At 40.3% G+C, this 288,358-nt stretch overlaps 1 protein-coding gene across 1 annotated transcript; it reads left to right on the forward strand.

The window, feature by feature from the left end:
* The first annotated feature begins 79,638 nt into the window (after positions 1–79,638).
* On the forward strand, positions 79,639–82,487 carry sox11a (SRY-box transcription factor 11a). Its single transcript, XM_035399056.1, has one exon. It carries the CDS (start codon positions 79,780–79,782, stop codon positions 80,863–80,865), a length of 1,086 nt encoding a protein of 361 aa, XP_035254947.1. The 5' UTR covers positions 79,639–79,779; the 3' UTR covers positions 80,866–82,487.
* Positions 82,488–288,358: the final 205,871 nt, after the last annotated feature.

Genomic DNA, 288,358 nt, shown 5'->3' on the forward strand with positions numbered 1-288,358 from the left:
ATGTGCAGCCAGTATACTATTTTTTTTGTACCCCACAATCCACCAACTGGGCTGTTCAGGTTGCCCTGCCAGAAGACCACGCAGCTGGTGCAGGCAGTCCCCAGGCCCCAGCCTGCTGTATTCTACCCTACCACAGCATTATGCACTCTGGTCCACAGCCGATGCTAGCCGGCACCAACGCAATTTGCTGTTACACTCCTGCAAACTTGTCAGTAATGTGACCTTGATATCTCAAAAATTCTCTCATGAGCAAACTATAAAATCATTGCTATTTCTTAAAATAAAACAAATACTGTTTGAATGTGATGGGATCATGGCAGCTGACATAATAGTTATTATTTTGTGTTTTCGTATGTACCCTTGCAATAACAAATGGGTCTTGTCTATTCCTTCTCATCAAGAACTTTCTCACATTTAAATATGTGTCAAGTCACAGACCCTTGATGCAATAAATAAATGCTTCCTTTTCCACCGTTATATAATTAGAAAAGTAACCATGGGTGCGTCCCAATACTCTAAAAATGTATCCTCCTTTCCTCCCCTACCACCTTGTCTCCTCTGTGTCCCAGAAACCGATCTCTGGGGCCAGTCCTTGTCAACTTGTAAATTCGTAAATTTTCGAGTTTACTGCCAGGAAGTTGAATTTTAAGTTCCATGATACCAGTTAACCAGTTGTGACGTATCACTGACCTCACACTGTTGTTAACATTTGCTGAACAATAGCAACAATGTACCAGGTTAATGGTAAATATAGTACATTTTAATTTATCTATCATAATGTGGTTAAGCATAGTTGGAAAGTTTGGTTAGGGCATGAGATTTATTCAATTTTTGTTGGTACTTTATGTACTTTGTAAATGCAGCTAATGTCAAGACAGCCGAGTTCATGCGTGGCTTCCGTTATTTAAGTCTCGCAGTGGACGATCTCATTTGTCCAGCTTCTTGACATCTCAGTGGACATATAGATTGTTCACGTGATAAACTTACCAGTTTCTAATGACCACCCGAATGCAAACACCATGTTTATACTAATTGGTCACATGATTTTTTTTTAAGAGTTGAGGACACTAACCGAATGCAGGAAAAGACCGTCCCACAGAGTGTGACACTATCAGAGCAGAGACGGTGGAGAAATTACCATGAATTTCTCCCGTTATGCAATTCATTTAGCCTAAATTGTGCGTGTTTCAGATTATTATCACACACAACATCCTACCTGAAGGCCTACAAGGGATTACAAAAGCCTGTTCATGTTAGTGGCTCATATTCTACAGACAAATTTGGCAATCTCTACTATCTCTGCTTTCTAAAGTTTGAATGCCAGATTCAGTGGGATGGTCTCTCAATCTCTTTGGGCATGAGCACAATGACGTCCCCCAGAAAAGACTTACGCTGTAGCATACATCAATTTATCCTTTGCTGGGTGGTGATGATAAGCCACTTTGCTTGTCTCCTCCAATAGTCGGACACTGGAGGGAGGGAGGGCACACAGATTGGGTTTTGGGGCTCAGTGGAGACAAGGTGGTAGTGGAGGAAAGGAGGATACATTTTTTGAGTATTGGGAAGCATCCAAGCTGTCCCAGTTTTCTTCACGCCTCATCCTTCTCTCATTTCCCCCACTTGTCTTTTCCCCTCCTTGCCTCCACATACTTCCAGGTAGCAGACGAGTGGTAGCGGGTAGTAGAGGAAAGGAGATGAGTAGAAAAAAGTAATGGGACCCATACTAAGTGCTTTTTTTCTTCAACATAGTTGCTTATTCTTAACTGGGCTTCTTTCTTTCATGCTCAACACAAAAACACACCAATTGCTTTTAATTAAAATTAAAATGTGCACTTGCTTTTAGAGGTCACATTTAATTGTGGTGAAGGCGTACTAAGTCATTGCCAATGTTTAAAAATGCCACTCTGTATATGCCAATTTAAATGAAGCATATTTCCATTAAATGTGATCAAATAACAGGAGAGCGCACCCAACCTGAGAAGGAAGCGCTCTGCTCTTTCTACACTTTCTGGCAAGCTTTTTTTTTGCACATTCTTAATCATGAATGTTTGGATTATTTAACACTTTTGGTGTGCATTGCAGTAACTGTTTTTTGATGGTGTTCGTAAACTGAAATATGAGTGGGCAATGAACGGGCAGGCAGTAGAGATTGCAGATGGACGCGTGCCATTGCCGCGGTGGTCCGTGCCAAGCGTGGTTCTTCTCTGCCAATTTCCTGTCAGATACTGGCAGATAACTTGCAAATATGTCAGTTTTATTTTCCAGAATTGGACAGATCTTGACCATGTGTAGTCTAATTGTAGGCAGCGTATTACCATCTGTTGGAAATAGATATAATTTTGAGTCAAAGTGGTCAGATATGGTACGCATTTTCTATTATTATCGCTAATGGCGAGTGCATGTTCTAACCGTCCTTTTATCGTAAATAAATAAATAATCAGATAATGGCTCTTATAAACCCACCAAATAAGGGGCTGCAGGCAGGTTATTCAATATTTCTAGAACTGAAATAAAGTTCAAATTAAATTTCTCAAACACATGATGTCAGAGCAATGTATTGATTTTCAAACAAGAAATTACACTGATCATCATGCGGATGTCAATAATTACAAGTAAGTAGAAAGGTGATAGTGCAACTGTTTTGAGCATATAAAACCTTTCAATAATGCATCAAGATCCCAGATGCATATTAGCAAATCATATTAAATGTTTGTTTTTTCCCACTGTTTTGAGATGTTGAATCTTTCATTCTGGATTCTAATTGTCTAATTTAACTGAAGGCATCTAATGTGATACTAGTCAATTTCAAATTAACTGCCACTGATTTCTGCTTGTAATTACTGCATTATGAAATGTGCATCAAATCTCTAAAGGTGCTCAAAAAAACTTGAATACAGCAACTTGAGAGAGCCAGTCTCTATTATATTTGAAATTAACTTAAAATTTTATGAAGTGAAAGTGCGAAACCTACACAGTTTGTACTATTATGTGAGTAATTAACAGAAAGATCTTTCTCCACACATAAACCAGGGTTTTCATATCCAAGTACGAAAGCTAAGCAGTTATGGGCTTGGTAAATTATTGGAATGGCAAACCTCTTGAGAAAGCCATGTTCCTCCTGGAGTTATTTCTGTGCCAAAACATCCCAGTGCAGCAATGGTGGCACTGCGCTGTCAGAGGTGCTGTGCTTCATATGAGACATTAATCCAAGGTCCTGTGATGATAAACGATTACATGGCGCTTTTTGAAGGAGTATTGGTGTTTACATTAGCATTCTGATCAGATTGCCGTATAACTGGTTTTCAACATCTGGCCACATAATCACCCTCTAAATCTGACTAGACAATCCCTTACATTCATACAGCTTTTTTTACAGGGGTGGGTACCACAAGTGCTCCATGTTGGCAGAGCTAAGCAGAATATCTGGAGGGTGGTGACCTTCTGGGTGCAGTTAGCAGGCTGTGGAATATTTAGCTAGTTTTTCAATTGTTTATTTAAAGCATATTACAAAAAAACTTTTACAAATTACAACTTTTTTTCTTAACATCTCAAAACAAATCTAAGAAGAGTTACTTTGAAATATTTTACATACCATATTTATGTACAGTAAATATATGGTTCAAACTTGCTTCTCAAATTTAAGGAAATACCCATGACTGAAAAGTGTCTTGCTAAACAGACCTTTTAAGTCTATACTTCATTGCCCCTCACTAGAAACACAAAGTAACACTGGCAGCTACATGCACCACTGTGTGAAGTCACAATGTAATAACCACCATACAAAATGGAGAATTAAATTGTTTTATCTATCTGGAAGAATTATAACTGTCACACATCACTTTACTGCACTGCACACTGTCACACTTTAAAGGGTGGTTTATAGCATTCGTCACAACAATGCCTACATGAGACCAACATACCAAAAGTCATCTTTCCTCCTTTGTCAGGTTATGACAGAATGTGGAAGATTGCCTGAACAGCTTCTGGATCCACCACCTAGCGAGCTAATCTCTTTATCCAACCAACAAAAGACTGCTCATAATCCTTTTATGAAAATATATAAATAAATAATCTCATTTCATAACCTTTGGGCTCCCGTTGTCTATGGTGCCTGTGGATTGCAGAGATGTATTTGTGGAGCAGGTTAAACCCACGGTGCTGGGACATTCTAGCTGAGATTCCCTTCAGGTGCCACAGCTTTCCATAGGCCTGGAAAGCTGCCACTCTTGTCTAAATCGGTAACCACCGGCAACATGCTCAGTTGTGAGGACGTACACACATAAATGTTCTGGTATTATAAAATGTAAAACCACTCTAAGTTTTTTTAATTAAAAAAAAAGAAAAAATGTATTGGAGTTGGCAATGCTGATCTTCATCATTAATTATTGAATTTGATTTGACTGCCACTTGCTGCACAGCTTGGTGTTGTGGTAGGATGGAGAATGTCCCACCATCTTAGAATATGCAGAGTTGCTGGGCATCAGAGCTTGACACATTGAAGGGCAAGAAGGCCCAAAGCCCATTTCAAACCAAGCAGAAGTTGGTGAAACCAAAGATCTTGCATGTAGCAAGCTACCTCTAGCTACGTTTATACTGCTTACAGAAGATTTTAATGGGGGAAACTGTGCAACAATGTGCAATACAATACACAATGTCATAGTTTAATAAAAATGTAACTGTTTGAATTACAGTTAACAATATATAATCAATAGCTGGCTTCCAACACAGATTAATGTTATGCCTATGCAAACTCATGTTTTAGCCCAGCGGGGAAAAAAAACAAAAAAAAACAACAACATTTATTTGATTATATGAAATATGTCCCTGACAACAGGAAGTCGGCTATAAATAGGGTACTTTAAAAAGCTTTAAAAGCTGTAAACACAAAACCCTGGGATTATGACCAGATGATCGGAGGTTTGAATTCCTGTGCGCGTGAGCGGAGCAGTTAACCTGAATCGCATCGCTAAAGCATCCAGCTGTTTAAATGAGGGCATACGCAGTGGAAGTCACATCTGTTAAGGAAGACAAATAACTGCACTGCCTTGGTGAGCATTGTCAAATCTCATCAGGAGAGAAGCGCGCCGGGGCCGGGCCAACGGTCACGTGCTGTGCTAATCAGTCAAGCTGTCTGGGACCTCACCCTCCTGTACACTCGCGGGGAGGCACAGCTTAGTCCCCAAAAACCTTTCCCACCGACTCCTTTGGGGCCGCGGGGGCCCCCGGATCACTGCCGCGGGGATCCTTTGTAAGTGTCAGAGGTGATGTCAGCAGGGACGGTCGGGCCGGGATTAACGTTAACTATGTCGGCGGGAGATCTGTTCTGAATTTCACCCGGCTAGCGCTGGGATTGTCGATTAAGGTACGCTAGTGCGTGGGCATATGCGAGTATGCGTATGTACTCTTCTGTGTAGGCAAGAAAATCTATGCGCCTAATGTGTATGTCTGTGCACATATGGCTCTGTGGATATGTGCTTATGGTTATAAATGTCTGTTTATATTTATATAGCATTATGATACTGATTACGTAGGAGTTACATAGCTCTTATGATGAGTTCGATTTTTTCTTATGAATTTATGCACAGGATTTGGAAGTGTAACACAGTTTACAGGTGAAGAGGGAGTAGAATTATTTCCACACTGTTTCACCAATATTTCCTTATCCCTTAAATATGAATTTAATATGTAACCAACACAATCAATGTATTACCATTTTGTTTAAACATTCTTGGAATAAAAACCCCAGTAATAGTAGAATAAGGAGAACTTAATTCTTTTTTTTTAAAAAGTCATAGGACTTTTCTGGCACTAACAACTGACAGGACAGTTGGACTTGTTTGAAACTTAAACAAAAATAAATAAATTGTAGTCCAGTCTCGAGCATAGGGTGTTGTTGCCCTGCATGCAGTTATATAATGCAAAAACACCAAAATGTTCAGTGTTAACTCATCTCTTACAGAGTACATATCAGGGATGGCCCTCTGTAACAGTTGATGCACTCTGTAAGAGTTGATGTAACACTGTACACTTTACTGTAGGCAGTAAGTTCTAACAGAGAACCAGATAAAACCACATCACTTCATTGTGAAAGGAGAATGAGGGACGGGCTTTCACCCTAAAAGTGGATCTGGAGGGACCAGCCTGAAGTGTAGTAGGACTTCCTTTTCCAGGGTGACTTACAATCTAAGAAACAAGTACATTCGCATGGTTAATTTGAGAAATAGTGCATGCCTTTGCTAAAAACATTCCCAGACCAATGAATAAAGATGAATCGTCACTAATGTACAAGTACGAGTTAACTATGCTAATCAAGAACTAAAGTGCAAATTCTAAATACATATGGAAACACAGAACCATGATATTACCATATCAATGAGTGCTGGAGGGTGGAGATGGGAAGATAACCAAAATGCCATTCAATGAGGTGCATCGTCATTTCTTTTTCGGGGAATAGTATGATAGACACAAGCATGGCAATACAAAAAAAAATCAAAAATCAAAACAACCAAGAGCCAAGAATTTTGACACTATGTTCAAGTCAGCTCATACAAATGTGTTTTACTTTTCAATCAAAAACATGGACTTGACCCATGCAGCAGTATGGTAATGGAATTATGTAGCGACACTGAAATCCTTCCAGCCCAAGCGGATGGTGTAAATGTGATTGCACCTAGATTCACAGCAATACCAGTTTCTCTAACCTTCTGTTTTTCTTTCTCATGAGCCCTTCGTGCATAGAGATGCCGGGTCCAAGTAACATTTTGATCTAATGGGGGGCAGCTATGCAAGCTGGAACCCCACATATCATAAGCACACAACCTTCAGTTCCTCCTAGAGGGGATTGGGAGTGAGTCTAGGGAGACTGTGCTCACAGAGATCAAAGACAATGCAATCAATAAGATATATAACATAACAAATAATGCCCAGGGTATCTCATTAATCGTACGGTTGCCTGAACACAGGTTTACCAGCTGGGTCACTTTCCTTCATTTACTGAAATTCAGCAAAGTAGAAAAAAATGAATTGAATGTCAGCTAAAAGTATTTAGACCAGGAGCTGGATGCATTCGGTTTTCACATTGTAAGATTCAAATGTGCTGAGTTCGGGACAAAGCCAAGACTTAAAGTCAATTAAAACACTTTAGCGTTGGACCCTGTACAAATCTTTATTCCGATGTTCCAAGCACACAGTGAGTAGATTAGGGGACACAACTGTTAATATTTAGTACATTTTCTGATACATCATAATTTACATACCTATTTTTTTTTTAGAGAGAACATAACATGCAAGTTATGCAAAGCTACAAATCCATAATGTTGAAGGAAGACGGTGGAACAAAAGTGATGGTAATTCTCCAAAGACATACCCTAGGTACCATTTAATGGCACTATCAATGTTGTCTTCTGCCTCATTCAAAAATGTATCAGGGTGTTCAGGGCAGGAAGTTCCTGCTTGTGAAGTGGACCAGTGTAGATAAGAATGTCTCTCTAACTCCTCGTCTCCTTCTTCCAGGATGAATGTAAATGAAGTCACAGCGCTATCCGTATTGTTAGCGAGGGAGCAGGAGTGGTGACATTGGACACGAGTCCTGCACCGGGCAAGAATGATGGCTTGGCCTTCCGTGCCCTTGAATGCTGGGTGTCTCTGCGCAGTAAATCCATCTCAATCAACCCTGGATCTTTTGCAGAGCATGACTGTTTTTTAAAGAGACTGTAGATCTGGCCAGGCTAATGTCCATTAAGGCCGGCAATCCACGACATGACACAGTTTCACTACAGCTATGAGGCTTCTGTACGCGATCTTACTGTATGCAGACCTTTGCTGTTTTAAATGGTGAAGACTGCCAAACAACTCAAGGGCTGTGGCTTTAGGCATGCAGTTAATCAAAGTATAGATTAGTTTGCACTTTGTTTACTTATCATAACTGCAGCACTTGGCAATCATGCCTATATAAAATCTTTACACAGCCAAATTGAAGTGTTTACACAGCCAAATTTCATGTGTTGCATGAAATGTCCTTAGCAAGATAGAGGACAGCCTACTGATACAAAAGCCTGAATGTCTACTTTTATACTTTAATGTTGTTTGAAGAATGTACTATTCTTTGATTTATAAGCTCCATGGAATGCACTTTACTTGTTTGAATTGCAATACCTGTCTGTCACGGAGGTTGCCTTCCACACAATAGCACAAACCGCTCACCTCCTCCAGAGTGACAGCATTTTTCGACCTTTATTACTGCTATAACATGTTTGGCTCTTTGAGCTTTCGCTCATTCTGACTGCAAACGAGGCGGCTTCTCAGAGGAGAAGCTGTGGATGTGCACGCCACTGAGGAGCCAAATGTGTCACCACGGACGAGGCCCAATCCAAATTCTCCCAGTGCTCGTAACTTTCAACTGGAAAGGTAAGCAAAATCTATTAGGAAGCCCTTTAGTTTATAACAGGGGAATTTGCAATTTACATAAACACTATGACTGTTGGTCCACCATTAATCTTACTGACATTTAAACATGGTAATTTATTTCTATATTACCATTTTAACATTGGATTAATTAATTCCATACAGTAGACTCCCTTTTCCCCTGTTGAAGTGACATAACCATATATATTACATGTATTATTAGAACTTATGTAGTCCTGGATTCAACCAACATTTGTTTTCTTAACAGTATGATCAGCTGAGCCGCTTTGTTGTGTAACATACACTCTGCATGTAGGGCCCCACCTCCCTTGAAAGGGCCCTTTCTTGGCTCATAAAAATTATTTTGGCAAGGTGTGTGTGTGTGTGTGTGTGTCTGTGTGTGCTTTTTTCCAAAAGAGTAGAGTAACAAAGAATTGTCCATTGCCTGTTGAACAATTCAAACAGTATAATCTATTTTCATTACAAATTATCTCCAAAATAAATTAATAGATAGATAGATAGATAGATATAAGAAACATGGCTAATGGCTGGAATGGTAAACACTGTTGGAAGTTATCATACATTAAATTTTTACTGACAAAGTCTTAGCCATTATTTGTAGTACAGTGCTTTGTTTCACGGCTGATTTTTAAGAACACAACTATGGTATTGCCTTGATTTTCGTAGATGACATATCCCAAAATGGGAAGTAGGGGCCAAATGCATATCGGCAGCTAAAATGGAACGGAAATTGCCTCCGTCAGTGAAATGTGTCCGCTGTTTTTTTTTTTTTTTTCCCCTCACAAATTGCACTTTATAATTTCCTTCCTATGTGTCTGGATCTGACTCAAATGGTCATCTGATGTCCATCACAAACGTGGCTTCAGTGTACTGAATTATCCAAATGAAAGTGCACTTCGCCGGGAAGAGTAATATACTTTGAAATTGAGGGCTTAAATCAAAGTTCCCCGCCCCCCTTTTTTTTAAATAAAAAAAAGATTCAAGGAGACTGTTTTTCCGTTTCTCTCCAGTGATACCACTGAGATTTAATAATGCCGACTCACACAAATTGTGCCGTAATGCACTTACTCTACTGGGTGACATTAAATCACTTCATCGTTGCGTCTGGCTGCAACGTGAAGTCAAATTTTCCAAGACATCAGCGTTGTACAGAACAGGATGTGGTGATTCTGTGAATAGGGGGTCATTGTCTTACAGTGCGAATGAATTGGGGCTCACAAAAGGAACACCATTTGTGCATGCTGTGGCCTGCAAACTTTCTTCCATTTGGCTAATGGAATATTGTTTCTCACCTTGATAAGACATATTTGAATTACAAGCCAAATGTGGCATATAATACATATAATAATAATTTCCAGTATTAATTTTTTTCCCCATACTTAACCAAACTATCTTTTTTTTATCCCACATGTAGCCCAAACATTTAAACTTTTCCTATATTTATAAGGTTAGAAATTATAGGTCTGTATATGCTATCTCAAAGTACATTTTAAAGACAAAAATAAATATTTGAACTGAACGTTTTAAACATTTACTCATGTTTCATACACGAGAGTACATTTAGCTCTCTTTCTACAGGCAGAATTGCTCCTGCTTGTATTTGGAGAGATTTACGGCATTAGTGCACTAACCCTGACGCCATAATTCTTTATGCATATGATGTGTTGATGCGAGCTTGATTCATAGAATATGAAAATCAATCTCTTAATGAAGTCCCACCCCTATCCCCCCACCCCGTTTGGGCTGTGACATAAGTGGTTGAGAGCATCGTTTTGCCTAGTCACTAGTGCTGTTGCGAGAAACGTAGACTGGATCAGATATCTGGATGGTACAGAGGTCCCCTTTCTCTGACCTGCTACTGCATCGGACATTGTTAAACAATATGAGCATCCTACATTGTGAAACGATATGATATCAAGATTAGATCTTGCTTAAGGACACAAATAATGCAGTGGAGATGGACACATTTTATGATGTCCATTTCCTTCTGAGCAACTTAATAAGCAATGTGGCCAATCGTGGTTGAAACCAAGGACAAGAGGTTGTGAGCTGTCAGTGTAGGCAATTATTAAATGTGGGATATCTTCTCATTTCTGGGAACAATGAGCTGACTTAATATAGACGGAAATAGATGAGAAACCAAATTGGCCATGGTGTAGACGACTGCCAGCCCTTTTATAGGTTTGCCTTGCCTGAAAACACCTACATCAATATATGCAGGAGCTAAATCTTATAGGTTACACATGATTACCCTGAAAGTGTCTGAAAATGCCCGTAAAATTACCAAGAGATGCTTATTATGATGGCAAATTACACAGTAATTGGTTCAGAGATAAATCAGCTTTGACAGAGTACATTTGACTCTGGCAGAGTTCTTTTAATCCCTCTTAGACTCAAAGAAACTCAGTTACAAAAAACGTATGATTGAACATTTCAGCGTGCACAGTTAGATATTGAATATTAAGGAAGAATAGCTGGAGCTGCTGAATTTGAAGAGAAAATCACCCAATTGCTTGGTATCATAGGAAATTGCAGAGAGATGTGAAGTTTCAAGGAATACTATAAAATGCTGAATGTTACTGGAAATTGCCAGGAGATGGTATAAAATGGCCCATGCATTTGTGGTATTTCATAAGCAGGTTTCTGACATCAAGGTATGCCGCAGAGCGAGCCACACAGACAGGTCGCTGCGCCAAGACCAATTCACCCCATTTATCATACATTTCCAAGTACATTTATACATATCATTTAAAATAACTCACCACACAGTTTCTGTTTTTCACAATCTTTTATTTACTTTCGTTTTACTAAGTGAGTGCACGCACTTAGTTTAACGTTAATTTTTACGATAATATAAGTGTATCGCTGTTTGTTTGTATGACCTGCGTTTAAGTTTCATTCCTGCAGACGGGTTCACCGCAAAAGGGGTTGCGGGCGGAAACAAGGAACATTTATTTGGTTCCTAGTGGGAGGGCCGATCAGTCCACTGCATCCATGGCCCGAGGGGACCACAGGACCCACTGTCATCTTAAAATTATTTTTTTTTTTACCCTGGAAACTAGGTGAATTACCTGTGATTTGTGCTTTAATTGATCAAATAAATACCTGCCCAATGTCAACATATGGCATTTTGCTTGATAGGTAATTTTGGGACAGCCGGCATGTGTACACTGCCCCTGTCAAATGAACAAATGAGTTAATAAATGCATAAAAAGTAGCAGACCATGTGACGAGTGACCATATGATCGGTACAGCACAGGATGTTACTAACCATGTTCTGTCACTGGGAACCGTTGTATGTATAATACAAAACAGAGCATGTTTCACTTAGTGATTAACATCAAGATCATATCATATATTACTATTTTATTATGTTATGTTTCAAATGCTTTGAAATTTAGATAAAATTTTTCTTTTACAATGTTTGTTTCATGACGATCCCATAGGATCTTAGTTAAAGGATTTGTTGAAAGATTACATTAGAAATGGTTAAATAAAGAAAATATAACAATTGTGTAATAAATATTAGGGAAGAACTCCTTTTGATCTGAGATGCACATGCATGCCCTTAATAAGTAATTGCATAGCTTATAATACCCTAATAATATAATTATTACAGTAATCATAGCTTAAGAATGTCATTATTGTGATTCATTCAGCTACTCCATCTGTTCATGACAGTAACAATATGATGCATCAAATAGGTAATGTGAGTACAATGTCACATAACAGATTGTGCACATCACGGCCCATATGTTGATTGAAGTATTCAAAAATTTATCCCAGGGAAAATGTTTCATTGGCCATATTATGCATTTTCAAAGTTGACCCACACATGCTTTTCCTTGAATTTTTATTTTTTGTCTATTGGATAAGACCTAAGTGCCTTTTTATTGATATGCAGAGCATACATTTTCTGGGTATGTTTGTATGTACTGTAGCAAGGCCTCCCAACCACAGGGGAGCTCTACAAAATACATGTAAGTGAAAAGCTTTTTTTTTTTTTACTGACAGTAAAAAAGGAAAGGACCATGGGATATGACAGGTGAAAGAGAGGTCCTTTTGAAGATTTGCAGAATTAAAGCTCTGGCCAACAGTAGCAATCAGTCAGCACAATAGATTACTTTGGTGAGTCGTGAAAATGTCTTCAACATGAATACAGGAGTGAAATTGCACTCATCAGGCCAGGGGCTGGAGCCTGTCCCTGGATGCATTGGCTAATAGGCCAGAATACAGAGCCAGTCCATTGCAGGGCACACACAGGTTCACGATTTTTAACCTTCTTTCTATAAAGTGACAGTGCTACCCACTGCGCTACCACTGGGAGCTTCAAACAGATGTTATGATACACTCTTAAGTAAGTGAATTTAAAGTATACTTTAAGAAAGTATACAAGTAATATGTTATCCAGGGATGAAAAGAAAGTATACTTTTTGTAAGTACACTAAAATATCACTATGAGCGTATGCAATTTTGTACACTTGAAGTACACTAGTGTACAACTTAAACCAAAGTGTACTATTTTTAAGTAAACTAAAGTACCACTATAAGTATATTCAATTTAATATACTTATTTTGAGCACACCAAAGTTAAACCTAAAGACATATATTTGGTAATATACTTTTTATGCATACTTTAAATTAAGTACACAAACTATAAGGACACATGAAACATTTATGTACACTTAAATTAAATGTTTAATACACTTCAGTATACTATTTTTTCAATTGGTTTGCACCAGAAGATTCATATAGGAACTGCAACTGGCACAATAAGTAAGATGCAGTGTCTTTCAGGTTTCTCAATAGTAATGTTACCTCACATCCTAAATTCCTAAACCGGCAGACGTAGCTGTAATAGACATCTAACTACTAAATTGGCTTTCGTGGGTTAATTGCTGGTTTACATTAAGTTAAGTTAAGTTAATCCTTAATCCTGTAAATGTATTTCAACAGACATATACTACAGTCTAAGGCTCCAAAATTCAACAGTCCATTATTGCACTTGTTACAACTGCAGGCAGTTATGGGTGCCATATTGATGTTATTAGTGGGAGCATCTGTTCATCAATACAGGAAGAACATAAAAATAAGTAAACAGACTTTGAATTGGCTATTTGTATGTAGAGTGCTTGTGGAAATAAACTATTTATAGCTGATCTGTATCACAGTGGTGGGAAGGTCTTTGAAATGCACTGTCCTTTGTTTTAGTTTTTTTTTGTTTAGAGGTTTTGCGTGTAGAGCCTACTCATCAGACCTTTTTGACCGTTAGCATATGAATACACGGGTGGTCATTAACCATGTTTAAAGCTCTGCTTATGCTTAATTAATTCAATGCAAATGAGGCCCCAACTACACTCACAACTCTCCTTCTAACCTATTGAAAAGCCCTTGCTTGTCCGGAGGTGACTACACAACAATCAGAGTGTCGCAGAGTGTTCCACTGTCCATGGCATTGTTGAGCAGAGAAAAAATCCCCTTATAATAACCAGACATGACAATGTATATTCATATAAGAAACAGGATTTATTTATGCAGAAACAGTCCGGCACAACCAGGCGGACACGCTCAAACTGAAGAAAGCAGGGGCAATCCCTACATTTTATACAAAAATTGTTCAAAAAACATATTTCTGTATCTGATTGGCACATGGATAATAAATAGGCATATAGTAAAATTTAATGATGTAAATCATTGGTTATGTCCGACATACAGACTGAATACCAAATAAGCACACATCGACCTCTGGCCTTCAACATTACATAAACAAGCTTGAAATCAAAAATAATTATTTAGTCTTTGTCTAACCGTTGCTTTCAGGAGGAAGCATGGCATCAGAGGTGTTTCCTCCCTGATATGGATGCAAAAGGGAGGAGAAGGGAAAAGCTCACCCACTTGGACTCCTTGAAATGTATATGAGAAAGAGAGAAAGAAAACACATAACACATACATGGATGGTTTCTAACTTCTTGTTGTCCTCAGGAAGTTCGGTGCCTGGAGCCAGGGGCCCAGGTGGAAGGCCTGAGAATTCTGTGCAGGCTCTATGTTGTAAGAAAGAAACCTCTCCTGCCTTTAGCGTGGTTTCTTCACTAATTATCTAACAACAAGGGTTCTTAGAAGCCCTTGGCCTATGCACAGCTTTGACAGCATAAGCCCTGGGTGGACTGGTGGACTAGGGCAGGGGTCACTTTTTTGGCTTGTGATCTACTTTTCCAATGGCTAGCACAATGTGATCTACCAAACACTACATTGGTGATATTGGTTCATATAGGGTTGATAGATAGGAATTCATTAAAAACTGCACGTACATGTATCCCATCAGTTACTCATACCAGACATTGCAAGCCTATAGCTTGCTAACTAAACTAGCATCGATAAATAGCAAACTGAACGTTGTTTTTCACTATGTTGTATCTACACTCAATTAGACAAATTATTGGACAGAGGTTGCATGCAATATTATTAAATGGGCTGTAAAACTGTTTATCAAACTGATTGAGTTGAAGATGTCACATATAGGCAACTTAATTGCGTCCAACCTCTGTCCATAATTTCATTAAGTAAATATAACAATTGTTAATTAAGTAAATCCAATTATTTGTTTTTTGAGTCTAATAATATTGTGTGCAACCACTTTCCAACTATTTTTTAGTGTAGTAGTGTTTTAGATATTTTGTACTGGACAGAGCTATTAGCTCTGTATTTTCAGTAGCCTACCGTGTGTGTAGTTTAGCTATTTCCAATATCAATACAATTCTACCTTTATTGGCATAAAAGAAAAAAGTTAGTCCAGTATCATATCTGGACAATTAAAAATCTCAGCTTTAGATTTAAAATATCATTATCCATCGGACATTGAAAACAAAATTCCCTGCCTGAAATGGACCAGATTTAATATCACCACCACAATTGCCCCACGCAACATAAAAGGCATTACTATAATAAAATTAATTTTACTATCATGTAAAAATACAAGCCAAGTTGTATAAAGCATATGCATAAAAGGGAAACCATTTGACCAGTATCACATCTGGGCAAAAACACTTTTGAAAGTGAAATACCCTGCTAAAATGGACAGGATTAATCGTGTCAGCACCAAGACTCTTTGCCCCATATAAAATGCACTGGCAAAGTTATTGTGCTACTGTCACATAATATTGGACTATTATGTGACCATACCTGGAAGTTTTGAATGCACAACTGTGTCTATATCATTAATACAACAAAGTTCTCAACAGCAGCAGTCTGGTCACATTTAATTTCAATCAAGTCTACCTGTATTTCATCAGACGTCTTAGGAACGAGGGATGGAAATGGAAAGAATTACAATTTTAACTGATGCATTTTTTAAATGGCAGGTGATCTACCAGCATGGCCTCCAGTCGATCGCAATCAACGTATTGGGCACCCCTGGACTAGGGGAGGGGGGTCATTACCAAAGGGTTGCTGGCTTGAATCCTGGTCATGGGGATTGCTGCTATTGAACATATTAATTTTAATTATCTCTCTGTCTCTTTCTCTCTCTCTCTCTCTGAATACTTTTGCCTTTCCTGGCCTGGACTTTTGGCAATAATAAAGCAGGACAGAATTTTATATTATTTTATTTTATTCAGTGGAGAAAAATAAAAGAAAAAAAACAACAACTGTTCTTTATGTGATTCATGGGCATCCTATAGCCTAGTAATGCCGAAGAGTGTGCGTCTTACTTGTATACTTCATTCCCTTGAATAGCACATTTGCTCAAGTAGATTAATGTAATTAGACATAGTGGAAATGCTTTCAGTATGGAGTTTTGATGTTCTGCAGTTTATTATGTCAGAAGTACAAAGCTTAATGGCTAATGTGACCCTCACATACTCATTCAAATTGAATATACCCATAAACAACATTATGATACATAGAGATATGCTGCTGTAATTCGGTCGATAATTAAACTATTGAATCCCAGAAACATAAATTATTAATTAATCTCAGCATTGATGTCTTGTTTTTCTAATGGGATCCGTTGTACTAAATGTATTCAATGATGTGATTTAGTCAAGCACTTTACTAGTGTAAATCATGTTAGTGCTGTGTAAATGACGGCAGCACGGACCTCTTGCAACATACCTTAAACATGTCTCCGAGCCTGTGCATGACTGGATTGGCTAGCTTTCCTGTCTCCACTGATCTGCCTCATCAGTCCACGGTACACAGGCCTTTGTTCAGCCTCTGCATGGGACATGCTCAGCTGACTTTGTGACAGGAGATATATTCAGAACTTATTTTCAATTTAAATGGAAAGCCAGATATTTTTTCCTCATCCCTCATCATATCTTTGCTACACAGCTCCCTGCAAGGACGTGGACAACCTCCCTAACAACAGGCCGTAACGTCTGTGAGTTCGTCATATTCTCGAGGGAACTTGTCATCACTTTCAAATAACTATGCAGTTGTAAGAATCATAACACTTAAGTGTACAGGTATGCATTGCCTCTAAGCTGACATATATTTAGCAGGCTTTGTAATGTTAGGGACTGTGTTGAACGTTTTTAACATGTGCTTCCAATCTAACAAAATCACCAGAAAATTTTCCACAGCCTAAAAATGTTTAAAACAGTAAAATCAAGTGTAATCTACTGAGTACATGTTATAAAACAGTTCAGGCCCACCTTAAAATAATGAAGATTGCAGATAGGATGACTCACACAATAGGCAGCAAAGGCATATACTGTATAAGTATTTAAGAAAGTTTGACAAAACAGGCTTGGCGGCTGATTGAAAAATCATAATATTGCCATTTCCTATTTTTCCTTTTTCTTCTTTCTTTTTTTATAATATAAGCTCTAAAATGCCTCTAGTGCAACATTAATTAAATATGGTCCTGGGTTCAAATAAGTGCAAGTGGAATCATATATTTTCTTTAACGTTATGGAGAAATAAAAAATAATGTTTCCACCTAATTGAGAGTCCAAGTAAAAGACATATGCCAACTGAATTCAAGCCTATTTTATATTTATTTTTTGTTCCAAAAGTGTATTTAAAGAACCCGCATGTATGTTGTTTTTGGATGACTGCATCAGTACTATGTATGTGAAACTACGAATTAACATAATTTGTACATCATCGTTTAGGGTTATCCAAGGTCTGTGTTGACACAAGAAAAATGTCCCGCACCTGCATGTCAGTCTGTGGCTGATTCCAAGTGATTGAACTGGCCTCCTTGCAAATACCAATGATCCCCCTGGCTTACCCAAGATCCTCTTGGTTTACCCATGGTCTTCCTGGCTACGGGTCTGGATTTACTCAGAAGGAAGCCCCTGTCTGAAGAAAAGGGAGGCTCACTGCTAGCTCGTTTCCATTTCCAAGTTACCCACAGTGCCTCAGGACTGATAGCGCATGAGAGGGAGACCGAGGACAGAGAGCCGTGGCACTTACATCACTCAGGGTGAAACTGTTCGCTCGGACCTTGCCTTTCGGGCAATAAAAATGCTCAGACAATGAGGGCAACACATGAGCGCAGTCGATATTTTATGTAACGGCCAGGGCATGGCCTTAGCTGGGGGATTTGGGGGGTGGGGGGGTTGGTGGAGAGAGATGAAAAATAGATTGCATTAATTCAGCACAAGGATTTACCACAATTATGTCATCTGTCACTGGGCTGCGTACAGGCAGTGTGGAGTAGGGGGTACCAGCAGAGAGAGGGGGAAAGAAAGAGGGAGAGAGAAAGAATTATTTTATGCCTCATCCACTCATGGCGGTAGGTGGTTGGGGATGGGGGCGGGGAGGGGGGGTGGGGGTGGAGGGAGTTCAGGGGAGGTTTCACCCCAGCCCTGCAGTCGAGTCACAAAGGGGAGAAGGAGGGACCGAGAACAAGAAGACGAAGAAAAAAAAATCAAAATAAATAAGAAAGCTCCACGCGGTGCAAATTCAGCCGGCGCCCCTCCCCCGCCTCCCCGCTTCCCTCCTCTCCTTCTCCGCTCGGCGTTCCGTGAAAACGAGGTAAGAGGGATGGCAGAGGTGAGCCCCGACAGCTGCCGCCTGAGCTGGAAATTCCAGTCGCTGTGGACCATCTGTCCGCCCGTCCACTGGCCGCGTATGGGAGCCATCTATCAGGGGCCGAGACCCCCACAGCTGCTGGCTCCCTGTCAGACCGGCTCCGGCTCCTCCAGGCGTGGGACAATAACCGCCAGCTCCTCACTTTGTGTCACACAGAATGGCTGATTTGATTAAGTCCCGGGCTCTCATTATGTTAGGTAGGGGTGTAGAATTTCAATGATAATCCATAATGCATGACCGGGTTTGTGTTGCCATGGCGACATAAATTCAAGGTTACCGGCTCAGATGCATAATTGGGTGTGCAACGGGGCTCTGAAGAGGCACTGTTAGAATTCTCCTCATGAAAGTGGAGCATCAATCATGCTGTCGCAGATTGCAAAGTACTCATAATCAGAGTGGGGAGGGGCTGACGGGGGCATTAAGACAAAATATACGGCTTCCTTTTGGAGAAGAGTCAGTAAAGCGCACGCACACACACATAAACATACAGACACGCACACAAACACATGCACGCACACACATACACACACACACGTGTATATAAGCCAACACAAATGGTTCTCACAGGCAAACGCAAAGCCACACATATTCCATTTTGGCACAGAATCGTACATCTCACTGACACACACAATAACAGACACAAAATAGCACAGACACGCAATCACATAAAACTCACATTCACAAATAACTCTTCTGCAAAGAACTACATTCATCTTTTTCATAAACATACACACACACACACACACACACATAAGTCACATCAGAAACTACAGTCAATCTTGCACTGTACATGCACACAGACCCACACACACACACACACACATACACACACCAAACCATCAGTGAGAGCTGGTCTATTTGAAGCACAATAATAGTTTTGCACTTCTCCAGTAAGTTGGTTTCTCTTCATTCGGTCCTTATCGTGCTCTGCCAGGCGGGGGCGGAGCCAAAGTCCATACAGCTCAGAATGATGGGAATCAATTCTCAGCAGAGATCAGCACCTCTATGACAACCCCAGGCCCATCGGAGCCCGTGTTTCTAACCCTGGACAAAAGGAAATATTTTTTCCACTGGGACTGCCGCCAGAAACCCTGCAGAAAATCACATCAGCCTTCCTGTCACCTGCCCGCACAGCTTCTGTTTGTTCTTTTGTGGCTATGTTTTTTTGGAAGCCCAGAGTAAAAAAAAAAATGGTCTCATTCAAGTTTCTGTGACTGGATGAATGGGTATTTGGAAAAAAAAAATTAATTAAATTTTATTTATACGTGCGTGTGTGTGTGTGTGTAGGTGTGTGTGTGTGTGTGTGTGTTTGTATGGATGTGTACATACATTTGTAAAAATTGGATGATGTACATAAAAAAATGTTTAAAATATGGCTAAAATTCAAGTAGCTGCTTTAGAGTTTGATGTTCACGTGGTCTTTGATAAATCTCTGGTCCTTGAAGTCTGAGCTGAGTCCCCTGCTAAACTAGAGCTGAGTGGATGCCAGGAAGCAGAATAAACATATCATGATGGTCTAGACGCCTGCTGATTTATCTTTGATGGATATAGAATTTCTATAAGAATGGGAGTAAACTACATCCCCAGCCTTTATGACCAAGCAGGTGCACTGCCGAGTGTTTCAGTCCATCAACGCTGGTGAGCTGTAACCTCTGTGCAGCTAATAACCATAAATCCAGGCAGATTCATAAACCATTAAGGGTGGCGTTTATGATCACTGACATGGGGACATTTGGGAAGCCATCGGTTGAACTTCCTGTAGTTTGAATGGAGAATCTGTGAAGAACATTTTCCCATATTTTGTATAAATTTTGAACCCGTTCATTCATTAAAACCATAACCTGTGACATAAATGGGGCCTCAACCTGGTTTTTATTTAATAATTTTGTAGAAGGTCTAAGATATAAATCTATACCTCTTCTAATGTGGACTGCACGTACAAGATCTGAATTCATATATAATTCAAGGACATATACCATTCATTCAACAGGACATACAACAATCATCATGCGTTTCCATATATTGGGCAGGTAGTTAAAATCAGTAGAACACTTTTTATTATTATTATTATTATTATTATTATTATTATTATTATTATTCTACACCATCTTCAATAATCTGTAAGGACAATGGTTTCTATTCCAACAAAAATGTTTAATATGAATCTATTTTCTTGCTTCCCAAAAAACAGTAAAAAGACAAAATCTATGCAGGATCTTAATATGCTCCAAAGAAAAAAAAGGAGGGGAATAAAAAAGGTTTAAATATGAAGGCCCGAGCAGACAACCACACACAAACCACCAAAATATCAAGAAATCTCCTATGAAGATACGTCTGTGGTGGGTAATGCTTTGTTTCAAATACAATTGGGAAATTATCATAAAATATTAAGGAAATAAAATAATTACAACAAAGAAAACAAACTAGTGCAATGTATGGTGGACCTAACAGTTAATTTTTGAAAATGTATTTTAAATATGTAAGACAAAGTATTTCATGAAAAAGTGCATTCCTCAAATATATTCCAAAATAGAGGGTATGCATTGATGTCACTTTCCCACCGGAATACACCCCCTCAGTCGGGACTGAGTGGCAAAACATGTTGCGACATGGCTGCCTTTAGTACAGGAAACTGCAAAACCGGGAGTAAAACAAGCGATTATCTGCTTAGATTAAAGGCAGTTGGACTCGACAGTGATCCTTACAACGTACCAAAGAACCAGTGGTCCATGGACATTCAACAAGAAATCAGAGCTATTTTTTTACAGACTGCTGAACGCTAAAGAAAAGAGAAGCGATGCATCGCTGCTATTCGCAGAAACAACTCGAATCCAGGCACCGAAACATGGATTTGAAGTTGTTATTTTGTGTCAGGTATGTTGGATTTTTGAGTAAAATCATACCTTAATAATTTATATGCTTGGCTAGCTAATACTATCTAACCATCCCCCCTTTGTTCGTAGAACACAAGGCTCATCATCATGGATGTTTTTTTAATAAATGCTGACAAAAACTTTACAGTTACACAGAATATAAATGAAAGATGCTAAATATTTAATTGATGAGTAGTCAATACAGCAGCCTACCTAACTTAAGGTATGATTTTACCCAAAAATCCACCATACCTGACACAAAATGACAACCGCAAATCCATGTTTCGGTGCCTGGATCCCAGTTGTTTCTGCAAATTGCAGCGATCCATTTCTTTAGCTTTCGGCAGTCTGTAAAAAAGATAGCTCCGATTTCTTGTTGAATCTATTTGTACAGTCAATCGCACAACAGCTCTTTTCCATTTTAGATGTGTTTTTGTATTTTCACGACATTCAAGCTGAACGCTAACGCTATCACTCAGTAGTCTTTCTGCCACTCAGTGGGTGTAACCGCAGTGACTTCCACCTACTGTGACATCATGTGCATACCCTCTATATATGAACCATACTCATGTCACTCAGCAGCAGTCCTCAGCATGAATACAAGCCGAACCCCACCCACCATATGCACATCCGTTGTCCTTTAATGCAATCACAAAGTGCATTTTGTGGCAAAACTTCCAATTCAATTAGATTTGCTCTTTGCTTGCCAGCAAATATGAATGTTTACCTAGGACCATTTGTCTGTTAATCTTATCAGATTGGATGGAAGATGGAAAATATATTCCACATCCTCACAAGATTCATTATTGGCAGCATGACTTGACTGCATGATATTCAGTCTATATGTATTTAGAATTTGTACTTTTCTTCTTGATTGGCATAGTTAAAGTGCACTAGTGCTTTCGTGATTCTGCATCTTTACTCACCAGTCTGTGAATGTTACTACCCACTGCTCATATCAATAGGGTAAATACATGTGTGTTTCTCTGATCATAGTGCATCTCTGATCATGTACACCACTGAATAAGAGCATCTGCTGAATCAATGTAATTTTCTGTAGTTTGTTAAAAGCTGCCAAGTAACTTAGTAGCTACTTTTAAGCAAGAACTCCCATTTGTTTTTGTTTTTTTTTGTTACCAGTATGTCGATCATTTGTATTGTAGCTATAGCTGCTAGGTTAGCTAGTCAGACGTGGAGGAAAATAGCCATTCATTCCCTGAAATGACATTTTATTGTGATCAATTCTTTTATCAGCATAAAAACATTAACCAAGATGCCAGACAGACACTGCTAGCATAGCTAGCTAGTTAACATACCACATATACTGCATTATTCTCCAAATATTATAATAGCACTATGAGTCAGCTCTGACAGGAAGAAGATGAAGGGAGTGAGCAAACTGTTTATAACAGCTCCTGCTCAAAACAGGAATCGTCTTCACCCTGCAAAAACACTCAGCTCTGTCTGCTTTCGACAGAGAGGAATCAGAATTAAACAATATCTGCCATGAAACTAAAGTGGCTACAATAGCATTATTAATATACCCACTCGTATCATTGGTGTGTGACATTAATTTGAGCATGAGCCATCTGTGTTGTGAATTCTTTGCTTTTTAGGCAATAGCAACTGAAGGCAGTGTCAAATAGTCTATGGTGCCCTCCTTTCTGCCAAATAACTATAGACTTTACTGGGGTTGTCCAACTCGAGTGCAGGTGAGCCGCTGTGCCTGCAGATGTTTACGGTTTAACTTCCATCAGCAGCCAATTTAAGCTTTAGAAACAAACTCTGTGGACTCTTCAACCAATCAATGACTTAAATCAATCGCTCAAATGCTAAAACACACCGAAAAACAACAGGCACTGCAGCCCTCCAGGACTGGAATTGCACACATTTAGCAAAGGTCTTGCAGGTTCAAGCCAGGTCTAAATCATTATCTGACTTGTATTGGAGTCCACAGCATGACACAATTGGCCTTGTCTGCCAGGTGCCCACCAGCAGCCATCAGTGAGAAATACACCTCTGCATCAATCAACACTAACCGTACTGCAGCATTGTGCCGTCTATAGTCACATAACTGAGCGGCAGATATATGATGCATGCCTGCCTCATAAATGATACATTCCAAATATCTATAGAATAGAAAATATATAGTGACATATGCTTTCAGATACAGTCTTACAAAATACCTAAGGCTGGAAGACCAACGGCGTCGACACACACTTCAATTTGGAGGCTCCAGAGCTCGTGAGGTATATCAGCCCTGACTACCCCCACTCAGAATGAGCACCAAGTTCGCTCGCTTGCTTGCAATTTTTAGGCATAATGCGTGCACAAGACTCGGGCCACCGTCAGCCAAGAGGAATAATGCTCCCAGATGTTTAGGGGGTTCAGGCAACGTCACGAGCACTATGGGAACCCCGAGGAGGCGTAGAAACGCTCCGCCCTCCGAGTGAACCCGGTAAACCCCGGCCCCATGCTGTTTCAATCACGCGGCACAAATGTACATATTCATCAGGCGATTTGGTACGTCTGCGAACCGTTCTTACCTGGGTCTTCTCTCTTTCCTTCAAGCCGGCACTGTCCGCCACAGCAACAGGAGGAACTTGGACGCAAATAGCAAATATTAAATGTCAAATATTAAAGTAAAACAAATAAACTAATAAACAAATAAAGCTTTGATTATGCGGTGCTTATTTATTTAATTCTAAGCGTAGCCAAAATATTTTCCTTACACAGGGACAGATTCAGTAAAAAAGCAACGTGATAAGGCCATGTTGTCCCTTTGAGTGAACTTAGAGTTCAATTCATCCAAACAAAATGTTATTGAATATGTTTTATTGATTATTGATGAAAACAGACTTTGCACTGGGCACGTCTGAACTTGGGCTTGGGGACTGGGATGTTTTATCTGGCTGTCTTGTGAGTCTCTCTGGATAAGAGCATCTGCTAAATAGATGTTGTGATGTAATGGCTGTTAGAGTAAGGTTGTCACCTCCCCCCCCCCCAAAAAAAGGAAAAAAAAAGACATCACAAACAAAACAAAATATAACACCAGAAAGAAAAAGGAGCAGATGTGGAGGTGGAGGAGAACAATTAACATGGGAGGGAAATTTGACTGTAAACAGAGGTACCTGGTTTAGCAGGTTGAGGTGATGGGATGAATGATTTCTTTTCGAGTTCTCTCCAGCATGTTTATTTATATATGTGCATATGAGTGCACATATGCATATTTGAGCATCTAAGAGCATGTTTGAAAATGGTAGCAATGTTATTGGAAAGACCCAACTACAATAAAGGCCAAGAAAAAAAGAATCTAGAGTAATTCTGATCCCTTTTGGACCAAACACAATGTGAAGCCAGAGACATTTGTGGTGGTGGCTGGAGAGATCTGAAAAGGATCATGGGAATGCAGTGGTGGATGGTGTGGAGGGGGGTGAAGATGTCTGGTAGAAAGATGAGAAGTAATGGGGCAATGTAAAGATACCCCCCCCCCCCCACCTCTTCACAGAACTGGCTGCATCTGGACCCAGAGGAATGCGGCGGTCATTCATAGCGGCCCGAGTGGGGAGTGCTCCTGCCACCCCATGTCTCATTGTGTTTGGGGACATTGTTCCGGGCCTCTTTTGTCCCGTAAATATCAGGTCCCCTTTCAGGACAAATGAAAGCCCCCCCCCCCCCCCCCCCCCCCATCCCCATTTCTTCTCCCTCATTCGTCCTAGGCTGTCTTTTTAAAGCAGCTGTGCTGGGCTAATGCCACGTTTATTTCTTATTTTTATCACCAGCAGTGTGGAAAACTTCATGTCAGAAAACAGAGAAAAGAATAATCTCAAATACTGTGGGCGACTACCTGTGTGTGCATGGGCTATGAGATTTCACTCCATCAACTCCATTGCTCAAGGAACATCACAATAGGCATTCAAACAAACATATGCTTAATGTTAATTCAGCTGGGGGATTATGGGTTTCGATATTAAGCCTTCCTCCGCTCTCTGGCCAGAAATGCGATTCAAAAAGCGTGACTTTCCCCACTATGGCATTAACAAGGTCAAGGTTAGAGGGTGACTGGTTCCTTAGTTAAATTGGCCTGCTCTTTTCTATAATAGATTACCAGGTTAGTGATGGCTTGATGCTTAGTGTCACTTTTATCAGGGAGGGGAGAATAATATTTGGATGGGTTGGGGGAAGGCGTTTGGGGGTCCCGAGGATTCGAGGCTGGCCAGACAATCACAGCCTCTCAATAGATATTGAATGCTGAAGATGAATTAGCATAGCCTGGCAGCCAGCAGATAGGACAGAGAAATCTAGGCTTGTACTTCAGTGTGAAGGATCATTTAGATTATTTATGCAGGAAATTGTTTACAGAAAATGTATTTCTTCTTGTGCCTTTTTGATGGCTATATATACTATATACTGTATGTGTAGATGGTGACTAGATATAATGCATATGTGTGTATGTGTGTTTGTTTTTCTTAACAGAAGTGACTTACAAAGGTGCATTTCATTGCATGTTTCGAATGGTTAGCAGACACTACTAGAACATGTATTTTCCTAAAAATAAAAATGACCAAATGAAGCCATTTGAACTTGAAATGTCAGTGCAGAATACAGAGTGAACTGCACCGAAATGGCACACAAATAATACAGTTTCAGCATAGAAAAAAATTAAAAAAAACCTTTGTTGACAGCTGTGTCTGTTCATTCAAAAACACAACGGCGAGAGATGGCAGCTGACATTTTCAGAGAACAATGAACTGTATAGGAGCATATTCGTTCCTTTATGGCATGGTGCCCCAGTGGTGCAGCTACAGTGAAGCGGCAGTAGAGGGAATCTGTTAAGAACAGCAGAAGTGCTTTAGGCTCAGCGCAAGTACTAGAGCTCACAGAGAGGGGCAGCAAGGCCCAATCCCAAAGCAGTGTAGTGTTAATGTTTAAATGCAGGGGGCCTCAAGGGGATGGGGTGAGTGTCATAGAGGGCCAGGACAGCGGGTCCTGGGGAAGCCTTTGCTGCCCTGGTGACTCCGAATATCACCGTGTGTCACCGTGATTCCAGCCCTGTGTCAGCCTCCGGCGCCGATACGCACATACGTGTGACAGACAACGCAGAGCATGATGGGAATGCCCTTCTGTAGACAGAAAACAGCAGTCCAGCTGTCTGCGCGGTTACGTCGGCGGTTTCTGGAGCTGTGGCGGGAAACGCAGGCAGGCATGGGCGACGTTGCCTGTGGGACCCATCAGTCTGAGTGACAGAAGCGTATGACCCCAAGGTGCCATAACACCACGCGAGCCAGCGTGGGGCCCATTGCCATGCACAATCATCTAACTGATTCAAACTGATTCCAACTACAGTTTTCAGAACCGGGTATCCGGTTTCATCTGTAAATTGATGGAGTGATGAGCAGCTATGCTTGTTATCCTGTGTTAAAAAGTGTTGGGGGTGAGATTTTTTGCGCTCCCTGCCGTGCGCACGGCCCTGCCGTCGAATGCTGCCGGTTTAATGAAGGTCTTTGAAGGTGAAAAGACGGCTTTAAAAATACACAAACACACTCCCCCACCCCCTCGACCATCCTGATTAAACAGACGACGGGCTCCGGTGACTAATTTGTCAGGCTTCCTGTGAAAGAGCGAAATCACGCGGCCTTGGACTGATTATCATTGCTATTGACTGGGTAAACAGTGATTAAAAATATATGTCTTTAATGAGCACCGAAGCTGCCAGACACAGCATGACGAATAGCCGCAGGGCCTATAAATCATTAGGCCTAGATGGCAGGCAATGGAGTGAATGGAGGGTTTAGACTGATCCAATGTATAGCTACCTATACAGGTCTTTGACAAGTAAGTTCTTCTCTGCTAGCTGAGTGATGGCTACGTTGTAAATATAGGGGTTTTTTTTAGGTTTGAAGTGACTAAGCATCTTGATTTTGTAGACTATGGGAGGGTTTAAAGGGTGCTGATGTGTCCTCAGCCACAATATATAACCTGACAAGTGATCAACCTCAGTAAACCAACAAAATTTTCTGCTCCAGTAACCCAATCAAATGATTCAGTGTCAGTTAACCAGTCAAGTGATCATCCTCACAAAACGAGCTAAGCAATTAGCTTCATTGAACCAGCAAAGCAATCAGCTTAAGTAAATCAGTCAAGTGATCAATTTGAGATGGCAAAAAATTAAAATGCCTTGTTCTACAGGTGAAGTCCTATGGGGACTAAGTCAGTTTAAATCCTAGGGAATGAGTTATTTCTAAATGAATGGGTAGGAACCAAAACTGTCAGATTTTCATGCAAAACAAATGTTTTATCCTAAACTTCATAATAAATACCCACTGCTTACTGAATGTGGGGATGGTGAGAGGTTTTGAGAGTGTGACAGTGAGAGGGTCAGATCAGGGCTAGGAGCTTTACATCATCAATTCAGGCCTTAATTGCTTGTAGGTCAAGGGGGAGGCATTCCGTGGGGCACTCTGAGAAAGTGGGAATTGGAGAGTGTCATTTATTGGCAACATGACAAGTTATTTTAGGAGCACTGTAAACACTTTTTCGTCTTGGGAATCTCGACCGGTAAACAGTTGTTTGTGAGACTTGTTTGCTGTTGTTTGTGACAGGGCAGGTTTGGCCCCAACACTCAAACTGGAAATAGGGCCATCCTCATCTGCATACAACTCACTGCACTGGCTGCAGTCATGACAATGGATTTTGTGTTGAGTATTGAGAATATTGTATCCATTACAGCCTAATGTGGTGTGCATTTTAACAGCGAAATGCTGTTCTTGTTCCTGCTGAGGTATATTAATTGAAAAAAATGTGATGAATGAGTTTGTGCTTTGAGTGCAAAACTCAAACCAGTTCTTCATTTTGTATCTATGGGATTTTGCTCACCAAATTTCCTCAATGCAAACATGTTAAGTTGCGTAGAAAAGCCCATTGATATCTTCATGCTAAGTGACAAAACCACTGCCTGTGTTTCTCTGCATGCTCGCTTGTGCGTTCGCGTAACTGTTTGCACGTGGAGAAGCCAAATCTCACATTACGTTCATTTTCAGTATGCACGAGTGCGTGTAGCACAAGACGATGCTGGAGCCTGAAAGGTAATTCCAGATGCAGCGTACACGTGTAAAAACGTTTATGTTTGCCCGTCGCCATTCTCAACATGCCGGCGGCGGAGCGTGGCGTTTCTTCATATATGTGGCACGTGCGCCCGATGCAACCCGCTGACAAGTCACGCTTCAGGAGTCGCGCTCTTCCCTTTCGAAGCCTTGCCCCTCTGTAGTTTCAGAAAACATGAAAGGGGTGAAGATGCACTTGTGTTGTTGTCACACAAGGGACAGGATGAGTGATGGGGGGGGGGGGGGGCGGTGTGAGACGGGAGACTGTGTGTGTCTGCATTTGATTGCATCTGCGCCGATTCTGTATGTATGTATGTGGGTGGTTGAGTTGATGCCGGGGGGTTGGGGGGTTGGGGGGGGGGGGGGGAGTGATTTAAGGCATCTTTCTGGTGGACTCAGTCTATTGACTCGCGTGCCTGAACTGGTGACATAATCTCACTTTTTTATCTCTGTGGTTCCTTTGAAGTGGGTTACAAGACCAGAAACACAGATTCACTGGCTGGGTTTTGCTAGTGAGGTTCGCAATTAACTGGTCCCTTCAGGCAGGTGGTCGAAAGTGACATCATCCACTCATATGGCTCATATGAGGGTGAAACGTATATCACGCAATCAGTTCAATGTAATGCTTGGAAGTAGAGAAGTGTTCCCATTCAGGGGGACACCTCAACAGCATGGCACGGTATCACAACCGGCATTCCTCCAATCCCAGTCATACACCGCACAAACTCTCCCACGTGCAGCACAGGAATTGATTGGGGCAAATGAGAGGACCGCTGTATCCAGTGCCTGCCACGGCCGAGCACAGCTGGGCTCTCACTTAGAACAAACAGAGCAGATGTGCCAAAGTGCTCTCGCTTGCTCTGTCAATAAAGAAACACTGCAGGTTACCAGCACATGTGATGATGCCACTTAATTTAATCCGTATAACAACAAGTATAGGTGACAAGCGTACATGGAGTATTGGCGGTATAAAGTGTATGGATTTTGAGTTGCGATGCAGGTCATGTACTGCAGGTGATGCTGAATTGCAGCTTGTATTACCAAATGCATTGCATGCATTGTTGGTTGAACTGTATGCATTTCAAGCTTTTATGCATATATTGCTGGTTGAATTAGAGGCTGTACTTTATAATCTTTGTGTTGAATTTCATAAATTTTAGGTTATTAATTGCATGTATTTTAGGCTGAGTTGTTTGAATTTCAGGTTGTATCATGTGCATTTAATGTCACATTGCAAGCATTGTACAGCATACCTTATATGTAGCAGCTTCGACAGTATGTAATTCAGGTGGTACTGTCTGTATTTCAGCCTTAATAGTTTAGAATTATGTCTCTTCTGACTCACATGGGGGAATTTTATTTGAGGCTTCTTGAAAAGCATTGAATTGTTTAAACATGTCTCCATCCCAAGATTCCCCTTGCTGTGGGAATAACATGCATCTCAGTCCACCAGGCACCACTGCTTTTGAAGTTTAAAAAAAAAAGATATTCCCAGTTTATTTGGGTCTGCGGGATCGTTTATATTATGTCTAGGGGTTGCCTTGGTGTCCTGGTGCACTTCGATGTAGCTAAACACAAAGAAGATAAATATTTGTACGACACTCTGGCCCTTGATAAATGTGATATGCGTGGCATTAGAAATCTAGAAACAGGTTCAGTTCCAATTTGCCATCTGCAGGCCAGGTTAGGATATTAGCACTTCTGACTGGAACAAGGGATAAGATGTCTGTGGATTACACTAAACAAAAAATTGATTTCCTGAGGGGGAGAATATTCCTTTCCCGCCTTAATATTGATCCAGCTGGCTCTCGGGAAACAAACAGGGGGCCGAGCAGGTCAAAAGTAGGTTTGGGCCTTTGGACATGTTTAACTGGTGAGGTTAAGATAAAAAGCGCACTAAATACCATTAGTAAACACTGCTGCTTGTTTGCTTACTTCTCTGAGGTCAAGAATCTAGAGTAAAGTTAAGACATGGATAAAAGTTTGAATAAACTTGTCATCATTAGCACATTACTGTTCTGTATTCTTTTTTTTCCCTCTGGGTTTAAATGAATATCCATGTAGTTTTGTAGCTTGCTTGAAACCCATTCCTAGCTGTCCATGTGATGTCATTTATGATTGTTTTGTCTCCTTAAAGTACTGATTCTTTGGGGGGCTTTCTCTTTTTATATATTATCATTCCTGCTGAGAGACAGAAGATCAAAAAGAGCATTTTGCTAACTCAGGAGCACTTCTCCAGGAAAATGGCAGGAAAAGTGTTTGGTGGATACACCAAAGATTTCTAAATAGGACTTTTAATGGCCATGTTCTTGGCTGCATTCCAGTTGCCCCTTACACCGCTGAGCCCTGTATTTGGTTATCACTCCCCCGGGAGGAGGAAAAAAATGGCTAATTCACAAAATGGTATCCCAGGAACAACTGCAAGCTTCCACATGTGCAGTCTCAAAAACAACTGGCACCAATATTGCTGTTTCTTGACATGTCAGTCTGTGGACTACAAACATTTTAATAAGAATTCTGCCCTTGTCAAAATACCGAATAATAATGGTCAGTATCAATTATTATTATTATTATTGTTATTATTATTATTATTATTATTATTATTATTATTGTACACATGTGGTAAACAACATCACTTGCATTTTTAGATTTTAAGGTAAAAGAAGCACCACTTCACTTCTTCATGTAGTGATTGCTTGGTGATTTATGTGAGAGTCCATACTTGGCTTACTAAAGCTGTAATGCTAAAACACAGTTTGCGTGCGTGCACTTTCCCCAGTTATCCTGTACTACCTATGTATCCTATACCACTAATATTGAAAAATGTGTGTTTACTGATTCCATTCATAGTGATTGATTTTAGTGAGCACTTATCATCTGTTTATCTTTTAATTTATTTTTTCAACAGTCATCAGTGTGCTTTTGGCTGAAGCAGCTCTTCTCTCCTCAAGCTATAGTGTTGATTAATGTCAGATAATGTCAGAGTTCAGACCAAACAAAATAGGAAAAGAAAGGATAGTACTGCAGAGTTCATATTTTTGTTTGCATATTCCATAAATGTGGGTGGTGTGAGGGTCCAGGGTTGCATTTGGGTGATTTCAGGAGGGAGGTGGAGGGGTGGGGGCTGATGTACAGTCCTGTAATGTGTCTCCAGGCTAGTTCAACAAAAAATGTTAATTCCCTCCCACTCACCCACCACAAACCACGCCACAGCCACGAATCAAGATAAAAATATTTTATTTGTGCAACCCATGAGGTTTGCATTTCTGGTGCTCTGGTGAATCCAAAAACAAGACTGGTCCATGGTGCTATAATTGAAGCCACTCCAGTTTGCTCCATCACCCCTAGATTGTAATTCCAAAAGCAGGAGACACCCCCCCCCCCCCCCCTTCTTTTAATAATCTGTGGTCATTATTGAGGTTGTGGGACAGGCATTTTTAGTGGGACAGGGGCCAGTGTGGGTGGGTCATCCAAGTGTTTTACAAATGAATGCACACCAGCCCTGCCATCAGAAGGGCTCCAATTTACACATCAACCCCCCCCTGCCCCCCCCACCCCCCCCACACCCCCCCACCCCACCCCCGTTTCCAAAGCCACTCGCATGACACCTCCTGTCTCTGCCTCTTATGGGCAGAGAGGCCATGATGTTATCCCTGCTGCTAATCACCACCATTAAGGCCCAACCTGGTACAATTCAGGATCCCTTTGTTTCCACTTTATCTCCTGAGTGCCTAAGAGTTTCTCTATTCAGGCCAGAAGACAATGAGGCTTTTTTTTCGGTTACATATTATCTACTGGATCCCGTCTGTGTGTGTGTGTGTGTATGGGGGGGGGGGGGGGGGGGGGGGGGGGGGTTTTGAGACATATGACAAAAAATGAATAAAGAGGCTCTGTTTTTTTCCCCCCAGCCATAATTAATATCCGCTTCGGATATTATTGAGAGATTAACGAGGTAGAAAAAGGACTTATCAATCTCCGTGACAATGCTGTAATAAATACAATTATATGCAGAGCTTATTAGCATGGCAGTGATGCTCCCCTTCAATTCACTGCTCTTAATTGCGACACAGCCACTGTGACGTGTTAAGCGCAATTAATCACATTTATAATTTAATAAACAGGTAAGCGATATTCTCACGTACTCTGATATACTGTGGTGTACATCGACAATAACTGTTTTACCAGGTAGTGTCTGTGTTCCGTATGCCTTTTGGCATGAAAGTATGCACAGTTTGTTGTCTACCCTGCTTCAAATGTCACTGAAAAAGTTTATTCCCATTGAATGAGCATTCCTTTATGGGCTGTGGGACCATTATTAATTACAAATGTGATTTTTTTGCATCGATCTTGAGGTGAATCACAGGTGGTGATTAAAGTGTCTCTGTTCAGAATTTCTGTGAACATTCCACCACCTTATTCCAAGCTTTATAAAGTAACATGGGGGAAGACATCGCTTGAAAACTCACAAGAACTTTTTTGTCAAGCAAAGACAGTAAAGCATTTCGCACATACCCAGTGCTTTATGGGGGATGCCAGCCTGGTATTAATTAATTATACAGAGCGTCACAAATAATTTCAGAGAGAGCATGATGGGAGATGTAGTCCAGAGCATGACATCCTGAAGTGTGTCCCTCACCAATGCCTTTTGTAAAAGTTATGAGGTGATCTGCCTTTTTAATGCACCCATGATGCCTGTAATATTGCCCTGGCCACTTGGAGCCTGTCCTCCTTCAGACAGACATGCTGCTATGTTGGGACCTGTCTTCATTGGTTGCTGGGGAGATGAATGACAGACAAACAGACATCCAGCTGTTTGCATTCAGTCCCTGATTGACAGCCCCTGGGCTCACAACAGTGTTGGTGAGGCTGTGGATGACACGCTGTTTGTTGACTGCAGATGAAGCCACACATATGCACATTATTTCAGCATCCTGACTTCCTTTAGGCAGTAGTTAAACACAAATTGCTCCTGTTTTCTTTTAGCTTGGTGCCTCTATAATCATCTAATGCTGAGAAGGCCAGAAATCCTGATTCTGGAAAGCCACAGGGAAGACTGGTATTCTGTTTTCACCTTAAAATCCTAAACTGACTCAGACAGAAGAATGCAACTGAAGGGCATTAACTATGTAATAAGCTGCTTTAATTGACCTATTAAGTATTGAGTAACAGCAGACTTTGACTTTCTAGGGCCAGAGTTTGGGACCCCTGGTGTGAAGGAATGATCTAATGGAAAAAGAAGAAGAAACAAGAAAAAAATATTTCTGTTTTGTTATATAACTTGGAAGTCCTAAACAAAATAGTAAAGAAAGGATGGCAATGCACAGTTTATTTGCATATTCCATAAAAAGCAGGTGGTATGAAGGAGTGGGAGCTGATGCACTGTCCTGTAATGTTTTTTAGGACTTCCTCAATGTCCACTCATACTTGCAGGGCAGTTCTTTTGCTGCAATGTCCTCCATAATTATATTTCAGGAGGCTGCAATGACTAGTGTGTACATGCAACCAGCCACCTGTCCATGCTTAGATCCCGATATTTCATGTGAAACCTGATGTATTACGAGAACTTAAAGCAGTTGTGCTCAGTTACAACCCTTGAAACCAATGTTTTAGATTCACATATTATTTTAAAGCTGGGAGTAGTCAGCCTATGAAATTGTTTCTTCTTGGTGTGTATCTGACCCAGCAACATTCAACAATGTCATGTCAATGTTCCTGTTCACCAGCTATTCGCTGTGAAAGACCTCCCACTGCTTATACGAGAGCCTGGAATTAAGACTAGATACTGAAAGCTCTCTTAAGTTTGCAGTAAAGAAGCAGTTGACCACAACTGACTAATCAAAAACTCCTGTGAAGCTGTTTGTCACAAACATTATGGTGCCCTAAAAAGTGCTGTTATTTCCTCATGGTGAAACCAAAATGTATTAAAATACCCTTTAATAAAAGCTGAGACCCTGCACTTCAACCACATATGAATTATTTGATTACAAATTTAAAATTAGGTACAGAATATATATATAGCTTTGTCCCAAACATCATGGAGCTCACTGTTTAAATATATGATGTTAATTTAATTCTTCCTCTTTATTGAATACATTTGCCTTTGTTTTTCTTTGTATTTGTCGGTACTTTTGAAAAAAAAAATTTTTTTTCCATTACTTTTGTTTTATCTGCCCATAAAAAAAAATCATCAAAATCATTTGCCCCTGCTCACACATATTAAAAAACTCAAACACTTTCAGTTTTCACAAACTTTTAAAAAGTAACTGGGGAACCTGGACGAGTTAACTGCTCTACAGAGTATATGGTGTTATTATGAGTTTTAAGGGTCCATTAAGGCTATATGTTGGTTATAACACATCTGAGGGTGTTTTGCATAAAAAAGTGAGGTCCGGAGATAGTGCCATGAGGGACTTTTGGTGGAGAAGCGAGCTGGCGAGATGAGGGGCAGCCACATGGGTTGCCCTGGCTGGCTGGTGACAGCACAGCGGTTGTGTCATGTTTCAGTCCCCTGTAGGTCTGTTAGGAGGATGTGAGCAGGTGCGGGTGTGGGTGCATGTGACATGGGGAGGTAGGGATGGCGTGACAATGACAGGAGGGACAACTTGCATGAACATGCACATCAGATCCTCCTCCGAAAGACCCTGTGGAGGACTGTGGTAACATGCATTTATTTCTGCCTCGCTCTCTTCCTTTATCTTTTGCCCTCTATCTTTCCCCTCTTTTTTTCTTGTAATAACTCATATAGATGTAGACACACACATACAAGCACACACATAACTCCCAGACAGAGGCGCACTTAGGCACACACACACACCCAACACATACAGCTGAGCGGAGACCCTCACCCAACATTCTGCCATCGTGTGGGTGAGACCTTCGCCTCTCTGACACATTAATGTTCCCCTATTGCCTTGCTTTGTGTGAGAACAGGAGAGTCATAGCAAACCTTGCCGTGGAGAGACAGGCTTCTAAACCCAAAATGCACCCCAGGCCCTTTGGAACAAAGGCCCCAATTCACTGAGTGTTTTAAGAATAGCCCCTTTTGCATATTTTACATCATTACAAAGCCAGTGGGAAGGTTTTAAAGGTAAATGACATAGCCTGGTGGGAAAATAATGTGCAGGCTAGCTTGCAGCAAGCAGAATTTGCCAGTTTAGTGTTTCATTTCAAGATAAATGTATCATGCGCCACAAATCAAATGATGAAACCTGGCACCATTACAGTTATGGCTTCAACTGAGAACGTTATAAGCAGTAATACTTTCTATGAATGTTCCTTCATAAAGGCTATATAATTCCTTCATAAGTACTTGGTATGTCATGATAATGTCACTTGCTATATCAGTGGTGAATTAACACATCTTATGAATCATTGCAATAACAGATATAAGCATTTATGAGTGAAAAACACGACATGGACGGTGCAGTGTTTTGTAAAAGAGTTATATAGCTCTTATGAACGACTGTTCAAAAAAAGTTTTACCTTGGAAACTGTATAGTATCTCACTCTTACCTCAATACGCCGCCGGGTGTCGTGTAAATGTTTGACTGTATTTTTTACTTTGAGGGACAAAAGTGAATCATATTTAAACTTTAAATATCTGTAAGTGAAATCCAAGATAGCATTTCTAAATCGTTAAAAAAGTAATGCTGCTTGATAGCTGAGAGATTTAAACTGGGCTCTAGTTTTCACTTGTCAGTAAGCCACTGACAAGTTTTTATCTTGCATATGATTTGAAGCTGAATTGTATATTGTCAAAATAAAAAAAACTGTAAGCTCAGTTAACCTTGAACAGAAGAAGAAAGAACTCACCCATAGTACTGGGTGGACAAAGCCAGTGATGGCCACGCCAAAACCCAAAAAATTGGCTTTTGGTTTCTGTAGGCCTCAATCAAGAAGCCAATTATCCTATTTCCAGAAATAAGTCAAACACCACCATACCCCATCATGGTAATTAATCCACTTCAAAAATGCCTTGCCCATTGTTTGTGGCCAGATAAGATAAGAGATCACTCATTGGTGACAGTTTGAAGGCAATTCAAATGCGAGTACCTGAAGCCAACTACACTTGGGGTAGTGTCGATGGTATAGAAAACCTTAAAGGATGGCTTCATTATCATTCAAAAGTGTGGATATTTGAATGCATGCATGTTTTTTATATGCAAATGAACTGAAGGCAATAACTACCATTTCCTGCCTTTTTTATGGATTTATAGACAAAAACAAATTAAAATTAGAAACAAATGAGCAAATTAAAAATGGGGTTTAAAGGGTACATAAATTTAGAAATTTTGATGGTTATGCTTTTTGTTTATACTTGAAGTTATTGATAATACTTTTAATACTTTCTATTTTTAATGATCTGGTCAAGAGGTGCGAGAAACATGACATGGTATTGGTGCCATTACGACATCTGTATAGATAAAATACAAATGATCATCTTGGAAAATGGTGTGCACAGGTATAACACAAAAACGTAGTCAATCAAACTGCAGCATCACATTAAAGGGAGAGTGCACTTTGAGAGAGTTTCATTGCATGTTTTTGATTGGCAACTTTTTTGTGTGTAATGAAGGGTATTTTAGATATTTACACATGTTTTCAATGACCTGCTGGCTTTACAATTGCTAGTGTCGACATGTTTGTGGTTTAAAGCAAGAAAATACACTTCAACTAATTCCAAAGCATGTTGTACAGTTACATTAATTTTATAGCATTTATTCACAATTATAAACATTGAAATTCGTTTTTAATTTGCACTCGTACTTCTTTTCTTCTCCGTTTGCAAATGATGCAGGGTCTTCACTCGCAAGGACCAAAGAAGCATGGTTTAGATGCAGCTGGCCTAGCCAAGGTGTAGCTACCGCACTGAATGTTCTTGCATACTAAATATTAGCCAAGCTACGTACACGTTGACTATAAAACAGAAGAGAGTTTCAGCTATGTCGCTGTTTCTTATTAAAGTTTGAACTTATGGATGAGGATTTGCAACACTAGAACTACTGTTTCATGAGCACAGCAAACTGTGTCACAGGGAAAAGTTCCAACAAAAGATGAGATTAAATGTCATTTTTAAAAGAGAGCATATACACACACACACATACAACCTCTAGAGGCATAACTGTGCTGCACAAGCTGCTTTGGAGTTAATTGAAATGTATTTTCTTGCTTTGTAATATTAAACTTATATTAAACATTTAATCTTGTTGACAGCCCTACACTCACTGGCATATTACGTAAACTTTTGTAAGTATCTAAAAGTCTTTATTGCACACGCTTTTGCACACAAACTTTTGAAAAAAAAAAAAAAATTGTAGGGATCTAAAAGACTTGCACACAAAAGCTTTCTGGATCACTCAAAAACATACAAAACTGAACATGCAAAACATCTTAAACTGAAAAAAATATATATATTTTGACAACTTGGTCACCCCCTATCCCCCAAAACAATCTTTTTACAATACCTCATCAACAACAACAATAACAAGAACAATAATAATAAATAAACTGGAATGTCCTTACAAATATTTCGTATATTTAAACATCTCCCCCACCCAGTCCTTTGAAATGCAGAAGATTTGACATTACACTTCGAAACTTTGCATCACAGGGGTTAGCAAAGGAACTCAACTGGTAAGAATAAGTGGAAGCATGCAATCCGTATGTATGGGGATGTAAATCAAGTTATAACATCTGCAGGGAGCATACCTCTTATGCCTCAGTGGCAGACCATATTTTCTTTTTTGTTAACCTCATGACTGCATGTTAAACTCTTCCTTCCTGAATCTCTGAACATTTTAAGAGAGAGCATGAAAACCCTTACCTGTGGGTACATAAATCAGGTGTAACATCTGCAGGGGTTATGTCTCTAATGCCCCAGTGATAGACAATATTTTTCCTGTTTGTTAACCTCATGACTGCACGCTAACCTTTTCCTTCCTGAATTCCCAAACATTTTCTGCTCTAGTGTCTCGTACGGCACTCAAACTGTAAGGGCCCCTCCCCTGTCCTTGGCATTTGGTTCCCATTTAAGCATGTTGGGACATGTATAAAGCGGGCAGTCAATTAAAGCTGGCCAGGTACTACACAGCCAGGAAATAGGCCAATTACGGCAGCCCCGCGGAGCGGCTGGGGCTAAAAATGAGTGGCGCTCAGAACGGGAGCGGTGTTGTGTTTCTGTCTCCGAGCTAATCTTCAAAAGCGCTGCTGCCGGCATGCTCGCTCCTGATAAGGGCCCCTGTTCATCGTCACGGAGACCTGCCTGCAATCACTGCGGTTGTAAACTTGGTGGGGGGTGGGGGCTATGGCAGGGTACTTCTCTCCCATTCCAACTTGACAAATAATAATAACAATCACATAAAATGTGTAATTATTGTAGACAAGAACTGACCGGGCAGTATTCAGTGACTGCAGCTACTTTTCAAGGTTTTCACCACCTAGTGGTGAAATATTGTTGCCTCAGGAGTTACTCCTGTACTTGGTTACTGACTCAATGGGGGATTCAGTCAGTCATACAGTGTACGACAAAACTGTTCATAGAGCTGTTTTCAGTTCTAAAACTGAAACATAGTGTTTTTTATTCATTTTTCTGGAAACAGAGCATAGTTAAGAACAGATAACCAGATCGCCTGTTAAAACCCTGTCTGTGATTTATTTTGTAACATAGATCACCATTACCATTACATGACCATTACAGTTTCAGCATCCCAGCGTATAAATGGTCAATCCTGTATAGAAAGAAAAGACGATAAAATAAAAATAATTTTTTTTTTTTTTTTTGTGCTTGTGTGCAATCTATTTGAAAGGTGAGAAGGGGGAAACCGGGAACAGCTGCTCATTTTCTACAAATCCCTCAAGACAAGCTGAAAGCGCCTGGATTTTCTCTGAACACAACTGGAGATTGCAGATTTGTGTCAGACGCTGTAAGCACTCCTGCGTTGAACGGCCTCGGTGCTAGAGCTGACAAGAAACAAAGACGCCTCACATTGCCAAATTGTGTTTACAAGTATGGCTACATATATTAAGCGTATATATTTAACTACCAATTTATCAAAATTGACGAAACAGCGAGATGGTCCTGGGTTTGAATCCCGGGGCCTTTCTGAGTGGAGTTTGCATGTCCGCCCCGTTCCGGTGTAGGTTTCCACCGGGTACTCCGGTTTCCTCCCAAATTCCAAAGATATGCAGATTAACCTGCACGTTCGGGGGGGGGGGGGGTGGGGGGTTTTGGTGTGGAGCACCCTACCCTGTATAAACAAAGGTTAAATAAAAAAAAGTAAAACACAGAGACACCCACATAGAGAAAGCCCTGTACCCTGTATTTTTCACACAGAAATCGCACTACTGCACTACTGTTTACTAATTCTAGTACTTATCTTTCTCATTTGGGGTACCCGTCAATCATGTCAGCTAACTTACCTCCTCCCAAGTGCTTCGGGTAAGTAAAGTTTTATTTATTTATTTATTTTCCGGGGTTCTGTGTTTTAAAAAAATAAAAAAATCATTTCTCATAATATTGTGCCACTCACAAAAAAAAAAAGAGAGGGTTTATTTTGACAAAGACTTGATGAAAATGAATGTGCGCTTTTGCACTTTACGACGTGTTTAACAGCGTGTGTTTTATTTGTAGAAGCCAGGGCAATTAAATCCGAGGGAGTTTATACATGGAGGACAGGAGTCGGGTGATTTACATCTTCCTGGCTGGATGCACGGAGCAGGCGAGTGCCACAGATTTGACGGAGCACCTCCTCACCGGGTGCAAAGGGGGTACCATCTCCGCTGATATATAGCTGGGGGAGTCCGAGGGGGGGTGCCCCACTCTCGGCAATTCCTATGGAGGAGAGGCAGCGTTGGGTTGCGCTTTTTGATGGCTGCAGGAACCGCTGCCTTTTTTGCTGAAGTCTTACAACGGTCCTCCCGTAGTGTCTGGCAGTCCTCTATCCTCCAATTCATCTTAAATTCATTTCGAAGGCCAGCGTCTGGCAATTTATAATTTCCGGACGGAAAACAACACAGACCGGATGGTCTCTCATTACATGTGAAAGGGGGTGAAGGCCAAAAGACACCTCTGCAAGATTAAGAAGAAGAAGAAGAAAAAGAAGAGGGGGGAAAAAAACGCTTCACATCTGGCCGGGGGCGATGTCCGGAATAATAACCTATCCAGTCCATAGGCTTCTCATCGGGGAGCTGGGGTGTAAGCATCCATGCAAAAATATGGCCCACTCTCTCTCCGACTGGAAGTGTTGCAAGTCTTCAGAAAGAAAAGTGTACACGGACCCCAAAACCTTCAGCCACCCAAATCCCCCAACTTTTCCTCCCTCCGCCCCAGCCCTTTTTAAGCAGGAAGCGTGCAAGTGTGTGTGACTGTGTTTACGTTAGCATCTCCAGCAGAATCACAAGGTAACATTTTTGTTACAGCTTGACACAAGCTGAAAAAGTCTAACCCCGGACTTCGATATATTGTTAGTGGTGGATGTTTAAAGATAGGCCTGTTTTGTGCAGTTTGTGCAGTGCTCCATATATGTGCACAAGCAGTTTAGATCGATAAGAGAGGTATACGTGGATAGAATCAAAACAGATGTTATTCTCATGAATGCTCCAACTTGTGATATACCATCTCATATGTGGGACTGAAAATCTTATCTGAAGTCGGCTCTTCCTGGGATTTTCTGTCACAAGCAGTGTGGCGCTGCGCTTAACACTTGCCTGAGCATGTTTACAACTCCTGATTCTTCATTCTACATTGTATGAAAATTGAATCTTCATCAACAGAATGCTTTGAAAGGGGAAAAAATGGATTCATAATTTCTGTTTTTAATTCATTCTGAGGGTGGGGAGGGGATTTTGATCAGGTTAATAATTGTTGAACTTATTCACATATTCGCCATTGTTACTAAAATGGTGTACCACTTGGGGGCTCATCTTTTACTTTGAAAAGTTCCCTGGAGGACCCCTAACCAACGGAACCCTCCAGTATCCTGGCCTACACAATCGCCAATTTTGCATTGCCTTTTGGGACTACTACTGGCCATTATATGGTAGTTGTTTTTCAGGGGTTTTAGCTATAATTTCATATTATTTCAGTTGTAGTACATGTTTTGCCCAGACAGTAGTTTGTTTGCACTAAAGTATATTTTAGATATTTACAGTTTCTGCTCAAGGTTCTTGGTCAATAGAACCTTGAGTAACTATTTAAGTAATTTTAATGGTCACCTTGCAATCTAACACAGTGGCGAGATTGAACCTGATTAAAATTCTTATTGAAGGACACTCCTGTGACAATGATATTAAACAATATATCTAATGAAGAGTGCTTGTAGGCATGGAAACCCTGTGCTCTGGTTATAATTTTCGCCTTATTTCTTCCTGAGAAAATGGCGCACGATTCATCAAATGCTGCTGGTTCAGATACATAAATTAATTTGTATTTATTTGCTTAGCAGGCCCCCGTTATCCAAGGTGACTTAGTGCTCTCACTTGCTTCATAACCCATTAATAAAGTTGGAGGAGGAGGAAACCACCTTGCTCAAGGGTATAACAGTGATTCTCCATCCATGACTGAAATCAACAGCTCCAGGGTCCAGGACCCGTGGCTCAAAACACTGCTCCCCAAAACCCAAATTAACAATTTTCCATGTCGCCAAACCCATGTCACTGCTGTAGCCATATTCTGGTTATCACCCACTCCTACACCTGTTGTCATCACAGGCCATCAGGGTTCTTGGTTGTTTTTTGGTTGTTTGTTTGTTTTTTAGAACTCTTGACCCAGCCAACGCAGAGACGCAGACCAGACGTTTATTATTATCGTTATGATTTCTTGTTGCTTTAAACCAGATATCTTAACTCGGCCACGCAGTGTGAGTTTCACGCTGGCGACACATCTGAGAATTGTGATATTTTCTCAGCTCCCAGGCCCAGCCGTCACAGCAGTCGCTGTCACTCGGGAGGGCGCCCGCCCCCGAATATAATAGCCTTTTTTTAAAAAAAACTCCTCTCCCCTGAGAAGGACTGGCAGAGAGGTATTCACTACAGCTTATTTGGAGCAGCATGGCGCGAGTTCATCTCGACTCCTCTGTTCCTCTCGCATGCGTATGCAGCATTCAGAGTGAAGAGCTTTTATTTGCATTTATTTGCGTAAATGCTGAGGCCGACCTTATTCTGCATGGCTAATACGAATCAAATTTCTACTGTTCTGTGAGTTCTGGTCCTTGTCAGTATGGCATGCCACTTCATGTGGATATGTATTATATATACCCACAATCAGAGCTCACATGTATACCTATAATCCACTATACACCATTGCACATACACCCATAATCAACTGTTTATCACACTTATAATCACTGGTATAATAGGCTGCACATGCATACCGGTAATCCCATGTATACCTTGCATGTATACCTATAATCACCCATATACCTCACACAAACACACACACACACACACACACACACACACAATCGGCATAGTATAAGGTTCTCTTGTTGCTAGACAGCTGTAGACCTACATCCCCTCCTCACAGCAGCAGACCGTGCTCCAAGAAGCGTGACAAAGAGGCTTAAAATCCTTTCTAAATGTAGAGCCCAAGGTAGCCAGCATGCCCCCCGATTGGAGACCAGAAAGGAAGAATATGAGTTTAGCAGCTATGGTTACACTCCCCATTCCATAAGCAGGACCTTTCTTTCTTTCCCCCCCTCTACAGTCAAGCAAATGATCCCCTGGAAAATGGTACTTATTTCACGAGGAGAGACTCCACGGCACTACTGAAGCTTCTCAGGTTTCAGTGGCTCATTTGTTCATACGTGACAGCAACCGCCAGAGGCCTCTTGACTAGGGTGAACCGAACGGACCCCGGCATGAAGAACGCCCGCCGTGGAGTGCACTCCCGGTCCTGTTTTGCTTAGCTGGCTGTTCCTGCCGCGCACATGCTGCAAGGTGTTTTTGTTGGCCCCCGGTAACCCACTGACGCAACCCCCCGTCCGTGAAAGAGGCGGCCGCGCACCGGCAAACACAACCGATTGTGCGCGCCGATAAATCACGGGCCACGTCCAAACAGTCTGCATTGAAAATAAAACTATTTTCATGAGAGGGGAGCGGGGCTGGAGGAGGAGGGAGTGGGTGGTGCTGGTGGTGGTGGGGGGGAAACAACTGGCAAGCATTCCACAGGAGGAAGTGGGGCAGGGGGGGGCGAGAGGGTATTCAGAATCAGCAGCTGGAAGCACTCAAAGCTGCTGTGCAGAGCAAGGGGGGAGAGGGACCTGCATACACTCACACCACAGAGAGAGAGAGAGAGAGAGAGAGAGAGAGACCGAGAGTGAGAGAGAGAGCTGAAGGCTCCTATAGAAATATAGCTATTTCCATAGTGCCACAGAACTACGTCTGAGAGCAGTTATTCCTCCCCTCAGGAAGTCTGACTCGGGTTGCCTTTGGACTAAAAATAATACGGACAAAACGTTGTTGGTACAGACATGCAATGCTCCCTCTGGTCCATGTTATCCCTGCAAACACTGGCTCACTAGGCAGAGAAAGATGCCTCTCATTTTAAGTTCAGGATCTAAGGGGATTTACATTTCTGTGGTATGGTTTAAAAAAATATTAGCTTTTCCCCTAATACTTGAAAGTGTAGTGCATGTGTGTGTGTTCGTCTGGGGAACTCTGTATGTATTTTGTAATTACATAGAAAATAATTTCAGGTAATTTAATGTTTAAATTAGCATTTACTTGAACCTTCCAACACTTTTTTTGACTCAAAATGCTAAGAACCTATATGAAAGATCTAAAATTCGTCAATGAAGGGGGGTGGGGAGGAGTTATAGCTTGCAACTGAACTTGTACATTCAAGCATTTGAATTGCACCACATGCATTATGACTTATCAATGTTCTGAAACAACAGGTATTAATGCACTCTGAGAACTTTGATATAGAAGATTCTATATTTCAGTTTTCATAAACCACTGAGCTCCCCCTCCTTAGTAGCACGTCCCTCCATTGTCACTGTGGTCTGGGAATGACTGCATCTGGCTCCGTGCCCGGGTGTCTGTCCGCAACTTTATGGTGTCAGCGGTGGGATCCCTAGCAGGTAGGACTACCATGCTCTTTGGGAGCCACTTTACTCAAGGCAGAAATTGTCAAGCCAGCTTGCCTGTGGCTGTTTGGGTGGAGGGTGCTGGGAGCATAACCGGCTCTAAAGTGTATGCTCGACCCGAGAAAAAAAACCTTTAAAACAGAGATGTCGCCTCTGTCTCTGAGTTCACCAGAATTTGATATTTGTTGTTGTGGGGTGAGTCACCCCCCATGTTACTATGAGTCTAGAAAGACTGCACATTCATTCATTCAAAATACACAGGGCAACATCCCGACAGTCTTGTTTAGATGTTTTAGGATATTAAAAAATTTAACTTCAGCTCAGATACTATGTAGCAGCCAGAAAAAGCCATATGGCAGTTTGATACTGGAGTGCAGTCACTTTCATTTCTTATTAATTTTTGTGTAATTGCAGAAGTGCTTTCATTGGGATGCTTATTCTGAATGGATGCTGAGTGCTTGTTAATTAACTGTAAGCTCCTTATTCTGTGATGATTGCAAATGACATATTTGAATAAGCTCCCTCCTGAAACGAGGTGGAATGATTCCGTTAGGCCACCTTTGTAGAGTCAGACAGGTACTCGACGTTACATTTGCTCTCATTACATTCAGTGGGAGTTTTTTCCTTTCTGAACCATTAAGGGAGAAATTGGGCAACTTACGGGCCATGGGAAGGTTTTCCAAAATGTTGAGGGTCCTTGAATGAGTCATTGAGGGATCACAGTAAAATGGGACATTTAAGGGAAAAAAAATTAATGTTACCACATCTCATAGTCAGTCATGAATAGGGTTGGGTAGTGAAACTTGGTAGCACTATGGGACTTGTTACCATACAACTGGTTGGTCCACCTACTGGACTGAATCACAGCATAGGTTTCGGAGCTTCATCTCGTTCCCTTCTTCACTAACATTATTATACTAGCCCAGTGAGTGACAACAGCTAACGTTAAACTCGGTCAAAATGCCAAGTGCGAAACTGTCTTAACTGTGGCTGTATTTTGCCCAAATGATTCAAACAAAGCATATAAAGAAGGTAGACTAGACCAGGTTTGGCACTATACCATTTCAAACGTTATTGTTTACATGGACATCGTGAAAATATACAATACCCATTCGTAGTCATAAAATGATATTATGTGGGGTTTCCATGTAAAATGATAGAGAACACATTTTAGAAATATGATTAATTGTGGTCATTGTGGTTACTTCTATTGGAAACCCTGAAAAGTCCAAAACTCTTGGTGCTGTATAGGTGTACTTGGTGTATCCATAATTTGGTGGATTGCATACCTGCTGTCCCACTGTTGTTTGTATAGAATGTGTGCTTTGTTAACATAATTAACTTTAATTAGTGTTTTAGTGATGCTGCATTTGTACTTGTTGCTAGCCAACATGTTGTTGAATGTTGTTAGCCAAGTCTGGCACTGTTGCTCATTTCAGTCAGGTGAATATATTTCTGTTTCTCCTATAAATCTCTGTGGGTAAGATTGTATGCTTATTAAATAGTTGTAGTAATCTCCAGCTTGTTTTAGCACAATCACCCCAAATGTACATGTGGATGAACAGATTTAACTATGTAACCAAAGTAAAGCTGCAAACAATGTATTCCCCGCAAATGCTTTGTAGAGCAGGGCAAACTCTAACTTGGGGTGAAATATAACACAAGTCAGATGCATCAAGCTTGAACAATGTATTTCAGGTTAAACATGCAGAATTACAATTTTGTCTCCAATGAACGGCGGGAGAGCTCAATAAATATTTTGGGAGATATTTCCAAAAGTCTGTTTTGGCTAAATGCAAGTGAATTTTTTTTTTACCGAAAATGTTTTTCAGCTACTGTTTTGTGTGTGTATGTCAAGGAATCCAAATATATGTAATCGTAAACAGTCATGTAGTGACTAACCGTTTGTATGGTTTTGATATTGCGTACTAGCTTGCTGGGATTGCTAACCGGGCAAAAGTGTAGACACCCCCCCTGCAGTTTAAACCAAACAGGGTTGTTAGCCTGCTGTCAGTCGACTACTAATTAACTAATTGATTGGATTTGTTCAATTCAGACTGGATCTTTGTACATTCATTTAACAGAACTTTAAATTTAGATAACATAGTGACATGTGACTTCGACTCATACAGCCGTTTGGATCTAACAGACATTAGACGGGAACCAGAGGATAATGTACAGTCTTATGATAAATTTGCACAGACATAGGTAGGCTACAGAAAACATATGTCATTTTTTTAAATTTATTTTTTGATATGTTATCAAAAAATAAATTAAAGACTGTTTGTATCATCGAACATGTAATTGTATTGATTTGCCTTACTTTGTGTTAACTTTTAAAGCTATTAATACTGTTATGTGTATCCTGTGCTGCGTTAGTTTTTACCACAACCTCTGGATAAAGTGTACAGTAACATTTCACTCTCAGTACTTTCAGTCAGATTGCTAGGGAATGGTCTCAGTTCCATTATGGTGTGAAATCATAGCCAAGAGATGTAGGTTGTTCGTATTAAAAATGATTACTTTATCTCTAGTAATATTTTCAGAATTAACTGTTAGTTATTAGTTGTTATGTCTGTCACAGTCCTAAATCTAGTACTTAATTGGGTTTAATGAAATACAAAACATTTCTCCAGTTGAATTATATCAACAAAACAAAGAGTCATAGGTGGAAAATAACTAAAGGTGAATTCCACATGGAAATTGGGTATGTGACATTAGTCAATACATAGAACAGCTTAGTAGGTGATATAGAAGAGGCAGAGGCCCTAAGGGTATTGAAGTTTTGGGTTGATGTACAGTAGTACTGGATACTCTCTAATTTGCAGGTAAGTGGCAAGTCAAGCTGGATCTAATGACCTAAGCTTATCATTAAATATTAAATATGGTCCTTATGTAGGAACGCCTCAGATGTACAAAAGATAAATGGAGGATGTTGAAACAGCTGTCATTTTCTTGGCTATTTTCCCTAAAAAAAATCCCAGGTAAAGTTTTTGGTTGGACATGCCAGTTTGTAAATCAATTTAGTTGCAGCTCATTGACTTCCAGTACAACCAGGCAATCCATTTCCCCAGTGTTCTATTTTAAATATTTATTGACCTTTCCCAACAATTTCATGCTTCCATTCGACATACAATTATATGATATCTTTAAATAAACAATTCATAGTTTATCAAGGTACCTTAATTGGTGCCCTTTGAAACTTAGGCAACATCACTGAAATAGCAAAACGTTTAATTTTAAAGTTCAGGTGTGACATCGATTAACTGTAAAAAATAATCACTCCTCAATAATATCTGCATAAAACTTACAGGAAGCAAAATAATCTTTAAGGCCAGGATTCAATGATCATTTGATCTTAACTCAAAATGAAATGTGTCACCACACAAGAAAGTGTCTTCACTAACAGTTTGGAGACCACAACAATCATCATTTGTGAAGAACATTTATTTGTAAGTTAACCCTGTAAGTAGCACCCCCTTTTTTAACACAAGCCTGAAAATGACATGTCCAAAATAAAATGGTTACTATTCTTGAACCCTTTAGACTATTGGCATAAGCTTGGTCTCTTCTAAAAGGTAACCCTTGAGAATTTGTTTTCCGAGAGTCAGAATTACTCAAAATAGTCCTGAAACAAAGTATCAGAAGCTTAAACATAGTGGACATTTTTTCCCTCACATAAAATATTTTTTTTGGATACAGATGCTGGTGACTGTGCCTGGTGGGCTTAGAAACACAATGCAACTACAGCCACAATGCTGAACAAATCCTGGTTCAAATTTGATGACAATACAACCAAAAAATAATTTATGGCATTTATGATCAAACCTATGATTTAACCAAAGGAGATAAACCATCAGTCTTGGGAAGCGTCAGAGCCAGAATCAATTTTTGCATTTTCATTTCTTCTTAGTATGTAAGCAAACTGATTGACAACTAAAGTTTTTTTTTTCTGAGCTATGTCTTGCCAGGTTTCCAAAAAGGCTATTTGGAGACTCCAAAGGGACACTAGGTAACGAAATGGTATTATGGGACTTTAGAGGTGTAGAATTCTATATATTGTATGCCGCATGCTCATAGAAGAAGAATGCTTAAAAGTAGCTTGGTTTCCCACTGCCTGTCACCCTCCCACTCCCTCTTCATCTCCTTCTCCCCCAACCACCCCCCCCCCTCGCTGAAACCTCCCTGTCCTTACATTAGCTATTTAGTTTAGTCCATTGATTGAGGTGCCTTGATTGAAGTTTATATCAAATACCCCACCCCCATCAACATGTCAAAATATTCTCAATATTCTCAAAATGTTTTATTATTATTCTGTACGCCTAATCCTGAATTATAAGAGTACCAAATAAAAATAAAAATATTTTGAGAATGTATTTAGAAGATTAATGCAGTACAGGCCTGGTAGAGCACCACCAAAGAAGATATTTACCTAGACATGTCAATGAGTCATGGACTTCAAGGAGTCATCGCATCAAGGGATATGCATGATTACTTATAAACATGATTACTTTCATTTACATAACTTTGTCCCAAAAAATGGTGCTCTGAAATGGGGATGCGGGGCCATGTATAAACTGCTTTAATTGTTTTTTTGTGGTGACACCATTGTGTATAAATATACGCTTAAATAAAATCTGAGAATGTGCAAATTACAAATCTAAAAATTGTGATTTCAAATCTAAAATCGCAAAGTAGAGATCCAAACAACAATACATATTTAAAACAACTGTTTTGTAATGTACTAATAGATTAACATTTCTGTTTAGGATAATTATTCATGTTTGGCAATGAGCAGAATTCTGTAAGTAATTCTTAACGAGAAAAGAAAGTGAATTGCCAGAAAGAGGGTATTATACAGATCCAAGGGTCGAAGGGTTTAATTTAAATGGCTTATCGTATTCATAAACCCCTCATGTAGAGCTGCACAGATGCATAAACCTGTGCCGCATTAAGGAAACAGGGAAAATAAGCCTGCTTGCTTACGCTAGAGGGCAAAATGCACCAAAGTGTTAAAGAACTGATTGAAAATCAGTGGTGTGAGATGCATCCAAATTTCACAGCCATACAAATAAATGGCCCCATGCAAAAATATCAACAGACAAGAGTGACTCGGAGTATCTGGTGACTTATCTTAGTCATTCACCACAGTGGTGCCACAGACACAAGGGCCGGTGTTTTGAGCCATCACACGTTTACACCAACCCTCTACATTCAGCACACAGTCATCACAAATGAATTATACACGGATATGGATAACAGCTCTGCTTCTGAAGATTTTCCAAAACAGAATCTTTGCCATTCTGTTATAGTTTGGACCCATTATGCTTTTATTTCTGCAGTGATAATGATTGTTTCTCACTTTTTTATGGAGAGAACATCTGATGCTCTTGAAGCTACACATTGCATTAATGTAATTTAAGCACAGAACATTAAAAAAAGGAATTCTAGCAAGATACTTTTTGGACATCATGGGAAACCTGTTTGATGTGCCGGTATGTCCTGTTGACCTGTCACTCCTAGCATTTCCATCTTAAGGGTACAACTGAGCGCCTAGAACCAATAGGACAGAGACAAAGAAAATAATAAAAACCTGGCATCTTTTTCATACCATGGGGGGTTATGTGTAGAGTTTATGGAGGGAGGGATCATGGACTTTATTTTTACATTTATACACAGTGAGATAACTTTACCACTTTGTCCATCAAATTCCACATGGAATAGATAATGAGTGTAAGCAGATAATAGTGTCACACAATTATGTATGCCTCACAATCTACAGCAATATCCATGTCCAACATTTAATTAAACCTTTTGTGGTAGAGGCAATATTTCTCCTATTTTATGGTAATTATCTGAAATACTGAGATGAAAACATTTAGCTGGTAATCACAGTTCTGAATTTAATGTAGACAATGACAGTTAATATACACATTAAAAAGTCAAATTAATTGCTAAATTTATAGATAATAACAGTATATGGAACACAGCGTATCTAATTATGTGGGGGAAAAAACTGGAAAACTGGCAAATTGACATAATCATGTATTGACTGGGTAATTCAGATAAATTTGCAGAGTATTAGCGATTTTGAATGGTTAAATGGTATTTGCAAGATTGATGAAAGTGAATTTTATCATTTGTTCCTAAAGCACTGGAAAATGTGGCAAGTTTCTTCACAACCAATTTGTAAATTTGATGCGGTCACTCGGTCATAATTGGCATTTCCTCCTGAACTGTTACAACTCTGAACAAAATTATTATTATTATTATTATTATTATTATTATTATTATTATTATTATACAATTATCATGTGGTTCAAGTGCACATTCTCAGCTTTTATTTAAGGGCATTTTTGTACACTTTGGTTTATAAATTACGGTGCTTTTAATACACAGTCTCGTTTGAGGGCATCATAATGTTTGGGACAAATGGTTTAACAAGTGCTTCTGATTAGTGAGGTGTGTTCAATTGCTTCCTTAGTGCCAGTACAAGAGAGCCTTGGGTATCTAGTCTTGATTCTAGACTTGATTGTCCTTGGAGTCTGTTATTGCTGTTTGATAACAGGAGGACCAAAGCGTTGCCAATGAAAATCTAGAAAGCCATTATGAGATGAGATTGAGAAATATGAAAAAAATAGTCTGAGACATAGGCCGAACCTTAGGCTTACTAAAATTAACTGTTTGGAACATCATTAAGAATAAAGTGAGCACTGAAGAGCTCAATAATCGCAACAGACCTGGTAGGCCAAAGAAGATGAGCAAAGAATTCTCACCCATAATGAAGAAGAACCCCCAAACACCTGTCCAACAAATCAGAAACACTCTTCGGGGGGCATGTGTGGATGTGTATCTGTGCCCTTGGGCCAAGCACCACCAACACTGGACCAGAAATACTGGGAAAAGACAGATGCGCATTCTTTTAGATCTGTAGACAGAGTTCTTTCTGTAGTTGTGAAATTTTACAATGGTTTCTTTTGCTAGTGTCTCTTTATCTTCTTGGTCTTTTCCTGTTGACATTACTGCCCATCAGCTGGACCCTTCTGAGTGTGTACTGAACACTGTGCCTGGAAATTCTAAGCTTCCATGCAATTACTCAAAAGAAATAACCTTGCCTCATTGTTACTTGGCCCTGCACATCTAAGCCTAACGCCTCTTTCTTTGCCATATTTTTTGCCAATAGTATTAGGCTACCTGTGGTTTAAAACACCTTAAACTTAAGGTAGATAATATTTAAATTTAACTACCCCTCCACCTCCACCTTCACTTATCTCTTCTTTGGTTCAGATGTTCAGGATTTCCCCTGACATTGTTCTCATCCTGCTCTCCCTGCGTCTTCCTCAGAGCCCCTGCATCCTCAGTCCTTCAGCCTTGCTCCCATGGCGCTTCTCTCCTAACCGGTCCTTTGGGATTTGGAGCTGGAACCAGCTAATAACGGGGAAATGCCAGGATTGAAGGTTTAGACTGAGGTTGGGGAAAGGGGAAAGGGGAGAGGGGAGGGGGCTCTGCTCATGGGGGGTGGGGGGGTGGGGGGTGCGGCGGGGGGGTTGTAGGCCTAGAAAAAAATAATTGGACACTTCCTTCTGCCACACCACTTCCCAAAGCTCTTCCTTCATTTATATTTATTTTCAAAGCCAGTACAATTTCAGTCTCTAGTAATTCCTAGTGAACCCATTGCATCCTCATGCACAACTGGGATGGCACTGTGGCCAGGCGGTGGCCCAGGATAAGCTATTGGCCTGGTAACACCGAGCCCTGGTAACTAGAACAAGTCTAAATACCAGATTGGACATAGCCTTTGTATCCAGGATCAAGGTACTTAAACTGAATTGTTCCCGTAAATACTGTATAATGAGAAAATATATATTTCTAAAAATTTGGTTTCCTACCAGGGAAACAGCTCACTGTTAACACATGCTTAAACTTAAAAAAGGTTCCATTTTGACTGCTGAATTACTGCACACACATCTTTTGTTACACCATTTGTACTTTAGCCCCTGTGAGAAATCAACCACTTCTTGCAGTCTGATGAGAGAGGTGTAAAAATAGTCTGCTGTAGTCATTCCTACTTACAATTAATCTCTTGTGGTTTCTATTGACAGGTCCAGTCTTAAATGAAATAATTACTTAAAGTAGCCCTAAGCTGTTTTGATTGAGTTATAATCCTATTGGACCTGTTCCCTGCAGTATTTCCCCTCTCTCTAGTGCTGGTAGGCCCACTTGGGCTTCACATGTATATGGGGCACGGGTGAGTTTGAGCAAGGCGGGGCTTCAAACCAGAGGGTTACAGGCTCAAGTCCCTGGTGGGGCAGCGTACCACATAGCCTTAATTGCCTCTGTAAATATACTGCTGTGTAAATGTGGAGCATGTAAACAATGCAAGACAAGGGCAAGTGTTTATGCGTGTAATAAGTCATAGCTGATATGTGTGTGTTTGTGTACGTGACATAGCATTCCTGGGAGTTTAATTGCCTCTTACCCATTGACCATCTTTTTTTTTTTCTTTTTCTTTTTTTTGAGGTGATTATTCTGGGTCAGGTGTTTTTTCTTTTTTCTACAAAGGCTCTATTCAATGCTGTATTTACACCTCCACACTTTTCTTTAGATTTGTACCCATGGTGATCACCCTTGCTTGAGCTGTAGTCTGTCACCAAGGTCAGAGGCCCCCCACAACCCCAGCTGATCCTGTCTGACCTTCTGACAGGTGCACCCCACATTAGAAATTGCTGGGGCGAAGGGCAGGCAGGCCCCAAATCTCAGAGAATGGCCCTTTCCAAAGGTGTCTGTCTGTTTCACAGTTGCCTGAGGATTGTTAGACCTATCCCACGAAGAGGCCATTTTCTTTTGGGAAAATGAAGCGTATCATGGGTATTTTTGCTGTCTGTTTAAGAAGATTCTCTAGGCCAAAAGGTTATTCCATTGAAAAAGTAATAACCCCGCATTATTTAAATGCTACAAATTCAGATAGGTTTCCTTCCCTCTGAACTATAAAATATATTTTACTACAAAAACAGGTACAACTGGAAAACACTGTAATTTTTCTTTTTGGTAAGTTTTCGGTGGCTATTTATGTTCTACACCAGGGGTCCTCAATCTTATCCAGAAAGGGCCGGTGTAGGCGCAGGCTTTTGTTCCAACCAAGCAGTTACATGCCTGATTCTACTAATCAACCACTGGGGTCTTTGCAAAGGATCTTGACTAGCAGAGTCAGGTGTGTAACTGCTTGGTTGGAACAAAAGCCTGCACCCACACCGGCCCTTTCTGGATAAGATTGAGGACCCCTGTTCTACACTATTGGATGATGAAATACATTTTTTTTTCTACAGTTTGCATATGCCAATCAATGGATTAATAAAGCAGAAGCCCCATTTAAAGGAGAGTAGAGAGATCTGAGTACATTGATAGACCTCAAATATGCCTCATCTTTTCCTTGATGAATGCCATTTGGAACAGCCTACATGCTCAACCAAGGTTTTTTTTCCAGTTCCTTACTCTCCAGTCCTAGATGGAGGGGTCCTCTCTCTCTCCTCCAGCAGACGCTGAAAAGCGTTTGAAGGCACATTTTTAAAAAAGCTTTAAGGAATGATTCGCTATTACAATCCAGATCTATGAGCTTTCCTGCAAAGGAACTGCCTGACCAAACGAGCAGACCAATCCCCTGACATATCATTTAGAAATAAAGGGGGTCTTAATTTTGATTAATCCAAATGAGGGCCCTGTGTGTGCGGCCAAAGAGGATGAAATAGACACTTGCTGCCCAAGGCCAAACAGCCGGTGAAAGATTGGCTCAGGAGCAGTGGGACAAAACTGTTCATCACCAACCGTCTTATGTCTAGATTTGTGACATATAGAGGTCAGACCCATCTAGTGGGAGCCAAAGAAGTAGATGCCTTCAATTTTAGAAATGAAGAGATAAGTGACAGGAGAAGTGACAGAGACACATTAATGTCTCCAGAACATCTGCATTAAGGGATTGTTTGCAAGTTGGGAAAGACACTTCATGCGCAAATCAACAGATAAACTTAAGGATGCCAGATTAACCAGTCACATGTGCACAATGAGATTCTGGCACTCTGGCCAACTGAGACCTTCTCATCCTTGGGCGATGCTAGAGCCATCTGTGCATCGACCCGCAGGGCTAAAGGTCACAGTCTGCATTGGCACAGCCAGGATTTGATACCAGATCCAGCCATGGACCAGAACAGGATGAGCCACCCAGGAACTTCTTGTGTTATCCTGGCTTTGTGATGTGTCTTCATAAGTTTTTGAAGAAGAGTTCAGTCTCATTATTCAATATCAGTCATTATAGTTGATCAAATCTTCCCATGATATTATTATTATTATTATTATTAGAAGCCCTAGAGGGTGATTTCATAAATAATTTCATCAGCTATATTTTAGTTTATAAATTAACTAGACCCACAAGAGGGAAGCCTTCTCAAACTATAAAGCACAATGTTTGTGAATGATGCGCCTTAAGATATCAGATATAGTGAATCTGTTCCTAGTTTCAGATAAAGCATGCCATTGACTGTATGGCACTTAAAATGACCTGGTCTTACATAATACAGGTTGATTGTTCCATGCATTGCTGTGTTCAGTGTTGTAACACGGGTTATTCAATGAACTGTAAATATACAGGGCTTTGAGATGTACTATCCATTAATTACGACTTAATTAACATTAGTTAATCGTTATGTATATACACACAAATGAGAGATAATTAATTAATAATCTAGTTATTTGGAATAATATAATATATATAAATTATTTTATTTTTTTCATGTGTAAGTGTTAATGGAGAGAGAACTTGGGCCTGTTGGGCTTTGCAATATTGCCAAATGGTTGCATTTCACCAATAGTTTTCTGGAAATGTCACTGCAACATTGACACATACTTCTCCTGGGCTTCATGTTCTCTCCAGCTCTGTACAGGGTGCCTTTATTAAGAACGGTGATGGTGGGCCATGTGGCATTTCAAGGCGACTGATTGCAGTATCCCGGGTAACAGTATGCGGATTCTGGAATGTTATGCAAGCTTTTCACTATTAACAGGTAGGACAGGTTTCCACAGCACCCGACCTGCTCCCACAACCAATAATGCACGAATAACGCTGGGTCCTTTATAGCATTGTCTTTGAGCCCAGACCTTGGAATATAAGTTGAGCTCAGTGGTCTGGTAACAGGTTCAATAAACAGTGGTGGAAGCAAGTTGGAATGATCCACATATTTAAACCCACCAAACACCCAGCCCCCCCAGCCCCCAGAAGACATTATTAGATATCAAGTGATGGATGTTTTACTCTGACACCATAAAAGAACCTCGAACCACTTCCGACAGTCTCTCTGACCCGTGTGACGTATTGGGATCATTTCAATTACTCAGCTGAATCTTGGCAGCGATCAGAAAATCTCTGAAGCCCCCAGGCCAACTGGCCAGCTGTCGTCAGACCGTGCGGGGTCTCATTCATTTTGCGTCTCCACACCTGCCATTTAACTAACCATTGACACGACATTCAAAAAGATTTTTTTGACATGTTCATAATCGCAATCTGGAGTGCGCTGCCGTTTATGTCTGTAGCCGAAGCTGAAATGACACAATTATCACATTCCGAACAATAGCGGGGAAACAGCAGCGAATGTTAGATGTGTGGTGGGTTTCAAAAGTGTGTCTTTTGAAGAAGAAGAAGAACAAAAAAGAAGAAGAAAAACATTACCATTACACAAAGTACAATTAAAGCATGAAATGAAAGTGAAAATTGCTTTCTGGTGAATAACAATTTGTCACGTTTAAGGCATCATTATCGATAATTTGATCATGATGTGTAAATTAACCACGGTGCTCTGCGGGGAGTGGGAAAAGCTTTGTGTCAGTTTGTTTTCCAGCACTTCTCTGTTCAACAGAGGTCCTTAAGTGTTCTGGAGAAACTGTTGTACTTATCAGAGAATTTGGTTATAAGCATAATCTACCACCATTGTAATTTGATACATTTTTGCTAATGAAAGTCCATACATGTAATTCTCAAAACTATCTTTAAAATAATAATAATAAATTAAGCTGCAAGCAGTGATTCCAACACGGGTTGGCAACACAGGTTCCAAACACACGCAGCCAATATTACGCTACTTAGCTAGCCAATCATGGCCAAAATCACACAGTGGACAAAGAGAGGAGCCCTGTACCACAGTAAGTAAGTTTCATAGGTTTCACCCATGATGGCAGGAACAAATAAGGTACAAATATGTTCCAGATGAGAAAATAGATCACTACAGCAAGTTTTAAATGTCTAAAAGACAACAGTATTTTTTTCACAAATTTATTAATTTTCAAAAAATAATTGTGCCCTGTAGGGACAGTGCATAAATAGGTCATGCCCCCACAGTGGCGGAAAGTAATCCATTGCGCTCCGTGGAGTATTAGCAGTCAGTGGATTATCAAGATTATAAAAAAAGTTTTTTTGGAGTGGGTTGTACAATTAGTAAAATTGTATGTCCTCCTGCAGAAAAAGTGAGGATAAAAAAGTGGATTCAGGCAATTATACGTGAGGAAAAAGCAGGAGATCTCCTGAATAAAGGCACAACTATATGTGTGGTAAGTCAGCCATTTTGTCACCGATAAATAGCTTTCATTAACTGTAAGAGGCTTTATCAGAAACAATACATTGTATGTTTGCTTCCGGCAAGCCCACTCTTGCTATCTTTCATATTTTTTTATTATCTGCACTTTCTGCCCGATTTTAATAGCTCTAACTAGTCCTACAGTGTTTGCACTACATTCAAACATTTTGCACCAAAATGACCAGCTCGTTCCAGACATTGTTGCTTGTATTCAGATTTTTGAAATATTCAAAACTTTTTGAAATATTCAACTTTTTCTGTGGTCACTCCACACATGGACGTTTCGTGAAACGCTTTAGTAGGATGCATGCGCAGGTGGTCACTCACTCATAGCCGTTTAGTAGGACGCACTTCCAACAGCACGATTTTTAAGCACAGCTTTATCGCCTAACGGTACTTTAGCTAACCCTAACATGTTAGTGTTTCGCCTACTTTAGTTAACCTAGTTAGCGCGTACGGATGCTATCCTGCACGCATGAGTAGGAGCTATGGACACACAGCTACAGCCCACGTATGGATGCTATCCTGCACGCATGAGTAGGAGCTGGTGACACACAGCTACAACCATCGATACAGATGTATGGACACACGGACGCTACAACCACCGATAGAAATGTATGGACACACAGAGGACAACAAATAACGTTACAGAGGTGAGGACATGCCATAGCTGGCTAGCTATATAGTTAGCCAAGTTTTACTCCTGACACTTTTAGGATATGAGTAATCATATTTGCTACTTGCTGATCCCCGGCTGCATATGTAACGCTACGGTGTGCTGTGGGTCTGGATGGTTTTGTGGTTCTTCTGAGCTATGCGTCCTCATTGAAATGTATTTAGGCTTGAGGACAGTGCCAGTTTGAATTTGAAGCAAGCCCACACAATTCCTTCAGGAATTGTAACCTTTCTAGTTTAATTTGTTTCTTTAAAATGTGATGTGACGTGACTATATAGCAACATTACATATCACATCACATCCAAAAGAAACAATGTAAGCTAGCTAACTAACAAAATGGTTGTAACAGTGCCACCTATGGGCTAATCTGGGTGAATTCAATAGCCTAAGTAGTGGGTGATGAAAAGATTATGGTACCACATTTTCTAATTCTGGATCTTATGGTTTATGAGATATAATACTTGAGAGAGAATAAAATAATAATAATAAGAAGAATACAAAACAATAACCCCTAAAAATAAAAAAGCTGATTTCAATTTATGAGAACTACAGCTAGTTGATTTGCCTTGTCTGCCTTTGCACTTGAAATGTTTTAACATGATAACACACAATAATATAATAACAGAAATTTAACACGTCCACCCAAAGGGTGTTTTTCTGAAGGGTATCATAAGAAATCATCTAATGGAAGACTGTAGAGCTTCAACAACGGCAGAAACCAGCGTTGAAATGATAAGTACCCCAAGCTGAAACTGCTCAGTCTGTGTCTGAGATGTTACACACAGGGGGATAAAATCAATCGAAAGCAAAAATTAATTTTCACAATGCATAAATCTGCATAAACCATGTGCATATTATTAATCATGATTTTTTTTCTCATCAAGACAATGTACTACTTCCATTTCTATATATTTTACATCCACATAGTGAGACACCTGAAAGAAATAGAAATAAAATAGTTAATTTCAAAAAAAATTTTATTTGGTAAAAATATGCACTACTGCCAAAGGCTGGGCCCAAAGGTCACAGTCCTGGGTGATTTGTAACTACAAATTGCACAAAAGGCTTTGAACTGCAGAGGGAATCAAAAATAGCTGAATAGTGTGCAAATAATATAAAAACTATTACTATTACTGATACTATTTCTATTTATCATACCGTATGCATGTATATATCATATGATCAAATATTTTAGCCATTCCTTTTACTTCTGGATGATCAAAATGTTAAGAAAACTATTTAACACATTTTTAAAAACATTGTTTGAGAGTATTATTTGCTCAGTTGCCCTTTTCCAGCTTGCATTTGCTAATGTCCTGGAAATTTCATCAAGCATTGGTCAGATTCTGAATATAGATTCTGAGAAATGTGAAAATTAATAAAAGCTGAAAAAAGCCAAATTAACTGTTATATGATTTATTTTATATTCTATATATTCTTTTACAAAGGAAGAGATCCAAGAAAGGCAATCGCTTATTAAAATGAATCGTCATGTCTGGTTGACAGACATTTTGAGCTGAGATTAACGCAGAGATTTCGAGGTGGAAAAGAATCTGAGCAATGTTCAGTAATCCTCTTTGACTTTCATGACAAATCTTGTTCCTCTTTCTTTTTTGCATGTCAAAACTTTGTAATACCCCCTAATTAGCTGACAAAGCTCATCTGGTGATCTTGAAATTTTTCTGTCAAAGACAAGTGCTGCTTCTCTTGACAGCAGCACTACATAAAAGTAAATTCACAAAAGAATGCTAATGTTTTTTTTTTTTTTCTTTTCTTGAAGGCAGTTTTGTGTTGCGCGAGAACTAGAATGTGATATTGCACTTTGGTTTAGTACTGCCACAAAGCAATGGAAAACTACCTAGAATTAAAATGTTATCCTCTTCATATTTCTTCCTGTTTTTCCTGGCCATCTCATGGCAGCCCATGTCTGCACACCAAATGTAATAGCCATGGCTACTACACATAGTCCTCAGCCTGAATGTATAAACTGTCAATTACTAATAACAGCAATAAAATGTCAATACCTTTGTGATTTTTGCAATCTTGCAATTTCATTGGTGGATTGTGGAGGTAATTGCCGTATAAACTTCCATGTCCCTTACTTACTCATTCCCTGTCTTATTCACACTCACTTAATCGGTCACTCATTTGCTCTCTGTGTCCTTCAATCTCATACTGACTGAGCAGTTTCCTCTGCAGCACTAACAACGTTTTCCACTAAAGCGAGAAAAGGCCAACAAAGTAGTCACAGACCTTGAAGACTCATTTTCATCCTTTAGCTGAACATGTTTCACCAAACTTCCTGTCCTGACGATTCCTTTAAGATCAGACGAAGATTTGATTATTGACTAAATCAAAAAAGAATTTCAATATATTTTTATTGTTATTATTATTATTTTTAGATTGAGAAGTGTTTCAATAGACAGGCTGTTTTCAGAAAGGTCTGAGCTACTGTGTGCCTGCATGTGAGATCATTCAGGAGACATAAAGGGAAGGGTAATGGGACTCTGTGGTGGAAATGCCGAAAGGACAAATGGGAGAGGAGACCTTTTGATATGGAAAGGTGAAAAATAGCAGTCTATATGTGCATGCATAATGCTGGGCCTGAAAGGACCACAGCCCACCCAATGGAACTTTTTCTCCCCAGGGTTAATGTTTTCAATAAAAAGATGTTCGCATTTCTCCGTGCCCTCCTAATAAACTGTTCATGCCTGGGAAATAAAAGGGAGATGAAAGATGAAAAAATATGTGGAGGTTACATTAATATTGGAATTTTTAACAGGATCAAGGAGTTCATGCATGCAGCATGTGGAATGCATTTCAAGGGGAACGTTGAGGAGCGTCGGTCAATGCGGCTGGAGTGGTGGCCATCTCAGTTAAATGAATGCCCCTGTATATCTGGGGCCAGGTGTTCAAAGGACGCCGGAAGGTGTTTCTGGGGGCCATCTCCAGGAATAGGTCCGTGGGTTCTTTGGTTGTGGAGGAGGAAATGTTTTTGAGGCAGTGTTGGGAGTGAGGGGGTCAAACGAAAAGCGCAGTATCTGAAATGAGACAGGGGCCAAGACTGAAGCGCCATTCCGGGAGATGTGCAATCTCTCCAAACACACTCGGAGATGGGAGCGCACTCTGATTTTACGCTGCGGGGGCAGAGGCCTGCGGAATGGCTGCTTTGGCTTGGGGCAAAATTGGAATCTCATTCTGCCGGTGCATCTCAAACACCGTAATCTGTGCCGTGCTGGGGAATAAGAAACCAGTCAATTTTTGGTCCAGCAATCTATGGATGACTGTGGCTGACCCTTAATGTAGGGACTGAGGAAGGCGGTCTGCAATCTCAGAGCCTAAGCATTTATATGGGCTTTCCCCATCAGGTCTGTGAATTCGTTTGGAAAATATTGCAATTCTTTTGGTCTTCAAGTCTCATATAATTCCAAGATAGTTACGTGCCTACTCTTTTTCTGACTTTTTTTTTTTTGTGTCAAAAAGGAATGTGAGCTGCAATTTGTTTGAGCCAATGGAAAGCATACAAGAGGTGGGGATGAAGTTATTTTCTGTGAAATTCAGTTGTTGAACATGACCAACTACAACTTTCGGTCATTGGTGTGGAGCGACAGCAACAGCAGTGCTGTCTGTGTGAATGTAATGAGATTGTGAAGTTTCCCAAAGTGAGTCCCTTGCAAATAATCACCAGCCTCTTTAAGTCTGAACTTAAACCTCAAGGAGAATGGATATGACTCACTGAGAGCTCTTGCGTCATGGTCCAGTCAAAGTGCAGATTCTCCATGCAGTGCTGCATCTTAGGTTGACTGTTGAAGTCCAGCCATTAGTCTTCTGGGACCTGTGTCATTGAGACTCCTCTGGATGATTGGAAACTTCTTTAAGCACAATGACTATGCAGTTCAGTTGGCAGTTTACAGAATTGGAAAAAGTGATAACAGTCTTCTTGTGTTTTGAAGGTTAGCTGTTAGTCTGCACCCTCCCAAATTAAAACAGCAATGATGCAAACGGGTCAGTAGAACAATATGACTTTTAAAATTCATGAAAAAATTTAGGTAAAATGACTTGTTGGATTGAAAACTAAGACTATACAAATGTAAGAAATGATATAAAGTAACTGCTGGCTAACCTTTCTGCTGATTTAAAACAGTGTGACCCTCAAACAATGGAAAAAGAAGTGAAAGTGAAGATGTCAAATGAAGATGGAAAGTGAGGTATGGCTATTTTATACTTTGACTCTTCAATGATGTCCCCCTCACTGGCTCACCATGGAATTCAGAGGACACTGCAAACTTCTCTACATGATCAGCAGTGCAGCTGAAACTTTGCCTCGAGGTGTCCGTCGCCCATCGGTTGGCTGAAATCCATTCTCACTGCACTTCGGGCTATCACTTGGTAATTAACTTGAATGTCAACACTAGATAAAGGGGGCTTGAATAATTATGTCTCCCTTTATCTCCAAGTCATGATGGTATCTCCGTATACAGTTTCCTTCTTTCTCTCCACCTCTGTCTATTTGCACATAATTGACCACATCCCCCCTCTTACCTTTACATTAGTCTGCCTGTGGGCCAGGGCACTTTGACATGCTTATAGGGTTCTTAAATTTCAAGTACTGTAGCTGCAAGCGATGCATGTGTGTGGGTTGTGCAAGCAGTTCTGTGTGTGTATGGGTGGGGGATGTCAAAGGGTCAGGAAACTCAATAGTAGTGTAGTTTCAGAATGTCTAGTACACTAAATTTCAGCTAACTTTGGGATTTATTAAGTTTAAATGTTTAAAAATAAGGAAATCTCCTTTTACCTTATGTTGTATCTGGCATTATCTAGCTTTTATTTTACTAATACAAATTACTAATAATGCTGATTACCAATCATGGAATCTACTATATGTAGTGCCCTCCAAAATTATTCACAATTTAATTTAATTTAATTTTATTATGGAGGTGAGGTCTAATGGTAGATTTAGAGACTTGGCGTCTTCAAGTGCATGCAATTGAGTGTTGCATATCTGCAACTGTGGCAACCCTTTGATTTTTCTTTGTATCCAAAACCATCTGCCTCACTTTACATTGAGGAAAAATGCACTTGTGCATTGTGCCCTTTACCAGGTGGAGATGGATGACATGACACATGTTAGATAATGCTCATAAAGCATACTTGCTTTCTATATAGAATGCATAGCAAGTACAGTCGTCAGAGCTGACCTGACCCAATAAGTGACATAAGTTGGTGCATAGGGCCCCATGACTGCCAGGGGATACCCTAACTATTTGGAAAAACATAGAATTTGAATATAACAATGACTATGAGGTTAAAGTGCAGCCTGTCAGCTTTAACTTGAGGGTATTTACCTTCATATTGGGTAATCAATTCAGGAATTACAACCATTTTTATACATAGTTCCCTCATTTTAGGGGACCAAAGTTAATTGGACGAATGCCTGCTCGGCTGTTTCTTGGCCAGTTGTGTGTCTTTGCATTATTAGTTCATGCACAAGAAAGTGAAATGGTTTAGAGTTGATTCTAGGTGTGAAGTAAATTTCTGTTGTCTCTCAATATGAGGACACTGTTAGAAGTGTTATATTCAGTACTGAATCACACCTTAAGTGACCGTAGTAATAACTGCAGTGAAATAGCCACAGATTAACTACAGTATAACTGGCTTAGCATCATAAGTATCTAGCTAGAAATAGCAAATAATATTGATGCAGGAAAAACATTCAGCCCACATTGACTGGCTTGTCTACTGTAATTAGACATTTATTCATAACATATTAGCTAATTCACTTGATAGCTGGAAGGATCAAGAACCAAGAACCATTTTCTGTTGATGTGAGGAACTGCTCAAGAACGTGTTTTTACACAACATCAAAATTGAATGAAATTAAAGCATACTATGAAGAACATCATAGCCAGGATGCTTGGAATAATGTGCTATTGAGTGTGCAAAGCAGAACACAGGTGTGCATAATGGATCACAGCCCTGTGTTGCCTCATGTGTACACCCCAGGGAGAAAGAAGGAAGCCATTGGAGGCCTCAACACAGTTCCGTATAACTAAGAAAGAAGGTGTTAATGCACGCCGAAATATATCTGCATTGGTTTTTCTCTCTGCTGATACCGCTCAGTAAAAACTTTATTTTCAGAGAAGATCTGCCTAATATCCACCCTTTGGGGGCCTCGTGGCTCCGAGTTTGCAATTTCTGTAAATGGTGCAAATAAAACTTAAGTACACGGTGGAGCTGAGTAGAACTGTGGGTTGAGGCAGGGCTTGAGCTACCCCTCAAGAGGCCACTGTGCAATCACATGGCATGCGGTACAGGAGGCCAGGCTGACTACGGAAGCCACGCCCAGCTGTAAGCCGACTCGAAGGACATGTTGAAATAGGTTTGGTCTGCATGTTGGAGGGTGCACAGGGACTCTAACGTGAGATCTCTGCATTGCATGAGTACATGCAATGAGCACATTTTATGACACAAATGAAATGAACCCCACCCCCACCCCCTGGCTAATGTAATCATGTGAAATCTCCACAGCACACTGTTGAAATTAAGTGTTTTGAAACCCCGTATGTGGTGACAACTAAGCTGCCACCATTTCAGGGGCATGGAAACATAACATTTAAAGTGTTTCACAACTACTGATTACTTGATTGAATAATCTGCTTGGCATTTTAAAATTCTGCTCAGTCAGAAAGAAGATGTACTGTAAAGAACCAGTTTAAGATTTCCCCAAAAATATAACACCTACAAAAGCATGGGAAAAAACCAACAGGAGGTATATGGTCATTCCACAAGCTTATACATGTGGGGTCAACTGGATAATCTCACTTTATTATGTAAAAATTAACCAGGCTGGCAACTGAGAACTTACTTACTTACTTACTCATTTACCATCAATAGTTAGAGGTGGTCTGGGGAACTGAATTTGTAAAGAACAGGCCCACCCGAATTATGTCTCTGTGCTGGTGGTGGTCAGGAAATGAGAAACAAATGTAACAATTTTATCAGCTTATGCAACATTCACTGGGGATATTTTAAGTTCATCTGAAATTGCATGAGTGACGCTTTCGGTCTCATTTGCTTACTGACTGAGAAGAGAAAGTTACTGTATGATTGGGTTAGGGGTAAAAAAAGATTAATCTATTAATTGATTCATTGTTTTTTTCATGTCCACTTTTTATTTATTTATTTATTTATTTATATTGATTATTATATTGATTATATATATGGATTATATACATTGATTAATTTATTACAGGCAACATTGTTCAGGTTGTCAGATGACAGTAGCCATACACTTCAGCAGAACCTTGTTGAGTTGTTACCTGTTTCTGAGTTAATGAATCATACCTTTGCAAGAAGTTGATACTAGCTGTCAGCCTGCCAGTTGGACAACTAACCTCTCACTGAGCTGACTGGTTATCTTTTTCAATTTCCCACTAAGCTGCCATTACAGTAGTCAATCAATATCAATAGATATTAAACGACAATGTTGCCATTTCTTTGTCCTGTTTCAGGACATACCTGTATAGTTAGGTAGTAGCAGCCTCCGTTAACTGCTAGCCATCAGATAACCTTAGGCATCAGGCTTTAAAAGGCAGCTTGAAAGCATTACTAAGTGTACCTAATGTTAGTTAGCAAAGTAATAAGCCCTGTTGTTTTAAATAGCACAATTCTAAATGTTACTGTGATAATGGGATAGCTATGTTTGGATATTGTCTAAGCTTGGCAAGCGTTTTTGGACTTTCACGTTAGTAAAGTGCCTTTTTTTCTGAGAGGCTTTTTAACTGCTGAAGCAAAATTCAAAAGTTCAATTTATCCTTGCATCTTATCATTGTATAGTATTGTATAACAATGTATATTATATTTTATATTATACCTAATTAAAGGTAAAGACCTCACATGCTGCAATTCCTCAACCATTGCCCTATAGCCATGTTAAGGATGTTTGTCTGAAATGCCAAAACTGGACTCTGAGTGCAAAGACTGGAAAAATGTTAATGATGCTCAAATTGACATGACAACTTTTCCACAAATTTTCTGTTTGCAAAATGAATTTCAGTCCACTCTACTTGTGCACAGAGCACAAGTCAGCACAAAGACCATTAACCAGCGAAATGGAAGAAGAATTTTGAAAATGACTGACCCTGTTAACAGCTGTGTACCAAAGCACAGACTGCCTTGTGACATCCAACAGTGAAGGCACATGCCATTGCAGGTTAGTTACACCGGATTTCCAAACACACCAAATAAGATACCGTGGTTAATTTTCAAGCCTCTCCTTATCACCAAAAAGAAAATGAACCCGAAAAGTAATTTATTTCGCCTGTTGTGTTGATCAAGTCTGAGGAAGGGGGTTTCCTGTTTGCAGTGGTGTAGGGTTGGAAAGAGTTGTCTGTTTGGTTCTGTGTGCCAGTTGCAGGCTCGACCAGTGGTTATAAAACAAGGTTCGTTGTCAGAAGGTTGAAGGTTTGAATTCCAAGTATGGTACTGCTATTGAGCCCTAGAGGAAAATTCTGAATTACATAGCTTAGTATATACAGTGAGCTCTATAGTTATTGGGACAAAGACGTATTAATAATGCAGATTCTCAACATTAACTATCTGGCATGTTTATACATTTGGTGTTCACCATGTAAAATGTTTGGGACAAATGTCGTAACGTATGTCTAATTAGTCAGGTGTGTTCAATTACATCCTTAGTGCAGGCAGAAGAGAGTTTTCAGTATCTCATCTTGATTCTAAGGTTTTATTGCATTTGGTGTCTGTTATTGCCATTTGTCAACATGAGGATCAGAGTTGTACTTATGAAAGTCAAGGAAGCCATTATGAGGCCAAGAAATAAGAAAAAAAAAAAACTTTCAGAGACATAGGCCAAACCTTGGTCTTACCAACATCATCTGTTTGAAACATCATTAAGAAGAAAGAGAACACTGGTGAGCTCAATAAAAACAATGGGTCTGGTAGGCTAAGGAAGACCTCTACAGTAGAAATGTTGGAAAAACCCCAAACACCTGTCCGACAGAACAGAATCAGTCACCAAGAGGTAGACAACTTCACGAGCAAGACTTCAGAACTGAACTAGAGTAAGATAGTGATCCCAAACATACTGCTAAAGCAACAAAGCAGTTTTTCAAAGCGAAAAAAAATCGCAATTCTTGACTGGCCAAGTCGTTTCCCTGATTTAAATCCTGAAACAAGCAGAAGCTGAAAATGGCTTCGGTACATGCTTGGCAGAGCATCACCAGAGAACATACGCAACACCTGGTGATGTCTATGGAGCACAGATTTCAAGAAGTCATTGCATGCAAAGGATATACAACAAACATGTTAAACACGACTATTTTAATTTACACAACACAATATGTCCCAAAAATGACCCCAAACAGGTGCCCTGAAATAGGGTCACTATGTATAAAAATTGCTGTAATTTCTTTTGTTCTTTCTGCTGTAATGTATATAAAATATGCTTTGATAAAAGCTGAGGATGTGCACTTTAACCACATGTGAATTGTTTGATTACAAATCTGAAATGGTGGAGTACAGAGCCACCTTAAGAAAAACTATGTCTTTGTCTGAAACATTATGGAGCCCACTGTATGCATGTGCAGTATTTGCACCTGTATTGAGTGACCCGTTTAAGAATCACAGCCCTTTAGTCCCCCATTTGAGGGGAGCAAAAAATGATTGAACAGTCGGCTGCTCAGCTCTTTCTTGGACAGCTATGTGTGTTTGCATCATTAGTTCATACACATGAATGCTATCAAAAGGTCTAGTGTTGATTCTAGGTGTGGAATTAGAATTTGGAGTCTTCTGATGTTGTCTCTTAACATGAGGACCAAATACGTGTTACTGCCAGTAAAGTAGACCATCATGAGACTGAAATCAGAAATGTAGCCAAAACATTGGGTGTGTCAGAACCAACTGTTTGATACATTGTTAGGAGGCAAGATAGCACTGGTGAGCTCAGCAATAGCAGATGACCTGGTAGACCACAGAAGACCACTGTAATGGATGACTGAAGAATAATTTCAGTTGTGAAGAAAAATCAATTTTCAACTGTTCGAGAACACTCTCCAGGATGTAGACATAGATGTGTCACGACCACCATAAATAGAAGACTGCCCCAGCATATACTCTGAGGGTTCAACGCCAGATGCAAACCACTGGTAAGCATTAAGAATATAATGGCAGGTTAGTATATTAAAAAGTACGTTAAACTGTAGAGTTCTGGAACAAAATCAACACAGGCTCTTTTTTTCTCTTCAATTTGAATCCAAAATGCTTTCGAACTTTGTAGTTACTTTGAGAAAAATAAATAGACAAGTCACTGCGAGGAAAACTCCTTTTGATACAGTAGATGTATACTTTTTTTTTTTTTTTTTGTTTTTTTTTTACCCATTACTGTTGAAACGTTTGGTGGTAGTCCATAATGTTGAGTATGAAGTGAATAAAAACCTTGCATGCAGTATGCTTGAGTTGGGCGGTCAAGATTGAGTAAACTGGACCTGAACTGTATATCATTCCATGGAAGATTTTGCAGCACAACCCCCTATTGCTTTAAACGGTTAAAATTTAGAATAGAAGCATTTTCCTGCCAGCTAAGGCGTTTGCCATTTGGTATTTATTATTCAAAATCACGGTTCTGCTGAGTGTTTAAATAAGGCTGTTCACTTGCAAAGCTATCTGTTATTAATGGATTTATTGCTCATTTGTGTGTTATGACTTGTGAGTCTCAGGGAAAAAGTACAGAGTCTGCACGAAAGCGGCTTGAAACGCCGATATGCCAATAAATGCGGAGAGCGCCTCTACTCTCAGCAATCCTGCCTTCACTCAATCACAGAGAGATCAATATCCGGTGTTCAGCTTTGTAATACACTGTACATACAGTAGGCTGCCCTTCCCATGTTTCTAACCAGCATGGCACAGTGCCAGGCTTGGATCTTTGCTACCCTCAACTACATGGCATGTCTAGAGTCTTAACATTGACCTGTATGCAGTAATTTCACAGAGATTCAGTGTTTGTTTTTTTTTATCCTGGCATACATACAGTAGATACATACCAGAGCTTGAAATTAACACTAGGCAAGCTGAGGGATGTGGGTAAAAGCTTTTTTTGGTTTGTAATTTAGTCAACCTTACCCGTCATTTTGGTGGATATTCTTGCGAAGTTCAGCCCTTTAGTTTTGTAGTTTAGAGCTTACGTTCATCACTTAGCACTTGTCATGCAACTGAATTTTGAGAGCTAAATGCAAAATGTGTGCAAAATTAAATGGTCCAACTCACTCTCAAACAGGCACAATGTCAAGATTTTGGTTTCTGAAAAAGAAGTTATTGTGGCTGGTAAAAGAGACTTCTAAAAATCCATAGAACTTTGTTTCCCCTCAACTACAATGTCTAGTGCTAAAAAAGTTTCAGGGGCAGCATGCATACAAAGACAGGCACGCAGGCATTATAATCTTTTATACATGAATTAGCATGGTCATAGTTTGAAAATTACAGCTTTATTGAGGCCATGTCTTAACTGTGTATGCATTAAGCAGTGTTCTGTGATCCTTGTCCTGGAGACATGGGCTCTGCTAGATTTTGTTGTTACACCACACTTAATTAATCAATTAGAGCAGTTGATTACACAGTTAACTCACTTCAGCTCATTTCTTCAGTCTGAATTGGCTGCTAATTTTAAGGTGAAAACAAAAACAAAGCCTGTGACTCACCAGGACCATTCTTGGGTGGTATTCCCAGATGGTAAAGTCAAGAGAAATATATTCGGGTGGCCTTTCCAATTATATTAGAATCAGCCTTATGTTCTGTCTTCAGTCATCATTTGTCTTTAACTTAAATTTACAGTTCATTTTGGTGAAAAAGAGGAGGCTTCCAAGAGTATATTTGTATAGTTCTTGAAGCTAAAACATATTTTATCTACATGATAAAAATATATCAACCATCATTTACTCATTGAGAAAGTCTCACTGGTTTTATACAGTAATTCTCACCATTCTAATCTTATCATTCAGTTGTCGCAGTACAGTCAGCACCAGTTATTATTGTGCTGTTACAAATGCAAAATCAGTTCAGAACATTCAGAACATAAGGTTAATTGTAGAATAATATATTGAGGTTCTGTTTTCCAAATTTCTGTTAATTGTTCTTGACTATGGTACAAATTTTTCCAAGAACAGAGTAATGGATCAGGGGTTGGCTGTTCATATTGACAAACAGACCATTTTGAGCCAATTCAGTCACATTAATTTTGTCATCCTGCTTCCTATTCCACCCTCTTTGGCTTCACAGACAGGATGTTATATCAGTGCAGTCTCAAACCAGGGTACAAAGACCTCTGGGAACTCTTTGCATTTCCATATTTCATGTATTTCATAGTATAGGCCAAAAAAATCATGCTTTCAGCCTACACAAGCCAGGGAAAAAGTTATTTAAAAATGGGCATGTATTTTCCATCAAGATTTACTTACTTTGCAGTCTCCAGATTATCTGTTTTATTATGATTTGTATTTTTTGTAGTAATGAGAACCAATTATCAAACAACCACGATGGACCTTGTGATTACAAATGTATTTTTAATACATAGACAGAGGAACAAAATAAATATTTTCCACTGTATCGCAAAACATACTTCTGTTTTCTTACATAAAAGTGGGAAAGTATTGCCATCTTTATCCAACTGTCAGGGCAATACGAAAGCATTGCAGCAGGGGACATTCTCGTTCTCTACCAGGCAGTGCAGCCCAACAGCAATGTGATCCATCAGCGCTGGTTCGAGCCTCCAGACAAAACACTCTCTCATTACAAAGGGTCACAGCCCCCTCCTGAGAGAGTATGAATGCATGTTTACTAATACCAGACAGGACGTAAACAAAACCACCGCAGAGATACGTAGCGTGAGCCCGACTGGCTAATGCCACCGTGTAATTTAGAGACTGCTACAAACACTGGCACCGCAGAACATTTGGGTCGTGTGTCAACACCTTCGCCCACTGTGGCACAAATCATGCCCCCCACCCCACGAAACTGCCACATAATTCCCATAATTCACTGGTGGTGCAGAAAGGTGGGCGAGGCACCGGAACTTTGAGCCTGCATCACCTCTGGGTTTTCCACTCCCACCCACGCTTTCGTGGCAGTGTAATTTGGGTTACCATCACATTTCTGGCCAGGAACATCCAACAGAGAAAGTCTGACAAAAAAAAAAAAAAGTTCTATAATACCATGATGGGGACATGAAACATGTATTTGTGTACCATGCTGTGAACATTTTGTAGCAGAGATCATAAACTGTTTATATTCATGGCAAGCCATTCCAGTGTGGAGTACTTGCTAAGCTTAAGAACTTCAGTGTTCAGAAACATCAAAGGGTTTCAATATACTTTAATACCTCTAAAACAAATCTGCATTAACCTCCTAAGACCTGGAGTATTTTAGCTCAAATATTTTAATTTTTCAACATAATACAAGTGCCATGGAGGTTAAGGGGATAGTATAAACAGCTGCATGGTAAGCCAGCTGTCTTTTGTGTGGGACAGAACACACTGAGAATCCCTCTCACCCATCATTTTAATATGGTGATATAGAGATAGTATGTTGTGTGATATTTTTTGGCGAACTTTTACCGCAATTTGTTTTTTACCTTGCCTTTCAGAGCCTCCACCGAAGTTATACATACGACATAGTGCTGGCATTGCAGCAGGATGTCCACAGCCTAAAACAAATTCATGAAAACAACAAAAATTGGCTTAATTTGCAAAAGAGCACTTTTTCAGGCTATGCCTATTATGAGATCAAATTAGTGTGAGAATATGAATGGTATGGAGCACATGACACAAAGGTCATTGAAGGTTTGACCAAAATTTACACTTACTTTGGATCCTCTGGGGCACCATGGATGGTGTTCTGGCATACATCAATACCAGCCTGTTATGGCTAATCTTTCAAGAAGAAAATCCAAGCTTGGTTTTGAGTTTATTTTTTTAAGAGTAAGCAATTGAAGGACTAAACAAAGAGATTCTTTCAATGCACATTGCCTATGGTAAGCCCTGGCTTTCTGTCATGGTGGATTTTGCAAACCATCCCCCGCCATTACAGCATCATGACCTATATTATGTGTGTTTGTAACAGGTGTCATGGATTCTGTGGTTTTGCCATTTTTTGGTAGTTCCGTGACATACCCCAATTTTTTTCCATTTCCATGATTTCCTCCGTTTTTCCACTATGATTTTTAGGTAGTTTTGGGTGGTAACTGTCAACCTTAACATAGCCCACATTGGTAACTGTGCATTCTTTAATGTCGTTGGTTGCTTATTTTTTTAGACTACCAGTTCAGGTTTGAAAAGTGTTTTAGCAGGGGTATCATCAAAATGTGAACGATACTCATCTGTAGTCATGAAACAATATTATGTCGGGTTTGCATGTGAAATGATTGAGAATGGATTTTAGAAATGGAAATGAGTTTCCCACAAAGATTATAGAGCTGCAAAATAATAGTTTTAATTTTTATAGCAATTATTAGTTAGCAAGCAAGCTAGCTTCCACAGAAAGATGGTGACTTAAGTTGTTTGTGCCTACCTTATATGTCCATTTTGTATGTGTATCCAATGTGGTTATTGGCTGATGTAGCTAAATATCCAATAGGAGGAATTATTCTTTCTGGGCCTGGACTATTTGTGATGATGCATTTGGCTGGAAGAAGAAGAAGAAGAAGAAGAAGAAGAAAAAGAAGAAGAAATGCAAAATCCCCTAAGTTTGGGGCAAACTCTCAGTGCTGCACAGGTATTGGGCATGCTGTCCCGCAAAGGTATAACTTGGCAAGCTACATATGCCTTAGTGCTGTTTTTTAAATGCAAAGACAACTATTTATCTCATATGTACAAGGTATCTCGTATGTACGAGATAACCCATATACACATGATTTCTTCTAGTATTACATATTTGGCACACTGAATGGTTTCAGATCTTTAGACAAAGGGAACATTAGTAAACACAAAATTAAATGTATTATTTCATTTATTTAAGAAAAAAAATGATCTCCTTCATATATAGGAGATAACTTGAACATACAAGATAAAGAGATGTTCTTTGCCAGCTTTTAACACAAAAAATTTAAAACAAAACATTCACTTTGCCTTTCAGGGCTTGTGTACTTATGTATATTGAATATCAGTAAATTAGAAACTTAAACATCTTTGCACAGCAGCCCTTCTCTGATACATAAGACATGCATTCAACAAGGAGATCATGGCTAATGTTCACAAGTAACAATTATTCCTGGATTGATTTCAAATTTGATGTTCTATTCTGTTCCATAATGCTGTTGATTTAATCAAGATTGAAGTGACAATAGGAAAGAACGAGATTTTCTCATAAGTTAGGAGCAAATATCAATCTTATTAAAATTCATTATCAAAGCGGTGATTTTCAACTTGCTTGACCCCAGTACAGTATTTTTTTGCTGAATGTTTCTTCCTCCTTTGTTACTTTGCTTTAAGTAACTGTTACAAAGGCGTGTGAGGGCAATGTCTGCACCCCCACCCCAAACACCTTCCCCCCAAGAATTCTCAGCACTATCTGCACTAGTAAACATAATGGATACCCCCCACCACCCATCCACCCACACACACACACACATCCACCCCGCCCCAATTCTTTTCAGCATTACCTGCTTACAGGCAAAAAAAATATGTATCCCGCCCTCCCCCCAACTCAAATTACCAAGACACAAATGACTAAAGGAAAACAATAATAACCCCTCAAACACACCAAGCTCCCAACACCAGACAGCCTATCTATTCAGGAAGCATGTGTGCATTCGGATTACCATCACCTGGCTGAAGTTCGCGTAGGTAACACGAGCGTTCACGACAATAAACACTGCGCCGGGGGTGAAAGAGGGCCGTTAGGGAATGCGTCCGCCAAAGGTGCGGATTTCACCTCCGTCTGCCGCCGCGGACGAGCGGGTGCAACGGCTTCGTCTTTTGTCTCGCTTTTGTGAACCTGTCAGGTGGAACACCGGAGCAGGCACACCTGTCTGGGCGCTATTCATGAGGGCTAAATCCTTGCACTTTCAATATCAGATTAATATTGATCCTATGCCTCAATGCCCTTTGGAGAGAGAAGCAGCTGCTTTTTTTTTCTTGGGGGGAGGGGGGAGTTGGTTGGCTTTTATTTAAGCATAAGTAAATTTTTCTTTCTTGAGTGAACCTCCTACCCCCATTCTCTGGTATTGCATTAACATATTTACTTCATTCAACACACCACTGCTCATGAACAAAATGCTGTGTCAGTGATACAAAGAACTATAACACAGCGACGCAACAACAGAATCTGACATTTAAAGATAAGGGAGGGTCCTTCAGTGTGATATTTTCCAAACTCACTCTGTAGCCTGCTTGTATCCGATTAACATCTTGATTAACAATGACATCTGTTACAATCCTATTTCTTCCCCTTTTTTTATTTGGAGACACAGACATTAAAACCACATGGCACCATTAAAGGTGTTGTCTGGGGTAGACATGCATACAATATGCACCTGCTGGTTTAAGATTTTGAATTATTTTGTGAATAGATGGTTTGGAAAGCAATGCCCTCCTATTTTGTATGCATTAATCATGGTTTAGGTGTACTGACAGCTGGCAAGTGATTATGATTGTGATTTATACTGGAGTTACTTAGGGGTTTGTGTTAATTACATAAGATGGCTCTGAGTTGCCATTTCAGTAGTTGTGTGTAACAAGTTAGATTGTACTTTCATATGAGATGGTTGAATTGAGCACCATCAGTTCCAATATTTCAAATAATTTCTATTCATGAAGTACATTCGGTGTACTGCAAATGTTGCATATATATCAGTTAAAATTAAGACTATCAAAGAAAACATCATAAAAAATCAATACATGAAACAAAACAGGTATGTATAGGCTAAAGTGAACAAAGTTACATTTATACGTATGACCAAAAAAAGTAATAAAAGAAAACACTTCCTTAATAGCTTTAAAAGTGAATGCTTTATTTTGCTTTACCAAAGAACAATGGTGTACATATTTATTTATTTATTTATTTAGGATCCCCATTAGCAATACACAGGGTGCAGCTAATCTTCCTGGGGTCCGAAAAGACAGATGATGATTCATAGATGAATTATAAAACAATAACAATTATTATTATTATTATTAGTAGTAGTAGTAGTAGTAGTACTAGTAGTACTAGTAGTTGTTGTTGTTCTTGTTGAGGTCATTGTGCTTGAAAAGAAAATGGTGTGCTCTGTTTTCCTAATATAAACAGATCTGGGAACCCTACTACACATTGTAAGACTCATCCCTGTAGCATAATTGTCATGATCACTTGCTATTTTACCTGTTGTTCTGTTAATAAAATTAATAAACAAGAAGTGGTGCAGGCCTCCGCATTGTTTACGGCCGTCATGTGAAAGAGGCTATTCATTTCCTGTCTGCAGGGTTTCTGGCATGGTCAGTCCCCAAATTCAGGCACCAAGACCACTGGTCTCCGTTCAAATCCGTCTTTAGCAGAGGTTACCATGACAACGTGGGACGCTTGTGTTTTCCACGCTGACATTTAAGCGCCAAGGGCTTGTGCAAACTTGTCCTACCATACAAAATTTGCAACACCGGCACCGTGCTACGTGGGCTGCACAGCATTACAAATGAGTTGCGCCTCAAAATATTTAGCTAGATAGCTACTCACGTTCTAGGCACATTAATCTGCCATCTTAGTATTGCAGGGAAATTGAGTTTGCTCTTTTTTTCCCCAATTGCATTCATTTTTCAGAGCCTGCATGGTGGCATTTTTAAGGATGTGGGGGAGAGCCGCCATAAATGTAACGCTTGATAAATGTAACATGGTCAATAACTTATTTTACAATGTGGCTACCATAGCCATATTTTACATATGCAATTCAGACCTCTACCACCTCCCAAAGGAACAGCAATGTGATTGCTTCACAGGAAATATTTCCAAAAAATAAAAAACTGTTTACGTATGAGCTAAGATTTAAAAAAAAAAAAAAAAAACTGTTCCGGAAGTAGTTTTCAATCTTTATTTTTATTTACAATAAATCGAATCATATTAAATTAATATGAAAGTTAACTCTCCTTGAAAAGTTAGTATGGCTTTCATTATGTATTCTACCGGGAATTGGATTCTAGGTGATAAAATAAAAACAAAAAAACATGATGTGCTCGTCTGTATAAATGTAACAGCTGTTTCTGCTTTGCGGCCTCAGAGTTGCAATGACAGACAACGTGCTTTTCACTGTTATGTGTTTACAGAATGCCACCTAAAGAGAAGACGAGAGGATTGGTACCCAGAAAGGTCATGGAGAGGGCTTCAGATTTGGAGATCAGGGACACTAGATGGTGTTGAAAACCATCTTCATGTAGTGTCGTTTTGGGGAGACAGGCACTTTCAATGGTGTTTAATGTTTATTAAATAAATTACTTTTACTCATCAACGTATTTGACTTTTTAAGTTAGTTCAGCGTTTAATGTTAAATGTGTTCAGCTAATGTTCTTGCTGTGTTGACATAGCCTCATCTTCTGGATGCTCCAAGTGACAAATGGGAAAAAATAGCTGGTCACATGTATTTATAATATGCAGACACAAGATTGATCTGTATGGTAGGCTATTTGCGTTACAAAAGCTTACCTGTGTGTTAATAAACAAACAAAAGCAGCTTTCCTTGTAGATTTTGACGTTACCACAACTCACTTGCGATTGCGCTTGTACATCAGTGTTTCCGCACATCTTTTTTCATGAATAAAGCCCATGCCTCATAATCTGAGATTGTGGCTGGTCTCACGTTACCACTGGAAATGTGTTTCCTGATTAACATTACTGTGTGCAGAAAAAACCTGCATACACACATTAGCCTATAGGGTGTTTTAGTGTACTGTAAAAATTATTCTGCCTCTCCATTACAATCATTCCGACTAGGTGGTATGCTTGTAACATCTGACTGGGTGTACTTTTGTTCTAATTGTATCCGACTCGATTAAGTCATGAATGCAATTGAAATGGCTAATAACTACTGACATGTCAAATCTATTTATAGTGCTAGGCTAAAAAAAAAATGAGCATAATTCAAAAAATGTTACATTTATGGTGACTCTCCCTTACAGCACCCACCACATAGAGTGTAGGATTATCTAAAATGTTCTAATATGGAACAACTACTAAACATTTAAATGTATTTTGTTCTGTACAGATTTGTACATATTTTTATAGTGCCAATATTTCAACCCTATTTATACAAAAACCAGTGCACTTTTACGTAGTAAAATGAGTGCATTTATTTTGCCATTGCTTCTATTGCTGAGGACTCAGGGGATCAAAACATATATATGTACAGCTCCTATAGATTTTAGTAAGAGGATTTGTATCTAGCCTAAGAAAGCTTTCAGTTAGCACCTCCAAGCTGGTTAGCTACAAGTAGGATACATCAATACTATTTTTTTTCCTTTCTTTAGACATGTAACCTCTTTTCTGAATGGGAGATTTTGGTTCAGGGCTAGACAAAACGTTCATTTGGAGGTAAGTTTTGCTAATGTGCCAAATAATGCTTTTCTCATGCTGTCCAGTAGAAAATACGCATCAAGCATTGCAAGCCTTATCTCCTCTTTCAGTAATGCTGGCAAACCCTTTAAGAGAGCTAAAACGCTAGACGTAGATATAGGCGAGACTATCTTATTGCGCAAATCCCAAGGTTTTTTCGTCTCCACTACAATTAGACAGTAAAACGAGTCGCGCTGAGGAGAGGGACGCCTGTCCTACCTGTGCATCATTCAGCCACCCTCTCACGCGCGCCAGAATGGAATCATCAAAAGCGTGATGCAACAATGTTTCAAAAGACAGCAAGCGAGCACTGCTAAACCAAAAAAGGCTGCATCGACAGCTGTAATGTTTTGAAAATACATGTTTGTGTCGTATGTCTGCCGTGTGGTATAGTTTATCGCAAATAAATAAATAAATAAATAAATAAATAAGACGAAAAGTTACGAATCTTTGCAGTGATTATTTCGATATAAAATGATAACCACCCCAAATGGTAACCTTGATTACACTTTCTTTGTTCTACAATTCATTAATCACAGAATGGGTTATTCCCGCCTCCCACAATAATTTATAGGAACAACATTACGGGCTTACAACAGGACGCAAACATGCTTTCCCAAATTTTCCTAAATGTAAGTTCTAAATAAAATTACGCTTCGTTAGCATGTGCACGAGGCAGCAAACATGGAATGCGTTTGGAGACCGATGCCTACTCGACAAACACTGGTGAGTTCCCCCAGACTCAGTCAGGGTAGTCATGATAATGCATTTTAGCAGCATCTCGGCCTCGGGAGAATGGGAGGGGTGCTGGTAGCAGTCTAGCCTGAAGAATAGAAGCGCTAGGATTTGCTGTCTGTGTCAGCGGTAACTCTACAGCACACTATAGGGGAGTGTGCGGTGTGGCAGGGGTGGGGGAAGGGTACTTTCAAAGGGGGTTAGTGATTGCCCTCTAGGGGCCGGGAAAAAGGAAGCCTTATCAGACGCCTGGCCTCCAACTGCACAGCTGGCTGTCACCCAAAACTGATGGAGGCTTAGCTTTCCGGGTGGAGGAAGGGAGGGGAGAATCTGTTGCTTGACACAGCAAACTCAGTGGGGACTACAGCTAATCCAAATGTTTGCGTGTTGTTGAGTGTGTATTCAGAGAACTACATCCCAGGAGTGATTGGTTCTACAAATTCATTTTAGCGTTCTACAAATATTACATAAAATCTTATTGAATAAGCAGATTTTCCTTACATCGTTGATATGGGCGTTAATATGGGCTTTCAGGGGGACTGTCAAACACAATACGATCCGTTGATACTAAACAAACGATCTCAGGAACCTGCTGTACCAAGAAAAGAAAAAGAAAAAAGTTAACACAGATCTCCAAAAGGGCGTTAGTATCCACAACAACCAGTTCGTATAGCAGCGATATGACACGTTGCAGTAGGCGGGTGAAAAACTTAAATACAATCAATCCAATCGTTTTCCATGATCACTGGTAGATTTAGTTTTCTTTTTTTTTTGGTTTTCCCAGAAAACTTCCGTGCGAATTCTTGTCTAATTCTACAAAATGATAAATACATACTTGGAGGTGAGGGGTGAAGACGTGCAATTTTAATAGGTGGAAAGCTGTTTTGTTAACATTTAACGTAGGGAGAAAATTGTTATAAAAATAGGCTGGACAAACTTTCGAATTAGAATAATTCGAATTCAAAATAATTCGCCCAGAAACAATTGTGACAGACATACACAGTCCAAATAAATGTCAATACAACCAGTAAGTCAGCCATAGCACTATAGCAGCGACAGTGTCCAAGCGCCACCTTCAGTTTTATCTTTAAAAAACTAGAAATCCACAGTTGATGAGAATTTCCATCGGACGCCTACGGATTGAATATACTGTATACATGCAACATACTCTGACTAAAAACGGCATTTGTTATAGTTAGGGGAAATAAAATAAAAATATGTATTTTTAAAAAAGAAAACTCGCGTTTCTCCGTTATTTGCGCGCTTGCGGTCTTCCAGAGCGTCTACAGACAACTACCCGCTTAGTGCTTGTTTTAATATGCCTGTCTCGCACAGCGTGAGACCAAATCCTTATGAAGAGCGCCCCACCTACAAATCTCAGCGCCAATGAAAACCTGCGTGGGGCGGAATAAAGGTTTAAGGGACTGTTTTGAGTCTGTTGGGCGGAGTAGAGGAGACGTGATTGGATCATTATGAATGACGTAACCGACATGAAAAAGCTAATAACTAGTTAAGAACGCAGTTTCCAACTCGGGAAAGAGTACAGGCTGCTGGTTAGGGAAGTGGGCGCGTCATTGAAACAAGCAAGAAAGTCGAGCCGTGGATTAGACTGTGGAGTTGCTGCGTCTACGGTAACGTAACGCAACCGGAACGATGGTGCAGCAGACAGAGAGCAGCGAGACAGAGAGCATGTCTAGGGAGGCAACCGACACGGAGGAGAATGAATTTATGGCTTGCAGCCCGGTGCCGCTAAACCCGGACTGGTGCAAAACGGCAACCGGTCACATTAAGCGCCCAATGAATGCGTTCATGGTTTGGTCTAAAATCGAGAGGAGAAAGATTATGGAACAGTCCCCGGACATGCACAACGCAGAGATCTCCAAGAGACTGGGAAAGCGGTGGAAAATGTTGAAAGACAGCGAAAAGATACCCTTCATCAGAGAAGCCGAGAGGCTCCGGCTTAAACACATGGCTGATTATCCGGACTACAAGTACAGACCCAAGAAAAAACCAAAGCTGGACAGTTCTTCAAAACCATCAGCGCCGTCACCGGAAAAACCCGGTGGAAAAAATCCGAAAACACCCAGTAAAAAATGCCCTAAATTGAAGACCAGCAAGGCGGGTGCTAAGTCATCTCACGATTACGGAGACGATTGTGTGTTTCAAAACTTAAAGTGTAATAAGACTGTTGTTAAGAGTGAACTCACTGATGAAGACGACGATGACGAATATGAAGAGGATTTTCGTATAAGGATTAAGCAGGAGGATGAAGAGCCATCGAGGCCATATAATGTTGCAAAAGTCCCCGCCAGTCCAACTTTGAGTTCCTCTACTGAGTCGGAGGGTGCCAGCATGTATGAAGACGTTCGGAACGCAGCGCCGAATAGACTGTTTTACAATTTTAAGAATATCACCAAGCAAAGCGCAACCCACCCAGCTTCCGTTTCACCAGCATCATCCAGGTCCGTTTCCACCTCATCCAGTTCCAGCGAAGACGCGGACGATTTGCTTTTTGACTTCAGTTTAAATTTCACCCCAACTGCTCAAGGATCCGAGCTGGGGAACCCGAATTCAGGAAACCTCTCTCTCTCCCTAGTGGATAAAGACTTGGACTCTTTCAGCGAAGGCAGCCTGGGTTCTCATTTTGAATTTCCAGATTACTGCACCCCGGAGCTCAGCGAAATGATAGCGGGTGACTGGCTGGAAGCTAACTTTTCTGACTTGGTGTTCACTTACTGAGTTAAAAAGAACCCCGGTAATGACAGGGGAGGATGAAATTAAATTATATGTCCTGTCCATGTTGTTTCTAGCCCTGCCCCTTCTGTGGTTTATCTTTGGGATCGGGGGAGGAGGCGAAATGAGGTTTGGGGAATTAAAGATGCTTTTGAGGCTGGTACTGTAGCATAAAAAGTCTGCAGACGCTTTTCTGGCAGCAAGACAGGGTTTTATGGGTTTTTCTGTAGGTCTACAATTACTGTTCAACAAAAACGGACCGCAAAGGAAAAATCTGTGAACTTCTATGCATCTTATCCTCTTAAAAAAACTGCAGGGAGCTGAACACGTCGAGACTGTGGACTGATTCAAAGCAAATCTGTGAACCTACTCTGTTCAGGACGTTTCTTTTACAATGGTTTTGTGATTTATATATGCCGCAAACGTTTCTTTTTATATATAGAACCAATTCATTTACCTCCCGGTTTGACAATTTTAAGCAGCCTAATCCTCTCGCGTGCAGGAGCGGGAGGATACATTTTGATACATGACAGACCTCATCTTTTTAAAAGAAAAGTAAGATATTTTCAGGCATATTTTTGTACAGTCAAAAGGGAATGTTCTTATTGTGCTTTTAGTAAGGCTCAGGCGCTTGTTCCCGCTGTCATTACTTTCAGCATGCAAGGGGAGTCCTGCTCAAAGGATTAAGTTCAATTGCAAAACTTGCATCAAAATGCCTTGTGATTTTAAGCTAGGTTTTGTACAGTCGTAGATCAGATTCGTTGAGTATTTGTAGGAGGAAAAAAACATGGCATTGTGGGAGAAGCAGATTTCAGTGCCCGGTACTAGTTTGAAGATTGTATATGTACTGTAATATAGTAAAGTTAGGAGTTTATGTATATCATGCTCGTGGTATGTGGATGGATCCCAAATCGCAGGTGTGAAACTGGATTTTTTTTTTTGTATTTTTTATGGCACATACTGATTCCCCCAACCCCCTCATTGTTGTGCAATATATACTCTTAAAATACAGACCATCTGCATTTTTGTAGCAAATGATGGAGAAACAGATTCGAGCTGTCAACATCATTACCTGTCGTAATGCGGAAGTCTGTATCTTTACAAAAATAAAGACAGATATCAGCTGGAACTGATGCAAAATGAATAAATATGGCCATGCGTGGTAGTGCGTGTCTTGGGGAAAAATAGAATAAATTCAGTCGTCCATTACCTTACCCAATTTGATCACAAGACACGATATTTGGCATCGTGTAGCTTAACTGAACAAACGGAACCCAAAATTTTAGAAGTATTTCTGTGCCCTAATAGGCGAGGCATGTGGGTGGTCTGGAAGTAAAACACAAGCATTCCATATTACAGTTTCATAAAATGGAACATTTATTTTAAACGTAAGACTGCCTTTTCTAAAACATTAACCTTGTATTTTTTGTTTCTTGCACTTAATAGACAGATTTTGTTTATTTTTATGTGGGTCCTTAATATGAAGTGTGTTTGAATACATGATTTGGAATACGATGTACGCTAACACCAAGGAGAAAACATTAAAAGACACGTGACAGTAGTTATGTCATATTCCAAGTGTGCATCTCTTTTTGACTCATGTTTTAATAAACTATTAATTACCACCATCCGCTTGTGTACGTTCTTACACTGATATGCCTAGTGTCATGGTGTTTGATGTGAGTGTTCTTGTGATTCCACGCCCTCTTCCTCTTTTCTCAAGACCCTTACCTGCTTACACCATGTGGTTTGATAATTGACACTGCAACGTAAAATTAACACACACGAGGATAGCGTTCTTAAGGTACGCAACCTGCTGATATTTAGAGTGATGCATTCGATAGTAAGTCCCAGGAATATTTTCACTGCTACAGTAGATTACGCCGTTCACTACCTGCACGCGGTATTGTGGGTGGGCGTGTCTGCCTCCTGTCTGCTGTGTTGCAAGTAGCCTAGTAATAGGTGAACTATTTTGCTCCACATATACCATTTCCTCTCCTGTTTTCAGATAAAGGGAAAACCTGCATCTTGACTTTGTTAATAGAAAATAAATCATGTGCTATTTTAAATGGTAATTCGTCATTAATGTCGAACTGTACAATATAAAATCTTCACTCCTTTATATTTGTTAGCCTTCTCCTATGAGTAATTCTCACAGCAACGCGTTTTTAACCACGTTGGAGCGTGGTGCCTTTAAGAAATTGAATTGTGCGCTCCTACAGATGCATGAACGTGATTGGTGGAATTCGGAATTCTCCAGCCTCTTGGAAATCGAGGCTGTGCTGTACCAATGAGCTGTAATATTTCAAAAAAAAAAAAAAAAAACCTTCCCCTCCGAGTACCAACGCGTCGCCCTTAACAACGCAAGTACGCTGGTCATCTATCTGGTAAGTGCTTCTTTTAAAAGTGCTAACAATGGCATGAACAGTCCCACTGCTTTATTGCTTTATATCGACGATGACAAACAGTTCTTTGACAGCCCGAGCATACATGTCTCAAAATACCCAAGCACAGGTAACTGATCATTCGAAGGTCATAATCCTAGCACATTCTTCAGGAATGCGACCTGCAAATCAGGATGTTTCATAATTAAGAACATTGCTACATAATTTAAAACTAATTATTTGCATGCAGGGTATTTTCTTTCCATCATTTTATAAACAAAGTCAAGGGAGTGAAAGGCGACAGTAAGCCTCCGGTGGTACAGAATTACATCTCGTTTTTAAGGGTGACCGGCGTTCACTATGCGGCAGTACAATTTAATGACAAATCTTTGCTATGCATGCATGATTGAATTGCTTCAGCTTTCCCCATTAAGTCAGTTTAGCAAATATGTAATAAAACATTTAACTGGCTATTACTTTACCTGACCTATTGGTCAAAGTTGCAAATGGATCCTGGGTAATTCCCAGTGGAAACCCGGACATTGATTTTGTGTTCTACTGAAATATCTGGTCTAGGCTAATACCATTGGTGCGTGGTGAAATGAAATTACCGACCCGTTTAGATCCTGCTCTTTTCCATTCTTTAAATAAATGAATGAAAATCTAGAATCCACCAAAGATGTCAAAGGAGACACTGTCAGCATTTAAAACCCAGCTGGAGATAATTACAAAGGAAAGTCATTTCCAGTTCCATGGACTTTTATATCATTTAAGTACCCACGGATGTTGCAGCTAATAATGTATTTGACACAATTCACTAAAATACACAACTGTTAATAATTACTACAGGTTGAAAATTATTTTTGCAAATATATTTTTTATAAGTCCCTTTACATTGCAGAGACCTTGACCCCTTTTTTGAAAATATGGGAAATGTCATTTAACATACAAAAATAATAGTTGATTTAAAAGTGGCTTCAGTGGAGGAAAAAGCACACAAGTCCTAGTTAAAATTTGCTTTTGAAATATGCTCTGTATTTCCATTATCTCTTTGGATTTATTTCTACTATGATGATTTGTTAATCAATTTTCATGTCAGTTACCATTACAAGATAAAATTACAAGTGCTTGGTATGCAGCAAAGCTGTTTCCTGGGGTTGCATTTTCGTCCGATTAAACTGCGGTACCTTTTAAAGTGAATGCACAGTAATGCCTGATGCATCCTCTCGAGTGCAGAGCTCCCCAACGCTGTTCATGGAGCACCACAGGGTCTGCTGTTACATTATTTTTTTACCCTTATATCAGCAATGTATTCAGATCCATGAAAGCAGGTGCGGTGAGTTAACTTAAGTCAGCTTCTTGCATTGATCAATTTAGTGGATCAATTAAAGGAACAGACTCCGTGGTTCACCAGGACCAGAGTTGGGGAGGCCTGCTGCATCCTCTCTTCCTTGTTTCCCTGTCCAGGTGGCTGCAGTCCGCTGCGTCTGGTATCCGTACCCCTTGAACGAAACTGCAGGAATACTAGAAGGAGGTTAGCATACTGTGTGGGCACGCAGTATGCTCTTCCGCTTCTGGTGAAATCTAAAACGACTCATACCATTATGCTTTGAAAGTGTCATTTCCATCTCAGGAATAGTGTGGGAAACCCGATTTACTTCTTCCCTAACCAAAGGCCCCAGAATAAACAGCAACTATTAGTCAAAATAGCTGACCATGCAAACAGTACAGCTGGTTCTAACACTTTCTGTTACAGGTGCTAAGTGTGTCATGTTACTCATTTTTGTACTTACTGCTGCTCGTAGTCATCTGTTTGAATGCGCTCATTCTTTATTTTGAAAGTTACTCTGGACGAGAATATATGCTAAATTAATGCAATAATGTAATGCGGGCAATATGATGAGTGATTGCAGTTCACAACTCCCTGCTGTGTCCACTGTGTCATTAAGAATGGTCTTCCTCATTTTGGTCTCAGGTATGGCGTTGAGTGTCAAGGTTTCCCTCATGTGGGATGTGAAGATGTAAAGTGTCGATGAATGACACATTTTAGAAATGTGTCCTGTAATTAATGACGGCAGTGTAGCATAATGGGTAATGAGCATTATGGGTCTTGTTACATGGTTGATTCCCAGGTAGGACACTGCTGTTGTACCCTACAGCCCGCTGTACCCTTGAGGAACTTAACATGCATTACTTCAGTATATATCCAGCTGTATAAATGGATGCATGGTAAATGCTATGTAAAAAGACGTGTAAGACTCTGGATGTAAGAGTTTCTTCTAAAGGACTGCAGTGTAATTAGTGGTAATGTTGTCAATCATAGCGATGCATGTGTGTCATCATTTGCTTCTATATAAATCATGAAATCGGTGGCTGAAGAGCACAACAAAGTACTCCTTTCTATAAGAATGAACTTCACCCACTATCACAATTTATCCCAAACTCCAATCCCCGTCCACCTATCACCCTCACCAGTAGTAAGAAATGCAAATGTTCTTAAGGATGTACGGTACTAGAATCCATGTAACAAGTGAGAAATTACTAATGACTCATTATTTCAGTTTAAATATCCCTCCAATAACAAAGGATTTAGTCTTAGAAATCTGTCGATAGTCGTCTTTAACATGAATGCTTGCTTACAGTCCATGTGAGTTTCTGACACCTCCTTGGCACGTTTAAAACCAGGCTGCTTATTAATGAATTAATCAGGACCTGCATCAAAGCAAAAAGGCCGGAGAAAGCAAGGCCTTATAAGCATTAATCCGTTCTAAAGGTGCACGTGCATGTGTACAGAAAACACAACAGCCGAAAGTGTTTTGTATGGCATCAAATGTTGCTTGTGCCCTGTTTTGGACACTTCCGGAGAAAAAGTGGCCAAGTAAGACCGTGTGTCCTCTGATTTCTGGTTCAAGGCTTTTCCAGCCTTTGTCACGTATTCATTTGTTTCCTTTTGGACAGGAGGCATAGAGAGAGCCCCGGCTCCATCTGCCGTGGAGATATTAACTGCCCCTCTGTGTTTGTGAAAGGACAAATAGACAAGGGATAATTCCCCCCGCAGCACCTCACCACACAGAGTGAAAATCGGGCTGTGCTAGCACACGGGGGCTAAGTTGGATTTGACATGACGGTCCGGGAAATAAAGCAGCCAGCGCCTGCTGATGGGTCTGCCGCTGTATCGGCGGTGTCTGTTTACGACTTTATCACCGGAGCGCTACCTGCTCTCCGTGAGCTCAGCTGGCCGAGCGAGCGTTTAAGGAAACCTCAAAGAGGCGATAACTGCGCGTATTGTGACGGTCCGATGGTCCTGTTGACCAAGCTATTGTCATTCCGGAGGCTTCGGCGAAGGTTAAACCTCTGAACCAGGAACCTGACTAAAGAACTAAAAAGGTCCCATGGCTAAGGGTCCGTTTTATTGTGTCATAGAGGGGCAATAGTCAGACCTTTAAACGTCCGCAGTCTGGGCCGGGCCAGGGCTTTTTGCACATGTGGCCCCGCCTCCCTCCTGCTTTCACCCGTTTGAAAAGAATCTCCAACGGCCACTCAGATGACAATGGCTTTCGGAAAGCAGCGTGTCCCTTTTTAAAAAAAAATAAAAAAAATAAAAACTTTAAAAATCTATTCGCGGAAAATAAAAACGGCCTGAAATCATTAGCGATCACAGCATGGAGATTAACCTCTGGGCTGGCAAAGTAATTACGTTGTTTGTGAAAAGTTTGGCCGGCTTGATTGTGGTCAGCGGAGGAATTAGAGCTTGTTTAACCTCCTTTGGAATTAATTGCAAGTCTGTGCCGAGTGTTTATCCTACTGCTTTGCAGCTGCCCGGCTTGTTTTCGCACAGTCAGATAGACTGTGTGCACTTTATGTACATCGAATGCACATTAATCTCTTATTTTCAATACAAGCAGATTTTTGTCCCGGATCCAAGTTGCAACTTAAGCAGTGAATCCTTCCAGGAGACGCTAATAGGCAGGGATAATTCATTTGATTTCCCAACTGTTATCTGATCCTTTGCAGAAGAAAAAAAAAACAGCTAATTTAGCTATCTATAGCATCGGGCCTAAAAATAAGTGCAATTGGTGCCTCTTTAAAAATCTGTGGATGATCCCAGTTTTGACAGTACAAAGTGAATGGGGATGGAACAGCATTACTGTTTTAGCACTCCCGGAGCTGTCCTAGACGTTGGTCCGTGGAGAGGAGTCTCAGCCTGGCCTGTAAACCCAGACATGTGGACATAGGGTCAGGTTTCCCAGAGTTTTCAGGGGAGTGGGGGTGGGGGCATGTTACTCAGCATGGAAAAAAAGCTGCCTCATTCACAGTGCAACTGGATCTCCGATTCAGACCCCGTTGCTCAGAGTTTTAAGCTGCTCGCCAGTGTCGTGTAGTGGATCAGAAACAGGGATTGTAACGGCCTCTGTCCTTGACAGAAATACTGTGGACATCTGACTGCATAAATGGAACATTTTTGTTTGTCAGTGAATTAAAAAATAATAAAACTTTACATGAAGTGGGTCTGGCATAGTGTTAAAAATACCTATGTTGTGCATTAACCATTGAAATATGCAAACATAAAGATTAGACCAGCAGGTTTTCATAGGATATGCAACATGGAATGTTATTCCATGGGTGTCATAATTATGAGTGCTTATGTTTTCATGCTTTATAACTTTGTGTTAGCTATTATACACTGGTCATAATCTTTATGTATGCCTGTGACTGGTTTTATAGAAATAATTTAAAGCTTTATGAAGATCCACTCTAGGTAAAAAAAATTACCGTTACGTTTTGAACAGAAGTTGCCCTCGAACTGTGTTCCCTCCTCCACATGCGCACTCATACAATTACCGCCAATGATTGAGTGCGTTGAAACAAAGTCTCACCCGACAGCCTCTTCCTTCCCCCTGCTGCTGTCGGACAAGAGAAGAGGTTTTTCCTTAACAACCTCACAGTTGAAGATATAGAGGGCCTCCCTCCCCCCTCCCCTGCACACAGACCCCCTCCTCCTGTCCTTCTTCGGGCAGGCTAAGAACAATAGCCAAAGGGTACGCAATTTGGCCGAGCCGGCAGCCAGCACGCCATTCATATTCATTTGTAATCTAATACCGTGCCGTTTCTCTGTTGGCCCCTCCCCCTCTTGTTCGCTATAGAACCCCTCTCCAATGCACTCCACACAGCAACCATTGTAATCCCCCCGTGCCCCCTTCTTTCTCCCCCCCTCCCCTTCTCCCCAATTCATATGTTACCCGGGTTACCCCTATAAGGGCAACCCCTCGCCATTGCATAAGTGCTGCCTCCAATTTGAAAAGACTCTTGCTTGCTTCAGTAAATAATTAGCACATGAAACCCTTGGAGAAACTGTGCAGGAAGCAGGGGGCAAGAGAAGGGTTAATTTTAATGAGCACAGTGCTGCAGGGTTTTTTTTTTTGATATATTGCACACCCCCTAAACCTGCTTGCTTGAGCCAACGTCCCATACAGTGACTCATCTTAGTATGGTCTGTTATTCCCTGCGTGTGCAAATGGCTGACCATCTTGCTTCTAGGCTAAGTGCAACTCCAAATTCCCCCAATTTTTTTTTTTGTTTGTTCTGAAGAAACATCTTTTGTTGGGGGAAAAAAGAAGTGAAAAGAAAGAACATGGTTGTGTGTTGATTTATATTTCTGTAAATACATTAGAGATATTGTTTGCAGGTTACTGGAAGTCACTGCTCAGATGCAAAGTGCATTTGTAACTTTATGTTCATCTGTGTATTTGTCTGCATGTTTCTTTGTGTGCATGTGTGCAGGTGAGTGAATGAGTTTGTGTGTTTGTGTTGGTGCTTGGAAGTGTTTGTGCATGCGTAGTGTTTGTGTGTCTGCGTGCGTGTGCATGCGTGCTTGTGTGTGTGTTTGTGTGCACGCGTTTGTGTGTGCGTGCATGCGTGCGTGTGTGTGTTTGTGTGTGTGTGTAGGTGCGTGCGTTCACGTGTGCAACAATTCCACCATCCTTGGCTCTGCTCCTTAAACTCGGCCCAGTTGAACTGAGACTTCTATCAGCAGTGTGGAATGCCAGTCAGAATCGCAGAGGTCGAATTTCAGTCCGGCCCCTTGCCGCCGACATTCTCCTGAACACTCAAAATTGTTCCTGTTGCTATCTGAATCACCCCGGAGCTCTCAGCGTCTGCTATTTTAGAGTCCGGAGAAAATTGAAAACACAAGTGAACTGGCAGTTATTTAGAAAACAGGAATGCCCTTCAATCTGAGCTATCACTACAAATTTAGGTACATCGCACACCAATCGAGCTTAAGTAGTTTTATACCAAAGATATTCTTTAAAAAAATGTAAATAAATCAGGCATAAATATGATAATAAGAACCCATCAGTCAGGGAAAATGTTATCACCCCCCCCCCCATGTTATCTCCCAGTTACATCATTTCATGTTGCTGTGTGCCAAAAGTACCATTAGCTGCTATTAGATGCTAATGGCCCCTTACATCCACCAATAGTAATGCAGACATTGCTAAAGTCAGACTCGTTGATAGAATTTAACCCTCTTTCCAGGGCTGAACAGGGAATCAGACTGCTGCGTTTTGAGAGATAAATTCCAAGAAACTAGCACTTCATTATTAATGCCTGCCAATAAACAATTCATATGTCCTATGGCAGATCCATATCCATTATGGATAAATGCAGAAGTCATAAAATATACATGGGTCCAGGGAGCGGCGCGTTTAAGATCTCCACAAAAACAAATAAGCAAATTTGTTCGTATCTTCAGGAGTTCAGCGCACAGATGGGAGCCCTGGCCTAGTCTTAACGGGCCTTTGGAGGTGTTTTAATATTTCCCACCCACTCCACCCCCTTGCCCCATCTACGCCCGGGTGACCAGAGAATGTTGTGGGGCTCGGTAGACTAAACAGAGAGGACAGGGGTCACGTGAAACACCCCGGTACTTTGGTGCAACCCACAGGCGAGAGAGGCAGCGGTCTGCAGTAGTGGGGGGTGCAGCTGGGTTTGGTCTTTTGGGGTGCAATTTACTTTTACTCTGAGGGATTTTGGAATTCAGTCCTGTGCTGTTTATGCGGGCAGTTCATTAGTGAGGATCCATGTGCCTTCTTCTCATTATATCACAATTTGAATAAAATGTTCAAATATCTACCCAGGTTTTTTTTTTTTCTTTTGTTTTGTTTTCTGCAAGTGTTTACATTTGTATTTTACTGTGAGCGATTAAAATAAACAATGTTGATCATAAGATAATTTTCTGAGGATCTATGAGAATATAAATTGCAGGAAAAATCATATAACGGTTTTTGGCTGCGCTCCAAAATGTGTATGCTGTGTACTTGTGTCGTTGGTAGTAAGCACTGCAATTCATACTGGCGAGTATGTACTTCCAAGTCTGTGAGTGGGCAGTACAATTTAACTCAGTTTTATTTAGAATATATGTTTTCATTGTCCCCATGCTGTGAACTTTGACCTTATTTCAGTAATGAATGCACTTCACTAGCCTACTGATTTATTTAGGAGACCTTAAATATCCGTGGTAACACATAAACTTTTCCGTCCTAAGAATGTGAAAACACATGTGCAACTGATTTTTATAACAATACTTGACATGTTTGGCATGAACTTTCATACTTGATTTGCATTTATGCATTTAGCGCACGCTATTATCCAGAGCAACTTACATATACACTCACTGGTCACTATATTAGGTACACCTTGCTAGTACCAGGTTGGCTTCTGCTGCTGTAGCCCATCTGCATCAAGGTTCGACGTGGTGTGCATTCAGAGATGCTCTTCTGCATACCTTGGCTGTAACGAGTGGTTATTTGAGTTACTGTTGCCTTTCTATCAACTCGAACCAGTCTGGCCATTCTCCTCTGACCTCTGCCATCAACAAGGCATTTTCGCCCAGAGAACTGCCGCTCACTGGCTATTTTCTCTTTTTCGGACCATTCTCTGTAAACCCTAGAGATGGTTGTGCGTGAAAATCCCAGTAGATCAGCAGTTTCTGAAATACTCATACCAGCCTGTCTGGCACCAACAACCATGCCACGTTCAAAGTCACTTAAATCACCTTTCTTCCCCATTCTGATGCTTGGTTTGAACTTCAGCAGATCGTCTTGACCATGTCTATATGCCTAAATGCATTGAGTTGCTGCCACTCGATTGGCTGATTAGATATTTGCATTAACGTGCAGTTGAACAGGTGTACCTAATAAAGTGGCCGGTGAGTGTATAAGCGCATACATACAAGTGTAGGCAATGAACAGTGCTGATGCTAATTCTTTCAGGCTCACAAATGATAGTTATAGTCAATACATTATCTTACAATAAGTGAGATGCTATAGTAAGCGCAGGAATAAGAAATATAATATTATTAAGAACATAGATTGCAAAATTAGCATAGGTTTGTTTAGTAAACTCATGTAGAACATTTAGCATTGGGTGAACCATGGTGCAGTTTAAGTAGATGTATCTTCAGTCTGCAGCAGAAGATGGGTAGTGGCTTCACTGTCCTGGTTGTAGTGGGGAGCTTGTTCCACCAATGGGGGACCAGGACACTGAAGAGATGTGATGAAGAGGAGGGCACCTTAGGGAAGGGACTGTTTGGCAGCCAGCGTCTGTGGAGCAGAGTGGCCTGACAGGAGTGAGAAGTTTGATAATATTTCAGACAAGAGGGAGCTGATCCTCTTCCTGCACCATAGGCCAGGGCTAGCGATTTGTATTTTATTCTGGCCACCACCAGTAGCCAGCGATGGGAGATGAGGAGAATCATGACAGGCAGGTATTTTTGGCTGTGATCTCAGTATTAAGCAAGTATGCACTTTAGAACTTGACCACTGAGTTGGCATGAACACTTTAACAAAGGTTTTTTAGAAAATGAATTAAGATCCCTATTAATATCTTTGTAGAAAACAGCCCAAGATGCCCATGAAATATTTGCAGTACTAAATGTTTTGTTCCTCATTTCGCACTGAGACATGCCAAGCGTCTGGGTAGGGAGCGAAACTAAAAGGTCGTAGATCCCCTCCCAAGTGGGTGCTGTTGCTCTGGCCTCCTGGAAGTGAGGATTTGACCTGAATTGCTTCAGTAAACATCCAGCTGTTTAAGTGCATAAATGTGTCAAACTTAAGCCGCATTCGCTACCTTGGATAATCCCACCTGCTATTCAAATAAATAATGCAAAATAGAAGGAATGTCTGAAGAACTGTCAGACGCGCTCGCCATCAAGGAAAACAAAAGGAGAGGTGCTCGCTCGCGCGCATGATTCGTAATATGTTCAAAATCCCCGCAATCTAGTGCAAGCCGCTGTTTACTCTTTGCAGCTAAGGTGGCAGACTGGCAGCGTGCTCGCAAGCTGCTGATGAAAGCGCGCGAGGCGACGCAGGACCTGGCAGTGATCAAACGTGGGTGGCTCATTGATTTTCAAACGCGCGCATTACCACCCCGAACCGATATCAAAGAGGAGCACCTATGCACTTCCTGCAATATGCTAAGACATCGCTCGAGATGTGAAGACTGCTCTTTTAGCCCGAAGCAAGCTCACTTTGTTTTTGAAAATGATGACCGAGGAACTCTGTACCTGGTATTGGAATAGCAGGCCCCCCCCTCGGAAGAAAAACGGAATTAAAAGAGGGAGAATACAATAAAGGAAACTGCAGCTCTGCATATGGATTAATTATTTAAGTAGTCTCTTAGATTTCTTAATTAGAATGAGTAATCTGGTAATTAACATTAGACTGGGCCGGTTAGGTACAGTATATCACGGTAAAGCAGGCCTTTTTTTGTACCGAGAGAAATCCGTACAATATAATAATCTAATTACAAGGAGTCTTACTACAGAAAATGTACTTTTCTGATCCTTAAAGGATTTGCCTCAACCCTTTAATTGCTGCGCGTTTAAAGCAATTTGGTCAGTGGCGACAGAATTTACCTGCTTCCCGCTGAAATGTTAATAACCCTGTAAACCTATACTGTGCCCCCTGCACTTAACCGCTCCATATTACAGTGTTACAGTTTGTTCTCTCTCCATACACTTAACCCATATAAGTGGCTGCATTCTGTAGTCTGTCTTTGTTGCATTTCATGCCTTGAAATTGGGTAATTTTACCAGGAATGCCGGGCCAGTTGTGATGCCAGCACTGAAAACAATAGCTTAGTCTGATTTCTTATTCTTCATAAAATCTAACCTAATCTAATGCCCATGCGTATACTGTTAAATACCACCCACCTCCCCCCTGAATGTTTGCACGTTTAACATCGTTACATTTTGAAAGCTGCACGGACATATCCCCCTCACCAACGCGATAAATGTAACACATTTATTACGCATGCAAAATTGTTCAATATTTTAGACTTAGATTCCAGTTCACACCAATATTCATCACTGGCTTGATTGGCATGGCAACTGTGATCTGCTGTTTCTATTATGACATCTCACTAAGTTGGTGATATTTACTGTACAGTCATGAAATTGGAATGATTGATTATGTAGGGGTGGAAAAGGCACTGTACAGACCAAGGAGAGAAATGCTGGATGTACCACTTATTAAATGTACATTTTTAGTTGATGTGAGTTGGTGGATATTTATTTACAAATGGTATGTATGAAAACATAATTTTTAAAAGATAAAACAGATTTCAACCCCATAGTTGATTATTATTGGTGGATGACATTGGAACAATCCATGGCACAATTTACATCATTTAACAAACTAAAGGAATAAAAGATTAAATTTTATTAAACATTCCATTTGTCAGAAACACAGGCTTTGTTTGGGAATTATCAATGGCATCCATTTCCTCACTAATATTTGTCCTGGGATAGTGTAGTAGTGTTTCAATTTGTTCTAATTGGTTTTTCAGAACAAGTATGTGGGCTTTATATAAATTAAGAGCAAAAGCGACAATTCTGATCGCAGAATACAAACTGTTACTCCAAGCTTTAAGATCTGCCTGCTTAAAGATCTGACACCCCCCCCCCCCCCCCCCCATTCCGTACATTAGTGAAATTAGCAACATGCTTGGAAACCGCAACTGGAAGTAACCAGAAACACAGAGGAAAATTTATGACTGGATCGCGATGAAAGCGTGACAAACTGGAAGCTGGGACCGTGGCGCATACATTAACGCACAGCCAAACGGGATGCGCTTCTCGCCTTGAACGCGTTGTCTGGTTGCAGCTGCCTGATTGTCAAATTTCATTGAACAAAGTGAACCGTGGCTGGTCACAGACAAACGCAATAGGCATGAAAATGCCAGCTTATGATACCAAATTAGTGGTCCCTTTTCATGTAATGAATGGCAGCATTTTTCTCATCTCTGCTACTGGAGAAAACACCAGGAAATTGGTGCAAAATCTACGGGAGAGAAATGTCAGAGGCATTGCTGTCATCGGTTGTAGCCACACCGTGTTTATTTTTCGACACTGTTTTCCAACTTGCTAATTTACTGTGCAACTGACGCTTCTCTTGCAATTTTACTGTTTCTCTTGTAGCTCCTAAGGATTTAATTTGTCTTGCCGTTGTAGCTTCTCTCAATCATGTTTCTCTAAATCGGGTGTAGCATTCCCCAGCCCTGTAGATCCGTGAGTTGTAAAGGTTTTCATTGTTACTCAGCATTTAATTCATCAATTAAAGCAGTTGATTACAAAGTTAACTCACCCCGTGTCTTGGACCTAAATCGATTACTGAGTTTAAAATTAAAATAACCAGCGGATCTTGTGGCTCTCTAGTTGTAAGGTTGGTCACTCCTGCTCGAATATAAGACTCTCTCCCTAACAGAGGAAATTCATAAAGAGACGGATACATATCCTATTGTTATTATTATTATTATTATTATTGTTATTATTATTATTATTATTAATACAGGAAGCTAATGTAACATGGCTGGCCCTTTCTTGTAAACTGGGGCAAACAGAAGTGTGAAATAGACTCCCCTGTGCTCAGCTGGCTTATTCAAGCAGGATGCACAGGCCTCCTGATGCACAGGTTCTTGTTTAATACACCGCGTGTCTGCCTCAAAGGAGGTCTGCGAGGGAATTAGCCGATCTCAACAAGTCTGAGGCAGTCCATTTTTTTTGATGCATGCCGTGTTCAGGGGAACAGAGCTGTCATCGTTCTGTCACTCCCCCCCCCTCCGGTTTATTGGGCATACATCTTTTTTTTTGCCTTGACGCGCTGCTCCTACCTATCTGTCTCACCGTGCTCCGTGTTGGAATAATTAGGGAAAACCGAAAAGGCGCCTAATTCACCAAAGCCAACCTGACAAAGGATCGGCAAACGATGATTTATGACAGGCCTGGCGTGCCTGGGGATGGCTATCGATTTAAGTGCTGACTGTTCTGATATCCACCGCCACATGCGCAGCCAAGTTTGCCTTCGTTTTTTAAAAATGCAGACACTGCTCACCAGTGACCAGTTTATGGATCGATTTTCCCCCCCTGCACACATTGGGTGTTCCAAAAATGGACTGCTTGTACACTTCATTAATAGTAAAGGGAGAGCTTTTAAAAGTGAAAGATGGAATCAACGTTGGCTGATAGATGTGCCAAGTGGAATAATGCCCTATTTTATTCTTGTATTGCTTATAACCTACAATGCGATGATAATGAGAAGGCATTCTTCATGCTCTGTATCGGTGCACTGAGCACTTAAAGCAGATGTGCCGTTGTTAATAATAGCCCTGTTCAGAGATATGACCCTTGTGGTTGCTCGTGATGACCTTGTCTTGTGTTTACAGATTGTAGCCTCTAGCATTCAAACTATTTCCTTGCACTAGTATCTCAGTGTTTGTCAATGGAATACGAGCCAATCACGCTCGTTTACCGAGTTATCAGGGTAAACCTTCTTTTATCAGTATGCATGCCTGCCTAAACAAAGCCAAAGGCTGCCTGCAATAATTTGTGACAGTTGTTAAATTGTGCTTCCACACAATTTACTATGAAGTTTGTAGTCTGGGGCGGTATAATGGGCTGGTCTGCATGAGTGGATGTTGGGGAATCAGCTGGATTCCTTCTATGGTGGGTGAAACCATAGAGCAACAAGACAGGAATCACACCAAGACAGGCATTGCTGCAGGAGGGAGAAAGCCACGGGCCGATGGCATGGGTACCATAGAAGGCATCACTGCCTATAACAGAATACGCAGCATTTTAATTTTTTCTTGATTGCTGTGAAAAACACCCATTTGGTGTGGAAGGCAGTGGAAGGCAAATCAAAGGTTGAGTAGATTGACAGGGTATCAGGGGTGCTGCATTTGAACTAATCAAAGTGGGTTTGTCTGTGATTGAATGCTTTAACATAGCCCCTAGCTGTAGTAAAGAAATAGTAAATAAATGCTTTTTTTATCATAAGTCCTTATATGGGCTGCATGAAACAGAGTCAGCCCTGTCAACACACGTTTTTACACAGACGTGTTAAAATTATACAAACTGACTAGCATGTGCCACCCGGAAATTTAATAGATTGGCAAGCAATGTGATTAGTTTTTGTTTACTGTATCGCTGTAACCCAGGATATGCAGTATCCGTATTTACAAGCGCATTTAGGCCAGCGTGTGTATGCTTGTGTGTGTGCATCGAGGCATGCGCGCGATTTCTTCTCCCATTTTGTTCGCACCCTCACACCGGAAATGTTGCAGCTGGGTGACATTTACTCAGATTACACATCATCACCTTCTAGGAACTGGGACACTGAAGTGCTTGTGACAACAGCGTTTTGTCACTTTATTCCAAGATGACATTTGTGCCATGACTGTCATCTGGCTACAATGAAGTTTGCTGACAGAATTCACAAACCCTAAGGAAAACTTATGCATGCAGCGTCTAAAACTGTGCATCATGGAGGGTTCATGGTGAATTGCAAAATTAATTCTGATAAAGTTTCTCTGATGGATTTTGGTTCAGGGTGGACACAGTCGCCGTACGAATATTGAGTATTCCAATTGATTTTCCTTGAAGGCAATTTTATGCTTTGCTTATGTAATGCATTAGAGTATAACATCCAAAAATGTCCAAATTTTTGAATTTGTGTACATTTGTAGAATGGTGAGGAAGGGGATTTTCATCAGACTCATTATTGACATGTTCTCATCATCCCAGTTTGATGATGTCACTGGTGAACTGAAAGTAATGCAGAACAAGTCACTGTCTCAACATGTAAAGACAGTAATTAATGGATGAATGTACTCTATACAATATTATTTGGCTTCCTTGACCACAAGAGGAATTATTGCTTGCTTATGATCGATACATGCCTTAATGGATTAATAAAGCTTATCTAATAGAGCCTTCAATATGTTTTGCATGGCTGCTGGGTGATGGGGATGTCAGCACTACTGTTCTCATTCCTCAGTCGTTGGGTATATCACCACTTCCATAAATCCACCAGATACTCTGCTCCATAGTCTTAACATTGAAAATTCTATTTGCTTTAGATGGATGCACCGCATGAATATTCATTAAGGGCGGTGACCAAATAAAACGCTTTGACCATATGTGTTATGTAGCGTACAGAGCACCAGAAACTCCAGATACCCAGAGGAACCTACTCTAGTTAGAAAGTAGAAAACTGAAAGAAAGATGGAATTGAAGATCTTGATAACATTCCTGTTGATTCTACAACAAGGGTGTACAACTCTGCTTGCTGTTTTTTTCCCAACCAATTTCTTTGGTTTTAGTGCTCTATAAACTATGCTGGTTCACTCGTGTACCTGAGCACAGTAAAATCTTTAGGATACACTTTATGTTCAGCTGTAGCTGGTGATTATAGTGTCAGAGCAGATATGATTGTGCTAATTAATTAATTAAAAGCATAAGTTGTCAGAAAATCGTAAGGATTAGCCCTTGTTGTGCACCCCCTGGTTTACAGGGTGCCCCCATGTTGTCTGCTTTTGAGTTGAAGCTCACCAAGTGAACAAAGTCAAAGTATCTCAGCACAGTGGTGGTGCCAGGAACCTCCTGCAAATGTCAAAAGTTAAAGGAACATCTCCCAGCAGATTTTAAGGAGAGTTTTTCCTACCTGCCTTGGACCTCCAAACATAATATTTCCTCTTTTCATAGAATGGCCCTTCAGTATGACACATTTTCCATAGTAGATAATGTACTTATACTTTCGCCGGGAGTCCTCAGCAGACTGTGCACAAAGGAATCTGGGAAAGGTGAGAGGTCGGGAAATTTATGGATGCAGCTGTAGAGATGTGGGTTTGTAAGGCTCAGTGCACACCAGGCCAGTTATCTCCACTGGTACGTGAAACCTGACCCAGGTGGTTTACCTGGGTATTTGGTGAAGGAAGAACACAGAGCTCCTTCAAACATGATTCTGCTTGTAGAATCCCAAGGAATCGCCTGACAATCAGTGGAAAGTAGTTGGGTACCAATGCCATGTATATCAATGGCTGAGGAACCATTCTATTGGGGAAATCAATGTGTAAGGAACCATTCTATTGAGGAAATTCACTTAATTAACTTTCATAAATATATTTTTACAATGCTTCAGATTGTTGTGAATTTACAATAAATACTTTTTGTTTTAATTAACTGTAATTTAATTTTATCCTTAAAGTAACGCAATGCTAATTTTGCCTGATGAAGCTGTATAGAGAGTCTGCTGCTACTGACATGTCTGAGGCAAAGCTGCAGTCAGGTTATACTGAATGAATGAAATATTCCATCAATAAATCAGGGAATAAATCGACAAATTAATGAATCAGTGAATAAGCGCGAAGTGCAGGACCCACTGTAATGGTGTCACACTCTCCCTGTGTATTTTTACTGTTCCCATATTTCATGATGTTAAAGTGGTGTGACAATCTCCGCCGTCGTTGTTGTGATTGAGAGGATCAATATTGTGGTGGGTGGCAATAAAGCAAGGCAAGTGGGGGGGCTGGTGAGGAATGGCAGACAATTAACACTTCTGATCGTGTGAGAGAATCTGCTCTCGAGGTCTCCTGTTTTATGGGGAGAATTGAACAACATTGGACAACAATGCTGTTCCCACCTCTGTACCTCTCTTAATATTTACAATAATACAGCAAAATTTAGTCCCTGTGCCTTGGCTTGTGTAATACCATTTATAGAATGTAATTGTGGGGGAATCTCGGTGATGGACAGAACCCCCAAACCCCTCCCCCCACTCCAAACTCTCGTTGAACATGATTCTAATTACAGTGCAGGAATCCAACTCAGGTAGTCACTAGACAGTCTAATGAGAACAATACCCCTGATCCCAAATATGACTGGAGCTCTTGGGCTATTCTGGCGATGATGATCTCCATTGCTGGAGAACGGTCCAGGTGTGTCATGCAGCCTGCGAGAATATCCGTCCCACACACATCTCTGTCATTTTTATTTTTCTGGAACAAATCATTCCCATGTCACTTCTATTAATTTTTTTTTTTTTATGAACATAACTACTCAGGTCATTACCACTTTATCAATAAAAATTTTTTATTGAACAATTTATCTATTTTTATTGTTGTATGGAGATATTTACATGGAAGTTGTGCCACAGTGTCTAACAATGAACATTGCTTAAAAAAATGATGTTAAAAAAGACATAGCAAAAGCAATCATATGCATGCCTAAATATCCTCAACTTCTTGTTTGTGACCTGTAAGTGTCCTCAAATTGTTCCACTCATGTTGAACATTTAGACGTCATGACATTGTGAAAGGTCTTCATGGGGCTGAAAATGTTGAGCTTAATTTACAGGGGGTAAGGGAGACCAGCCATTAAAGTGGTGTAAATTCTACCTTTGTAGAATGGGGTGTTGGGTCTTGTGACAGCCCACCTAGTCTGCCCTGAAACAGTTCACCTGCTCCACAAATCAGAGTTGCTTTCATTCAGGGAGGTAGGGGCCTTTTTTATCACCTCCTTATGACACCCTGAGGGGCAGTTCTTTATGTTCCACAGCAGGGTGTTACCTCACACTCTTGCCTGGGAAACCCTGGCAGGGGGCGGAGCCCTCTCCGGAAACAGCAACAGCCTCACAGGAAGTGGAAATCTGATGTTTGTTAGCACGCGGATGTAGTGTAAAGTTGTTCAGTGTGGAGTAAGCATGTTCTTCTTGAATTGTGAAAAAAAATGTTTTTATTATTGCACGTCCTTCTTTTTGCACTGTAGTTCTGCCTTACATCTATCGACAGCTAATTCTGGTTGTTTTCTTACATGTTATTGATACAGTGGCTCCTGTGATATTCAGGGCATTATAACATATGCCTGGTAAATCACTCTAGATAAGAGCTCCTGTGAAATAATAAAATAAATAGTTATTATTTGTAATCGTCATCACCATCACACTAACAACAATGAATCCCTGCCCTGGCAGATGCAGCAAGCTGCCTTTTCTGTCTGCTGTTATTTCTCCTTCTCATTTGTCTTTGTGGAGTTTAATTGTCAGGTCTTACTGGTTAATTTCTTCTGGTGAAGCTGGGATTGTAGAACTCAAGGTGTATTTAAGGAGGCTTTTATTGCCAGATGTGTGTGTGTGGGTGTGTGGTGTGGTGTGGTGTGGTGTGCATGCGTGTGTGTGGCTTAGCCATTTCTGCTGTGTCCCTTTTCCAGGGCCCCACTTCACCGTGGTATGGACGTACTTCACTGGCTCCCCTGGAATTTGGCACCTCCTGAAGTACCCACCCCCCTCCCCCCTCCACCCTCACCCTCACCCTCAATTCACTTCCCTCTCACCACACCCCCATGGGGCCTGGCCACTCCGTTCAGATAAGTCTGGCTCTCAGTGCTTCCTGCTCGTTCCCCTTCAGACGAGACAGCGAGTTCCCAAAGTGGAGATTTAAAATGTCTGCATTAGACCCTAATAGGGAGGGTATCTAGTACAGCCACTTGATTTTAGTTTATTTTTTAAATTAGCAATGGTTTATTGATTACAGGTTTTTTTTTTTTTTTTTTCTGTAGAACCATTCAAATTTTATTATGCAGAAATTGGGGTGGTAGAGGGCCAGTTTTGTGTCTCAAGTGCATCCTTAGTGACTATATTTTAATATCCCATCTGAAGGGTAGAACCTGTGGGATGACTGCCCCCTACTTGCCCAACAGCATTTTTTCTAGCAGTACGCCAGGTTTTGAATATTCTTTCCGTATAAAAAATAACCATATTCAATTAATTCTTTATTAAATATTTATGTATAATAAACTGCTAACACCATCAGCCAGCAGTCATAGGTTTACCAGGACCATTATGCGCATTATTTCTAAGTGGTCAGTAGGTAATAAGGATGTGGATGAGAGAAAAAATCTGATCATGCATGGCAGTTTGGAGTTGTCTTTGGAGTTGACTTTTTTTTAGTGTTTGTTTGCCTGTTTGAAATCCTACAGCTACTACAGAAGAAGAAATTTATCACAGAATACTGCTTCTTTTTTTTTTTTTTTTAGAGTATGAGCTAATACAGTATGTTTATTGCAACAAATCTATTGTTTGACTTTTAAATTTGTCATGATAGTCTTAGTAAGTGGTGTATACAGTGGTGTAGCTGCTGGTTACTGGCTTGGCAGTTTGAATCCCAGTTAAGAACACTGCTATTTTCAACCTGCATTCCTTCTGAAATTATCCACTGTATCACTGGACATTGTGTAAAATGAAAACCGTGAGTGATATAAATTACCATGGAAATAGACATCTGACCAAGAAAAAACGTATGATATTAAAAACTGGGATTATCAAACAGTGTGCGCCACATGGTAGCTGATTATGATCTCTGCTGCTCTTAACAATGCTTGTTAAACTGTGTAATCTCATGCCTTGGAGAGGAAATCTCAAAGAGCACAATACAGTATTTTTTCCTTCTCCTTTGAGCTCATAGAGCTGCTTCCTTTCACTGGTTTCTTCTCCATTCCACAGTTATCGTTTATCTGCCCTTTATGTTTTGATGTTCTCTGCCGCATGGGTTTGCTAGAAGAAAAGATTTGCGTGCGCCTGTGTGTCGATGTGTGAGTGTACCTGCATATGTGCAAGCAAGCGCGCACGGGCTTGACATTTCAAGGCTGAAATAAATATTATCTCAGACTAAGGGTGAAAAAAGTGCATCAATACTGTTACTTAAAACAACATTGTTAAAACATTGCTTTAACAATGTCATGACAGGGCCTGATGGAGCACTCTCTTACCACAGTCATTTTGCTTGTTAACCATAAATACTCAACTAGAAAAGAGCATGACCGTTGCTATCTGTTAGAAGGTGATGTTTACTCTCACTTGCGTTTTCTGACGTTAATAGATTTTCAATATGCACACACTGAAAATGATGGTGTTTCTTGTAATAAGGAACAGAGGCCCAGTCCTTCATTTCTTAACTGAACACTGTAATTCTACAGCGGTTTTCTACTGTGTATTTCGTCTCCCATCAACAAGTAAGGCGGTCTTGGTGCAGCTCACGGGAACGGAGATGGAATATAATAGCCCATAATAAGGCCCTGTTTTAAATTAGACAGCTCTTTGAAAATGACTTTGGTTGTGTGTGTCTTTTGTAAGTCTTATCACATTTGTTCATTAAGTGTCTACTCTCGTTTCAAACCAGATTCCAGACAACCCTTTGTTTATACTCTGGTCCTATTTTATGCTTTACATAAAGACATTGTTCATACATTTTATGTGGTATAAAGGTTGAAGCCAGTTTCCATGGCTGTGATGCCACTGAATTACCAGATAGCCCATCCTGTTTGAAGCACTGATTTTGTGATGCTAATGAATTTATCTTGGGAGCGTTATGAGCTTGTTTTCCTTTCTGTTGCTCTTTGGAATTTATCCAGTGGATGTATTAAATATTTAAGGATGTGTAATTACCCTTTTTTTCTGTTCATTTCTCAATTTAGGTTTTCCAGGCACAACGGCAGGCCTGTCCCATCACTAAAATACCGTCTATCAATTTGGCAGGGTGGGCACTAGCATGCACAACCACTTAGGAGTGTGCAGTCTGCCTTGTTTTCTCTCTGAAACCCATTACCCGAGCTTCGCCATTAGTGATCCAGAGGGCAGTGCAACTGGTTCAGAAAGATTGCAGGTGCCTGTCGCCAATTATGCTGTAACCCTCCCCGGTCACAGTCTGTACTGGCAGGATTCAATCCAGACTGTGGACAATTAGCAATATTTCAAGCCATACTACACACATGTTATGGAGTCCCAAATATAAATCCTGAAAAAAATAAGGAAGAGGTTTACATGCCTATCTGTGACTAATGTAATGTATGCTAGTTGTTGTTTTTAGGCTTTGCCTGAGAGAGCTGGAGAAAAGTCCTGCCTGGTTTTTGCCAGGCATATGCAAACCACACAGTCCGGCAGTGGGGGGTGGGGGTAGGGGGCTATTGGTCACATTAGTGCAAGCTCTCGCAGGTTCCATAGACGTATCCCACCCGGCCTATGAATGGTCGGACCCATAGAGTCAGTCCACTTGCCAAAAACTGGAATAGCAGATTAATTAATTCATCTCTTAATTAATCTACCACCTTAATGAGGTGGCAGATAAATGAATTAATGATTCTGAAGTCGGAAATTCCTTTGGTGTCTTTGGCAGCCTGATAGGCGACAGCTGAACTGGGATGCAACAAATATAATTACATGCAAATGAAAACAAAAAAATATAATTTACATACATTTTGAATCATCAATTATTTCTCGCCAGCCAGTTGGCATTCCTCCCACCCTCGGCACCTTATTCATGAGAGACTGGGGAGAGTAAAACAAAGCACCGTTCTTGCAGTGTGGATGTCCAAAAGCCAGACTTTTACTTGAGGAACTGTCATTTCAGGAGAAGAATCTATAGCTTGTGTTCAGAAGATTATATCCTTCTCACAGAGGAATAAGCACAGCTCATCTTTCTTATCACTGCCCTGAGTGTTGCCACAACAGTAGAGAGAGGAGATTTAATCTTCACAAAACAGGCATGAGACCAAGCACGCCTGTTGGATCCACTCCTGCAGACACTCACATAATAAATGGCTGACCCCCACCACTCCTCCCCGAACAACCTCCAAATCTTTGATTAAAAAAAAAGACAAAAACAGAAGAGAAACACCAGGGAACAACTGCCTCCTTCCAATAGTAGCCCAACAGAAGGGCAACAAGGGAAGGAGAGTGTGAAAGAGAGCGTGGTCCTAGCACCAAAAAATGAAATTGCATTCCTGATTCAAACTGTTATTATTTTTGACACAAGCCATTTACAATCGGCTATGAAGGTGGCAAAGAAAAATGTAATATTGATTGTATGCCCAAAGGGCTTTGCTACCCTGATTTCTATGCTTCTCGTATCTCCAATTCATCCATTTTTGGGGCATTTTTTTTCTTTCCTCTGTTCCTTCTTTTTTATCAAAATTTCCACTTGAGTCAATTTATCCTGTCAAAATTCAAGATGGTTTGGTGATGCTCTCCAGAGGAGGTTTGGAGAATTAAAATGTCTTACAGAGTCAGGTATGGATGAGGAAAAGTGTTGATGCCAGATGAGAATGAATGTGTAATTATGGGTGGGATTTCAAGAGATGGGTGGGATATCAATAACATAATATTTAATGTCATTAAATATACATAAATACATTTAGTTTTTTTTTTCTTCTGAATTTAATTACAATGGTCTTATTTTCAATATGTTCTTTTTACTCTAAAATGAATGCTGTGACAGCAGTTCAGATACTGTGTGTCTTGACTGTGTGTTTGTAGTCATACTTATTGGTATGAATAACAGTGCTGAAATACACTGGGGAAAAAAGCATTGAGAGAAATGCATTTTTTTTTTAATGAACAGCTGCTTATGTGCATTTCCGTAAAGCTAATTGTGCTTGCATAGGTACATCCTTCTGTTGCTATGGGGTAAGTGAGCGATTTGTGGGTTCTAGTGGGTGAAGCAAAATGGCAGGCAGTGACCATGATCACACTCAAAATCCTGTGAGTCTGAAGGCAGCATGGAAATGATGCTTCGAAGCTCTGAAAATTGGGGGATGGGAATCAGCTTTTTGTGAGGATCACTGAGCCTATCGGTGCTTTGAGTAAAGCATTGGCCTCCCAGTTTGCACCCACTTCTCGGACCAATGTTTGGGCCTACACTGCTCCTTGTGCGTTGAAACAGGCTGGGCCACCGCCATTTCTCAAAATACATCTCCACCTCTGGCAAATCATGAATTCAGGGCCCTACAGATAGAAGTTTTCAACATGGGTGAAAATTGACAGGAAACCCCACCCACACCTCCGCTGAGGACACACCCTTGAGCGCTACAAGCAAAAATATCTAGCTAAGAGTTGAGGTGGTCAGTGATATTGAACATAGCACTTTTAGCAACATGAATGATTCCATATAGATGGTAACAGCAATTAGGCAGTGTTATAACGATCTTTACACTGAGTGCAGGGAACATCGTGCAGTAGCTACTGCCGGTGCAGCTATTTTGTATTTTTACTCGTGGTATTTAGCAATTCTAGGCCTTGCTTCACAAAGCAGGATTACTGAGTTAGCTGGATAATTGCACTGAGTAAAGCTTGGAACCCTCCCAAATTAGGTACACGGACTGAAAAAGAGCTACAGTATTCTGGGTTTTACTCCACAAAGTTATTCTGCTAATTCATATTTGTAAAGTGAATGACTTTTTCATGAAGTTATTCGTAGCCTTTTCAATGTTGTTAGAAAATTTGTTAGTTTTGTTAGTGAAGTTGTCTATGCGTACCATCAGCTAGATAGCATGCATGCTGTATCAAAATAAATCTCCCCTAATTGAAATAAATGCACAAAGTGTGAATTACTGAGCTAGCTAAGTTGCTACTATAAACAGTAACAGCAGTTCCTATAGGGGGGAACACATCTTGATAGAAGAACAGAGATTGCTACCCAATCTTGGGCATCTAGGTGAGTATGGTAGACTAACTAGCTAAAAGTAACGTTACTTACAGAAAACAGTCCCAATCCCCGCTTTTCATCCCCTTGGCAAAATTCAGCTGATGTCAACGAGGAAAAGTAATTCCAAGGTTGACTCTAGTTTTTGAAGGAACCCTGTCGTCTTGTCTTTTTGCTTTGCTGTATCTTCACTTCTTAGCATCTGCCATTGCCGCAGCTGACTAGCAACAAACGCTTAGTTGGAATCTGATCCCAAACCATAGGCTCTGTAGCCACACCCACCCCTCCCCACACAGAAAAGAGAACCACACCCAGAAATGCCCCCGACCCATTTTAGAATAACAAATACCGGTAAAAGGAGCATGAATTCAGCTGAAGTGTGAAAAGACTGAGATTGCCAGTGCATCATAGATATGCCTTAGCATAATTATTTTATAATATTTTCAAATTTAAAATCCTGTGTAGCATGCCTTTAAAATGTTTGATTGATAAAACCTAAAAAATATAGGTGTAAAAAATTGAAGTTAAAATTTTGGGCTTATCCGATTAAATATTTTTTTCAGTGTGGTAAATTAAGGGTTATGGACAGGGACAACTGGATTTCAAGGTTGCCCACTCAGCTGCATTCTTGTAAATTGTTTGCAGTGTAATTGTATGGCTTTAGCATTGTAGGCTGTGGGATAAATTTTAAAGTAACAGAAGCAGCATCCCTATGAGACCCTTGTATACAGTGTTCAGGGTGGCAGGTGGCATATCAAGCTACATCACTAGCTGCCAAGGCAGTGATGCTCCCCACTCCCCATGGTTTAGAACCAAATTCTGACAATGCCAGTGTAGTATGTCAGGGAAGCCCACAATATAGCTTAAAAGTGACCATAGTATCACCTAGAGAGGGATGGTTTTAGTGGGCAAGGGCATTCCCTGCCTCCATAGATAAAATGTTTTTCTTTTTTAGTAACCCAGCCAGCACCAAAGAGTCACCTTTGAGTGTAGTGTAGTGGGTTTTGTGTACTGCTTTATAGTGGATTAGGGCTATTTTTGGTGAAGGTGAAAGTGTTGTTGTAAATGGATGACCAGTTCAAGGGTTGTTCATTCAGTTTCAGATCTGGCTGGGAAGGTCATGGACTGTGTCTGTGTGAAGGAAGGAATTACATATTTTAAATACTAGATTATTTTGTTGTGGTATTTTAAGCATAGCATATATTATGGGAATAGTGGGATCAAATGTATCAATCTTGAATGAGACAGAAATATTATTTAGTTGTAGATACTGGAAGTACTAATTAGAGGAAAGGGAGAATTCATATTTTTTCCAAATGGCAGGATGGTTCCATTTTGTTGAATGTGTCCAAGATGGGTGATTCCTTTTTGGTGCCAGGACCTGAAAAAGAATGGTTTATCATAGATTAGTAGATTTTGGTTGTGCCAAATAGGTGATAAGGTGCATGCGTTTTATTTGTACCTAGTGACAACGTTGGCTTTGGAAAAGGCCTCAATCGCTGAAGGAACACATAGATTTTTGTAGCATTCTTGTCTTTTGATTTTGTTCCCAATGAACAGTAGGTCACTGTGGGAAAGGGGTGATCATGAGAAAATGTGTCTTACCTAAATTGGATTTGAGATGGGAAAGCCTCCTCCCCTCTGCAGTCTGCCAGTACTGGCAGACTGAAGTGAAAACCAACCTTGTTGACAGACACATTTTGACGGACGCATGTGCTACTGTGTAACCAACCCTATTGGCACAGGAAGCAAAAATGATGTGATAACAACACATTTTAAAATTCATATAAACAAACAATTTACCTTTGACTGCCATGAGTTAATAAACCTTTTATTTTACATTGGGACAGTGATTTTAGGTCTTTTTTTGTGGTCTTAAAAATCGTTGGTTAAATATGCTCAGGGTCCATATTCATAAAGTGAGAACAGTCATGATCTACGATCACTAATCTCAAGGGTATGGCTAGGGTATGGACAGGTGATCACATCTAGGGCCTGCAACACACCTACTTTGAGTCTCTTTATGAATATGGGCACTTGTGTCAGTGTGAAATTTGCTTTTTATCTAATTACCATCTGTGCCCTCCAGTTGCGCCGATGAAACCTGGCTTGAAATGGCTTCCCCAGCCCTCCTTATTAATCCCCATAAAATCGCAGGCTCTGCTGGTTCCCATAAGAGCCAGGGTCTCTGGGAGAAACTGGCAGCACACCACTCCGCTCTGCACATAAAACAGCTGGAGCTCGTTCTGCATTTCGACAAACGAGACATGGAGAGTGAAACGCAGAAGTGAACACTCTTTTGGGGCAAGGGGATTCAGCGCAGATTGAACACGTGCCTCAATATTAAGGAAGGCTCGGGGGATTTTTTTTTTTTGAGGGGGGGGAGGGGGTGGATAAGGTGCCAGATGTGGTGGGGGTCTGGCTCTCCCCTCCCTCTTGTGAAGCAGATCCCTGCTGTTATACTGTTGTACCCTGCAGTCGCACAAAAAAAAAAAAACTTTAACAGAGTTGGAGTGCATTTTAAAAGGGGGACTGTCCAGTGTCCACCAAACCCTCTGAGTCACGCACACTCTCTCCTTTGAGAAAGCAAACAAAAAAACACCAATGTCAGGGTAAAATGAATCCAAAGGCAACGAGAGATTTTTTTTAAAAAGATGACATTTGATTTAACGTCATCATGCATTCATACGATCTGTGCAAAAGGTCATCCTTTGGGTTATACAAAACAATTCTGGCCCACGCTTAAATTTATAGTTCCTCATATATGATTTTTTTGGGTCTCTTTGGAGACAGCAACTGCAAACAAAAGCAGTTTTTTCTCAGGTAGATGCCAAAAGCAAAAAAAAAATAAAAAAAACTGATTCATCCAGGTAGCAACATGTAATTGCCCTACAGGATGAATTGACCATTTTATTTCCAACAAGCTGAAATGCAAAACCCCATGTTAAAAATGGACATTGTCAACCAAATAGAAAAGCTGGAAATACCTATTACTGTGGAAAGCACTCCTGTTTGTTACCAAAATATTTAATAGGGGTAATAAACATGTCTTCAATTTGTTAAGTGTGAAATTAACAAAACGGGAGTTTTTTTCCTGTTGTTGTTGCCTGTTGCTCAGGTTGTTGCAGTTTAATGACCATTTGCGCTCAGCATATTAACATTATGCGGGCTGTATTTACAGGCACCCGGAAAATGTTAATCACTGCTAGCATATCCAGATAGAAAACTCCAGAACGTAAGTTCAGGGTGAATGGTCAAACTCTTTCTTTTTCTTACCCTGGTGAGTGAGAGGAATCAATACAATAATGCAAACGGCTTGCCTCACCAATGGCTTTGGGCTTTCTGCCAGCGTCCGGGGGATGCAATTAAAATCGCAGACGCACCCCCCCCAAACGCTAATGACCTAGTCATCTCCAGGCGCTCGCGAAAAAGAATGCCAGACGCTTCAGCGGAACCAAAACCACAGTTCATAATCCGTTCGGGAGGCGGCAGAAACCAATTCGTCACCCGCTGTATTTTTGAAGCCCGAAGGAAGTGGCAAATTGCCACGGCACTGACACACACAAGCATGTGAGTTGCATGTGTGCGAAGCTCATTGGCAGGATGCATCAGACGGTGCCATGCCAATTAACACGGGGAGTGTTGTGTAACAACGAATGTGAACATGAATGTGGACTACAGAATTAAAACATGTTCAAAACCACATTCGAGGTTTCAGTGCTTGTTGATGTATATGTACCTACTTATTAAACTGCAAACAGTATGCTCAATTAACACATTTTCCAAACTCTAATTAAAGGTAATTCAGTTTAAAATGCTGCTCCCCAGGTGACAACTACCCCTCCTACTCTACAACAGATTTTTCTAATCCACACTTCTTACTGACAAGGAGCCCAATTGCACTAAATGGTGGCTGTGAAACCAAATTTAGGATCCTTGGAAATGTTCTAATTTCTCCTTAAAATAATTAATTGTCAAAAAATCAGGGCACATGCAATAGTGATTTGACTGGGTATGCTGGGTCAGGCCCCACCCACCTGCAGCCATGAACTCATGTGGACTCCCCACATCTGTCATAAAAGACTACATTCCGAGAATAATATTTTCCAAACAACCTCACAAGTTACCCGCTGTCGACTAAAAACATATAACATGTGAGACTAGCCTCTTGCAGTGCAACTTTGTTACTGGAGTAGGATTCTGCAGATGAGTTCAGCAGGAAAGTGTTTGTGTGTTAGATTTTAAGCAGGTCACCTATTTTCAATTATATATAATTTGAAGCAGTTTGTTTTAAAATAGGTTTTTATCGCCTGAGTTTTACTCTGTTCATATTTGTAATATCCAGTTTAATCAAAAGCTTATCACAACTTCAAAAATGTCTCCTGTAAATTTGGCTGATGTATTAATAGAATCGCCTGTTCATTCCTTTGATTGCATATAATACTCAAGTAGCTGAGTAGCTTGGATACACTGGGCGAAGCCATCAAGGTAACTGGATGCCCCACCCTTTAATTAAGATTACTAAAGTCAATATGTGGCTAATCATGTGAAATGGGAAGCTGAATTTGTGTAAAAATATTCAAACTACTTCAGACTGCCTTTCTGGAACATCTCAATGTAGGAATGTTCCAACTGTGAACTGGCTTCCCAGGGATTTCATAAAATACAGTTTATAAGATGTCGACCTCGATCAATGGCATCCTTGACCACAGTGTGTGTGGTGCTCACATTTGATATTCAGTGTTCCATATCAAAATTTCCTGTTTTCCTGCCAGATTGGGTCTCCTCCACATCTGGAGTCTCCCAGATCAGCCTCTGGCAAGGATTTCAGGGCTGTGGTTGGCTGCAAATCCCCTCACATCCTCCCAACCCCAATTGGAGGGGAAATCCCCACCAGCAGCCAACCACAGAGTCCTAAATGCCATCTTAGCCACCCATCAAATGGTGACAAATGCCCCCACACCTCTGGATGTATTAAGTGACCTGATAACTATCCTCATGAACTGGAAATCAAGGGAAAAAATCAATATTGCACTTTGGAAAAACCTACGAATCGAATACATATCAATGGAAAAATTATCTGCCTCCATTAAAAAAACAAACCGCTGACTGTGACATAATCTGGAATCCATTCATTAATACCCTACATTCTTAATTCTTGCACTGACTTCACTCATCACCCCTTTTTGACTGTCCACCAACCACAATAAACATGCTCACCGTCACTCACATACACATATCCGCCATTATACCTACACCACAATCCCTACCAAATTTAGAATCTGACATACACTTGCACACACACAGGCATCACACACCTACACCCAACAAACATACACTCATTCAGACCCCTCCCAGCATTCTCTAATCTATCACTTCCCTCTTTCTTTCTTTTTTTTTTTGTTTCTTTTGTTTTTTTTGTTGTCCTCGTGCACTCTCCCTACTGTTTTGTTCTGGTTTGATTATGTAATTTTATTGTATGACTTTGTTACCTCCTTTGCCCTTTTGTTTTGTTTGTTTTTGCTTACTTAATAAAAAAAAAGAAAAAAAAAAGTGACCTGATAATATGGCAGACAAAACGTTAGTACAAACTACTTCTTCACTTATGGTTACTTTGTTTCCCTCCACTGCCTTTTCCTTCACTTAGGGAATTATTTTCCAAATAGTTCTGGATTCCTCTTTTTTCTTCATTCTCTTGTCTATGCTTTACGAATCTGAGCTTTGTGATCATATGAATGTGAAAACATGCTTCAAAATATTGATTGATTGACCGATTTATTGATTGATGAACTTGGGATTGTTCAGCATTTTGTTCTGAGTCTTCTCCATTTGAGAGACACAGAACTCTTCGGCTCAGCTTTCATGTGAGAGCAGTTGGTTCATGGCCGACATCATAAATAGTTCATGGCCGACATCATGAAGATATTGCCTTATTTGAAGGATTCTGCCTCTTCTTTCTGGGTTTGTGGCCCCTGGAAGGTTATGTTCTGAATCCCAGATAGACTGAGGCAGTTTAGAAGCAAATTTAGGATTCCTTTCAATCTATAGCAAATGCCCTGTTTACTAGTACAGATCTCTGTCTAATATTGCTTCCACAGGGTCATAAAAAATGTTATTTCATCATACTTACAATGCGGCTGTGAAATTGTCCTTTTCTAAACTAGAATTATCCTGGTTAAACATGCACATTGAGGACAACTACAATATTCTCCATCCTTCAAACAATAATTTGAGATAATTTAAAAATAATTCATAAAGCATTGAAATGCGTGTTACATACGTGCTGACATTGTATGGCTTCCTAATCTCTTTTTATCTCTAATGGATGTTTCAGTCAGTAATTGTATATAAAGCCTCCCACACCACATTGTTGTAAATTTCTCTTTCAGGAAAAGGAAAGGATGTTTTCACTGAAGCCCTTTGTGTGTGAAAGTATGTGAATCCTTTGAAAGCTTTTTTCTATGTGGCTCATCTCCAGGGGTCAAAGACATATAAAAAAATGGTTTTTTTTAAAGCTTTTTATCAAAAGAGTAAAACTGTGATTACCAAAATTCCAAGGTCAATAGCTATGGGATGGGAGGCTTTTTGACATGTTGCCATGGCCCTGTGCAAACACTGGTTTGGAGACATCAGTTTAACACACAAGCATCTGTGACAAAACATGGTGCAATTTTTTGGGGTTTATAAAGGGTTTCTTTAAATTTGACAAGTTAGTGATTAAACAGTGACCTTTTAGTGATTAAAACAATATGAAGTAGCATGTACTAGTGTAGCTTTTAGTGTAAAATTGTTTTTTTGGAGAGTAACCAGTAGCTTAATTGACAACATTAGCTTCCCCAACAGGGTGTCTTAGCTACTAGGTTAATTAAGCAAACAGTTGATAATTAAATGTTAATGTTAGTTAGCTAGTCAGCTAGCATGCGTTCATGCCATTTAAAGTATGTCTGTAGCTGTCATGTCCTGTTCATTTATATTTGGTAAAGATTGGTAGTTAACCATTTGGGTAACATTGGTTAACTGGATAATTTAAATTTTACCCGTAATAAAAGGGAGTGCTTCAGACCCTGGAATTCATTGCTGGTTATCCGACCGATGCCTTAATTCACTGCAGCAATCCTTGCAGCCCTCTCCAGAGTTTCTTTATCGAGGCTTGTCGCTGTGTTCGGTTTAGCCGATGGTATAAAACGCACTAGCCTACAAACAGAGTAGTTGTCTCCAAGCCATCCATACTGATATTTCACATATTTTGTATATATAAAAAATCTATTTTTGGAACTTGAGGCTGCTATGAATAGTAGGGGCTATGACATAATTTGGATTACAGAGACGTGGCTTGGGAAGGAAGATGGATATAAATATAATATAGAGGGGTCCAAACTCATTAGGAAGGCTAGAGCAAGGTACTGTGGAAAATGGAGTTCCACAAGGATCAGTGCTGAGACTAGTGCTCTTCCTCATATCTAAGATAGACAAGAAAGATATAGAGGCTCTGGAAAAGGTTCAAAGAAGGGCAACCAAATTCTTGGTATGAAAGACAAAAGCTATGAAGAAAGACTTCAAGCTTAGTAAAGGGAGACTTTGATTGAGGCTTTTAATTCATAAATGGGATTAACGTGAACTACAAGAGATTCTTCTAGTTAGTAGAACGAGGGAACATAAGTGGAAATTAGCAAAAGGTAAATTCCACACAGACATTAGGAAGCATTTTTTATGCAGTAGTTACTGTGTGGAATAGCCTGCCAGGTCATGTAATAGAGGTAGAAACTGAACGTTTTTAAGACTAGGCTTGATACGGTGTTAGATACTGTCAAGTCTGTAGGTAATCATTAGGTACAATTTAGTTAGAAAAATGGTGAGCATTGTTGGGCTGAATGGCCTGTTCTCGTCATTATGTTATGTTATGTTAATTTACATTTAAAAATAGTCCATTTGCAGATAATGTTGCATTAATGTTGATGTTATTAAATTAATATAAGCACATTATATTACATTCACATAATACTATCAATACTAGGATATATACCCAGTTCTCAATTTTTCTAAATTTAATTTATGTTTAATTTTCATAATATCATGTAAAGAAAGAAACTGCGTGTTTCAATCTGCCGATTGATTATTTAGATCATCAGCACACTTAGTTAGTCAAGAAAAATGAATGAAAATAGGTTGAGACCAAAGTTTAAATAGAAGTTTCCCGTATAAATAAAGGTAAATAAAACTTTCATTAAGAAGTTTGCTACAGGTAATACCAATAACAGTGGTGTTTTAGAGGGAAGTAGCCAACACCGATATCAAAATAGTACCACCGTGACAAGCCAAAAAATAATTCACCGTGACAAGAGGATAATAATTCACTTTCCAACAGTAAGTTAGTTCTAGGTCACAAGGAGCAATCTACCACTGAACACGGCCCCAGTGTTGATTATGACATTTTTATACATAACATTGCCTCTGAAAATTCTACAGAATTTTCTGAATCTTTCTGGGAATACTAACATCACTTCAGCTGTTCATTAAAAACAGCTTTAATTAGTCTACAGAGATGATTAATACTTTTTTAATGTATATTTTGATGTATTATTTTTATGTATCAAATCCAGGGTGTGAATCCAGAAGTAAAACTAGCAATTAGTTCCTTCCAGCTTTTCAAGCTTCTTATTATACTGTACATGTAGATTATCTTTGCTATTGTCACAGGTGTGACAATTTGAGCTTTAAATGGAAATGAGTCATATGTTCCATTGATAAAAGGACTGGAAATACACCCCTTAATAACTGTGTGCTGCATCCCTCTAAAATCAGTGAGTTGGATAATGAAACAGCACATTGAAATAATGGTGCCTTCTTGTGTATGATAATATAAGCATTTTAACACATTGATGGATGCATTTACTAACTGCTGGTGGTAGAAGCAGTTTAAGTTGATCCTGGCAGTCTGAAGCAGATTGTTCTTCGGAAGAATGCTGTTCCCACTTTAGTGTTCCTTCTCTGATGCCGTGCCTTTTATGAAAGAACCATCCTAGAATCATCTGTAGCTTGCTTTAAACTACAGACAAGTCATTATTATGCTGCATCTTTCAGAAAGCTGACATAGGAGAAATGTTCTAATAGGACATTAACCTATTGGCTATTAACTCATAAAAGGATTTATAGCTACAAAATGAGAGCCTGTTAAAAAAAAAAAAGCCTAGAGTAATGCAAGTAAAAATTCCATTAAATTATTCAAATTGAAATTTATGTGTTTTGGCTTCACTTTAAAACATCGGAACATTCCAGAGTTCCAGGGGACCCTGATTCCCAAAGGATTCATCCCTCTGAGCTTCTGCTGTATTAAAGTGGTTCAATGCACAAAAGAATTAAGTCTGTCTTAAAATACATTTTCATAACTCAAAACTCACTTTAAACAAAGACGTCCAAGGGGGCATCCCAAACTCTCAGGTTAAGCTGGGTGAAGCAAAAATATAGGAATCTGCCCATGCCAGCTGACAAGGGCTAGTCTAAACACCATCCTGCTTGGGCAGGGCGGGGGATGAGATTCTCTCCATGGCCAAAATGCCAAGGCTGTCCAGTGCGGCAGACAGAGAGGTGAGAAGTCTCAGCATGCCTGGGCAGTTCAAATGGAAATCTTAAATTAGTTTCAGATTAAAACATTGGCCTGGTTTCAATAATCATATGACCTTAACTTTGATTTAGAATTAAATACACTGTCTGGCAGGTTAATCTTTGTGATTAACACGTGTATTTAATTATGAGTGAAAGTTGCGGACCCAAATGGCACACCACCCTCAGGTCCCAGTTGTAATCAGTGAGGGATATTCCTCTTCACCAATCAGCGTTGGCTCTTCTGTTGTATGGCTTGTGGCCTGTAGTCTGTTAAATAATCACTGGCTTGCGGGTGAGTGCTCATGTTTCAGCTGCAGTGCTCCTGGTGTGGGTGGGTGTGGCGTTGAGAGAAGTACAGTAAAAGGAAAGGTGAAAATTGTTACACATAGGGTGCTGTATTTCATTAAGCACATTTAGTTTGTCTGGAAATGATTTACACTTAAAAGTATGAACACATTATTGTGTAATTGTATGCAGGGTTCTTGGGATATCCTTCCATAATATCAAAGAAATATGACTAAAAAAGAACAAAACTCTTTGTTTTTCTTTGCCTTTAGATATGTTTTCAAGTACTCAAATCCAATTCCATGTTGTGGTATAGCATTCAAAGTTGGAACACTTGGCTTCATCAACTGCAGTCTTCGCATTGCATTCTGCCTCTGGTGTGGGCCCTTTAATGAGCCTCTAATTGGCCCATTCTCTCAGCTCTCACTTCCAATCAGCATCTACTGCGAATCTCCGACTGGCTGGTTGCCACACTGTGTAGCTGTGTATCTTCGTGCAGATGAGATATGATGTAGACAGCCTGCTAATAACATGGAAAAGAATGCAGATTATTCTACATTTTCTTGTCTTGTGTCACACAGGTTGAATTCAAACACATTTTCAGCATGATCGTATCTCACTCTGTGCCCCTGGACATGCTCTTGAGGATGAAATATAAGTACCTCCAGACCTTTCAGCTGTGGGTTAAATGTTAAAAATTATGGTTGTGTGTGATTGAAAAAGATCATGTCAGATTGTTCCAGGTTGTGCTCATCTACCGTGGGCCTCCGTTGTCACTTCACTAGGGAATAGCTGTAGCTGCGTACGATCGGCATGTGCAGCACATACACGCAAGCATACACATACATATAATTAATAAGTAAGAACATACGTAGAAGCACACAGACACACACGCCACTAAAACACACACGCACACACACACTCTCACACACATAGTGCATATTAAAGACTCTTTCACAGATAAATCTGTATACTGTGCCTGACAAGCACAGCTTCAGTAACTGTTGTGTGGAGGCAGCGCAGAGTAATGTGGTGGGGAAAGGGCATGCAGCCAGAAAGTTGTAAGTTTGAACCCTGGGTCACATTCTGCTGTTCTGGCCTGAAGCAAGGTGCTTAAGCTAAACTGTTTCAGCAAATAAAAATCTACATAAATGGATAATATGCCTAAAAGAAGAGAAAAAAACATAAACTCTGTGAGTTACTCTGGATAAGGATGTGTGCTATGCAAATAATAATATTAATAATTCAATGTAAAATACAAAGTTTTTTATTTTATTTTAAAAACTTTAATGTGCATGGTGAGATTCAGTATAGAATCACAGATGCATGATGGGTACAAACTCTGCTGGGTAGAACAGGACATTGGCACGAGAGAATAAATTTGGCCTTAGAAGCTTTTTTAAATTATGCAGTGGAGCTGACCTCACTTTACACAATTGAGATTACAAGATTAGATTATACCATACTGGTCTAATTTTGTTTTTTATATCACCTACATGGATATGAAAAACGTATCAATCTTTAATTAATTAGTATTTATATTAGGTTTCTTTCCTTGAATGGACCCCTTCTGACGAAATTCTCGTTTCAGTAACACTCCTCTTTTGATTTTCTTCAATTCATTTTTAATGCCTATATTTTAGGAATATTTAAAATCAATGTCTATTTATGGGATTTGAATAGACACAACTTTGTGTGCAAACATCTAAGTTCCTATCTGCGAACCACAAAGAGTTGACCTTTGAGGAAATTTAACAACGAAATGCATGCATGGTTGGTTCCACAACAAGCACATTTCACTTAAGGTGTAGCAGGAATTTGTATAAAATGCTTAAAAAATAGTAACACTTAAGGCACCTTTACTCCTAGGACTATAACTATAAACAATAATGACAACTACACCGATGGAAAGATTCACAAGTATACAAACTGTAACGACATTGTTCCACAATGTTCCATTATATTGTTTTGTGAAATCTTATGGAAGATGGATGATCACTATTTCACCAGTCGCATAGTACTGCACTCCCTTTCCAAAATAAACAAAAGGCACAGTCTGTGAATTTGGGCACATTAATTGTACCGAGGTGTCTCTCAGTGCCTGCCCAGATGTCAGCAGATTTGGGCGATTTTATGATCAGGATCACCCTTGTTGAGAAAGGCAACTTTCCAACTCTATTTATGGCCTGCAGCAGGGGGGTAACTGCATGGCATTAATGGGATCATAGCATCGAAATGTTTCTCTAGGCTAGCAATACCACTCTCTGTTTGAGACCTTATCTGAGTTCAGTATCAGTAACTTCTTTCTGTTTTGGAAGTGACCTCAAATTTAAAACCTGTTTTAAACGTGACCCCAGATCAGTATATTTTCTGATATCTCAATCCCTCAAGGTCAGAGTATCCAAGTAACAGACATCAGTTCAGAAGTAGCATACATCAATTTTGACGGATCTATTTTGACACACTTCGGCATCATTCTATAGACATTTTTTCAGTAACACTTTACAATAAGGGCACATGAATTGGCATTAACTAATGTAGTTGTTGAGTACTAACTACTGAAAAGTTCACTTGAACAGCTTTGTTGGTGTATTTGCACATCATTAAATCATTAACAACTATTAACAATCATAAACAATTATTTAATGGCAATGCATATTGGATTAAAACAGCAGTTAATGTTTTGTTAAAGGTTATCTAATTATAAGTGTATCTTTTGTTTTTGCTAATGTATAAATTATCATGGAACTAATACATTAGTTAATGTATTTGTTAACGAATGACTAATGAAACGTTAATTCCATGCTTAATTAGTGCATTTATACATCATCAATTCATGTTAACAACTACATTAGTTAATGCCAATCCATGTGACTGTATTGTAAAGTGTTACCCATTTTCACCCACCTTCATCTGAGAAAAATTCATCTGTTGGCAATGTTGCCCCTTTCCTTTTATTTTTTTCCATAAGAGAGGAAGTTCAGGTAAGCAGTTAATGACACTGCGCCGGTAGGATTCTTAGATATTCTGAGTTATGGCCACTTTGATAAATACAGATCAGAACCAGGTGCTTGTTTAAAAATGCAATGTGCAAGCTGATATCTGCTATATTTAATCCTTTTGGCTTGTGTTGAAGAAGTTGAACAATAAATCACGTTTTTTTTTTTTTGCATTTAAAAAAGTGTGGAAACAGAGCATGCAAGAAAAAGCAGCAACTTGGCAATCACTGTCATTCTCCTCGTTCAGATCGCTTCACTGGAAATGAGTGGGAACACACATAAACACTTAATAAAGTCCATTCATAGAGAATAGGTCCCCACAGGTAAATACAGCCCACATTATACTGTAAGCAAAACAATTGGATTGTCAATAATCCACATCCATATTCAAAAACAGTTCTAAAGATTGGCATGATCTTTGTTCATTCTATGACTTATCGTTGGACATAATAATAAAATTGGTATTAGGATCACAGACATTAGGGGAAATAGATGATCACAGAAAAAAAGACAAAAATAAAACCTTGATTTATTAACCCTGTGGAGCAAACTCAAAATGCATTTAGCCAATAATTTTTAATCATTGTAGTGATTTTCGCCCATTAATCCCTCGCGAGCGCCGGGAAAACAATGATGCATGATTGACGCAAAGCACCTGCAGTGGGCGGAAAGCGAACGCAATCGCACGACCGAGGAAACAGCGGCAGAGTGTGCCGTCTGGGTCATGCATATTTAAATTGTGTTATCAACATAAATTTCAGTGCCAAAATGACTAATTTTTATGCAAATGGAGCCCCAATACAAGGCGTGTCTGATTCACAAAGATGATTGTAAATTACCACTCTCAATTAGCATGGATTTTTTAAGACGACCTGAGACCTGGTGGTAATTAGACGCAGCCTATTTAAAAGCCATGCAATGCATAAACTTGCCCCTGACTGTGGCGTCTGTCGTATTTGCGAGATGAAGACTCTGCTACCGTGTTCGGTGTGCAACAGAATGGATATGCTGTACCAGGTACCTGTTTGGGGTTTACAGAGAGTGCAATTATTCATTGTTACATACTTGGGAAATGTTTGGCAATGAAGGTCACATTGAACCTGCCAGTAGTAATTTGTATTCTGTTATAGTTTAAAAAGGGCTATCTTAATGTTCAGAGACAAATATTTAGACCTACTCCCATTTACCCATCAACCATATTACGTTAAAGGAGTAACATGGTGGTTGAACGTGACACTTCCCAGTTGTCTTTAGGCAACAACAAAACAAATGTGCATCATTTTTTTATTATTCAGTCATTTCAATGTACTTTAAAACGTATTTTTCTAAGCCTAAATTTCCCACTATAAAAGTTCACCCGAACCGTCTGGGCGTGGTAATGAGAACTGTCAGTTAGCTATGGTTGACAGACCGTGCCCCGTTACCATAGCTACCCCCATGATACGTGCTGCTTTTGGGAGACTTTTCACAACCTAGCTAGCTTAGTAGTATATGAAGTACCGATAGATAGCTAAGGTAAAGACGTTGACTTATATCCAATTATAATTTTTGCTATCTAGCTAGCCAAGCTAAAATAAAAACACAACTATAACGTCCTCATAAAAGCAAACTAGCTAGCTAACATTATCGATAACATTGCCTTATGAAAGCAAACTACCTAGCTAGCTAACGTTAGCTAGCTAGCTAAATGAATATAACCAGAAATAATCTAATAGTCCTTAGAAGGCACTCTAATTTAAGTGAACCTAACGTTAGTGAAATATTTGCATTGTCTTGCCTGTAAGCCAGCGGCACAAACTATGGCTCTGGAGTTATCCATGGGTTTACGGGGCGTGGAAAGGGGAGTGGTTACTGTGTTCGTGACGCACCAAGTTGACAACTTTCTCAACCGGTTGAAAATAGGACGATAAATTTGAAACGCACATTTCTCCAAAAATACAGAACGGACATATTTAATACTTTACTCATTGTGTTTCTTCAATGCCTCTTGTGCAAATAGCACATAAAACTGAGAAAGTGTGAAAATCACCATGGTACTCCTTTAATAAAAATCATTCCTTCATAATGCTCCAATTGTATAAATTTTGGATGAACTGGTCAGTTGTTCCAATAAATATTGAAGAGGTCCATTTACTGGTCATTCAATGTATATTGTTAGTGGCTCTATGATGCCTTTAAATAGTCATCATTATTTGTACACTATTATGTGTGCACCATATTATAATTAATCCTTTGTAAACAGATAGGGAATTTTGAAATTAATGTAGCTGAATCAGGGTTTGCTTAAAGTTACAAAACAGATGTGAAACCAGCCTTTTAATTTATTTGTGCATCCAGAGAAAACTACACACCAAGACCAAAATTTGAATCATAACATGATTTTACTCAGCCAGCTGAGACAAGAAGCAGTCTCAAATGTAAACCAATGCAGCAGAGAAGATCAAACTTAGCAGAATCCTTTCACAGCTCCTGTTGAGAGAACCTGCCAGGTTTATACTATTCCTCTCTGATGTTGCTTTCACTCATTTCAACATGTCTTGGATGTAGCCTATGCTTTTGGACCATCACTAACTGCAATCACTAACTACCTGGGCTTGGTTGTGTGGTTACTTGATTTGCATAAATATTTAAGTTAAATAGTCATTAATACAAACAGGTGTGTTCACAGCTGATGTGAAATCAGCAGCACTAAATCTCAGTATTCTTAGTACATCTGCCCCTTAGAATAGAATAGAATGACTTAAGGAAAATATCTGCTTATTTTGAGTAAAAATACTTGTGTGTGTGTGTGTGGTCCTGAATATGCGGGTAAGGTAGAATTGCATAACATGATAGTGTGATTTAAAATAATTCTTACTGTTTTCTATAAATTACCCATGGTTCATAAGAAAATGAACCATGTCTACGCATGCATATCTAAAATTAATTTTTGAATGAGTATTCCAAAGTGAAAGGAAGTTTAGCTGCACATAATACACAGGTCTTTATAGATGATGCATAGATTATTTTCAATGTCCAGCCAAAAGCATTCCCTGGTTTTATTTAGCCATTAAACTAACTTTAGTGCATTTAATGTTCCAAAGCATCAGTACACTTTAGACACCCATGAAACAAAACAAATACATTTAGGATCATTCAGGGCAGTAAAAAAGACAAAGGAGAGAAGTGGGATAATTGCCTTCATTGAGAGAGGGTCATGTTCACTGCACAGTGACTTTTAATTGATGACTAAATAAATCCGGCCCAGGAAACAAGAGGCAGTCTGGAGGAGGGAGGGCTTCAGGAAATCCCCTAAAATTGTTAGGCCAGAACACGGCCTCTGACAGAGGGTTGCAGGAATGTTTGTTTGACTGCTTGAAGGCCGACCTCCCTGAAAGACGGCCAAGAATGCCAGAAATCCAAGTTGCGTGGGAGAGCAGAGAGAGAGAGAAATACAGAGCACAGAGGAAAAGAGAGACAAGAGAGAGACAGAGACTCAGACAGAGACAGAGAGCGAGAGACTCAGAGAGAGAGAGAGAGAGAGACTCAGAGAGAGTGAGTTCCTCTTGACCGTTTCCCTGGTAAGTGTACTGCCCTCTGCAGGATTCCTGATTGTAGAGTGATGATCTAAGCAAATTTTGCTCTTCATTAGTGCGTAGTTCTGCAGAACGGCAGGCTCAGACTTTCCGCATCCCTCTGTGTCTAGCTTAGACTGTCTTTGTCTATCGCATCTTTATCTCAACATTTTATGATTTAAAATAAATGATGTGTTTATAGCCTGAAAAAAGCCTGAACCCACACATTGTGGTAATCACACCAACCTCTATTGGTGTGACTATGAGGGTGTGACAGCTGTCGTGGTAATTTTTCCTAAAGAATTCCTGCAAATAAGCATCACTGGTGCTTATTGATATGGGAGACTGAGAATATTGGAAGTGGCTGGGTTGATCCCATTCGCCTTATGTGGACTGCAGAGAGAGAGACAGAGACAAGGCCTCACCCACAGCTGAATAAGTATTAGAAATATTTTAAACTTTAAGACATCATATAAAATTCCTGAAGAGAGAAAATGAGAGAAAAGTCTGTTTACATCTGTTTTTCATTTGACTTTGCAGTCAAATGAAAGTAATAGATGAAGTAATAGATATAAAACCTATAATCCATTTTTATTACAATTTTGTAGTCTGTGATGTGATAAATAGTCTAGATGTGATAAATAGACCCTTTCATGTATTTCTATGCTTCCATGACAATGAAATGGCACTAAAAATATGTGTTCTACATTACATGTGATTGTTGATGGTGTTTGTGTGCTTATGCCATTATGTGCATGTGTATTTTTGTACATGCATGTGTGTGCTTATATATGTACAGTTTTAGTGTGTGTATGTGAAACAGTGTGTACATGAATTAACGTGTGTATGCATTTGTATCAGACCATGTGTAAACATTAATCTGTGTGTGCTTGTGTGTGTGTGTGTGTGTGTGGATTAACCCGCAAGGTCCTCTATGTTAATTGAACTAATTGTTTTGTTAATTTAACATGCTCAATATGCTATTTTACTCCCACCTACCACCTGCAACTAAATACTCACCAAGCCCCCCCCCCCCCCCCCCCCCAATCTGTCTGTCTGTCTGAGGACCGTAACACATAGACACACACACACACACGCACAAACACAGTGCCTTACAAAATCAACCAAATCCTTGTTAAAATAATGCTGTATAAAATAAACAATACAGGTAATGAGCTGTACTAAAGGCTTAACATTTTGGAAAATTATATTCCGTTACACTAATTTCCCAGAGAAAAATGTTTTGTGTATGTTTTGTCTGGGACAGACATCTTTCTTTGATTTTGCTCAGTACTCCATAATTTTTTTATTTGTAATCAAATTATTCACATATTCTTCACAAACAAAACTACACAGGCTACATTGTTAGCAGCCAAAACAGGATGGCCAGGTTACAGTTTGGTAAAAAGTATCAAAAACTACCTGTAGAGTTTTGGAAAAGGGTCTTGTGGACAGATGACCATGATTCACTTGCATCAGAGTGATGGCAATAGCAAAGAGTGGAGGTCAAAGGAACTGCCCAGGATCCAAAGCACCCCCTCTCTTATCTGTTAAACAAGGTGGTGGGGATGCTATGGTTTGGACATGTATGGCTGCCACAGGTATTAGCTCACTCGTCTTCCTTGATGATGTAACTGCCGATAGGAGCCAAATTAATTCAAGTGTACAGAAGTATGTTAACCAGGGCCGGTTTTAGCCTGCTGTATTAGGGTGGGCTGGTAGAAATAATAGGTGGGCAACTTGGGCGCAGTTTCGTCACTAGGATTGGTGTCACCCACCAATTATTACAAAATGTATACTTAACCTTGTCTGTAAATGACCATTTGAAAAGTTAATGCAGGCTTGAATAATTTTTACAAGACATAAGGGCACAAATTCAGAGGAACTAGTGGTGGTTTTGAGCAAAGCTCCTAAAAACGCCTTTTTTTCTCAACATTGCGTCATATTAGCCCAATGTGCAGTAGTAGTGAGTCTTAGCGGTCGTGATATAGTGAGTTGGTTTTTTTTCAGTAGTTTTATATTGCATTTCACCATGTATCATCATGGTAAATTATTGTGTTTGTGCAGTTTGCACAAACTCCAGCCTGTCAGGACATCGAGCACATTAGCTTTCGTGCCTGGGTGCGTTTTGTGCAGGTGAAGAGACGGGACTTCACTGCTGCATTTGTTACAAAATACTCCTGTCGGTATTAGACAACCAATACTAGTTTTGTTATAGCCTGATACATGATAGCAAACTTTACAATGTTGTGATGTGAACACAGCGTTAATATCGTTAGGTAACGCCCATAGATACTTGTTCATTCTACAGTCAATATCTGTGACTAAATATTGAGTAAACATACAACCTTACCATTGGTTTTACGCATAGACATGTCACTTTTGAGACTAAGTGGTCATATATTGTCTTGGACAATCCGTTTGTGAAATATACGCGCATTTGTGACGCCTGGGTGCCTTCAAAAATAGCTGTGCATAATACCACACATGTTGATTACGGCGTTGTCGCCCTTTTTAATATGGTCTGGCTTGATTGACAATTAATTTATTCAGTAGGTGAGAGTATAAGCTTTCTAACAATGTATAACATGTCTATTTTTGCTTTTAGCGTTTAGCGTTTTATAGGTCAGCGTAACCAAATCTTTTCTCATCATCACATTCACTTACGCACACTCTGGGGTAGCATCAAAAAACGCTGCACCTAACGAAACGTTGTCAACGACTTATCGTAATTTCTTGGAAAATACTATTATTATTGAGGACGTCTGGGCATAGCTAAGCCATTTGTTTGCTGATAGCCTAGCTGACATCGCTTTCTGGAGCGAAACAGAAGCGGATAGGACTGTCATTGATTTTCTGTCTCTATCTATCAGATCAGATATCTCTATCAGATAAAATGTTATATTGCTATGTAAGTATTACTGCTCAAAATATTTCGGTTATATGCGTTATTTTTTAAATTCAGTGTCTTTAAATAGGTTAGTGGTATTATATAATGTGGATATATATATAAGCTAACGCTGGTCACTCACCAAGACACCTGCCCAGTTCTCCACTGGTTCTCCTGTTATTCCTTGTAACCTTGGTCTGTGCCTGGTCTCTTGGACGCCTAGCAGGCTCATAATGGTAAGGCTGTGGTCCGTCATATGCGTTTGCATAAACATTTACAACCTCTTGTGCAAAACTACCATTGAGATCCATTCGTCTTATTGTTGTACTTGACCGCTCTCCCTTCTGTTACGTCACTTCCGGGTTGGCGTTTCTTAGTTGCCGAAGTAAAATTCTCTCACAAAAAAAAAACGACTCCAGAAGTCACTAGTGTGTACATATAAGTATATTTTTATGAACATCTAGTTCCTGCATCATTTTCCTACACATTGATTCACTGGGGTCTCCAACACTGCATCAGAGGAACGGTACTGATAATTTCTGTGCTATTTTTCCATTAGCTGAACAAAAAAAAATTTTTTTAATTTTTTTTCTTAACTTTTGATTGGGTGGGCAAGACGCCCATTTGGGAGGGCTGAGCCCACCCCTGCCCATAGCTGCCGCCGGTCGTGATGTTAACTTCTCAAATTCAACGAAATGCTTCAAAAAATGAAGGTGCTTCATCCTATGGCAAAACAATGATTCCAAATATACTACTAAAACAACAAAGGAGTTTTTGAAAACCAAAATTCTGGACTGGCTAAGTCAGTTACCTGATCTAAATCCAATTGAATACGCATTCCAGTTGCTAAAGAGAAACCTTAAGGCAAGCATCCCCTGAAAGAAACATCACCAGAAAAGATACTCAGCACCTGGTGATGTCGATTAGTCACAGACCCCAAGCAGGCATTGCATGCAAAGGATATGCGACATGTACTAAACATGACTACATTGATGTGTTCCAAATGTTATGTTTCCCTGAATTGAGGGGGCTATGTATAAAAAGTGCTTCAATTTATATGTGGTGAAACCAACGTGTATAAAATACCCTTATATAAAAGCTGAGAATGTGCATTGTTTGATTACAGATGTAAAATTGTGGAGCACAGAGTCAAATCAAGAAAAACATGTCTTTGTCCAAAACATTTTGGAGGTCACTGTAAAACAAAAAATTAAGCTATTATTTGAAAGTATAATAATGTACAAATGAAGAAAGCTTATCTACCTAAGCAGACCTAACTATGACTGAAATTTGGCTATATTTAAATGCATCTCATTATGAATTTTAATATAGCGATAAAATTTATCAGCCGTTTCGACAGTGCATAAAACTAACCATATAAGTGATGGTCTTCCTGGGTATCGTATACACAACTGAACCCAATCATTTGATTTTGCAGTGCTATAACTGTGCTAATGTGCAGTAGCCTCTTAGATACTAGAGGTAGCAGACTAAACACCCACATAATAAGCTAGGTGACTATGCTAAAGACAATGCACAGGGTGCTGCTATATCGTATGGTCTGCACATGTTCATTGTAATATACAGGTGTACATACTGTGTATATATATATATATATCTATATATATAAATAGGTCATTGCAAAAATTGAAGGCAATGTAGCATGATTGGCAGGAGTACCACTGAATCAGACTAGGGTATTGCTAGAGCACTGCAGGGGGTGGGGGTTGGGGGGTGGGAGACTGAGGAGGAGCAGCTGCAGTCTGAATCAGCCCTGCATGCCTACCAGGCTTACCAGAACCCTTACATTCAGCCTTAGATACTCCCCACCCCCCTCACTCAAAACACACACGGATGCACACACAGACATGCAGACACATGCACACACAGACACACACGCACACACATGCACACACACACACGCGCGCACACACACACACACACAAGGTTAACATTGTAAGTCCAGTAGCCATTTTAATTTTAGGTTTAAGTTAAATATTTTCTTTCTGACACATCTAACTAATATAACCCTCATATCAAATGTTCTTGAGAAATGTATATTTGATTTATATTTTTTTGTGTGTTGGCTAATCTTATCTATGTAATTTCAGCAGCTTGTGTCATATGCATGCTTGCCATATCATTACTAATAAGATATGATTGTTACGTGTGTGTGTTTATTATCAGCTTTTGTGGGGCTGTCTCATTAAAGGCAAACGGGTATAACACATTTGCATTTGAGTTTTTTTTTTTTTTTTTAGTTATGTGTATAATATGTAAAAGTGAGTTGGCCAAATGTTTTGTTGGCTTTCAGACTATGGCAGTGTTTCTGCACTGTTCCTAAAGATTTTTGGAAACGGAGAAATTAGACTGTAATCATAAGCTGTACACTGTTCTTGGCATTCAGGATCTTTTTTTTTTTTCAGCCAACCATTACATTATAACCAATTGATTTTTCCCCCTCTAAAATATCTATTATAAACATATCATAAGATGCCTGGGAGCATAAACAAGCAATTACAAATCCAGCAGAGGCAAGTGAGTAAGTAAGTAAGTAAATAAATAAATAAATAAATAAATGATATAAAGGACATTCAACCACTACTGCTCTCCAGCTGGTTCGGTTACATTGACTCATCACCAGTTGCTACGTGGTGACATGTGACTGTATGCCGCTCGTTGGTTTCTGCTTGGTCATCAACACCAGCAGCGTGTGGAAGATGAAGGCCTGTCTCTCATTGCACCACGTTGTCTGTTAAAGCCGCTGCTACAGCTACCGACATCCGGGAATAGTCTGCTCTCTCCCCATCACTCACCCCCTCTCCTTTCTCTCTATCTCATTTACACTCTCTCATTTCACCTATCTCTTTCCAGCCTCCTCTCTCTCTCTCTCTCACTCTCAGTGGAGAGCAGTAGAGGTTGTGTGTGTGTGTGTGTGTTGTGGTCTGGGTATGGGGTCAACTTGCAGCCTGCAGGCAGAAGGGAGGGATCTCTGGGGAGATGATGTAGTGCAGTATGCTGCAGCTTGTTGCACCAGTTAAACTTAAATTCAAACGTGGCCACAGCCAATCACAACCAGGAAACAAACAGCATGGGGCTCTAGAGCAGCTGATCTGCTTTTCCTACTGGCAATGCTTTGGTGCCTTCATGAGTAACAGATTGCAAATGAAAAAAAAAAACAGTATCATGAGTTTCTTATTATTCTTATTCTTCTTCAAATTATTATTATTATTATTATTATTAGAAACACTCAACTACAAATGTAAGAGGGGTAAGGGCAGCCATAATTGCAGAGTGAAATATTTTTAAAAACCTTAATTTTTCAGGGCATGGAAGATCATTGTATGACACAATACAACTGAGAGTATAAGGGGTCAGTCTGCTGTGCTCTCTGGATCACCCCATATCTTTCCTCCTGTTGGTCTGTCTGTCTGTCTGTCTTGTTTCTAGTTTCTGTCAATCACTGTCTTCCTTGCTGTTGTGTTTTATTGTTTGAGGAGATGGGAAGTTGGTGGAAACTGGGCCCTGGCCTTGTCGTCAGAAAGGTATAATCATGAATCCTGGAGTAGGGTAGCATTGTTTCCTTCATGTTTGTTACTTAACTCAATTGCTGTAAGTGTTAGAGCAGCTATATACAGTGAGCTCCATAATGTCTGGGACAAAGACGTATTTTTTCTTGATTTGGCTTTGTGCTCCACAATTTCAGATTTTCAATACAAAAATGTGCATGCCGTTAAAGTGCTTTTATTTAAGGGTATTTTTATACATTTTGATTTTAGCACATAGAAATTACCGCACAGTGTTTGAGACAAATGGCATCACGTGTTTCTGATTAGTCAGGTGTGTTCAATTGCTTCCTTAGTGCAGGTATAAGAGAGCTTTCCGTATTGAGTTTTGATTCTAGCGTTTTGTTTGCCTTTGGAATCTGTTATTGGCATTTGTCAACATGACGACCACAGTTGTGACAATGAGAGTCAAGGAAGCCATTATGAGGCTGAGAAATAATAAGAAGAAAAAACTGTCAGAGACATAGGCCAAAACTTAGGCTAACCGAAACTGGACATTGGAACATCCTTATGAAGACTGAGAGCACCGGTGAGCTCAGAAATCACAAAGACTTAAGGAAGACCTCTCATATGTGCCAAAAGGAGTAAAGGAATTTGTTATTATGATTATTATTATTATTATTATTATTATTATTATTATGTCGGTCACATGTGTATACCCTTTTTTACAGAATTGTATTAACAAGCACCGGTATGCACTGTAGGTGCATAAACCTCCTATTATTATTTTTATTTCATTTCGTTTCTGCCAATGCTGTTATAAAATTCACATAATTTATCAAAAACTGTCCTAATCGTCTAGGTCTGTAGAGAGCTTTAATGCTTTAATAGTAATGGTGACTCACAACATGGGATCCGATGGTCCTCATGGTGGTGTTACAGCAGTTTTTTCCTCTCTCTTTTTTGTTTTTGATAATTTAACCTTATAAAAAAAATCATACTGTGAGCTGTAATGACATGGAAATGGGAGAACATAATATCTCCTCATGCTGAAAATTTGTGCATATAAATATGCATTAAGTGTCCCATGTTAGATTTTCAGCAATATTTTTTGTATAATAAATACAGTTTTATGTATATCATGCATTTTGGAGATATTTGAATGTATAATGCTTCAGGTGTGGTCCAGGTTTAGTCCTGATATTCTTAATGATTATTGCTTTTAGATCTAATTTGCACATCACATGAAAATGCTGACGTATTGTAACCATAGTTTAAACAACACCAATTTTTAAGTTGTATGTCAATGTATTAAATGGGCTCAGGAAATATAATGTAAATATTTAACAAGTAAATAAATAAATAAATAAATTCTTTAGCAGTCATCTGTCCAGGGTGTATTCCTGCCTCTTGCCCAATGCATGTTGGGATAGACTCCAGCACCCCCAGTGACCCTGAGCAGGCATAAGCGGGTATGGATGGATGGATAGATAAATACTTTAATGCAAACTGAGCTTTTGGTAAATGTTTTTGGTTGTTTCCTGGTCTGTAATGAAGCCATTTGTGGCAACATGGATTTGGCAGTGCAATACGGGGTGTGTCAATAAAAAAACATTTGCCAATGTGCAAGTCTAAAAATGTGTTTGTGTTTTAACCCACCCAGACCACATTTTAACTCTAACACTGGCACATTTGGCTATTTTGGTGGCTTTAGCAATGCGCATAATGGACAATACGCTTTACAGACAACCCTGGCCTAAACCCCCACTGGAGCAAGCCCAAGTCAAAAGTGGCAAGGAAAAACTTCCTGTGGCAGATGGGAAGAAACCTCGGAAGGAACCAGGCTCAAGGGGGAAACCCATCCTCCTCCAGTCGGCTCAGGGTGCCGACTGGTGACCAACATGTCAGTCAGTTTTACAGAGTTTATGATGGATAAAAGTGCCATATAAGTGGAGTCCATGATGTGGCTCAGATGATGGGCTTGGCAATCCCACAAAACTATTTGGTGGATGTCTTAGAGAAACAGGCTGTCTCTGCTTCTGTCTCTGAAATTTTGTAAGACATGCATTTGGTGCAGTGTTTAAATGTCGTTTAATTGGAATTGCTACTTTGCCGTTACCTTACAACTTTTTTGTATCCATAAACTTTACTTTATATTAACCAATAATCAAACAAGCTGTAATCAGGATCTCATCTGAACTTTGTGTGTCTGCTTTCTGAATATACATCTTCTCAGAGACGTGCTATATGTGCTTATATCAGAACGCAGTTTATTAGTAGCACCCAGTCTTAATGTACCTAACTGATCACACAGCAACGTGCTCTACGTGGCAGCCATATTTCTTGACATATCGTCTGACTGTAGCCATGTTGTTCCATAAAATCATAATGCTTTAATGCATTTTAAATATAAGCTTTCATGGAAAGCTAATTGTATCCTGATATGATGAATGATCTAGGAAGAGATAGAAAGTGTATCACACAAAATTCAGTATGAATTTTCACTATCACTAGTGGGTGTGGGGGGAGCGATTCCTGTCATACATCACTGGCACTTTTCAGTTCTGCAAGATTTTCCCTTTGTTCCCCATACACCCCCCCCCCCCCCCACCCTCCTGAGTTCAAAATTTGAACCTTTTCTTCAATCATGATTTAGTCCTTTTTTTATTTATTTATTCAATCTGAGCCCTCGGTTGAGGCTTCTTTAGGGCACGTTTATTCTTCTGATATGTCGGCCATTCTCCTCCATGGACTGAGATTAATTCTACGCCTCCGGGGCCCCACTGGCTTTGTGTGCGGGGTCAGCCAGGGTCAGGCCAGAGCCTTTGCCCTCCTTCTCTTTTTTTTAAAGTTAGCGGTTATAGGCTTGTCTTGGATCCGACACGGAGAGGCTTATTCTCCTGGGCAGCTGCTCCTTTTCACTCCCTGCCACATAAAGACATCTCCCACACCTCGGCCTGGCTTTAATTAAAAAGAACAGAAAGCTTTTTCAGAGCCGATTTTTAAGTGCGCAAAAAAAAAAAAGAAAAAAAACCTCCATATTTGCCAATACATCTCTGGTGTAGCTGTGCCAGTTCTGGCGTAACTGTTGTTGTAACTCAAGTCTTTTTTTTTCTTTTTTTTTTTTAGCTTCGTCCACATGTCTGTGATCAGTCAGCCTTTGTGGCCACGCCCATATCTCCGTGCGGCGGCTGTTTGCTTAGTGCTGTGTCATCAGGGCTCTCCTTCTCCACAGCTAAGTCTAAACACTGCGCTTCGTGGCCAAACTGGCCATCTGTCAGTAGCAGGCAATTTCGACTTATCCTCCTCCGAAAAAAAAAAAGCAAATAGCAGCAATTTATAAGCCAAAGAACATTGTGTCTTTGAGAAATCGCACCATCTGATTGAGGAACAACCCTTGTCCCGGACTTGTTGTTTTGTTTGATAGTTTGTTTTTAGCACACGTCGGCTTTACTGCCTGTGCATGTAGGGCATGCAAAGTGTGTGAGAATGAACACGGGAACAAATCTATATTTGTGCTTAGCTTTTTTCCCCACGTATTACGGTGCTAAATCTGCCTGCCACTGCTGTAAGGACATTTATCCTCACAGAATCCCTGAGGATAGACAAACTTGAATATTTGCCATTTAGAGACATTAGTTCTGCCATTGCCTTTAGAAGTATCTCCATTTGGTTCAGAACTGTTTAAGTCTGGTAGCCAGAGTTATCTGACAAATTGATGTTTGTCTATTTCACAGTATTTTCATTCAAGTGTCACCAAGCTTTATCTGAGCAGCCGATCCACCATGTAATTAGCTTACGCACCTGAACAAATAAACAATATGTTTTGGAGGCATAAACAAAATTGCTGCCTGTCAAACTAATGTGCTTTTTGGCTAATGTTATGCAAGCTGTCCACTTTGTGGAATTTAGCAGGATGGACAAAACATGCTCTAGAGTGAAAAGCAAAATTGCAACCCATCAAATTTAGGACGGGCTATAATTTCGTTTTGCGAGATCGAACGATGGTTCTGCCCTCATCACAGGTGAGCAGATATTCAGAGGGCGTATGGTGTAGGACGACGAGCACTTTTAGTGTTTTGCATAAAAGCACCTCTCTGCGTGGGCATGGGCAGTAAAGACCCATAAGCAAAGGCCCCCCCACCCTACCCCACCCCACCCCAACAACAACAGGAGAGACGGAGAAACAAAAATCCCACTCTGACATTTCATACTTGATTGCTGAGATTTACGTGAGGTAATTAGGGAGCTGTGGCCGCCGAACCTCGGAAAGATCAATTCTTTCAATCAATTCCACTTTTAAGAGGATAGCTGAGATTACTGGGATGTGGCTGGACACAAACAGGGGACCATAATGCTCTTAATAGGTCACTAAAATGTGTGTTACAAGCTCTGTGCTCATCCTGAGAATGAATCCTTTGAGAGAACAGGTTTTGAGCCCAGCAGTTATTTTTCATTTATTTATTTATTTTCATCTTTTTATTATTATTATTTTTTTGGCCAGGGGGAGAGGGATTCATTTTTAAACCAGAATCTGTGATTTTTAACAGTTTCTATCTGTAGACATTTCATTGACTTGCATTTGAACAATCGATAATTTCAGGTGCCAATCAATGAAAGTCTTGTGTGGGTCTCAAATGGAATAAACATCTGCAGATTGTCAAAGGGCAAATCACAGTGTTTGAACTGGGGACAATCCTATGACAAGTACCAATTATCCACAGATATATGTGATTTATAAAACAGCATGTTTTTGACCGCATTTGTTTTCCATTAGCAATGTCTGCCGAAACGTTTTACACGTCAAGGACTTTTTACAGCTCCTATCTGGCCTTTAAATACCGGGCCTTCAACAGGTATTGTATAGTCAACTAGCTCAGGGTTCACATTTCACAAGCTTTTTAAAGCAGGTCTGCTGTGTGTGTGTGTGTGTGTGTGTGCGCGCGCGCAAGTGCCTGTCTGTGTGTGATGAGGAGATTCCATTGGGTTGCACATATCTGTCTGTTATCCATTTCACAATAACATTTTTGCAAAAACTAAAAATTTTAAGATTTGGGTAAAATCCTTGATTTTTGAATGGAGAAAAAAACTATGTGATTGATGACTAGGAGTGTCCGCCCTCTGATTGGCCAGTGAGTAACATGACATTTGACATGAATGAAAACGATGTATTGCGTAGACTTTGGAGAGAGGCAGACTCCCATATCTTGGCCTAAAATTGGCTTAAAGTTGTCCAGGTAAGGTAGTGTTCAGTGGGCAAGGCATCCCCAAACTCAATAAAGCTGACCCATTGACTTCCACATTTCTGGACAATAGAGAATATTGTGAAAACGGAAAGGCAGGTGAACACAAACTAGCGTTTGATTATCTCTGACTGTCATTAAGTACTCCAACACGTTTAGTTCTTCATTGGCACTGAACACTGTTAGTTCTCCACGGTCTTGGCTGTCAGACGAGTTAATCGAGATAGCCGGCGAGTACGTCCAACGTTTTCTGCAGGAGCCCCATCTGGAATCAGGATCCAGTCACAAATAAGCTGACTTGGGGGCTTCCTTAACCTTTTATGGAGCGTTCCAATCGCGGGCAGATGTCAAGACGTGTCAGAGACAGACGAGCCGATGAGCTGAAGAGAAAAAGAATGATTTCCTTTGTCTTTGAAATGGCTCATATCTGATTAGATAGGGTGCTGACGGGGGGAGGCAGGGGGGCTTATTTTATTTGGTATTTTATGTTGTCAGACTCAAACGTTGGGGCTGTGTGTGCTTCTGGGAAATGCGCAGATAAAGGTTGTCATTAGCATGAGAAAGAGGGTGCGCGCAGCCATACGCATTATGCATTCAGGAGGCCTGAAATGCAGCTGCCGTCACTTCAGCTGGCCCGTAATCTCGCCGTTGTGTCCCCAGCTGCTTGGTTAAGCGCTTCCAAATCAAACACCGGCGCTGCCGACGCACACACGAGGGCACGCCCGGCGCTCCGCGCCGTTGGTGGTCAACGTGCTAACGCCCGCGCGGCCCGCCGGCAGCGGCGCCGGAGAGGGAAGCCTTCTGTCCCGTGGCTCTCGTTCTTAAAGCTGTGCACGTCCGCTCTGCTCCAAAGTTTACGGCGGCGTCTCGTCGCCTCGCGCGCTGCGCCGTCATTAGCTCCGCTAAAAGTCATTACCCTGTTATGTCATTTCCCAAGAGCCGAAGCGAGAGATAGGCTAAAAGCTTTGTCGCTATCCAGCTCATTCCTGCCTGCTACAGTTTTGTCAACCAGTTTAAAAACTGGCTGCATTGATTCATCTCTGTACAGAGAGTTGTAAACTAATTTTTTATTTTTATTAATTTATTCACACCGGTTTTGTGTACAAACATTATGAATCCATTCAGGTCAGGAGAAACCATTGATAATGCCAGGGAACATCATTGACTTAATTAGCAACCTAAATTTGTATTTAAAAGGCCACAGTTAATGCAGGTTTTCAAAATCTCTTTGAAATACATGTAAACCTTACTTAGCATGCTGGGACAATGTGTTAGATCACAGTGGGCTCTGTGGAGAGGCTTCTCCTTCAGCATCAAGTTTGCAGACAAGAAAATCCCCAGATTTAAGCCCAAACTCACTTTGCATTTATAAAGCAGCCTGCAACAAAATTTAGGGAGTCTTTTAGACAAATTAAGGTCTATTTGTCAGATCTGATGACCAGCTTATGGATGAATATAAGAAATGGATTAGTGGTGACACAGGGGAATTATAGAATTAGTCTCTCCACTCGGGAGAAAAAGGGTATAAAGTGCAGATGGCAGAAGTATACACCCCAGGTACAGTATAGGGGTAGGTGTGCAACATAATGCTTAGGGAGCCACATGAGTCAAAAAGGGGCTACAGGTTTGAGTCCCGGTAGTAACATAGCAGCTGAGACAGCCAACCTAAAGGGCTTAGTATCTGTATAAATTGATTTATAACACATATGCTTTATACCTTCCCCTCAAAGAAAAGGGCGTCCATTGTAGTTGTGAGGATTGACCGTGTTGTTTACAGTGACATCAAGCAAGACCTTGTAAGCTGAATGAACTAATTGGCTGTGCAGGGAACGTCGTACAACTTTCTACAAGGACAAACAAAATGAATGTTGTCACTCCTGAGGCTGGTCTTCATTGTCGCACAGAAGTAACTTTTACCCATTTCTTTCTAGTAGGCATCTAATCCCAGAATAAATCAAAGCTTAATATTTTACTTGTATCTGTATATGCATTTTACCTTTTGTAGTTTTTACTTTTATTTTTTTTTACCAGCAGATATTTCCAGTTAAGATGTTTTTCAGTTAGGCAGTGATTGGTCTGTGGCTGATGGCACTTGAAAGTATATACTGTGATATACTGTAAAATAAAGTCATCTGAGGTCATTTCCGCAGCACCAGGTATGAAGGGTCAGATTAACTGGTCATACCCCACTAGAGAGTTTGGGGCTTATTTTGGAAGTATTATATGCCCATTTTGTAATAATTTGGCCTGGCTTTGGAAATGTTGAATGCTTATATTGCAATAATATTTGACCCGGTTTTAGAAGTGTAAAATTTTCATACTGCAATAATAAAATATTTTGGCTTGGTTTTGGGTACATATTAGGATCATATTGTAAAAAAAAATAAGGGTGTGGGCCAAACAGTTTTGAGACGTCATGCTTACTTCTGCTCTTAATTATGTAATTAGCCCATTCATTTATTTGATCTGACATTCTGACATTTGTGAAAAGGCCATCAGAGACATCTGATGACTGCATATGCATTCCTGGTGAAAACTTACTGTGGTTTTACATAGGAGTGAATCAACACTGCAGCTGTTTAAAATTGAAGCCATAATAATTGGTTAGAATGAGGCCCTAACACACACACAGATATCTGCACCCCTGAGTCACTCGCCTATACACTAGTGTTGTAGCAGGATATACAATTATATCTATGCAGGCTGCACACACCAGAGGCCCATTCGCATCTACTACCTACAACAGATAGCGATTCGTATAGGGAAACCCTACTGGCAGATCATTTGCAGTCTCTTTCAATGTGTAACCGTTAACACAGAAGAAAGGTTAAAACATTATTTTGGAGTCAGATACAAAGTGAGATACCATTAAATTAATCCTGTTCCAGCAGCGCCAGGTAAGACAAAATGCGTTCATTCACCACTCAGATACTTCCACTGTTTGGTGTATCTGAAGGGATTCTTACAGAGACAAAAACCAGTCTGCACACTGGCCCTCCAGGGCTGGTGTTGCCCGCCCCAGTAATGGAGTGATTAGTCCTGGTTTTGGAAGGTTGTGGCATTGGCACCCGCCACTTAAGTGAATCTTCAGTTTTCAGACCCGTGATTAAGCCTTGTTAATAAACTGCAGACATGCTCTGTGGAAGCCCAGATACGTGTCTAATTCCACGTTATTAATGAGCACCGGCGAAACCGGCTTTTAAAAGCCACAGTGATCACGTCTGCGGGTTCTGCGGATAATAGCCGGAATTGGACTTGAAAGAGAGCGATGGGCTGCTTTTTTCTCCTGGCAGGTCATTCCTTACGCTGGTGTGAGGTGTGGTCTGTTGGTGAGGTCAGGATGTCCATGACATGATTCTGTAGCGTGTGCCCTTGCCCAGCGATAAACACAGCAGAGCAGAAGTTTTCTTTTTTTTCCAGAAGGGGAATTTTCTTGAGCAAACACATGGAAAGCCTGGCTGTTTCAAATAGCTTGAAATGTTAAATGGCAATAATTATGCACTAATTTGTATCAATTAGCATTTTTTTCCAGGAATAATATTTTTATTGGCTGTAACCAATGAGTGGTTGACAACAAAAGCCCCTCCCACCCGCCCAAAGGGATCACAGAGCTTCTCCACCCTAGCTCCCCAGTGGTGGAACGAACTCCCCGTCCCTCTCCGAACCTCCCCCTCACTATCCATCTTCCGCCGTGGCCTGAAGACTCATCTCTTCAGACTATACCTAGAATAACCACCACCATGCTGTGTATATATATATATTAAAAAAAATAAAAAATAAAAAAATAAAAACAACCCTTGTCACTTGTTACATGTTGCCCCATCCCTGCACTTCTTGGTAAATTGTATTTGTCCTAATACTCTAGCTTAATCTTCTGCCTAGTTTGGCTTTGCAGATGTTAGACCAGGATAGTGTTCATTGTTCTCAGCTAGAAATAGCTGTACAAAATAAGTAATTGTACCTTACTGAACCTGTGATTCAGCAGTTGTCTACGATCATGAAAATGCACTTCTTGTACGTCGCTTTGGATAAAAGCGTCTGCCAAATGAATGTAATGTAAAAGGGTACCTGCATCTATTATTGCTGAGTATTGATCAGTATTTAGTATAAATTCTGAAGTGGTGTTTGTGTACTTTTGTGTGCACTTTTGTTTGTGACTGCATGTATAAGCGTACAGATTTGTGATAAACGTGTGCACACATTTGTCTGCATACTGTCTGTGTTTGTTTATGGTATCCCTACCAGCATGGGTCTGTGCTTGAGGGCTTGTTATGCTTTTGTGTTTATGCATGGATGTGTGTATACACAGTGTGTAGCATGGATCAGAGGTGAAAAATCCAGGTTCAGAAAGTAAAAGTCCCTCCCCAGTATTTTGCTCCAATCACCTGGACTTGATAATTAACACAATTCTTCAGCAACTAGGTAGAACTAATTAGTGAAATCAGCTGGCTGAGTTCATGGGTGGAAGAGACACATGACAGGACTTTAACTTTCTGACCCCTGGACTTTCCATCTCTGGGATGGATGCAACACTGAGACCAGCCTGTGCTGTATCAGTGTTTCCGCTAGAATTTTTTTCTGCGGGTATTGCTTTTCCTAACGTGAGACCCAAGTGTGACATAACACTGATAAGGTACAAGTATGATTACCCCAATGAACATTTTGGTGTTAAGCCCTATGGGATGGGATGGGATTCGTTTTACTGGAGTAATGCAGTCTTTAATGGAGCAAGTGAGTCATTTCGTTCCCAATTTCATGGACTGCACACCCGATTCCGGCCATCTTTTACCTGTAATTAAGAGCCTTATGAATATTGACCTCAGATGATTAGTTCAGACCACATAAGAATCCTGGTTATGGGCATATTCTCCACAATAAAATTAGATGGAGACTAATGCCTTAATGTGATCCTGCTTTTTGTAGTGGTTCCACACATGAACATAAACTGCTAACTTTGCACGTGATTTAATATTTTACAAAATCAGAAAAGTCTATCAAAAATAGTTTGTCTCATCCTAATATTATTTCCAGCTTTGTGATCTTAGCTAGACTGGCCAAATTGACCTTACAACATTTACCAAGTTATCTTAGGTGAGCTAAATGAAGTTTGTCAATATTAAGATATTCCACAAACTAAGTTACTAAAATAGCTAAAGCTTCAGAAGCTGCTTTATGAATTTTTTATATTAATGTAAATTGTATTATGACATTATCAACTAGCTCTTCTACTCTTCTACATCATCTTTATCTGATAGTTATCATAAACTCAAGAGGCTGATAAACTCAGTCAGCTCACAAACCCAACACTCAGAAAAAAAATGTGTTTGCTTTAAGACACAGGCAGAACAGACTGTGAGGCTTGGTCTTTACATCAGGTGTAATGATGATGTGCATGTTTTATTCCGGGATGTCTCTGGTCAATTAACAGGGATTCCAGAAAAGTTTGTATCCTTGGGTAGGCTGTGCAGTGGCACAAATAGTGATGATTACTGCAAAAATGAGGCAATATTGCGCTCCAGGATTGCAGCGGCAGTGAAAATTCAGCCGCAGCCCAACACTGCTAAGTGAACGCAGCAGAGACACTGTGCGGTATACATGCATGCGCAAGGCATTCTGAGCCGGGCTAATGTGTCTCCAAGGACCGGCAACGCCGGACTCATTACAATGGCATGCTTAATCACCATGCCAATATTGATTAGAGTGAAAGGGAAGAAGAGAACTCTCCGGTCGTTTACTACAGAAAGAGTGACATTCCAAAGCAGTCCATCAGAACTCTATCAAAGTCGGGGTCGTCCTCCGCTTGCAGTGCTGCTCATAGAAATTGCTGAGAGGCGCACGTTAGCATGCTGTAAAGTCACGTGACTTGCGGCTCACTGTCTGTCACTGCCAGCACCGTATCTTGCTGGTACAGGAATAACTCTCTCAGAAGTGTGAGCTACTTAGGCTACTTCTGCATGTAGTCTGAGAAGTCTGAGCCAGTGCACATTTTACTAAGAGAAGTTTAGTGTGCAGGAGTGGAAACTGTCTGCTGGTGGGGCACTTTCTGTAAAACATAGAATAGTATTATTTCCATTTCTGCCTTGCTAAAATGCATATAGCTGTATGTTATTTCTGGACTTTTTTTTTTCTTCTTTTTTTAGCTTGGTGCTTTATTGCCGTTCTGTGAGCCTACTCACTGTACCCATGTCCTTGATGCTGCTGCTTATATGACATGCACTTTATGCATGTTGCCTTTTATAGCCTTGTACTGCAAGTCACCCTATATTAGCCTAAGAAATACAAACGGTAATCCCTCATCGATGGCTGTCTTATGGGCTCTTGATCTTCTCCCTGGCAGATCCCATCCCTGACTGGGAATCGTTCAGCCGCACGCGGCGCGCGGTCCGCGCGGTCACCTGGCCTTACGCGCAGTTAGCATTTTTGGCATAATTGCGGCGCGACAAAGCAAGCGCAGTCAGGGAGAGCGCCGCCGCTCAGCTGCCAATCAGCGGGGAGGAGCGGGAGGGCGCACGCATCCGCTAATGGGCGTCGGCGGGAAAAACTGATTACGGCGATCTTGCATTTTACGCGCGCGTCCCGTAAAAGTGCAGTTCGTGGTGGCCGTCATCTCGGATTTCGTGCTCATTTTTTTCAGCTCCTAATTTGGCTTGAGTTAATTACGAGTGATTAAAAACATGAATGAAACATCGGCACAGCTGCTTTGCCACAAATGCATTCAGGATTGTTTCTCGGCTTATTTTCAAACTCCCGGACCATGCAGTAATTGTTGTTTTGTCAAAACAGCCGTCGGGACACTATTATAGGTAAAGTATTGTGTAAGCGGAAGTTTCGGTCCGTTTGCAATAAACATTTTAAATAGTAAATATAAGTTAAAATGAACAAAATAGTTCAATTCTGAAAATCTCACCCTGCAGCTCCCCCCCCCCCCAATCAATCTTGGTACATATCTTCCTAACAGCTATCGAAAAAAGCACAGAAAGTAAAAAGACTAGGATAGCAAAATCCCTATCTGCAGTGGCTGGCTTATCCTCCCGTCCTCCTGAACAAGAAGATCACACTAAATCTGGGAAGTTGCGTTTTGTGTGTCCGACCCAGTGACTGGAACGCCGCTTTCGCCCGCTGGGGGAGAGCGTGGGCTCGCTCGGACGTCGGGCGCGACCCTGCTCTGCTCGAGCGGTCAAGCAGAGGTTCACCTGGAGTCCTCCCCCGGAGGAATTCCGGAGGCGCGCAGCCTCGACCGCGGCGGCTAAGCCCTGGGAAGCCTCGCGGGGTTCGGGTCGCGTCGCGTTTGATCACCCGCCCCGCCCCTAAAGTTCAGCAGAGCGTCCAGTTCACCTTTTAGCCCCTCTATCCTTAAGCCCCGAGACGTACCCCTCAGCTCCGCGGCTGCAACAACAGCAGGAAATGAGGGAAGTTTTGTCAACCGGCAGCTCATCCGGGGTTATCCCCCTTATCCCGGCAAATTAGCCTGTCTGGGAAACTGCAGCCAGGTTCCTCAATCCGCAGGCCCGGTGACAGACAGGACGAGCGAGTCTTTGGGAGAGAAAAAGCCTGCCAGATATAAAGCAGATTCACCGAGGTGACTGAAGATAGAGAGCAGACGACGGAAAACGCGGACCCCAGCCAGTCCAGAGGATGAAGAGTTTTGCTCGGCTTAAGCTGCCCAAAGTCACGAAGTGCAAAGTCCCGCCGGCGTGTTTCCGCGGGGGATTTTTTTTTGTTGTTGTTGTAAAGACGGCCATCCAAAGCTGTCTGTACACGGGCGCAAAGAAACTATGTTAAGTAAAACCCTGGAATCTCATACAAGGTTCAGACAACATGGCTCAGACTGTTTGAGATGTGTGTATAACTATGTTCTGATGGCTGCTTCTTTTATATTTTGTGTTTGTATACCACGTTTTATATGCCACATTGCTAGCTTTGCATTATTGGTGGATCTATTACCCAGATGACTGATTCTGTGATAATTTATGCTTTGTGTGCATTATTAAATTAGTATTAATCTTTTTTTTACCAATTCATGGCCGTGTCGTCCCTGACAGAACACCTTTACACTTTCGAGGTGTAATGCTTTCCATGAAAGCCAAAGATAAGTTTGTGTTGGCTTTCTCATTTTCTACAATATGCTTGTTGCTAAGAAAACCATTTTTTTACAAACATTTTGTGACCCCCACACCATGTGATATCCTTTAAAAGCCCAATATGTCATATTGAATTCACAAAAGCAGTTTACGATGTAGCATTCTACTCCACGTTCACTAGAGAGGAAAAAATGAATGACTGATTCTCAGGAGGCCAGTGTCAAGGTGATTATGTCATGGATTTTCCACGGCGTTGTAAGAGGACCTGTATAGGTGTATTTACTTTCATCAGTCGGCCGAGTCCTGTGTGACTGATTAAAAGTGTGAAATATATCTTTCAATGGCCTATTTTCTCTTTATCGCTATTGGCTTTTGTCTTTGGCAAACTGAATGTTATTCCAAAACTGCACGATAACGTGGATGTGGAGTGATCTGGCAGCAACACACAAATCTCTCCTCCATTTTAGTGCAAAGTTGGACCCTTTGCTACAGAGGCTCATCTGAGACAAATGAGACCAATGGGCTTTCAGGAAAATCTGTCCTATAGACATGACCTGTGCGTTCTGTCTCCTTTGTTGAGGAGCAGAGAGAGAAGGAGAGGATGTGGTAAAAGGGTGGAGCACGCGAGCCGCACGCGCCCAGCTTGGTGGCGGGGCGAAGGCGGATGAAGACGGCACGTCGGCAGGCTGAGAGCGGCCCTCGTTCCCCCCCCCCCCATCAGCATGAGAATCATCGCTTTCTCATCCACACAAGGCTGCACATGGTAATTAATCCTCAGGGGCCAAGGAAGGTGGGTTACAGCTCCAAGTAATTCTCTTCCTAAACCTCCTCCTCCTCCTCCTCACCCCCACCCTGCCCCCAACCCCCCCCCCCTCCCCCCCCCTCAGAAGCCCACCTCGGGCTGTGGGAATTTTATTTAGTCACACTCGGCTTGGCAGGTAAACAAGGCCGAATGGAGGGGAAGAGGGCAGGGCGAACGAGCGCAAGCGAAAGACGGGGATGTGAAGCGGACGTGTCGCGGCTTTGCGGCCCCGAGCCCTCGTCTGACGTTCCCCGCTGTGGCGGCGGCGGCGGCGGCGAGAGGTGGGTACGGCAGTTCAGGTGGGAATTCTGCCAATTTCCTGTTGTTTCCTTCTGCCCCCTTCCCCCCCCTTCCCTCCCCTCCCCAAACCCATCTCCCCATGCTCCCAGCATCAGCTGTCTCTCCGCGGGAGAGGAGGGGGTAGGGGCTGAATCTTCATACGAAAGATTACTTTTCAGACACCTTCTGATCCTGACACTGCGCTACAGAGCTGACGTGAGGCTGCAGTGGAGCGCGTTTAAAACACACCCAAAAGTGATGGACCGGCTCAAAAAGACGCCGGGGAAGCTCAAATTTCCAAAGGTGTCAGGTCGATGAACTCAGAAGGGTGAAAGAAACAATCGGCTTCAAATGAAGGCCAGGAAGCCCTTGAAGTGCGTCGTCTTCCGCCAGGGGTAGACAGTGCTGAGGAAACCCCTGATTACGGTTATAGCCTCCGTGTTAATTAAGGTGCTTTGACATTTATATATGAGGTTAACAAAGTTATGACCCTCTCCTAACTCCACCCGTATCCTGAATGGCGGGAAACGGGCAGAATCTCGGCCATAAACAGGGGAGTGACAATTCTCCAAGAGCCCGACAGCTGACTCCAGTGTACCTACAGTAGCTGTGTGAACTGCATTTTCTTTCTGTTGTTTTTTTTTTTTCAATTGAACACTGTGTCAAAAAAGGATTGATTTCTATTCCCCTTTTTCACATTATCTATTATAATCCCGCCCCCGCCATTAACGCCCACTGTGACATTTGCCATGTATTGATAAATTGATTTATCAGTTCCTGAGAATTTAAATGAAAACAAAGGCAAGAAGTTTAAAGAATAATAGAGAGAGCAGACTGAATTAAAGTCATGGAAAACATTCATCATTGGAGATATGCTTCATGAATCCATACTTTCCTGTTTAGTTTAGTTTGCATTTAGCTGCATAGATATACAGTAGCAGTTTTGTTTGGTTATTGATGTGATAGCTGTTTTGACAAAACAGGACACCAGCATGACACTGAATACTGAGTGAACTGTTCCCGTTCGAGCACCAAGAAACAATTTTATGAGGTCAAAGCCATGGAGAACAAAAACAAAAAAAACATCTCAATCCAGGGCTGTTCTCTATTTATTTTATTTTTTCTTTAAAAAGTCTTTATTTTCAAAATAGAAAATATGAGCATCGGACCGATGAGGCAGACATCTTACTGGTGATATGTTTCAAATAAGTAAGGGTCTGTGGTCACAAAACTGGCTTCATAGTTTAACATATGTTAGTCTAGTGCGGCTCATATACTGACAGATGTGTACTCCGAAAAGTGCATTGTATGTCAAAAAAGGTTCTCGTAAACTTGTATCTTTGGCAGCAATATTTCCAAAACTAAGTCCTGAGAGACATGCTGTTCACATGCATGTTTTTTTTTTTTTTCCTGGCTGCTTCCAGTGACTTAAGTTTAACTGTTTACACAGAATTGGTCTAGGGCTGGTAGTGGTTTGCAATTGTCTTCTCTAAGACTCATTGAAGTAAGCACTGTGCTGTTGGAAGGAAAGACACTATTGAAGGTATTTATTAAGAATATATTAATAAAATGACACTGAGTAATAATTAGCATTAATAATCCCAGGTAGGAAAAAAAGACCACACAATACAATAGTAATAGTCGACTTAATGACGCATTCAAAAGCACATAACTTTCGAATGGCATCAAACTCAGTGTTCAGTGTTCAATTAAGTACTCAATCTTAATGAGTTACACGGCATTGGAGTCAAAACCAGTACATGCACATTGCGTACCCTGGAGCATGACATGGAGATGTCGGTTGACGTGTGCTCAAAATATTGTTGTCTCATTAAACCTATTATTTAAGCTTCTGGGGTCCAGGGTTTCCAGGTGTATTACAAAATCCCAAGTCAAAGTGATGCAATATGTCTGGCAAAGCACATATACTATGAAACTGTGTACCCAAAATAAGCCAACACTCCCAATACAGTTTGTTTTGGAAAAAGACCCAAAAGGAAAGAAATAAAATATAAAACTGCCAGCTGTCTTCTTACAACAAGCAAGCCATAAAAGAAGCAAAATTATGAGTAATTTTGCACAGAAAACATTACCCAGTAATCTTGACATTTTAACGTAAGGTACACATTGTTTCTTCTTGTTTTGTCATTGGCACAATTTCTGTAAAAAAAAGCAAAAAAGAAAAGATAAAATGTTTTTTTTTTATTTATGAACGTTGGGTATTCACACAAAAAGAAAACGTCATGAAATATTTTCATACACTGGCGTTTATGTATATAAAAATACATGTATGCTCTTTAATAGCAATATGTGTGGGTAAAACTTCAATGAATTGAAGGTATTCTAGTTTCAGTATACTTATGCAAATAAAATGCAGTCAGCGAGGTGGCAGTGAAGACCTGCTGACATGTTGGCTCAGTCCTTCACAGAGTGTTCTTTCTTATGGGCCACCAGAGAGCCAACATGGTTTTCATTTGACTGCAGTCGTGTTATATTCTACCACAGGAGGATTTCAGTGCTACCTATTTGTGCACACGATAGATTTGTAGTGCTTTTGAAAAAGTAGGCCCCTATCCCTCTTTCGAGCTCATTGAAAATCTACTTTCCTGTTTTGGACAAAGCTGAGAAACATGCATGAATGGGGAGACACCTGCGTCACATAAACATCTGTGGTCTATGGCACAAGATCATAGTCATGTGACCATGTAGTAGACGCTCTGGCTGTTGACAGTAGGCAACGAAGGAGGAGGAGTCTGCATGTTTTACTGATTCCAGTTTGCTGTTCTGTTCTGTTATTTCTGTTTTGTTTCGCTATTTGTTGTGCGTTATTCATTTCACTGGAGCCATTTAAATTTATTTGTGAAGTATTGAACAAAATCCATTTTCCGAGCGGAAAGATGCAAGAGTAAATTTTAATGTCACAGAAATGTATTTTGTATGTCAACTAATTATAATACTCATTAGACTTCAAAGTCATTTGTGGTTTTCGGCACAATTAGATAAATGTGCTTTGTGAATATATGAGCTGTTAAATTACTATAAAGTGCGTGGCCTCTGAGTTCTGATCCATTTAACACTGAGAATGGCAACGCACAGACATCCCCAATTTGAATTGTCTTTCATGCAATTGAATTTAATAAAATGCGCCAAATTGCTCTGACAAGCATTGTTATGATAATCGAGTTTTTAATTTTTATGGTCACTATTAAGACAACCCGCCCCAGCGCCGAAGGTTTCGTTTTGTACTCCTTCCCATTCAGACCGATTTGTGGAGGTGTGAGAAATTAAATGAACAGATCAGTGTTGGTCCGCTGCGTTCGGATGGTTAATTACTTATATCGCGCATTAGTTCAGTCGCCTCTCTCAGGGTGTCTTAACGCAGAGCACGCCGGGGCTCGGGGGGGACGCGACAGACACACGTTAGTGACACAGCGCTGAACTTGGCTCGTTTGCGCAGGCTAATTCAGAATGCAGCCTCATGCTGCTACCAGAGTGTGTAGGTGTGGCAGACACACACTCTCTCTCTCTCTCTCTCTCTCTCTCTTTCTCCCTCTCAGTCTCTCTCTCTCTCTTTCTCTCTCTCTTTCTCCCTCTCAGTCTCACTCTCTCTCTCTCTATTTCTCCCTCTCAGTCTCACTCTCTCCCTCTCAGTCTTACTCTCTCTCTCTTTCTCTCTCTCAGTCTCACTCTCTCTCTTTCTCTCTCTCTTTACCTCACACTTCCTCCCTCTCTCTCTCTCTCAGTCTCTCTCTCTCTCTCTCTTTCTCTCTCTCTCTCTCTTTCTCCCTCTCAGTCTCACTCTCTCTCTTTCTCTCTCTCTTTACCTCACACTCCCTCCCTCTCTCTCTCTCTCTCTTTCTCCCTCTCAGTCTCACTTATTCTCGCTCTCTCTCTCTCTCTCTCTTTCTCCCTCAGTCTCACTCTCTCTCTCTCTCTCTCTTTCTCGCCCTCTCCCTCTCCATGTCTGCTGGCCCTGCCCGAGACGCGAATGACACAAGAAAGTGATAAAAGTTGCATGTTGGCACCGCCGTAATTAAATATTAACCATGCTCTGTTTATTTATTTATTTATTCGCGAAAGGATGCTGGTGGGTATTGCTTTTGCATTATAGCAGGGGAAAATTTATGAGCAACTTAATTTAGGCTTGGTGGATTTCATAATACTCTGGGAGCTTTGTGATTATATCGCAAGAAAATAAATGCTTTAGGGAAACCAAGTGAGGAAGCAGAGAAAGCGGCACCTCTTTGCTTAACCATATCTCCTCCCCTTACCTCTTTAAGTCATATCAGATAATATATGTATATGTCTTTTTTATTTCATTATTTTTGGTTAATGACCTTCATTTTCAGTTATTGTGTCACCTCCAGCTGCTTGGGAAACTAGAAGATGAATTATTCTATTTGGAGTTGTGTTAATTGGGAACAGAGAAGCATTTATAACTTTTTCGATTTTTTTTTTGTTTTGTTTTTTTGTAAAATTGATATAATTAGTTTTGCTCTTCTGTCCAATATTTTTGTTCTGTTTATTTTTAATGGGGGTAAAGTGAGTGTTTGTATGTGAATGTAGGCATGATTGCATGTATGCGCGTGCTTGTTTTTGTGCTTGTGTGTGTGTGTTTGTAGTGGGTTTTATATGGGTTTGTGTGTATATGTGTGTGCATGTGTGTGTGTGTGCGTCCACATTTGAACGTGTGTCGATGTGTAAATGTGGATGTAAGTATCGTAAATATGTATGCATTTGTATTTTTCATGTGAATGTTAAGAATGTGTGAAGACGTGTGTATTCATGTAAGTTTGAGTGCATTTTGTGTTTAACTATGCATGCGCACACAATTTTTGTTTTGTTTATGAGTGTTTTTTGCTGTGAGTGTGTCCGTGAATGTGTATGTGTTCCTGATTTGTGTGTGTTCCAGTATTTCTTTTTTCTTTTTGTTATGTATTCATGCTTGTATGTCCATATCTGTATTATGCATGCATGTTTATACTGCGTATGCATGTATAAAGGGTATGTGCCTTTATATTTTTAAATGTGTGTGAATGTATTTTATAATATAATTGTATAATTGTGTGTCTGTGTGTGTGTGTGTGTGTGTGTGTCTGTGTGTAGACAGGTGTAGCAGGGATGGTGACACCAGTTAATGCCCTGGCAGGGTGCTTTTCAGAGCTGCACCTTAGAATGTGTGCACCTCGCAGAAACGCTACACAGAGAACCGGGCTCTCCACTGGGCCCTGCTGCCCCTGTCTGAAATGACAGGGGAAGGGGCTCATTTGGGGTAATTGAATTGTAAATGTGAGGGGATGGGGGTTGGGGGGGGGGGTGTGGCTACTCCTTGCTGGGACAGACAGCAGATGGGAGGCAGGACCTGCCCTGCGGGACAAGCGGGGGGTGCGAGAAGGGGGCGTGCGATGGGCGGGGGAGGGGAGCGATGTGAAAACGGCCTTGTGCACGTACAAAACCCCCAGGCCCGCAACCTTGCTGCAAGAGATCCACAGACAGACAGGTAGTGTTAGCTCCCGCTGCTGGGACAAACGTCACTGCACAGAAACCAAAACTTCTTGGGAAATCTCTGCTTTCCCATTATTTCACATTAATATGATATTACTTGCATATTTATGTGTTAATGTTTGGCCACAGGAAGGCTGTGGAGAAAACTGCGTTGAGATTGTGTAGGCACAGTCAGTTTCTCCTCAGTCAGTAGATGTCTGACATACAATCTATCTGGCAAAATCTTGAGGTCCAGAGGAGCCTGCAACCACTGCTGGTAAACCATTGCTTCTGTGCTTTCTCAGTTCCATTTTTTTAGGCTTGCCTTTAGTTTTTGTGCCAGGAAAAGGAGGGAAATAAGGAAAACTGGTAGACACTACATTTTGCCTTGGGGCGCTGGGAAAGAGGCAAGTGATTATGTAAGCAGGCCTTGCAGATTTGCCGAGTCAGAGATTTATTTAAAAAAACGTGACAAATCCTGACTCGCTAATGGTGGAAGCTCTTAACTGGCCTTGCGTGGGAGCTCGCCTTAGTCTGGAGTCTGGGGTTGCCATTCCCGCTTTAGGTCCGGTTGAGGGGCCTTTCAGACCTTTCTGCGGTGCTTGGAGGACTGCTGTGAAGGTTATCCCAATCCGCCCTCGGCAGGTGGAGCGGATTCTGGCATTCCCGACTTGAATTTCAGAGACACCGAAGGGCAGACACTTCACCCGTCTTGGCAAGGGGATTACGTGTTTCTGACTGGACAATGCTAATTCCCGAGGACTCATCTGTCTGAGAAACTGGTCGTTCTGTGACCCTCTTAAGTCTGGACACGCACAAACTCCCACCTCATGATCAGCTTAAGAATAGTTCTGGCTCCTGCATTTTTAGTGTATGTGATGATTTTAATTATTTACCATTTCTTTTATCAACAATGAGAAATGTATCCAGAAATGTGTGGTATTATACACAAAAATGGCATTCATCAAAAGGATTAAAGTGAGGAAGTGAAAGGATGTCCACTGTAAAATGTCCACTTTTAATTCAGTTCTGGACCAGAGTAGGACCAAATGTTATCTGCTATAGTTTAATTAACACTGGACATTTTACTATATAGTATGAAGGAAAATCCATTTGTCACAACTTTCTGTAATCCACAAGGCTCTTGTGAACTACACACATGCCGTGTTAGCCTCCCTGCTTCCACTAAACTGCAGTACATTTCCCCTCTTTCCTAGTCCGAGGCCTTCATTTTCACCCAGGCAAAAATCAGTAGGGATTTACCCCAGCATATGTACCCAGAGGAAAAAAAAGCCGGAATCTACGTGTCTAGACAGGTGGAAATCTAGGTTGAGGCAGTTTTACATAAACAGACTAGGTTAACCCCAATGTGGTTCAGGCTTAATCTAGATTTACCCTGGCTAGTCAGCTAGAAAAACTTTGCAACCGAATGTATCTGGATTTCCACCTGAACGCCTAGACAGCATATTGCCAACTTTTCACTGACTTGTCATGACAGACTGGGAGAGATGTTGACTGGGTATTTACCTGTGTTTCAGGTTATTCCCTGTTGTTATTTTTTGATATTTCTTTCACTGAATTAAAAAGGGGGTGGATGAACAAATCCCAGTTAAGAAATGACCTAAGATCTGAACTGTGTGGAAGGGTGAGAGGCCGTTCAGTGAAATGAGAAATGAAAATATAATCTCACATATTTTGTTATTTCAGAATGAGTGAAAAGATGCGCACACACAAACACACCACATCTCGCACCCACAGTACACCGAGTTGGGAGGGTAGGGAATGGTTGTCAAGGAAATTAGATATGAGAAGGTCTTCCACTTTGTGGTTGGAGGACAAGATGGATGTCCCGTGGTCTTCAGTTTATTCCGGTTGCTTTTTTCCTTACGTGCTTCGCTCAAAGCAAACCTGCCGGGCAGTCACAGTGTCAAACTGCGACAGACGCACCCTCTGCTCCCCTTTCTCCCTGCCCCGCCTTCACGACTGAATTTTAGCAGAATTTTATTTGCAATCTGAGCCCACGTTCGCCGTTACTCAGAAACTGATGCTGCACAGGGAACAGCACAAAGGATTACGGAACGTTGTCCTGAGCGACAGCTTTAGGCTCCAGACACGTTCTCCGGGGAATGCTTGTGATTCACCACAGTTTGAATGGGATTCTTTGTAGTGTATTGTTTGCGGTTTTATTTCCAATTAGCAATTAAGCTTAATGTTCAAACCGAACCGGAGATCAGTGTTCAGCCTTTGTGGTCTATGCCTATGGTTATTTATTAATTTATTCTCAGTGATTTATAGCACCATCAGTGTATAATACCTCATAATTGTGTAAGTAAGCCTTATGCAAAGTTTTTGTGAAATATGTACTTGCCTGAACTTGACTTTCGGTTCTTTCTCATTAAAAATAAATAAAGAAATAAAGAAAAATAAATATTTATCTCATACTTATTAAATATATTGTTTATAATATTTTAGACTCCAGATGTTGGGACCTTTCATAGGACCTTGAAATAAGGAATCCTGATTAAAGCTAAATAATATCGTTTTATGTTATTTCAGTGATAGTGTTTGTTTTCAATTGGTCCAGACAGTTTTTGTGTGTGATGAAAGATATTTTAGTTACTTACATATAGGGGCATTCATGGATTTATGGATGAAAGCAATTATTTCAAGTAACTCCGAAGCAGCTTGTACCGGGATGTTATGTCTCTAGAGGTTGTATATGAACAAAAATTTAGTTTAATCTTATATTCAGATGAACTATTTAATATTGCACATACAAACTGAGACTGCTCAAAGAAGGTAGTACGAGCCCAATATAAAAAAATATTTATTTTTATAATTATGGATAAACACTATAAAATGAAAAATCTTTTTATGTGCAGCCTAACTATCCCTTTAAATCTTCTGCAGAGTGTTATAAAGAAAACACATCGCATTGCAGGGCAAAGGTCACAGCGCAGTGTATTTTTATTTAGTTAGATCGGCGCTGGCCTGCTTTCTATTTCCCAGTTGATACGCAGGGAGCTCTTATTACAATGTTTTAAAATCGACCCCATTCCTTGGGGTCTGCCTGGGTAAAAAAAAAAAAAGTGAAGGAATAAACTGGAAAGTTTCCAAAAACCTGACGCGGGCGCACGCACATCTCAAGATGGCAGGAGCTGATTTGAACGAGGCTGCCGCAGATTAAGCAGGGATCTGTACGTTTCTCGATAAGCCGGACGACTGCGCATTAATACAGGGGGGGAAAAATAAGTTCACGGAATATCCATGGCCTGTTTTGGTTTTGGTACCCTGAAGGCCAGCACTGTGATCGAATCCTCTGTTGCATTTCGCTTCGGAGCAGCTGAGTCCGCACCAGAAGTAACGCGTGGTTATTTTGGCAGAGTCGGCACTCAGAAGGCATGCACCGCATTTTCCTAAAACTCATTTGGGAATCAAAAATGGATTTCAGTTTCTCCTTAGGGGTAAATCCTTCCAAGATTTCTGCACCTGAACTGTCAGTAGGATGTATATACAGGACATTCTTAAAGGTTTTTTTTTTTTTTTTTTTTGTTCAGAGCATAATTTAAATACAAATACAAGCAGGAAATGCTACTGGGAGCAAGGAGAGGCATCCATCAAGCTGGGTAACACCCATTAGTGAAAGAAAGCCTAGATCTTGTCATAGCAGGAGAGGCCTTTAGTTTCCCCAGGACACAATGATTGAAATTCTACGTAGGTCACCTCCACTGAAGAAGCGCAATTAATGTGTGATTGATGAAATGGGAGACAGGCAGGATATTGAGTGAGTGCACTGCTTTATTTACATTTACTTACTTATTTATTTACTTATTTATTTATTAGATTTTTGTATTTGGGTTTATATTTCAGTTTTGTAATGTCCTATTGTATATGTGACTATGCCTGTTTCCTACTGCCATGCGAGAGAGTACACTCCTAATTTTACAGCCTCCAGTTGCCTTTGCAGGCCCACACCTTGGGGGGGGCCCAGACAGGTATGTACCCTCTTCTGAAGTGGGTGCCGCCAGCCAGTGCTTCTTTGCTCTCCGCTGTAAACAAACGTAGCCATGCGGTCGCAGCGCCGAAGGACTGTAAGTAGTGCCGAGCTGGCGCGGTGCCTAATCGACCAGAGGGCGCCGGGAGCGACGCCTGCTGCCTGCAGCCCCCCTTGAGCGGCGCTCAGTCGGCTGCATAGCGACACCCGGGAAGGGAAGGAGCACGCTGAGCTCTCCTGTTACATCACGCAGCCCTCTCTCGCCGCTGCTTGTAATTCCATAGGTTAGCTGCCCACGATCTGATGAAGAATGAAAAAAGCCAGTAAACAGATCCATTATCATGCTAACCGTTATCCAGAAGTAAATATATCATCAAGATGCCAGGAATAATGGGAGCATAACAGTTCAAAACAAATCAAACAGCCTTCAAACTGTGGACATATAAAAGACACAATTCATATTTTTATCAATTACCAAATAATCATAATATTAACTGCACCAGTCATAGTGTTTTGCTATGGAGGTTTTTTTTTTTCACTCAGGGATCAGCTGAATTTATCCTTAAATGTGCCTCACACTAAAAAACACCTTTCTTTTCCACAATTTGTCAACATCAGCAATCACCAAAATTGAATTAAAAAAAAAAACTAAATGAAAAAAGAAAACTTGCATTCAATTTTGAGTGAAATTAAGGAAAACATTAATTGAGACAAGGTTGGTGATTGACTTTTGATCTTTGACTAATTGATGATGTGATAGCTCCACCCATTTTTGGTTCACGAGGCTCACTCTCCCAGTGCTGCTCTTTCACATTGCTCTTCCTTGTGGTCCTGGTGGCTGCCTGGTCACAGCAGCTCTGTCCACTGCATCTGGATGACCACAGCACGCAGTCAGGCTGCTTTTTTATGGCCCCGTGCTGGACGGGAACACATTTAAGCACTTAGCATATACAAGAAACAGCTGTGCGGGCAGAGCGGGCATCGCAGGAAGTGGCTAGCGTGATTAGCGCAGCCCGGGTCATTTAGCACAAAAGCGCCTATTGTAAGGTTTGTGCTTTTCCAGAGCTTGTCGAGATGAGGGGTCAGCAGGTTCAGCCGTGGCCTGTGCGCAGTCCTTCTGTGAAGCAGGAACGCCAGCCCCTTGCAGCAACTCTCCTTTACGCCATGATGTTCTTAGCGGTAGCTTTAAAGGTAGCATCGTAGCAAGAGGGTGGGTGGTTTACAGAATGGGAGGAGCGCAATGTGAGCGATATGCCTGATGTACATGGTTGTTACAACATTTGTCAATGAGATTTGCTGTATACTGTACCTCAGCAACAGGACCACCGCAGAACTGAACAAAATGAGTAGAGGAGGTTCAGGCATGATGTGTTCAGAGGCTGCACATGCATGGTTTATGATCTTCACTTAAGTTTTCTTAACAATATCAGGCAAGTTTAACCTTTTTGCCTGAATTGAAAAGCCATGATAAAAACAACAAACCCATATAATCTCTACAGCATAATGTCAGTCAGTCTGGGAGGCAGTGCATGCGTCCTTCAAAACCGCAGCCATCTGGCCAGCTCTGTTCTCTCTGCGGTCCGCCAGCTGAGCTTGCTGCAGTACCTCAGCCCGAGGACCGCGAAGCTGGCTATTACAGGCAGACCACAGAATGCCGAGCACCCAGGGGGAGCCGCTATTGCACAGGGGGAACCATGGCAACTTACGCCCGCCCTCGCCATGGCCTGCTCCATGTCGCCCTGTGGGACGTCTGGCCACGGTCGACGTCGGTACGGTCCTGATTTCATCGAGACCGCAGGGCACATGTGGCAAGCAGTAAGAACCAAACACAATGGAATGCACCACTTGTGAGTCCCGGGTTGAACTTTTTTTTCAGCTTCTTACATCACACTATGAGATCGCTGGTTGTCGAAACTATGAAAAACTGTTTGCGAGTAATAAAAAGCGAGACCCGGTGCATGCTGGGAGCTTGCCGGGGTGATTAACCTCCTGATCTACCTGCTGTGCTGTGGCTCGGTCGAAACACATTGCATCTCCCTTTCCAAGGAAAGCGTGGAGGAACATCAAGAACCCCGTCTCCCCAAGGAGCCCTCAACTTACATAACAACCCCACTTTACATACCCGTACAGAACGTGGGAACCTACTGTCAGAAACACGAGTCAGATGCTTTAGGGGAGAGAAGGCCTTGCTCTGTTTGCTTTCTACCTAGCTGTGCTTAAAACTTTTGATTCATCTCTGAATATATTTTCCCCATTCTTTTCACTGTTAACAAACAAAAAACCCTGTCCTATAGCAAAGCAAATTAATATACAGTTTTTCTAACACTTTAATATACAAATTTCTTGTAGCATTTTAGATTTAGAAGAAGAAAATCTATAAATGTAGCAATTAGCAGAGAAAAAACGTATTGAATAAACTATATTCATACAACTAATAACATTGTTCAATCATGTTTTTGGTGGAGTTATAGGTGAGGGTAAAGGATTAATGCATTTAAAAATGATGCTGCTTTGGGAAGGGAACCTTTTTGAAGGCATATGCTGCTTATAGTTAAGTGCAGAGCATCGTAGCAGTTTGACTTAACATGTCCAGTGTAATTTTTCATTCATTTTTCATTTTGCTTCAGGGCTGTCTGTCCTGTCCTGCTGAGATGACGTTTGCTCGGGAAGCATGCGGCGTGTGTGTCTTTAGCGGCGCCGCGCTACGTTTGATCGCTTAGCCATGACACCGTAGTTCAAGGGGTGCGAAGAACGCACGAGAGCCGCCGAGATTCCCGCAAGCCACCGCTCTGACGCGAGTCAAGTGCACCGGGCGCGCGAGTTCACGACCCGCAAAAACGACGCAGGGCGTCTACTCGGAGAGAGCGTCGGACACGAGAGCGCTCGGCGCCGGGAGGAGAACGAATCCCCCCCCGTCTTTAATCCCTCCAGCTTTGATCCCTTTAATGCAAATAAAGCCAGTCTTTGATATTGAAGTGGAGATCAAATCTACATATTCGCATCATCCGACAGCACTTTTCCCCAGCAATTGAATTTATAAGTGCACTTTAAAGAGACATAAAAGCTTCGCATTTTCAGGTTGGTGAAACCATCAGGTAAATCTCTCGGGAGAAGCATTTGTCATATTTACATTTAATTTAAAGGATACTTGGGGCAGTTCTGTGAAAAATGAACTTGGGGTTTGTTTGCCTTTTAGCTGTCGTTTCACATGTACGTCAACTTTTATCAACTAGATCAAACATAAAGGAGTGTATCCTTTCGCACAGTCAAGCTAGACAAGCTGACACAATTTCCTCGTGTCTTTTTCCACTCCTAGTCTCCCCAACCAGACACAACCATGTCCAGACTGTCTCCCCAACCAGTAATAACCGTGTCCATTCTGAGTCCCCACGAAACACAACCATGTCCATTCTGACTCCTCATCCCCTCCCCTCCCCTCCCCCAACCAATCACAAATATGTCCACATAAACTTTAATCAACAAATTCTAACCAGCAAATATATATCAGCTGTTTGCCCTGTCCTTCTCTTCCTGCTTATACGGTAAGTCTCTGTCCCCATATCTGAGTGTCTTACCTTGAAGACTATTCTATTCTCCCACTTAGACCCAGGGTCCCATTGTCCCTGTCCTATGGCCATTACCAACACCTCTTCCCTCAGAAGGTCCATGGTGGGCACCGTAGCACCCTCATGTGGTTGTCCTGATTTGGTCCCCAAACAGACTCCAAGTCAAGCAACAGTATACCAGTTTCAGTTACATTTTTTTTTCCTTGTCAGTTGTACCTCTGACTGCTGTTCCATACTGAATGAATTAATCAATCACTATATATGAATGACATACATTTACAAATACAGTTACTCAGAGAGGTAGTATTAACATTTGAACTTCTTACCAAAAAAATAAAATAAAAATTGCATTATTGTACATATAGAAAATGCATAAGAAGAACACAATGTGAGATCCTTTTTTTTAGTAAAAAAAAACAAACATGTTTTTCATCATCAATAATATTGCATATTGATATTGTTTTTTTTCTACACGGCTGTTTTAATCAATGTTTTTTATTATTATTACCATTATTAATTTGCTTGCCTAAGGTTTAACTATTCTCACTTGATATTAAAAATGGGTCTGATCCACACCAACAGATAAAAAATATGAATTTGCCTAGAGTTCCCATGACATATTTTTTTCCTTTAGGAAGCTCATTATTCAGTGCTACAAAACATGGATGACTAATAGGTATTTTGCATCATTGGATCCAATATTGGTGACAACACAAATGCAAACGTGGAGTGCAATTGCCATTTTCCTTGTGCGCAAACAGAACATTTTTCACCTGTGCCAGGTTTGGTAGTTTCGTTGACTGCAGTAAACCCATTTGCATCAGCCTGGATTGGACGGCGCAATAGGGGTTGAGTCAATAGAAACATTTGTTACTGTGCAAGTTTGGTGTTGAATAATGCATTTCCATTTAAACCAATCCAGACTAGGCTGTAACTCAAATGCTTGAGGATTGTGCTATTTTGGTGTTGTTGTGAATGTGCCACACAAATGAATTCCTGAACATATAACGCAGATGCAAGAAATATTTTGTTTATTTTAATTTGGTTATTTGAAATGCAAGCCGTGTTTAGTTATGCAGTCCAATGCTGGTTATTTAGGCAATGCATCTGTAGGGAGTTAACAGTGTAAACTGAATGAGAGACTCAAGGAAGGTGGCAGACCTGCTCTACATCCAGGCAGCAGTGTAGGATAGGCATTTGTTAAAATCATGGCTACTTACTACATATATTCAGCCCAGAACACACTGGCAACTTTGGCATTTAATTGTGAGTTTGGCAGGGCTAGGTCAATGACTGAGCAAACCTTAGGAATGTGAAAAATGTGTTTCAGATGTTTGGATGAATCGGGTGGTATGTTACAAAACAGCCCTTAGAAAGTCAGTGCATTTTGTGTGGCATGCTGTGTTCTACACTACATAGTCATACACTTTAGATGTGACATAGACTTTACCGAGGATGCATTACAGGAGGCAGAGTAGCATATGACGATTGCAATGTAGATTACAAAGGCACAGAGTGGGCTGTCTACCATGTGAGTGTACAATCATTTCATCAAGTTCATGTTTGAAATGACTTTTTTATTTATTTTTTTATTAAATAGTGGTATTAATCAAAAATTGGCAGCAAAGAAACAAAGAAGTAAATTCAAACTAAATGCGCCATCTTCTTTCCCATCCTGTGGTTTGCAGTCGAACAGTACTGTGAGCATCATGATGGAGAGGTCGACTGGAGGGTGTCTCTGCCAGCTGAATCATTCTGCTCCTGGCCAATCTGGGAATATTCAAAATTTTCTAATTGTTCATGGAACCATATATTATAGTTTTTAACACTGGTATATAAATTGGAAATATATTTTGATTGAGGCGGAAAATAAATATTAAACTAACAACTATTTCTGTCTCACCTTTCTTTAGATGCCATGAATAACGGTTTGTAGAGACACTCGTAATGGATCCTCTCATAATGTGCTTGCTTTTCGGCTATGACTAAATTAGCAGCTGCCTGTGGTGCAAAAGCACTCTTTTTAAAGGGAAGGACATGGGGCAATCTGATTGGCAATAATGAAACCATACCCCCACCACACCCACTGTTAATTTATTCTCATTGAACTGCCTGGAGTGGGCGGCACGGTGATGCAGTGGGTAGCACTGTCGCCTCACAGCAAGAAGGTCCTGGCCTGGGCCTTTCTGTGTGGAGTTTGCTCTCCACACATGTTCTCCCCGTGTACGCTTGTGTTTCCTCCAGGTACTCCAGTTTCCTCCCACAGTACAAAGATATGCAGGTAGGCTAATTGGAGACTCTAATTTGCCTTTAGGTATGAGTGTGTGAGAGAATGGTGTGCATGCCCTGCGATAGATTGGTGGCCTGTTCAGGGTGTATTCCTGCCTCTTGCCCAATGCACACTGGGATAGGCTCCAGCACCCCTATGACCCTGCCTAGGATATGCGGGTATCCATAATGGATGGATGGATGGATGGATGGATGAATAGCCTTGAGTCACAAAGTGCAACTAGCGGTAATGCAAGGATTTAATCAATTGTGCCGTGACTGTGAAAATATAGGCCATTGTCTCTGTCACCAAAGTCACCAAATTAAAATGGCAATTGTAAGAAACAGTGCACACAGACACACATAAAAATATGCATTTCAAGCTGTATTTTTTCTTTTCCAGAGTGGTTTAAGAAGTAGAGTACATCAGTGAAGTCAGACCAGCAGTAACCACAGAAAACAACTGTAAACACTTTTTGAGCCAGTAACAGAGCAACGGAAGTGCTTCACTGTTTGTATAATCAACTCTTCTGCCAATTCTATATACACTGTCACCTGCATCTACACAAGGAGCTCTGCAGCTGAAGTGCATGCACTCACACATTAAATCCCACCCACATAGTACTACAGGAAAGCTAGCATCGCTTAGAAGAGAGGTGTTTCTCACTCATGCAACTGACAGGGGTGCAATAGGGATGTTGGGCCCCATGAAAAGGTCTCACACTGGGCCCCACCATCCCAGATAATCCTACGTTCTAATACTTTTTAAGGGCCCCTTGGAGTCATCCTAACCATCCCATGCCCCCTTCCTTATGGCGCCCCTGACAACGAATAACTTCTGGGCACCTCCTATGAACTGCTCCTTTTATGATACCTTATAAATGGATAAAAGGATATATTACTTGTAAAAGTGATGAAAATGAAAGCTGTAAAAAAAAGTTGTATGTAGTTGTGATGCAGAGCTGGGGGTAGGCAGTGTTGGGATGGGGTCATTATTATATATTAATTTAGGGTAGGCTATTATGTGCAGTCAGTGATTTTCAACTATCTTTGCTATTTAGGAACAACCCAGATGTCTGGAAAATCTTTAGGATGCAATCAATCCTATGCTGTTTACATACTTTGCATGTGATAATTGAAGTATTTCATTTCCAAGAATGATTTTCGGCTCATTCAACACATGAAATATTCATACAATGCCCAATCTATTAATACTGAAGTTATTTATTTTTCCCTTTCTTTTCAGTATGATAAGTGAGCTAATAAAAGGCATTCAACCTTGAAATATATATGTGTATACCACGTACAACAATTGTCTGCTCTTCAGCATGGCAGCCTGCTTGAATTATAGATATATAATTCAAGCAGAGCCAAAGGATATAGCTGAGGTTCTGAACTTCTCCCAATCTACACTCTCTGAAAGACAGGAACAAAAATATGCATAAATGAGCGAGGCAGAAACTGAATGTGAACTGGCAAGAGGGCATAAAAAATGCCACAGTCTGTGGACCATTAGATATGGGGGAAAAAAACAGAAGCGGTGAGTCTGGGCTTAAATAAAGAACAACTTTATGATGTTTATGCTGCCAAATCATAAAATGACCTAATGACTATGAAATATGAAATGACTATGATTCAAAAGTTCACTTCACAGATGCAGTACTTTGGCTATAAATTTAGATTACATTGGCAAGGCACTAGAAGGAAAATTGCAGGAAGTTTAGCTAGTGCACTAAGTAGCTAGAGCTTCATTAATTCACCTGCCACATGTCTTTCATTTAACCCCTTTGTGCAGAGGCTTAATTTCTGCCTGTTTTCACTATATAATTCCAGATGTCAACATTACACAAACACCAATAATATTTTAAATCATATAATACCCTTACACCATTATTAGCATGTCTTAAAGTAATGTATTTTTATAATTCATATATAAGTTCAGTCACTCTAGTTTACAGTGAACCCCTCAAATTAAGTAAAAAAAAAAAAACAGTTTTAAAACATTGGTGAAACATGGATCATTTTGCACAGTAATTCAGGAGATACTCTTTTTTTTCAACAGATAGTCTTTTGACTGATGGGAAACATATTTGAATCCAGCTCATTAGAGAATTTCCCATTTTTGCAAAAGACTAGGAGAATGGATGTATGTAGGTGTCCAAAAATCTGCGCAAACCCATCCAAAACAGGGGAAACCTATGCAAACCTATCCAAACCTATGTGAACCTACACAAACTTATTCAGACTGTCACAAGATCTTCTTGTGATTTCCCCAAACCAAATTTTAGATGGACATGGGTTTTATTGTAAGTTTTGACAAACTCACACACCCGATGGAAGGGAAGGCTAAAGCACAGCTTCCGTGCGTCTCTCATTCCAGCCCCCCAATCTCACTGCAGGCAGAACAGATACAGGTTAGCAGTAATCATCTAATTGCCAACAGCTGCAGCTGCAGGCTGGCTAAAATGCTCCCTCTATCTACATGCCGCCAGCAGCGTAACCACACCACCCCTCCACACAAACCTATTCAAAAACAAACACAGCTTTATTATCATTTCAAGCACATTATTATGTTCTATGAGGAGGCAATTGGAGGGGAATAACCCTTAGATAAGTTCAGCCCTAAAATATTGAATGCTCAAAAACAGTGGTGTAAAGTAACAAAGTAGAAATATTAGTTGTTGTTTTTTTTTTTTTTAAGTAATTTTCTTTACTTTGTTTTGAAAATGCATTTGATACTTTTTCTCTGATACAACTTCTCAGCCTACCTCTGTTACTCACTACTGAATAAACTAAGAGAAATATATATGTAAAGCCTGCACAGAGCAATTAAGCACCTAATGCTAACGAACAACCAGAGACTGGTTCCTAGTTGGACAAATGCCACCAGCACACCAGCCACAGAACTGTGGTCATGTGGTCATGTTTGATTCAGTAGCGTTGCCTAGTCTTATAATGCTCTACTTTAAGCTTACTTTTTCTGAAGTCACTTCAAAAAATCAGAAGACATGGGTTGTGGTTTTCTGGGCTTGTTTTAAGAAATCTTGGCACTTGTTCTGAAGTGATACTACTGACTCAATTTTTGTCACATTCATGGATGCATCACTTAATTGCAAAAGTTAACTTGTAAATGTAGCTAAAAGGTTGTCACCACTCTCTCTCATTCTTTTATGCAATTAAGTGGATTCTACTGAAGTTCATTTAGTGTGTCTAAGAATGAATGTAAACTTGACAGCAGTCAAAAGTTTAATCACAAGAAATGCAGTATTATTCATGACCAAATTCTACCAATAAATTAATAGACCATTTCTAATTGTCTTACTTTTTTTGCGTAATTTCTATAGGTGACTTAGGTGGGCCACCTAAGTGTTTTTTTTTTCAAGCTGCCTAAGACATTTCAAAAGCTTGTTGATATCCTTGTTAAGACCCTCGCGATACACAGAATTCTGCCTCCCAACTGTCCAATCACCCATCTTATACCTCTTTTGACAGCTTAGAATGAATTCATTTTGCATAATAATGCTGTCAATCAATCACAATTAGTTTCAAGCTATTACTACTGCCCAGTAGAATTGCATACTGTTACACAGATCTATTTTTTAGATTTCGCCCATGTTGAAATTTACACTGTATACCACATATACAATATGTATACAGTTTTTATACAATAAATGCAGAAAGGACATTCAATAATGTGGGCAAGGTTATGACTTTATTCCACACTTTATGAGAGATTTTGATAGCAGAAGGACGTTATGCGATGATAACACAAATTCACGGAAATACGTGAGCAGGCAAAACAGCCTGTATTCAGGACCTTGGGTGTTTTATTGTTGCTGTGATAGCCAGACTTAGCGAAAGTAGGCACAATTGTGGCTCAGATAGCAAATGTGACAAATTTGCAATGGAAAACAACCTGAACATTAATTTAATTGGCTAAAACAGCTGGGTGACAACTTGCTAGTAGATATGTACATACTTGTCTACACATACATATAAAACACTGCTCTTCCTATATTTCAGAGAAATAACTTTATGGTGCCTAATGATGTACTAGAAAAAACTCTACTGTCACATGGCTCAGTGACATTGATATAAACTATATCTGACCTGACTATAAAATAATTTAATGGCCCAGCTGTTATTAGATTAGTTAGCTATGGTTAGTTTCTGTGCAACAGTTTAGTCAAAAGTGGGCATCAATTTCAAAAGTTTGGTATGGATAAAGATTTTTCAGTGTTTTAAAAATGTATATAATACTTGTGTATGTGCTATGTACTTTGTGCATGCAGCTTCATTTTTTTTTTTTTTTTGCTGAAAATGTTTTCAGTAGAGATGTTCTGTAACTCGGGCCACCAGTTCGTCTGCACCACGTGACCTACAGGAATTAAAACTTGTATTTCAATGTTTAACCTCCAGGGGACCCCATAAGCACTCCAGTGGCACAGTCAAGTGACTAATTGCACAATTGAGTTTCTAATTGAGACATTTATAGAAACAATTAGATGGTCTAGTATGAGGACAGTCAGGAAGTAAAGTGATCATGGCTGGAAGTTTAAATGCTGTGAAAAACATGTATTTGAGCCAGTGGTCCTCACTCTTGGTCATGGAGAGCCACAGGGTCTGCTGACTTTCATTGTTTCTCAGAACTTGAGTAGCACAAAAATTGATCTGTTAAAGAGGTTGATTACCCAGTGTGGCTGCGGGTTTTTATTTTAGCCCAGCACTAAGACACCTGATTCTATTTAAAGTCTTGATTGAAGACCATCATTAGTTAATTAGTTGAATCATGAATTTAGTTTTCTTTTTTTTTATTATTTAACTTTATTTGTGGACGTGAAATGTTATATAACTGCTCTCATTTTCAAGGTGGGAATTTCCGACATTAACCCACATTAATTACGTTCTAACTAAACCAATCATGCACCTGTACAACATTTTAAAATACTGCAGCATGTCCACGGTAGTAAGTAATCAAACTGAATTTAACATGTGAGTGTCGCTTGTACGCATTGCTGTCAATCATCATCTGGGCTTAATTAGTGGCAATTACTTTATCAACTTTGATTACTGAGGTGGTGCAAATGGGATAACTGAGATGGGGCTTTACAAAAAGACTATTGTGACCTCTAGCTGGTGGAGGACTGAAGTACAATGCGAGAACACAAGGGGAGACAAACTGGTGGCCCTAACTATAAGTACTGTATTTCATTACATTACAGGCATTTAGCAAATGTATCCAGAGCAACTTACACAACTTTTACATAGAATTTACATTGCATCCATTTATACAGCTGGATATATACTGACGCAATGCAGGTTAAGTATCTTGGTCAAGGCTACCACGACAGTGTCCTACCCAGGAATTGAACCTGTGACCTTGAGGTTACAGGACCAGTTCCTAACCCATTATACATTTAATTAAACACTGTGTTATAGTATAAAGAAATGTAACTGAACACTGTTGCCAAATCTCACATTTGAGATGATGTGTGGGGACATTTCTTTGTAGTATTATACAATATTTTCTATACTATATTTATGACATTTATAATAATATGTAGTGTTGTGCAACAAATACTTGGTGTGAAAACACTTTATTTCAACAATATTAAAAGCTGTGTTAAAACATGTATGACCTTTTTCCACCAATATTATGTTAATGACTGTGATATATTCATACATTACAGACATTAACATAATTGCTTGGTATCTATTTATACATTTCTGTGAAAGATTACTTTTCCCCTAGTAGCATTCAACACTTCTCCATCACAGCACAGACTACTGCCTTATTTCTGTGCAATTCAAATGTAATTTTGCCTTTGCCTCCTCCCCACCTTATGGAAAATAATTTTCACTCTCAGTCATGTTAGATGAAAGCCAGGCTTTTTTGAAGACGTTCCACATCGGTTTGGCCACTTGGTAAGGAGATGAAGGCACTCCGAGGGTGTGGCTATGCTGCGGTGGGTGGGAATTTTTCGAGTGCCTTGACCTTCCTCGCGATGGCCAGAGGAGCCAGGTTGTGTGGTTGAATCCAGGATCCTCAACTGGGCTCATATGCAGTTTTGTCTCCCGCTTGCTCAAAAAGGAAAAATGGTCTCTCTTCTTCCTTCCAAACCACTCTCACCCCACCCATCCTCACAAATAAACCTGTTCCTCCTCTGCCTGGTTCTCATTCTCTTGCTCAACCGACCGTGGGGATGACCCTGGTCCGGTGGTTGGGTGCAAAGTCCGTTTGTGTGGAGGAAAGGGGTGCTTTCAACACATTTCTTTTGATATTTTTGGACACAATGCTCTGCTATGCTAGGTCAGATCTCCCTTCAGCAGGAGGGTGAGTGACCATAGGGAGGAGTACTGCAGCTTATACTCTCAGTGTACCGCGGCACTTAAAGACCTGAGCTCAAAACCGGGAGGTCGAAGGTTTGATTCCAGGGTGGGATCCCTGTACCCCTGAGAAAGGTGCTGAACCTATAATTTCTCTATAAAACTATTTTGCTGATAAATGGACATTGTGCTTACTGTGAGCTATGTATACTCACCTGGGTAAGACCACAAAGCAAATATTGATTTTTGCCATCTCTATATTTCAAATTTCAGACACCCTCTTGAGAAATAATTGTATTTTTCAGCCACCTGTCTCTGTTCATATCAATTAGTCATTTTAATTGTAACTGTTCAATACAACTCACAATTGTATCTAGAAATGATTAATTATAAATTAATATATAATTTAACTGTGCGTAATTTGGCTTCTTTTAGCCCTTTCAGTTCCATATTGTAATACTGCAAACACACATAAGAATGGGTGGGCAAGGACATAACAGTTTAAAGATGTCACCTGCTAGGTAGGAAGTGTCGCCAGGCCACATCCTAAGCGCGACTGTATACAAAATAATAATTATTAACAAAATATTTCATCAGGGTTTTTAAGATCACAGGATTAATGAAATCAATGAGAACTTATTATTTACAGGAGCCTACACCTGCCTACCAGCCACAAATAAATGCAGATCCCATATCTACCTTTATGTGAGTGTGTCTTTTCGATAAAAATGTACAATAGTGCTGATGCTCTGTCTTTTCAGCTATGCACATTATGCACCAGAGGTGCTCATCTATCAGTTAGACACAGTAAGCTACTGTGCACTCACTTTTCCCATACATATACATCATAGGCCAGATATTCATTTCACTTCATCCACAGCTAAGATACACTTTACATGTAGACACGCTACAACCCAGATGTCCTCTCTTCAAAATGACATTGATATAGCATCCCATGTGAAAAAATAGTCTGCTGAAGTATGCCTGAAGTATACTACTTTATACTCAAGAATACTTGACGTATAATTAAAGTTTATATCAAGTATACTTAGTACACAATTTTTTTCATATGGGGTGGTACAGATGCACTCACTTTTATATGCAGGCACATTATGCCCCACATGTTCTCTCTTCAAACAGACATAGAAACAGCATGGTATGAATGTGCTCACTTTACAAGTGGACACATTATACCACAGATGTTTGTTCTTTAAACAGACATAGATAAAGTATAATATAGCATAGTATAGATGTGCTCACAGTACGTGTAGACATATATAACCCAGATGATCTCGATTTCCATGTAGACAGAGTTGAAACATGGGAGAGATGCTCTCACTCCCTTTTCGTGTGGTCTGGGATGGGAGTTCCTCACTGCTGTGCTTGATTACACATCAGCTGAGTAAGACACCAGATGGGAGGGGCTCTGGATGGGTGCAGGGAGGTTTGCTCTAACCATGGATGACAAAGTCAGATGGGACCACTCAAAAGGTGCAGGGGCATCAGATTTTGGATGATAGAAGATGCAGTGAGGAAGGTTATGCTTGGGGCACACCCAGGGGCAGCAGGGCCTGAGCGTCCGGTGTGGAAGAGAGGCAAGGCCACTCACTGAGGAAGTGTAGAAGCACAGGAAAAGAAACAATATGGACTGAGTCCCATGTCTGCTCTGACCAGATCAACCTTTTTTTTTCTTTCCTTCTCCTTATAGATTCCTATATCATGCATTGTACCCTGTACGTCCTTGTGTTTTTGTCGTTTTTTTTTTTAAACAATTATTAATGATATACCTAATGCTTGCTAAGTTAATGCTTTCCATGTTTTGAAGGAAAACTTAATGTCAATAGCGATTAACAACAAGCGGTTTATTTCTATGCAAGATAATTCTGACTGATGGTGTAAAGGCGAACAGGGCCTGTTCTCATTCGGTGGTGGGGAACGAAAATGATTGTGTAGCCAGTCAGAAAGTAGTAGGGGGTGAGTAGGTGGTCATATGTAGAAACCCAGGGTGTGGGTATTTGATCAACACACTGTGGTTAAGAAACTTTCTGAGCTCCATCTATTGTAATTATGCCACTATTCTACAACTAACAAAGATGTCCTAATATGACTAAACACAAGCTTGTGATGGTGAAGAGGAAAGACTGTTCTTACTGTCACTGAGATTTCTGTTTTTGGGGGGTACTCATTTCTGTATGACACTGATCATATGCTTTATTGGCATGGCTATACATTGTTTCATATCACCAAAGCAAAAAAAAAAAATGTAACCCTCTCAATATGTTGTGAGTCAGTTAGATTCGATATACTAGATAACTTCTCATTTTCAAGAAATGTCATGATTTTTACTCCTGTAGGGTCATGAACTTGTATGGAATGTTTTCACCCACAGCTGCATTGTGGAATGTCTGTGCACATAAAAACATGATGTGGGTCAATAGTGTATTAGTGTTTAATTGCCGCCTTTATGAAATACAATAAATATATATATATATATTTTTTTTTTTACTGTAAATGCTGGTTACTCAAGCTGGTTGAACAGTTTTTTTTAAATATGACTATTCCTTTGAAAGGAAATATAGTGTTTGAAATAAATCTTGTATGTGTTCTTTGTGAATGGCCAGATGAGGAAAAAACATGTTTTACTGCTTTAGGATTATTTAGCTATGTTGAATAGATATACACAGGTCAATTTGACCTGTAACAAGATGGATGTGACTATATTCTCAATATAATATGAGAGTTAAGCAAGAACCTACGACAAAATGACACATCTGTTATTTTCTTGCTCTTTGCATCTACCACATTTTCCTAACATTTTATGTTTCCTGTGAATGCAAATCATTTTCCAGAAACTGTCCAGAAACAATAACATGGGGTTTAAAAAAAAAACCCTCCATCTCCCATCTGCACACCCCACTAATGGTCTGTCTGACTCTGTGATCTTCCTTCTGATAAATCTTTCAGTGTAATGGTGGACTGTTTCCAAAAAGAACACAGGAAGTAAATAAATGATGAAAGGGCATGAGGTCATTTTTCTCTTGTCCAGACAGGAGCTGACCTCTTGGGGTCACACTTGGACACTCGTCTCTGAGCACGTGTGTGCTTAATTGTGCTGTAGGAGAACGTGAAATCAACCTGGAGATCTTGGTGCTCACTGTTTGAGGTACATCAGCTATTATATACCTTTATTCTATGGCCTCTCTATAGAGTAGCTCGTCTTGAGTACCTCCTTACACCACACACGCGCACACACACACACACACACACACACACACACACAAACAAATGCACACACGCACGCAAACACATACGCACACACACACACATCAGTTATCTTATACAGCTGCAGCTACAATTATGCTAATATATACAGTATATATAGTATATATATAGTGGAGCATTAGTCATCAGTCATTGTCAGATTGGAAGGTTAGTTTTATTGAATTTGACTGTCCAAATTTGCTTCTGGGATCAGGTATGGTATTGGATATTAAAGAGTCCTTATAATGGTACCAGCACTCCTCTTGAAATAATTTGATAAATAACTGCATTCACCTACCTTTAGCAATCCAATTTAAGGTATTGTTTAACTAAACATTTATTTTCATTAAATTCAATCTCACCTCTTCCCACTGTAATATCAATTTCAGATAAATTATTTTTTTTTAGAAAGCACGGCCAGTATGTGAACAACACCACATGTACTGTATGAAGACACCTTGGCAATAAATGTCTATAGGACAATGCTGGCTGTTCAATGGCCAGCTGAAGCTATTATGACATAATAATGCAACTGCAGTAACATCACAAAATGTATAATCCAACTCTGTTTCCACTTTCAGGAGTCAGCAGTGGCAATGATGATATCACAGTCAGGCATGAATTACAATTACAATTACACAGAGAAGCTTTATAACATCATTGAGTGCTGCCAGAGAACACGAAGACTACCATGTCAGTTCTGTTCTCATTTATTTTTTCATAACTATAGTCATAAAACCATTAGCAAGCCATTCCATACACCATTTCAACACATACCCACACATGACAATAAACAGCTATAATTATACCTCAAAATAAATATACCTGCAGTGAAGAACGAAAAGGCATGTTTTTATCTTTTTTTTTTGAGACAGGGATTAGTGTTCAAATATAAAAAGCAGAATTGCCGCCATCTGCTGCTTTAAAGAGTGAATTATGCATAATCATTGTAATTCTGGAAGTGATGTTCTTTGAAAAGTATAAAGGCCATGCGTTTGTTTCTTATATCTAACAGTCTCCAATTGTATCTGCATTTCTGTATAGTATAGTATAGTCAGTACAGTGCAATATAGTACAGCCCTTTTTATACATAGTCCACCTTTTTAAGGCTGTCTGAAGTCTAGTTGTTCTTCTAACAAATATTAGATTGGGCAAGATGCAAGATCTAAATGACTTCCACTGGAGTATGATTTTGTCGTGGTTACATTATCTGAGAAACAACTGCTGTCCTGGGATTTTCTCGTGAGCAGCAGTTTTGTGTTTAAAAACACCTTGTTAACAAGAGAGGTCAGATAAAAATAGACTTATTCAAGCAACAGAAAGACCACAAATGTTCAAATAATAGCTGTGTATAAGAGTGGTGTACAGAAGGGCATCTCTGAATGCACAATACATCAATACACAAAACGTTAAAGTGGATGAGCTACAGCAGCAGAAGGCCATACCCTGTTCCACTCCTGTCAGCTAAGAACAGGAAGATGAGGCTATAGCATGTTAACACCAAAAGTGGGCAATTGAAGCTTGGAAAAATGTTACCCCATTTGATGAATCTTGATTTGTACAGTAGATACATGTACATTTAGTACATGTAGATATTAGTGTCATAATTTGATGCAAACAGCATGAATCCATTAATCTATCCTGCATTGTGTCAATGGCACAAACTAGTGGTGGTATCCATTTATGGCCACAGAATATGCTTTCTCAAATGGATACCACCAGCTGGATACTGACCATGTCACAAAGCACACATCATCTCAGACTAGTTCCACAAACATGACAGTGACTTCAATTTTTTTTACAATGACTTTCACAGTGCCCAGATCCCAATACAAAAAAACTACATTCAGGGTGAGAATGAGAGGTTCTCACCATGAATGTGTGACTATCAAATCAGCATGGACTAAAATCCCCAAAGAATGTTTTCAGCATCTTGTTGAATCTGTGTCGCAAAGAATTCAGGCTAATCTAGAGGAAAAAGGAGGTCCTATTGGGTAATAGGTAGGTGTGCCTAATAAAGTGTCCACTGAGCATGTATTCTTCGGTGAATATGCCTAAGTAAGAATGAAAACCAGCAGGCCCTGTGGCCCTCCAACACCAGCATTAGCCACTCCTGCGCTATTACTTTAGATAAGAAATTAGCAGGTGGTTCGCATACATAATATTCTGTTAAAGCTTGGTTGAGAAGATTAGGTGTGAACATGAGAATTGTAAGCAACAACATCATGATCCAAGCCAAACGTCATTTGGATTAAACTCCTGACTGTATCTTGAGAATGTGAGTTTAACCAGGGCCAACACCTGCTTCTCGGAGATGGTAGCTGTTGAGCCTTCCATTTGTCTCTAGATGATGGAATATGTTCATCTGCAAATGTCAAAAGGTCAGCATGTAGGCTAAATCTTAAAAAAAGGGAGAAAATGTTCTTAGTTTTTGTATTTTGCCTTCAGCAACATGAAACAATGAACCGTATGGTTCTTGCAGCTGCAAACAGCCATCAATAAAACTTTAAAAATGTGAACAAAAAATAAACTGCATAAGCTGTAATAAAAAGGTGAATGGGTGCATAAAAACTGGGTGCTTTTTCCAATTAATCAGGCTTGGCATAAGCCTACTAAAATATAAATTTTGTATTTTTGTGTATTCAAAAATGTATTCAGCAGTTACTGAGGCTATAAATGTATTTATATAGCCTGTTCAGCACATTACAGTGGCAACTGTAAGACATGCGTTAACATTTTATGTACTGTAATATTTATACCCCTCTATATTTGCCAGCAGAGAACTGTAAATAGTGAAAATTAAAATGGCCGGAACCATAAATAGGCCTACACATTCAGAGTGTGCTCTCCTTAAAAGATTCTTCATCAGGTAGGTGAATGTGCACTTGTTTTGCATTTGCAGCTTTAGCAAATCCCTTCTTTAGTGCCTTTTCCAAAACCCTTATTACACAATGGTTTACTTACATTGGTTTCTCACTATTTTTAGAATTGCCTCTCTTTATTCTGTCCCCAAATACTGGCACAGTGCCATCTTGACCATTAATTACATTATGTACTCGAGAAGACCCATAAATGCATGATTCCATATGGAGTTTGTTCTCAGGAGGTAAATCCTTTCAATTAACAATCAGATCATCCCCAGATATATCACTGAAGTAGAACCCTTCTTCACAGAAAAAAAAAAAATCATTCTGAGTAACACATAATTATGGTCATGGAAAATAAAAAAGTCAAAATAACTTTGCGAGCAATCGATAATGAAATTGAACAATATTTATTTATTTATTTTTAACATTTTCCTCTTGTTTGTGTATTTCCATAACAGCGGAAACACAAAATAACATAAATGAGGCCCTATTTATGGTCATACTGATGATAAAGGCCTGGTTTCTATCAACACTTATATAATAATTATAGTAATATAATTATATAACTCTATAATACTTGATTTTCTTTACCCTTATTAAACATGAATTAGTGAGCCAATTCATGTTTCTAAAAACTCTAAAATGATCTTTTTTATTGTGAGTCAGAGTGAATGCCAAATGTAGAATGAATCCAGGTAGAGGACTGCCCAGGTTGTCTCAGTGTGTGAAGAGTCCACTGCTGAATGCAATACACAGCTGAGGCACCTGCTAGTTCAGTCATGCGGATGTGACACAGAGTGCTGACTGTGGCCCAGAGGCCCATGGGTAGGTACAGGAGGGTAGGCCCTCTACACATTTGATGGGGGTATCTGTCAGAAAAGGCTTACAATTTACAATTGGTCGTTCCTAACTGGGGAAGAAAGGAACACGAGGAATGGATATTAAAAAATATATATATATTTTAATAATATGATGATTGTGCCATGTGGCAGTTATGTGTGGATGGGAGTTGAGTACAGAGCTTTTCACAAGACTTCACTTCCCATCAGCATTATGGCAAAATACATCACTGTGTTTGTCTGTTGCACCGATCCCTGATTATTATGCCAACTGATGGAACATGTTCATAGTCTTGGTTTTCTCTCTGGAGTAGCTGGTTTAAAACATACTAATTAATATGATACTTAATAATGTTTTGCATACTGCATTCTAGTTAATGAATCATAATTAGATAATTTTTTTTTCCATAAGCCATTGATACACACAGTTCTTATGTAATCAGGATTTCATCATGTCCAAATGGTTTATAAAGGTTTGCCACATCATTACCTTCTAATTAATGCACTTACTAGTCATTTGGCCCAACACTTATGAGTAATTTCGCACTTATGGGTCATTTAGGAAATATATATATTCTCACATTATCAAACCCATACTTCTTGCATAAATGAACAGAAAATAATGACGAGAATCCCATTTTTAAATGCTGTTCCATCTGTATGACTGATTGTTTTCAAAGAGAACAGCAATGTAAATCATAATATGTAATGTGGCCTTCTCCCGATAAAAACCATGACATTTCTCCCATAATAATTTCAGTACAACTGTAATTATTTTAAAGCATACAAAAACTGATTATTTCCAACCTGTTGCCTTCTAAGTCATCCTGAGTCAGGAACACTCTTTCAATTTTGGCCAAAAGAGGTTCAACACATTTTCCTTTTGACGTGTCAATGTACTGGTGGGAGAGGCTGACTTTCCACACAATTGATGCTAGCTCTAAGATTGAACGCCTGCCCATTTTTTCGTAATTTAAAATGGTAATGAGCAACTTTCCCAGTACAAGAGACTGCTCCTCATTCTTCATTAAAATTTAGAGGTGGAAAAGTCTATTCAGACGAGTGACTCCAACCCTCACCTTCCCCCGTCTAATTATAATTAGTGGAAGGAGCAGGCAACACTGTTGAATACCTTAACGGTTAATCTTCAGCAGTGCTCCCACTAGGAGAACATACCTTATAAAAGAGTGTTTTGATTACCGTAATTTCCCATAGGCTAGGCTACTCCACTTGGGCATTGTGTTTAATATTCACAAACAAGTCACAGTAGACCAGCCAATACCATCAGCCGTAAGGGAAGGGACTTGAAAATCATTACTCCGTGACAGCCATTTGCATCCACATGAGATTCACACACCTTGGCAGAATGTTGCCCTTAGATTACGGTGCCATTGGGTGATAGAAAACAATGTCAGTTTTCTCACTGTGGGTTTGAAAAATGTAATTGTGGCATTTGGCTATCTGCAGTCATTATCATGGTGATGTCATTTCTACGGTGTTGTGGAAGAGTTGCACATTGTCAATACGGCCTAAATCGTGATGCTATAGCAGTGGTACGATGCTCAAAATTGTCACATTGTGACAGCGGAGTTTATAAATTTTAGAAAATGGAGGGCACCATAGGCCCTGCATTTCCTCAAAATCCTGTCTACATTAAGCTCTCAAAGTTTAGGACAAATCATACTGCAGTTTGGATGTTCCTGGGCTGTAGAACTTACATCTTTCCTTCATCAGTGGACAAAAGGCATCATGAGGTACAAAGCCTTAAGAATCGTAAAGGTGACCATCTTTCAGAAACTTGTTAAATCCCTGAATTGACTGTTTTAATAGCCTCCATGAGTATCCTTCATAAAAAGAGATCAGCAGACAGTCATTATGAGGTCTAAGTCACTTAGCCATTAACTTAAAGTAAACTTCTGGACCTTGCCACTTGCTTTGCCCTTATATATTGATAGAGTTAGTTATTGTTCAGTACATCCATATTATTCAACTTTTGTTCATTTTTGAATCACTCAATTTTCAAATGTTCAACTCAATCAGTTCATAAAGGTTATGTAGTTTTTTCTTCATTATTTCACAACTTAATCATGTTCACCATATTTTTCTACTGGAAAATGTATCCTGTGAAGCACTGTGTCACAACTAGCACTATATGATTGATTGATTGTCATCGGAGTGAATACAGACCTTAGCACTAGAATGGTTGTGATTAAAGTTACTTAATTTGACCAATTTGTTGCCATTTTGCATAAAAATTCCACTCTTTTAATAGATATGCCAATGATCTAGAGTAAGAAATGAATTTGTCAGTTAAGCATTAATTTGTGAACCGTAAAGTGTTACCAGCAAAGTTTAATAACTAACTAGCTAGTTAGTTATCTTAGCTCAGTTAGGCACTGCACTACCTCAGCTACAAATAAAACCCAGTGTAACAAAATGGTTAGTTAACCATTCATTTGTCAAAGTTGAACTACGTACGTAACTGACGTACAAACATGGAGGCTAATGTATTATTTTCACAATTATTAATATTAAATGCAGTGTTTTACACAATTTATGTGTCACGGCCAAATGGACCTTTCCTGGCCATTTATGATATTAAAGAATCTTGGTGGTTCTAGTGTTAACAGGGAGTCTGAATAAGGTATGGTAAATACAAAAGAAAAGGGGGGGGGGGGGGAACTGTAGGGTATGAAATGATTTATCCCTCCTTAGCATTCAGTTCTGAAGCAGTCTTGCCAGTATCAACAGTGCAGTCTTTTCATCGGAACACAGGGCACACAGAAAGCCATGGTCATGAACACCCCATAATGAGGAAATAACAATCCTTTGATCAGGTGCTTGTGCCCCATCCAACTGACCTGATTTTGCAGCTGTTTTCTGTCTAAATGTCGTCTTTAAACAGAGTCCTGCCAGGAAGAGAAAAGAAGGACGATATCTTCTCCTTTTACTTGGGAAAATCTGTTTTAGCGTTTTGAGGGGGAGAGAAGAAAAAAAAAAGGGTTCTTTAATCACCAGGAATGTGCAGGATTGCAGTTCCAACTACAAGCAAGTGAAATCAGAAGTGATACAAAAATTGTTTGCAAACTAAGATCAAATATAGAGCTGCACGGAGCTGGATACGATCACGGGAACAAATAATGAAAACCAGCTGGATATTTCATTTGTTCTGCATACATCATACTTAATGAATGCCTTCATATTTATATATGCGTGGTGGTATAGCACAGTGAATAAGGAAACTGGTTCCTCTCAGAGGTAGCTCAGAGGTTTCGGATTCAAAATCAAGGAGGAGACCTGCCATTGTGCCATCGTACTTCAGGTCCTTAACCTGAATTCTTATGGAAATTGCCATCTGAATAAAGAATATAGTGTCGACATGTTGCTCGGCATTAGGGCTTCTCCAATACTGTACTGTGTGTGTATGCCTGAAAGCTTGGAATGTCGTATATGAATGCAATCTATTAATTTTAATGAATTGATACCAATAACTGTCAATAGTTTTAGATGTGTTACAAATGAAACACAAAAGCATATAAATATTACAAATATAAATCCAACTATACCAACATAACATCATTTATAAAAGTAGTATTAAAAGAGAATGGAGAGAATGCTAACCGCACACTGCAAAAAAAAAAAGGCATCAGTCTGACCCATAAATGCACTGATGAAGGTCTGAGTGAGACCGAAACTTTGTTATTTTTCCACTTTTTTATTTTGTCTTTTTTCTTTTGTGCACTTTAGCACCTTTTTTGCACACATTTGTATTGGCAGTATGTGAGCTGAATGAATCATTCTTTATTCTCTCCCTTCTTATATTGCTAGCTCTACGCATCTGCATGTACTACTCGGTTCAGTGTGTTGACTGAGTGTGACAACACTACTTGTTTTTAAAAGTAGTGATGAACCAGTATCATCAGCACTTTGTCTGGTGCTTTTTTAAGGGGGTGAAAGGTTGGGCCAAGTTTGTCTGTGGCTTTGTTCTCAGCTGTTCAGCTTGATCAACCTTAATAAATCACTGTGGTCATTTCCATACAGTCTCACCTGGTCAACCGGAGGTCGTTGTAGCAAGAAAAGAAAAAAAAATGAGGCAACCCTCTAACCGTTTCTGCAAATGTTCCACATCACACAGCCCCATGGCCGCTTCTCTTACAACCCCAGAGATTCGACAGCTGCTGGTGATCAAACGCCAAGGTTTTGACAAGGCCGCTGAAGTGCAGGTTGCGTAGGCGACCTTCTCAGCCTTCAGTGCGACGTCCGCTTTGCTTTGCTCAACGCTCAGACGAAAACGTGGTCTGACAAGCGCTTCCGGATAAGGGCAGAGACCAGGAGCGGGTCGACGAGGCTCCAAAACATGTGCTGGTCCTTCTGATTCAGAACAGGCACTCTGAGATGTCCTGCAATAAGGCTACCTTTATTGCCCAGGCTTGCCTACATCTGGATCTTCTTCTGCAAGTGCACAGTAGCTGTAGATAAAAAGCTAGCGATACCTAAAGCTGCATAGCAAATTTAGCCACATCAGCCCTTGGGTTGCCTTGTTTAATGCATCTATCCGCTTTTGACTCGTCACACAAAGTGAGTGTTACTTCTTTTCAACAATGGCTCATCAATTTGAAATGGAAGTGGTAGAACACTGAAATTGATCATCTCGCCTCCATCTGCTTTACTTTCTAGCTCAGAAATGTGCAAGTTATCTGAATAATCTGTACCCATCAGCACAAATTTTGCTCTCATTTTAACCCCAGCTGGCACTGCTTGACTTGCTTGAGGTGATATTAGTTGATATGAATTAGTTAAATTTAGTAAGTCAACTTAATCTTTACAAAGTCAACACTCATAACTAAGGTAAATTGGGAGCTGTGCTTGTCAAGTTTCAGCTGTTGGACCCCCAGCTGTGCAGTTGCAGTGTGTGTGTGGAAGCCAGTGAGTGTTTTACAACCTAGAGGCTATAGACTACAACAAGAGAAAGCTGGTCCTTACAAGACAGGATATATCTCCCACTGATGATAACTGGCAGGCGCTGTGTGTGTTTTTGGAAAGATGTTATGTTTGGTAGCGAATCTTGGCTGACTTAATCCTTTCCCACTCCTTTACAGGACTGTACCTCACCACTGAAGGACTCCTGGTAATGGTTGGCTAATGACGTAGCTGAGGCTCTAATCCTGAGACTTTTGGGCTCAGACTGTGCTCTTAGCATGGGCGTAGGACCCATCATAACTGAGGGGGACGTGAACCCTACACTTTTATTGGTTGTTTTCATACGTCACCTTTCGTCGTGTGCCAACAGACGCAATGTGGTTTTAGTCAGGCAGGGCGCAGTGTTTGCTAGCACGATTCAGTCGTTTACGACTTTGTCCGAGTCTGACATCTAGCTCCCACACTGTCTGCAACAGCATAGCTGATAATGAAGAAAAACTTTAGTTAGCTAGCTAACTACGAATTACAAAGCGTATGTAGATGGTTGAAAGCTCCCGTTGGGGACTTTGCAAAACTTGACACATGAAATCCTCAATGTTCGGAGGGGAGGGGGCTATTTAGTGTAATGGGTATGGAGCTGGTCTTGTAATGTTCAATTCCCAGGTGGGACACTGCTGTTGTACCCTTGAGCAAAGTACTTAATCCGCATTGCTTTAGTATATATCCAGCTATATAAATGGATGGAATGTAAATGCTACATACCACCCCGCCAAGGTGTCCCAATGTAAAAAAATAACAAAATTAAGTTTCTCTGGATGAGCGCTTCTGCTAAATGCCTGTAATGTAATGCTTTATTCAATTCCCCAAGCTGAAGACACACTTTGAAAAGTGCCTGGACACATACAGGCCAATACCACTAGCTACCGCTACTACCAGATACAGCTAACTGCATTTGCATGAAGGTAAGCTATATTTTGCCTATTAATAACATTCCAGTAGGAAATATGTCTAGTCTATTAACTGGAATAAGCAGAGTGATTAAATCAAATTAAAGTTTATTTGTCAAATGTACTGTTAACAATACAGCAGATTTTTATCTGGCAATGAAATGCTTAATGTTAGACTGCGAGCGTCTTTGTGTAGCTATGCTAAGGGAAACATAGCTAGTGGTGAAACGATAAGATAAACAATAAACTAAAATAAGAAAAGTGGCTGTGATTGTCATCATGTTAGTGATGAGCGTGTGTGCAATCTTGCATAATGAGGACGTTCACATTAATCAGGAGAATATGAGCATAATGCGAGCGTGTTTGTATGTATGTACTTGCATTATGATTTTTAGTTTTTTTTTTAAATTGGGTTGGGTTATTTTTTTCAAGATTGGGCAGGTTTGAGGCTCTGATTTAGGGGGTTTAGTATTTTCAAAACAGGTAACATGTCCCCTCATCTAAGGCAGCAGTCACTATCCACTAGGTTTATATAGTCAGCTAGGTCCCCCACATGTTGTTGTAATTCAAATGAGTATTTGTGTGCCTTCCTTACATAAGCACCTTTATGATTTATTATGTTGTTTTGACAAGAGTAATTTCAGTTTAGCAGCAATGTGATGCTAGCTCTTTTGCTACTAATGCTTTCTTAGCTGGCTTGCTCTTTATAGCTATCTCTACGCATATTACAGATTTCTAAGTGAAAGTAAAGGTTGTGTTACTTAGTGGTCCATATTACAGTTGAATCAATATGGATATGTTGTATCATTTACATTTAATTTGGAGATGCCATTTATACGTGGTGGATCTGTCAGATATCCTACACACGACACATTTTGTACAGCGCTATTTTAATTCCTCTTCATTTTCATCTCCTTGTGTTTGCAGTCAGTGCATGAGTTGACTTAAAATAATGCAACATGTGAAAAGTAGGCCCAGATATTAAGCATTTCTTTGAAAAGCACCTGCAAATAATAATAGAATAATATAATTTTACATTTCAGTGTTGCTCGTTGACTATGTAATACTATCACAGCATGAAAGATATCTGCAACAATGATTGCACCACTTCCCTACAGTTCACTGGTAAACTGAACCATATCAGTTCCTAATAATAATACAGACAGAGCAATGCTCTTTTTCACCTGGAGGTGTCCTATGGACTAGCACTCTGGTCAGGAAAATATTAGTAAATATTAGTCGTGTTTACTTCTCAGGGTATATCGTAGAAGTGTTTTCATTTATTAGCAGTTTACATGAGAACCAAATGACCTTTTTACAACCAAAGTAATTAGTATAGTCTGTTCTAAAAAAATCACCAGGAATATACTATTTGTATTACATATATTTATATTACATATATATTTAAGTGCTTTATTTTTTTTTTTAATGTCTTCCTGAGGGAGCATGTCCCTAGACCCTGCTAGCTTTTACGTGTCCCCCTCCCCCAGGTTCAAAATAACTTCTACACCCCTAGCTCTTAGTGCGTTTAGGAACTGGATCTCTTGGGATGCAAAAATCTACATTTTCACAGCCATTTTAATTGCAACACATACAGATTAACATTTCATTAATACATCACAATGCCTTGCTTGTGGAGTTAAAGAAAGAAAAGGAAATCTATCTAGATTGTCAAATACTGAGTTGATTTGCAATGGCAGCACAATTTTGTGACAAAACACAAAAATCATGTTACCAGGGAATGCAATTAAGAGAAAGGGAATTAGCTGCCAACCGGAACGGAATTATTCATCTTTTTAATGAAGCAAAAAACACAGAAAAAAAGTCTGAGAGAAAATCTGTTCAACAGTAAATATATATAACCTCCTGTATTTACACTTTTCAGGCCACCACTGGTTCTATTCAATGTAGCTGATGCTGTACAAGATCCCTTCAGGGTGGAACTTGACTCACTTTTTTGTTGCATTCTTGGGTAATTGTGTCCTTTATCGATACTCTTGACCACTTCTTTGTTTAACAAAACTGAAGCACTTAGGCCTGAGTTCAATTAACCTTTGTCCTTAACTTCTCAGAATAAAAAAAGGGAATTGCAGTTTTTTGGTGAAGATTGAAATTGCCAAATTGTGGAACAAAAAGTACTTAATTGCATTTAATTGAATCACAGTTAAAGACAAATGTTTATTGAATCCCAGCCTTAATGCCTACGTTTTATGTACAGTGTGCTTTTCTCTCCAATCTGGAATACTGAATTGATTGGAGAGATAGCAGAAAAGCATGCACTGCTGGTCCACACAAATGCAAGCATTACATTACAGTTCACAAGTTGAGCTCACAGACTTGCGTAGGGGGAAGTAGAGATGATGTCATACTACCCAACTGATACCCACTTGTGATGCTAGAGCCAAATGTGCATCACCCTGTGGAGCTGCCAGCCACAGCTGGCCCTGGCATTGGCAGTCCTGATGTGATACCCGACTATGTGGTCTATACAGCACAAGAATAATGCCTTAACAGAATGAGCCATCCAGCAGCACACATTTTCTCTGGCAGATAATAGTGTGAACTACAAAACTGGACAGAAAACTCTACACATTATAAGAACTTTAGTGGACTTTTCTGTCTGGTCTGTGCTTGGAGACTTTAAGTTACACAAAGCAACTTACATGCAGTAAGAGTTGATTGCATGTTGCACAGTCATAAATCACATTTTTCATTGGATAATATGATTAAAATCTAGCATACTTTTAGCTGGATACAGAACATTACACATCATATGCCACTTGTAATCACATGGATTATGTGTCATATGATGTGTAATGTTCTGAATCCAGTATTCAAGTACTACAGAGGTCCAGTGTTTCTTAGAAGCTAGAAAACCCCTATTTGCTGCATAGACTAATCATTTTATCTGGAGAAGTCAAAATTCCATGCTCAAAGATAATGGTTGCAATGAGCCTTTATTGTATGCTTGGAATCTATGGATGTGCTGAATGGTATCTGCAATATAATGTTTCATTTCAATATAGTGCTGAAATCATGGATCTTTTGCTAAAGGGTTCATCCTTATCCTATTAACAGGGGGAAAATAATAATAAAAGCATGCCACATGGACTTGTTGCTCCTTATCCAACTGAATAAGAGGACCCATTTAAAACATAATTAAAAAAAAAAAAACACATGGGACATTTCTGGATTTGCTGCTTCCTTTTAGTCTTTTTTTATCTTTTTCTAAATCAACAGAATTATGGTCTTATTCTTGGTACTGGTTAATGATCGCTCCTCATTCACTCCAACAGGATGTGAACCCTCTAATTAAAATTCTATGAATGGAGAGAACGGGAGACAAGTGGCGATTACTCATGGATCGTGAATCCTGGGGGCTGATGGGAAAGGACGTGTTACTGGTCCAAAAATAAACTGCAGCTTGCCCTCTGGGAAGCAACATAGAATCCCTCAGTGCAAAACTCTGTGATCATCAATGTCACCGTAACCTGCTGGCTATCCAAACATGAAACTAGACCTTCCAAACAGCCTCTCACTGAAATGAAAGACAACAACTGATGTAGCTTAATAGCGAAGACATTGACTGAAGACATTTTTTTAAAGAAGCTGGCTTCTTGAGTGTCTGTATGCGATCATGAACGTGTGAATGTGTGTGTGTGTGTGTGTGTGTGTGTGTGTGTGTGTGAGCGAGAGCATGTGTGAGAGAGAGAAACAGAGACACAGAGAGAACGCATGTGAGAGAGATTGTGTGTGTCTGTGTATGCATGCGTGCATGAGTGTGCAGGCATAAAGGCATAAAGGCAGGATGACCCCCTGACCCACAGACACAGACACGGCCGCCGACCGGACAGGATTAAAGAGCAGCTGGACCTGGGCCAACTCTCTGTTTATGCCAGGCTGGCTGGGGAGAACATGCTTTTTAATTACAGGGCCCCACCTCTGTCACATCCCTCCAGCGAACCCATCCTGAAGGTCACTGATTCGCCTGACGTGATTTATCAAACGCAAAATAATATGATTACTCTCTGAGTGCACATAGAAAAAAAAAGCAAAATAAATAAATAAATCAACGCGTTGCGAGCCAAGGATAAAATGAATGTGGCTTTCCTGTTTAGTACCATGGGTTTTTTTTCTTTTGTTTCTCCATCAGCATTACTGTGCACTGAAACAAGCCTGAACTGAACTGCTGCTTACTCCAGGTCATTCCAATGCAAGGCTGCCTCCATCTCCTCTTAATCCATTTTTAATCCACGTAATGATTTTTTTTCCCCCAAACTCCGCTCGACGGACATTCTGCCTTGGCCAAATAATATGTTATGAATAATAATAACTTCAGCGAAAACAGACGTGTGAGCGAACGGATATCCTTGGAGACGGGGAGGAGGTGATGAATGTCGCCAGAAAGTAACAAATAATAATACATTCCACCCAGGTGCACCGGATACATGTTATTGACACTTTTTTTTTCTCCTCCTGCACAGCAATTCATAATAATGATGCAAAACAAGCGGAATATGCTGGAAGCCTGAGTTCTGAATCAATTAATTGTAGCCAGGCTGGGGGTGATTTGTATCTGTCCTGATTTACTGCGCCGTGCGCCGTCTCCTAATTCGGGACGATTCTGGAGGAGCCCACTCGTCCGTCACCTGTCAGGTGTCCTAGGTAACTCCGCCCCCTCCCTACAGCCCCTGCATCGTCCTTCTGAGAAACATTCAGACAGGGATAAATCCCTTTCGAGGGCAAAGGTTTTGCGACATGTCAGATAACATGGAAGGGGATGATTTAATGCATAAGTTAAGCAGTTTTTTCTCCGTATCAAAATGTCTTTGATTTTGTATGGTTCACTGATTACGGCTTGGGTTTTTTAATCTTGTTCTCTCTCTCTCTCTCTCTCTCTCTCTCTCTCGAGCTTTAGATGTGGGAGCCTTTACCATTGAGGTGAGACCAAATTTCTCTTTCCACAAGGCTTCCATCCATTCATCCATCCATCCATTTTCTAAACCACTTATCCCTGGTCAGGGTTGAGGTGGTGGGTTTGTTGGAGGGGAGGCTGGGGCCTATTCTTGCATGCAGTGGGCAAGAGGCAGGAATACACCCTGGACCGGTCACAAATCCATCGTATGACACACACACACACCATTCATTCACACACTCATACAGAACCTATGCGCTCCGAACTTACTGCATGTCTTTGGACCATGGACAGAAACCAAAGTACTAAGCGGGAACCTGCACAGACATGGCTAAAACATGCAAACTCCACACTAAAAGGCCCTTAGTCAGGATTCAAACTGGTTACTTTCTTGCTGTGAGGTGACAGTGATATTCACTGAACCACCGTGCCATACACTCAAAGTGCTTTGATCCGCTTAATGCAAACAGGCCAGTCTTTCATATTTTAGTGGAGGCAGAATATGCATATTCATATGACATCCTGAGCATAACATGAAATGATATTCATACGAACATAAATGGTGAAATATTCAGGTGGGATAAACATACAAAAAACAGTACAGATTTTACTTTTGAGTTATCTCTTTTTGAGTTACTAGCTCCTCCATGCTTCACACCGGCAACCACTGGATTCTAGCTGTCGACAGTGAGGGATACTCCTTTATTTCTTGCTCTCCTTTAGTACTGTGTGGACAGTGGAGTGTAAAACAGCCACTGGCTTTCAGGTGAGTGTATTGGAGGAGGGGTTTCAGTTCTGTTGGTGTACTGGTATGGGTCCACTCAATGTAACTCTAGCGGCAGATTTTGTCCATTCCAAGCTAGGGAGACATCTGGGGTGTGGAGGAAGAATTTGGCCCAAAATGTTTCACGGGAGACAAAAACCAGTTATGCACTTGTGCAGTTACTGCGGGCTTCGATTCAAAGCAGGTGTTCCTTTTTTTCCTCACAAGTGGTCTGGTGAGTTCAGCAACCGCCAACATTTCCTTGCCAAACTGAGTTGAAGAAAGAATCTCACACTTAAATTTATTTTCAAGTCAAACCGCAAAGCACGAAGCTAGATTGAATCCAGGCCTTATTAAATAGCCCATAGAAGGCAGATACAGTATGGAATGCTTGATACAGCTGACAGTACTTTTCCCTGGGTTCATTTCCTCATATCTTCAGCCAGGGTGCCTTTTAAACCGATTTTTGACAAACAAAGTGTCACTTCCTCATTGGAAGAGGGAGCTATTGCAAAGCCACGTCAGAGATTAAACATGCAGAAAGACAAGGTGAGAGCCAGTCCTGGATTGAGAGCACTTTGTTCTTCACGAACAATGATGAACTTAAAATTTAAAAAAAAAAATATATATACATATATATATGTACTGTATATATATATATATATACACACACTATATATACTGTATATATATACATATAATTCCATTTTTTTCCTCTTCCAGCCCTGATGAAGGCTTCTTGCTGAAACACATTGGTTTCATCAATAAATTCTACATTTCTATTATTCACCCAGATGTGTAAGAAACCCTCTTTTTTATACTGTTATTCACCGTTCTTAGCACCTTAGAGTGCTACGGCATAGTGGCACCAAAGTGACATAATTTATTTTACTTCCAGTTTGAAATGCTCTGTTGTGACTGCGGGACTGGCCCATTGCCGCAGTGTCCTCCGCCGTGTTGTGTGTTGTGTGTTTATTCTTCCTCTCCTGCAGGGCAAGCTCCCCGTGGAGTTCACCGCAGTAACAACTTTCTCTGGCTGTGTGACCGGACCGCGTGACCAGACGGCCCGTGCCCCACCAGCCATTAAAATGATGGACTTATTTAATCCGCCGCGGTAATCCGCACGGGGGCCTAATGACGTGCGGACGATATCCTCCGCGATCCATCTTCATTATCTTAAGCTTCCGTGAACGCGAACGCGTTTGCCTCCCTGCTCGGTCGAGCCTCGCACCCTCGGAGGAGGAGGAGGAGGTGGATCTATACGAGGAGGAGCTCGGGGGGGTGGGGGGGGGGGGGAGAAGGTAGAGTACTCACCTGGGAACTGGGCAGAGCTCAGCTGACTGCGCAGTTTCATGGACCGTTGCGAAACGGAGATGGAGTGCTTTCAAATGGCGGGCGAGCCAAGGCCGCGAGGCAGAGAAGGCAGTACGGTGAAGCTAAGGCCCGCACGCAGCTCTGGAAAGGGCGTGAGGCTTTTGTGTTCAATGGCAATGGTACAGTACTGTAGATGAGTGGCAGAAGGGCCAGGCTCTGGATGTCTTACAGACATGCACTTTGATAACAAGAAGACCTCTTTCAGCCGCATTAAACAGGTCAGGCCAGGTCTTGCATTGCTCTGCAGCGGACAGATCAAGAGAACGGAGAAAAACTCTGAGAGCCTCATTCAGTAGCATTAGTGGCACACATGGTGGCTCTGGGAGTGGAGAGAACCCAGGGAAAGTATTGGATTGGCTGTACCAAGATTTTATCAAGCAGCTGCATCAGGGCCATTGACTGTACATTGTGTGCTTGGTATTGCATGTCCAGCTTAATGTCTTCAGCAATGGCCAAAACGGCAACCACACATCAGAGACAGACAGAGAGGGAATTAAGCCAATTTAATTAAGCAAGTTAAACTTGGTAATTAGGTTGCCAGGTTGAAAGAGTCAGGTATTATAGTATGCAGCAGAACGCAGGGCAGTAGGTTATTGTGCAGTTATTGCGGGATAGCACTGAGATCATTCATTTAATTGAACCTCATAAGGGATTGTCAACATTATGGGAGACAAATGAAAGCAAGTGTCAGTTCCTTATTGGATGAAATGAGCTGTCATTTAGAAGATGAGAGTAAGCTATCGCACGCGTGTCATAGATATATTAAAGGACATGAAAAACAAAAGGACGAAACAACCACTGACTGAAACTCAAAGCAGTTCATTTCATCCTTCACTATAATCAGATTTTCCTTTTCTCCACATTTGGAATGCCTAATTGTGACTGTTAGCTGTACCATGATTGCAGTGTCTTCCACAAACTACAGAGGATGGCCACCAGCACATCTGAGACACATGCAGTTGGTAGGTGCTTCTTTACACAGTGCAGTTGCACATACTGGCCAGAGGAGGCGCTGTAGCAGAGTGCCATGCCAGATAGCCTGCAAGCCTTCCCTTCCCAAGTGGCACAATGAGAAATTACGTGCCACCCTCTAGACTCCCAAGCCACAGTCAGCACTGCCATGGTCATGACTTAGGCCAAGAAAAGGGATTTAGCTGTACTTTCCATCTGGGAGTTTAAAGCTTTATGGTCATTTCAGGACCTGTCAAACACATTAAATAAAACTGGATTCAATCAGCATTCATCTTTACCTTTGACTCATGATGCAATGCAAATGTTTTTTTCTCTTCACAGTTTGATGAGTTGATTTTAGCAATAGCTCATTCACATGTGTCCTTGTTATACAAGCCATTGAATGAAAATGTAATATGATTTTTTTATGAGGAAAGAGTTACAAATGACTTATATCCGCAGGATTAATCATGTATGCGAAAGAGCCATACTTAATTTCTTCAGTTCGCAATCAGAAAAAGGTTCCATTATCAACGGCAGGAGCTTTTGGTGTTATGAAGTTAAGCAGCTGTTAGACTGCAGGCAGATGAAATATAAGAAGCTGATATGCAGAGGTTGCAATTTTCTCCAAAAGTATCGGAAAGAAGTTGTTCAATAGCCTGACTAATCATCGCCCTTCCTTCGATTACCTTCCCGCGACGAAGTCGTAGCAGAAAATAAACGAGCGACGGCAAGCCCATTTGTTTATGGAAACGTGAGGGTCTTGTTTAAATGACCCAAATAATCAGCGCGCAGATTGGTCCGTCCTGCCCCTTGCTATTTCTAGCTCCTCCCAGGTATTGTTTCACTTTGAGTATCAGGAATTTCCATAAACTGATTTCACATAGAGAGCAGGGGATCGCTCTTCCCCTCTCTTAGATGAATGTGTGTTAACACGTTGCTTGTTTGGCCTGCACAGTGGCATTCTCTTTACCTTACCTGGTCTTTATTTGAGTTGCCTTTCAAACACATTCCAAGTACACTAAAATGGCTATGACCAGTCGCTATTATGGGGTATAAATGTAAAACTTTTCACATCAAAGTTTTTGGGGGTAAATATATACACCGTCCATGCTCTGTACTCTCTCTCTCACTCACACACGCACACACATACACAAACCAGAATGCACCGATAAATACAGTACATACACACATACTTAACAGACATATACGCGTATACACACCATAACACAACCATGCCAAAAAGTGTTCAGAACACAAGGCTGAGACTCACTCTGGTCAGAAAGAATTTACAGTGCAACTCACACAGACCCCCGTCATTGTTTATTAGGTTATTAATTTGCTTAACAGACACACTTATTCTGGGTGATTTACATAACCTACATTTTACATATAATCCATTTCCACAGCTGGATACTTACTGAAGCAATGAAGGTTAAGTGCTTTGCCCCCGGGTATAACAGCAGTGCTCCATGCGAGAGTGAACCTGCAACCTCCTGAGTCTGGCTCTGGCTACCACACAGCAGACATGTTTCGGAGCTCGTCTGTTGGGGTTCAGTCACTGATCCCAAAAATGTGATTTCTGTACATCTGTGTTTATAGCAGGAATTGGCTGTACTTTTGATGAAAAAACCAGAGTAGGTATTAACGGATGTCCACAACAAACCCTTGAAAGGTAAATTGAACTGGATGAGTATTGCACAAGGGACGTATGGGTTAAATCACAAGACTGCGGAACAGAGAGCGAATCCCTAATGGGACTGTAATTCTCTTGCACTCTTGGTCATTGTAAAGACACTTTCACTGCACCTCACTTGTAAAGGTCCAGCTGGTGAAAAGGTTACAGAATTCCATGCAGTAATCATATTTTGCATTGTTCTACTGGGATGCCTATGGAAACTAATACTTTGTGAATTATTGAAGATGTGTCAGACTTTAATATAAAAAAGTGTCCCATAAACATATGTTCTTTGAATAAAAAAAAATAAATAAATGTGTAACCACATTTCCAAATAGATAATTAAAAATGATTTTAAATTTGTCCTAAAGGAATGTCAGTTTTTGAAGGAACAGGGCTTTGCAGTAAATATATACCAAATGAGGTTGTGTGCACAGGTTTGTGTCTAAATGAAATCTAGACCACCTGTATTACCCCAACAGCATGGAGTGGCATGTGGTGTTTGTCCATGTAAACACACTAGGGAAACAGAATAAGATTCATTTAACTGAGAGCAAATGTAAATAAAAAAAGAAACTGCATTTGGTGGTCTCATTTCCCCATACACGTCTGGGGAATTTGTTCACGAGTTCTCTGCCAAAAAACACATGCACCGCAGCACAGAGTCGGCCTTGAGTCTGGTAATGGGGATTGTTGCTTCCATTAGGATTAATGTCATTATTTATTTGCTTGGAGAATGCCCTCATCAAGGTAAAATTAGGACCTGTGCAGCTTTACCTCTTTTCCATTTATACAGCTGGATTTGTACTGAAGGAGCAGCAGCAATTAAAATACTACGGCGGGTCTTGAAACACTATTTGCGTTTGTAGACTTCTGGTTTGAAGCTCTGGCCAATGTTTGCATTTCCCCCGACACTCCTCCACACCTGGTCGTCATTCACTCAAATGGCCCTTTCCAAAAACAGTTGTTTTAAAATAGGCACCCTCCTTTTATTAAACTGAAGTTGCCGTTTGCTTGTACATTAATTTTTGGCAACGCACCGGCCCGGGTTCAATCAACACATCCTTATCTCTGAGAATTAAACGGTTTGTTCTCACACACAGTTTAGCAAACATATTTGGTTATTGATGATCTTGGCTAACTATTTTGGTGTAGGAAAATATTATCGTTCTATTTTGAGGTAAAGTTGAGGACAAATGTTGATTTAATCCTGGTCATTCTCATCGGAAGAATGAATAAAAGAACAAATGAATGAACGAACACACAAATTAATTAATTAATTAATTAATTCATCAATAATTTTGAATGACAATTCCAAACAGCTGCCGATGTTGGTTTCGTAATTTTCCTAGCTGTCAGATTTGGTTAACGTCTGTCCTTCAAATGGCTGAGTAGTATAAGTATAGCCCTCGTGTTGCAGAACAAACTCTCCTCTGTAAGCTTAATTGCTTTCAGTTGAATAACTTTAAAAAGTTATTAATTACAGGGGACCGCCTTGTAATGGAGGTTGAGGTGGCTGATTCGTGAGGGTAATGAGGCGATGTGGACACAGTTGGGGCAGGTTTGATGGGATAATAACAGGGCCGCCCACAGAATTACTCCAGGTACCCTTTATGAAGTCACTAGGAAATAAAGGAAGGCCTTAAGGGTGTTCAGGAGCCTTTCTTTATACAGTATCAGGAATCCCAAATCTCTGATTGCATTTTCATAGCCTTCTAGTAAATTATCGGTAGAGCTTATCATCCTAGGACCCAAATTTCCCTGTTACCCTTAAATGTTTTGGCTTATGTTTTACTTCTCCTGTATGTTTGTGTCTAGAGTTTAAGCAGTTCTTCTCAAGCATAGTCAAGGAGATCAGGTTGATCGGCATTTAAGGGGCCAGGGAATAGTGTTACTGATTTCCCCCACATTGACCAAAATAGTTTTGTTTTCATTTTTTCCTCTTTAGAAAATGTAATTTTGAGGCAACAAATGACAGTTTAAATAGTGCTATGCACAATACAGTCAAATGGAGAGAGAAAAGCCCTGCGTTAAAGGTTACAAACCGGCCGTTCAGATAGGGGGGTGGGAAAAGGAAGCGTTGAAATCACCACACACAGCATGGGTCCGGAGAATACACCACAAGCTGTGTGTTTAATAATGCATTGGAGTATTGTAAAAATGGCCTCATCAAATTTTTCCTTTCATATATATAGCCCTGAAGAAACTGAGCTTGTAACCAGAATGTCACAGGTTTATGACCTGGTCGGGAGACAAAGCAAGCAAGGTACTTATATGGAACTGCTTCAGAGCATGTCTGTCTGTATAAATGGATAACATGTCCAGCACAAGTTTGCCTGGATAAAAAGCATCCCCTAAGCAAATAATGTTTAATATGATTACATTTCCTGACTTCCTCCTCCGCTTCAAATGAGAAATTCATGTTTTATGTCTACATTACCAAATTACCCAGGAGTACGGTGCTGGAAATATACTCCTCACCATATGTCAAGGTTTAATGGTGCTCTGAATCAATGCTCATCGGGCTTTTGACCACGTTTGACCAAACTGGCAGGCTAATGGGACCATTGGGGGATGGGGGGCGGGGTGGGTACTCACTTCCGACTGCAATGCAAACAGGGGAATGCATTTCTTTATTCTCCCAATACGCATGTGTAAAAATCACAGAAGCAGCCATAAAAGCATGCAAAGTAAAAGGAAACTGTCTGCATTTGGAGGAACACAATACAACTGAGGGATTAAGGACTAAGCTCAAGCTTTCTGGTGTTTCTGTGGAACAAAAAGAACTGCACAGCCAGTAGTAGTGTTGAGGTTGATCTGGGCCTGAGTTTAATTCCCTTCCCCAGTTAGGATCGAGTGTCCTGGACACAGACTGCACGTCATCCTAGGAGAAGATGGATATAATCGCAGGGATCTGCGTGAGTATAGCGGATATTTGGGCACCTCACCCCTCACGGCTACAGAGACGGTCTTTCAGCAGGAGGAAGCACTGGTGCTTTGCGGTTTGTTTTGTGTGGGTTTAGGAACTTCCTCCGACTGGCTCAGGTTGCCCCCTTTTCACCTCCAAAAACTTGTGTTGGGGGGGGGGGGGGGTGTAGTTTTTGCCTTGGGACAACTTGAATCACACAAGAATGGGAGCCCACTTGTAATATAACCTTGCTGTAATACAACCCCACCCCAGTGCGCAAACATGCACTGCTACAGCGCTAGGTAACCTTCCTGCTCATGGTTCATTTGTGCTTTTTGTGCTTAAAGGAACTGATGACTCTAGAGGTATCTGTTAGGGCCAGGTCCCTGCCTCTGGTCCTGAGCCACAGGGAGCCTGCATGTTTTTCATTTTCATTTTACAATCTCACCAGTTCCCCTGTGTTTGCTCCACCACACAGCAATTGATTTTAATCAGATGTTCAGAGGCGGTGTTTACAAAATATTTATAAATGTTAATAATTAATTTATCATACAATAGTGTTAATGAAAATTTGAAATCATTTTCTATATGTTAAAATTTTCCATATTTATTTATAAGAAGCCCAACTTTCAGATGAGTTTCAAGTGATTCAATTGTCAGTGATGAGCAATTATATATCTGTACGCTTCAGCTGTCATTCTGTTGCTGCCATCACTGGTTACATCATCAATAAAGATCAGTGAACCAGTTCCAGATGCAGCCATACAGACCTAGGCCATCATAATACCTCCACCATGTTTGACAGAGGGTCCAGAGCAGTCCTCTCTTTCTCTACATTTTTACCTTTCCATCGCTCTGGTATCATTTGTCCATAAGACTTGCTTCCAAAACTCATGAGGCTCATTTTTATACGTTTTGCTAATTCTCAATTTTCTGTTCTTGGTATGGAGTGTAGCCTCTGTAATTTGCCTCTCTCAGTCTTCTTCGGACAGTGTACTATGGTACTTCCACCCCCAAAGTATGGGGACCATTAGCAATTACATTAGCGATTACTCAAGGACTTTTTTTTTTCACAGCTTAATATCAACCTGGAATCACTTTTGGATGTCCTCCACGGACGGCCTGATCTCTGGTGATTCCTAAGTTCCTCGTTTGTTTCTTCTTTTGGGACATTCCATACAGTTGACTTTGGAATACACAAACATTCTGCAATAGATCAAATTGATTTTTTACATTTCTTTCACCCTCACAATAGCTTTCTTGGTTGTCATGCTCAGTTCTTTGGTACCCATCTGTAGGTGTTGTGTCTTGTATCTTTTAGCTTATAAAGTAAACACACTTCCAAAGGATATAACCCATGTCCTGACTCTCACAGCTATCTATTTATAAATAATTAGAGTAATATGGTATACCTGTGAAATTTTCAGAAGCTGACCATTTGTTTTGAATTTGTCAGAATTGAGAATGTGAATTGTGAATTTTGCTTGGCAGCCGTTGTTTGATTTAAAATAGAAATCTGATTAATGCAGAGGAAAAACAACCATTTTTGCAAAACTTTCCCAATACATTTGCTGCATTTAACTGTACATTTTCCTTTCTCACCGAATACTGAGATGACCAGCTGTATCTATCTGTCCCAGGCCTACCCCATAGCTTCAATGACTGCTGTCAGGTTGAGTGAAAAAAGGAGCATGTGCAACCCCCCAAAGGACCTGCTAGCAGCCACAAATGCTGGTAATCCTCATCCTGCAGTCCTTCAGCCAATCTGTGCAGTGCCCCACTGGGAGACTAGCCAGGGTAGGGGCTGCAGTGGGAGCCCAGAAACCTCCCCCCCCCAGAGTAAGACTGTGACCAACAATGCATCACCCTGTATCCGGTTCTTCAAGGTGCGTGGCAGAGCCTCATCAAACCAATACACTGCATGGAGGCATAAGGCCACTTTCAGATTTTTGCTGTTTCATGCCCGTGTGGCCCTGCACAGAAAAGACAGGGATAGAGTTGCAGACGCTCCCCCATCCTAGTTGATTTTCTTACATGGGCAACATGATCAAAGGCGTTTTCCCCCTGAGTCAGTCTGGGCCTCGTGTGCTGGGCTGACTGAGGGTTTCCCAGACTGCCCACAGACAGGTCAGCATCAGGACTCTGCGGGGATTAGGGGGATAGACACAAGAGAATAAAAGCACCTGTGCTGTGCACCCAACACACACGCACACACAGACACATATGCACACACACAAACACACACACACACACACGCTCACGCACACACAGACACACACACATATGCACACACACGTGTGAACATGCCATAAAAGTGCAGGATAATAAAATAAATGAAGATATTTTGATACAAGAGTTCACACACCTTGCACATGTCACTAACCGGTCTCCACCCTTTGAAAATAGTTATCTGAGCTTTCGATCTTCAGATAACAATGCTTTAACAGAGTTGGAATTTTCAATATTTGTCAAAGAATTAAAAAAAAAACACCCAATGAAAGATCTCAGACAGTTTCTTGTAAAGATAAGTTGACTGAAATCATCACTGGGACAGCTGCAAACACTTGGGGGTTCAGGAATGGGGAGGGGTGGGGTTGCTGCCAGACTAGAACAACCACCACACAGCCCCGTGAGCGAAGGAAGAAAAAAAAAAACACGCAGCAACCTTTTGTGGCTGAGTCAAATTAAAAGGACTTAACTCCACCCGCGGCGGATGAACGGAAGCGGTTGGGCGAGTTTGGCCAATGGAGAGCCGAGGTCCTCCCGTCCAGACATCGAGACCAGGGGACACCTCTTCCCCAACCCCCCGACGCACACCCTCACCCCCCCCCCCCCCCCCCCCCCCCAATCCCTGCTCTGAACCTGAAATTCCTGCTCGCCTGGCCACTTTGAAGTAGGATATTTCAGAGGGGTCCCCTTACAGGGGGCAGAGCCTCTGGAAAGCGGATCCGTCTGGTTCTCTGGGACCCGGGGTTAATCAGGATGCCCACACAGAGCACGCTCTGTCCCCCGGCAGCACAGCTGTAATGGGACTCTGCATATTTACGGGCTCGGAGGGAAGGCCAGATCTGCTGCTCTTTGATGTTTTGAGTGGCAGCGCTGGATTGGGCTGAAAGGAGCTTTTTTTTGCTGGCCTCGGCTCAAAAAATATATAGGGTCGCACTTGTGCGCATTCATATACGCGAGTGAATTCTTCGTGGGTGTGTGAGTGTGTGTGTGTGTTTGGCTTAGAGCACATGTTTGAGAGTGTGCATGCATGCCTGCGCTTGATGTTGTGTGTGTCTGTATATTTGTGCTTATATTGGTATGTGTGCTGGAGAGCACATGCTCGTGAATGTGCATGCATGCCTATGTCTGCGTTTTATGTGTGTGTGTTTGTATGTGTGTGTGTGTGTGTGCGTGTGTGTGTGTGTGTGTATGTTCATGCAGGATAGAGCTGAGTAATCACTCCTTGCAGTCCGGCTCCCCACAGAAATTCACCCTTTCCTGTTTTCCATGTTCAAGCAGAATCTCCTCACATTTCTTCTTAACATAAGATGGAAAATCACCCTATCTATTGGTGATTTTTCCATCAGCACAGTAAGTGGCACGGGAAGCAATGCAGCTCACACGTGCAAGCCTTTCACAATCCATGTTAATTTTGCTTCTGAATGCAACGGTTTCCGAAAAGCACAATTAATCAAAATATGAAATATTATGAGGTGTAGCAGTATTTTTTTTTATTATTGAAGCACAAACTTACTGCTTATGGTGGCTCCTTTTCATTGTTAATGTTCAAAAGACTTTATGTTGTGTAAGTACCTGTAGTTAAATAAATACTTTTTTTTAACTTTTTGAAAGTCCTGTGTGTGCCTTAAGCAAATTCTCAGTGTAACCTCTTATTCAGTTTAACTGATGAAATTATTTACATATTTACAGAGTTCAAAGTCATGATGGTAAAATATCACAAATGGCAAAAAAGTTTCTTTAAATTTGATCCCACAAACAAATGAGTCACATCAAAGGAATTACATTATAAGTCCATAATATCAGTTCAGTGAATCATTTGATGGCATGACCCATCAGAATATAACTTTTTACATTGTTCAGCGGTCCAGGTTTTGTGGCTCATTCACTAGGTTATGCTTTTTTGTGCATTAGCCTGAAATACTAATGGTGTATTGTTAAAGTTGGATCACTTGTCACAGGGTTTGGTTCAATTCTGAGGTCATTTTTGAGGTTGTTGTTCTTGGATGTTTAACAGATATCCTGTAAAGTGTCCAACTGTGCTTGTCGGTGAACTTAGACATTTTACACACTGAAGCACTTGCCACATTAAATATATTTGCAGTTTTTTGTTACTGATGACCTGAAACTCCGACACTAACTAATTGGTCTTTTGGGACCTTTTTTCACGTTGCTTTGGAAAACCACATATCAGTGTCAATTGTAGCTGAGACATCCTCATAATTGAAATTTCCTAATTTTGGCCAATATATATAGGAAAAAAGGATAGAAATTGAGCGGTCCATTTGGGCACAGATGATGGAAACAGCTGACATGAGCTGGTGGGATTACGTAGACATTTTTATAACTGTACAGAGACCCAGATTAGCAGTTGGCGGTAATGGTTTTCTGAAAATTTCTCACCCGAATCTTCCTTTAAAACTCCAATAAGTGGAACTGGGTGAAGACAGGAAGCCATTAGCTGTGTGCACGCAGCATGGAGAGGCAACACGCTCACCTTCAAATTGCTTGGATTTCTCATTTGTATGCATGAACGACGCTCGGTGGGGGGCGAGCTTCCATCGTCCAATAAGATCAAACTGACATCTGAGAAATGTGGAGAGATGGGGAGTGTGACATAGCAATGCAGTGCACAGGCTTGCAGCAACAGTGTTGCGGTTTTGAAATTTTCACCAGATTTCTTGTATTTCGAGAGTTCATCACGACAGTCTGTTGAGTCTGCATGGAAGTGTTAGGGCAGCAGGCTTAATTTTGAGAATCCTACTTCATAGCTAAATATATGTAGCCTCAGTTCAATCAATATCTGCTTTTCATTGAAAGTAAATACAAATTTTCATCATCATTATTTCAAAAGTTAAAAACCATCAAATTTAACTCAGAAAACAAAACTAAAACTTTATTTGTAAGTCTTATCTCTTGCATAGGGCATAAGAAATAGCTAGCATGTGTTAATAGTTTATTCTAACCAAAATGTCAGCTAGAACCTTATACATTTAAGCTCTTTATGCATTGAATCGGTGTCAGTGGAGCACAGTAAGTATGGTAAGGTGTGTTTACGCAGTTTGATGTAGAGGAGAGGGTCAAAGTGGACTCGAAGAATGAGTTCCAGTGGACTATTTCATGGAACAATATTTTATTTAAATATTTTGTTTACGTTTCAATATTTCATAAATTACATGTTTTAAACCTCAGATGATAGCCACCCGTGGCTATCGTAAACTTTTTTGACCTAAGTGGCCATTGTCTTAGGTAGATCCATGACATAATGACATCACAATGTAACCGTTCCTCCGCGTACTAGCATGTTAAATAGAAACTACATTTCAGTCTATGGTTGGTGTTGCATAAAGGTGTCAAATGGTAACCATTAATTGAGGTGGGGGGTCCTCAGGAAGAGGGTGTTCATTTTAGGGGGCTTTCAGTATAAAAGGTCTGGAAACCCCTGTTGTAGGTTACACAATGGCAGCATTAAGGAGACATCAGTGCCATCAGTGCCCTGTTTCTGACAGAGGACCATTCATTAGCCAATATCCCCTTAATCCTCAAGTTTGAAAACATTCGGCTGAATAACACTGAGCTCCTGGCTGGAATTATGCATCCATCGCTGTAGATGCAAACGTGGATAACGCTAAAACACGGATTGCCATTGGTTGAAATAGCACCATGAGAATGAGGAATGAGATGGCCTTTCAGTCTCAAGGACACAGCCTTGAAAAAGAATGATACCTACAACCCTGAGTATCAACCTGCAGCCTTCCATCTCAGACAGATGATAGACTGAGCTACTGCTGCTATAAGCAAAATCAGGTAATTCCTCTATTTGGTATACACTTTATTTGTTTTATTAACCTTTATTTAACCAGGAGGTCACACCGAGATAGCAATCTCTTTTCAAGGAAGATTTTATTTTGTTTGTTTGTTTTATTTCTTAGTCCATTTGGCTTTTAGCGATGCTTTTGCTGCCTTAACTTTTCTTGGATTTTTTTCAGGGTGAGAAAAGCTTGAGAATTTAAAAAGACACTGCACAGAACTCTCATAAAATACTAAATATGGCATATTCCCAGAAATATGCCACAAAAAGAAATCCTGAGAAATTTAATGCAATTTAATATATGTCGGTGCTACACGATGGGGATTTCATTTTGGTCAAAGATAACAGAGAGGCCTCAATATGACAAAATGTTATATGGTGTAGGCCTCCGCAACACATCTGAATGTAAATATGTTTATATATTTGTGTGTTTTATAACTATGTTTAAATATGTATTTTTATATTGCTTCGCCGAAGGGCAAACAAGGACACATGTCTCAGCCAGTGCTGTCACCATTTTGACCACAAACACAGCTCTTCCTCATTGGCTGAAAATGTTCCCCATAAGACAGATGGGCAGAAAAACAGCTAATATTACACTGTCTGCAGCCTGTTACCGTTATTGGAAATGTTGGATGCTGGCAGTCATTTAGGACCCTTTCCAGTAACCACAAATACAGCCAAGTGGATGTCATTGAAAGATTATCCTACAGGATTAAGAAAAAAAATATTGGAAAGCAATGTGAACTTGCACTTTTTCTTCAGTTCTGTTAACTTTCCCATATGTATATTCACACACACACACGCACACGCACGCACACACACACACATACAATGGCGTGGCTGGAGGCGTGCATTATTTTTCCATATACTGTACACCCGGCTATGAAGTAGCGCCAGAAAACGTTTACCACCATTCTAAATTAATGTGCATCAACGTTCTGACTCAATAAAACTAACAGGGACAGTGATGATTTTTTAAATCATAAATTGCTAACGAGCCAACCTGTTATAATATCACACTTGCAACAGTGTTAATGATCTCCAAATCACATGTCACATAAAGGCCTTCCCGCAGTATATGACAGATTCAGTCTTTTACGATTATTACTTGTCATACTGTGCGATGTGACCAAATTAAAGCCTTCATATCAACCTGGCCAGATTGTATGATTTGCAGCAGTTCTCTCATCACATGCTCTGATAGGCTTTGCGAGGCTACGTCAGTCAATGAGCACATCAAGCATGGAGCCAAAAGAACAACAAATTATGGCTATAATGCTGGCGGTGTTTTCTCTGGAAGAAACAATGAAAAGGGGAGAAAAAAGGTATGCACCCATTTGTGGCTGGAAAGGAACTACAGCATGACTGTAAGGTAACCTTGAGGTAATTTTTCCAGTAACTTCACAATGTTTGATTATGGTGCTTTCAAGTGCACTTTGGAAACTAGGGGACTGGGAAGTTATGTTATCTTTACGACTTTGAACATTCAAATGAAGCAAACCAAGGAATAATGAAAAAAGTAAATTCCTGAACAAAACATGTTACACTGTGCTTACAAAACAGCTACTATAACATGAAATCATACAACATGTATATATATATATATATATATAACTACATTAAATTAGTCATGTTTGTACGTACATATCCTTTGCAAGCAATGGCTGCTTTAAGTATGTGACCTATAGACATTACCAGGTGCTAAGTATGTTCTCTGGTGGTGCTCTGCCAGGCCTGTACAGCAGCCATCTTCTGCTTCTGCTTGTGTCATGGGCTAGTTTTCTTAAGGTTTCTCTTCAGCAGATGAAAAACATGTTCACTTGGATACAGTTTGGGTGAATGACTTCATGACCAGTCCAGAATTTTCCAGTTTGTTGCTTTAGCAGTATGTTTTCAATCATTGTCTTACTGTATGATAAAGTGCCGTCCACAAAGTTTGGAGGCATTTGGTTGAACCTAAGCAGACAAAATGCTTATGTCCACTTCAGAATTCATTCTAATGCTGCCATCAGCAGTTACATCATCAATGAAGACAAGTGAGCAGCCATACCTGCCCAAACCATAGCATCCCCCATCATGTTACACAGATGAGGTGGGGCTGCTTTGGATCTTGGGTAGTTCATTTTGGTCTTTGTACTTTTCTTTTGCCATCACTCTGGTAGAAGTGAATCTTGGTCTGATCTGTCTACAGTATCTTTTTCCAAAACTCTGCAGCCTCTTTTCTTCTTAGGAAAACCATCCTGTTTTTGTGGCTAATTAGTGGTTTGTATCTTGCAGTGTAGCCTCTGTAGTTCTGTTTTTGAAGCCATCACAGTAGTCACTGCACAGTGCCTACTTCCCGAAGAGTGCTTCTGATCAGTCGGTCAGACATGTCAGACGGTTTTTCTTCATCATGGTGAGAATTCTTTAGTCATGAACTGTAGAGGTCTTCCTTAGCCTACCAAGCTCATTACATTTACTGAGCTCATCAGTACTCTCTCAATTATGTTCCAAACAGTTAATTTTGGTAAGCCTAAGGTTTGACCTATGTGTCTGACAGGTTTTGTTTTTCTTATTTCTCAGCCTTGATTTTCCTTGGCACAACTATGGTCCTTATGTTGCCAAACACCAGTAACAGACTCCAAAGTCAATCAGAAGTCTAGAATCAAAACTAGACACTGAAAGCTCTCTTATACCTGCCCTTGCAAGGAAGCAACTGAACACATCTGACTCAGAAACACTTATGAGGTACCATTTGTCTCAAACATTATGGTGCCCTGAAATGGGGGGACTACGTATAAAACATGCTGTAATTTTTGTATATGGTGAAACCTTTGGTGAACTGGTCTATATGGTGAAACTTTAAAAAAATTACCCTATTATGAATAATTTTATTGCAAATTTTAAATTGTGGAGCAGAGCCAAATCAAGAAAAAAAAGAAAGCCGTTGTCCCAAACATTACTGAGCCCACTGTGTGTGTGTGTTCTGTATGTGTGAGTATATATATATATATATATATATATATATATATATATATATATACACACAGACACAGAACAGGATCAACTCATAACACCAGCCACACTAGATGATAGAAGTTCCAAATTTTTTTTCCAGAACTTTGTCAGAGCCTAGGATGGCATGAGCCAAGGCATCTGACAATCCTTTACGATCTAAGAATTTGGCTATGGTGTGGATGATAAAATCTTGGCATAAATTACCTAAAATTTTTAAATCTGTGCAGAGTTCCGGGGATGCGTCCAACAACTGCCAACTAAAGTATAGTGAGCTTGATGTCCATGAATGACTGTTGGGAGTAGCTAGTCTAGTTATTGCTTGACTATGTTTATAGTTTAGCTTCAGCTTTGATGCTGTGAGACCATTTTGACCTAATACCCAACTGAATTTTAACATTAGGTAATGTTAATGATAGTGAACCCAAATTAAAGTTAGCTTTCTCCCTAACCAGTTTGAGAGAGGGACTAGTAAAACACGTCTTTAGTAAATATGGGGTTTGGGATATTGGCTAGAATACTTGCGTAGCATTTCCATTACAATAGAATCAAATATTTTGAAAAGCATGTTTTGATAAAAAATATTTTGTTTGTAAGCCATTGTATGAGCGAAATAATTACTTCAGAGCTGATAATTACACAGTTTGAATGCTCTTCATGAAGCAATTTACTACCTCCACGACGGGTATTCAAACTGCGTAAATCTCAGCCTCGAGTTCATAATGTCTTACATATATAACAGCCAGTAGAATATATACGGTTTTATTTTAATCTGTGCAAGTGGATGGAGGTGGGGAGGGAGAAACTCTTTCAGAAATGGCAAATTGACTTAATGAATGTGAACACCAGATGAGGGCTAGCAACTGTTAATCCCCTGGCTTGTGAATAAGCATCCAAAAATGTCCAACTGTCATCACAATCCTGGCTGACCTCTGACAATTTCTTGAGGTCTGGTACTTTGCCATATTGACTGTTCCATATTAACTGGCAGGAACAGAAAACATGGTTTGAATTAAATTAACTGTAAAATGTTCATCTGTATAACTTTTCAATTTAATGGGAGAGGTAGAGCGATATCGGAGTGGTTCTGTGGCCCAGCTTTGGCCTGGCAGTTGGCATGTTGATGAATAACCTCCAGGTGTTGGAGATTTCATTTCATGACCACCATCGAATTTTTAAATGCATTTGCAGGCTGTGATACATAATATGACGTCTTTTCTTTTTTGTCTTTCTCTCCTTCATCCTTGCGATTTGTAGAGTCCATGTAAAAGCGTAAAAGAACGTTATGCTGTGTAATAGCAAGGTGTCCTGTTCACCCCTCCATGAATTTAGCAATTTTTCTGTCAAGGACATGAACATTCTGTTTCAGCAATAAATCAGAACTTTGACCTTTGGTGAATGCCTTTCATTTAGCAGTTGTTCTTTTTTTACCGCAAAAAACATTTTAGTAGTTCTATACAACAGCATTCTGTGATATCATGTTGTTTGAAAAAAAAGGAGAAGTATAAGCACATATACAAAATAACACTGCAGGATAGAAAAAATATAGCACAATAATCCATATTAGGTCAGGGCCTGTGTTAAAGCTGGACTACTAACCTATGTAGTATATGGAAAATCAGCTTTAAGCTTATTTTTTTTTCATTTTTAACAATGGTTTCACAATAGTAAAAGCAGTTCCCTGTCCCTAACAAGTAAGATTCTTTGTCACAAAATGCCCAGGAGTGATTTTTTAAGGATATATTATAAGCCAGCCTGTGACCCCTTTACTGCCCCTGTCCAGTATAAGAAATGGCTCTCATTTCTGTCATTGTGACTCCTCCACTTCCCCAACTCAGAGCCCATTTCATGGTGCAGTGACTTTGAGCATGATTATGCAGGTGGGGGGTAGGGAGGGGTAAATATTTAGCAAAACCGATGTCCCTTTTACCAGCAATGAGTATGGTCTGGTCCCACAGAGCTGCTATGGAACAGCGTGTAGAATCACTATGGGAACGACCAGCACGCATCATGGTCACTACACCTATGACCACACCCATGATACGTTTACATTGTTAATCATAAACCAAGAAATTTGCCGCCATGTTATGTGGATGCTAGAGGCTATCGTAAAATTCCCACACTTCTCTCAACAAACAAGCCAATGAAAATGTGTGCCAGGGCTGTGGGGTGGCTCAGTTAAGGCACTGGTTTGGTTGATAGATGGGAGCGCTGGGCTAGATTGAATCCTGAATGTGCCAGTGACTGTAGCTCCCAGGGCCAGTAGCCTCCCAGGGCATGGCAGCGTTGCCCAGGGTTAGGGAGTGTGCAGTTGTGCACTTTTAAGCAATTCCCACTTGTCGACTAGGCGCCTACAGTGCTGCCTTTTGAGCTGCACTTGAAGCGTTTTCTCACTGTGAGTCAGACTTGCAAGCTGCCGTGTGATAAGAATGCTTGGTGGCGAGACGCGTGGCATAGTCCTTTGGGCGGCTGACTCTAAAGCCATTCACAAATCCTTGTACATGAAAAAGCTTTGTTTCAGAAGAGAGCATGTGCTTATCTGCACACTCCTGAATCAATAGCAGAGGTACCAACAGTGTGCAGTGATTCATTTGATTAGGAGTTTTATGATTCAAGGATATATATGATAAGGGATTAGACATTCAGAATTGAGGAGAAAAGGGCATAAAAAAGAAAACGTGTGCCAGGCATTGCAATCCTTTTGGTGTTTTACAGGTTAGGCTCAATGGACACATAAACAGATGATGCATAATAATCAAGGGTGATTACACGGGTGGTGCTGGTGGGGCGGGGACGATTGATTCCTTAAATGACAAAAGGCCTCAAAGTTTAAGTCTGATTCAATAATGGCACCAAGGTTTTTTACCTGGTCCTGTTGACAGTTTACAGAGAGTTTCTCTCTCTGGGCCTTAGCAACAATGACTAAATGCTCCAATCCTTAGCTCCAAGGACTCCGTCTTATTTTCGTTCAACAGGAAGACTTTTTCTGATATCCAGATATTTGTCAGAAATACACTTCACTAAAGTGTGAAAGAGGCTAAAATCAGCTGTGGATACAGAATATATAATTGGGTGTCATCTGAATAACTGAAAATCAATGTTGTGCAATGACACTGCTGAGTGGAAACATATACAGACTAAAGAGAATTTGGCCCATGATGGAGCCTTGGTGAACACCACATGTTAGGAATAGTCACCCAATGCCACAAAGAAATCTCAATCAGTCAAATAGGATCTGAAACACTGGTGAAGCCTGCCGGACAGACTAACACAGTTTTCAAGTTGCTTATAGGGATCATTGGGACTATGATCAATTGTTTGAGGTATAAGAGAACAAAGACAGAAAGCCTCTTGGCATCAGTGGTCATTCTAAGATCATTTAAGACCTTGACAAGGGCAGTCTATGTGCTGTGGTTTGCCCTAAAACCAAAGTAAAGTCTCAAGCACATTGCTATTGTAAAGGAATCAAGCTGATTAAAAAAACAATTTAAAAAAACATCTTATTTAAAAAAAGGACGATATGGGCTGGTAGTTACTAACCGAACAATCCATATTACTTTTTTATGAGGAGTGGTTTAACCATGGCTGTTTTTAGTGCTTCTGGAAACATTCCTGTAAAACAGAGTGAATGACTAAAATGAATAATTCCTCTGATTTACAGTCAAACACACTTTTAAAAAAAGGATGTGGGAATGGGGTCAAGTGAGACAAATAAACGCAATCAAATTATTCACAATTGATGTATTACCCTCGTCATTCGTTTTGTTTTAACAATTAACAGTGTTTTAACAAAAAAATAGTGGACAGAGTGAGGTTCCCAGAGGAAACTGAGGAACCAAAAAACCCAGTGTTGATTGTGGAAGAAGCAAAATTGCTCTCTGACTTCAGTAAAAAAAACAGTCAAGTGATTTACAATAATAACCAAAAACAAATTCAGGCTTGCATATGAATACAGATATATATCTTCCCAATTAATTTTTTCCCCTATAGGGTATGAGTCTCGGGTCTCAATCTGTAGGACCATATATTCCATGATGCTGAAATCTACACCACAAGGGACATTCAGTTAAAATAAAAGAAATTATATTTATATATGCTTTCACTGCGGCCGGTGTTTTGTCACCCAAGACACTTGTTTTAATGAAAACACTTCTACTGCTTTTTTCTGCGGCATCTCAGGAGGAAATGGCTTCCTGTCCAGGTGTTTTGGAATCAGGTTTTTACACAGTGCACTGGCATCCTTGCCGTTTAATCTCCCCAGCTGCCTGCGGGCAATCGGTTGTAATCAGGGAGAGATACGCTCCCCTTATGATCGGCTCCTGGCATACCGCGCGGCTATTAGAGCACCGAACACCCGCCGGCGCGGGAGTGCGCGGATCGGGGCGGGCGAACGCACTTCAGCCACCGCGCCCTTCTCTCAGGGTTCAGGTAGGACAGCAGTGACTAGCGAAGTACAAGGGAACAGCTAGTCAAAAAGGGGGAAGAAAAAAAAAAAAACAGTTTTAAATGTTTCCGTGAAATCGAGCCAAGCCCGCGTGCGTCCCTCTGGCGCGAACAATCAGGACGACAGATAAAATGTGGCTGGGGAGCAGGAACCGGGGGGGGAGCGCTGACCGGAGATATCAGACGCAGCCACATGCGGTCGCATGCGGTTAAATAACCCGGAGCCTAAAGCGTACCGATGCGCCGCGGCGCGCTCCTTTGATCCTGGATTGCTCCGCACGCGTCGCTTTCAGCCGTTCGGATGAAATGCGAATCCGTGATAATTGCCGGATGGGAGGGGGGGGGGGGGGGGGAGGGGGGGGATGGACCGGGAAAGTCGGGCAATCGAAAAAACTATGGCCAAAAGGCTGTTTTTTGGGGGGGGTGCAAACAGTGTCACGTTTCTGCCCCTTGATTTCTGGATTTCATTCTCTTCGCAAATAAAGAACTAAACAAATAAATGACAGTGCCTACGGAGTAATTTGAAACATGAAATATGAAATATTTGAGTGCATCGAAACAAGAATTTAAATAGACACAGCTTTGCAGTACCTCAGTCAGTGGAATAAAGACTCAAACTAAAAATGTAATATTCTTTTTCCTGTTTTTCTCAGATGGCAAGTAATGTATTTCTGCTTGGACTGAAGGCCAGATTCATCAACTGGCAGCGAGATGCAGAGCGTTAAATGAGAAAAAGCACACACAATTTAACCCCGTACTCCCCAAACTAATTGCATGCAAATTTGCCTGCTGTGGAAAGGAAAATAAATAAATAAATGCAATGATATTTGAATGCAAATGTCACATGATTTTGTTGGGCTCACACTGGAAAGTAGGTTCAGAGGAAGTGAAAGTGACTGGTTTTATAGTTATTTATTTTTTTTTTTTACCCTGTGTGTGGGATACAGGCTTGTTTTTCTTTCCATGATGAGAATGAGAAATTCTGTGTGTGTGTGTGTGCATGTGTGTGTATGTGCCGTGTGTACTGCATGCGTGTGTGTGTGCATGTGATAGAGAGTGAGAGGGAGGGAGAGAAAGAGACAGATGTGCCCAGCATACCAAAGTAAATTATGCATCTGCCATGTGTGTGTGTGTGTGTTTCCTGTACTTTATGAGCAGACATGTCACAAATGTACATTTATTCAATATGCATTTTACAATGTCATAGTCAGTAGAACTGAGAAAGGACAGACGAGATAATAGAATAGAGATAGGACAAAGCACCAGTAATGAATAGATTCATAAGTAAAACTTAATTAATAAGGATGAAAGGGTAATGTTAAAGAATATGCGTAGAAAAAAAACAAATGGTGCTGTACCTTGGTGACAGACAAGCGGGAGATAATCAACTGTAGGCTGTTCAAAGCACTGTGAAGTTTCTTGCAGACCAGAAGTTAGTTTGTTCCTTATATTGGTAATCACGACATCAGAATACTCTCTGTAACATAAATTCAAAGACACCACAGTTCAGCATTAATCCACGAAGGGCAGAGCACAAGTTGTTAAAAATCAGAGACTGCACTGAAGGAGCATGCAAAGAAATTCCACTGTAACTGCTAACAATCAATACGGGGGCCCTGTAGATGACGTGGGCGACAGTGAGAACCTCCCTTATAGCATGTGGAGCCTGTCATTCTGGATTCAGTTGCCAAAAAAGCACTTTCAGCAACATACTCTGTATGAAAGGTTCTATATAAAGTTATTATTATTATTATTAGTATTAGTATTAGTTTTAGTATTATTATTATTAAAAGCAGGACTTCGCCAAAATCTGGAGATCAGGCAATACCTCTTCCCGGAAGTGACAGTCAGTGCTTAGAGCTGAATCTTTGGAAACTTCTCAGTCATTGCCAAGGTAAATTCACCATTCAAATCAAATTGTGGATTATGGACTGCTCACTTGGTAAAAGCACCGCTTGCAGTGCAAGACTGAGCACCATGGTCTCGGACTGAATCTGACCTGTGCCAGTGCCAACATGATTGTCTTTGCGTAGCTCAAGGCATATATGGAAGGGCTTCAGTTAGCAGGGGCAGCAGTGTTTTCTGTTGGTCATCTGGATACCCGTGGCTTGCTCTCCGCGCACGCATATGATCGGGTCTTCTCCGAATTCATGTCTTGTGCTGCGGTGTGAAAAGAAGCAGCTGCCTGAGGCCGCCTGTTTCGGAGGAGGACCGTGAGTTGTCATCACTCTCCTGAGCCGGCAGCAGGAGTTGTATATGGGCACGACAGTACATTTTCCGTGAATTGGGTGTTCCAGATTTGGGTGGGATTGGAGAAGCCAAATTTAAATTTTAAAAAAGCAAAGTGTGGATGGGTCTACCTAGTGTTGATAAGATTTATTGTAAAATTAAAAAATTAGGGGAAATAATCTTACACTGAATGTGTTTTAAAGATATAGTCTAACTGGAAATGTCATGTTTTGTCACCAGAAAGAAAAATAAATTGTTCAACAACAGAATGTTCAGAATTAGTTATCTGTTTTTCAAATTATAAATAAGGAAATGTGATGGCGTGCATAGTGGACATTCATTCATCAACATGATCAGGCTCTTCTGAATCCAAATATCTGGCCTTCCCCACACTTGCAGGATGTTGGACTTAATGGGCACATACCCGTGAAGTCCAGAGAAGCTAGGGCAGCCCAAATCTACAATTTATTAAGTTTGCAAAAAGCCTTAGGCGGACTTTCATGCAGACATCCAGAGAGCCCGCTTCACCGGACTTCAGCTTTGGGATTACCCAGAATTCACAGCAATAAGGATGTGACGATATAGAAGATACGAAGGAAGCAATGCAAAAAACTGAATTTTTTAAAAAATAAAGACATGGCATGAAAACAATGCACGTAATACAGAATCCATATAACCACAATGTATATTTAAGACATTTATTTATTTTTATTTTTATTTATTAGCAGTCATTCCCATAACAATGAATGATATCTGAAGTCCAAGCTCTGCGCTCTTGTAGACTTCACGCAACATGATGCTGAACACTTCAGATAGTGTCACAGTACGTAAGACCGTTGTCCGCAAGGGTCCACTAGTCTGGAGTGCGGACATTTTGATTCAGTCTGTCACTTGCATCCTGGTCATCTGAACTAGGTTTGCTATGTACTCTGCAATTAAGCATTTGTGTCCACTGTCATATATGATTACATTCTTTGTTTCCTAATGAAAACAGGTCTTGCTTCTACTATCTGTTCTGTATGTTGCACATATATACTAATTACCAAATGGTAATTTACCTAAACTTATTAGCCAGCTACTAATACTGATTATTATGTTTTGTCATTAAACAGTAACACCAACTGAGAGTCTAATGAGTCCAGGTTTCATGGAACTGGCAACATTCGTTCCTGGATCATCCAGGCTCTGTATCACTAGAAAAAGAAAATTATAATGCACACATGACAATTTGGGGATGCAACTAACTATGTCCAGCATTTTTGCCAATATAACTGAAATATAATTATTTAAGTGTTTAAGTGGCAGAGAATCTTTCTGTACAATGCATACTGTAGGTAGGTTATGGGAAACCCTAACCATTGCATTGGAGGTTGATCATCTGAATTACAGGCTATGCAAAATAATTAGCATTTAATTTACGTTTATTCCAGATATCGAGATTTGCATTTTAACTGGTTAAAATTGAAATTTCCAACTTGAAGTAGTTAAAATGCAATTCTTGATTTCAAGAATTTCTGTTTCAATTAGTTAAAATTCAATTCTCGATATCTAGAATTCCAATTTTAACCAGCTGAAATTTTATTCTTGATATCAATAATTCAAATTAATAATCAAATTTTTTCTTTATTCTTTAATGCTAGAGCATGATCTGAATTGGCCCTTCATCTTATCACCAAAACTATGGTACTTTCTGCGTTACTGCACCTGTGAAATTAGTAACATAACTGCCACTCACTCTGCCATTTGCGGAAGGACATGTTGAATAAGAAAATAATAATGAACCATGATACACCATCCGTCAGCATGCAGGCCTGATGTGTCTGGTAATGTACTGAATATTGAGGAATGAAAATAAATGGCGGCAGGGATAAATTGCACTGTGGACAGAGTGCCTCCAGAGATGGTGTTTTTATAGGTTATTCATTGTGCTCTGTGAGGCACTGTCTTTACACAGGCAAAGAGAGAATCTACACATGATTTAATCAACACTGAGGGGCCAATAACTTCACCTCAGTGTCCACTTAGAGAGCAAGGCTGAATGTGTGTGTGTGTGTGTGTGTGTGTGTGTGTGTGTGTGTGTGTGTGTTTGTGTGTGTGAGTGAGTCTGTGCATATCCACGCGTGTGCAATTTGTCAGCGCAGGCCCTGCTGGTAGGGCTGTACTGATGGACAGGTTAAAAGCCCCTCTATTTTAAACGTCTTTAAACGGCTTTCTCCTCTGATCAGGAATTGTCTTTCTTGGTGATTTTCCAAATCAGCGATGCTCGTCGAAGACTTAATTACCTGGACCGGCGCGTGGCTGACTCGGAGATGGACGCAGGAAATTTCAGCACGCAGCAGCCGCTTCCTGCTAATCGGCCGCAATTCATTTCAAAGTTGACTTGATTGCAATTTCGTCTGGAGAATAATATCAAATTAAGCTGGCATCTTGACTGTAACAGTCATATTTACATACCATGCACGTTAGATTGCTTTCCCTGCACTGCAGGACAGAGACATACATTAAAACTGGCTACACCGGTAATGACAGCCACCACCAACAGCTTATTAGAAAAGTAATGGTGTAGAGCATATTGCTAAGCACATAACCCACTGCTTACCTTATGCATTATCCGGAACGCAATATGCTCATTAATGCGGGAATGGAAATGCACAAAGCCACCACTTTCCTTAAATATCAGTTTTTTTTTTTGTTTTTTTTTTTGTAAAAAGGAAATCGTCTACCATAAAAAACAGGTGGTTATGTCCCTTACATTTCCAAGGCTTAACTATTGATAGTTAAAAATTATAGTATTTATATCCAGTCGTATCTTGAAATATAGTTTATTCTTTTATGTTCTCTGGGGACAATAAGCTTACATGTATTGTCATGTTTTTATGATTTTATTTTTAATTGATTCATCATTAATAGCGCTTTAGTTATAACAGTTATTTTTATCTTTTCTTTCATCTACCTTTTCCCACTTGCACTTTGTTCCTCTGTTATGTAAAGCACACTATTTGCTAGATTAAATCTGTTATTTAAATAAAATTTGATTTGATTCATAACTACAGGGTTGCTGCGTCAAAACCTGTTAGGGACACAGGTCCGTTTTATCCTGGAGAAAGGGACTAAACCTGTACTTCTCTGATAAATGCACAGATCCAGTAAATTAACAGACAATATAAACACTGTATGATGGTGGCCTACCAAACGCAGTGTAATATATGTATGAAATTTGAGAAAATGTCTATGCAAATGAATGCAGACGGTGGGAATGTTGTTAAAGAGGCCACACCAACAACATAGAGCTAACAGCCTATACAGGTGTTTTTTTTCTTCTGACAGTCAGCATCTATTCAGAGAGTGAGACAAACTACCCCAGCAAGGCAGTGAGTGTCTATTGGGAGAACGAGAGAAAAACTCACCCAGTGTGAGAAAGAGAGAGACACCCCAGTCAGGTAGTGAGCATCTATTAAGAGAGCCTTGGATGGCAGTGAGTAGAGAGATAAAGGACAAATAATGATCCGCTCACTGTGCAGAGATGACATGACCAGACAATGTGACCTGCTAAACTTTGCTGCCCATTAAGAGTGACTTGGCATGCCAGCGCAGCTTAAAAAAAAAAAATTAAAAAAAAAAAACCTATCCTCAACTGTGGTGTGGCAGTTTCCCCACTGAAATGAAGACAAAATCATTCCCTCATGCTTCCTATAAAGGAGGAGAAACCTGATGCACTGGTAACTCTGACTAATGGATCTTTCACACACAGGGCTCGCCATAGGCCAGAGATTATATTTCAGGCTCATCCAATTTGAAGTTCACTAGTCGGGCGAGTGTTATTTCTTGAGCGGCGATTTAAAGGAGTCTATTGCGCAAAATGCTACGTGACTGGCGATCACGTCATAATCAGCGATGATCGGTCTACCTTAAAAAGAAATAGCTGGGAGTTGGGTTATGGTAGTTGAATGACACCTGTTTAATCCAATCTCTAGCCATGAAAATAGTTTCTACTGAAGCATAAATTGGTAAACTTTTGGTACAAAATCCTGCCAGTTATAAATCCTGCAGCGAACATCTAGCTATTAGCGAAACAACATCATCATGCATTGTTTTTCATACAATCCTGCCATTTTGGTCCTCTCAAATTCCTATTCCACTTGCATTTGGCATTTAGCAGAGGCAATGAAATTTATTTTGGTAGATCATTTATAGCACAGAAATATCTATACATAAACTTCACGTTTGGCTATTGTTTTACAGTATGCCAGCATCAGTTGATTGAATTAACTTCCTAAATTAGTAATGTCATCTTTATATCATTCTAATCTTAACTGCATAGGTCATTTAATTTCATTTATGAAAGTCTGGATTGTATGAATGTATGAATTGTTATAAAATGCTGCCTCTTGTAGTCTAAATCTTACTGCTGCTTTTAACCTTGTTTGGATAGTATTGGGTCAACATTTTCACTGAAGATTTTCCTCTCAATGTAGATGAAGGCACTAATGTAAAGGTATATTTTATTGTTCTATGAATAGTATTATTGATTGGAAATGTTACAACAATTTGTTGAACAAGAATTTCCCATTGCTGTTGTGAATGTGTAGGGATTAATAGAAAGCATGTATTTATGCAGTTTAAAACAGGGCTAGTAACATTTCAGTTGGGTCCCAAACTGGCTAGTGCAAAAAAGTCTTTCCACTCTTGTATGGCAATATTTCAGTATCTATATTTTCTTTTGTATTACCCAAAAACTGTGCTTGTCAGTGAAATATGTCAGAAGAATTCAGCCTTTGTGTTGATTACTGAAATTTTTTTACTTTGAAAAAATGTAGCATTCAGTCAAATTTAACTCATTTTACAGCTTCTATTAAAGAGACATGTATAAAACCTTGTTAACCAGTTGAACCTGCACTGCAGGAATATAAATGCATAAACTGCCAGTATACACTTAACCACACAAAGGCCAGTTTTTCACACACTATAACTTGAACCGCTTGTTCTGTTTGGGAAACTAGGTGATGTTATTTTAAGACTTCCTTTATAGAGGGTACTGTCAAGATTATGCCTTCTAGTTTTTTCTCTTTGGCTGTTTAGTGGCTTCAGGCTGTTTCCCTGCCTTGGTAAAAAACCCTTCTTGACTGGAGAAATGCAACGCGCTACCGGGTCTTCAGAGTATTACATCATACTGATGTAATGTCTGCCCAATCACATGACTCGTGTGCTAAACCTTCGAGGATTACAGCGCGCGGTAGCTCAGACTGTGTAATGAGAGTTTATGGAGAGGGGCTGTCAGCATCGGCGCGTCTTCTGAAGACGCCGGACCGGATCAATTTTTATCTCCTCCTCCTCTGAGTGTAAACTGAGGGGAAAGAACCGTCGCTTTCTGACAAAGACAAGTTTATCAATCTTACCCGTTCTGGAGACGTGCTGTCCACCTTCCGTTGTTCTGTGCACAGAGTGCTCAGGTATTTATAGCCCAGTTTTTTTAGAAGGCGGCGAGCGCACATATCCGCATGCCAATGTGTAGTTTTCCCAGTCTATCGATCTCAGCCTAACAGTTTAATCCTAAGAGTGCACCTGCCCCTTTTTTTCCAGATAATTAGGATTAAAAAACATTGCTGTTGATTGAAATGCTATAAGTTGGGAATCTACTCACATAGTTTAGGGTACCATGTGAAAAGCATACTTGAAGTATAATTATAAAAACTTTAATCATACATCAGATATACGTCAGCACACTATTTTTTCACACGGGTTACCAGATGCGACGTTACAGTTTGTCAACTGCAAGGGAGGTTAATGAGCAAGACTGTTTTGGACGTTTTACTCAGAAAAGTGTTTTTATTTGTCAGTTCATTTGGTTAGTTCTTACCCTCAGCCATTAGCCAATGAGAAAAGCTTTCTGTCTGGGCAATTGCACGTGTAACAGACTATACTGGTGATGGCAGTGCCGGACATGCTGCAGCTTCAGGTTCGGTTGTATGCATGTCTGCGTGTGTGCATGCTATAATCTGAGATGGTTTCTGAGAGTGTTGCAGGTTTAGTTGAACGTGTGCGTTTGTGCATGCATGTGTGTTTGCACCTGTTATGATCTGAGATGCTTTGTTAGTATTCTGCAGCCGCAGTGCTTGAGGTGCTCTTGGAATGAGGTAGCTTGGACAAGGCTGCTGGAGAAATGTGTGTAAAGATAGAGTGTGTAAAAAGAGAAAGGGGGGGAGAGAGAGAAAGAGAGAGAGAGACAGACAGACAGACAGACAGAGAGAGAGAGAGACAGAGAGAGAGAATGTGTATATGGATGTGTGAGAGTATCTTTAACTATTTGAATACGAGAGAATATGTTTGGAATATAAGCATTGTGTGCCCCTGTAAGAGTCAGGGTGTGTCTTTATGTGCACGTGTGTGTGTGTGTGTGTGTGTGTGTGGATGCCTACAATTTCAGTGAGAGGCTCAGGAGACTCAGTGGTACAAATAAAGTAATGCAGCTGGCAACTGAGAGGAGAGATGGGGATGTGAGAGGGAGTGATGCTGATGTGAGGATGTTGTGACTGTTGTATGCAACAGTGAATAAATCGTTCTTGGTTATTTTTTGGTTAGATTCAGTAAGCTTTGGTTACTTGGTGACACAAGGGGAATAAATGCTTATGTATGTTCCTATAACATTATGGCTGTTAGGATGTACAGTAGCATCTCTGATCAACTATGGAACACACACTGTTCCAAAGTTATAAACTGACAATGTAATCCACATCTTACAGTCTTCACATGACTAATGAAAACATTTTTATTTGTTGGCAGCAGTAACACTCCTGCAGACCAACTGACATGTATTTTTACTGCACTTCTTCATATATATTCTGCTCAGTGTTCACTGATGAAAATCAGATTACACACTTTGCTGAGGCTTGGTATCCTGAGATTTTAACCTGCAACTTCTGAGTTACAGAACCGTTCCTTTACTATAATACCGTGCTGCTGTCCCAATAAGCACATTATAAAATCAAAAGTCAAATATATGCACTAGTACTGCACCTCAGGGGTTTACATTGGTGATTCAGACCTGTATGCCTTCTCTGCATGCAGATGTGAGTGCATGTGAAAGGCCTTGTGTTCCTTCCCCGTTGATCTGGAATTTTCCGTGCCCTTAGGTGTCCCTCTGACAGCACAGCAGGGCGCGAGGAAAAGGAGCCCACATCCGCAACGTGTTTCCAATTCATGCCAGCATCTCTTCCATGGAACTTTTCGTCTTCCGCTTCAAACCTTGCCAGATAATATGCAGGGAGAACCCTCGTTTCCACTTTGTGAGTCAATCAAAAGTTTTCATAGCATGCCACGTTTTTGTATGGTGAATGAAATGTCACACAATCAAATAAATATAATATAATGAAATGAACCATGAAATTAATAAATACTGTATAGAACAAATTCCCTCAAAAAATTGAAAAATAATAAAATAAAATAATAAAAAAATTATTAAATCAGTATAGTATATTGATAAATATGTAAATAAATGTTGAACTAACAGCATGATGGAACTGACGCCAAGTGACACAGAAACACTTGGTATAGTGACATGCCCCGTGGTCTAGAATACAGACAGCGTTGACTGCACCAGTGTTGACTGTGGCTGAGAGACTCCAGGTTGACACATAACCCTGGCATACATGCATGTATCACAGTTCACATACTTAAGCATGCAAAGGCATGATCTCATGTCACATTCACACGCACGTGTGATCTACGCTTGTGTACTGCATATTGCCTATAAATCATACTTGGAAATATTTCAGCACCATCAAAATATTTATATTAATGTATTCCATTCATTACAATATTTTTCTAAAATCCAATATTACTATGGCAACAATTCGTATGAGAGCAGAAATTTGAGAGCATACAAGGTCATAAATGCAGGTAAACAGAAACAGCAGCGTGGATTACATTTTGTGGTTGCGTGAGATCTGCTCCATTAAAAACTGATTAAGGTGAGAGAACACAGCTCTTGCCTTAAAAGCTTATCGTTTGTATTTCTGTTTTTTAAGATGTGAGAGAGTGTTAATGACTTGTAAAACAAACAATTCAAACCCGGGGTCTGAGCAAACAGTCCTCTAATTTATGGTTCTCAAAACCACAGGCCATTTTTTTTAACGGGACTCCTTTTAAAGTGGAAATAAAGGTTGTCATGGGCGTATTTCTCATTAGAAGTACACCCTCGTACGCACACTAAGCCAAGCTTTCAGCCACAGTCTCCTCTTTACCGGGAAAAGCTCCACGGCATACAAGGGAAAGATTAATGTAAATCTCAAAATAAGGCATGCATTAATATTTCATTAGCACTTCTTTATTGCTCTGTGAGTGACAGATGAGGGGAGATAGGGAAAAAAAAAATGATTTAATGATTTTATTATTTTTTTAATAAACATTCCTCGCAGATTGCCACCGTCGCTTTCCCCCGCCGCCGTACCAAAGCTGTTGATAGACGTTTTTTTTTTCTTCTTCATTTTTTTTTTTTAATATGAATTTCTCACGGGCTCAGCAGCTTGTGATTACACACAGTTTTTTTTCCTTATCTCCAAAATTAAAAAGATTAGATTATTTGTGAATGAAATGTATTCAGCGGTCGTTCGGGGCCCTCTTCAACAGACAATCTGGCTGAGGTCCTGGGATGTTCAAAGAGACTCATTTTCACGAATCTGCCTAACATATCCTCCAGGCAGGCTACTTAATATGACGTTCTTTGGTTTATTTTAGCTCTTCAGTACATGTTAACTGTCCCTGTAGAACTGTACTCATTAAAAAAAAGAAACATATCAACAGTGTATGTGATATTGCATCATTTGTCAGTTTTGTGTTCTGAGAATTATGCTGGCAGCCTGTTGAGAATTTAATATCAGACTTCCAGAATTTCATGTGATGTGACTGCAGGCATTAATACATGGCGTCATCTTTTGTTTCATTATTTTTGTTTGATATTTTATGGTACTATTAAAATAATGGGAATAAATTACATGGTTTTTGAGAGTGATGTCATGGTTAACTGAAAAATCATCAGAACAAAAGACTTTACCCATGTTGTGTTAAAAAAGAATGGATCTTGCAACGGTCCCCCCCCCCCCCCCCCCCACTTCTACTTTAAATATTTTTATCTCCCTGTCACATTGTGGTTTGGTTCCATGAAGTATACAAGATAATTTTGTCCTTTAAAGACACTTTTGAATTTTTAGAAAAGAAACAAAAGGAACTATTTCAGCTTTAATTAAACATGTCAATTAAAGACATTTTATCACAATATCTTGTGTATTGCAACAATGGGCTGATTGGAAAAAAGACAAAAAACAATAGCTCCAACCAAATAATATGATGTTGATAACACACTGTTGTACAGGCATCAGCAAAAAGTTTAATTGAACTTTCAATAGTAATTATTTTATTCTTATGCAATTTCAACAAGAAATGAAAAATAAATACACTATGATTAATTTGTACTGCTTTTGAAACAGGGTGGAATCATTGTGGAAAAAATTAACATGCAGATATGCAAAAAGAATCCATATAATTCATGATAATACAGTATTATTTTGTACAGATATTCAGCTAAGACAAAGACCATTTTTGAGCCCAGAATTGAGTTCTAACATGGTACTGTGTTCACTCACCCTTTAGTTTCAGGGCCAGTTCATGGTTGTTGGAAAACTAGGTTGTTAGAAGCTTACAAGTAGATAAGATGTCCCTCTTCTAAGTCAGATCCTGGAGCCATGCTGCTTATCACAGTGGAGACATGCTAAGAGACTGGACTTGGAAGGGTGGAGAACTTTGATGGTTCGAGGCTGCGTTGTTGCCTCTTAGCAGTGATGTTTATTTGTCAATTTTCTTTGAATAGGCCAGTACCTGGGGAAACCACCTGTTATCAGGTCAATCTGTCCGATGCCATGTTCCCCCAGCCATTGGTATTGATGTTCCTTTTCTTGAGGGTGAGATTCAGCATGTCCTTATATCTCTTTTTCTGTCCCTCTGGGTGTGCTTCTCTGTTGAAAGTTGGGAATAGAGGACTTGGCAAGGGAGTCTGTCACAGGTCATTCTTAGACAGTGTCCTATTCAGCATAGCCAGCTCCACATAAACATGGCTTCAGTGCTTGCTATGATGATAGTCTAATGAATTATTGCCTCATGGTATTGCAGCAATCAAAGTGCTAATCATATTTCATGTTTACTATTCTTGCTATTCATTTCTGAACTTTTAAGAATTATTTTTTTTGACATATTTGTTACATGTTTTCAGTAGTGTCAGCAGGTACTTAAACTAAGTCTAAAGACTGCAGGAAACATTCAGTAGGTTAATATTTGACTTTATAAATCAATCCTAAAAGTGTATTATTAGTCCTATTATTGATGTTTAAAATATAATTTGAACAGTATTTTTACCCTGTTTAATTTGTAGTCAGTTACATTTAATTATATTTCATCTTTTCTTAAGGTTAGCAGACTGCCATTCAGGGTCTCGTTTTTTTAGTTCTTACCCCCCTCTAACAGGTACGTACTATGTTCAATTTGTTAACAACTTCAGTAATTGTTCAATAAACATTTTAACATTTATTCAGTTTTAGACTATTCTTAAACTAAGGGGTAATTCTTATTTTTTTCCCATTAATTCTGAAACGATTAGCCTTCTCTCCCCCCCCCCCCTCCCCCCTTCACCCTGAGTATACAATTATCCACTTTAGTTGGGGAGTGCTAGAAGGGGACCTATGTATCTGTTCTTCACCATCTTGAAAATTCCCTGTGGACTATACCATGCCGTAGGTCTAGGAGACTAAAAGCTAGAGTGACCCCTGTTCCCTCTCTACTGCTCTTCAGTAAAATCAGTGAGAAGCAGTCTGCTTACCCAGCAGACTGCTTATGGTCGAGTGGCAGTAATAAAAATGATTCCTCTACCACAAATGTTTTATTTTTATGCTACCCCTATCACTTCTTCAAAAATATTTAGGGGGGTATCAGCTAAATGTGTAAGAGCTTCATTTGAAATATGAAGGGAGCCAAGATATGCCCAGCTACATCACAGTGTCCTCAGCTGTATGGAGGTCTGTCATCCTCAATACTTCACTATTGGATGTCTCAATTGAGAACATTTAAACCCTGGTTCGATTCTAACTCCCTCTTCTTTTGAAATTCCAAATTCCATGCCAAGCATTTAAAGAGGCCATAGTACAACCAGTCAAAATTTAGCATTTGGCTTCTTTTCCCATGGGCCATATAATTTCTAACTCCCTTAAATGTATGGCAAGACGTGAGCAAGCATTTTGGCATGTTTTAATTTCCATGGTTTGTGCCCATGTGGTATAGTAACCTTTTGTTAACAAGGTCAAAGCCTTTCCATTATGTTTTAGCAGGGATATTCATACATTTAGAGATATTTTTAATGATAGAGACCCGGCACATTCAAAGTTATTAATGACCTCTGTTCAGCTCTACGTGCACATGCAGTCCTTTGGAATAAGGCTCTGCCTATCCATCTTTTAGCATAACCCCTTCATTCCATAAGCAATACTCTGGTTTCAGCCATTTGTAGTAAGTTAACTTCTCATTGTCACTCTCCCAGTCTCTTCTATTTGGAGCAGGAGACCGAAATGGAGTTTGTCATCAAGTCAGATGTCTGGCAACCACCACTAGGTGGCGAGTGGGTGTCGACTGCGGAGAGAAGAGCCGCAGGTGACACGGTGCGTCAAGCTCAGCCGCGCGAACGCGAGAGCCAGTGTCCTTGTCGGCCTGAGTTAATCCCGTCACGCCTGATTGAAGAAGCGTGATTGAATTGAATATTGAGAGTCATTAGGTAGCGGGGGGAGGAGACGCATGTTTATCCTCTGAACGCGCATCTTTGACGGATCGCCATCATTAAGCCCCAATTTAAAACGGGGGTCTGAGCGCCCGTGCAAAGTCACCAGCGGATTAAGCTGGGCTGCCCCGATTGAGGGATTGCTCACTGGTACACAATTAAGATGATCTTCGTATCCATCGTGTTGTGCGGTGTTATTTTGGTAATCCGCACACCTTATTTTTTCCCCATCATTGTTACTCGCTTTTTTCAGCAGATGCCCTCCTCTGTGTTGACTTTCACATCTATTATTTAGGTTGTATTCACACCAAACCTTTCAGTTCAAATAAAAGTTAATCTGAAGGATATTGTTATGCAGTACTATAACCTCTTACGCTGCGTTCCAGCTTTATGTTCAGCATCTCTGGATCTAAGTGGAGGTTTTTTCATTTTGGGTGCATTTTAATGGAGACTTCCCTATTGAGTGGTATATCAGCACAGACTCAAGTTTGGTACTCTAGGTCTCAGTAAAAGCTCTCGGCAGCTCCTATGTGTCTGCATACAGCCCTCGTGTTGAGCACCTGTTTCTCACTTGAGGTGCTACTGTTGAGTTCTGTGTCTCAGTAAAAGCTCTGTGTAAGCTGCACTGGGTGTCAGTGAAGGCTCTTGTGTTGAGCTCGTCCATGTTTCAATGAAAGATGTCATGCTAAACTTCTGTTTCTCACGTGAAGCTCTAATGGTGAGTTCTGGGTCTCTGTGAAAGCTCTTGCGTTGCACTCTGACTGCTAGCCTAATCAGCCTCTTTGATTCTGATCTCACTGTCTGTAGGCCCCACCAGGCTCATGGGCAAGTCTAGGGGACTGCACCATCACCACAGTCTCCATGGTGACTGATTTCATTTGCAGGTTTTTTTTCCCCCACCCATCTGTTCTATCCGTCAACTTGCCAGACATGATCAGACATCAAACCTCCATTTTTATTTTGCCAGTACTTTTGTTCTTCTTAAAAGCGAGCTCAGACATAATTCAGGAAAAGTAGTGGCGAACATTCCTGAATTATAAAATCCTCGGGTTTTCTCTTGAAAATAGTCTTCATAAAGCTGCCAGATGGCTTATTGAGGCAATCATTCAAGCTACACGTTGTTTTTGAAATGAAATACACATCTATGAGAAATGCGCATGCTTGGACCATAATATATTTATGAGAAAAAAAAGTTGTAGAGAAAGATTATTACTGTACAATTGCGCAAAGGTAAAAAAAATGGAATTGAAATCAATATATACAATGCTATGCACATACATATGTATTTGAAAGGCAACCCTGTTTCCCTCTTTTTTATTGGAAATAGTTCTGGTGGTTAAAGGATTATTGGGAATGTGTTCCAAATTGAAAAAAAGAAAGCAATAGTTGGAATAAAGTGAATGAAGGAAAAATGCACAGACACTGTGTATCAATAGTAAACTCCAACTGAAGTATGCAACTTCTATAAATCTGATTTTTACGAGACCCTACCCTTTAAGAAGGCATGCCAAAAAAAAATTGCCTCTGTCAATTTCACAAAGGCAACTGCACATTCTATTTTCCAGAGAATGCTTGTTATGCATGCATTATGGAAATAGCATAAATAGAAACCCCCCTTTTTTATCGAGCTGTTCTTTCAACTAATAAAATGTCTTCTTTCTTATCAGAGTCCTCTGTAATCCTTGTGTTAATGGCTAATGTTGAACTACTTATCTGTGCAATTTGCTCCTTTTTCTCTCCCGTGTTATCTGAAATTATGCTGTAGGTTTTTGCATAGTGAATTATTTTGCTTATCGACTGTCCCATAAACCTCATATTCACATTTTCGTTGCATGATTAGCCCTATTTATCTATATAATTGGATTGACTTTGCCTTTAAGTATCTCCATATGTGAGTTATGGTGGATTTTTTTTGGAGTCCTAGGATGAAAGAAACTGTGGCAGAAGATGGCCGACGTAATTATGTTTTAGATGAATTCCATTTGGAAGCAATCAATTGTTTTATCCCTGAGTTTTGGAAACAAAATGAAGTTATGCTTGCCTCTGAGATTATTGGGGAGGAAAACGCTGGGCCTGGAATTGAAATGAGACGACTGGAAACGTATGGAGGGGGATTAGCGTTCGAACATGGGAGAGATTTCCTCCGGCAACATGTGAAACATGCGTAACAATTGTTTCTTGTGTAGTGGAATTTATGCAAACATCCCACTGGCTATTAATACTCACGCACTGGCAGTGTCCATGTCCACAGTTGTAATCCAAGCAACAGTGATAGGAAGAGGCAAGACTAGATTTAAGTCTGAGCCGTTTGTAGGCATAGTCTGTAATTGCAACCCCCCCCCCAGGTCTGCATTCGCAATCCCCCACCCCTTCACCAGGTCTGCCGTCTCTCTCGTCTAGGGTGGCAGAACGGCTAGCACTGTGCCTGGGATATAACTCTAAATAGGGGCATCTAAAGAAGATTTTGCCTACGTCCTCCAATAGTTTTGTGCCGGCCCTGGTTCTAATGAATACTCAACATAAGAGGTTTTCAGCAGAACATTGACACAGCTATGTGTTAAATCAGTTCCAACACAACTTGTCCAACACAAAATGTTTCAGTGTTAAATCAGATTTGGACTCTGGTACATTGCACATTGAAAAAACATCATGTTACAGCCCATACGTAATCACAATCAGAGAGAATCTGTGAATGCAGCCTCTACTTTGATAACAATCCAGTTTAAAAAATGAGAACATTACAAATAAAAATACCAATCCACAAAAGCATATGCATATTATTCCATATGAGTGCTTGGCTAAATAATTCATGCAAATGAAGTAGCCTGTAGCCACACCTAAGTAGTTAGCCAGCACAGTTAGTGATACAAGTACAAAGGTGAAAACAATGTCAAGGAGAAAGAAGAAAATCAAGTTTTCTGAACAAGAAAACTTAGTGATGTTGTTCAGTGCTAACCTGGCAAGACTATAACATAATGGTTTCAGATAGAGAGCTCATTTGCACATAATGTCAGTTCTGCATGTTTTGCTGGACGGGATGGAGCAGATGGTAGAAAACATGTAATTATCTTAATCAAAGTAGTTTTAAATTTTACTCAGACATTAGAAAAGGGGAGTGGGATGGGGGGGGGGGGGGCGCATGGATCTTCCAACTGAGCAAAGGTGATAATACAATGATTAAGTCATATAATAATACAATATAATAATAATTATATAATGACCACACCAAGTCACAGGGTGCAAATTACAGTATATTGACATTACTGAGCTGTAAACTGAAGGTAGGCTAATTAAATTATGACATCCATCCATTATCTGTACCTACTTAGCCTGGGCAGGGTCACAAGAGATCTGGAGTCCATTGGGCGAGAGTCAGGAATATACCCTGGACAGGCCACCAATCTATCACCCCCCTTGGAAGCATGACTTTCACAATACAGATTGATTTTCCACTGTAGATGGAGAGCTTCCCCATACTTGGAAACGCGTTCGTGTTGGAAACGTGCATATACAAGCAAATATTTGCGACGCCACACATATGTCATACCTGCCATGGTCCACTAAAATATGCAAAGTACAGGAGAGTGATGTGGTAAACTGAAACCTTAGAGCACAGAAAGCTGACTAGTTAGTGACATTGTTGTCACATTAAGTGTGTTGGAACACGGCAGACGGTGTAGTTTTAGGATTCACTTTTTAACAAAGATGTCCATTCTAAAACAAAATGGGTGGAATTTGTTCATCAAAATTGCATGAATGTACCTGACAGCATAGAGGGAATGACATTGGTAGCTCACATTTTACAGATGACTGCTTCCAGAACCTCATGCAAAAGTCAATGGGTTTCACAAAAAAAACTGATTTTGAATCCAGATGGTGTGCCTACTATATATCCAGAGACCACAGTAGCAAGCGGATGTCAATTTTCATATTCATAGATTCTGGTATTCTCAATGGAGGTAAAGGTGTAGAGATGCTACAGAGCCATTTCCTGTGGTTTATTGGACATTTGGTGGCGGAAAACCCATATTAAACAAACTATTATTCAATACCGAATTTAAAGGTTTTAAAATACATCTGGAGGGGTACTTTACATGACCCAGTGCACTGTGGTGGTATTTGCATGGTAGTGGAGTTACGCACATGTTCCACCCACAAATTGCCGATCCTACCTTATTTTTTTCTGGTTCTTGTGACAGCTTCCAGGTGCAAAAGCATTACAGTGCTTTTTGGATTATCCCCTCAGTAGGGCAATAGGAATGAAAATGCTTCTTTTTTAAATTAGAGAATTAAGATAATGCAATGTTTTAAAGTGATCAATATTTATTTTCTCTGGCAGTTAATTGGATTACATGTTTGTGCCTTGGGAGATCCGAATATCACAGAAATCCACCATGTTTAAGAAGTGGTTTCCATTAAATTGTAAGCTAAAACTAACAGCAAAGTCATTTGTATTCAGTGCCCGAATAACTGAAACAAGTATGATGGCTTTCTCATTTAGTTATGCCAACATAACAGCCATTTCGGCGAATGATAATATTAATAAGCACAACAATAATGATATCGTTTAGCTTTGCTTATTGATATGCTTATGAGAGCAGGCCTGCAGTTAAGAATGTGTTGGTTAATCAGTGCATTAGTACAGTAATTATGTAGGGATGGGGCAGCCAGTCTAATCGTGTGAATATTAATGGAAATGGTGGAAAAATGATAGCTGATCGTTCTTTGCTGCTGTTTTGCTGGGGACTTGATTACAAGCCGGGCAATGAATGACTGAAGGAGACAATACAGCGTGCAGAATGCATGGGCGAATGTTAATGTAGAATAAGGGATATTAAAGATGAATGAGGAATATTAAAGCGTTCTTTGGCTCGTGCTGTCAACAAAGACGCATGCACACACTCAGTGGCAGCCATGCTGAAACGCACACAGGCTCACACGTTTTCACACTTTTCCTCAGACACATGTACACACCGTCTGACCCACACACAGACACACAAGCACACACACACACACACACACACACACACATACGCAGGCATACACATATACAGTACATTCCCACTAACAGCTAGAGAAATACAGACACGAATGCATGCACATACATGTGTACAGCTGCAAAATTATTTGTCCATCCATTATCCTCCTGTTTTATTCCCTGCATTAACTTCATGCACCTTTTATCTCAGTTCACCTTATCTAGAACATTGGAACAATGAATTTACCTGGTGCATGATCACTAGGCTTGCACGACACCCGAGCTCTGTAGAGCACATGACGGAAATTGTGAAGAGCAAAGAGAACTGCCATGAAACCAGGTAGATATGGGCAACTATTACAATTCAAAGCTGATGTGTTGGTGTCAAAGCCAACCTTCATAGTCCAGTTTTTCTTCAACAAACCAATAACTTTTTAAGCAAAGCAAAAATTCCCTATTTACTGGAGAACTTTGGTAAAGTTAAACCAGTGATAACTGGGATCTCATTAGAACGTTTTTCTTCATGACCTTGCCAAGCAAGTGATATCCTTTTCAGTGACCTACTATCTTAGTCCTTTTCTTTTTTTAAATGCTACATCTGGGCATTTTTATATAGAATACTGTTGACATATTTTCTTATATTCTTTATCCATACTGCAATGACATGCCTATTTTTTTATCACGTTTCTTTAATGAAAAGCGTAGCTTGTTTCCATTATTGCTCGTCTGCTTGCATCAGGAATAATAAGGAGTTTGATAAGGTGTAATTGCATATGCTATGTTCAGTTTTATACCACTATACTGCTATACCCCAGTTTCATTCATTCTGTCAGTAATTCTAAGGGTCATATCTACATCTATCATTTGTGTATGTGTGTGTGGGTAATATATAAATATTATTTACATATCACCCTCATAATATATAAATATTATCAGCAAGAAAATCTTTGAAACCAGACAAAACAACCTGGACTTATGGCAGTAGGTTCAAGTCTGGCCGTAATGAGTTTGATACAAGGTCTGTGTACGCTTGCATGTCTGTTTTCATTACAGGTATAATTGCAACTGCTGAATTGTACCAAGCTGTTAGTTTTGTTGAATTATGAATGTGTCGAACTCTGCTTTCTGACAAAAATTAATTAACAAATAACTTAACAATTGCATTTTATTGTGAATCTAATTAAAGTACTACTTTTGATTGAATTCTGGCTACAGAGTTCCCCAGATCTACAACAGACATTTTCATCCATTGTTGGTAAGCATTCTTATGTACAAATAAATTATTTTACGCTTATCTTTGGTGCGACCCATCCTCTGTGAACCTCTGGATAATTGTCCGGGTAAGCAACACTTGGGGCCTCTGAATACAATGGTGGTATAAACACTTAGTTGCAACATGACAGTATGGTCTAATCTTCTCCCTGTTGCACCGTAACTTCCACCTCAATAGCGCTAACAGCATGTTTGTAATGTCATACAGAATAATATATATGTCGTTAATGTGTTCTTTCAATGAAGACTCCACTATGGCACTGCATTATTAATATAAAATAAAGTGAAGAGCAGGAAACACTCACGATTAAATTGGTCAGTGTGTCTAATTGTCTCAACTTGTAATGACTGCTGTGGATTCATTTACAACACCTTGAGGAAATGGATTCTTCTTTTACTTTAAATTGTGCCAAGTCATGCTGAATGCTAATGTTTTTTGATGACTGCCATTTTGGCTAGGATCCAATAAGCATTTGTACTTGAAGGGTAAAATATCAGTTTGTTACCAAAGATTTAATCTTCATTTTTTTCACCATCGTGGTGAAACCAGAAGTGGGCAAAGTCAAAGCCAGAACATTTAAACAAATATGCTTTTTACAACTTAAATTCACTCAGATTATACTTGTTAGCCTTTCAAAGCTTCAAATTGACTGTTATACCATAGTTTTTTTTTAATGAATGAACAGAAAATCAATATGTAAAAAAAAAAAGAACGATGTTCACAAACAAAACAATTACTAATAGCTAGTGTAAGGACTGGGCGCCATTTTGGTGCAATGACATCACGTCACTGCTTGCCCCTTCTGCTTTTTGCTGCTGAACTGGATAGAGGTGCACGAGGCACTCTCTAAGGGCACAGGCCAAAGAAAGCTAAGGCCTGCCTGTAAAGGAACACACTGAGAGATGCACTGGCTCTCTCGTGTTATAGCCACGACCGGCATTTATATCTAAAAGTAAACGTTTGGCTGTACTGCAAGTAAGCTAAGGAAACTGATGCATCAAGGGATCAATTTGTTTACCAACTTTACACTTGGTATCGTTCTGCAATATATCAATGCGTTGAACGTGTGTAGTCCATGTACTTTAATGACTGTGGTCATATAAATGATAGATAAATGTAAAAAATTGCACATTTTATGCACAAACTGAATACTGATTACAACAAGAACATCCCTAATATAAAAGGGGTAGATAATTGGTTTTATATGATTACCAATGAAATGTCATATCTTGGGATAGCCTACAGTTATCTTCTCTTTTTTTGGTAGTAAATTTGGTTGGATGATTATACCTATGGCCTACATTGCATATTCAAAAAATCTGACTGCTAGTATGGAGAGAGATTAGTCTCAATATTATTGAAAAATGTGTATATCATGCTCCATAAATAAGAGATGAGTCACAAATGTGTTTCACTTTCCACAAATGTCTCTCAACTTGTGTCTTGTAAATGGACTGATTTGTACAAATGCATGCATATTTGTGAATACATAATTTCCATTTTGCATAAATCATACTTTGTATATGAAATCCAAAAATATGATTCAAATTTCCGTGTGTATTTTTTGCAATAAGACATTCATAAATATAAAATTGGCTTGTGAGTTGTTGAATCTGCATTTGCAGATTGAGAGAGATGCGTGCATTCCATGATATAAGTTTGCAAGTTTCCTTTTTTATTTTGAGACTTTTCTCGCACAGCTTGTGCGCTTTGATCCACAGACGTGACCAAAATACAGATTGCAGAGTCCAGTGTGTAAGGACTGATGGCAGTCCTTAGATGTGGTGGAGACAATCCCTTCACTGCCTGGTTGGCCCGCACCAATGTTTTGAAGTGACTGAATGCAGTGGAAGGATAATGTTTGAAATGGGTGTATTTTGGGAGGTTGTAGGCCAGGAGCTGTCTGGACAAATTTTAGAGGCCTGATAGCACAGGAAAGGAATAAAGCAAAGCGAGCTTTGTTTTACTTCAGGTGGGAGAGCACTAGGGCCTCGACCAGGAGCTGAGTGCAGTTGGTGTTTGAAAAGGGCTGGATTTTTCAGATATTGCAGAGGAAGAATCTGCTAGCCCAGCTCACTGATACTATTTTGTCAGAAATGGTTAGGCTGCTATCAAGCGTCCCTCCAAGGTTTTGGCAGTCACTATAGTGTTGTCCACAGAGAGGGAGTGGTCCTGGAGTAGACGGCTTGGTAGGGATATAAAAAAGCTTAGTCTCAGCCAGATTAAGCTTCAGGTATCAGCTGTTTGCCCAGGATGAGATATCACAAGGAAGGCTAACGTGTGAATAGACCTGTGTGTCTGCGGAAAGGAGTAAAACAATTGAGTGTCATCAACTGGGAGCAGTGAACAGGTGAACAGTCGGTGAGCCAGCAGAAGTACTGAAACATCAGCATCTGTAAATGGAGAGAATACACACAGAAAGGGGAGGCTGGAGTAGGCAACAATGGGGAGGAGGCTAGAAAACTGTACTGGAAATAGTGAGAAGGAACAGCGGATGTCAGAGTACTAGGTTGTAAAGTCATCTACAGTGGGAGAAGAGGGAGTTGGGGAGGAGGCAAGTTGGGGAGCTGGGGGAGGAGGCAAGTTCAGGAAGGAGAAGAACAACAGTTTATGTATGTTACAGCATGACTCTTGATTCTTGTTTAAATAATTTCTGCAGATCCTGGGCAATCCTCACCTATTTAGGAGGTGCTCTATTTAATGCATTATAACTCCAGATGTGAGCATCACAGAGACTTGGAAAATGGCTTAAATGAAGCAAGACACCATTGTGCCATTTACAATACTAATTTAGACTGGATTCTGTCCATCACACGCACACACACACACACACACACACACACACACCAAAAACTATGTCCTTTTTCTTGGGCAGGCCAGTGAATCACAGTTGGGATGTCTCCATCATAAGTTCACTAGCAGTGATGGGAAGAGCCCCTGATAGAAGGCATGTCACATGTGGGCATATGCATAGAACTCTGCACCAGCTCTGCACTCTACCAAAGCCTTTGCCTTCAGTCCCTTTAATAATGAGAAATGTAAGGGCTCTATCTTACACCCGGGGCAAAGCGGCGCCAAGCGCAATGCAAGTGTCTTTGCTAGTTTCAGACCAACACAGTAGTCGTTTTCCCGTCCAGTGCCCATGTTGTTTAAATAGCAAATGTACTGCACCCATCTGAGTGCCCATGGGCGTGTTACTCTTAAAATGAGGTGTGGTCAGGCGCATTGTTGGCGCATTGCTATCTTGAGGCAGTGGAAAGTGATTGCACGATTGACCAACAAAAACCTGGTCTTAAGTCAATGGCTCAGTATTTTACTGTTATTTTAAGGGTGCATTAATAAGATAGTAATATGTGCCAACATAGGGGGGTGCACAATGTGCGATATTTCTAAAAAATACATAATGTCATAAAGGTTAGTCATAATATTTATCAAAATTAGCTAATCACAGTAATGACAAATCCGCCATTATAATAGCAATCCGCCAAGGTGCAAGCCCACCTGGCTTTTAAAGGGAATGGGAGATGACACTCTGATTGGTTTATTTCATGTTACGTCCAAAACACACCTATGATTAATTAAGAGACTAAGTACAACCCCTTTGAACCATGTGCCTTACTTTGCACTCAGATTATCTAACATTAAACTAGCAGAAGTGGATTTGGACACGCCTTAAATGCACTTGCGCCATGCGCTTTAGACCGTGCGCTTAGGTTGTTAAAATATAGCCCAAAACATCTTTGGTCTCACGCAGAAAAGAGGAAATCTGGAATTACACAATCCAAGTTAATTAAGGACTGGTCAACTATGTCTTTTTATGATCTTGATTCATATTTATATAGTCAATTTGTATTTAAACATTTGTATCATTCTTTCATCATTTTTAAAAATTATTTCAAATAGGAAAGATTTAATAGGGATCTTATGCCACAAAAAAAAATATTTAATGGATTTATTTTTCAAAAATTTGTATGGATTTTATCCCACATTTATGCTTATCACTGCAACCTCTTGTCACTCTAACAATTTACAAGCAAACAATCTCCTGCTCAACACAGGATGTCTACATTTCACTATGCAACCCATCACTTAAGCTACCATAGACAGAGGAGGGCATGTCATCTGCAGCTTTTTCAGGTGTTGGTGCCCAATTGACCACTGCGTCACTGGTATATATCTCTGACTGAGATTCCTCCCAGCCCAGATGATGCCATGGCCAATTGTGCAGGGTTTCACTGGTACAGAAAAAAATAATTTGATGAGATTGAAAATAAATAAAGTTATGTGCTTTATATGACCCAATAAGACAGCTGAATAACTTTTTTTTTTTTTTTATAGCATGTTTGAGCAATATTGAACAAAGGAATCATGTTTATTTATTTATGTTGTGCTGGTATGTAAATATATGGTTCTGTACATGGAAGCTTGGCACATGCATGCATATATTCATCTTATATTCCTCTGTGAAGATATTATCATCCATACATTCCAAAGCTCAGACTGTACATTATTTCCATGTTTGAATACCAATATTGAGTACACAGAGAAATACATTAAATAGAATTGCATATGAAAACACACACATTACATGATCTTTATCCTGCTCTTCCACTTACTCATTCTGCATCTTCTTCAATCTCTCTTTATCTCTTTTAATATTGTGCTCAAAGAAAACAAGTTAACAGAACACATCAGTCAATATTTTCTTTTTCACGCAAGTGGTCCAACATTTTTGAACCATTTAGGTCACAACAAATCACATTTGAGCTGCTGACTATTGCATTTTCACAACTGCATGCACAACTTTGTCCCCTCTTTTGCAGTATCTGGACATTAAGGATATGAATGTTAAATATTCTGATAAATTGTGCACTTTTATATTAATATAAATTGGGATAATATTTAGCACTGCACATCACTAAAACCAGAACCAAACTCACTGTGATGTGTCTGTCCTTACAAATCAGAGTCATACTGTATGTGTTAACTTTTATTTACTTTTTTGTAATGTTAGTTATGTAATGAGTCAAGATGGTTGACATATAATTTGGTTTAGCAGTAAGAACCAAGGGGGACATCACGTATACATGCAGAATGCTTTTCCCATGCCTTGTATTCAAGTCTGAAATGGGCATTTCCAGAGTTGGAAGAAATGACAATTACATTGTAATAAAATATTTTGAAAACTGTATCTCGATAAAAACTGAAACTAGATATTGCAATGTATATTTTAAATAAATAGATGTTTATTGTTACATTTTACAAAAAAATGTAAACATTTACGATATACTGTATTATGTTCCATAGGGTTGGTTGGTGGCATTTGGGTCCAGTCCAGGAATTGTGAAAAGATGGTAGCGATCTAGAGGTGTGCATATTCCACCAACACGAGAAGCGAGTCTCAGAAAGAGCATCGGAAATTCCTCCTTTTACCCAAATGACCACTTGTCCATCCTTGGCCAGCACCTTGTCAGAAGCGGCGAGACAAAACATACAATAGACCAGATCAGAACAGGAAAAGAAATGGATCTATCCTTCTTTAGTGATAGAAATAACTGTGCATCCCCCCCTGCACCACCGCCCCACCCCAATGGTCTTATAATAGAAACACCCACAACAGGGACTGGTGATTAATGCGACGTTGGGAGAAGCTGTATTTGGAGGAGGGGGTTTGGGGGGTGGAGAGTGGGGGTGTATGGATTCTGTAAGAAACAGAAGGGTCTATTTCCAGCCATCCTCCATTGTCATAGAGTTCCGGACGTACCATCACTCACCTTAAACGCAGAGTCGGTTCGCTTTGATGCCCCACCTTTACCAGAGATGATCGAGTATCGGGGATCAAGGGTATAAATCCTCTTTCTTCTTCTGGCTTCAGAAGGAGGAATTTTCCAGACCCGTTTTTTTTTTATCTTTCTTCTTTTTTGTTGTTCACTTATTTACTTATTTATTTATCTATGTATTCATTTTTCTGTTGAACATTGCTTTCTGAGGTAGCCGCTAAGGCCCAAGCTTTCCCTGACTTCCTGCCCACTGAAAAATAACTTTGTTTAAGTTCCTAGTCAAAATTGTTCTCTGAGCTCAGGAATGCCCCTGAGAGCCAGGGGAGGGAAAAACGCTTAAAACTCATCCAGCAACACGACAGGTGATAAAGTTTCAGACAAAAGAGGAAAGACAGCGAGGTCAAATTAATGATTGTGCAGTATCTGTCTTGCTCTCTCTCTCTCACTGAAATAAAAAATTCTAGATAATTAAATACAGATACATCTGTAAATAATTCCAAATCACACAACAGCAGATTTAAACATTAACATAGATGAATTAACAGTAAGCACACTATAGCAAGGGTTACTCTGATAAGGAATAATAATAACAATAATAATAATAATAATCATAATAATAATGACCAATACTCTTCTCTATTTTTTTGTCTGTTGCTATGTCTCTCTGACTATCTCTTGTTTTCTCCATCTCTCTTTCCACCCAAATCTCCTGATTTGCATTCCCTGCATGTGTCCTGTATAAATTGGCTAAAAGTGGTGTGCATTTGGCAGGTACGGTAATGGAGTGTCAAGCGCTGGAAAAGCAGGCTGCTGTCCATGAAATTACATGGGCGTAAAGGGGGCGAGCGAAGAAGCCTGCACATTAACATGCGACGGATTTACTTGAGTTTCTTTATAAAGCAGGGCTTGTAGCTTCTCCTCCTCTATGGGTAACCGTAAATGCAGAGCCTAGTCACTGTGACCCGAGAGCTGGTAAAAGCACAAAGCATTTGTGCTACGCCTCCTTTTCTATTATTTTTTATGTTGGCCTCCTCGCGGAAACTTGTTCTGTGAATTTGGCAGAGTGCAGACGAGTGTTTGGTCTAGAATGAGCAGATGTCACATTAGAAATAAACTGTAGCACAACTGGTGAGAGTGTACCATTACTCGTTAGTAGTGGTAAAGGTAAATAAGGTATTAACTAACAGTACAGTATTAGCATTTGATTGTCAACCCTTGTCCCTGGCTTTGTTGGTGGCAACAGCATTACTTTTTGACATTGTGATTGATTTATGTTCTTTGCATCCATCCTATATCTGTCCATATCAAATCTTTTTTTCCTCTGGTGACAAATACACTGCGTGAGTATGGTCCATGCTGTGCTGCTATAGGCTCATTTCTGCGGACACAACCACTTCTATGCGAATGCAAACAGAGCTTGAGTAAGCCCATGTTCACTTAGCAAGTTTATAACCATGTTTGTGATACCCACTAAGCCCGAATGTGATTGTTAGGCTTTGTGATGCCAGCTAATGCAAAGAAACCCTGGGTATATTAAGCTTCCTTTGTAGTATACACCCAAGGATTCAACAAACATTGAACTTACTTATGAATGCTAGTACTTCTTTTTTCCTTCAAACAGGTTTGTGAGTTAGTTTTTGTGAATGCTGAACATGATTAAATACAGGCACTGGTTTCTTCTTTCAGAGCTATTGATTTAAAAGTCACAGACACTAAAGAGAGACAAATGTGTTTCAGACTGGTAGGTGGAGTCTGGCCTGAATTCAATCAACATTTGTCCTAAACGTTGACACAGAAATAAATGAAAGGGTTAGATTTTTTTTTTTTCCACAGGCACTGTTTACCAAGTTAATTTTGATGAACATTAAACTTACCAAACTGGTACAGTTTTTCTTGATTGCTTAGACACGCTTAATGAAACTGGGATCCACTTGATCTTCATCATCACCTTCTTAGCACAGCAGAAGTCTTCTCTTGCAAATGTGTTAACACTTTTTTCATTGGTTTCACACATTTGTCACACCCTTTTTCAAAACAGTTAACACAGATCTCATAGAAAGACCCAAAACTCTATTGGATTAACTGTGTTAAACAAAAGGAGAATATCTATTCACAGCTGATAGAAATGACTTGTGTAATTATGAATCTCTAATGCACCTGTGTGAAACTCCTTTGCACAACTCTTCAAACAGCAATTAGTCCTTATCCATCTATAAAAGATGCCCTCTGTGTTGCTATTTGCAAGCATGGATCTAAGAGGCCAAAGGCACGCAGGGAGAGTAAGAGGCCATGGCAGAGGGGCCCGAGGAAGAGGAGTGGAGGAGCTGCAGCAAGATGAGAAAATAGAGCTCAAGTTTCAAATGAAATTCAGGCAACAATTACAGTTTTTTTTTATCGCCAAGACACATTTCTTGAAATTATGCACCATTTCCCAAAACTCTAAACACAAATGCATAACTGCACACTCATCTTCACAAGCTTCAAACTTCCATGTCAAAACCAAACTCCACTCAAAACCATGTAATCTTACATCTAAACCAAACTTTGCCTTCAGACATCACACAAAAGCCATCAAATACACATACACTACAAAACAGCCATTACACACTGGTGAGATCAATTCAAAACACTACCGTAAAAACCTGTTACTGCAATGAATAATGGCACTTATGGTTTTCCCCCAGAACAACCTCTTCACATGATGAACACAATATAAAGACACAACACATGTTTAAATTTGCTACATTTTTAATTCCTCAATGTACCATAGTAAAATAAACTGAAATTGAGTGAAAAAGTAAATGTACTGTAAAAATATGCAACTAATACATGTATTTACCAATATAAACCAATGAAGAAAAAAAACAGTTAAAACATAAAGAAAGAAATCACATTTATTCTGCCTCAGCATCCCGTCCCTGGTCTGGGACAGGCCAGAGGTTCTCATCAACATCACAGGCAATATTAGCCCTAGCCAGGCAGCGGGGGGAAAAACCCCTTGCATGCCTTATCCACCCCTGGAAAGCCTCAACTGTAATATCTAAACAAGCCTCCTCCATGGTCTGGAGGAGGTGAACACGGATGTAGGGGTCTCGGACATAGACCTTCCACCGCCATGTCAAAAAAACTCCTCTGTGGGTTTTAGGAAGGGAGAATATGCAGGTAGAAAGATGTTGCTGAATCTTAGCCTAGTCGGTATACATGATCTTGCAGACCATCGAGGAAAGACAGCAGATGCATGGTGTTGTATGGACCAAGGGTGGCATGGCGGTGGAGGACCCCTCAGTGGCTCATAGCAGCACACATGATCACATTCCCTCCTCGCTGGCCAGGGGCATTCACAATGGCCCGGTGGCCAATTTTGTTCCTCCCCCTTCTCATCCTTTTGGTAAGATTATAGTAAATCCTGCTTCATCAACAAAGATGAGTTCATGAGGAGTGTCTCTGGCATCAATATCAAAGATTCTCTACAAAAGAGATGAAACTCAGTACAGTAATGACTACTCTGAAACACATTGCCATACTACACAAAAGTAGGCCATCATACAGCCTGTACAAGAGTATATACTGCTGTAATACATAACTGTACTCAAATACTTGATACAGTATGAAAAACCATACTTGCACATATCCCAAGCGCTGGTCTTTGACTCTATCGGAGTTCCTTTCGAAAGGAACACGATAGGCCTGTTTCATCCTCAACCTGTTCCGTCGAAGAATGCAGTCAATTGTTGAGATGCTGACTGCATCAATGCCTTGGAATATTCCCTGATCCTCAATAACTCTCCTTTGTATCTCACGCAAGCGAATAACATTGTTGGCTATGACCATTAAAATACCAGAATTTAGTAGCTATGTCCAGTGCCCCCATAGGAATAGGAATTTAGGTATTTTTGTGTCCAGAGTTGAGAAGCGTACAGCTCAAAGCATGCAGAGCTAGAGAAAAATTGGCTGGATTATGCTGAATATATTATAAGTGGGTGTGTTATAGCTGGATTCAATAATGGCCAATCCAATTACCTTTTTCATTCCCTTTAAGAGCCATATGCTTTGTGCACCTGTTAACTGCCTGTTTCCATGGTCTACCACCGCAATGGAAGATGAGGGCATATTCATCAGAATAAGATGTTCTTGTAAAGTAGGGCTGTCACTTTCTCCAAAATTGCATTCTAACGATTCTCATAAATAAGAGCAATTCATTTAGATTTGTTTGAATTTTCTTGTCAAAATTTGCCTTAACGTATAATTTCTATGGGGAAGTTTTGGCTTTGTTTCGCTTCAAAATCATTACCTTCTATGAAGACTGCAACTAAAATGTGGAATTGCAGCCCAACAGTGTATCAATCTATCCATTATCTAACCTACTTATCCTGGTCAGGGTCATGGGGAGTGCTGGATCCTGTCTGAGCATGCATTTGGCGAGAGGCAGGAATACACCCTGGACAAATATCAAAACTAAAATAAAAATGGTTACTGTAAATGGTGTGCAGACTGGGCCGTCTGGGTAGTGTAGAGGTATAAGCACTCGCTTACCAGGTTCAATCCCTGGCAGCGGTACTTCCGGCTTGGTCAGACGTTCCTACGAACACAATTGGCTGTGTTCGCGGGTGGGAAGCCGGTGAGGGTATGAGTCCTGATCGTTGCATTAGCGACTCCTACTGGTTGGTCGGGGCGCCTGTTCAGCAGGGAGGGGATCTGCGGGAGATGATGCGTGAAGCGTGAATCTCTGCGCGCGTTGCGCTCTCCCAGTGAAACTCCTCGCTGTCAGGTGAAAAGAAGCGGCTGGCGACTCCACATGTATTGGAGGAGGCATGTGGTAGTCTACACCCTCCCCAAACGGACAGAGGATAGCGCATCGACCAGGACCGTGATACTCACAGGGACGACTAAATTGGGGAGAAAATGGCAAAAAAAAAAAAAAAAAAGAATAAATAAATGGTGCGCAGATGGAGCAAAGCAAATAAAATTTCCATGTTTAAAGAATAAATACAAATATTATGTTCCATGGAATTGTTAACTAGACCCCCAGCAATGCACAGACAGTTCTGTTCCATTATGACACTGATGCTCACTTCCATTGACAGCAGATGAGGCTTCTGTCATTTACGCTGAGAGGAATAATATTATTTGGTAATATTTTCCTTATTATTTGTTACTACAACCCTGAACTGCACACTGCAGTCCGTGCTGTCAAAATCTGGATGAGATGAGATCCCTGGCTCCATAAGTGGCCATTAATAGCCGATGCTAACTCTACAGGAGGGACGCTGCCAATAGTGTAGCCGACATAGCTAGAAAATGTTAGTTAGCGGAAGTATTTAACAAACTGTTACACAGTGCATTCGGAAAGTATTCAGACTCCTTCACTTTTTTTACATTTTGTTACGTTACAGCCTTATTATAAAATTGACTTTTAAATTCACTTTTATTCTCATCAATCTACACACAATGCCCCATAATGACAAAGCGAAAAAGGTTTTTAGAAATTTTGGCAAATTTATTAAAATTAAAAACTAATATTACATTTACATACAGTAAGTATTCAGACCCTTTGCTATGACACTCAAAATTGAGCTCAGGTGCATCCTGTTTCCATTGATCATACTTGAGATGTTTCTACAACAATATTGGTGTCCACCTGTGGTAAATTCAATTGATTGGACATAATTTGGAAAGGCACACGCCTGTGTATATATGGTCCCACAGTTGAAATTGTATGTCAGAGCAAAAATCAAGCCATAAAGTCGAAGGAATTGTCTACAGACCTCCGAGACAGGATTGTGTTGAGGTGCAGATCTGGGAAAGCGTATGAAAAAATTCTGCAGCATTGAAGGTCCCGAAGAACACTATGGCCTCCATCACTCTTAAATAGAATACGTTTGGAACCACCAGGACTCTCCCTAGAGCTGGGCACCCAGTCAAACTGAGCAATTAAGGGGAGAAGAGTCTAAATCAGGAAGGTGACCAAGAACCCGATGGCCATCTGACAGACCTCCAGAGTTCCTCTGTGGAGATGGGAGAGCTTTTCAGAAGGACAACCATCTCTAAAGCCACCAATCAGGCACATGATAGCTTGGAGTTTGCCAAAAGCCACTCTGATCGAATGAAAACCAAGATTGAACTCTATTGGCCACAATGTGAAACATCACATCTGGAGGAAACCAGACACCACTCATCACCTGGCCAATAACATTCCTACGGTGAAGCATGGAGGTGGCAGCATCATGCTGTGGAGATGTTCCCAGGAACTGGGAGACTAGTCAGGATTGAGGGAAAAATGAACGGAGCATACAGTACGGAGAGATCCTTGATGAAACCCTGCGCCAGTCCGCTCAGGACCTCATACTGGGGCGAAGGTTCACCTTCCAACAGGACAACAACCCTAAACACACAGCCAAGACAACGCAGGAGTGGCTTCAGTACAATTGTGTGAATGTCCTTGACACAAGGCCCAGCTAGAGCCCAGACTTGAACCTGATCAAATTTCTCTGGAGAGACCTGAAAATAGCTGCCCAGCAACACGCCCCATCCAACCTGACAGAGCTTGAGAGGATCTGCAGAGAAGAATGGGAGAAATACCCCAAATACAGGTAGCCAAGCTTGTAGCGTCATACCCAAGGGTCCCCCTTGGAACCATCGTCGAAAAACTCCCCTTGGGGCTAAGCCCCTGATGTTTTTGAATCCTAGAAACACCCTTGTTTATTACCCCTTTATCTTTTAATCGTATTTTTTTACTTGTGGTTTTTTTTATCCATTCAAAACATTACAAAACATTTACATACTGAAACAGGGAAATTTAAATTTAATTTTAACCATTGGTTCTAAAATAATTGAATATGGTATTTTAAACATGTAACATGCAATGCTGTAATAAATAACAGTTGTACCCGTTTTCTATTACTTGTCCATTGTTTAAAAATGTACTTGTTGTTTTAAATAAATTGCAAATGACAGAGTTCTCTTGGCATGGTCTGAGCTTTATTATGGCATGTAGTTTTGCCATTTAGCTTAGCCTAATATCTACCATTAGATCATGTAACAAAGACTTAGCATTAGCTACCTTGCTAACAAGACAACAGACCAAGTGTATAATTAAGCAGCAACATCTGCGTTGCGATTCAATCCGACAGGTATCGTTACCGGTCGTATAGAAACTTCTGCAAGATAATGACTTCTTCACACCAGGTAGCCTATATCAATTTTCCTAGGTTAAAACAGTTCTTATTCTGCTACTGATCCACTACTGATCTCTACTTTTTAACTAGGCTACTGTAGCTACCCTGCAACACCACATTTCTAAATTAGGGTTAGCTAGCCATATAGATCCTCTACTGACATACAAACAAGTAGGTTTGTTGTGTACAATAGCCCATTAAAAACACTTCCATTTATGTTTCATTCATGGTAAAGGAAATTGATTGAACCCATGCCTGTGTGTTTCTTTCAGAATGTAGGCTATGTGAGTTTGCATGCATTTATCTTTATGCATGTCTGTCATTGCCTACATTTATATATGAATTACTATTATCACTTACTCATAACAAACAAAGTACAAAAAGAAATTACATCTGATGAAAAACATGTTTTCAGCATACAAGAATACCAAGTTACTTACACATAACCTGCAAAGCACTGTCTGTAAGTCATTAATTCAAATCTACGCCTGCCATTAAAAGTCAAAATCAAAATTGATAACACAATATGATGTTGATGAAACAATATGGGCTATCTTAGCTCAAACAAACTAAACAGGCTGTATTCCAATGCAATGCTACCCATTGTTTCCTAAATCCATTGCTACCCTATGTTTCTTAAATCCATTGCTACCCTGTGTTTCCTAAATGTTTCCAAGCTACATCATAGCCTAGCATTTATTGGCTCCCAGCTGGTAGCTTCATACACGGCAGTTGGTAATGCAGCATTTGTGGTTTAGCTAGAGCTAAATAGTTAGGTTAGCATATTGTCAGGTCAAATAAATTTGTATGAGTGAGCACCCCAATTATACATAAGGTTACTAGTTAGGTAACATTAATGATTTCAATGCAATATATTGTTGAACTTCAGCAGGATGTTACTACATCAAGTTAATGCACTCCTATAATGGAAAACTGTTCAAGAGGAACCTTAAATCGCTACAATGTTATATTGATACAGGCATTAATTTGCTACAACGTGTAAAGGAAAAGGGGCTCCTGATTCAATGCTTTGTCAGGGTCCACTCTGGTATGCATTTCTCTAAGTTTGGTAACACTGTCAGCGATCACCATGTTCACAATAGCATTTTCCTGCTCAGCACTAAAAATTCTTTCTCTTGCCCCTGAGGAAGGAAGCCATTGGGTCCTAAAGAAAAAATAGAACAAAAACAGTTATACATTAGCAGTGGTTCTGGAGGCATAGATCAATTTACTACTGTATGCTTTGCTGTAGAAACCCTTGTAAAATGCATGTCATACTTGTTGGTTCACTGGAAAATTCTTACTATAGATGGCTCCGTTGAACAGCTAAGATGATTTATGGCATGGTCTATTATTGTAGCTCTTATCTCATCTGAGACAATAGCTTTGGGTCTTTTTCTGTTTTGAATGGCACCACACATTCAGTCTCCTCTCCCTTCTCCCTCTCCATTGCCCAACCATTTGTCTTCTTCTTTCACCCACTCCTCTATTTCTTTCTGGGTCCATCTTGACCGAAATCATTTCAAAGATGTCCCTTTATTATATCGATGGTCATGAAATTAAAATTTCCTCAATACTTCAATCACCAATTTGTCTCTATAAACATTAAGAAAACTTTATGGTTTTGAATGTATTTCAATACAGCCTTTGTGACTTAGAAAATCGCTATTAAAATCCACTTGAATTGTATGTTAGACATTGAACTTTAGTATATCAGTTTTGAAATTGAGTATGCAAACATTTGCAAATTAGGGTGTTGAAATGGTTTGCTTCCGGTTGAGTTTGAGTGAGAAATGAATTCAATCATTTTTGAATTCATTTTGTGTCAAAGCAATGAAAACAATTCACAGTTTGGTCTGCATAGAGTGCTGTTGTGTTAATTGTGTGAAGAAGTGAAAACAGTGTTGGAAAATGATTGTTAGCAATTGTAAAAAAATAATAATAAAAAAAATTAATAAAATAAAAACGTTTTAGAAGTGTATTGCTTTAATCATTTTTTAAAAATGTGCATGACTTAACACATTAACATTGATAGCCCTAATTCTAAGACAAAACAATACCAGTGGTTAATACCCAGCTAATTTTAAACACTTCCCCTCACACTGGCCTGGAACATCCACAGTGGCCCGGTGACTTACCATGTTTCAACCACGTCTCCTGGTTACGGTCAGGTTGAAATTTGCCTCATCCACATACACAAAAATATGAGGGGTTTCATTTGCCTCCAGCTCCATCACTTTCTACAAGAGATACAAAAGCAGTTTAGGAACTGATCTACATACTGTAATCATTTACAATTGTAGTGAAGTACACATATCATACATTTTGTTGTTGCATTCAAGTAAGCATATACAGGTCATACTGAAATGGAAAGTGCTTTGTGGTTCACGCTGAGGGCTTACCTGTACTTGTTGGTACATATTGATACCTTAGCGCCTTCACTCTGTCACAATTCGTCTCAAAAGCTACTCTGTAGAGCTGCTTCATTTTCATCTGCTTTCTCTTTCATTTCTCTTCAGCACCCTATCTATTGCGTAGAGACTGGCAGTGTCGATGTTTTGATAGGATTACACTGGATCTTTCTTAGCCTAATGGCATTGTTTGCTATAACCATATTGTGGATTTCTGCGTCTTGTTCAGGAGTGAGAATTGCCCTTCTGCCACCTGCATGGGGTGGCTCAATCATATAAATACAGTGCAGTACAGTTAAAAACTACTGGAACATGCATTGACTGAATTTACTGGGTTACTGTGAAAAAATATTGTGTGATTACACACCTGATTTCCCTCCAGAACGTCTGGATTATTGATGACACCGTGGACCAGCTCATGGTGGGCTGTACTCTCCGGCCAGCCTTTGCCATATTAGGCCATGGTTGATTACACGGTCCACGATTGTGGCCGGTATGTCTAACCCTTATCATACCTCTTCCTTTCGCCAGACCGGTGTCTTGTACATTGTTGATGCCTGCCTGTTCCTTATTTAGGAATTGTAAAATTTCTGTTGTGCTTTTGCAGTATAAATGTGTTTGAGAGCTGATAGTTCATGAGTTGCATCCTGTAAGCTGAATTTGACAGCGTGTGTGATTGGTTGTTCTAAAGTGTGAGGAAATGAACTAGTCAAATCAATTTCAAGATTCATCTGAGAAGGATTTGCCAGATCACTGTCTAATTTATATATAAATGTTTGAAAGCTTATTGACTGTGGGTCGCACTACTTTGCATGTAAGGATTTATGCAATGAATGTACGTGTAAATGCACGCGTGAGTGATAGCATTCATCAGAAGATAATGTAATCCATTTTGATCAGCAAGGCTTTCCAAATTGATTATTGGGAAAATAGAATTGAATTGAATAGAACTGTACTTACACATTTACATAAATTTGTAAGCAATGAAAAATGTTCGCATTAATGCTGGGTTACTTCACACCATTAATGTGCTATCTATAACAGTGGTAGTCGTTTGAGGACTAACAATTGAGAAAAACTGTAAAATTAAGTGTGCATGTTGGTTGTATCTAGGCCTCTGCATCTTACTTCTCATTTAGGGGAGTCCATAATGGATGCTTTGTATGCACGCTGGGACGTAATGAGCTGCCGATGGAAAGGCTGGCTGGAGGTGGTGATGCGCTGTCATACATCTCCAGGGCGACGGGGAGACTGTATCATCTGCCGTCGCCAGACGGCTTCTTCTGAACTTTGACCAGCTGTTAACAAACAGGACGTGTGTAGTTCCAGAATAAATTTTTCCTTTTTTATACACACATATGCAGGCATGCATACACACACACAGGGACATCACAGACAGGCATTTGCACGCATACACACACACACACACACATTAGGCATGAAATACAGTTACCCTCCACTTGGCTTTTGATATTCAATCCTGTTAATAGTCTTATCAGTGCATTAGAAGTAAGTAAATGATCAAGATACAATCTCTTAACTCTTCAGCTTTCCTATCGCTGAAAAAGATTTAAATGAAAATTAAATGAATTATTAAGTATGTTACATTTTATATTCTCTGCCCTGTGAAACTTAATTTTGAACTCATTCAATTAACTAATGAGGATATCCATATATTTGATAACATGCCTAATGAAGTTCATATATCAGTTATCTGCTGGCTTTGATCATTTTAAAGCTTTTCATTAAACTTTTTAATAGTATGAACATGTATTATTAATGTGGTCTACACCTATTGGGACAAGGCAGTAAAGATACTCAAATTCAATTGGGGTACAGTTTTGACATTGCTGAATGATGTTCCTTTTTTAAATGCAATGATGATCTCTCTCTCTCTCTCTCTCTCTCTCTCTCTTTCTCAGCCCCATTAATTATGGACAAGCCGATATACAGTTTGAGTTTTATTATGTCCATGGAAAGCAGGAAGTTCACACTTGCTTAGTGTTGCATCTATCAAGTGAGCGCTGACCTGAGCATATTGCTGCATCTTTATATATTTTTCATAGCTGTTAGGCTTTAATACTGTTGTCTTAGAGTGGACGTTTTAGATACACTAGGTACCATTATCATTATTTTATTTTTGCAAAACACACATTTTCCTGGATTCAATTACTTATATACTGCTCTATTGAAAGAACTTGGATATGTACAAGACTAATGGTTTCGAATAGAAAATAAATTTCTAATCTGCTAATATGCACTCACACAACTGTGCCCGTTCACCCACAATACGCTATGTGGAAGCCGGAGTGGTTTAAGCTAATAAAAGGGTTTACTGTGACATGAAAGGTTAAATCCTGGAATTGATAATTTGGCTAATATGACTCAGAGTTGGTATAGGCAAGATCCAGTTGGTCTAATCCATGTGGTACAGTCTGTGACCAATAATCATCCAGCAAGCTTCACAGTAGCTTCCCAGGTCACTGATGCAGAGTGGGTGGCAGACGGCTGGCCTTTGCTGCTGGTCCCCCATATTCAAAGGTCCTGAGGCTGTCACAGCAATTTCATGTTCTCCTCTTGGATGCAAAGAGAGTATGTATCAAGACAGCACTGGAAAATCCTGCCACCAACCTTGAATAAGGATGTACAGAGGGTGGAAGGAACGCAGGAGCTGGCCATCTGGTTTCATATATGGAACATCTGTCATAACAGTCCCTTGTCTGGAGTAAAACATGGAATTAATGTGGGACTCAACATTCGGTCTTTCTGGGGTGTTCATTGTGTGAAGACATTGATCTGCAAAAGACAGCAAAACAGTACCCCCCATCTTTGGACATCAATGAGAAGGGGAAAATGTGAATATTTGGGAGGAAGGAGGGGTGTTGGAAGCCGTTGACACGAGACATTGCAGATACATGTTTATTTTATGTAATTGTAGACAAAACAAATTTAGCAGGTTGAGGTAAAGGCTTAAGGCACTTTCAGAAAAAATCTAAATGGAACCATTATTTAAACCTGCAAAAGGTGAAGAGGCATTTGGTGAGGAGAAAGTTTGTGAGGCATACTGTTGAGCAGCACAAGAATTGCCTTCTTTTCTCCTGAACAAGACCTGGGGAAAAAGAGGCATTACATATGTAAAACACTATCCATTTAAAAAAAAAAATCAGGGCCAAGCTCACTTTACCCAGCTCATTACCACGAAAAACCCATTCCTTTGAAAATAAACTCAACTTAAAAGTTTTTACTTTTTTCTGAATAGCTTCAGGGACATATTCTGAAAGGAAAGGAGAGTGAATATGGGCAAGAGTTACCTTCACAAAATTATGGAGTGGAGTATCTGAACAGAAATAGCAAAATGTAGAAAGTGTTAAATATCCAGGGCCACCCCAGATCTTTTTACAGCGCACTAAAATACCTGACTGACACCTCAAACAAATAATTACCCACGATGTCGCCAAAAGCCCTGGCACAGCATGGCCTTTTACTGTTTGCATGCTTCGTATTTATGCACTCTTTTGCACTCTCGCAAAATACAGAGCAGTGAGCGATGTCTGAACATTTTTGCCATAAAAAATAGCTGTGGTTTGTGTCTCTCGGTATTGACCCCTGGGTCTTCGGCTTTCTGTCTGATCAGCTGTGAGGTTAGTGGGTGATGCCAAGCTCTCCTTCAAACACCGTAAAGCCCCAGAACCACTCAAACACGTAAATAATTCATTACCAAAACAGCCTTCACACAAGACTTCAGTATGGACAAGAGCTGAAACAAATTTGTTTTCTCCAACCTGCTCTTTTTAAAAAATATGTGAAAGGAAAAAAAAGACATCTGTTCTCTTTTTAAAAATCTGTCAAGAGCTAGGAAACATATTAAATCTGCACTCAGTAGCCAGGTTAAGGTACACCTGCTCACCAATGCTCATAGCCTGCTGTGCAAAACAGCAAACCATGTGGCTACAACTCAATATATAACGCATGCAGACATGGTGAAGAGGTTTAGTTATGGTTCAACTAAATATTAGAATGTGTAAGACGCGTGATCTAAGCAATTTTGACAATGGCATGATCAACAGCTGCCCTCCAGGGATTTTCATGTACTACAAGCTAAATTTTACAGAGAATGGTAAAAATAAACAACAAAAACAACAACAAAACATCCAGTGAACAGCAGTTCTGTGGCAGAAAAAAAACCTTGTTATGGAGAGAAGTCGGAGGAGAATGGGTAGACTAGTTCAAGCTAACAGAAATGCTCAAATAAAATGTCTTGAAGAAAGGCATCTCTGAATGCATAATGTTTCAAACCGTGAAGCGGATGGGTTACAGCAGCAGAAGACCACACTGAGTTCCACTCCTGTCAGGTACGGACTGATACAGTGGGCACATGATCACCAAAACTGGACAATTGAAAAACGTTGCCTGGCCTTACAAATGTTGTGATATGCGGAAGGTAGGGTCAAAATCTTGGTGTAAACAGCACAGAACTCCGGTTGGTTGTGTAATGGTGGAACACGTTTCCAATGAGAGACAAACAAAAAGATGCAGTGATTTGAGTTTGTACTCTATTAGTCTATTTGCCAATTTGAACGATACTTTATGCTAGTGAATATGTAACACTGTGCTCCACATGCTTTTGGAACCCTGATTAAGGCTGTGAGAGGCCACAATGCACAGGTCCAGCACATATTAATTTTTACTTCCATGTTTCAATGAAGGCTTTTAACTTTACCATCAAGAGTGCTTTGGATTCCTACCTGTTTTTTCATAATTTTGACTGGCAAACCAGACCTTATTTGATGCACTGTTATATATAATGTTGATGCACACCAACATTTTAACACAAAACCTAAAGATAGTGCTATGTATTTGCAAAGATCTATTCATAAATAGGCTATAATCAGTGCAAATGTTATAAATGACAACAGTACTTATCTTGTATATTGACATTCTGTTTTTGCTGTGTGCTATTCTTGAGCAATTGTTTTGGCTTAAACTAACAACAGCAACAAAACAACATTTATTTCAACTCAGTTTTTGTATGAGAAATGCTGCCCTGCTAAGGTGTAACTTGGCGGGATGGCATACCTGCCATCGCAATTCTCTATTCCCATATCAGAGCTTCCAAAACAGTACATCCCAAGAAACAAATGTGTTTACATGTGGACAGTGCATTGAATCGAGGGAACTACAGTTCCTCAAAGATGTTAATGAGGACTTTTTTTTTTTCGTTTTTCTTAAATTAGATTGGCTCGGCTCCCTTGTGTTATACGTTTCAAATGAACTGAGAACTAAACACGCTCTGATTGCTAGCTCACACGCTACAACCATTATTAATCATAAACTGTTCACTGTTCTAAACAAACCTAGCTAGCTACACAGCTAGCTGTGCAGGATGCATTTGAGTAATTATGAATACAGCACAATTGGGACATAGTAAGAAGAGTCAGAAAAGCTAGAGAATGATTAATCATATTTTATTAAATTGCAATTACAAAATAAGAAATGTTTTCTATAAAGGTACTTTTGAAATTCAATATCTACATTGTCTCATTTTGATTGATTAACTGCTGAAATAAAAATGGCAGATTTCCGTTCTCGTTTGTATTGATTTGGAGAAAGTAGTCATGTGATGTGAGGAGGCAGTTATTCGCAGGATAGGTAAAAATTTTGGGGGTGGGGGGTGCGTTGGATTTTGGGCAGTTCCTTTTAGGCTTCCACACTTTGCTCTTGCCATTGCTCTGATACAAGTGAATTTTGGTCTCATCTGTCCATGTGAATGCACATGTAAATTATTTGAGCACAAATCTAAAATAATGGAGTACAGATCCAAATCAAGAAATAAGTATGTCTTTGTCCCAAATGTTATGGAGCTCACTGTATATATATAGTACAGTACTTGAGCCGGTACACAATTAGGTTAAGTGTAGTTTGCAATGCACTGTACTGTGTGTGTGTGTGTGTGTGTGTGTATGTGTGTTCTTGTGTTTATTTAGCAGATTAGCAGTTGAAATGCACCGTTAAAATTTTGTATACATCCAAGTTCATTTAATAGAGCAGTATAAATGCAATGCATATGCCTTTATGTGAACTTGTGTTAATACAAGCTGATTTGCACCATCTTCCTGGAGCAAAAAAAAAAAAAGGCATCTCACATCTGCCCTGGTCTGGACGTAGAAATGTTCCATGCAGCAGGGTTTCAGATTTCCCTGTTGAGTTTTTAATTCGGAGATTGAAACTGCGATACACAGCCGCCCGGAGCAGCCAAGCACACTACGTGAGAAATCCATGAAGGCGCTGCGTTGAATGCTAACGAGCCCTGTTGCTCGCGTTTTACAGTCCTATTTGAAACAGATGTTGTCGACTTTCATAGCATATCTTCAGCGGTATTAAAGCAAAACTGATTCTCTTGTCTTTTTCTTTTTTAAATCTCAGGTAGAAGGGAGTGGGAAAGAAAAGTTGGAGTGTTTAAAGTGGTTAAGAAAAGACCCACAATGCCCACATGCCCACGATTCTTGTTTCCATTGAAACCATATAGTGCTCCTTGCCACAGCTCCTCGAAATGTTGCACCACACAGACGGCCTCAGGAATCAGTCGATGGATCTCATGTGAATCTAATCTGCGATCAGATGCCCGGATCATCCGAGCTATTAATGGTCGGCGCTCCTAATTGGTGAGCTTGCTCTCTTAATGCAATAGCGTTCTAAATGTGTCCATCTTGGTAATTTAATAATGCCTATTTCATGCTGCCTTGGCTTCACAAGCGGCTCTTTCAGGGACTCATTATTGATCCAAGCTCGTAAGCCAGAGGGGTGAGAGAGGCGAGTCCATGTTCTTCCCAGAGTCCACCTGTCCTCAGTGATATGGGGGGGAAGACTATCTCATTCTTGTTCAGCTTGGTGTTGCATGCAATGGCACCTCCCGACATCCCCAATTAGTGCTCACCAGCGGCACCTTTGTGTCTAAGCAGGTGAGAGGAGGGAAAAGGGTGCCATTGCTTTTTACTTGATTTTGGATTGATGATTTAAGGAAGGGTATCATTTGTTTATGTACTTTTTAGGGACTGCAGTTTTTGGGGATAGCTGAACCTTATGATGGCTTGTGTGAGAGAGAGTAGGCTGTACCACAGCATAATAGTATTCTGTGAATCTGGATCAGAGCACATAACCTGGATTGCTTTGGCAAATACACAGATCCAAATGACTGGATTAGAAAAATGCTTCCTGGACAGGGTTCAACAATATTGCTTGCCAGTGTGGTAAGTAAAACCAAGTGTCGGACGAGTAAAACTGCTTGGCCAGTTTCCCGATTGTGGCTCATTTGCAATTCAGTTCATTAAAGCCTTTGTTCGGTGCCATTACGTTTTTACGAAGGCCGAGTTCCATGTGAGAAGTAAAACAAGGTTACAGGGAGGGGGTCACGGTTACTGAGGTTACCAACGATTGTTTACTTTGACTACTGGCCAGTCATAGAACTGGAACATTAATGCAGCAGACTCTTGTTCAATATGCCATGAAAGTACTATGTCATTGATGCAGTAACGTGCATAGCAACTGAGGCATGAGTAATCTCATCCTGTAGACTTTCACTCCAGATACATTTTCACCTATATTTCATACCCTTGTTGTCAACTCTGTGAACTCAATCACCACCATTCCTGTAGTTATGGCCAAAAGGCCTGCAAAATGTTTTAGTGATAAGATGGTAAGGAACCACTGTAATTTACTTGAGATTATAACTGTTTGCGTGGTCTACGCTACACATAAGTACATACACTTGAAACACGCTCTACATATTATAAGATCATTGAATTGATAATGGAACACAGGCTTGACTGCATAATCCTTACTGAAACCTGGCTCAGCAATGATAGGTCAGCCACCCTTACTGAAGTATCTTTCTCTTATTAGTTTTTCTTATTCAAACAGACAGCAAAAGAAAGGGGGGTGGACTGGCTACCATCTTTTAAAATTCTATCACATATAAGGTTACCTTTTTTGGAGAATTTTGTACTTTTGAATACCTTTACTTTAGCCCAGCCTTAATTCACCAGATTCTTCTTAAAGTCTAAATTGAAGACCATGATTAGTTAATTAGATGAATCATGATTTTATTTTAGTTTATTTTTTTACTTTTTGTGCAAGTTAATGTCATACAGTGACTACTCTAATTTTTAATATGGACATTTCTCTCTGCTTCTAACAAAACCTATCATGTCCCTGTCCAAGAATTACAAATACTGCAGCATGTCCATGGTAGTAAGTAATTGAACTGAATTTAAAGTGTCACTTGCAAACATAGCTGTCAGTCATCATCTGTACTTAATTAGTGGCAATTACTTTTATCAACTTAGATTATTGAGGTGGTGCAAATGGGATAATTGCGAAGACCCGGCTTTTAGTTCTCAACCTCAGCACCTCCTGCTGATATCTATCATTTCTACTCAAAAAGCTAGTTTCCCCATTGGGCTCCATTCATTTTTGACAGCAAAATAGAAATACTTCCACGCATATATTGATGTTAAGTGTGTGCTATATTAAGAATCACATTATTTTTCATGAGTCCAATATTTTTCTTTCTTAGCATACAGACAAAGCTATGATTTTTAAATTATCAATGTCAAATTTTTGGACCCTAGTTGGACATCCATATGATGTGATGCAAAGGGTTAGCAAAGAGAAGCCGAAGTCTGTGCATTTGTCAGGTGCACTTATGGCAGAAAGTTGTGACAACATGTTCTATATCTCATATGCCTTTGAGATGAAAAATATATAAATAAATCGAAATGAAACATTTGGATATGTCATGATTGCATAATTTTCTTATTTATAATCACTGCATTGTTAAAGACTCTTTATTTATATCCATGTTTTAGTCTTAATTATACAAAATACATTTTGCAGTTTTAACATTGAACACATTAATTCTCTATGTCCAAACAATTTGTTAAAACTATTATGACCAAGCTGATGGTGGAATACAGTGTTAGCCCAGAACATTGCCTTTCTTATGTTGTCATAATTGCAGTGCTGCCAGAGTTCGCCAATGATGAATGAATTAATGAATTAAATTGTCCTGCCAACATCCCTTACAGGATTTTAAAACCAAGTAGGCTAAGATGAAACATGGAGATCCTCTTCATGTTTCCCTATGGGATTCCGCAATTTGGTTCTTTTGTTCTTGATGCAAGGGTTTATTGTTCTGTTCTTTTTTAAATCAATAATATTATTCTGTATTCTGATTGGTTAAGAATACTGAGGCATGTCAGTGAACCTCAATCAGAGTTATTCCATTAACATTGTTCAGTGTGGTACATTTGTAATATGTTAGCGATTTTGTCAAAATGCCAGTTTGTGCTGCTTACAACTGTACCAATTGTTCAGGCTCAACTAGGTATACACCTTTTCAGGGAGATAAGTCCAGGGCACTGTGAGAAGCTGTGGTACTGTTATAGAATTCCCTTAATAGCTGATCTAAATTGTTTAACAAAATGGTAGGCCTATAGTAATGTTTCCCATAGTGGCTATGGGCCAGATATATTAACATTATGTCCCCAACCTTGTACCGTGAATACTGCATTAGCGCAGTTTATTGTATTGGCCAAGTCCATTATAGCCTACACAAAAAACAGGCAGTAAAATGCACTTGGTGGTGGGCTTTGCTACCTCTTTACATAGGCTTTCTAATTAGCCGCTGCTGCACATTGCCATGAGGTCACTATCATCAGGTTTTGTGTGATTACTGGATAAGATTTGGCTATGTGAGTATAGGTCATTTTAGCTGTTTTTAGAGTTTTGGAGTTCACTAATGTCAGTTTTAGCAAAACTGAACTGTTTTATGTGGCTCAAATCTTCTTCTCTCAATATTATAGTGCTGTTTGCAATTTGTGAATATGGGTGTTTTTTCTGCATACATAAATATATTATTGTCAATATTGCCAATATGAAAACTTTGGTGTTTATCCCTGGAGAAGGGGGGCGGGCTTCATGTATCCTTCCCATGCCATCACATCACTGCTCTACACTTTTCTTATTGTACATATGAATAGGCATGTGACCAAGGACACAACAGAGTATGTCTTTTGACGGAAAGAATTATACTTCTTGGTTCTGATGTGCTCCCTATGGGCGTCGCTGTCTCTGCATACTATATAGTCTAAGGTTAATTGTTTGAGAAGGGGTTTGACAGAGCAGTTATCACAACCTCATGCTGGCGGAGGACTGAAGTACAATGCACAAAATCAAGGGGAGACAAACTGGTAGCCCTAATCATGACATATTTAAAGACCAATTGACTGCTTCCATTAAGGCCGTTAAGTTGGCTAGACAGCCAAAATGATAGCTGATAATCATAACAACCATAGACAGCCTTTTTCCACTATCAACCGCCTTCTCAATCCTCCTCGTGCCCACACAACAATCTTTTCTCTATATTCTCTATATCAAAATGCCACAGAATTTGCTTCTTTTTTAAATGGCAAAATTGAACATATTTATTCTGCTATTATCCCTACTCATGAGTTTCATGTAAGTGAGCTCTCTATTCCTCCATTGTTTTGAAAGTATTAATCATGACATGCACATGGCTGCACATTCACAAGTTGTAACTGAACTCAAGTCCTCAACCAGTTTTGTAGTTCCGCCTCTTTTTAAAAATGGTATTTAGTGCTCTAGTATTGCTTAGCACTTAAGTATTGCTTAATGTTGCTTATTACTCCCTTCAAACTGCTCTAGTGCAACCACTTAGAAAAGTACCTTAGACCCCTTTGTTCTTAACAATTACAATAATTTCTATCCTATCCTTTTGTAGTAAGAGCCTTGAGAGATTTGTGCTTAAACAATTGAATGGGCTTTAAACCTACAAAGGAACTTGTAGTAAAAAAGTCCAGTTCAGTTTTAGATGCAGGCACAATTCAGAGACTGCTCTTGTATGGGTAGTAAATGACCTCAGGAGGAGTGCTGATGCCAAAAGTCTGTCTGTTCTTCTATTATTGGACCTAGGTTCCTTTGACACTCTTGACCATACCATTTTCTTAGACCAGGGGTGCACAACTTCTATTAAACATGAGCCAGTTCTATATAAAGTTGCCAGCCCAAGGGCCACAACATTTCAACAACCCTGATCACCACCCCCACCAACACCAGTGTGAATACATTAAAGAAGTCCTGTGTAGGGTAGACCTATGTCAAAATGGAATGATGTATACTCACATTAACTCTGCAGTGTTCTACATGGGAAAAAATGTGCAAATAAAATAAATAATAATAGTTTTACTTAATTGTTATAAAGCTTATGTAAGGCATAATCAGTGAGCAATATTGCAACTCTTCTCTGATACAAGCTGGAGGATCTCTGGCTCCAGTGAAGTGGCAGCAACTCTGAGCACTGCATGCAGGTTATCATCAGTCATTCTTCTTCTGAAGGAAGCCTTGTTCAGTTTCATCTATAGAAACACATGCTCACACATGTAAGTGCTCCCAAACATTGAGATTAATTCCAGTGCTTCTGTGCAGAGCTTGGGAGACTGCATGTGATCCAATGACAGATGAATTTGCCACAGAGTCAGTTCTGTGTCGACTTTTCAGTGCAGTGAAGCATTGCAGTTCAGTGAGTTCCAGTTGGCCGTCATCAGGAATGCTGTCTACATCTGCAGAGAGCTTAAATGCAGCCTGTTCTTGCTGAAACTGTGTGAATCTTTTTAAAAGGCTTGTTGCAATTCTTCAAGGGCACAGGTATGACGGTTCCTGTCATATTGCTGGTCTGCAAAAGCATCCTGACGCATGGGAAAGTGTTAAATAGCCTTTCTTGAAATGACTTATGAACAGACTGAAGTTCATTTCAAATGTATGTACTCCATCAAAAAAGTCACAATGAGTTTATCACTTACCTGTAATTTCAGATTTAAGTTGCTCAAGTGTCCAGTTATGTCTGTCAAAAATGCCAAATTATTATCTTCTATGATGGACGTGTCTTCCCTTCTTGACTTGATTTCATCTTGCAGAGGGCAAAATTGCCTCAAAACCTTTTTGTGACTCAGTCACCGCACTTGATACAGAATGTAATCCTAAGTGGAATTCATGCTGTCAAGGAAAGCCTGGAATTCATGGTGGTTCTTATGAAGTTGCACAGTACACACAACAAAGTCCATAATTTCCTTGAATTTCAGATATTTTCTACACAATGCTTCTTGATGTATTAGGCAATGATATTGCTTTACCGATGCTGCCCTATCCCCAAATGGGCTTATTTAAACATCCAACAAACCCATTTGCCTCGCCAATCATGGCGGGTGCACCGTCCGTAGTCACTGCAAACGGTTTATCACAAGGCAAGTTTACACCCTCAACAGATTTCTTGAAAGCACTGAAAATGTCTAATCCCTTTGTTCTGTCATGCAAAGAAGCAAGAGACCCGGGTTCACAGTGAACTTCAAATGCTTCGGTGACACCACTTATGAATACTAAAAGCTGCACCATGTCTGTAGCATCGCTACTTTCATCCAAGGCGGTGGCAAAATATGTGACGTGATTTGAATTGTTTATCAGTTGCTCAGATTAATTAATGTACATGTCAACAATACATCTTTGCTTACTCATTTGAGAAAGATTAACATTTTTAAACACATCTTTGCTTCTTTCTCCTTGCAGTTCTTTGAAGTTGGGGTGCTTTGACTCATAATGGTGGTGTATGCTGTATTCTTTGGTGACAGCAGCACACTCAAGGGAAATTAAACAGGTTACCGCGTAAGGTTCAATGAACAAAAATGTTTGTCTGTCCATTCTGCATTGGAATTTCCTGTCCGGTCAGGTCTTCTCTTTTTGGAAGTGCACACATTTTATAGATATTTTTCACAGTGTAAAATCTGATTTGGAGAGCCTTCTATTTCTCCTCAGCCAAGTTTCCTAATCCACTTGAAAGCAACTAAATGAAGCAATTGATAATGACGATGTAATCAGTTGACCTCTTTGAATCTCCGTCTTCGTATTGCCATGGGTTAGATTGTAGTGCAGTTAGTAATGTGAAGCCATTTTCCCCAGTAGGCTACTGTACCTTTATTTGTTGATTTTCAATAACCTATGCAAGCTGGATGTAAATAATCTGGGGGCCTCATGGGCTGTGTGTTGTGAACCCTTGTCTTAGACAAACTAGAAAACGGGGAGCTATCACAGGCACTGCTCTTAACTGTTTTTATGACCTACCTAATGGTAGAGAGGAAAATCGAAAAATTTATTTCAGGAAATTAACATAAGTATTGTGATTAAAATACCAGTTTAGTCTTAAATTAACGTATTGTGAACAGCAATTGTACATATATGGAATATTAATGTGATATATTGGCTGTTTTTGTGGCCTTTTAGCTCGCACTTTCTCAGAATTTCATCAATGATAAGATCGGGACTCCGACGGCACCGAAAACCGATAGATTTCACTGAACATTCGACTGTTTACATTTATGGGGTTCTGAACCAGTGACATCATAATAACTCTTACTGGTTGATTTTACGCGGTCATTTATGGCAGCTGGTTCTCTCAGAATTCTGACTGATAGGTCAGTATTTTCACTGGACACTTGATACATCCCGCTTTATAACTTCAAAGTCCCAAGTCATTTGTGAATGGTTTAAATGGATTTTGAAAGTAGATACTTCATGCTACAAGTATGCTAACGGAAACGAGTGTGCTGTGAAGTTTAGGTAGCAAACAACAAGGCTGAATCTTCTGACATAATTTACATAGCGACTGTATGCTCAGATTGCCTAGTTTCACTCACTATGGCCAAGAGGAATCGAAAAGTTTTCAGAAAACTTTTAAAGATTTGATTCAACTTTTTGATTCGTTTGATTTGATTCTACTGGGACTTTTGCCATTTATTGAGAGTGTGACAGAAATTTTGGTGCCGCTGACTATAATCAAATGTTTTTTCACATTTACCGTTCGATTGACCAAGTACCATTTAAAGTACATTTTTATGGGTTAATACTGTCAGATTGTGCCAACGACTTCACATTAACCTTGTACGGCGATCAATAAAGACTAACAGCACAGTACCACTTAATTCTAGTCACTTCTATCACCACTGTAATGAACTAACTTAGTCCAATTCAAACACTGGTTAACACTATGGTATTTTTGTAATATTTGAAGCGTCGCTACCTACCTTTTCGTCGTCTTTCGGTCACTGAAGAAAAAAGTGACACTTTTGACAGACAGTGCGACCTTCGTGCGCTGCAAGTCTTCCAACCAAGCACACGGCCTAGGGTCTTTTTGAAAATAAATATGTGGCCGTGACAGGACGGAGTGTATCACAGTGGGTAAGGAACTGGGCTTGTAACCGAAAGGTCGCAGGTTCGATAACCGGGTAAGGACACTGCCGTTGTACCCTTGAGCAAGGTACTTAACCGTAATTGCTTCAGTATATATCCAGCTGTATAAATGGATACAATGTAAAATGTTATGTAAAAAAGTTGTGTAAGTCGCTCTGGATAAGAGCGTCTGCTAAATGCCTGTAATGTAATGACAGTATGGTTTTGAAAGCGCATTTAGGCAGACATATTTAATATATAGGCTATATACAGTTTATATATTTTTATTTTTATTTTAATTATTATTTTTTTTATAATGGTGTGGCGGCAAGGCAAAACCTTACCAGCGGAAACGTTGCAAGGTACATTCATTTTTAACACAGGAGAGTGCTGGGAAACTAATACATGTTTTTATTATGAGTAGACTTGACAACTGTAATGCCTTCATTCTGGTCTGTCATTATTCATTATCAATAAGTTACAGTTAGTCCAAAACTATGCTGCTTGTTCTTTTTAACTAAAACCAGAAATACATCAAACATAACTCCTGTTTTAAAAACCTTTTATTGGCCATGTATTTTAGGATTGATTTGAAAAATGTTATTTCAGTTAATAAGTCTAGTCATGGCCTAGCACCCTGCTACTTATCAGACTTGCTTTTAAAGTATGTGCCCCACCAGGCCCTTAGATCCTCTGACAGAAATCGGTTGTTCACACTAACATAAAGGACTTTGGAATTGTCTGCCATAGGGTCTGAGGGCTATTCAGTCCTTGGATGGTTTTAAAAGGAAATCAAGACATACATTCTTAGCATTGCTTTTACATGAACTCATCTGGTCCAGTTTAAAATATATATTTAATTTAATTTTTCTATATTATTTTATTGCATCTCTCTGCACTTTTAAACTTCTTTTTATTTATCTGTTTTTTTAATCTATTGCAAAGCACTTTGTGTTGCACTAAGGTGTATGAAATGTGCTATATAAATAAAGGATGACTGATTGATGTATTGATTGTATTGAGTCAATATACAATGGCACCTTGCATTTGTAAACTGGCATACAAAGCAGAAAATGTTTCTCTTTTTCTTTTTTCTTTTCATATAAATTAACATTTTTATTTTATTGACTCTCTTCATTAACTAAGCTATTGTTTGTATAATATTAGTAGGCTAATTTGTTTACATCGTTAATTTAGCAAGCTAGTTTAAGCAAGTTTTTATTCTAACCTGCCCTGGTACTACAAATATTATTTTTATTTTATTTTTTACTGTTTGTAGTAGTTTCAATTAAAAATTCTAATGCTTAATCTAAGATGAATCTTCATGTAATGCTTTGTCTAAGGATTAATCGATTCTAACATTTTTTTTCAATATCTGATGATACCAGATAATAAATAAGACACATGCAAATGTTAATGCAAATGTTTTTGATATTTTATGCATTTCATGTCACAGGTAAACTTGCCATATCTGGGAAATTATAAATTTAGTTTGGGTAAATACATTTCTTACCAGCTTTTCAATTGATAAAATTGTTAATTCACCACACCTGGTTTCTCGCTTCCAATTAAATAGCTGATTTTAAGGTGAAAAACAAAAACATAAAGCTCTATTGAATCTCTAGCACCACTGTTGGCGACCCCTCTCGTAAACAAATAGATAGCATAAGACTGCTTCATTAAAAACATCACTTTGTTGCAGCTGTTGCTTCAAGTTGTGAACAAAGCGCCGTGGAGGTTAGATTGAACGCACCCCCCCTGCAACTCCCCCTCAGTGGCTCTCGTCTTTTGCGGGCCCACACTCGGTTAGGACTCCCGAGTCCCTCGGAGATATCGCCCACTTCCAGTCACCACTCTCCCCGCAGTCCGAATGAATTTGTCCGAGATGTTGAGAGTAATGAGGGGCCGGCCAGGGGACTGTTGTGGGTTGGGAGTGTGGGGAGATTGGGGGGTGGAGGGAGCAGCAAGGGGGTGGGGGGGGGAGATAAGGTCTGGAGTGATGAGGGTCAGAGTATCTCTGCAGGGCGTCTCACAGGGGAACCGAGAGTGACTCTGTTTGTTTGGACAAGGTGATACATAATTTGGCTCCGCTGACGCAGATTAATGCTCCCGATGCCTCCCTCGCCCCTCTGTGTTTTGTCTCTGCCGGTTCCCCGGCACCCCCAACGAGCGAAAAACCTTGTATTAGCTTTCAGAGCCGCATGCCAAGCGCTGACCCGCCAGGCTGATGGAATTTGAAAGTGGCGAGCCTGGCGTGGGGCTTGCTGAGGGCTTGAATTGTGTGTGTGTGAGAGAGTATGTGTGTGCATGTGAGAGAGAGTGTGTGTGTGTGTGTGTGTGTGTGTGTGTGAGAGAGAGTGTGTGTGTGTGAGAGAGTGTGTGTGTGTGTGAAAGAGAGAGTATGTGTGTGGGAGGGAGAGTGTGTGTGTGAAAGAGAGTATGTGTGTGAGAGAGTGTGTGTGTGTGTGTGAGAGAGAGAGTATGTGTGTGTGTGAGAGAGCGTGTGTGTGTGAGAGAGAGTATGTGTGTGTGTGAGAAAGTATGTGTGTGTGTGAGAGAGAGTATGTGTGTTTGTGAGTGAGAGTGTGTGTGTGTGTGAGAGAGTATGTGTGTGTGTGTGTGTGAGAGAGAGTATGTGTGTGTGTGAGAGAGAGTACGTGTGTGTGAGAGAGTATGTGTGTGTGTGTGAGAGAGTATGTGTGTGTGAGAGAGAGTATGTCTAAAAGAGAGTGTGTGTGTGTGTGAGAGAGAGTATGTGTGTGTGTGAGAGAGTGTGTGTGTGTGTGCGTAAGTGTGTGCATGTTTGTGTGTGTGTCCATGGTTGTACTTGTGCATGTACATGCGCTCATGTGGGCATATATGTGTTCATGTGGTCTGTGTGCAATAAGAATGTGTTTTGCGGAGTGCTGTGTATGTTCATTTTTGTTTTTACAAACATACATGCACTGTGCGTCTGTTCATATGTATGTTGCCAGAGGTCGGAATTAACACAGGTCTTAGGGTTCTTCTAGCCTATGGTCTGTGCATGCACGTCCACAGTGGAGAATGCAAGCCGACATCTCGTCACGGGGGCTGATACCCCAACCCTGGAAAACAACTTTTCCAATGAAAGCACAATCCCTGTCTATGGCCAACCATAGAAGTATGAGCTTCATACCATTTCATTACTGTTATGTAGGACACTATTATGCATGTGCTTTTTCAGTCAAATTTTCAAGCATCAAATATCATCCTGCTTGTCTTGTATTTGGAAGGTTTGGGTCTGGTTAGCCTGCTGTTTAGTTTGGATGAAAGCACCGTTTCATTGCAGCTAGACTGCTGAGCTCTCCTTTCACTACAGTTTCTTGAATGAATAATTTCCCTCTTGCATTGCATATGTGAAAGCACTTCATGTCTTAACTGAGATTACTGTGTAGCATTCTCCAAAAAGAACCAAAGAGCACACAGGCTAAGGAAATGCAATTTGTGGATTAAGAAAATAAATAATGCAGGCACAAATTCCCAATTGATATGTCTCAAAGGTCCTTTGCTCTGCTGCAATAAATAAATAAATAAATAAATAATAAATAAACACAAGGAAGGATTTGACAACAAAAGGCAAAGGCAGCATTGTGAAAATGGATTGATAAAATTTGCTAATTATGCACAAATTGTTCATTCTGGTCCACATGAAGTGCATGGGGAAGTGTTCACTATGTTGCATATGGATTTTTATGACTTAAGTCCTTGTTTGACTATTTTGAATCTGACTGTTTTCCATGAAAGAAAAAGAACTGCAAATCTTTTATTGGGTTTAAGAAAAGTATTATGTAGATTTAGCATTATGCTGTGTGTTATGCTGTGTTTATTTTCAAGTTTAAGTACAGTACTGTAGGGTGTTACTGTGAAATTGTATTTTGCTCAGTATATTTTTAGTTATAGTAATACTCCTGTGGATCTTGGTGTGACTTAATGACAGCTTTGTGCTACTGAACAGGATTGACCATATCAGCTGTGTCTTTGCGGACACACCCTGCATAAATTAGGGTGGCATTATAATTAAAGGTAATTATGAAGTTGTCGCTTACAGAGAATGTACATATTATATGCATGAGTGTGTTTTTGCATACTTTTCCTTTTCCATTAATATGCAGGCTCTGATTAAAGAAAAAAAAAGAAAAAAATATATTTTTTGTTAAAAAAGCATTACCTATCCCACTTTTGGACATTACGTCCTTGTCAGAGTGAATCCTCCCCCAGGAAGTTGTGTGTTTACAGCTGGAGGAAGGTTTATTTATTGCCTGTTATTACACTGGATGAGTGCAAATCACTGATATTGAACACAAATAGTTGAAGGAAAGGGTACTAACGATAATCTTTGTTTGCCATTATGAAGAGGTAATCCAGGCCCAGCTAACATGGGTCCCACTGGATACCCTGACCCATGGTGATAAAACTGGACCGCTAGACTTTGCTGGGCCTACATCCTATCAGAATAGAAATGAGGAAGCGGAGCTGGCAAAGAAAGAGTCGCTGGCAAGGTACACCCGCAAGACTAAATGTATAATCAGAGTGGAGTAGGAGAACAAAGCAGAATTATTCAGGGCTACATTCGAAACAAAGTACCATATCAGAATCGCTATGCGTGTGCATTCTCCTCCAGCTTTAGATGTGGGGGAGAAAACAGTGGAATGCTGTGGGGGTGGAGGGTGGAGGGTGGAGGGTGGAGGGGGGAGGGGGGGTGCCTAAACAGAAGTAAACAGAGATGCATTCGGGAGTAAATATGGATTTATGTTGGAGCGCGTGACATCAAAGCAACACGCGGTTGTGCCAGTGGAGAAGTTCAATGAGGCACGGAGATGAAAGCTAATGAAACGCTAATGAAAAGTAAACGTGCTGGAGTCGCGGAGAGGTGGAGGCGCCACACCGGTGTGGTCCCATCAGCCCCTTGTGATTACAGTCAATATTGTAAGATGAAAAGGATTATACGCCACGGATGTGTCTACAAGTGGAGGTCCAGGCTGCTAAAAGGCCATTTGTATGTTCGAAGTGCATAGATGGGTAGCTAACACTAGAAGTGGTTTCGTGGGTTGTATACAGGCTTTTTCCAGCACATTCACACCTGTTTCTTTTTAAAATGTAGCCTTGCGTATGAAATATGGAATAGAATTTTTTTTTTGGAGTCAAAACAACTATGTGCACACTGTATTAAGCTTGTATATTCAAGCTTCAATTAATATAACAAACGGTGTGATTAAGTTTACTGGTGTGATCGTAAAAAGGGAAGTGCATTGTGTGTAGTCTGTTGTTTTTCTTTTTGCTTATATTATTCGGACCTCCACCCCTCCCACAGCCCAACAGTAGGTCTTGGCCCACAGTTTGAGAACTGTTGGCATGGGGTATTATGAACAGTTCTGCAAGAAGTTTGCAGCAAGACAGCTTCAGCTTCAAATATAATCCATCCATTCATCCATTATCTATACCCGCTTTTCTTGGGCTGGGTCGTAGGGATCAAATATAATATATTTTCTAATTCTTTATGAAATATCTGTCAACAACAGAACCACCTTTTAAATAACATTACTCAAATTCAAGTTTTGAGGTATTTATTTAGACACTCTTGTTTCTAGAGTACTGCAATATTGAAATGAGGTAACGTTGATGTCTGTCTAATGATCTTTTCCACTTGTTGCAATGAAAGATGACAGTTTAAAAAATGCATTTTTAATTAGTTTTATTCTGTCATGAAATAGATGTTAAAGATATTTTAGGGGGAAAAACCTTTAGAAATGAAAAAAAAAGAATTGCCCATCTTAATGTATTTTTCATTTGGGAGTGCACTGTGCACTGTGTCTAAAGAACTGCTTAAAAAAGGTTACCCTTTCAAGTTTTGGACCAGACAATACTGTCATAATGTGGAGTACAACACCACGACCTTCTTGGACAAAACATACAGCTCTGTAAACGTGAAATACCTCAATTGCAAGCCAAGCTGGTTATCCTGTCTGTGAAATAAATTATGTTATAATAACGCGTTTTATTCATAGAACAGGTCACAGCAAAATGTTGGCATAATAATTTCATCAACACAGCGAAAAGCACTGTCAACCCCATCAAGTCAAGCTTGAATTTGAAAGGTGGAATTATCCGCGCGTCCAAGGACTCGTCCCTAGCCTTTGTAAGAGCACAGGTGCGAATTAAATCCCCTGAGTGCCCTGACATATGGAGCATCACGCCGGATCGTTTTGAAGGTGCGGTGTAGTGGGAGTTGGGGGGGGGGGGGGGGGGGGGGGGCTCTCGGAGAGTCGCGGCGCCGTTCGCGGCGTCCTTCCGACGGAGGAGAGGAGATTCATTTGTGTATTAATGCGAAACTAATTGCCCGACCGGAGGCGTTCGCGCCCGGGGATCGGCAGGTTTCCCGGAGAACTCGGCCGGCTGCGGCCGCCATTTGGGTAATGAAGTTGTGAAGTGGTTAATTGTGTGGAGAGCGAAGGGATGAGAGACTTTAGAGTAATTCCTCAGGGACTGACCCTTGATATTACAGATATCACAGCTACACTGTAGCATGCCTTTTAGATTCGTAGATGAGAAATTAATGATATGTGTGGTTCATATGCGGGGTGTATCTATACAGTGAGCTCCATAATGTTTGGGACGAAGCCATATTTTTTTTTTTATCGTCTGTACTCCATACTTTTAGATTTCTAAGCAAACAATTCATGTGGATGAAGTACATATTCTCAGCATTCTCAGGGTATTTGAATACATTTTGGTTTCACCATAGAAATTTTTCTATGCACTTTCATGAATAGCCCCCCATTTCAGGGTGCCATAATGTTTGGGGAACATGGCTTCACGGGTGATTCTGATTAGTATGGTGTGTTCAACTGCTTCTTTAGTGCTAGTACATGAGAGCTTTCAGTATCTAGGCTTGATTCTAAGCTTTTGATTGCTTTTGGAGACTTGTATTGGTTTTGTCAGCATAAGGACCAGAATTGTGCCAAAGTCAATGAAGCCATTGTGAGGCTGAGAAATATGAAGAAGAAAAAAAAACAGTTTGAGACATAGGCCAAACCTTAGGCTTTCCAAAATCACCTGTTAGGAACATCATTAGGAAGAAGAGATGGGCTGGTTATCTCAGTAATTTCAGAAGGCCTGGCAGGCCACAGACAACCTCTTTGGGTGATGATCAAAGAATACTCACCATAATGAAAACCCCCAAACACCTGTCCTGTTCATTCTGCTGCTGCTATCAGCAGCTACATCATCAATGAAGACAACCGAGCCAGTACATGTAGGAACCATACATGCTCAAACAGTAACACCCCCACAATCATGTTTCAGAGATGAGGGGTAGGGGAGTGCTGTTGAACTTGGGAAGTTCCTTATGGCCGCCACACTTTGCTCTTGCTATCACTCCGATACAAGTGAATCTTGGTCTCATCTGTCTACAAGACCTTTTTCCAGAACTCTGCAGGCTCTTTTAGGTGCTTCTTCACAAACTGTAACCTGGCCATCCTGTCTTTGCAGCTAACTAGTGGTGGTGTAGTGTGGCCTTTGTAGGTCTGTTCTTTAAACTTTCTGCAGACAGTATTCACTGACCCATTCACACCTGCCTCCAGAAGAGTGTTTCTATTATGGTGAGAATTCTTTAGTCATAAACAGTATAGTTCTTTCTTAGCCTGGTGAAAGAACTATACTGTTTATGACTAAAGAATTCTCACCATCGATTCACCTTCACGATTACTGAGTTCTGCAATACTCTCTTCTTAATGTTGTTCCAAACACTTGATTTTGGTAAGCCTAAGGTTTGGTCTATGTCTCTAACTGTTTTTTTTTTTTTCCCCCTCATATTTCTTAGCCTCATAATTACATTGACTTTGGCACAACTCTGGTCCATATGCTGACAAATGCCAATAACAGAAAAGGCAATCAAAAGCCTAAAATTAAGACTAAATACCAAAATCTTTCTTATACTTGCACATAAGAAACAATTGAACAGCCCTGACTAATCAGAAACTCCTGTGAAGCCATTTGTCCGAAACATTAAGGTGCTGTAAAATGGGTGGGGGCTATGTATAAAAGGTACTATAATTCCTTCATGGTAAAACCAGAATATATTAATACCCTTTAATAAAAGCTCAGAATCTGCACTTTAACCACATATGATTGTTTGATTGAAAATCTAAAATTGAGCATAGAGCCAAATCAAGGGAAAAAAACAGCTTTGTCCAAAACATTATGAAACTCACTAAATGTGTGTGTGTACGCGCGCATGTGTGTGTATGTATGTATGTATGTATGTATGGGTGTGTGCTGCATGAGCATCTTTATATAACCCAGTGGTGTTTACTGAATAAGGGTAATACATCTTTGTGCACTAATATTGAATACCAAAATGGAGCATAGTGCATTGAAAACTTTTCCTTGGGCTGCTTTTGCAGGTGAAGCCAGCTGAAACGCTCATTTGTGAGACGTGCCATTGAGCCAGCTCACTCTGCTGTTGAGTGCCAGGGGTAATGATAATCAGGTTGCTTTGCAGACATTCAATCTGAAGGCATTCGACACAGAGCACACTCCTCCCCCCGTCATTAACAACTAGAAAACTGGAGTGCCACCTGGTGGTGAACCAGCAAAACAGACCCCCCCAACCCCACCCCCACCACCCACTATCAAAATCCATATATTTGAAGCTGATTTTTGAAAAGGTTTTCTGTTAACTGTCAGACCACGGAAATTGCCTGTCATTCAGTCCTGTCTGTGTCGGTTGGGCCCATAATCCGTTAACTGGGTGGCGAATATGATTTGCATGTCATTAGGGTCTGCCGTTTCGTCCAGCGGGGCTGTAACATTGTTGGAAAGGGTCTCCCAGCAGCCCTTCGTCTTTGTTACATTCAGATCTCCTCTGAATGCCTGCAATGAAATGAACTGGCCGAGTCAGTCCGCGCAGTCTGAGTCATGAGCAAAAAAAGAATGTAACATTACAACCACTTGTGTATTAATATACAGACTGTCCTTTTTCTTTTTTAATAAAATTGTCATTACTGCCTAAGTACCTCACACAAGCACTGTGTTGTTTGCTTTTGCTTAGAATCATTCAGAATTTGTAATGCTGTGCTGGATTTCACCAAAACATCTACAGTATGTTTTGCATTAATATATAGTATTCTCAATTGCAACCTGCACCTCTGTCACTAGGTACAAGCAACAGTTGTTTTGTTTTGTTAGATGTTGCACAAAGAGCTATTGCACTTACCACTAAAACTTACCAAGCTTTAAAACTGAAAGGACCGACTTGTCCTTTGTCATTAAGAAAGATCATGTCTTTTATGAGTCTTTTATAAACTTGCGTATCTTAATGAGACTGTGGTATCTGCTAGCACTTTAATGATTTTCTTGACATTTCTGCTTTCCAATTCTGTGTCCACAACTGCATGAGTACTGCTTCAATAGCGAGCGAATGTGGATGTTCTGATGCATTGACTCAAACTTCACCATGTCATGTCAATACGAATGACACACCGAGTAGCTAATTGCCATTGATGACTAGTCTTCGACACTCTTTTAGCCATTCTGATTGAAACTTTCCTTTTTTTAATGGTAATTCTAATACTCCCAAATAGAGCTGTTGTGATTGACTACTAACCACGCTTAAAAGCGGCACGGGTTCCAAACCTCCTTCCGCAACTCACGAGTGAGTCACATTGTGTCTGTGTGCAGTGTGCCTGGCTGGTCAATGGCTTGCTTGCTTGCGAGTGCCAAAGACAAGGCTGTGGCGAAAGTTATTGTACAGAGAGGAGACTGTGAAAATGGATGTCAAAAAAATCACCAGGGCTTTGTTGCAGAAGATGGATAGCCTACCTAATTTACAGAACATGCCAATGAAAAGTGGCTGCCAACGGGGTCCAAAACGTCTAACACGCTTCAGCATCTTAGAGATCACCATCCATCCCTGCATGCCCATGCATGGTTAAACAAGTACGAATCCGCAATAGCTGCGACCGCACACACATCCATGTGTGCATGCATCCACGCACACACCCTCACAGAAACATGTGACCTCTTCTTTGGCTCATGACCAACCTTTCCACAAAATCTTGTTGCAAATCTGTGAATCCATTCGGGAGTTATGCTTCTTTTTGTGATAGGCCACGCCCGTCACCACGCCCCCTCTTGGCCAATCAGCCTGAAAGTTACTCAGCTGTACTTTCCGGTCATGACCAACGTCCATGCCAAATTTCAGCCTCCTGTGGCGAAAACTGTGGCCACTGTGGTGTGGGACACTTTTGTGGACCAACCGACCGACTGACCGACCGACAGACAGAGCTATAGAGCTGCGGTTGCAGCTAAAAAAAAAATGCATCTTTGCTAACAAAAGCTAAGTTTAGTGCTGGCCCAAAATGGCTAAACGGTCACCCTGGAGCATTTCATGGCAGAGCAGTCCTCTATGAGATCGTACCTTCGATTTCACTCGAGCTGGTTTAGCGGGGATACGGCATCGCTGAAATGCACCTGCTTTTCCCCACCCCGTGTTTTCAGAATAAAGTAGGCTTACACGTTTTATTTGCATGACCGAAAGAATGGTGCGGAAAAATACAATAAAAGGTTTAATTATAAAATGCTTAAGTGTTTTTTTTCCCCCTCCATGGTGTCGCATAGTAAATTACCCCGTAACAATCGTAAAACCGCAAAACCGTGATATTTCCTCAGACTATAATCATACCGCCAAAATCTCATACCGTTTCCTGCTTCCTCCCAAATACCTCAATTAACTGTGGCGCGTTGTCTGGCATATTTTATTTGCTGTTTGCTTTTGGGCATGGGTATTCTTGTCAAGACTATAAATTAACTCTTGATGTTTTCGTTTCATGCCATAGTAGCTGGCCGTCTCGTTGGCTAACTAAAATGAAGCCATATAATCAGGAATACATACACTACTTTTTTTGTTGTGTGTAAACTAAGCTAGCTACATCATATAATTACAAACATCAGTAGATGAGATCACTCACACAGTCACATAGCTGAGCCGACACAGTCAAACTCCGACCTTGAATATCAAAATGCACAAGACAGCTCATATCTGTATTATGTGCTTCGGAATTATGGAACAATATATTGCAGAATTAATGCATTGCAGGATTGTCCTCACTTTATGCTGTGCGTGTGCAAAATTGTCAGAGCACATATTCTCATGCTGAAATTCTGCCTCCGGCAAGCTTCTTTCTTACCGAGGAATGTGATGAAGATACTCAGGTTTGTGAACGTAAGATATGCACACAAAATACCTCGAAGCTCCTCTAGGACAAGGCGACACGAGGTACCGGAGATCTGTTTTTGAGAGGGCTGAAGACCACAAAGAATGATCCGCTGTAATTGGAAATGTGATGATTAGGACGCTGAATGTGTCATGGGTTCTCGCAGACACCGGCCTTGCCCGCGAGGAATCGGAGCTGCCACGCCCTCCACCTGGGCACCAGCCCCTTGCCGCTGCCCCAGCCCATCTACCCGCCCTGCTGGAGCTAGGGCCATCCGACATCACCGCTGACAAAGCCAGAGCCCAGGGCAGCCCTCTTTTGTCACTGAGAGGAGAAAAAAAAAAAAACTTTTTGTGATGAGGAAAGCAATGGGGACAGTGAAAGAGGATTCCAGAGGAGGAGGAGGAGGTTTGACGGTGGCAGAGTTTGCGCCTCCTCCCCCTGACATTGTGGGGAACTACTGAAGCACGAACATCTCCTTCTCTCCTCTCCTCTCCTCACCAAAAGAGCTCCCTCTCAGCAGCCTGTTATTTCATTCACGCTCTGTGTGTGTGTGTGTGTTTGTGCGTGTGCGTGCACGTGTATGTGTCTGCGTGCATGTGTATGCAAGTGTGTCTGCATGCGTGTAAGTTTGTGTGTGTGTGCTTTTGTTTCTGCAAGTGTGTTTATGTGTACTGTGATGCAAGTATGCTCGCATGCTGAAGTCTGTTTGTTTAAATGTGTGTCTACGTTTGTGCGCCAGTGCACACATGTGTCTGTGAGAGCGTGTGCGTACCTTTGTGTGTTTAAATGTGCGTGCGTGTGGGCAGGGAGGGGAGCGGGTTTGCTCGGGCTCTCATTTACCCTGTCAGACTCCTAGCAGGGGATAGTGTTGGGGATCTATTGATCACGAGTCAGTGGAGCAGTAATCCTGCAGACTTGATTGATTCTGACTGTTGTTGAGGCCTCAGTGCACAGCGAAGTCCTCCCTCTTCTTTTCTCTCCTCCTCTCACCCCCCCCCCCCCCACCCCCACCCCCCAGTCCCCCACCCTCATACCCTTTAGCATTGATATGCATGGTGGGACACTCATGCTGGTGGTGGGAGGAGAGGGTTGGTGTTAAGTGTGTATATATATTACAAAAGTTTTGTTGCAGCGCTGTTGCACACTAATTTCAGCCCGTGGGTCAAAAACTGTAGTTTGCTGATTAAATAAATTTGATCAGCTACATAAATTGAAGGAAATAATCTTGGCGAACACAAGGACGCTGTGCCTCTCCGCTGTCAGGTCGTAATGAACAGCTGGCAATGAACTGCTTTTATAGAAGCAACAATAAACGTGATTAAGCTATATAAGTCGAAGCAATTGGATAATTAGTTAGCCTGTATATGGCACCGCTACATTAAAACAAGTAGGATCAAAGGCATAACATGGCAGACATAAAAATGCATTTGACGGAAATAAGTACAGAGTTAAAAATATGCAGATAAACTGCTCTGGAGGTATTAAAATCAGTGGAGCTGTGCAAGAGACTAAGACTCGTGAAGTCTTAACTCTCTCAAAGCACCTCTCTCTATGTTGTGCCTTTGGCCAGTTTTGAATGGCCATCACACACATCAGTACTAGCTGTGCCACCTACACCCACACTCAGAGCACTGTGGTCGGGAGGGTGAAACTGGCAACCAGTGGGCATCTTTTTTGAAACCCAGGAAAACTCACCCACTCAACCCCTGTGGGATGAATCAGTTAGTAAGATAAACTCAGACTTTCAACTGTAGGGCTTAACCTGCAGTCGTATTGAATTACTGACAGAGACACTTTACAAATTCAAGAAGGCCAGCCAACACAAGGATTGGTAACAGGATAACAGCATTTTGCCAAGGCTGCAAACTGAACTTTTTGAATCAGCCTGCTCTTGTGTGTGGATCTTTGGGGGAAATATACTGTTGTAAGGTGGTGTGAGCTTTACCATTGGCTGACAGGTGGCAGAAATGTTATCATTGGCTGAAAGTAGCCCAAGCCATAGCACACTGGCATCTGACCAGGCCACAAACCCAAGGAATGCTGAGCAGTCACTGAATTAATTGGTGACCAGAGCTACAGGTACCTGTACATGATGCCTCTGTTGTGCTGTGTGTGTGTGTGTGCGTGTGTGTGTGTGTGAGAGAGAGAGAGAGAGAGAGAGAGGGCGGTAAAAGACACTATAGTCTTAATTTAGATATCACTTTACCTCTCCTGAAGCAGAATTGAATCAGTACTGTCACAATATTTCCCTTGAGGGAGAAAAATGTGTTTTTGGCCACAACATTAGCCTTGGTTGGATTGTTTAGAAGCAGCAAAGAATTTTGTGCCAGTTACTCGCTATGAGGAAGCTGGAATTGTGGGATTGCTCATGATAGTGGAGTGCGGGTCTCTGTTATCTACCACACAAATGAAAGAAGCTACTTGATGAGATGAGTGGAGGACAGTTTATTTAAGCCCATTATGCTAAATACACATAAGCACATTACACGCATCAAATCTGCTTGCGTTTGTTGTATTTAATCTTCTTTGCATGTTGATAACAGTGTGTTCCTCTTCAGCTGGTTGTTTATGTTAAGGATATCTCAGGCCTGGTCCTCTCTGCAAAGCCTCACAGTTATCACTAGGGGGCCCATAAATCAAGCAGGTTCAGTCACACATCACTCTCACACATCCAAATCAAAAACACACGTACTCACATCGCCTTCTCACTCACTCATATCAAACGTTCATTCTCTCACACACCCACATCACACAATCACACATCCAGATCACTCACGTGCACACCCATATCACTGACTCAGTCTCACACACCCACATCATTCACTCACACACCTACATCACTCATGCACACCCACATCAATCACACACACCCACATCACTCGCTCGCACACCCACATTACTCACTCACACATATACACTAAATCCACACACTCATTCAGTCAATTAACTCAGATATTACCCACACTCATACACCTCATCACTAACTCACTCACTCATATAACAGACTCACAGTCTCATCACTCACTCATTCACTCACACAAGAATATCTCACACTCATATCACAGACTCACCTACTCACACTCTCATCTTTAAATTTCTCACTCATATCAAAGACTCACATAGCTTCATCACTAACTCATTCACACATATCACTCTCTCACTCATATCACAGACTCACACAGCTTCATCACTAACTCATTCACTCATACCACTCTCTCACTCATCACAGACTCACACAGTTCCATCACTAAGTCATTCACTCATATCACTCTCACAGACTAACTCATACAGCCTGATCAGTCACTCACTCATATCAAAGATTCACTCACATACTGTACACTCATCACTAAATCCCTCATACACCCATGTCACTCACATGAGTCAGACACTCAGTCATCTCACTCACTGACACGCTGGCATCACACTTGCATGCATTTACTCCACACTCACAGATGTTGCTCACTGACATTTTATTATCCCTATATAGTGATCAGAGATACTGGGGGACTTCCAGCCAGGGATTTCCCCTATATGACATCATCTCCACCAGACTCAAAGTGTCCATTGTGTCATTCACTAGAACAACGAGTCCTTGCACAGGACAGTGAGTTCAGAATACAGCTTCAGGCTGAGCAGAAACCATTAATCTTGACTACTAACTTTCTTGAGTTCAATTCCTGGTTTGACTAAGGACTTGTGCTAACTGGTTACATATTTGAACCTGAGCTGTTCTGTTCAGTATTAACATGGACCCTGGGAAATAAAATACACAAGCATGATCTCTATAATCTATGAAAAACAGCACAACTCATACAACCGTATTATAAACAACTTCTCAGCACTGTTAGATTATTGTGCCTTTATTAATACATAGTAAAGCAATAACAGCTACATTACTTCCTTAAAATACATTTTAAGGAAGTAATTTTTAACAGTTTTTGCACAGTATATACAGTATGCTGTATGATATACAGTATATACTCCAGTCTCAACATTGTAACCACAGCATCTATACACTTTATCTTATGTGTATGTGGTCACCTTGGCCTGTTATTAATACATTCACTAACATGTAGTAATGTAATGTAACTAACCAGCAATTATGTATTTCTTAATGAAGTGTAATACCTTCATTAATGATCTATTGCATATTTATATGTGCACCATAATCTGAAGTGTCACTTCTGATCATATACACTGAATTGCAAATGCTGTGTCTTGTACTGTTTCTTTTTAAGGCTATGTTTTTATTGCTCACCCTCAACATCAATTCTGGGTTCCTGAATGTACTCCTGAATGCATTTATTCTTGTCTATTTACCAAATAGTATCCAGATGGGTGAGAATCAGCCTAACCGTTTACCTCAGAAAAGGCAGAGGGGGTGGGGGTGGGGGGGGCTTATGGGTTTGCTGGGTGCCGCCTGCTCCACCATTATTCTCTGTTCTGCAGATGCACAGCCTGTTAACCACTGATTTATTTGAGATTAGCATCTGTTGCATTTGCATGGGGTTAATCCAGACCTGTTAGGGTGAAATTCATACTCCCCCGTGGCCTGCAAACTGGAATTGGCTTGCAAATTCAAACTCCCTAAAAACCACTCAAATCGGTTTTCTCCTCTTAAACGAGGAAATGGTTATTGTTGCTTAAACGTGGTTAGGGCTGGCGGGCGGGGTGGCAACTCAATCTCGAAAAGGTACCGCTTTTTCTCGGGTGGGTGCGGAGGTAATTCGCGGTGGCCGCGCGGCAGGAAATGGTGAGACGCTCCCGGCAAATTGGCTCATCGTTCGCCGGCGCTGTGGCTTTTGATGCCAGGTCCCCTCGGACTAAAATACCTTTTTTTTCTCAGTGCTGCTCTGCTCTGGGGTCTGCACTCCAGATGCCTGCTTCCGTCGGTCTCTTTCTCGCCTGGCGCCGCTGCCTCCCAGCTGCGCCCGGCGGTCGCGGCTTAGCCCCGCGGCGCGGCTTCCACCGGGCGCCGTGCCGCGCCGGGGCGCTTATCTGCGCCATTGCAGGGGAGCGGTGGCACGGAGCCCGGCGGCTTATTAGGGAAGCCCGGGCGCATCCGGTTCTCCTTGCCCTTTCAGACGGCGCTTCGCGGCCCGCGCCAACGTTTGGCCGGCGCGCCCGCCGACCGGGACTCGAGCGCGTGCGGTCGCTATTGTGCGACCGTGCCTGCTGTCGAACGGGAACAGCCTACCGAAAGGACGGTATAGAAAGTTGCTAAAATTAATCACAACTCGTTTGTGCATTAGATCATATTGCTTTTGCATGTATTCAGAGCAACACACAAAAAGTGTATGCAGTACATCCTTTCAAAAGAAACAATTACAAGAGAAAATGGTCATTGAGACTGGTGTGAATAAGAACACTCTCTGTACTGAGCAAGTCTGCGGATGCCCACTACCATTCTCTGGAACATCATCTTACAGTCATCCTTTAGCACACGTATTTAATTGGAAGATGGAATTAATTAGAATATCTCATTTCTAGAATATTTGGTCAGATGAAAAGTTGGACTCATTATAGCTGAAACTTTTTCAATTTGCTCTGAATATATGAGATGGATAAGTGAATAAGAGTCTAATAAAAAGCCCTTTGAGGACTATTTAGCTGGGCATTTGGGTAAGTAGGTTAATAAAAGTCCATGATACTTTTAAAAATCAGTTGTCTGTCTTGTGGAAGGTCCCTAGCCATGTCACTGGTGAATATGACTGAGAGTCCACTGTCCCACCTGGGGTACGGTAAGTTAATGTCTACTTATAAACACAGTCCTCTTTCTTTGCGTTTCGTTCGTCCCTTTAATTTCAGGATTTTGTTGACTTTCGGCGCTGATGAACATCCAGGTGCGGAGCGTGCGGACGCTAAACAGACAGAAGCGAACGCGGCATCGGGACACTAAATGCTAAATGAGGGGCCATTGTTATTTAAATGGATGCGTGGCCACTGCAAGGGGCTTCTAAAGCGCGGAAAACAGACGCGTTCTGAGACATGATACGGGGTAAGCTTTCGCCGCTGCTGTCTGGATGTCTGTGATGTGATTTACACAGGGATGAAGCTCCGCTGTGCGCTAAATGAAAGGAATTATTGTTGGAGCTGGAAGAATTGATAGGATTAGGTTACAAGGGACTGAAATGCCCAGTACCAGAGGAAAATATGGAAAACTGCAGCATTTTAATCTGTCCGTGTATTAATTCACTCAAATCCAAAGAATGGATAATAAAATAACATGCCTAAAATTAATAGTCACTCCAAAGTTGTCCATTTGTTGTGTTTGTTATAAATTATTTAACATTTGCAGCATATGGTATTGCACAGCCATTGCCACACAGCATAATCCTTCCACACATGCACACATATGCATACACATGCATATATACACATAACAAACAAGCAGACGCACACATTTATGTTCATTACAAACGCACACACACACACAATGCAAATACACAAGAAAACAAGCAGACACACATTCACATACACACACACACACACACACACAATAAACATTCCCAGGCCAGCTCAAACCCATCATCACCACTCACCACTGGCCCACCTCCCCCACCTCCTCACTGGGCTCAGACAGAACAGCATGACAAAGCCAAATGAGCCAGGCTGTTAGTTTTGAGCCTTTTTTGGAAACCTGGCGTACCTCTTGCATACGTCCAGTCATCTAAGGGGGCTGCCTCAGCTCAGTAAGCGTTTGGCATTTAAGATAATACCTGGTTATCCACATGCTACCTTGACCTTATCATCGGCTTCCTCTTATAGTTCATCTTAAGCATTGGCTCTGGCGTGGAATTGAAGAAGGGCTGTTTAGGTGCATTAAACATACTGAAAAATGTACAATGTGTGTTTGTGTGCGTGTGGATGTGTGCATGCATATGCGTGTGCGTGTGTGTTTGCACATGCAAGTGAGGGTTGAGGGTGTGACTTTGTATGGAAGCCAATGGCCTTTTTTCATATCAGTTTTTGGCATCTCCTTTAACTTGTGTAGGGTGGGCAACAATGTCAGAGGAAACCTTTCGTTTCAGATGGACAGCAAGAATGGGGGTAGACACCTGGGTCTCCAGCAGGTCAGCAGCCAGACGGCCTCTTGCTGGGCGTGGCTTTGGGTCCCTGCTGTGGCCTCAGAAATGGAAAGAAAGAGATTAAAATAATCTTGAACAGTGACCAGTAAGCACACTCTTATCGCTTCAACTGTTGAAAAATGTATTCACACAAAGCAAGGTTAGCTAAGTATGTGAACTCTCCAGAGCTTTCACCTTCCACACATAAAAATTATTAAATTATAAATTTAAAAAATCAAAGGAGATATCCTGTCAGCTGAACAGCCCCATTAAGCTGTTGGTCTGTGGTGGTGTGGTCTATGTTGAATGGAAGAATCTATCTGTTTAACCCTGAAGAGCTGCAGGGTGCATTGGATTTTACTGTTACTCTATCGGCTGATTACACAGTTAACTTGCCTCATCCAGTTTTGTGGGTCTGAATTGATTGACTTTATGGTGAAAGCAATAGCCAGCCAACCCTGTGGTCCAAGACTAGGTTTGAGAACCCCAGACATAGACGCTTCAAGAGTAAATGGAACCAGAATTACTTTCTGAACAGGGGTGTCTAATGAGGGCCGATTTGTTTCTTGATTTTAATAATTATTTAATCAGCAATCATTCTAATAAAATCATGAATGATAGTGCTTGTGACCTTATCTGAAATATATTCCTCGTGTCTAAATTGCACGTGAACTGCCATTGGTTTATGCAGCTCATTAGTTTATTTAGCCTGGATAATTGGTTGAAGCAAATATCGCAGCGCACAAGGACACTCCAGAAATTGAGATGTGTATCCCTGAAGAGCTGACAGTTTTACCACTGGAAGCCTGACCAAAAAAGCCCCTTGTTATGTGACCACCTAATTCAACCAGAACACTGCAGGTTCTGGTTGAATGGGAGAACAATTCGACAAATATATAATGAATCTCAATAAGAAAAGGCCATAATGTCTATGCTATTCCAGTGTTTGACTTATTGGAGACCACACTGCTCATGCATGATGCTCCAAAAGTGTGCAATGAATCTCCCTGAAAGCTCTGGCAGTGTGTGGCAGGGTCATACCATTAACGCTGGGCCCAGAAATAAAATGTATTGAATCTCGTAAAATCTCACATTCAATCATCTGCCAGATGAGGCTGTCTTACCCTGGGCTCATATTGGCTGTTATCTAAATCACCAGAAAACGTTTGTTTTGCAATAAAGGCAGCTCTTGGAAACGTCTCTAGAAAACCTGAACGTTTGTGCCAAAACCGGAACATTTGTACATTTTTAATGATTTTAATGAAACTGCGATGATTGCATGTCTATGCGGGAGAAGCGTTCGAACAATTTTGCTTGTGGTCAATTACGCTACATTTCACTCGGTTCCCATTTATTTCGGTGGGAGCCCTGCCCCACTTGGATACCAGCAAGCGTATTTATGGAAATCAGGAAAGCAGAACAGGTTTGATTAAAGCGGTGCCTCTTTTTCACTTGCTCGTAACACTTCAGAGAACACAGCTATTAACGCAGTAGTGCAGTCTGCAGCTATCAGTTGCTAAAAGCCTGCTGGAAAGTTCCGTGTATATCAATGCACCTCCAACTATTCTCTGAAAAACTTGTTTAATATGCAATTATCTCTGTAACACGCACTTCTAATAAATGTGAACCCTTTTAAAAGCATTTCACTCGACTCATTTTTGAGTTTTATGTGCATAATATTATCCTCAGTGTCATTCAACTTCCCTAAACAACAGGGCAAGGTATTTCAATTCAAAACAACTAACATAATTTATCATTTGCCCGTTATTTTGAAGAGTAGGTACGCTGAGTTTAAATGGACCACATCTAAATATTTATGTGTTTCTAAAGGTACAGTATGTGAACTGGAGCAAATTTGAACTCTCAGGTAATGGAAACATTGGCGTCATGAAATCCATACAGAATTTCCTTCTACAAAATGTTTCACATTAATGTATATTCCATCATACTGCCTACTGGCATGAGACAGATTCTCTCACTAGAGAAGTTCATATACCTCGCTAGTATAAATAGGAAAGTGACAGCTGCTTATTACTGATTTGTGTAAAACACATAAAACAATGACTGAAGGCCCCCTCAAAAAAGTTCACTTCTTAAATAAGGGACCCCGTTTTATGCTTTCGTAAACCACTCTGACTTTAACGGCGGTGACGCGACCCGGCTGGCAGCAGTCCCAACTCTCCCCTGCGCATTTCTAAGCCCTAAAACGATCCAGAGACAAACAGAGAAAGAGACTTCTATTCTCTGTCTTCTACTTCACAGCGCAGCTAGCGGGGAGTCTCACTCATTCAGAAATATTTCATTTAAAGCAAAACCGAAGACTTTTTTTTTTTTTTTTTTTCTCCTTTGGATACCCAGCGATTATTAACAGGAAGGGGCGCCTCGTTTTTTCCACATTATGAGCGGCACTAAAACAGAATCGGCCGAGCCCGCGCAGGGCACGCTATTTCGGGCCACCGCGTCTTCACGGTGAAATCGCTGCTGGCCGGCTGCCCGTTTCCATTCAGCCAGATCTGCCGGCGCTCCGCTATTATGTCCGTCAGTCAATCTCCCGCATAAAGGGACTTGCTGGAAAGGCTTAATGCAAATCTCATATCTTACACGGAACAGTCTCGATCCCCCAGCCACCCCCCCAACCCCCCACCCCCCCACCCCCCCTTTGCCATCTCCTTGGTTTTTTCAAACATCCGCGCATGGCTCAGTCAGAGCTGCGATTGCGGGCTTTTCAGCGCTCGCCTCAAAGGAGCAGACCGCTTCCCTGCGGAGAGCCTCGCTCGCATGCCGATATCTGCCCGCTGCAGGTCCTCCGATGACGTCGGCGTCTGCAGAAAGGAGGTGGCAGGGAATGTGTCAGGAGCACGGAGACACCTAGAGCTGTTCTCCAGGTAATTATGAGTGCGCTAAAATTAGCTTTTAGCATTTATTGCTCATTGGGATTGGAGCTCTTGAGTCCTCATTTGGCAGTTGTGCGTCTTCGATATGACTGATAATTAGCTTAAGTGTGTTGCTGTCCTTAAATCTGAAGAGTAAGATGCTTCCAGTCTCTTCAAGGACAGTATACAAGTATTTAGCCTTCCGGTCAACAATCAGTTGCTTGGATCAGTGTCCAAAAGTTTTCAACAAAAGAAAAGAAAAAGGAGATTCCTTCTTTGGCCTTAAATATTCTGGATGGCCCCTCCATTCGACAACATATTAGTTTTATTACTTTTTTCATATTTAAGAAAGATTACATTTATCCTGTGACCATTGTGTCTCCAAATGGTTGGGTATTGACCATATGGGAATGTCTTCCTACAAGCACTTCTCTGCATTTTTCTGATTCATTGTCTGTTTATTTATTAGTAATGCATCATTAAGCAATATCATTGTGGCAGTGTGTCAGGTTCTCTATCATTATCTAGCAGTCATTTTTAGTATCATCCTTTAAAACACTGAAAAAAACACTTATTTTGCTCTTCTTCTTTCTACAGTGATATTTTCTGGATGTACAAATGCTGTATCTGGGAAAACAATAAGTATAGTTTTATTGTTGTTTGTGCTACACATGACAACAAATATGAACAAATAGTCACAGCAAACAAAAATCAATGGCTACGGCCCCTTGCAGTCAGTGTAGTATGAATTTACGTGTTTTGTCTAATCTGGTCTTTTTCAAGGATTTACTGTACATACAACAATAATCAACCATTATTCTTGTTACACCAAATGCAAGTTACTCGTCTCCTGGCTGAACTGTTGGTGCCTTTACTCAATTTTTCAAGCTGCTGACACCTCCACCATTTTGTCTTTAAGGTTCCGTACGGAGTAGCCACATCCTCATGCATATCGCCTCAAATGGAAACTAGGCCAGGGCGGTCGGTTGTTGGCTGTGTGTAACACTGCGACAGATTTTCAGCATAGAGACTCTGGTTTCTGCCAGGGGAGGTTGCTGAACCAACCAGAGGGTACAACTTGTGGACACGGACTCCCAGCTAACCCCCCGGATTTTGTCTGTGAGAAGAAGAATGATTTATTATCTGAGAGAGGCACCAGTCAGTGCCAATATTCTTATTGAAAAATTGGATCACCCAAAATGACACGCATTCTAAACAAGTTGTGGTTAAAGGGCAGGCGATTCAAACGTCTAGTAGTCAACTGCGTTCGGAGTGACCCCAGAAGAAACTGCATTACAAATAAAATCAAAGAACTGGCGAAAACAGCTGAAGGCATGTCTGCAGACACTGACGAATCAATAGAGTGGATACATCTTTACATGTTTCACATTTTGTTTGTTTTGCAATGACGCTCAGTCAGGCGATCTGGGAAATAATCTTACAGATACTAGTCTACACACAGTGCATTACTCCACAGTGGTGTTGGGGTTGGTTTTCAATCAATGGGATGCATACACTGCACTTGTACTTCTGATGTAATCCTCACATAGAGGCCCTAGCAGGGAAGATGTGGGCAAATATCTTCCTAAAGATTGATAAGCTTTTTAAACATTACCCTCGCAGAAAAATAAAGTATACAGATAACTGACAGAAGGTTGTTATGCACCGATTCGATTGCCCTCCTGATGATGGAACATGTGATATAATGTTGTGGAGTAGCATTTGAAAGAAACTTGGTTTCGTTTAAGGTTTGTGGAAATGGAGATGGATATTTCACCCTGCACTGTTGCACTGAAGGTATAATGTGGGACTGAGGTGTAGACCCAAGTGCAAAGTAGCAAAACACAGAAGGCAGGGAAACAGCAATATAATTAACTAAAGAAAGCACAGGCAATTAAACAAACAGGAACAAAATAGACATGGGACAAAAAAAGAACTGGAACTAGGAACAGCAAAACAAGAGACTCAAGAGACTAAAGACACTCCAGAGACCTCAGCAGGCAAACACCAGGCAGGAGACTCCAAAACTGAGCTACTAAACAGAGGCAATTTAAATACACAGGCAAACAGAGAACAAGTGAAAACAATAATCACATAATAGGTGTAATAATGAATGCAGGATTAGTCTTATGCCACCCTCTGGCAAGGAGCAAGGATCATGACAGAAGGAGCTTTGGGTTTCACACCCTAGTTTGCTTTCTTTGCCAGTTGTTTGCTCCGTTAAGTTAAACCCCATCTGTCCAACGCATGCACTAATATTTCATATCACAACTTTCAGCTGACCCAGGGCTACATTCTGAGTAATCAGTTAAAATTTTACCTGAGCTTCAGATAAGTCTTCAGATAAAAAAAAAAAAAAAACTCCTTGTCCTAAACTTTCCTTGTTATGAATAGAACATCCTAAATGTTCTATTCATAACTTACATCCTAAATCTTGAGTCCTAATGACTAACTCAATACCTAGCATAAACAGTGATTACCAAAAATATTATTATTATTTGGTATTAGAATTGCAGATGAAACTGATTAGATCAGTTTTATTTGGTCAATACCACCATCCAAACATTAATTGCTATAGTTAATACTGATGGTCATTGGGTGCCAAGTTCCTACCCAATGCATGCATAGCAATGACGACAGGCTGATTAGGGAAATCATTTGCAATTTGAAACTTGTAATTTGAAATTTGTAAATAAAATATTTATTGCTTGAGCATCAGGTAATATATTTTTAGCACCTTTTCAGAAGGCCCCTAGAGGCCAGGACCCCAGTGTCCTCAGATTGCTCAACTCGAAAATTTGGTGCTCCTGCAACAAAACTGTGAGTGGAAACAACAAACTCTGTGTTCTGGCTTTATTAGTAGACGATACACGACAACTATGCCAAATATAGAGATTTTAAGTGCCACCATTGTCATGTAGATCATCCATTTAAAGGGCAACTCCTCCCTGCAGTCTCATCTGCTGCTACACCCCCCAAACATGACACAATGGACAATAGTGTTTATCTGGGAGTTCATAAAAAATATTATTTCAGCCAAACTGACAACTAAAAACGGGGTGGAGGAGGAGGGTGTGCAGGTAGTGGCAAAGTGTTATGTCACCTTTGTGTGGTCACCCACTGTATTACGTTCAATATATCGATATTTTGTGAAATAGTATTAATAACAACATGCAATCAGTTCTGAGAGTTCTGTATCAGCTGATCTCCAGAAAATCTATTCCCAAAACATTTATGTTTTCCTTGCCGTTGTGTGCATGCTCCAGAGTGGAATTCAAAGAGATTTAAGGGTGTAGGCACAACAAAATGAGAGAATAGAAGAGTTTGAATATTTGACATATAAGACATATATGCATATTTTATTGTGACAAAATGCACTCACTTCATATCTGAGGCTTTATCGAGCACTACAATGATGACATGCCAATTGGGAAAATTATATAAAATCCGAAACATATGCTACTCATTGTTTGTCAATCAGCATAATAGTCGAATTATTCTGCTGATTGACAAACAGTGTAAGGCAATGAAAGAAGACAACATAAATGCCAATAATTACATTTTCTTGTCTCATATTTTCATGCCCCCCCCCCCCCCCTTAATTCCCTCCCCACTTTGGAATATCAAATCATGCATATGTGTGTGTGCATACATGTATGTGCCTGAGCATGTGGATGCAAGTGTGGCTGCATGTATGAGATAATATCTATAATATCTCAGTGTTCATTGCTGCAACTTCAGGTCTTCCACTATTGATTTTGGAGCGGGCAGAAAAGCATGTACTCTCTACTGAAGCACACAATGCCAAGAATCCCTTATCACAATGCAGTTTGCTGGTCAGGACCCCGAGTCTGCGGAAGACGCTTCCCGTGCAGCTCAGCCGGGGGACTTACGGGCGCCAGATCAACCAGCAGGGGTCGATTTTGCACAATGAGGCCCTGTTATCCTGGCTGATGACGGATACACACGGAAAGCGATTTCATCTGGCGGCCACCCCATCTCCATTCGTTTTCAATGAGAGGCAACTGGTCACTCCTGCAAGGCAAATTGGAACTCCTTGTGGTGCGAGGCTAGCCGGTGAAGCGGTGGGGTAGATGGCCCAAGATGGCACAACTTTGCGTCGCGATAACCAATCAAATTTAATCTCCGACGTGTAAATTGTCCCCCTTTTCAAATTTAACGGCATGTTTAACAGAAGGAAAAAAGAAAGAATGGAACCGATTTAATATCAGATTAATAAAATGTATTCAGTCCACTGTCCCTAGTCTCCTAGATCACAACATATCACAAAAATAGCTATATCCAATAGACTATATCCAGTAGCCCAACCCAAAAATACAATGTAATCTTACATTTTCATAATTCTTATATTTTATTCAAACTGTAAAATTACACAACATTAAGCCTGCTCCACATTTAACAAACACTGTCGGCCGATTGTGGGATGTGGAAGGGGTGGCAGGCATTTTCGCCGGGAGCAGTGTGTTTTCAGCCTGAATCCCTCCCATCCTTGGCTGATTCTAGAGCTAACTGAGCCTTTTGCTGGGCTGCCAGCCACAGTCAACATCGGCACAGACCGGATTTGATACCCAACCGTGGGGATTTTCTTAAATGTCCCTGTTTTCATTCGCATGCCCCTGGTCTGTGTTTTACTTCTTAATTTCATTTTTGAACACAGCAGAGAAGGTTTCTAATTTTAAATCAACATTTTCCTCCTCCTCAGAGAGAAACATGCTCTTAATCGTTGTACAACATTGAGTTATAGTGCATTAGACAGTGCAGTATTGATAAGTAAACATAAACACGCTGTCATTTACTCATGTGTCTGATTAAGTTAATGATTAAGATTGCCACGTTTAATTAAATGACTGCTTGACACATGGCTTCAAATGGAGGCTCCACCGACCTCTAGGTCATGGAGGACTGAAATATGTGCAAGATAACAACTTGAGATTTTTTTTTTTCCTACACATAATCCACTATTTCCTAAAATTCATCTCTTTTACTGCACTGCCTGCAAATGTGACAGGTGGAAGGTAGAGGTGGAGGTGGATTCATTAACCCAAAACATTGCATTATCAGTACAGTAACTCACCTATTTGAACAAATCACAATGTTTTGCGACGGGGGCAAATAATGTCGATTAGATCAAGTTTGCAATTGACAGCACAAGGAAGTTTCCTCTCAAGGGAGTTCAAGAGGCCTTGTTCATTCCGGAAGATACTGTAACTAATGGTCAATGGCAGCAATTGAAAACCAAAACTTTCCAACAGTAAAAGCTGACCATGACTGGTTAGCTCATGTCAAAGTGTGAGATGCTTTCTGAACATGACATCATTTTAACAACTTCCTGCATTTGTAAGATTTATGTAAATGTCCACAGTGTTCTGAATAAGTTTCTGTTCCACCTCCTTCCCTTCTTCCTGTTTCATTTTAATGATGGAGTATTTCCAGTGTCACCATTAAGTTTAATCTGCCTGGGTAATTCTGTTCTCTGACCCTGCTATTCTAGCCTAGAGACGTACGTGGTCTTGACGCCTCCCACAGAGAGAGATTATTAAAGAATCTGTGTACCATTTCATCTCTTTCATAACACACCCAAAGGGTAGATGGGAAAACTGCAAGCACATCAAGCGTGCAACCGCAGTACATAATTATGTATTCTAACACGCAAGCGGTCAATGTGATTTCAAAATTTGAAAAAATCCTAGGAGAGAACAAAGAAGGAATATTACATTTTAACTGGCAATTTATACAAAAGGGTAAACAATTACAGAACATCGTAACAGGAGAGTCAAAGCTTGAGCCCAGTGTGTTCATAACTTTGAATCTTGTTTTGTACTGTTAAGAGACCCCAGAAGTTTCACAGAGACATTGTCAATATTTTTATCCTGCTCTTATCACATACCAAATTTATGGTAATGGAATTTTTAATTGAATTTCTGTCTCTCTGGGATAGGTCTGCAAAAGCCAGAATGCTTACGTTTGTGAAAAATAAACGGAGGGAAAGTTGTGGCCGGCTGTGCCTTTCACACGCAATGCTGATGTTTGAAAGTTTGCCGTATCAGCTGTTTAAATCTAATTATTCTCAGAAATGACCCAAGCTTGACTCTGCTTCAAAAATATTGTCTAAATGAAGCACGTCATAAGTTTTCTGTTGTATAAGAAGATGACATGGCTAAATCTGGATTTAGGTATACATCTATACAGTACCAAAGTAAGGGTCGTAATTATACAATGACTGTGTTTTCCTTTTCTACCATTTTAAATTCCCAATCATGTTCATGCTTTGTATTGTTGCAACACCCTCTTTCAGTGTGTGAGCGCGGCCTAGCACATGTGCTCGCTGAAGCGAGCATAGCCGAACGAGTCTTCACTCTGCAGTACATCAGCTCAGTGGCGCAGTCCCGGTCCCAGGGTACCGCGGTGCTTACGCAGGTGCTGCAGGCAGGATGCAGGTGGCTGATCGACCGGATGACCCGCTCCCGCGCGAAAAAGTCAGGAAGTACCGTGCCAACTGGAACCCGCCCTCGCAGGTGACGCTATGGCCAACTGCTCAACCCAATTCTGGGTTTGTTATCCACAGTTGCCACCAGCATAGTCAGGATTCCAGAAGGAATGGATGTTTTAACTGGACACTCCATCCAACAGACCTTTTAATCATACTACATGGTGCTTCATTCCTTATTTGTAGAGCATTATTTTATTTAAATATGTTTCAACTCTCAGCTAGCATACAGGGCAGCTCCCATAAAAGACACTGTATATTCATGTGGAATTCTTTTTTTGCTTACGCAGACATTGTTCGGGTCCGTAAACTTCTCAGATGACTGCCGTGGCTCTATTTCCCAACATACCTGTTCTCCTTGTTCTTTGCCGTGAAACGGGGTAACCTTGCCTCGGTTACGTAACCCGCTGCATATGATTATCACGTTAAATTCCATATCAGCGTGAAGCTCATTTGTGAGCTGCAGTATGGACGCCTTTGAGAAGGTTATGCTAATGAGCTATACGCCGAGCATAATTTCAGCTCTGCCTCTTTGACATTTCGAATGTTTATGTTGACGAGAGCAGAAGGCCTAATGAGGAAGGGAGACCATGGATGATGCCCGGATTGCAGATCGCCTCGCAAATCGCCCTCTCAAGGAAACTTGCCCTCCAACAAAAAAATAATACACAGATGTCTCCCCTTTTTTTCAACGGTGGTTCCAATTATCTCTTCTAACAAAGGAATTTTTTTCACATTAAGGCAAAATGGCAAAAGGCCATTTCTACCTGCCTGGACTGAACACTCAGATTTTCCCTCAAAAACTGTGTTCACACTCAAACCCCCAAGAATACCTTTAAATTCAATTCTGAAGTTACATGCTATCCATTTATCCAGCTCCATACTTTGTTGAAGCTTTGCCAGATTGGTACCATGTTCAAGTTTACAACAGCAGTGTCTCTCCTGAGATTTGAACTTGCAACATTCTTTTTAAAAACCGGCCCTACAAATTGGCAAGTAACACAACCATTCTGATTTAAAGTAAATGCACAATCATAGCCTACACCAGAGGTCGGTGACTTGGATTCCAGCGTGCCAGAGATGCTTTTTGATTTTGTCCCAGAATATATTGATCGTACCATTTAATCAATTATTAAGAGACTAAGCTTAAATATTCAGAATTAGTCTGGAGGGTGAAATACTGAGTACCTCAAGCACATGACCGGCAGCTGATAATTAATCCAATTATGTAATTTGGGCTTTAGATGGAACAAAACCAGGAACATCATGGGCAGGCCAGGACCAGGGTTCTCTACTGCTGTCCTACATGGAACCTGTCCTACCCAATAATAGCATTGGCGCAAGACAACAATGCCTACCGTCAGTAATAAACAGACCTTCTGCATGATGTGGTATTTGCTAGTAATAATTAATAAGCAAAACATCACATGACCAGACCTTCAGTCAAGTGTTTGCAGTGTCAGAGTTTCGTACCCGGCCGTGTCTGTGACTGTGATCACAGAAAGCACCCCCTCTCCCCACCCACTTTTGTTCATGAGGAGAAACGAGGGGAGGAGATGCTTCGATCATTCTGGCATCGCGGATCTCTTACCCAGAATCCCCAGATCATCCGCCTCCGTGCCACCTGCGCCTGCCCTGCTCAGACCACCGTTCTGCACTGAAACGCTCCCTCCAGCGGGCACAGAGACAAGAGGCAGCAGCTAAAGAGCTTATTTCCCAAATCTCTTTATCCTTTCTACAACTGTGAGACGTTGACAGAAAGTCAGTTAACTCTCGCCAGTGGCAGCTGCCTGGATTTTGCATAATTAATTATTTATACCAAGCCAGACACAGTAATTACCATCCAGATGAATATGATATTCTAATCAGGCGCGCTTTAATTTTAATTGCCCTCCAGCATCTAAACTGTCAGTGCTGGCCGGGCTTGATAAAGTGGGGACTCACTAAACGCCATTAGACATCTGCTCCAGGAGCATTTCTTTCACCACTACCATCACCACAACCCCCCACCCGTGCTGTAAAAATCAATACAGGCTTGGCTTGTGTGTGATCCCCCCCACCCACATTTCTCTGTCGAAAGTCATTTTCTGTCACTGACTAAAAGCATACTCAAGCACTGAACTGTAAGCAGGAAAGATCCTGCACGGTTGTTTGAGCATACTGTGTTTCCTTTTGGAGGATGTAGCCACCCTCACTGACAGTGGATAAATTTGCTTTTTTTTCTTTTGTACTTATTTGTACCAATACCTAATGTCTGTGTATGTGTGTGTGTGTGTGTGTGTGTGTGTGTGTGCATGTGTATGTGTAATGGAGAGAGATGGAGTCAGAGAGGCTTCAGGAACCCCAAATTTGTTTGAGCCTCAGGTTTTTCCGCAATTGCAAAAATATTTTATGTTAAATTAAATTTGGCCTGTGTGAGTGTTTGTGTGTTCACATGTCTCTGTGCCTCTGTGAATGAATGAGACTGTCTGCATGTGTCTGTGTGAAAGGGAGAGTGTACACCTGTACTATAGTGCATGTATGTGTTTGGGGGGAGGGGGGTGCTGGAGGGAGAAAATAGAGAAGTGATTGTACACGTCTGACAGTGGGAGAGGAAAAAGTGTGTGTGTGTCTGTGTGTGTGTGTGTGTGTATGCGTGTGAGTGTGTGTGTGACAGTGTTGCATCCTGATTATCGGTCTGAATCCAAAGACAATGAGTTTTGGTTGGTTGTGGTTAAAAAAATAATCATTAAAAAAATCCTGCACCGACCAAAAATTCCCCTAAAGTTGGCAGTTGTTACTAAAAAGGGTCATTCACTTCTACGTTAGCCTTATGGTAGCTTTATACACAAAACACACACGCACACATATATATAAGTCTTAGCCAAACCTTACATTTTGTGAGGAAGTTTAAAAATGTATTGCTTGAGCTATTGTTAGGACTAGAGGACTGTTGTGAACTTTATATCCTATAGGGTTCTGCTCAGACGAGTATGCCACATCCACACTACGAGAAGGATTAATAAGGTTCCTGGGGTTCTGTGCACTACGGCTGTGATGGTTTGAATTTCATGAGGCGTTTCTCTTCCCCAGCAGAGAAGGGGAGAGGGGGAAGCTCTTTGTGTAATCCTGCCTCCAAGGTTGGAGGTCAAAGGTCAGAGCAACAGCTGCAGAAGAGGGGAGAGAGGAACAGCCTCATTGTGGAAAGAGGGGGTAAGGAGAAACCCAGATTTGAGATCTTACACTGAGCACATACACACACTCGTACACATACATGCGTGCACACACACTGACACACACACACTCATATGTTCTCTCACATATACATACAGGCATACATGTGCACACCCGAAGGTACACACACACATTGTCTCTTCCCCACATATAGATATGTGCACATGCATACGTATACATTACGACACATACAAAAAAAAAAAAAAACTTTTAATTGCATTCTTTCTATGGACAATATTGCAGTTGCCATGTGATTACTCTATCCAAAAACAATGTTTTTATTTAATTCCCTTTTGCCTGTTTCATGGAAGTTTATTAAAGTACACAATTTTATATCATTTTCACCATGGCTGCAAATAAACATAGCTAATTAACAATAACAAGCTGATAATTATGTCTCTGTCTATTTTATTTTTACATCAAACCTGTAATAATTACCAATATATACAATAGTTTAATGTCAGATTAATTACTATACAAAAAACCCCACTTATTCTAAGCAGAGCATCTAAATAGAGACTAAATTAATGCAAATTAAAATCGTCTAGATTAGTTTTATGCATTGTTCATGGTAAAAAAATAAATAAAAAAATAAATAGCATATGCAATTTCCACTCTAATTTTGAGTGTCCACTCCCCGTGTTCGTAAGGGTAAGTGTAGACGTCAACTGCCTGCTTCTTTTCCCATCACAGCCTAAAGCCAAGCTTGCACAAAGCTGAGTACGAGGAAGACATGTGCGACCTTGGCAAGCAGTTCATACGCACCAGACTCACCAGTGGGGGGCGTTGTAGAGCGATGAAACACAGATCCCAAACCCACTGAACCCTCCCATCCCTGGGTGACACAATCTCAGATTTTGCATTGCCATGCAGGGCCACTGGCCACAGCTGGCACTGGCACGGTCTGAATGAAATCAAAGGCCTTGGTCTCAGACATGCTCCACCTTAACCTGATAAACCTCCCAAAAGCCTGCATTGTTCATACGTAACATTGTAGGTTTCCAACATTAAGTTTACAAAATGGACATGAGACAATTTTTAAAATGTAAATGAAATGTACTTAAAACCAGCAGTTTCTGTTGTGCTGAAAGTAGATGGGGTCCAAAACTTGCCTTTAATGTGGGCGGCAGCGTAGCACAGTGGGTAAGGAACTGGGCTTGTAACCGAAAGGTCAAAGGTTCGATTCCTGGATAGGACACTGCCGTTGTATCCTCGAGCAAGGTACTTAACCTCAATTGCTTCAGTATATGTCCAGCTGTATAAATGGATGCAATGTAAAAAGTTGTGTAAGTCGCTCTGGATAAGAGTGTCTGCTAAATGCCTGTAATGTAATTGTTCTCATACATTTTCATGAATTGATCTGAATAATCCACTGGCAGGTAAATGCACAGCAATTTTCTTCACATCATGTAAGGGAGGTTAAATGATAAATTCAATGTAGAAAAATCTGACTTAATCACTAAGGTCACAACAACAAAAAATCAACTACCACATTAGCTTTCAACACAAAACGCAAAAAAGGCCAACAAAACCTCCACTTCAAGCTCATTTAAATCATACAATATTTTATTCGCTGAGTGTGAAGAATGAAGAGTAGGCTGTATTTATCCATCCAAATGGATACAGTTCATACAGTTTTGTGATGCAGATAAAAATAACTTTATTACTTGACGAATAGCTTAATCGAGAACTGGTTATACATGGCAATATGGAGTAGTTTGTGAATTGTTGTATAGTTAATCATGTTAAATGACCAAAAACAGGTTGAGGCCAATCTGTTTTTGGAGAAGTTTTCCACCCTGTCAATTTTTAGCTCAGCAGCCATTCACATCAAAACAATAATACATGATATGTGACATGACTTGACAAGTTTGATTGATGGTCTTGGGCACAAATATGTAAGATTTTCAATTTTTTTGTAATCCTTGTACAGTCATAATATAGCAGTAAAATATTATCAAAGGTAATAATGCAAAAATAATTTTTGTAACCTTTAGTGCCAATTTAAGTGTAACTTCTCACATGGAAAGCTATGTCTGGTAATTGCAAGTTACATGACATATTCCACACGACTCTGGTGCATGTTTAGTACATGTGCAGTGTTCTAAAGATTTCGTATGACAACACTTCCTCTAGTAAATGAGTAAAGCTCTAGTAAAGCCCATCTTTTTATAGTTGAATGTAATGGAAGAGTCAGAACATTGTAGTTTGGAGTGACTCTCGCGACTTCGGTTTCTCCTTCCCCAGCTAAAAATAACCTGTGCATTAGCTACAGTGTGGTTGTGACTTTCTGTAGCGTGTTACACGTATGTTTATGATCAGCCAATCATAGCCCCAAAGGAGCCAGCTTGTACCTGGATATTGCAGATGATGTGCTTCATTATGCATTTTTTGACTCAGCAACAGATGGCGTGTCCCTTGATGGTGATACCAGTGTACCCTCTGTTGCCTCTACCCAACAAATTTTATTTACAATATTAATATGTAATGATACTGCCCTTGGTGTCTCCTGCAAGCACTAGAAAGTGTTTTCATCCCCTACATCCCCTCAAATATATACAATATTCCTGTGTTGTTAACCACATCTTATCACCTTGTTAGTACTTTAGTTATCCCTTTGATCTTGTGAGGTTTTTACTCATATTTTTGCAATAGCCCTGCAAGTCACTATATCTGCTGTAGTTCAAAGCCACAAGCTATCAGGTGAATGTCAGCTATAGAGTGTGACGTCACACCCAGAAGGTTCAATAAGAGTATATGGATAACAGCTGTGGAATAAATAATATTTTTTCATTTGATTTAGGAGTCTATACCCACATCTTGCTGATGGAGGGTTGAATTACTGGCTAAAAAATCAGGCTTCAGGCTTAGCTCTTGGCTTAGAAGATGACACCATGTTATGCAAATTTAATGATCCACAAAAGTAAACACACTTCTGTTTTCAATATAACACTGTGCTTCTTCTTCATGGCTGCAGTTTGAAAGAAAGCATCGCTCCCTGCACACAAATGATATGTTTTTTCTGTATGCTGCATATAAGGTCTAAATGACAGTTTTCTTTTGGGCATCCAACACAGGTTGTGCCACATGCTAGCGCAAATCCCCTTGAATTCGCCAGCTTTGAGCTTATAATCTATGGGGGGATTTCCATCTGTGGTCTAAATTGGGTCCTTAGAGGGCACTTTCCCAGCAGGAACAGTTGTTCAGACAGCCCTGGCAACTAAAAGGTATGCTCGTGGTGCTGAAACTTGTGCTGGAGATGAGATAAGGGCTATAAGGACTATTGGGATCTGAACCCCGCAGAGGCCAGTGTCCAGTCCCCCGTCCTCTGTCTCTGACCGCAGGCGGATCAAACCCAAACCCAGACAACCCACCGGTTCTCATGGCCATGCGGGAAAGTTCTTTGCTGCTTCAGCCAATAACAAGGCAGTCTGACTCCTACTCTGGCCCCTGCTATCTCAGCATCATCAGCATCATAGTAACAGCTGAAATGGAGACTGTTTTTGTTTGCTTTTTTCTCTGTTTCTTCTGTCCGATTTCACCATTTGCGCCTCTCAAGTCATCGCCATGCCTACCGACTTTGAGCCTACCCAGAACAGTTCAGTCTCAGTTTACCATTTTAGTGAGCTCTTGGTGTTGGTTGCAGTATATCAATATTGATTCAGTTCTGATACTTA

Source organism: Anguilla anguilla, chromosome 1 (genome assembly GCF_013347855.1).
Source record: "Anguilla anguilla isolate fAngAng1 chromosome 1, fAngAng1.pri, whole genome shotgun sequence".
Lineage (NCBI taxonomy): Eukaryota > Metazoa > Chordata > Actinopteri > Anguilliformes > Anguillidae > Anguilla > Anguilla anguilla.

What these genes read in the sequence shown, in the direction of transcription:
- sox11a (XM_035399056.1), top strand. Translation starts at nt 79,780, where the DNA reads ATGGTGCAGCAGACAGAGAGCAGCGAGACAGAGAGCATGTCTAGGGAG.